The sequence below is a fragment of the Macaca mulatta genome, chromosome 5 (assembly GCF_049350105.2).
Source record: "Macaca mulatta isolate MMU2019108-1 chromosome 5, T2T-MMU8v2.0, whole genome shotgun sequence".
NCBI lineage: Eukaryota > Metazoa > Chordata > Mammalia > Primates > Cercopithecidae > Macaca > Macaca mulatta.
In genome coordinates this window covers 119,342,456-119,583,869 of record NC_133410.1, presented here as the reverse complement: position 1 = coordinate 119,583,869, position 241,414 = coordinate 119,342,456, and the positions used below count along the sequence as shown (strand labels likewise).

Genomic DNA, 241,414 nt, shown 5'->3' with positions numbered 1-241,414 from the left:
TGAGAAAAGTTTTAAGCAGTAGGCACAGAAGTGGGTTAAGTATTTTCTTTTTTTAAGACAGGGTGTCACTCTGTTTCCCAGGCTGAAATGCAGTGGGGTGGTCACAGCTCACTGCAGCCTCAAACCCTTATGCTCAAGCAATCCTCCCACCTCAGCCTCCTGTGCATCTGGGACAATAGGCACACACAGCCATGCCCAGCCAACTTGATAAGTGTTTTCACAACCTTCCCTCAACAAACAATATTAAGGTGCCTTTTCACCTATATTGTCTAAAATGGCAGCTACTTGACACGAATAGCCACTGAGCACTTGAAATGTAAATAGTCCAAGTTGACTATGTTATAAATGTAATATAAATACCGATTCCAAAGGCAATATGAAATGAAAAAGATTTTCTCCTCATCAGAGTACAGCTTTCCTACCTGCCTATTTAGAAATGGCTACTTCTGGCCGGGCGCGGTGGCTCAAGCCTGTAATCCCAGCACTTTGGGAGGCCGAGGCGGGTGGATCACGAGGTCAGGAGATCAAGACTATCCTGGCTAACATGGTGAAACCCCGTCTCTACTAAAAATACAAAAAACTAGCCGGGCGTGGTGGCGGGCGCCTGTAGTCTCAGCTACTTGGGAGGCTGAGGCGGGAGAATGGCGTGAACCCGGGAGGCAGAGCTTGCAGTGAGCCGAGATCACGCCACTGCACTCCAGCCTGGGAGACACAGCGAGACTCCGTCTCAAAAAAAAAAAAAAAAAAAAAAAAAAAAAAAAAAAAAAAGAAATGGCTACTTCTTCCTTAATGGGCCCAATATATGCTTAACAAATCTCAATTGTGTTGACTTACTCTTCAAGTTTGCAAAACTATTTCTGTGTGTGGGGCTTATCAAAAATGTTCTCGGCCGGGCGCAGTTGCTCATGCCTGTAATCCCAGCACTTTGGGAGACCAAGCCACGTGGATCACCTAAGGTCAGGAGTTGAAGGCCAACCTGACCAACATGGTGAAACCCCATCTCTACTAAAAATACAAAAAATTAGCTGGGCGTGGTGGCGAGTGCTGTAATTCCAGCTACTTGGGAGGCTGAGGCAGGAGAATTGCTTAAACCTGGGAGGTGGAGTTTGCCGTGAGCCAAGATCGCGCCATTGCACTCCATCCTGGACAACAAGAGCGAAACTCCACCTCAAAAAAAAAGAGACTGTTCTCCCAGCCTCAAAATAGATTATGCATACTTTTTCTGCATTCTCATAGATAGCAACCAATTATATAACTTTTCAGGCCATTATATTAAAATATTAGCTGAAAACAAATGCTTACTTTTCAACAATACACTCTGCAGTCATCCCTTCTTGAGCTGCACAAATGGCTGTCAGTCATCAGCCTTGACCGTATTCACGTTTTTTGCATCTCAGTTTTATTGGGCAGCTAGTAACTAATGTAGGTGCATAAGGCATAGTAAAAGCTGTAGAACATGTTTGTGTTCTAAAGAAGCTACAATCTAGGCAAGACAGTGATGGGCTTAAAGAACTGGGCTAGCAGAGTATACGAAGACCTTGGTGAGGGCTTTGTTCAGTTATCTTTTCCTCTGAGAAAAGACCTGTACCTTGTATTTAAACAAACAAACAAACAACAACAACAACAACAACAAAAACCTGCTAACAGGTACATGATTCTTGCCCTCTTGACCCCTTAGTAGGCCTTAGAGGGGGAAAGTGCTCAAGACCAGAAAATAATTCCCTGGGAGAGATGCTTGTGAGTACGCTATTGCTCTTGTAGCTGCCACCCTCCATGCTGAAGAGCTGCAGATGTTTGCTGGCTTGTGTAGATCTCTTGATAATATGTAGTTTATATCTAGAAATGCTCCTTGTTCTAAGGCACCCTGAATTCATCTCGTGAACACAGTGAGAGGATGAGTAGTGAGTAAAGTACTTACCACAGTCCTGCATTCTAAAGCTTTCCTGTACATTCAACCCTAAAACAATTCTGATTACAACTGCCAACACAAACATTTACACATTACGTCTAATTGTACTTCCACCAAGTTTACAAAGCATCTTAAATTCATCTTGTTATATCCTAAAGCTTTTCATGCTTTAGGATGTGAATGCTTATTTATTTTCTTATTCTGAGATCAGGAGAACAGTGTGAGAGAGAGATGGATGCTATTGGGAGAGAAGGGGAATTGACCAATAGAGTAAATTGCTCAGAGGCCAAGGGAACAGGGTCAAGGAACAAGGGTAAGTGTCATAGAACAAGTTGTGGAAGGGCCGGTCACAGTGGCTCACACCTGTAATCCCAGCACTTTGGGAGGCCAAGGCATGGCGATCACTTGAGGTCAGGAATTCGAGACCACCCTGGCCAACATGGTGAAACCCTGTCTCTAGTAAAAACACGAAAATTAGCCAGGCGTGGTGGTGCACATCTGTAATCCCAGCTACTCGGGAGGCTGAGGCAGGAGAACCGCTTGAATCGGGGAGGTAAAGGTTGCAGTGAGCCAAGATCGCACCACTGCACTCCAGCCTGGATGACAGAGCAAGACTCCATCTCAAAAAAAAAGAAAAAAACAAGTTGTGGAAGATGAGGATGTAGATCCCATCCTAGATGCTACAGATGAGTAAGCGTCAATAAGTTTGTAAGCTCACGGGAAGATACGTGAGAAAAATCACACCCAATTTCTCCATTTTTCAGAACAACTACATGGGCTCCTGAGAGTAAGTATGTTAGGTTAATGCTTGAGGAAGATTTAAAATAGTTATTGAGGAGTAGAATGGAGAAAGTCATATATTTACAGGTGGTAAGGAAAGTTCATAAAGGTAGACGAAGATATTGAGTTTGTTATAGTGGGAATACATGGCCGGGCACGGTGGCTCACGCCTGTAATCCCAGCACTTTGGGAGGCCGAGGCGGGCAGATCACCGGGTCAGGAGATCGAGACCATCCTGGCTAACATGGTGAAACCACGTCTCTACTAAAAGTACAAAAAAATTATCTGGGCAAGGTGGCGGGCGCCTGTAGTCCCAGCTACTCGCGAGGCTGAGGCAGGAGAATGGCGTGAACCCGGGAGGCAGAGCTTGCAGCGAGCGGAGATCACGCCACTGCACTCCAACCTGGGAGACAGAGCAAGACTCTGTCTCAAAAAAAAAAAAAAAATAGTGCCAATCCATGTGTGTCTTCTGCAGTACTCAGCAGTCCTGTTATAGGAGGTCAGGGGATTGAATAAATAGGATAAGAATACATATCAGCCATCCTTGAATACCAGGAGCTTTATTTGTACAATTGATGCAAAGGATCCACTGAAGTTCTATGACCAGTGAATGACATTATAAGAGCAAAATATTACAATAGGGTATGGAGTGGGGAAAAACTACATTCACCCACACATTAGGTGACAGGGACAAGAATGAGGTCAGAAGCACTGTTAATGCAAGGAAGACAATAGGATCAAGCTCCACGCTAATAAAATGACTTCATGACTCATGCACTTACATGAAGCGCAGGTAATGAAATATTTTGAACTGGGTTAACTTGGATAATTTTATGTTTATATTTTTTTAGAAACAAGGTCTCACTCTGTCACTCAGGTTGGAATGCAGTGGTGCAATCACAGCTCACTGCAGCCTAGAACTCCTGGGCTCAAGCTATCCTCCCACCTCAGCCTCCCAAGTAGGCTAATTTTTTTTTCTTTAAAAATATTGCCCAGGCTGGTCTCTAACCCTTGGCCACCTAAAGTGCTGGGGTTGCAGATGTAAGCCACTACACCCTGCCAAGAAATTTTTAAGTAGTAAATAAATAAATAAATATTTGTATATTTGTATTTTTTGTATTTTTGTATTTTGTCATTTTTGTGTTTTTAGTAGAGACGGAGTTTCACCATGTTGGCCAGACTGGTCTCGAACTCCTGATTTCAAGTGATCCACCTGCCTTGGCCTCCCAAAGTGCTGGGATTACAGGTATGAGCCACGGCACCCAGCCTACCCACCGCGCCCAGCCTACATAAATATTTAATGGTATCAACCACACCACGTATCTGCAGGGATCACTGGCAAGAGTGCGCTCCTCTCTACGTGGAATACAACAAAGATGACTGGAGAGAGAGGAGAGAAGCCAACCTTATAATATAGAGATAATTCTCCACAAAAGATGGCTTTGCTTGTTATTAGCTTCTGGTGGGGTCGAATTGGGTCCCTCCAAATTTCATATGTTGAAGTCCTGACTCCCAGTTCCTTAGAATATGCCCTTATTTGAAAACAGGGTCATTGTAAATGGAATTGTTAAGATGAGGTCGTACTGGAGTAGGGTGGGCCCCTGATAAAAAACAACAGGTATCCTTATAAAAAAGAAATCTGGACACAGACGTAGACACGGGGAAAAGCCATGTGCAGGTGAAGGCAGAGATCAGGGTGATGCTGCAGAGGCTGAGGAATATGAGAGACGCCAGCAGAGAGGGATGGAACAGGTTACTCCCTCAGAGTTCTTGGAAGGAACCGATCTTCCCACACCTTGATCTCAGACTTCCAGCCTCCACAACTGTGAGACAACAGATTTCTGTCATTTAAGACACCCAGTTGATATTTTGTTATGGCAACCCTAGCAAATTAGTACAGTTTCCATCTTGAAGAAAAATCCAAGATTTTTACATTGTTGTGGAATAAACAAAACTATAACTTACATTCCACAATTGCATACAGCATCTGCTGTCTGGTTTCGTGTTCTCATGTTCTATTTAATTTTGTAAAGTCACAAAATTTTCCCCCAGGGCCGAGGGCATGCAGATGCAATATTGCAGAGGAACATGTAACCCCTTAGTTCCCCTCCTATCCCCAGAGCTCTGCTTTTTGCTCCCTCAGAGCCTAAGAGCCTCTTGTGACACAGGTACTCCTCAGTTACAGCCAGGTGTGTAAGCAACCGGGCAGAGTTAGGCTGGCACCACTATCAATGCCCTCTACCTAAAAAGGTGCAACAGGAGCCACGCCTTCCTCTCCTATCCCATTCTGTGCTGTGAGGATTACCCTTCATCATGGTCCAACCTGAGGGCCTCACCCATGTGACATTCCAAATGTCACAGGGTCATTCTGACCACACTTATAGCTTGTTAAACCATTTACAATCTGTCCTCTTTGTGGTGTGGTAACTGTCAATCAGTGAAAGTTTTTCCAGGCCTTTTATGTAGTCATATGTGATGGTTAATTTTTGTGTCACCTTGACTGGGTCAGAGTCTCCAGACATTTGGTCAAACATTTTTCTCAGTGTCTGTGTGGGTGTTTCTGGCTGAAATAAACATGTGAATCAGGAAACTGAGGGAAGCAGACGGCCCTCACTCATATGGGTGGGTCTTACCCAGTCAATTGAAGACTGGAACTCAACAAAAGGGCTGAGTAAGAGGGAGCCCCCTGCTGCCTGACTGCCTTGGCCTGAAACTGATTTTTTCTTTCCTTCAGACTCAAACTGAAACTCAGCTCTTCTTGGGTCTTGAGCCTGCTGGATTTCAGACTGGAACTACACCCTTGCCTGTCCTGGATCTCCAACTTCCTGACTCTAGATCATGGAACTGGTCCGCCTCCATAATCACCGGGACCCTATTCCTTATGTAAAATCTCTTCATATTCTATACAAGGAGATATATATACACACACACACACATATTCACACACATATGTATATAAAAATATCTTTATATTCTATGTAAGGAGATATATATCTATATATAGATAGATATAGATATAAATAGATATAGATTATATATATCTCCTTGTATAGAATATATAGATATAGGTATAGATATAGACAGATATCAATCTTGTTGGTTTGTTTCTCTGCAGAACCCTAATACACTATATATTTAATCTAACCAGTTTGGTGGATTAAAGCAGTGGTCTGCAACCTTTTTGGCACCAGGGACCGGTTTCATGGAAGACAATTTTTCCACGGGCCAGGGATAGGGGGGATGACTTTGGGATGAAACTGTACTATCTCAGATCATCAGGCATGAGTTAGATTCTCAGAAGCAGCATGCAGCTTAGATCCCTCGCATGTTCACAATAGGGTCCAGGCTCCTATGAGAATCTAATGCTGCCGCTGATCTGACAGGAGGCGGAGCTCAGGGTTAATGCTCCCTCCCGCTCTGCTCACCCCCTGCTGTGTGGCCAGTTCCTAACAGGCCATGGACTGGTACTAGTCCACTGCCCAGAGGTTGGGGACCCCTGGATTAAAGTACAGTATGACCAGTAATTGCTTGGGCTTTACAGTCAAGGAAGCCAGGGGCTAAACTGGTATAACTTCAAGTGAACAAAGAAAATATCAGCGGCACTTATTACATAAAGTTATTGTGAAATGTAAAGAGTAAAATACATGTAGTTACATTAAAAATTAAAATTAAAAAAACAATAAGAACTCAAAATTGTTAGAATGATAACAATAATACTAATGCAGGGGGGATCCTCCCGTTCCACCACCTACTTTTGTAGTGACCACCAGAGCACTGAAGCTTCCCCTTGGTGTACTGGCTGCATCAACATGACGTCTGGGCCCATTACATAAACTCCTGTGAACTTAAGCAATTCTTGCCTGAGTGAGTCACCTCTGTGAGACTTTTGGGCAAGATCCATCACCACAGTGGCTGGGGGAGACAGCACAACTCCAAGAATATCTATTTCAAAAGCCTCTCCAAATGTAACTTTCTTTTTACCTGCACTATCTCAGACGTACTCTTCTAATCACTAATCAACCTGAATATATAAACATTTACTGACAGGAAAGAAAACTGTTCTCAAAAACTAAAACAACTTTAGGCAGAAGTGCAAATTGAGGATGGCCAACCCTGACTGAGAGCATCTAAGGACAGAAAAACTGAATTTTTAAAATCTGACTGTTCAGGACTGGGTGCAGTGGCTCAAGCCTGTAATCCCAGCACTTTGGGAGGCCAAGGTGGGTTGATCGCTCGAGCCCAGGAGTTCGAGACCAGCCTGGGCAACATAGTGAGCAACATCTCAAAAAAAAAATTAAAATATCACTGTTCAGAAAACTTTTCCTGAATAGCACCCGCATAAGAACATCTGAAAATTTTAGCAAGAGCTAGAATGGGTTTCTAATATTTCTTGACCTGTGTGTTTTCGAAGATTTTTAACATTAATGTTAAAGTTGATTTTACATTATTTAACACTAATTAATTAACATTTAATTTAACATTAATTAAATAATGTAAAATAAGCTTTTAATAATATTTTAATCATTTAACATTAATGTAAAAGCTTACGTGTAATTAATGATTATTGCAGGCTGGGCACGGTGGCGCACACCTGTAATCCCAGCACTGTGGGAGGCCAAGGCAGGCAGATCACCTGAGGTCAGGAGTTTGAGACCAGCCTAGCCAAAATGGTGAAACCCTGTCCCTACTAAAAATACAAAATTTAGCTGGGCATGGTGGTGGGTGCCTGTAATCCCATCTACTCAGGAGGCTGAGGCAGGAAAATTGCTTGAACCCAGGAGGCAGAGGTTGCAGTGAGCTGAGATAGGGCCAGGGCACTCAAGCCTGGACGACAGAATGAGATTTTTGTTTCCAAAAAAAAAAAATTGTTGCAAATATTTTAAAATTCCAGCTGTAAATTTTAGGAGTCTTTTTTTTTTTTTTAAGTTAGTCTTAAAGTGCCTAATTTTTGTTCCTCTTGTGGACATTCTCTTTTAGCCTCGTCTGCTGTCTTTGAATTTCCTGGATATACTTAATACGTATAGAGTAAACAGATAAGGTTGGCTCTTCCCCCAGTGCCAGTCGGTGAGCGTTCCCTGAGTGCAGTCCCTTCCATGACCCTACATCAGTGCTGAGCACGGCTCTAAAAATCAGCCAAACTGGCCGGGTGCATTGGCTCACGTCTGTAATCCCAGCACGTTGGGAGGCCAAGGCAGGCAGATCACCTGAGGTCAGAAGTTTGAGACCAGCCTGGCCAACATGGTGAAACCCCATCTCTACTAAAAATACAAAAATTAGCCTGACATGGTGGCGGGCACCTGTAATCCTAGCTACTGGGGAGGCTGAGGCAGGAGAATCACTTGAACCCAGGAGGCGGAGATTGCAGTGAGCAGACATCACGCCATTGCACTTCGGTCTGGGTGACAAGAGCGAAACTCCGTCCCTCCACACCCCACCCTACCACCTCCCCCTACAAAAAAAACCAAACACACAGCCAGACTTGTGAATAACCCAGTGTACTTTTGTGAGTGCGTAGGACAGTGGACAGTGGGGCCCAAGGCCTCCATTACCAGGCCCTATGGAGAATTGGAGGCACATAAATAATAAATAGTCCCAGTGAGACCCACAGGTGGCTGAATGGGGCGGGTATAAAGAAATTTGCCACAATATCTTGGGAAAGCAAGATTGATCTTATTTCTTTTCCTCATTCTGTCTCTAAAGGGAAAGGCATTGAGGAGAGTGACAGTAGATATGGCTATTTCAATATATATTTATATATCTAGAGAGATGATAGATAGATAACATATATATGTATCCAGCATGTTTTTACATTTCAGAGTTTACATTAGGGTTCACTCCTGGTGTTATGCATCCTATGAGTTTTGACAAAGGCAGAATGACATGTATCCACTATTATAATATCATACAGAATAGTTTTACTGCCCTAAAAATCTTCTGTGCTCTGCCTATTAGTCATCACTTCCTTCCCCCAACCCCTGACAACCATTGATCTTTTCACTTTCACCACAGTTTTGGTTTTGGTTTGGTTGCCTTTTTTTTTTTTTTTTTTTCTTTTTTAGGCAGAGTCTCACTCCATCACTCAGGCCGAGGTGCAGTGGCTTGGCTCACTGCAACCTCCGCCTCCCAAGTTCAAGCGATTCTCATCCCTCAGCCTCCCGAGTAGCTGGGATTACCCACCATGCCCAGATAATTTTTGTATTTTTAGTAGAGATGGGGTTTTGCCATGTTGGCCAGGCTGGTCTTGAATTCCTGACCTCAAGTGATCTGCCTGCCTCGGCCTCCTAAAGTCCTGGGATTACAGGGGTGAGACACTGCGCCCAGCCAACTTTCACCACAGTTTACCTTTACCAGAATATCACATAGCTGAAATCATATAGTACATACCCTTTTCAGATTGTCTTCTTTCATTTTGTTTATATGTTTTTATTTTCTTTTTTTTAAAATAGAGACGTAGTCTCACTATGTTGCCCAGGCTGGTCTCAAACAACTGGGTTTAAGTGATCCTCGTGCCTTGGCCTCCCAAAGTGCTAGGATTACAGGTGTGACCCCAGCCAGTAACACGTATTTAGAGTTTCTCTCTGCCTTTTCATGCCTGGATAGCTCATTTATTTTTAGTGCTCAGTAATATTTCGTTGTCTGGATATACCACAATTTACACATTCATCCACTGAAGGACATTGTGATTGCTTTCAAGTTTGGGTAATTATGAATAAAGCTGCTATAAATATCCAGGTGCAGATTTTTGTAGAGACATAAATTCTCAGCTCCTTTGGGTAAATATCAAGGAGAGAGATTGCTGGATTATATGGTAAGGATATATTTAGTTTTGTAAGGAACTGACAAAACGTCTTTCCAAAGTGACTATACCACTTTGCATTCCCACTGTCAATGACAGTTCCTGTTTACATTCTCACCAGCAATGGATATTGTCAGTGTTTTGAATTTTTGCCACTCTAAAAGACATGTAGTGGTCTGGCAAGTATTGTATTTTATTTTATTTTATTCATTTATTTTTGAGACAGAGTCTCACTCTGTCACCCAGACTGGAGCACAATGGCACGATCTTGGCCCACTGCAGCCTCTGCTTCCTGGGTTCAAGCAATTCTCCTGCCTCAGTCCCCCGAGTAGTTGGGACTATAGGTGTGCACCTTGCTAATTTTTTTTTTTTTTTTTTTTTTTTTTTTTTTTTTTTGAGACAGAGTCTTGCTCTGTCGCCCAGGCTGGAGTGCAGTTGCGTGATCTTGGCTCACTGCAACCTCCGCCTCCTGGGTTCAAGTGATTTTCCTGCCTCAGCCTCCTGAGTAGCTGGGATTACAGGCATGCACCACCACACCCAGCTAATTTTTGTACTTTTAGTAGAGATGGGGTTTCACCATGTTGGCCACGATGGTCTTGATCTCCTGACCTTGTGATCCGCCCGTCTTGGCCTCCCAAAGTGCTGGGATAACAGGTGTGAGCCACCGTGCCTGGCCCTAATTTTTGTATTTTTAGTAGAGACGGAGTTTCACCAGGTTGACCAGGGTGATCTTGAACTCCTGACCTCAGATGATCTGCCTGCCTTGGCCTCCCAAAATGCTGGGATTACAGGCATGAGCCACCACACCTGGACTTGGCATGTATGTTAAATAAAATGTATTAGTCCCTGCCTATTAAAGAATCTTATATAAATATGGATAAAAAATAAAGAGAAAAGAAATATCACTCATAATCCTGTCGCCTAAAGATAATTACTTTAATATTTGGGTATATATCCTTCCAATCATTTTTCTGTGTATGTATGAATGGATTTTATTTTCTTTAACCCTTCTGAAAATTAATATAGATCAATTTATCCAGGAGCAAATTCAATGTGCCCATTTTTAACAGGGGTATGTACTCCATAACTAATTTAATAGTCTGACCTGTGGTCTGATTTGGGGAAATCAAGCCAAATAGTACCCGATCCTTTTCAAAGACTAGCTACCCTAACTTAAAAAAAAAAAAAAAAAAAAAAAAAAAAACTCAGTTCTTTATTTTGATATCTGATGCATTCTGAAAGCAGCTCAATTAATTTCATGGCTCTCATCCCTTCATCTGGAATACCATGTATCACACCAGGTGTGATTTCAGCCTTATGAAGTTTCAATCCTATGAAACCCCTAAGATTTGCAACTTGGATGTCCTAAAGACTGACCTTTGATTTGCAACTTGTACTTTGCCACATCTGGCAATGACAACACCAAATGCTGGTGGGAGTGTAAAGTAACAGGAGCTCTCATTCATTGACAGTAGGAATGCAAAGTGGTTCAGCCACTTTGGAAAGACAATTTGTCAGTTTCTTACAAAATTAAACTTGTCTTTACCATATGATCCAGCAGTCTCACTGTTTGGTGTTCACCCAAAAGAGCTGAAAACTTATGTCTCCACAAAAACCTGCACACGGATATTTATAGCAACTTTATTCATAATTACCAAAACTTGGAAGTAACCACAATGTCCTTCCGTAGGTGAATGAATAAACTGGTACATCCAGTTTATTATGAACTATTATTTAGCACTAAAAGGAAATGACCTGGCCAGGTGTGGCACAGTGGCTCACACCTGTAATCTCAGCAGTTTGGGAGGCCAAGGCAGGCAGATCACCTGAGGTCAGGAGTTCAAGACCAGCCTGGCCAACATGCCAAAGCCCCATCTCTACAAAAATACAAAAAAATAAAAAATAAATATAAAGCTATCCTGGCATGGTAGTACGCACTGTAATCCCAGCTACTGGGGAGGCTGAGGCAGGAGAATGACTTGAACCTGGGAGACAGAGGTTGCAGTGTGCTGAGATTGCACCACTGTACTCCAGTCTGGGCAATAGAGCAAGACGCCATCTAAAAAAAAAAAAAGCTATCAAGCCATAAAAAGGAATGGAGGAGCTTTATATACATATTACTAAATGAAAGAGTAACTTCCCTGTCTAAGTGAAATATATCTGTATGCTTCTTTAGTAGGTCAAAATGAAACCTTTATTTATGTAGTAAAAACTTAGATAAAGGGGGATGTCCTAGCTAGAGCAATCAGACAAGAGAAAGAAACAAAGGACATCCAAATTGGAAAGGAAGAAGTCAAATTATCCTTATTTGCAGATGATATGATTTCATATTTGGAAAAACCTAAAGACTCCATCAAAAAAAAAAAAAAAACTGTTAGAACTGAAAAACAAATTCATTAAAATTGTAGGATACAAATCCACATACAAAAATCAGTTTCTTTTTTATATGCCAACAGCGAACAATCTAAAAAAGAAATCAAGAACGTAATCCTGAGCTGACAGCTCCCGAGAACGGAAGAGGCGGAGCACAGGTTGCGCAGGATGTCTCTAGTCCTGCTCAGCTGGTGGCAATGGCAGGATTTCCATAGCATATGTACTATGAGTTCCACATCTCAGCCTCTTACCCAGCTTCACCAGTCTCAGCTCCACCAGCTGGAAAATAAATGGGATTTGCATGAACTCCCCCTTCAACTGAAATACAGACTGTGGTGTTCATATCCTTTTCTTCTGACTTTTGTTAACCATTCCTCAGAAAATTTAATGTCGTCAGAAGACCGGGAAGCTCAAGAGGATGAATTGTTGGCCCCGGAGAGTATTTATAATGGAGACGAATTTAGAACAGCAGAGTCTGTCCAAGGTGGAGAAACCAGGATCTATTTGGATTTGCCACAGAACTTCAAGATATTTGTGAGTGGTTAGGTAATAATATTTTCTTAAACAGATTTTTCTAAACAAAGATTATTCTTTGTTTGAAAAAAAAAAAAAAAAGAGAGTAATCCCAGTTACAATAGCTACAAATAAAATAAAATACCCAGGAAATAACCAAAGAAGCAAAAGATTGCTACAATGGAAACTATAAAACATTGATAAAAGAAATTGAAGAAGATACAAAAAAGGAAAGATATTCCGTGTTCACTGACTGAAAGAATCAATATTATTAAAAATGTCCATACCACCAAAAGCAATATACAGATTCAATGCAGTCCCTATAGAAATATCAACGACATTCTTCAGAAATATAAAAAATAATTCAAAAATTTATATGGAACCATAAAAGACCCAGAATAGCCAAGGCCATCTTGAGCAAAAAGAATAAAACTGGAAGAATCTTATTATCTGACTTTAATTTTACTACAGAGCTATAGTAACCAACACAGCATGGTACTGGCATGAAAACAGACCCATAGACCGATGGGACAGATTAGAGAAGCCAGAAGTAAATTCATACATCTACAGTGAACTCATTTTTGACAAAAATATCAAGATCAACCATGGGGGAAAAGACAGTCTCTTCAATAAATGGTGCTGGGAAAACTGGATATCCATATCCAGAAGAATGAAACTACACCCGTATCTCTGACCACATACAAAAATCAAATCAGAATAAATTAAAAACTTAAATCTAAGTCCTCAAACTATGAACCTACTAAATGAAAACATTGGGGAAACTCTCCAAGATATTGGTCAGGGCCAATACTGAAAAGATTTTTCAATACTCAGCAAGCACAGACAACCAAAGCAAAACTAGACAAATGGAATCACATCAAGATAAAAAGCTTCTGCACAGCAAAGGAAACAACACAGTGAAGCAATAACCCAGAGAACAGAAAAAATTATCTGCAAGCTATCCATCTGACAAAGGATTAGTAACCAGAATATAAAAGGATCTTAAGCAACTCAATAGGAAAATATTTAATGATCTGATTTTAAAATGGGCAGAAGATTTGAATAGACATGTCTCAAAAGGAGACTTACAAATGGCAAATCGGCATATGAAAAGGTGCTCAGCATCACTGGTCATCAGAGAAATGCAAACCAAAACTAAAATGACATATCATTTCGCCCCAGTAAAAATGGCTTTTAACAGAAGACGGGCAATAACAAATGCTGGTGAGGATGTGGAGAAAAGGGAGCCCTCGTACACTGTTGGTAGGAATGTAATACAGTCACCATGGACAACAGGTTGAAAGTTCCAAAAGAAATCTAAAAATAGAACTACCATACAATGCAGCAATCTCACTGCTAGGTATAAGCCCAATAGAAAGCAAATCAATATATAAAAGAGATATCTGCACTCCCATGTATATTGCAGCACTATTCACAATAGCCAAGATTTGGAAGCAACCTAAGTGTCCATCAACGGATGAATAGATAAAGAAAGTGTGGTATATATATATATACAATGGAGTACTATTGAACCATAAAAAAAGAATGAGGCTGGCTGGGCACAATAGCGCACACCTTTTTTTTTTTTTTTTTTTTTTTTTTCCGGCTGGCTCACGCCTTTAATCCCAGCACTTTGGGAGGTCGAGGCAGGCAGATCACTTAAGGTCAGGAGTTCGAGACCAGTCTGGCCAACATGATGAAACCCATTCTCTACTAAAACTACAAAAATTAGCTGGGTGTGGTGGCACGTGCCTGTAGTCCCAGCTACTCAGGAGGCTGAGGCATGAGATACTTGAACCTGGGAGGTGGAGGTTGCAGTGAACTGAGATTGTGCCACTGCATTCTATCCTGGGCGACACAGCAAGAATCTGTTTCACATACACACACACGCACCCAAATGAGGAGGCCAGGCAAGGTGGCTCATGCCTGTAGTCCCACAACTTTGGAAGGTAGAGGTGGGAAGATCACTTGAGCCAAGGAGTATAAGACCACCCTAGACAACATAGTGAGGCCTCATCTCTATTTCAATTTTATTTCTAAAATATTATTTAGGCCAGACACAGTGGCTGGCTCATACCTGTAATTCCAGCATTTTGGGAGGCCGAGGTGGGTGGATCATCTGAGGTCGGGAATTCAAGACCAGCCTGACCAACATGGAGAAACCCCATCTCTACTAAAAATACAAAATTAGACGGGCATGGTGGTGCATGCCTGTAATCCCAGCTACTCTGGAGGCTGAGACAGGAAAATCGCTTAAACCTGGGAGGCAGAGTTCACGGTAAGCCGAGATCACACCACTGCACTCCAGCCTGGACAGCAAAAGTGAAACTCGGTCTCAAAAAAAAAAAAAGTAATATTTTTTAAAAAATGAAATCCTGTCATTTGCAACAACATGGATGGAACTGGAGGATATTATGTTAAATGAAATAATCCAGACACAGAGATACAAACTTCTCATATTCTCACTTCTTTGTGGGACCTAAAAATCAAAACAATTGAACTCTTGGAGATAGAGGATAGAACAATGATTACCAGAGGCTGGGAAGGGTGCTGGGTGGCAATGGGTATGTTAATGGGCACCAAAAAAAAATTATTAGTTAGAATGAAGACCTAGTTCTTTTATTTATTTATTTTTATTTTATTTTATTTATTTTTTTTTTTTTTGAGACGGAGTCTGGCTCTTGTCGCCCAGGCTGGAGTACAGTGGCGCGATCCCGGTTCACTGCAACCTCTGACTCACTGTAACCTCCGCCTCCTGGTTTCAAGCGATTCTCCTGCCTCAGCCTCCTGAGTAGCTGGGATTACAGGCACCTGCCACTATGCCTGGCTAATTTTTGTACTTTTAGTCCAGACGGGATTTCACCATGTTGGCCAGGCCGGTCTCGAACTTTTGACCTCAGGTGATTCACCCACCTCGACCTCCCAAAGTGCTGGGATTACAGGTGTGACCCACTGCACCAAGCCGAAAATCTAGTTCTTGATAGTACAACAGGGTGACTACAGTCAGTAATAATTCACTGTGCATTTAAAAAGAACTACAAGAGTATACTTGGATTGTTTGTAACACAAAGAAAGGATAAGTGCTTGAAGTGATGCATACCCTATTTACCCTGATGTGATTATTATGTATTGCATGCCTGCACCAAAATATCTCACATACGCCATGAATATATACACCTACTATGTACTCTCAAAAATAAAAAATAAAAAATAATTAGGTAAAAGGAGTGATGTGGAGTGAGAAGAGAGAAAGAAATCATAGCCCAGGGCTTTGGAACTCTAAATTCACGGTGTCCAGTCTCAGAAGTACCTCCACACTAACTGGCAATTCTTTTGTGTTCCCAGCAAGCTCTCACTCCTCTGATCATAGTGACTACTGTGTTTCAAACTTACTCTCTACTCTCTTCTCCTCCTTCCTTCCCATTATCAGCCAACAATCTCACTCCCATCTCAAGAGAAAATGAAACCTCCAAACAAAATGTGCTCAGCCTCTGTCACTGACCACTCTCCCCATAGAGGCCACCCATCCTTTCTTCCTGCCTTTCAGTGGGAACCTGAGGTGGCCTTCCTCATCCCACATCTCACTCCTCCCCTGCACTTGGTGCCCCGCCCCTCCTACCTCCTTAGAGCTTCATACCTCTGAACTTCCCTTCTTTTTTGCTCACCTCTGAGTACTTTTTCTCTGGCTCCTTTCCTGTCAGCATTTAAACATAATTTCCCACTCCATGTAAAATCCACCCATTCTCAATCCTTCAACCCTGAAGGTATAGGTCTACCTTTCTCTTAAGAGACAAATGTTCTACACAGTTACTTCATTTATTCAGCAAATTTTAATATTTGAGTCTGCAAGTGTCAACTACATGCCAGGTTTTGTTTTAAGCACTAGGGATTCAACAAAGAACACAGTAGACTAAACTCCCCCCGCCATAGAACATCTATTCTACTGACGAGCTGCAACCCTTTTCTCATTTCCAATTCATGTCACTAATCAACATCATCTGGCTTCTACCTCTACTGTCTTTTGAAAACTGCTTTTGCCAAGATCACTAATGATCTCCTTGTAAATCACACAGAAATATTTCAGTTCTTATGTGATTGGACCCAGGTTTTGCAGCACTGATGTGATTGACTACCCCTCCGTGAGACCTTGGGCCCTTCAGGATGATGTCTTTCCCCGATTACAAATTTTTAATGGCTGAACATCCCTTTTAGGATAAGGTTTTAAATCTCCAACTGTTGATAAGGCCCTTACTGATGGATTTTCTGCTTTCCTCTCTAGCTTCAACTCTCACCTTCTTAGCCATAGGCTTGGTCTGCCATTCTTGGTTTCAACCATCCAGATTCCTCTGAGATTCCCTGGATGTGCCAGGTATCCCTCCTCTTCTTCTTCTGGCTCATCCTGACTCACCCTACAGGCCTCAACTTTAGCATCCTTTACTCTGGGAGCCCTGGGCTCCAACCTGGAACTTGGAGCTGTTCTAATGTGCTTCTATAAGAATCTCTAATTATACATCTGGCGGTACTTATCACAGTATGTTATCCTCAGCAGTTTACCTGTCTGTATCCCCCCGGAATATATAAGACCCAAAAGAGTAGAGACTTTCTCTCTCCTTCCTTCCTTCCTTCCTTCCTTCCTTCCTTTCTTTCGAATAGATTCTTCTATTAAGAAACTATTTCTTATTCAAGACCTATTTCTAGCATAGTGACTGGCACAGAGTAATGCCTTAATAATTATTGATTGAATTAAGATCATATGTATTAGTCAGATGGGTGGCTCAAGCCTGTAATCTCAGTGCTTTGGGATACCGAGGTGGGAAGATTGCTTGAGGCCAAGAATTGGAGACCAGCTGGGCAATACAGTGAGACCCTGTCGCTAAAAACCATTTTTTTAGTTAGCCTGATGTGGTGGTGTGCATCTGTGGTCCAAGCTACTCCGGAGGCTGAGGTGGGAGGATCACTTAAGCCCAGGAGTTTGAGGTTGCAGTGAGCTGTGATCATGTCACTGCACTCCAGCCTGAGAGACAGTGAGACCCTATTTCAAAAAAAAAAAAAAATTGTAATTTAAAAAAGCTTGTATTTATTGAAGACCAACTTTATGCCAGGCACTGTGCTGCATGCTTTACAAATAGTATGTCACGTAAGCCTCATAAAAAACTCTTTAATAATTTTTATGATCTGAAAACTGGACCGCCAAAAGGTAAAATAACCTGTTCCCTACTATTTAGATCTGTGGTTGCCCATAGCCCAGTAATTAACAACTTCAACAAAAGGAAGCACCAACTGAAAGTCAGGATAAAATACCTAGTCAAGGCCAGGCACGGTGGCTCATGCCTGTAATCCTAGCACTTTGGGAAGCCGAAGCAGGTGGATCACTTGAGGCCAGGAGTTCAAGACCAGTCTGGCCAATGTGGCAAAACCTGGTCTCTACTAAAAATACAAAAATTAGCTGGGCATGCTGGCATGCGCCTGTAATTTCAGCTACTTGGGAGGCTGAAGCAGGAGAATCGCTTGAACCCAGGAGGCGGAGGTTGCAGTGAGCTGAGATCGCGCCACTGAACATCAGCCTGGGCGACAGAGCGAGACTCGGTCTCAAAAAAAGAAAAAGGGAGAGAAGACAAAGGAGCCCCCTGCAGTTCAAGGACCTGACCTGGAATCTGATCAACAGGACTGAGCTGTATGTATTGCATATGTGTACATATGTATGCACTATGTGTGTGTGCGTGTGTGTGTGTATGTATCTGGCTCTCTCTGGGCTAGACAATTCTTTTTTGTTACTTTTGAGACAGGCTCTTGCTCCAGGCTGGAGTGTAGTGGCAAGATCAGGGCTCACTGCAGCTTTGAACTATGGGGCTCAAGCAATCCTCCTGCCTCAGCTACCTGAGTAGCTAGGACTACAGGCACGCACCATCAAGCCCCAGTTACATTTTTAATTTTTTTTTTTTTAGAGGTGGGGTCTTGCTATGCTGCCCAGGCTGGTCTTGAACTCCTGGGCTCACGCAATTTTCAAACCTAGGCCTCTCAAAGTTTGGGGATTACAGGCATTAACCACTGCACCTGGCCCTGACTAGCCAATATTTAAGACATAGCAAAGAAAATCCGGAGCCCTACCTCCTCCATCTGGCCCTTACACTCCAGGATGTGGTATAATATTCCTTTGCCTTAATCATCTCAGGCCCAGGTGCCAGGCAAACTAGAGACCACCCCTATAGCCTAGAGCCTGTGGAAGTTATTCAAAGTAGCCAGTTGGACACCGTTTACCCTATCCACCTTGACTTTCTTTCAGGGATGCCCTGATTAAAACTCTGGCCTAAACCCTCTGCTCACTCCTGTCTTTTGCCTCCCGCCCACTCTGGTGTCTTTTCCACGTGGCCCTGGATGGAGTGGCATGCCTCCTGTCTCTAGAGCCTATGAATATAATAAACTTTATTTTCCTCAGCCTCTCCTGTGTGTCTTCTTGTGGCCACACTGACTGACCATCTTATAAAAGAATATAATCTCTGGGCACAGTGGCTCATGCCTGTAATCCCAGCACTTTGGGAGGCCGAGGTGGGCGGATCACCTGAGGTCAGGAGTTCGAGACCAGCCTGACCAACAAGGTGAAACCCCCGTCTCTACTAAAAATACAAAACTTAGCTGGGCGTGGTGGCAGGCACTTGGATTACCAGCTACTTGGGAGGCTGAGACAGGAGAATTGCTTGAACCCAGGAGGCAGAGGATGCATTGAGCCAAGATCGCACCACTGCACTCCAGCCTGGAGCGAGCTGGAGTGAGATGGAGCGAGACTCCATCTCCAAAAAAAAAGAATATAATCCAGGAGGTAGGTATACATGGAGATTGTCCTGAAGTCAAGGGGAAGAGTCTACCAAATGCCAGATGCAGGTGAGGAGCAACCCATAGGCTTAAAGGAAGACAAGCTGAAACCATGAAGTCTGGTCTTTTGTTAGAAGTATGGCTGTTAATAGGCTGGGTGAGGTGGCTCACATCTATAATCTCAGCACTTTGGGAGGCCAAGGCAGGAGGATTGCTTGAGCTCAGGAGTTCAAGACCAGCCTGGGCAACATGGCAAGATCCCATCTCTACAAAAAAAATTTTTAAAAATTAGCTGGATATAGTGGTTCATGCCTATAGTCCCAGCTCCCCAAGAGGCTGAGGTGGGAGGATTGCTTCATTCCAGGAGGTCAAGGATGCAGTGAGCCAAGATCATGCCACTACACTCAAATTTAGAAATGTGACTGTTAAAATTCAATTGGCCGGGCACAGTGGCCCACACCTGTAATCCCAGCACTTTGGGAGGCCAAGGCAGGCAGATTGCTTGAGCCCAAGGGTTTGAGACCAGGCTGGGCAGTGCAGTGAGGCCTCATTTCTTAACCAAAAAAAAAAAAAAGAAGAAGAAAAAGAAAAGAAAACAGACAAACAAACAAAACATAAAAGACCATATGAACTTTATACAAAACAAAGAAAGATGTTGCTGTGGTTTGGATGTTTGTCGCCTCCAAACCTCATGTTGAAACTTGATCCCCAGTGTTGGAGGCAGGGCCTAATGGGAGGTGTCTGGGTCATGGGGATGGATCTGTCATAAATAAATGATGCCCTCCCTCCAGGTGAGTGAGCTCTCGTTCTGTATTAGCTCCCGCAGGGCTGGTTGTTAAAAAGAGCCTGGTACCTCCCTAGTGGAAGCAGCCTGCGGCCCGCCCCAGACACAGATGCCCCATTTGAAGTTTCCAGCCAACTGAATGATACGCCAAATAAATCTTTTTAAAATACATTACCCAATCTCAGGTATTCCTTTACAGCAACACTAAAGGGACTAAGACAGATGTTAACAGCAGTATCAATTTTTTGGTGACCAAGAAATAATACGTTAAACATTTTTCCACCCTCACATGACAGTTTACTTATTATAGATAATATTTAGCTATGTGTATCTACATTTCAGGGAATTGGCTAAGGATGATCTAATTTTTACAAACTAAAATGATGTAAAATAAGTTTCTTATTAATATTTCTGTATCATATAGTCTGGTTTTCAGAAACGAATTACTGGAATTAAGCTGGAAATGCCTGTCTATGCACAAAATCATCAACAAGACTAAATTAGCATTCTTATCCTTACAAAGAAATTCACTCGGCTGTGTGCAGTGGCTCAGGCCTATAATTCCAACACTTTGGGAGGCCACGGTAGGCAGATCACGAGGCTAGGAGTTCAAGACCAGCCTGGTCAATATGGTGAAACCCCATCCCTCCTAAAAACACAAAAATTAGCCGGGCATAGTGGCGTGCACCTGTTGTCCTAGCTACTTGGGACGCTGAGGCAGGAAAATTGCTTGAACCCAGGCGTCGGAGGTTGCAGTGACACCAGATCGTGCCACTGAACTCCAGCCTGGGCGACAGAGCGAGACTCCATCTCAATTTAAAAAAAAAAAAAAAAAATTATCTCACTTGGGTCCTCCTTTGACTTCACCCTTCTGGGTGATGGAGACTTCAGGAACAATGACTTGCCACTCTGAGCCCAGAGCCCCTTCTAGACCACATTCTGAATTCCTGGAACCTTGGAATTCCCGGAACCTTGGAATTCCCTTCAGTCAGGAAGAAGAGCAGAGGCAAAAGGAGTTTGTCAGCAAGTCAGCCCCCTTTTGTTTTGTTTTGGTTTTTTGAGACAGAATCTCACTCTGTCACCTAGGCTGGAGTACAATGGCGCGATCTTGGCTCACTGTAACCTCCACCTCCCAGATTCAAGCCATTCTACGGCCTCAGCCTCCCAAGTAGCTGGGATTACAGACACGTGCCACCATGCCCGGCTAATTTTTTTGTTTGTTCTTTTAATAGAGATGGGGTTTCACCATGTTGGCCAGGCTGGTCTCAAACTCCTGGGCTCAGGTGATCCACCTGCCTCAGCCTCCCAAAGTGCTGGGATTACACACATGAGCCACTGTGCCCAGAAAGATCAGCCCCCTTTTAAGGAGCTTTCCAAGAAATCCCTACCCTGTTTACATCTTCTGTTTACATCTCATCTGCTAGAACTCTATTGGATGATAACCCTACCTGTAAAAGAGGCTGGAAATATAGCTGAGAACATTGCCACAACCAAAAAATAAAAGGGTTTCTACACTTAAGAAAGAAAGGGAACTTGGATTTAGATAGGCAAATTGAAGTTCCTGGCACAGATGGAGTTATCTGGGAGAGGAACTATACTCTTTTCCCAAATCAGCACTCACTGTGTTTTGGTTTTTTGCCTGTTCAGCTAACAAGTTCAATAGCATGTCCAATTGCTATTAGCAGGGGGAAATATCAGAAGAATATCTGAATATCTTGCCTATCCCTTTGTCAGAAAATTGTTAATGTTTCCAATTCACCTAAGATAGAAAGCTCCGTCCCTCAACAGCTTGTGAAGGTTTCTATGTTCGGACTCCAGAAGCATCTGAAATAATAAACAATGGACTATTCTGGCTGGGCGTGGTGGCTCACACCTGTAATCCCAGCACTTTGGGAGGCCAAGGTGAGTGGATCACCTGAGGTCAGGAGTTCAAGACCAGCCTGGTCAACATGGTAAAACCCCGTCTCTATTAAAAATACAAAAATTAGCCGGGACTGGTGGCACGTGCCCATAATCCCAGCTACTTGGGAGGCTGAGGCATGAGAATCACTTGAACCCAGGAGGTGGAGGTTGCAGTGAGCCGAGATCATGCCACTGCACTCCAGCCTGGGCAACAGAGCAACATTGTCTTAAAAAAATAAATTAATAATAATAATAATAATAAAGAATTGACTGTTTAATATTAAAATCACACTATATGTGACTATCTATACATATTCCACGGAACTTTGCTTACAGATGAAGAACAAAAATACATATCCCACTGCCATCCCAAATTATGCTTGACAACTTTTGTTGCTTTTTTTTGTTTTGTTTTGTTATTTTTTTGAGATGGAGTCTCACTCTGTCGCCCAGGCTGGAGGGCAGTGGCACGATCTCGGTTCTCTGCAAGCTCCGCCTCCTGGGTTCAAGTGAATCTCCCGCCTCAGCCTCCCCAGTAGCTGGGACTACAGGCACCTGCTACCACACCCAGCTAATCTTTTTTTGTATTTTTAGTAGAGACAGGTTTCACCATGTTAGCCAGGATGGTCTCGATCTCCTGACCTCATGATCTGCCTGCCTCGACCTCCCAAAGTGCTGGGATTACAGGGATAAGCCACCTTGCCTGGCCACTTCACAGCTTTTGATCTAAGATGACAGAAGCAAAAGAGAACAAGAAGGGAGTGGTCAGCAGGTGTGAGCACACAATAAATTCTGGGATCACAGAAAACACAAGCACAACCAAATACTGCAGTGGAAAAGTAAGGGAGATCAGCCAGACAGAACTCCTAAGAGTTTCCAGGTTCTGAATGAACACGTCTAAAGTGGTCTGCAACCTTGATGCCAGGAGTTCAAGGCCAGCTTGGGGAACATAGCTAAGATTCTGTCTCTTTGGGGGAAAAAAAAAATCCTTTCAGCAGAATTTATTTATTTAGTTATTTATTTATTTATTTAGAGACGGAGTCTTGCACTGTCACCCAGGCTGGAGTGCAGTGGCACGATCTTGGCTCACTGCAACCTCCGTCTCCCAGGTTCAAGCAATTCTCCTGCCTCAGCCTCCTGAGTAGCTGGAATTACAGGTGCCTGCCACCACGCCTGGCTAATTTTCGTATTTTTAGTAGAGACAGGGTTTTACCATGTTGGCCAGGCTGGTCTCGAACTCCTGACCTCAGGTGATCCACCTGCCTTGGCCTCCTAAAGTGCTGGGATTACAGGCATGAGCCACCTCGCCCGGACAGAATTTATTTTCAAAAAGAAAACAATTAAAAATAAACAAGCAAATAAAATTAAGTGGCCTGGAAGAAAAAAAAAAAAAATAGACCAAAAGAGAGGGAAGTAAGTACAATTCTGACTATGGAAAAGCTACCCCAGTCAGTGTCCCACAACCTGCTGCTTCCATCTCCTCATATCCCTGTATCTGTTCATATGGGCACTACCACTTTTCTTACAGGAGTTAAATAAAGAAAAAGCCCCTAGAAATTTTTTTTTAAAATAATTGGACTGGGTGTGATGGCTCACAGTTGTAATCCCACGACTTTGGGAGGCCAAGGTGGGAGGATCACTTGAGTCCAGGAGTTTGAGAGCAGCCTAGGCAACAAAGGAAAACCCTGTCTCTACTTAAAAAAAAAAAAAAGATTAGCAGGGCATGATGGTGCACACCTGTAGTACCAGTTACTCAGCAGGCTCAGGTGGGAGGATCACTTGAGCCCGGAAAGTTGAGACTGCAGAGAGCCTATGATCGTGCCACTGCACTACAGCCTGGGTGACGGTGTGAGAGATCCTGTCTCAAAGAGTAATAGTAATAATTAGACCAGGCGTGATGGCTCACGTCTGTAATCCCAGCACTTTGGGAGGCTGAGGCAGGTGGATCACGAGGTCAGGAGTTCAAGACCAGCCTGGTCAAGATGGTGAAACCCCATCTCTACTAAAAATACAAAAAATTAGCCAGACATGGTGGCGGGTGCCTGTAATCCCAGCTACTCAGGAGGCAGAGGCAGAATTGCTTGAACCCGGGAGGCGGAGGTGGCACTGAGCCAAGATCATGCCACTGCATTCCAGTCTGGGCAACAGAATGAGACTCTGTCTCAAAAATAAATATATATTAATAGTAATTGTAAAAATTACCCACAGGGGTAGGGCACAGTGGCTCATGCCTATAATCCCAGAACTTTGGGAGACCAAGGCAGGAGGATTGCTTGAGGTCAGGAGTTCAAAATCAACCTTTTTAAAAAATTTAGCTGGGTTTGGTGGCCTGAGCCTGTTGTCCTAGCTACTCAGGAAGCTGAAGAGAGAAAATTGCTTGAGACTAGGAGTTTGGAGGCTACAGTGAGCTATGATTGTGCCACTGTACTCCAGCTTGGGTGACAGAATGAGATCTTGTCTCTAAAAAACAAAATAGATTACTTAGAGGGAATAAGACCTCTAGGATGGGAAGAGGCCACAGAGTAAAGTCCTCCCCATTCTGGTATTTGGACATTCCATGTCCCCATATTAAAGGCTGCTCCTGCAAAAAGTAAAGTCTGCCTAACCAAAAAATCTTGATACACAGAGTCTATTGGGAAACAACCTAGAGAAAACTCATGCTGGCTACTTAGAAAAATCAAATTAAGCTGTGCTACATTGTCTAATCAAACTCACTAGAAAGATCATGCAACGTGCATGACACAGGAACATAACCCAAAAATGCCAACACAGAGATCACTGTGAAATTCCTGAACTTGGCCAATACCCTACAAATTTAAGAAGATGGATCTTCTTCCCACTAGCAAGTCTCTACTTGTTCTTGAAATAAATTAATAGTCCCCTCATTACATATCTCCTCCCATTTTACACAAAGAACTTAAGGTCCCAGAATAGGTTAAAAAATGGTTTACAATCACCACCAAGCTGGGCACCAGGGATATAGCCGAGACTGACCCCAAGACTGAGCAGGAACTCACCTCAGTGGTGCAGACACTCCTGCAGCAGATCCAAGATAAATTTCAGACCATGTCTGACCAGATCATCGGGAGAATTGATGATATGAGTAGTTGCATTGATGATCTGAAGAAGAACATCGCAGATCTCATGACACAGGCTGGGGTGGAAGAACTGGAAGGTGAAAACGAGATACCTGCCACACAAGAGGTGAAGGTTGCTAATAATTTATACTGAAACCTGGAACACCATTTTTCCAAGCCAAGAGAAGATTGAATGGCTTTTTGCAGCTAACTACTATGTGTAGACAGGTTTTACATTATAAAAAGTGTGCATTTTTATCACATACTATATAGTTAGTCTATAGAGTGATTTACCCCCAGTTTCTTAAACATGGTATCTTCACATCTTGGACCTTGGTCAATTGTGCTGTTATTAAGCATTAAAACTTTGCCGGTTCCTGCAAAAAAAAAAGTTTTATTCCCAAATTCCTATTCTTCTTTGACCCAACTGGAGGCCACACTCAGGTGCTTGGGTTGAGTCTTGTCCTTTCTTCAACAGCTTGCATCAACCTCCATCAAGACTGGGGTCGGAATAACTTAAGCGTCTGCTAAGCTAGACTGCTTCAACCCCAGTGTCTCATGTGTTTCAGCCCTTCAACCAGTGAGTTTACAAAACCTTAAAGAAATCTTCAGAAGAAAATATAAGCATTATAGCTCTTACATCTCAGCACCCACACATCCCTAACAGCATTTTTCAAGTCAAAGCGTATACTACATCTATTACAACCTAAATCCACATCATCATTGCCAGCCATAGATTATACCAGATAGAGTATTAATATTATTGAGTTGAAGAATGTAGATTGTGAAAAATAGTAAAAGCATTATTATTGATATATAAGCATGGGCTATTTGGAGAAATACTTTGTCTCAGCCAACCAAGTGCAGCCTAGAACCAAAACATGCCAAAGGACCTACTTTGGCTCTTTCTCCCTAAGCATTTGAGTCTCAGACTTTTCCAATTCAGAGGGAAAAGCCCATCCAACAAAAAACAGCAGCAACAAAAAGCTTACCCAACAAAAAGTTCTGTTCTGAAAGACAGAAGAGGAGGGCTGGAATTTTCTAAATAATTCCCAGAGACTGGCTTCTTCCTCCTCAGGCCTGGGGAATAGCAGGGCCAGCTTACTTCCCCAGCTGTTAGAAGAGAAGAAACCCACACAATGCCAAAGAGCCCACCCAAGAGATGATAAAAATCAAAATAGTAGCTACCTGGAGGAATAGGTGACTGAAAAGGGGCTCTAGAAAACTTTTCAGTGTCATGAAGAGATTGTCTATTTTGATCTGAGTAGTGATTACATGTAGGTATAACAGGCAAACATTCATCAACCCGTTCACTTAAGATTTGTACATATCACTGCATGTAAATTATACTACAAGAAAAAAAAAAAAAAAAAGGAAAAACATTCTCACACACATGCAAAAAAAACCTTTTTTCCCAATAAGAAACACCCCAGCCTTTCCCCAGTTTTCTGGATTACTAGAAGCGATTGATTTCAAAGAGAGAACAAAGGGGCAGCCCAAAAGAGGAAGACTATGATCTCCAAGCTGACTTGTCCCCATCTGCATGAAATCTCACGGAAGGAAAAGCATCTCAAGGAAAGAGAGGCAAAGAGATTATCAGGGTTCTTCCAAGAGGAAACAATCCTGCACTTTCACCCTGGCAAGTTAGAATGCGTTCAGAAAGTCATCATGTTAAGGTGCATTGTGACTTTAAATCCCTTTCGTTAGAAACAATGTGTACTCCTCTAGGGAAACCTGGCCCAATATACCTGAGAATTCCAGAAGAGCCGTTCTAGCCTCTGAGCAATCCCTGCCTGAAAGCACAGTTGCACAATCGCAGTTCAATGAATCTGAGCCACAGATTCATCCTCAGGGATGTGCCAAATGACTTTCATTTTACAAAGGTTCTTACATTATTTAAATTGAGGAAATAGGCCGGGCGCGGTGGCTCAAGCCTGTAATCCCAGCACTTTGGGAGGCCGAGACGGGCGGATCACGAGGTCAGGAGATCGAGACCATCCTGGCGAACACGGTGAAACCCCGTCTCTACTAAAAAATACAAAAAACTAGCCGGGCGAGGCGGCGGGCGCCTGTAGTCCCAGCTACTCGGGAGGCTGAGGCAGGAGAATGGCGTAAACCCGGGGGGCGGAGCTTGCAGTGAGCTGAGATCCGGCCACTGCACTCTAGCCCGGGCGACAGAGCCAGACTCCGTCTCAAAAAAAATAAATAAATAAAAAATAAATAAATAAATAAATAAATTGAGGAAATAATCATTTGAAGGCATCAGTTAAAACTTAAAAAAAAAGAAAAGAGCACAAGAAAAAATAGATATATATTAGATATTTTTAAATCTTAAGGCACTGCCATACCCGCATACCCCATGCATGGGCGGGAGGGTGGTATCTTCTTCTCCAACGCGCCCTTTGCATCCTCACACACAAACCACCACCGCCACTCAGACAGGTGAATTGTTCTGTGTTCCTTGACTGGGAAGAAGGATGTGTCAGCAGATAACAAACTTTAAGGGAGCTTATTCTTGAATTGGGATTTTAAAACTTAGGTCAGGCAGTTGGGATGTGTGAGCAGAAAAAAAATTAAAATAAAAAATGAAAAAATAAAGAAAACATAGGTGGTTTAGACGTCAAAAAGAAGCCATAGTACATACAGTATATTGAGGAAAACACATGAGTAAAAGGGAAATGTCCCAGTCTTACCCCATCTCTCTCCAGTCTTCAATCTCTGGACTAGAAAAGAGTCCTCAGCCTTGAGGAAGAGTTTATCTTACTTCAGTGGAACCAGAGAAGTAGTAATAGAGAGTCTAATGGGTCCCAAAAAGAGGAAACTTGCCTCCAGCTCTTGAGCTGTGTAATTGACATAACTAATTCCATCTTAGAAAAGGAATCCATTTTGGTTGGGTACGGTAGTTCATGCCTGTAATCCCAGCACTTTGGGAGGCCGAGGTGGGTGGATCATGAGGTCAGGAGGTCAAGACCAGCCTGGCCAAGATGGCAAAACCCCATCTCTACTAAAAATACAAAAATTAGCCAGCCGTGGTGGCAGGCACCTGTAATCCCTACTCAGGAGGCTGAGGCAGGAGAATCACTCGAGCCCCGGGGGACAGAGGTTGCAGTGAGCTGAGATTGCGCCACTGCACTCACTGGGCAACAAAGTGAGACCCCGTCTCAAAGAAAAAGAAAAAAGACTCCATTTTATATTTCATAGAACACTTTGCCAACAAGGATAAGATGCTTTGTTTAACAAACAAACAAAAAAAAAGACTGCTGGCAACCAGATAAGGATGTAAACAAGCGTACTCTTCCATTATCAGTTCTTGCCAGAGGACTCTGACTATAAAGGATTAGGCCTTCTGCAACTCAAAAACAGCTCTCTTTACTGATACCGTCTTGCAGTCACTTGTGATAAGAATTTGGTACCTGCCACTGAAGGCTCTGCCACCTCAAAAACTCTTCTTACAAGACCAAAGGGACCCCAGGGCAAGACCAGGACTCTTGTCTTCTTAGCTCCCACTGGACTGGTTCATTAATCCTTTCTCCTATCTCTTTTTCCTCCTGATGTTAAATGTTACTTTGTTTGTCATGGAATGTTTAACCTAAAACATTTCTATATTGATGAAATACACTATTGTGTATGGTTTGCAATATTGACTGACTTGTGGAGTGGCTTGAACCTGTGTGCCCATGGCTCTGACTACAGAGTGAACAGGAAGTACTAAGAAGAACTGCCTCCTTGGGAACTCCATGTAGCTCGTGGACTAGAATAACATTAATAAAAGCCTGACATTGTGGAAAGACATACACATGCATGGACCTGTTTATCTCTAATCTCGCACTGCTCACCACTGGCTGAGGTCTAGGATGGAGTCAAAACCCCTAGATAAGCCGGTAGTCTCTGGAAGAAATAAAAACCTGGCCCCATTGCTCAGGCAGAGGCTCTGGAGAGAAATGACTGCATGGTGTGCCTGGGCAGATGGTACCAGACACAGTGGTAGAAGCTTCTCTGTGCCCTGAACAGCACGAGAGCAGGGTAATTTCCATGCCCTCCCCAGCCCCAGAGAAGCACAAAGCAGTACAGAGTGATGAAAATAAAGGGCCTGTGGAAATGGGAATGTGGATCATCTAGGCAATTGCATGGTTTATCATCTAGGGACCAGACAGGATGAGAGCTATTCTAAGGGACGCCAGCGTCAGCAGATGACATCAAGGACCACACTGACCTTCTGCCTCCCCCTTAACGACCCAGCCATGGTTACTGCTAGCCCACAGGGCACTCTTGTGGAAATTAGAAAAAGGCATCTGTAAGGTATGTACTGCCTAGAGAATGAAGTTCAGATGAAATGTTAGCCCCCTAGGCTCTCTGCCCCACCTCCACCTCTAAGCTATATGCCATAATACTTGAGAAATAGATCTCAAGGCCAGGCACAGTGGCTGACACAGGTAACCCCCACACTTTGGGAGGCCAAGGCAAAGCAACATAAGGAGATCTAGTCTCTACAGAAAAAAAAAAAAAAAAATTAGCCAGGCATGGTGGTGCATGCCTGTGGTCCCAGCTACTTTGGAGGTTGAAGTGGGAGGCTCGCTTTGGCCTGGGAGGTTGAGGCTGCAGTGAGCCATGACTGTGCCACTGCCCTCCAGCCTGGGTGACAAAGCCAGACCACGTCTTGAAAAAAAAAAAAATAAGAAACAGACCTCAGGTGGTCTGACCTTTAGACCTGTTTCACACAACTTCCAAACCTGGCTGAACGGCGAAGATCAGCTCATTTCAGGGAATTTAGCTGAAAATCTCAAGCAAACTTAATGTATACCAAGGTAAAATAATAGTATTCAAAAAACAAAACTACAATTAAGGAAATATAACAATATCCACAAGATACTCAAGTTTGTTTTATTGTAATATTAATTTGATGTTTAGTTTTTATCGCAAAATTCTATTTCACACCGTAATTCTTGATAATTTATTCTACGTAGATGCAGAGAGGAAAGGGAACCTGGGAGGAAATACAAGCTAACCAGTTAATAAGTAGGGGTGCAAACTCTAAGCCAGAACGACCACAGGGAAGAACATCTCATCCAAATTCTGAGCTTTATAAAAAGAGCAAACTGGGAGCAAGAGAAAATTATGTTTGCATAGGATTTAGGAATCTTGAAATCATTTTCACATACCTTTGTTGATTCCTGAAATATCTCTGCTTCCATGAAGCAGAAATTATTACCCTCTGTTTAGGGGAATGGAATATAAAACAGCAACTCATAGGGGAAAAAAAAGAATAGGATAAAGAAGTGAAGAAAGGGGAAGCACGAGATATAAAAGTTTTATTTTTAAACACAGCTGTCCATTGATATGGGAAAAATGTGGGAGAGGATTCTGAATGATTTTTTATCCCCTTCCCTTCTTTATATTTCTCTACAGATTTTTTTTTTTTTTTTTTTTTTTGAGACAGGGTCTCACTCTGATGTCCAGGCTGGAGTGCAGTGGCATGATGTCGGCTCACTGCAACCTCTGCCTCCCAGGTTCAAGCAATTCTCCTGCTTCAGCTTTCCTAGTAGCTGGGATTACAGGCACCCACTACCATGCCTGGCTAATTTTTTCATTGTTAGTAGAGACAGAGGTTCAACATGTTGGCCAGGCTGGTCTGGAACTCCTGACCTCAAGTGATCTGCCCACCTCGGCTTCTGAAAGTGCTTCAATTAAGGCGTGAGCCATTGCACCCAGCCTTTTTCTACAGATTTTTTAATATGTAAAAATTTATTTTATTATAAGGACAAGGAAAAGACAAAATTAGCAAGAACTTAATTTATAATTACTACTTATTTATTCCTAAAATCTAATTACTAAATATTACAATAATGTAAATCTTTGCAAAGCAAAAAGCCTGGAAGGAAAATGAAAATAAAGTAACTTCAAAGGGATGAATGTAAATTCTTTTTCTGTCTTCTGCTTGCCTATGGTTTCTAAGCTTTCTATAATATAGGTATAATTATTCATTGAAAACGTGCTTTGTTTTAGAAGGAAAATTCCTAAAAGAATTTCTGAAGTATACAAATAACAATGTATATTTATTTACCCTAGCAAAATTGTCAAAATAAGAATTTCTTTTGTACTATTGAGAGGTTAAAAAACTGGATAAGGATACATACATATGCACTTTTTTCTTTTTTCAAGAAAAGAAAAAGTAAATGACCTAAATTACACACTTGTAGAGAACATCAGAACTGAGTCACAATCTGAGTTATGAGGTAACCTGATCCTTTCTAGCCCAAACTCCCACTCTGTGAAGCCCTTTTCATCTCAGAATCTCAGTTTCCTTGTAGTAAAACCTGCATTGCCTTTCTTTATGAGGAAACTGAGGCTTGTAGGAAGTTCAGCAACCTACTGAATGATCACAGCTAAATCTCCAGACAACGAAAAGAACTCAGATGGCTTGACTCTCACACCCAGACAGGCTGTTCCTAATGTCCCACAGAGCCTCCAAACCTGGTAGCACAGTTAATAATGATACCCCATCTTTTGACATTCTGGGATCTTGTCTTTCAAAATGCAGATCATACCCTAAAATCAAAATAATAATACCTCTTGGAAATATCGATTCACAGTACCATCAAAAAAGCAGTTTTCACAAGATTGGTCACATGAGGAAGCATTACCTTTCAAGTGTGAAACACAGGAATGCAATGGAAGCTTTAATTGCAAATGATCTAAAAAAAACATTGAGACAACATACGCTTCGTTTTTGTATGTATCAGCTAAACTCTGTCTGCCCTCTATATTTGACCATGATATCTAAAGCAAAGCAACATCAGATCTTACATATAACCCTCACCTCTTAAAGCCTTAGAAGCCTGTGTGAAGTGGTTCACACCCTGTAATACCAGCACTTCAGGAGGCCCAGGCAGGAGAAGAGCTTGAGCCCAGGAGTTCAAAACTTCAATGAGCTGTGATCGCACCACTGCACTCCAGCCTGGGTGACAGAGATGCTGCCTCAAAAGAAATACTCTGAAAATAAGTGATCTTTAAACACAGGAGTTAAGCCACCATAGTGATTTGCAAACCAAGAGATCCTAGATTGCTTGTGTTAAACTTTAGTGAAACAGAGGCCCTTTTAAACTTCTCAAGCTGGGCCAGGCATGATGGCTCATGCCTATAATCCCAACACTTTGGGAGGCCAAGGCAGGAGGATCACTTGAGCCCAAAAGTTCGAGGTTACACTGAGCTATGATTGTGCCACTGCACTCCAGTCTGGGTGATAGAGTGAGACCCTATCTCAAAAAATAAGAAAAATTAAAATAAAATGCTTTAAAATAACCTTCTCAAGTCAAGTAACCCTCATCTCTTCCTGTGGCAATGGCCATTTCTTTCAACTAAAATATTCAGCTGTGATTGCTTTGGCTATTCAGGCTGTTTTTTAGTTCCATACAAATTTTAGGATTGTTTTTTCTAGTACTGTGAAAAATGACATTTGGGCTGGGTGCGGTGGCTCATGCCTGTAATTCCAGCACTTTGGGAGGCCAAGGTGACGGATCACTTAAGCCCAGGAGTTCAAGACCAGCCTGGGGAACATGGCAAAACCCTGTCTCTACAAAAAATTTAAAAATTAGCCAGGTGGTTGGGCGCAGTCACTCACACCTGTAATCCCACCACTTTGGGAGACTGAGGCAGGCCGATCACTTGAGCTTGGGAGTTTGAGACCAGCCTGGGCAACATGGCAAAACTCTGTCTCTACCAAAAAAAAAAAGCAAAAATTTCCTGGGCATGGTGGTGCATACTTGTCATCCCAGTTACTTGGGAGGCTTAGATGGGAGAATCGCTTGAGCTTCGGAGGTCGAGGCTACAGTGAGCGGTGATTGTGCTATGGCACTCCAGCCTAGGCAACAGAGTGAGATACTGTCTCAAAAGAAAAAGAAAAAATTTAAGTTTAAACTTAAGTAAAAGAAAAAATAAATAATACAATTACTGTAAACATAGGTAAAGTTATTAGGTAACAGTTTCCATGGGAAACCTATAATGCTTAGATTTTAAAAGGCTTACTTAGTCTATTTATATCACCACAATTAAAAAGACTTTCCAGATGAGCAGCTGTGAGTTGTAACAAGGTATCTGTTTCTGCTTCACTGATATTCCCTGCCAGAACATTGTTTTTATTTTATTTTATTTTATTTTTGTTTGTTTGTTTGTTTGTTCATTTGAGATAGAGTCTTGCTCTGCAATGCAGGCCGGAGTGCAGTGGCGGGATCTCAGCTCACTGCAAGCTCCACCTCCTGGGTTCAAGTGATTCTCCTGCCTCAGCCTCCAGAGTAACTGGGACTACAGGTGTGCCTCACCACGCCAGGCCAATTTTTGTATTTTTGGTACAGATGGGGTTTCACCATGTTGGCCAGGCTGGTCTTGAATTCCTTTTTTTTTTTTGAGATGGAGTCTCACTCTGTCACCCAGGCTGGAGTGTGGTGGCATGATTCCAGCTCACTGCAACTTCCACCTGTGGGTTCAAGGGATTCTCCTGCCTCAACCTCCCAAGTAGCTGAGATTACAGGCATGTGCCACCACACTCGGCTAATTTTTGTATTTTTAGTAGAGACAGAGTTTCACCACGTTGGCCAGGCTGGTCCCGAACTCCTGATTTCAAGTGATCCGCCTGCCTCAGCCTCCCAAAGTGCTAGGATTACAGGCATGAGCCACTGCGCCTGGGCTGTGACTTTATTATGGGCATATATATGCTCTGTTTTCAAGGTACTGATTTCAATATACATCAATCAAATTTACTTTATTGATATGGTATTTAGGTATTTTATGTCATTACTTACTTTTTGTTTAATTGTTATATTTTTGAACCGAGAGAGATTAAAGTATGCCATCATTAACATATTTCTGTCCAGTTCTCCTTTCTTTTCCCATAATGTTAGCTTAGAGAATGTTGTTTAGAGAATGTTGTGGCTATTTTATTATATGCGTAGATCTTCATAACTTCTTTATCTTCATTAAACTCTTTAGCATTACAAAGTATACTCCTTGTCTCAATCTGAATTACATCTCGTCGATACTAAGATCACAACCTCTACTCTTTTTGTTCATATTTGTCTCATAATTTTACACATTTAATTTATTTTTAATAAATAACGTTAATAATTAATAAATATAAATTAAAGATTTTGTTTTTGGAGACAGGGTCTCATTCTGTCACTCAGGCTGGAGTGCAGTGGTGTGATCAGGGGTCACTGCAGCCTCCACCTCTGCAGGCTCAGGTGATCTTCCCACCTCAGCTTCCCGAGTAGCTGGGACTATAGGTGCATGCCACCATGCCTGGCTAATTTTTTTTTTTTTTTTTTTTTTGTCTTTTTTGTAGAGACAGGGTTTCGCCATGTTGCCCAGGCTGGTCTCGAACTCCTGGGCTCCAACCATCCTCCTGCCTTGGTCTCCCAAAGTGCTGGCATTATAGTATGAGACACCATACTCAGCCTAAAAATTTATTTTTAATATTTCTAAGTTACTTTGTTGTATTTGTTTTTATTGTATATAGCATTCCGTTGGGCTTGATTTTGTGATCGAATCTATTATTAGGTGCTGTAAATGTTTGATCATTATGTCTTCCTAATGAATCAACCCTTTTATTATTATGAAATCTCCTTTAGCTCTAGTAATACTTTGTCTTGAAGCCTATCGTTGGTATTGATATAACCATTCCATCCTTTGTAGGTTTACTACATGCATGATATACCTTTTTCTACACATTTACTTTCAACCTGTCTGTGTCTTTATATTTCCAGTGCATCTGTGGTAAACAGCATATAGCTGAGTATTGCTTTTTCATTCATTTTGATAATCACTGCTCTCTTTTTTAGTGTTTGGTTGTTTGTTTTGTTGGAGTGCAGTGGTGCAATCTCAGCTCACTGCAGCGTCAGCTTCCCAGGCTCAAGTGATTCTCCCACCTCAGCCTCCTGAGTAGCTGGGATTATAGGTGCATGCCACCACGCCCAGCTAATTTTTGTATTATTTATAGAGACAGGATTTTACCTTGTTGCCCAGGTTGGGCTCAAACTCCTGAGCTCAAGCAATATACCCTCCTCGGTTTCCCAAAGTGCTGGAATTACAGATGTGAGCCACTGTGCACAGCCAATCACTGCTTTTTAATTGGAGTGTTTAGATTATTAACATCTAATATAATTATAAACATGATTGGGTTTAGGTCAACCACTTTATTGTTTTCTGTTTGTCCCCTCTGTTTTTTGTTTTTTTGTTTCATGTTTTCTGCCTTCTTTTAGATTATTGGAATATATTTAGAATTTCATTTAAATCTATGGGCTTATAAATTCTCTCTTTGCATTAATTTTTAGTGGTTATGGTAAAGATTGAAATATACATCCTTAACTTTTTGCACTCTACCTAGAGTTAATATCCACTTCATGTAAAATGTAGAAACCTTACACTCTGTAGATCCATTTACCACCCCATCCTTCATTCTATAATTGTCATAAGTTTCTATCTGCATTTATTATAAGCCCCATATAATAATGTTATAGTTTGTGGTTTAAGTAGTAAAATATATTTTAAGAAACTGAGGGAAAAAATTTATATTTATTCAGATATTTATAAATTGTTCATTTTTCTCACAAAATGATAGAAAGGAACAATAGAGGAAAGCAGTCCCCGTATTGATGCCATCGCTCAACAGTCATCAAAGACTACAAACTTTTTCTCTCCCTATTCTATCTATTCAAACTAACTTCAAATTAGTTTGGTCTGCAGGCTTATCCCTTCCTAGCCATATTATGGCTGTAACACTTCAGGAAGCATCACCTGTAGATATACCTGTGTCCAGGTGTTTCATTAAATACTTTCCAAGAAGTACCCTGGCAGGACTCAAGCCCATGTCTTTGAATGAGAAATGGAGGAAAGCATTTGGCATTGGGAATGTTTTCATCTTCTGTCACGAGAAGTAGGCTGTTTAATAAGGAAGAAAGGAATAAGAATGGCTGTTGTGTAGATGATCAACAGTTACTGCCATAACCTCTTACTCCCATCTATTAGTTGTGGTTCCTGAGACTGCTAAATTTAGAAAAATTGAAGATTCAGTTTAGAAGAACTGAAGATTGATCAATATGAAATGTCTGTCATACATATAGAAAAGAATGGTGGGATGAGGCCGGCACGGTGGCTCACGCCTGTAGTCCCAGCGCTTTACGAGGCCGAGGCGGGCAGATCACAAGGTCAGGATATCAAGACCATCCGGGCTAACACGGTGAAACCCCGTCCCTACTAAAAATACAAAAAATTAGCCAGGTGTGGTGGTGGGCGCCTGTAGTCTCAGCTACTCGGGAGGCTGAGGCAGAGAATGGCGCGAACCCAGGACGTGGAGCTTGCAGTGAGCCGAGATCGCACCATGCACTCCAGTCTGGGCGACAGAGCGAGACTCTGTCTCAAAAAAAAATGGTGGGATGTTGTTCATTCATTGGCTGAAAATGTCTCACACAATTCTGGGAGTATTGCCTTCAATACTAAATCTGTCAAGCCCTCAGTGCTTTAGAAACTCACCGTCTAAATTTAAACTTTAGTTTTAGTACACACTACTACTTAAGATGCTCACCTACCTCCAGAACTCTTGCCCTCCATTGATGGCTAGACTTTACGCTCAACTTTAGGGTCAACCATGTGCCAATTTCATATTAGTTATTAATTCCAAGCCCAGTCTAATATAAACTGAACAATTAATAGCATTTCAACATAAATCTGCATAAGATTGTCCACCACCACTCCACCTTGCCCCATACTCCAAGATATACCTAAAGAGCAAAGTTTAACATAAAGTAATTAATGGTGACTTTTTTGGTCGATTTTAATGAAGACCTTTTTTTTATTATTATTTTTAGACGAAGTCTCACTCTGTTGCCCAGACTGGAGTGCAGTGGTGCAATCTTGGCTCACTGCAACCTCTGCCTCCCAAGTTCAAGCGATTCTCCTGCCTCAGCCTCCCGAGTAACTGGGACTACAGGCACATGCCACCACACCCTGCTAATTTTTTGTACTTTTAGTAGAGATGGGATTTCACCGTGTTAGCCAAGATGGACTCGATCTCCTGACCTCGTGATCTGCCCATCTCAGCTTCCCAAAGTGCTGGAATTACAGGCATGAGCCACCGCACCCAGTGAAGATCATTTTTGATAAAGAAAATTTCCTAGAGACCCTCAAATTACTCTACCTTCCAAACCAATACTGATTAAGGACAGATTTGAAACTGCTGTAGAATATTTCTAATATTTAGCAACTGGTCCACTATATCCTAGAACCAGAAAACTGCAACATTTTTATCAGTAAATGCATATAATTAAAGCTGACAGTTGCTATTTCAAACATTGGATGATACTGCTTTATTTTTTCTTTCTTGCTTTATTTTGGGATATGGTCTCACTCTGTTTCCCAGGCTGGAGTGCAGTGGCACAAACACAGCTCACTGCAGCCTCAACCTCCCAGCTCAAGCAATCCTACTGCATCAGCCTCCCAAGGAGCTGGGACCACAAGTGCATGCCACCATGCCTGGCTAATATTTTTATTTTTTGTAGAGATAGGGTCTTGACATGTTGCCCAGGCTGGTCTCAAACTCCTGGGCTCAAGCAGTCGGCCCACCTTGGCCTCCCAAAGTGTTGGGATTACAGGCATGAGCCACCACAAACAGCCTCAATGCTGCTTTAAGTCAAATTAATAAATAAGTCATCTCCGCTGGTAATCTTAATGTTGACCTCACTTACATTGGCCTAGCTTTAGCTAATACATAATATCACCCATAATATATAATAACAATAATGCATATCTTCTTCTTAATTATGTGTTTTCTTTCCCTTGAGAATTCTTTTACTATGTGTTATGGAGAGAAAAAATGAAAGTTTTTGTTTTGGGGGAAGTTAGAAATTACATATTACATAAATCTTATATTTTATATTACCTATTTATTTATTTTTAAATTTTTTTGTAGAGATGGGATCTCACTTTGTTGCCTAGGCTGGTCTCAAACTCCTGGACTCAAGCAATCCTCCTGCCTTCAGCTCCCAAGGTGCTGGAGTTGCAGATGTGAGCCACTACACCTGGCCTCATCTTCTATTTTAATTGAGGTTTTGCAAATGGCAAGAAAACAGGGAAAGTGTTATAGAAAATAATGAATTACGTTTCCTAAAAATTAGGACCTAAGTATATAGAATATTGAAATAGCATTGACCTCTTGTTCCTCTCCACATTCCTTGACAGTGTGTCAGTCAGTATTTAGTAAAACACCCACCCAAACCGTTGTAGGTATTTTAAGCAGAAAGAAATTGAATACAAAGAATTGAGTCCTAAGAAAATTTTTGGAATGGCTGTGCAAAGGGCTTTAGGCTGAGTCTTTAAGAATGATTCCTGGAATATTACAGAATGGATCTGCTAACTCTGAGCTATCTCTCAGGCTACCACTGGAGTGAGTGAGTCAAAAGCACACCACTACAGCTATGATATAGAAATGAGGACGCTAGAGTCAAATCACTGCCACTACTGCTGCTGCCTCTGCCACAACTGCGTGTCAATACCCACAAAGCAGAAGAATAGACAAAAGGAAGCTACAGCAGAAAAATCTGCTAATTATAAGAAAAGAGCCAAAAAGGGGAAGAAGATGGCCTCCAGCTGCCTTGCTCCTTCCAAATGCATCATGACTGCACCTAATAGACAGAACCTAATTTGCATCCAGGTTCTAGATAGACAGGTCAATGTAGTTCTCACCTTTCCAGCCTAAAGTTTGTATAAAGGCACTCTAGAAGGAGAGTGGAACAGAACTGAACAGGCCATTCTTCAGTATCTATCACAGACACTGTGTCACCATCCTAATCAATTGTATCTGTGTATTCCAAAATTACACATTGCCAGAAAAACAGGACGCAAGATACCCCACTCCCTTTGAGAAATAACTATTTTAAGCAAATCTATTCTATTGAAAGCAGGGGAAATGCAAGTAGTGTTACCTGGCAACTTGGAATATCAGTTAAATGATTGAGCATATAGTTTCCATCTATTCATAAACTGTGGCTACACGATGCCAAATTTCCAACTGTTTAGTATTCCAAGGAAGGAAGAAAAGGAGTCTGACATGTGTAGGGCTTATCTGATCTTAAAGGAAAGTATTTCAAAACCTGTGTTTCCTCCAAGTTTATTCATTCTCTCTCACACAAAAAAAAAAAAAAAAAAAAAATGTCCAGGAAGAAGTGCCCTGTGGCTTGCATCACATACAATTTGAAAACTCTGCAAATACTAAATAAAGTACTTCAGTAGGCTGAATAATGGCCACCCAAAGATATCAGATCTTCCTCCATAGAGCCTGTAACCTTTATTTAAGGATTGTGAGACAGAGAGATTATCTCGGTTTATCTGAGTGGAACCTAAATGCAATCATATGTATCCTTGCAACAGGGAGGCAGAGGGAGATTTAACACAGACACACAGAAGGGAAGGTGTTAAGAAGACAGAGCAGAGAGAGATTTGAAGGTGCTGGCCTTGATGCCTGGAGTGACGTGGCCATAAGCTAGGGAATGCCAGCAACCACCAGAAGCTGGAGGAACCAACTGACAGATTGTCCTCTACAACCTCCAGAGGCAGTGAAGCTCTGCCAACACCTTGATTATGGCCCAGTGATACTAATCTTGGACTTCTGACCTCTAGATCTGTGAGAACATAAATTCACTATGTGTTCTTCTTAAAGTCATCAAGTTTATGGTCATTTGGTACAGCAGCCGCAGGAAACTAATACAAGTAACTGAAATATCAGCTCCACTGACATGTTGCCCTAAGACACCAGGGGAAATCATTCTCCCATAGTTTACCCTGCATTATTACAAGTCAACTAGTACAGTGCAGAATTTAAAAGTCAATTTAGAATCCAATAATGTTGATGGCAAATTTGAGGACTTGATAACTCTAGTCCTTACAATCAATAGCCAAATGATTTCAGATCCAAAAGTAAACAAACCACAAAATATAAGATTAAGGTCAGAGAGGGCTGGGCATGGTGGCTTACACCTGTAATTCCAGCACTTTGGGAGGCCAAGGTGGGCAGATCACCTGAGGTCAGGGGTTTGAGACCAGCCAGGCCAACATGGTGAAACCCCGTCTCTACTAAAAATATAATAATTAGTCCAATGTGGTGGCAGGTGCCTGTAATCCCAGCTACCTGGGAGGCTGAGGCAGGAGAATCACCTAATCTGGGAGGTAGAGTTGCAGTGAGCTGAGATCTTGCCACTGCACTCCAGCCTGGGCAACAGAGCAAGACTGTCTCAAAAAAAAAACAAGGTCAGAGAAAGGATGACCTTTGAAGATCAAGAGGTGATTGCCTAGAAGCCCAGTTTGATGGAAAGGAGGGAGCTTGAGCTTTGAAGCTGGGAGCATTCTCAGTTTTACCCACTTCCAAAAGTTGGGCCATGGGCAGTAACTTACCTCTCTGAACCTGAGCTTTCTCACCTGATTCAAGGTGGCAACAATGAAAGTGGAAAAAGAGGCAGAAGTAAAGGGATGTACATTTGGATGGATGGAGTAAAATGAAAGGAGATATTTAGGATGAATGGCAGATTTCTGGCTAGAAAGCCTTGGAAACATGAACTGGAAGGGCTAGGAAGAGTCTCAGGTAGGCAGAATTGGGCAGGAAGAGAATGAGTTCAATTTTTGCCATATGGAATTTGGAGAGCCTACAGAGCATCCATCAGCAGGACATTCAGGATATGATAAGTTCATACAGTATAGGAATCAAATGAGAGATCCTGATTTCAGTCTTGATCATGTAGGTAAAAGCAGATGTCATGGGAGGGAGAGAGGTACCCAGGGGCATGTGCACAATGTAAAAGATATTACCCTTTTCCTGACGGTGACCACAGTTTTAGCATTGATCTTATTCTAGGTGTTATATAACACTAAGCCCATCCCAAAGGGGAAATAGTACTAGTCTAAATACAAAGTAATGAGCAAAAAATGGTGGCCAGGTGTGGTGGCTCACGCCTGTAATCCCATCACTTTGGGAGGCCAAAGCGGGTGGATCGCCTGAGGTCAGGAGTTTGAGACCAGCCTGGCCAACATGGTGAAACCCCATCTCTAGTAAAAATACAAAAAAAAAAATTAGCCAAACTTGGGAGGTAGAGGTTGCAGTGAGCCAAGATCACACTACTGCACTCCAGCCTGGGAGACAGAGGGAGACTCCATTTCAAAAAAAAAAAAAAAAAAAGGTTATATGAATATTTGTATAGCCATGTGATAAAATTTATGCTAGTCATTTAAAATAATTGTTTATGAAAACTTGTTGTAATAGAATAAAAAAGTGGTTGAATCATAATGTATGTCCATTATGCCATTCAATCCATCTATTAAGTTTCTTAAATTCCATCCTGTATATTGTCCATACTCAATATTTCCTACCTTCTTTTGTAGCTGTTGGTTGCTACTTCATGTTTCTTTTTTTTGTTTTTGTTTTTTTAAAGGCAGGATCTCACTATGTTGCTCAGACTAGAGTACAGTGGCTATATTCCTAGGCACAATCATAGTTCATGGCAGCTTTGAACTCCCAGGCTCAAGTGATCTCCAACCTCAGCTTCCCAAGTAGCTGGGACTATAGGCATGGGCTACCATGCCTGGCTACTGTTGCTTCATGCTTCTATTCTATTTATCTCTTCGATATTATTATACTTATTTTAATTTCTTGTTCTATTTGGCAAATTAATTCTGTTTTCTAGCATATAAATTGTTCAGTTTATTGTCTTTCTCTCAGTACTTCTAGTCCTCAAATATCTCATTTTTCTCCTATTTCTTTGGGCTCCTCATGTCCCCAGATCTCAGCCTGTATCTTTCCATACACAGACATACACACACACACACACATACACAGACACACACATACACATGCACAACATACACACATACACGCACATAAACATACACACACATACACATGCACAACATACACACATACACGCACATAAACATACACACATATACACATACACACACATACACATATATACACACATACACATGCACAACACACATACACGTGCATAAACATACACACATTCACACACAATACACATGCATACACACATATATACATATACACACATATGCATACACACAGACACATACACAGACACACACAGACACACATATACATACACATACACATATACACATACATATACACACACGTGTACACATACACACATGTACACATACACACAGACACAGACACACAGACACATGCACATACACACACACATAAACACACATACGCATACACATACACACATACACATACACATACACATACACATACACATACACATACACATACAGACGGGTAAGCCTGCAGTTTATGTAGGGGGATGACTGAAGAGGAACAGAGAGCTTTGGATTTTATAATCTGGTCCCTATCATTCCCTGCTTTAACCCCCAACCTGTCCCCCAGTAAAACTCTGAGCACCTCTCTTCCCAGGTTCTCATCTTTCTGTGATTATCGACCAACATTGAAACAGCTTCACCCATTGAGCTGGGGAGCAAAAGCAAAAGATGGTTAGGGGACTGCTCTTTCTCTTAGTCTCTTATTTTCTTATTTTCCTCTCCTGATGTTTTGCTTCCCCAGGGCTGAAGCTTGTTTGGGACTGTTATTTTATGTATAAAACATGGAAACAAGATAATCAGTAATCTGCTAATTTTTGGAAGCTAAATCATCCTTGACTCTCCCCTGTCACTCTAGTGCCCTGGGTAGGCAATACGTGATGCAAGGTACAGGTGGGGGGAAGAGCATACCAATAAAAATCTCACTTAATCTTCTCCAACCCTACAAAATCAATGTTAGCCCAGCTGTACAGACGAGAAAAGTGCAGGTGAGAGCACCTTGCTTAAGATCACTCTTGGCAGAGAGTGATGCAGCAGGAATTTAAACCTAGATAGCTCTGGTTCCAGGAGCTGTGCTTCTTCCACTCTACCACCTACTCCCCGAACCTGGTTCTCCAACAGAATCCTATCTCAGCCACAGCATTTTGGGAGGCCGAGGTGGGCAGATCACCTGAGGTCAGTTGGAGATCAGTTTGGCCAACATGGCAAAACCCCGTCTCTGCTAAAAAACACAAAAATTAGCCAGGCTTGGTGATGCACACCTATAGTCCCGGCTACTCGGGAGGCTGAGGCAGGAGAATCGCTTGAACCCAGGAGGTGCAGATTGCAGTGAGTCGAGATTCTGCCACTGCACTCCCGCCTGGGTGACAGAGTAAGACTCTGTCTCAAACAAACAAATAAACAAAAAATACTGTAATTTATATATTTCCTCATTGTTATTAATTTTGACTTTTTAATGTTTTATAAAATGAACATAATATGTATCCTGTATATAACCTTTTAAAAAGAGACATATGGCCAGGCGGAGTGGCTTACGCCTGTAATCCCAGCACTTTAGGAGGCCAAGATGGGCAAATCACAAGGTCACGAGTTCAAGACCAACGTGGTCAATATGGTGAAACCCATCTCTACCTAAAATACAAAAATTAGCTGGACATGGTGGCAGGCACCTGTAATCCCAGCTACTTGGGAGGCTGAGGCAGGAGAATCATTTAAACCCAGAAGGCGGACATTGCAGTGAGCCAAGACCATGTCACTGCACTCCAGCCTGGCAACAGAATGAGACACACAAAAAGAAAGAAAGAAAGAGAGACAGACATATACAGGGAGCGATGCTCACAATTTTTTTAAAAAAAATTTTCTGAGATAGGGTCTCTTTTTGTCACCCAGGCCGGAGTACAGTGGTATGATCTTGTCTCACTGCAGTCTTGACCTCCCAGGCTCAAGCAATCCTCCCCGCTTAGCCTCGAAAATAGCTGGGAGTACAAGCACATGCCACCACACCTGGCTAATTTTTCTATTTTTAGTAGAGACAAGGTTGCATCATGTTGCCTAGGCTGGTCTCAAACATCTGGACTCAAGCGATCCACCCGCCTTGGCCTCCCAAAGTGCTGGGATTACAGGAGTAAGCCACCATGCCCAGCCCACAATTTTTTTTTTTTAACTGAAAGGAGTGCGCAATAAAATTTCAGCAACTACTAGCCTTGATTTATTTAGTAACACATCACCCAGATGCAGCAGATGAAGTTCTTTATCTCCAAATAACCAACGTCTAGAACAGTTTTCCATACTTGGCAGATGCTCTGTGAATGTTAAATGAGTAAATAAGAAATAAAGAATACAGACTTAATGTGCATGTTGTCATGGAAGTGACAAAACAGTGTTTTGGTTGAAATGGGCTTGAGTTGGAATCCTGCATTTCACATTTCACTGAGTTGTGTCTTTGAGTGAGTCACCCACTTCTTTGAACATCAATTTCCTCATCTGTAAAATGAAGATAATACAGCAAGGTGGTTGTGAGGATTAAAAAACATAATGAATGCAAGCTGCTTAGCATAATGCTCCTCCACAGTGAGTACCCAGTAAACTGATGCTCTGTTTGCAGTGCTAGATGGCAGTTAGTCCATACCAGAAGGCCATAGTACTTGATAAGTCCACTCTTATTTCTACCAAAATCATTTTGTTTTACAATCATTCAAAGAAAGGGCCTGTGTCCTTAAACATAGATGAATTACATGGATAAAATATGGGTGATTTTTAAAGCCAGAGAAGAATTTTAGGAGGTCATAGTCATTCGTGTACTTCTTCATTCTGCCACATTTCAAGAAAGGATTGCTAGTTATTGCCAGAATTATTTCAAAACACCTCAGAATAGAAACAAAACGAAGTTACTGTTCTTTAGGGCTTATACTTGTCATGTGCCTCACTGTAATAGGCTGAGCTCACCTTGCTGAAGGATGTCATTGCTCCTGAGTGACTTACAGGTGGGAGGGAAGTGGTACACCTTGTCCAGGCATCAGGGGAGGGGAATGCTCTGTGAGCAGAGAGTCATGATCTTCTACGACCTGCTAGAGCAAGGGTAGATCCAAAAAACTTCACAATATCAGGGAGGCTTAGAAAAACAAAAAATATATTTGGCTGGCAAATTCTGAAGTGAGAAAAGAGCAACTGAGGGACTCGTTTAATAAAATGTTACTCTATGAAGCCCCTATTGTGGCTGGAATTATATCTCCCCAAAATTCATATGTTTAAATCCTAACTCCCATTACCTCAGAATGTGACTATTTGAAGATAAGGCTTTTAAAGAGGTAATTAAGGTAAAATGAGGTTGAAGTGATTTGGCTGTGTCCCCACCCAAATCTCATCTTGAATTGTAGCTCCCACAAATCCCATGTTATGGGAGGGACCCAGTGGGAGGTAATTGAATCATGGGGGCAGGACTTTTCTATACTGTTCTCATGATAGTGAATAAATCTCACAAGATCTGATGGTTTTATAAAGGAGACTTCCCCTGCACACGGTCTATCTTACCTGCCGCCATGTAGGATGTGCCTTTCTCATCCTTGGCCTTCCACCATGATTGTGAGGCCTCCCCAGCCATGTGGAACTGTGAGTCCATTAAACCTCTTTTTCTTTATAAATTACCCAGTCTTAGGTATGCCTTTATTAGCAGCATGGGAAGTGACTAATACAGAGATCACCAGGGTGGGCCCTAACATTCTGACCAGTGCCCTTATAAGAAGAGGCAATTAGGACACAGACACACAGAGAGAAGACCATGTAAAGGCAGGGGGAGAAGATGGCCACCTACAAGCCAAGACAAGAGGCCTCAGAAATCAACCCTGGTGACATCTTAATCTTGGACTTCCAGTCTTCAAAACTGTGAGGAAATATATTTATGCTGTTGAACTCATCTAGTCTGTGACACTGTGTTACAGCAGCCCTAACAGATTAACACGATTGCTATAGGACTGAATTTTCCCAGGCCCTCCCCAGATTTAATGCGAGGTTATATTGTAGGGGCCTGGGGCTTCCTAAGAAGATTCCGAGTTGGTTAGGGAATGGTAGAGTCCCAATGAGAGTAAGACAGGAAAGACAAGCAAGGCCGAAAGGTGAGCGAATTTAGACTATGCAGGGAACGAAGGAGTAGGGGCAAGTGAGGGGTGGGGGCAAGTCTGCCTCTGTGGACTCTTCCTGAGTTAATGAAGAAACAGTCACACTGAATGCCCTCTGGGCCTCTGATTCACACATCAGTGCTGAATTTAGGTAGCTCCTCTTCTGGGAAGTCCTTCTTGATCCCCCAGTGCAGAAAAGCTTAGGTTTTAAACTTTCCACTTCTATGGTGGTACCATCTGGGATCTGCTTCCCCAGTCTGCCTTTCAAGGGACTGCTCTCGGACACCACACTGGCAGTGGTGTTTATTTATTTATTTAGAGATGGAGTCTCGCTTTGTCACCCAAGCTGGAGTGCAATGGCATCATCTCGGCTCACTGCAACCTCCACCCCCTGGGTTCAAGAGATTCTCCTGCCTCAGCCTCCCAAGTAGCTGAGCTACAGGCACCTGCCACCACAACTGGCTAATTTTTTTGTATTTTAGTAGAGACGGGGTTTCACCATATTGCCCAGGCTGGTCTTGAACTCCTGAGCTCAGGCAATCTACCTGCCTCAGCCTCCCAAAGTGCTGCAATTACAGGCGTGAGCCACCGCATTCGGCTGGCAGTGGTGTTTACACCTGTACCGTCCTTACCTATGTTATATGATAATAAAACCTACAGGGCAATGTTGCTGATAAGGTTAAATTAGACACAGCATATAAAAGGTCTGGTGCATTGTCTATATTATTGTTATGCCTCCATATCTTTGCAAGTGCTGTTTTTCCAATTAGAAATTGGAATGCTTTCCCACCTTTTCTGCAAATTAAATTTCTTCAAGTCTCAGCTCAAATGTCACCTACCCTATATCAGAATTTGTGTGTGTGTGTGTGTGTGTGTTTTATTTTTATTTTTTAATTTAGCAAGTCTTACTATGTTCCTGGTGCTAGCCTAAGCACTTCAAAAATATTAGCTTATTTATTTCTCATGACGACCCTATGGGCTAGGTATTGCTATTGTTTTTATAAATGATAAAAGGATAAGTATTTTGCCCAGATCACCCAGCTGGTAAGTGGCAGATGCAGTCTTGTTAGCAAGAAGAACTTACGAGAGGTATCTTTCCTCCATCTTTTAAAAAACATTTTACTTAATAATCTTATGCCATTTAGGCCAGGTGTAGTGGCTCATGTCTGCAATTCCAGCACGTAGGGAGGCTGAGGCAAGAGGATCGCTTGAACTCAGGAGGTGGAGCTTGCAGTGAGCCAAGATTGTGCCACTGCACTCCAGCCTGGGCGACAGAGCAAGACTCCTTCTCAAAAAAAAGATAATCATTTCTTGAAGCAGACTACCTGTATCCTCATCTCAAATCCTCTCCTTACCAACTCCATGAGCATAGGAAGATGCCTTACCCTTTTACTGCTTTTTATGTGTAAATTGGGACTACTAACAGAACCCAGACCACGTGGTTGTTGTGACACTTAAATAAGATAATGTGTGCAAGGCACTAAACGCAACTCTGGGAAATAGTATACTATTGTTTTTGTGGGTGTTTGACGAAACACTAACAGGAAGTGGAGCCATTCAAGTAAAGTCTGGTGCAAAGATCAGCCTTTGCACATACTTCTCTGACAAGGGATTTCTGAGCCAGAGACTCTTCGTTCTTCAAATCTCACCTCATGTCACTTCCTCTGGAAGCCTTACCAAAAATTCTCAGCCTGTTGCACACCCCTTCTCTGCCATCAAGTAGCCTCCACAATACACCCTTCAGATCCCTTGCTTCACTGTGCTGTAATTATTGGATTAACAGTCCATTTCTTCCACTGGGCTATGGGTCTTTGAGAATATCTTCAACATCTCACCCTGTGTCTGGTCTAAATGCATGAATGAATGGGTATATGAATAAATGAATGAATGAAATGGTAGTGTGAAGGGGAAAGACCATAAAAGTATCATCTTGCTCATCCTGTTTAAGACCAGTTCTAGTAGCACAAAAAGACTTGTGAGCTGGGTGCAGTGGCTCATGCCTCTAATCTCAGCACTTTGAAGGCCAAGGCAGGAGGATCACTTGAGTCCAGGAGTTCGAGACCAGCCTGACCAACATGGCAAAACCCCATTTCTACTGAAAATACAAAAATTAACTGGGCCTGGTGGTGCGTGCCTGCAGTCCCAGCTACTTGGGAGGCTGAGGCAGGAGAATCGTTTGAACCCAGGAGATGGAGGTTGCAGTGAGCCAAGATCATGCCTCTGCACTCCAACCTGGGTGACAGAGAGAGACTCAATCTCAATAGAAAAAAAAAAAATTAGCTGGACATGTTGTGTCATGCCTGTGATCCCACCTACTTGGGAGGCTGAGGTGGGAGGGTGGCTTTAATATAGACAGGAGGCAGGGAAATACTGGGTAGAAGAGAGCAGTTCCTCAACAAAAGTTCCACCCTCAAGCCTGGAAACCTGCAGCCCTAAATGGGATAGGTATTCCTGCTTTCACACCCAAATGTTGCCTTTTCAGAGACCACTTTCCCCGTCACACCCCTATCCTGTGCCCATATAAACCCAAGATCCACTGGTAGAGCAGCAGAGCCACGGAGAACAGGAGAGGAGAGGAGAGGAGAGGAGAGGAGAGGAGAGGAGAGGAGAGGGGAGGGGAGGGGAGGGGAGGGGAGGGGAGGGGAGGGGAGGGGAGGGGAGGGGAGGGGAGGGGAGGGGAGGGGAGAGGAGAGGAGAGGAGAGGAGAGGAGAGGAGAGGAGAAGAGAAGAGAAGAGAAGAGAAGAGAAGAGAAGAGAGAACAGAAGAAACAACTAAACGTTGAGAGGAGTTCAGTTGGGGACAGTCGGAGAGATCAGTTGTGGGATGGCCAAACTCCAGGGAAGAACATCTTCCCACTCCATCCCCTTTCTGCTGAGGGCCACCTCCATCACTCAATAAAATCTCTGCATTCATCATCCTTTAAGTCCATGTGACCTGATTCTTCCTGGATCCCGGACAAGAACCCGGGTACCAAGAGGGCAGGGTGTAAAAGGCTGTCACCCTGACTCTCCTCTGATCTGGATAACATTTGGCCATCCACAGAGAGCAAAGCTAAAAGACCATTGTAACACTCCTAAACACCGCCGTGAGGCCGGAGCCCAAAAGCACTTGCCCCGCTCACCTGCATGCTACCCTTCCCATAAGGGGTTTGAGTGCATAGCAGCCGAGTAAATGAGCCATCCCCTTAGCGAGGGTCCTGCAAAGGGATACAGGGAATTCTCCCATCTCAGCTTGAGCCTAGGTTGTTGAGGCTACAGTGAGCCATGATCATGCCACTACACTCCAGCTTGTGTGACAGCATGAGACCCTGTCTCAAATAAAAAAGAAAGAAAGAAAAAAAGGACTTGTGAATCTTCATATATTCTGCATTCCTAGCCTTATAGTTTGCACAAGGTAGTTGTCCAAAGAAGAACCATGAAGAGTTTAAACCTAAGAGCTATGGATACATGCGGCAAAACTTCACTTAAGAAATAAGGTCACATTTTTGTTTCCCATACTACACATTTTTAAAAAGCAGTAACAATGCAGGGGAAATTTGTGGAATATAATACAAGTTGTCATTTCACAATATCAGCCATTTTCACATCACACGCCTCTATTTGTGATTAAATTAATCATTTTTCTTCTCTCTCAACATGGCAGATCTTTGATGGAAAGTTCTAGGAAATGGTTGTAGTTAAACTAAAGGAGAAAATAGAGTAACAGAAAAAGAAAGAGAGAGAGAGAGAGAGAGAGAGAGGCAAACCAAAATGTTTCCTCAGGAACCTGAGGCTATCCCTATCTGCAGTTCAGGCTTAGGCAATGATATGGTTTGGCTGGGTCCCCACCGAAATCTCAGCTTGAATTGTATATTCTAGATTTCCCACGTTTTGCGGGAGGGACCCAGGGGGAGGTAATTGAATTATGGAGGCCAGTCTTTCCCATGCTATTCTCATGATAGTGAATAAGTCTCACGAGATCTGATGAGTTTATCAGGGATTTCCACTTTTGCTTCTTCCTCATTTTCTCTTGCCGCTGCTATGTAAGAAGAGCCTTTTGCCTCCCGCCATGATTCTGAGGCCTCCCCAGCCATGTGGAACTGTAAGTCCAATTAAACCTTTTTTTGCTCCCAGCTTCAGGTGTGTCTTTATCCGCAGCATGAAAACAAACTAATACAGCAAATTGGTACCTGGAGCATTGCTGAAAAGATACCTGAAAATGTGGAAGCGACTTTGGAACTAGATAACAGGCAGAGATTGGAACAGTTTGCAGGGCTCAGAAGAAGACAGGAAAATATGGGAAAGTTTAGAACTTCCTAGAGACTTGTTGAATGGCTTTGCCCAAAACGCTGATGGCAATATGGACAATAAGGTCCAGGCTGAGGTCTCAAATGGAGATGAGGAGCTTGTTGGGAACTGGAGTAAAATTGACTCTTGTTATGTTTTAGCACAGAGACTGGTAGCATTTTGCCCCTGCCCTAGAGATTTGTGGAACTTTGAACTTGAGAGAGATGATTTAAGATATCTGGTGGAAGAAATTTCTAAGCAGCAAAGCATTCGAGATGTAATTTGGGTGCTGTTAAAGGCATTCAGTTTTATGAGGGAAGTAGAGCATAAAAGTTTGGAAAATTTGCAGCATGACTATGTGATAGCAAAGAAAACCCCATTTTCTGGGGAGAAATTCAAAGTCAGCTGCAGAAATTTGCATAAGTAGCAAGTAGCCTAATGTCAGTCCCCAAGACCATGGGGAAAATGTCTCCAGGTCATGTCAGAGAACTTCCTGGCAGCCCCTCCCATCACAGACCAGGAGGTTCAGGAGGAAAAAGTGGTTTAGTGGGCTGGGCCCAGAGTCCCCATGCTGTGTGCAGCCTAGGAACTTGGTGCCCTGTTTCCCAGCCACTCCAGCTATGGTTGAAAAGAGTCAACAAACAGCTTGGGCTGTGACTTCAGAGGGTGGAAGCACTAAGGTCTGGCAACTTCCACGTGGTGTTGAGTGTGCAGGTACACAGAAGTCAAGAATTCAGCTTTGGGAGTCTCCGCCTAGATTTCAGAAGATGTATGGAAATGCCTGGATGCCCAGGCAAAAGTTTGCTGCAGGGGTGGGGCCCTCATGAAGAACCTCTGCTAGGGCAGTGTGGAAGGGAAATGTGGGGTCAGAGCCCCCACACAGAGTCCCTACTGGGCACCACCTAGTAGAACTGTGGCAACCATCCTCCACACCCCAGAATGGCAGGTCCACTGACAGCTTGCACTGTGCGCCTAGAAAAGCTGCAGAGACTCAACAACAGCCCGTAAAAGCAGCTAGGAGGGAGACTCTACCCTGCAAAGGCACAGGGGCAGAGCTGCCTAAGACCATGAGAACCCACCTGTTGCATCAACGTGACCTGGATGTGAGACCTGGAGTCAAAGGAGATCATTTTGGAGCTTTAAAATTTGACTGCCCCGCTGGATTTTGGACTTTCATGGGCCCTGTAACCCCTTTGTTTTGGCCAATTTCTCCCATTTGGAATGGCTGTATTTACCCCATACCTGTACCCACATTGTGTCTAGGAAGTAACTAGCTTGCTTTTGATTTTACAGGCTCATAGGCTGAAGGGACTTGCCTTGTCTCAGATGAGACTTTGGACTGTGGGTGCTTGAGTTAATGCTGAAATGAGTTAAGACTGGAGGACTGTTGGGAAGGCTTGATTGTTTTTGAAATGTAAGGACATGAGATTTGGAGGAGCCAGGGGAGAAATGATATGCTTTGGCTGTGTCACCACTGAAATCTCAACTTGAATTGTATCTCCCGGAATTCCCACGTGTGTAGGAGGGACCCTGGGGCAGGTAATTGAATGACGGGGGCCAGTCTTTCCCGTGCTATTCTCGTGATAGTGAATAAGTCTCACAAGATCTGATGGGTATATCAGGGGTTTCCGCTTTTGCTTCTACTTCATTTTCTTTTGTTGCTGCCATGTAGAAAGAGCCTTTTACCTCCCGCCATGATTTTGAGGCCTCCCCCAGCCATGTGGAACTGTAAGTCCCATTAAACCTTTTTTTGTTCCCAGTTTCAGGTATGTCTTTATTAGCAGTATGAAAATAAACTAATACGGGAAAGTTCTGGCTGCTACTCCACGGAATCTGCTAGACCTTCTTTCACTCTCTCTGACATTGGTAGTGAAAGGACTTTTCCAGCCACCTAGAGATTTATGACAATAACTTCATATTCAGATGCACTGGAGAGAGAATTTTAGGAGGGGTTGGAGGTATAGCTCTTAACTGGCATTTCAGAATTTGATGATACATATTTTAAAGAAGTTTCTTCTGCATTTGGCAACAACACGTCTCTTTTTTTTTTTTTTTTTTTTTTTTTTTTGAGACGGAGTCTCGCTCTGTCGCCCAGGCTGGAGTGCAGTGGCCGGATCTCAGCTCACTGCAAGCTCCGCCTCCCGGGTTTACACCATTCTCCTGCCTTAGCCTCCCGAGTAGCTGGGACTACAGGTGCCCGCCACCTCGCCCGGCTAGTTTTTTGTATTTTTCTTAGTAGAGACGGGTTTTCACCGTGTTAGCCAGGATGGTCTGGATCTCCTGACCTCGTGATCCGCCCGTCTCGGCCTCCCAAAGTGCTGGGATTACAGGCTTGAGCCACCGCGCCTGGCCAACATGTCTCTTTTGTTGTGTCTCACAGTTGAGAATTCTTTGACCTTCACTTTTTCTGTAATCCCTACGCCTTATCCCTCCTCCATTAGCAAAGCTCTCCCAAGTCTAAGAAACCCTGAGTGGTCCCGAGAGAAACAATGGAATGCCTTTAGGTGACTTGAAAAAGAGGGAATCATTTAACTTAACTTCCAGCTCCTCAGAGACCTAGACAGGCTATTAGAAATAAGTACCAAGTGAATAATGGCTCTATGTCTAAATAGAAATGAACTGCCTATCATGTATGGATCACCAGGTTCAGACCATCTTGTGCTTCTCCCTGAAGAACAGTCCTGAAGATAATGGAAGTTCATTGAATTGGTTTATGATGTAACCCTAAGGAATATGTTGATTGGCTCTGCTTGGGTCATGTGTCCACCTCTAGAACAATAACTGGGTTCAGGGATGGGGTGCTTAGATTGCCCCTGCCTGGGTCAAATGCCCACTCCATACCTGTGGTTAAGGAGAAGAGAGAGAGAGAGAGACAGAGATGGCAGCCCCATGACTGGCAGGGTGTACTTGCAACAAAGGGGTTTCTCACATTTCCCCAGAGGCACACTGGGATGCAGTTGAAACCGTCCCTATGAACTTTATAAATTAGGGAAAAAGGGAAGGGGAGAAAGGAAAGTAAACCCAGCTTGCAGCACACTCAACATTAATCATGAAGCAGCTCACTCTGTGACCTGCTTTCCTCGTAGCTCACTCTGTGACCTGCTTTCCTCGTAGCTGTTTGGCGCCAGTTGCCTCAGAATTACAGACTCCATCACAAGATTATAGCTCCCCCTAACTGCTCTATGGATAACAAATTGAACATTACAAAATATTAAGTTTTCTAGGTCGGGCGTGGTGGCTCATGCCTATAATCCCAGGACATTGGGAGGCCAAGGCGGGAGGATCACAAGGTCAGGAGTTCAAGACCAGGGTGGCCAGTATGGTGAAACCCCATCTCTACTAAAAATACAAAAATTAGCCAGGTGTGGTGGCGGGCACCTGTAGTCCCACCTACTTGGGAGGCTGAGGCAGGATAATCGCTTGAACCTGGGAGGTGGAGGTTGCAATGAGCCAAGATTGCACCACTGCATTCCAGCCTGGGCAACAAAGGGAGACTCTGCCTCAATAATTAAAAAAAAAAAAAAAAAAGAAAAAGAAAAAAGAAAAATATTAAGTTTTCCAATTGAGATATTATTTCAGGTCCTACCTACTGATAAAACTACTGATGTCAACTGGTCTGAAGGACCCCACAAAGACCTTACTCACCAAAGAATGCAGTTTTGATATCCTGATGATTTCATCCGTCTTATCTCAACCCATCAATGACCCCAATTCTCCAACCCTTCACCCTCTATAATCCCCTTAAAAACTCCAGCCCCGAATTCCTCAGGGAGATCCATGTGAGGGTCTCCTCCCATCCCCTCGCTTGGTGACTTGTGATCATTAAATTCTTTGTTTTTTTTTTCTTTGCTGCAACCCCTGCTGTCTCAGTGTATTGGTGTGTCCTGCACAGTGGGCATATGAAACTGTTAGTCCTATAACACAGTTACCAGAAGAGGAGAAGCAAAAACAACAAATGTCCACTTTGATACAGCAAGAAATAAGATTATAAGCTCTGCTTTTCCTTTTCTTTCCCCTACTGATGTTGCAAACTAAATCCCTTATGTCACTAATTTACTTATCTCCCCAAATCTCTTCTTTTGCTTTGGAAAATTTTTCTTTCACTGTCATTTTAAGTCTCCTCTCAAACCCTAACATTTAATCTGATCTCTTTACATCTAATCTCTTGCCTATTATTTTATCTCCAGTAATCCCATTTTTTCTTCCTCCACATCCTGAGTGAAACTCCAATTTTGAAAACTCAAAGTGATGAGAAATTGGCCTCAAATACATGACATCTCATAAATCATCAGACTTTATAACAGATATCTCTTCCAAAGCTCTTTCTCAAGATACTTAAGTAAGTATAAGAGATCTCCACATAACCTAATTGAGAAAGGCTCTGGCTAGTTGAACTGGCTAAGAAGAATCTACTCTCTAAGAGCCTATCACACTCAGAGAACATGAACCACAGATGGTCGGGCTGAGGGTGGCATGCAGTTTGTAGAGCAGCCAGTTTGTCAAAGTTCTCTTTCCCCTTTCTCATTTGCCTGCTTAGAGCCATAAAACTTTCTCAGCACCATAAGACAGAGCAAAAAAGTAAAAGAAAAAAAAAACCCGTAAAACTTGCAAGCTGGAGGAGATTTTACTGACTATATTATCCAATCTCTTCATTTCACAATAGGGAAACTGAGGCCCAGAAAGGTGAAGGGATTTGTCCAAGTGTGATAGTTAATTTTATGTGCCAATTTAACTTGGCTACAGGATGCCCAGATAAGGTTAAATATTATTTCTAGCTGTATCTATGAGGTGTTTCTGGAAGAGACTAGCATGTGAATTGGTGAACTGAGTAAAGTAGATGGCCTCCTGCAATGTAGGTGGACATCATCCAGTCCGTTAAGGGGCCAAATAGAACAAGAAGGTGAAATCCACTCTCTGTGTGGATGCTTGTGTTAGAACATTGATTTTCTCCCACCATTGGCATCCTTGGCTCTCAGGCCTTCAGACTCAGACTGAATTTTTTTTTTTCTTAAACAGTCTTGCTTTGTCGCCCAGGATGGAGTGCAGTGGTGCAATCTTGGCTCACCACAGCCTCCTCCTCCCGGGTTCAAGCGATTCTCCTGCTTCAGCCTCCCAAGTAGCTGGGACTATAGGCACATGCCACCACAACTGGCTAATTCTTGTATTTTTAGTAGAGACAGGGTTTTACCATGTTGACCAGGCTGGTCTCAAACTCCTGACCTCAGGTGATCCACCTGCCTCAGCCTCCCAAAGTGCTGGGATTACAGGTGTGAGCCACCATGCCTGGCATGAATCTCTTTATATATCACACTGATTCTCTTTCTCTGGAGAACCCAACTAATAAACCAGGATTCCCCAGCAAGTTAATGGCAGGACTGGGAAAGAACTCAGGCCTTCTGACAGGAGGCCTAGTACTCTTTCCACTGCCACATTTTTCTTTTTCAAGGTATTTGTCTTCTGGGATTAGCATGGTGGCTCACGCCTGTAATCCCAGCACCTTAGGAGGCTTAGATGGGTGGATTGCTTGACCCCAGGAGTTTAAGACCAGCCTGGGCAACATGATGAAACCCAGTCTCTACAAAAAGCAAAAATTAGCTGGGGGTGGTGGTACATGCCTGTAGTCTCAGCTACTCGGGAGGCTGAGGTGGGAGAATTGCTTGGGTACAGAAGGTGAAGACTGCAGTGAACCGAGATCACACCTCTGCACTCCAGCCTGGGTGACAGAGCAGCACCTTATCTCAGCAACAACAACAAGATATTCGTCTTCTAATAGGCAGCTATAATGACTCCTTCCAAGTCTTGCTTTGTATGCATTTGAGACTGGTAAGCCTTCCTCCCTCCATCCTTCTCTTCCTTCCTTCCCTTCTTCCATTCGTTTTCTATCTTGTTATATATAAAGTATAAAATCCAACAAAAGAATTAATACAAGAAAGGCCAAGGTGGGAGGATAACTTGAGGTCAGGAGTTTGGGGCTGCAGTAAGCCATGATTGTGCCAATGCACTCCAGCCTGGGTGACAGAGCGAGGATGCAACTAAAAAAATTTATTAAAAAATAAGGTAACAGTATAAGAAGAAGGACAATGAGGTTAAAAACATGTATTATATAAAGGTAAACACCTGCCACAAGGACAAGTCACAGATTTGCCTCCAAGTTCTAACAATGAAGACGTGGATCAGTTTCCTTCCTTCCTTTCTCTTTGTTTCTTTCCTTTTTCCTCTCTCTCTTTCTTTTTTCTTCTCCTTCCTTCATTTCTTTCAACAAAATCCACTCTGTTACCAAGGCTGGAGTGCAGGGGCACAATCACGGCTCACTGCAGCCTCGACCTCCCAGGCTCAAGCAATCCTCCCACCTCAGCCTCCCACCTACGCCTGAGTGGGACTACCGGCTTGCGCCACCATACCCAGCTAATTTTTTTTTTCTTTGTAGAGATGGGATCTCCCTGTGTTACCCAGGCTGACAGTATTCTTTATAATAGATCAATTACTCAGGATGACACAATTCTTCTTAATACTGAAACCAGATGGAAAGAATCTTCAGAGGTTATATATAATAAAAAATATTTGAGGCTTTTTTTTTTTTCCATTTAAATTACCAGGCCTGGAACAGGCTGAAAAGCTAGTCTTTAGCAGTTTAATTGGTGTTCATTGTTATAAGCTCACATTACAAGGTGTTAAAAGGGCCTCCTAAACCTTACACAATAGTCAACTCTCTGCTCATCGTAAGCCCTAGTCATGGTCTCTATCTGATGCCTCTGATGGTGAAGGCTGGATCATGGTTGGAAAAGGTGGTCCACTGGGGCCCAGGCCTTTCTTGAGGCCTCATCTATAGTTTGGACCCAACATATCAGAGGGATAGCAAAAGAGGGCCTGCGTATTTCTTTGTAATTCAAGTATCAAATTTTAAAAGTGAGTTCATTCATCATTAGATATTTTCCATGCATCTTTTCTTTTTTATTAACATAAATAAGGAGTAAATGCAACTTCCCAACAGTCAGTTCATTAAAACACATATACATAAGTAGAGAACAAAAGAGATCTCTGTAATTAAAGTAAAACTAGCATTCTAGGTTTCCCTTCATATGCAGATTGCCCAATTGTCCTCTAGGGGCACTAAGATCTTAAAAGCAACAATGAGAAATCTGCTTTCATTATCAAGTAGAGTTCTTTAGGTTTTCATACATAGTGCAAATAAATTTTTGTACTACTGAATAATTTTGTGTATCAAATGTGTATAGAGGAAGTATGTCAGAATACATCAGAAATAAAGAAAGCACGAGACAGATAGAAGCTCATGATCTAGTCCATCTCCTTTCCCAGAGAGGCCCTGAGTCCCCAGGGGCCAAGACAAAGTAATTCCCTTGACCCCGATTGCTCTCTGTCTCTCACTGTCTTTTATTTATTTACTTATTTATTTATTTTGAGGTGGAGTTTCACTCTTGTTGCCCAGGCTAGAGTGCAATGGTGTGATCTCGGCTCACTGCAACCTCCACCTCCCAAGTTCAAGCAATTTTCCTGCCTCAGCTTCCCGAGTAACTGGGATTACAAGCAGACCCCACCATGCCTGGCTAATTTTTTTGTATTTTTAATAGAGACAGGGTTTCCCCATGTTGGCCAGGCTGGTCTCGAACTCCTGACCTCAGGTGATCCACCCGCTTCAACCTCCCAAAATGCTGGAATTACAGGTGTGAGCCACCACGCCTGCCCCTGTGTGAGCCACCATGCCTGCCCCTGTCACTCACTATCAAAGTGAAATTCTTAACTTGGCCAGGCACAGTGGCTCACACCTGTAATCCCAGCACTTTAGGAGGCCAAGGCAGCTGGATCACCTGAGTTCAAAACCAGCCTGGCCAACATGGTGAAACCCTGTCTCTACTAAAAATACAAAAATTAGCCGGGCCGAGGCAAGAGAATTGCTTGAACCTGGGAGGTGGAGTTTGCAGTGAGGCAAGATCATGCCACACCACTGCAGCCTTAGAGACAGAGTGAAACTCCATCTCAAAAAAAAAAAGAGGCTGGGCATGGTGCCTCACGCCTGTAATCCCAGTACTTTGAGAGGCTGAGGCAGGCAGATCACCTGAGGTTGGGAGTTCAAGACCCTGACAAACATGGAAAAATACCATCTCTACTAAAAATACAAAATTAGCCAGGTGTGGTGGCACATGCCTGTAATCCCAGCCTCTCGAGAGGCTGAGGCGGGAGAGTCACTTGAACCCAGGAGGCAGAGGTTGCAGTGAGCTGAGATCACGCCATTGCTCTCCAGCCTGGGCAATGAGAGCAAAACTCCGTCTCAAAAAAAAAAAAAAGAAAGACAAGAAAAAAGAAAGAAAATTTTAATCACAGACTTCAGGTTTCTGGCAGAAACTGTTTTCAGTGTTGAAAGCACATGCTCACAGTGTTGTGAAAACTCCAGGGTAAATTTTTTTTTTTTTTTGAGACAGATTCTCACTCTGTTTCCCAGGCTGGAGTGCAATGGTGCGATCTCAGCTCACTGCAACCTCTGCCTACCGAGTTCAAGTGATTCTCCTGCCTCAGCCTCCTGAGTAGCTGGAATTACAGGCGTGCACCACCATGCCCAGCTAATTTTTGTATTTTTAGTAGAAACAGGGTTTCACCATGTTGGCCAGGATGGTCTCGATCTCCTGACCTTGTGATCTGCCCACCTCGACCTCCCAAAGTGCTGGGATTACAGGCATGAGCCACTGTGCCCGGCCAAAATCTGGATTTTTAAGTGCCTATCACATTTCCTTCTTATATTTTATAAAAATCCAATTTATTCCTCTTAACTCATACTCATGGTTCATTTAGTTAAACTTTTATAGGTATCTACCTTGGGATGTGAGGCTCTTTTTATATAATTATTTGCACTCCTCTAATTTACATAAAATACTTAATATCTTTTATATGTACCTTGAAATCCTCCAAGATCAATAACGAATGTTTGTTGATATAATACATTTTATGGGACAGGTTTATTTGTATCTCCCTAGTAATTCATAATGGGAATATGGTATTTAGGGCTGAGGTTCATATTCTTTGAGAATTTATCAACTGTGGCAGGTATTAACCAGCTTAATAGATGATGATTTAATTGAATCCTCACAGCAATCTTGTGAAGTTTGTACCATTATCATTCCCACTTTCTATATTTAAAAAGAAAGAAACAAAGAAAACATGTTTTAAAGAATTTAAGCAACTTGCCCAAAGTCAGAATTAGTGGATGGAACCGTAACCCAGATATAATATTTTTCTTCCTAGAAATTGTGATGTTCAGAGAGGTCTAAAGTGAAATAGTCAGGAACTGAATATTTATTTTTCTCTTCTGAGGCAGTTATTAGTTTCTGGATTAGTTGTTTATTTGCAAAATTAAGAACACACCAAAAAAGCCTTTCCCTTTTACAAAACAAAATGGTGTCAGACTTAAAAAAATTTTTTCTGCAATTAGGTGGACAGCAAAGTTCAGTAGGGGGAAAAAATCAGATGCGATTCCTGTATTGACAACCTCTGTAGATAGGACCAGAATGAAAGTGCAACATGTAACTGTATTTAGAGTAGTATTTCCGACCGGGCACTGTGACTCATGCCTATAATCCCAGCATTTTGGGAGGCGGAGGCAGGAGAATTGCTTGAACCCGGGAGGCAGAGGTTGCAGCGAGCCGAGATCATGCCACTGCACTCCAGCCTGGGCGACAGAGCAAGATTCCGTCTCAAAAAAAAAGAAAAAAGAAAAAAAAGAGTAGTATTCCCTTTCCAGTTGTGCTCTTTGCTCAGACTTAATGTCAGCTTGCTGGCACCAAAGAAGATACATGAAGAAATTATGACTTAGATCCCTGCATCTCCCGTGGGGTAAATACAGGTCAACTAGTTAGGATGCAAGAAAAAAATAAATTCACCCACTTGAGGTTTGTTTTTCAGTTTAGAAATCTCTAGAACTGTGGAAATAGCTATGCAATCCTGGGATGATGTGGGGGTTTGGGTCAGAACTCCCAGGTGCAAGCTAAGCAGTTACCTGAGTTCTATTCTCTTACGAAACAGGGATCAGGTGTTCTTTAGCTATCTGGACCAATAGATGCCCTACATACTGTAAGTAACTAATAAAGCCTGACTCTGTGTTGATTATGTTGGCCAAGGACTGCTAAATTTACATCAGGAGTTCCTATACTGGTCCATGGACCTAGTGAGTCTAAGTTTATTGCAACAGGTCCCTACATCTATGTGCTTGCCATAGACTGAGAGTAATATGCATCATAAAATATATGCATGTTATCTTTTTGTTTTTTTTTTAAGACAGTCTTTCTCTATCAGTCAGACTGGAGTGCAGTGGCATGAACATGGCTCACGCTGCAGCCTCGACCTCCTGGGCTCAAGAGAGCTGAGACTACTACTACTAATGTGTGCTGCTACACAAAACTAATTTTTAAGATTTTGGGGCCAGGCATGGTAGCTTATGCGTGTAATCCCATCACTTTGGGAGGCTGAGGTGGGCAGATCACCTGAGGTCAGGAGTTCAAGACCAGCCTGGTCAATATGGCAAAACTCCATTTCTGCTAAAAATACAAAAATTAGCTGGGTGTGGTGGCACGCACCTGTAGTCCCAGCTACTTGGGAGGCTGAGGCAGGAAGATCACTCGAACCTAGGAGGTGGAGGTTGCAGTGAGCAAAGATAGTGCCACTGTACTCCAGCCTGGGAGACAGAGTGAGCCTCCATCTCAAATAAATAAATAAATACAATTATTTTTTTTTTTGTAGAGACAGGATCTTGCCCGGGCTGGTCTCGAACCTCTGGGCTCAATCAATCCTCATGCCTTGGTTTCCCAAAATGCTTGGACTACAGGTGTGAGCCATCTCACCCAGTCTCTTCTACATGTATGAAGATGCAATTAATGTAATTAATTATTACAATTAATAATTAATAACGTAATGTAATTAATAAACTACAGAAATGCCACCTGTTAACTGAATTCACAGTGACTTTTTGACTATACAGGGTTATGGCATGGAGGCCAGCCTTTGGAATCAGATAGACTGGGCAATCTAACCTAGCCATTTGGTAAATTAGACAAGATCCTTAAAATTTCCAAACTCCACTTTCCTCATCTATAAAATGGAGTTATTGCATGGAGTTGTTATAAGGATTAAATGAGACAATGCATGTAAGGTCTTAACGTAATTCTTGGCCTAGAGCAGATGCTCAATAAATGATATCTATTATTATTTCTATCAACATGTACTTCTCTAAATCAACCGATAGTCTCATGTAGGAGTCTATCTGGGTCTTCTTCTCATTCATCTATTGGGATGGTGCAAATTTCTTACCTATTTGCAGATGTTTTCCCTGTCAATTAGACATCAGTACTCTATCATGTGTGTTGAAAATATCTTATTTTCTAGTACAATTTTTGCAGCTTCTAATAAGCCTACTTTGTAGGTTTTGTGTGTCTCCAGAGTTAGAAACAAATATTGAAAATAGTTCAGGGCAAAAGAGACGTATTTTCCATCCCCATGTAAGTTAAAAAAGAAAAGCTCTTTACAAATATTCAGTGGGTCAGTGTTCCCTGAGAGTAAGAGGAGGTGATGAAGAGGAAAAAGGTAAATTATGTCAATAGGATTCATCCTGTTCAATGGTCTAAAGTTAAGAGGAATGTCTCTTTTTGGCTAAAAATACACACTCTCTGGCCTGCGAGTGGGAGGAGGAGTCAAGTGCGGTGGTTAAGAAGATGGATCCAGAGTATCTGGATTTAGATTTTGACTTTGCAACTAAAGAATTGAGAGCTCTTGGGCCGACTACTTAACATCAGTGTGCTTCAGCTTCACATCTGTAGTTTGGAATGATGATAGAAAATATACAAGCAGGTGTCATGGGAGGAAGGCTGCTGGGGAGCCATGGTCAGGAAGTTGAATAGCGTCCCTTCCTCCAAATTCATGTCCACCTGGAACATCAGAATGGGACCTTATTTGGAGTAAGGGACTTTGCAGATATAATAAAGGTCAGGATCTAAATGAGGTGATACTAGATTGGTGGGCGGGGGAGCTAAATCCGATGAAAATGAGTTTATAAGAAATAGAGGACACAAAGAGAGAGAAGAGGGTGATGTGAAGATGGAGGCAGAGATTGGAGTGATGTGTCTACAAGCCAAGGAATGCCACAGTTTGCCAGCAACCACCAGAAGCTAGGAGAGCCGTATGGGACAATTTCTTCCTCAGAGCCTCTAGGAGCCAACTCTGCAGACATCTTGATCTTTTTTTCTCCTTAGACTAATTGGCAGTATTTTGATTATTTTTTTCCTGACACCTGGATTTTGGGCTTCTAGCCTCCAGAATGACATGAGAATACATTTTTTGTTATTTTAAGCCATCAAGTTTGATCAAGTTTGATCAAGTTTGTGGTAATTGTTATGGCACCCTAGGAAACTTTGGCTTCAGGAATCATCGTTCCTGCGATCAAGGGATTTTTTAATCTCCTACGTGGGAGAGGATGATGAGCTAAGGGCCTGAGGTTTATAAAAGCTTTGATAACAAGGACTTCAAGAGGTTAGGAGACAAGAGAGAGAAATCATCTCTGTGAACAGGGAAGGCTTTAAGGAGGAAGTAGTTTGTAAGTATCCAAAGACTAGACTGATTTTGACAGATAAGAATGGAACAGGTGGGGTTAAGAGGGAAGGATATTGATATTCCAAACAGAGGGAACTGCTGGAGAAATGCAGCAGAGATAGCAAAGTCTGAGGTGGTCAGATGACATCAAGTGGTTCAGCTTGGTTGAAGTTGGCCTAAGGAAAGAGGCCTGGAAAAGCAGATTAGTGTTAGAAGTTTCCGAAAACAATGTATGTGTATTTTAACATATTTGTATGTCACAAAAATTGGGGGCTAGTATGAAGATCCTCCAGCATAGTACTGCTATTTTATATATAGAAAGAAAATTAGGCTGGGTGAGGTGGTTCACGCCTTGTAATTCCACCACTTTGGAAGACTGAGGTGGGAGGATCACTTGAGCTCAGGAGTTTGAGACCAGCCTGGGCAACATGGCAAGACCCCATTTCTACAAAACATTAAAAAAAAATTAGGAGGGCTTGCTGGTGGGTGCCTGTAGTCCCATCTACTTGGGAAGTTGAGGCAGGAGGTTCATTTGAGCCCAGGAGTTCGAGGATGAGGTGGGCCATGATTACACCACCGCACTCCATCCAGCCTGGGCAACAAAGCTAGACTGTCTCAAAAAAACAAAAAATTAAAAATTAAAAAAAAAAAATAAAAGGAAATTAAAGGATAAATTTACTTTCCCTAAAGTCAGATAGCTAAGTCTGTAAAACAGCCAGGACTAAAATCTGTATGCTTTGTTTAGTAGTCAAGTCATCTTTGCACTAAATCTTTCTGTCTTTCAAATACTCCTTCTCTTCTGGCTTAAATTTTTTTTTTTTTTTTTTTTTTCCTCAAGACAGAGTCTCGCACTGTCGCCCGGGCTGGAGTGCAGTGGCACCATCTCGGCTCACTGCAAACTCTGCCTCCCGGTTCAATTTTTCTGCCTCAGCCTCCCAAGTAACTGGGATTACAGGCACCTGCCACCGCGCCTGGCTAATTTTTTGTAGTTTTAGTAGAAACAGGGTTTCACTGTGTTGGCCAGGCTGATCTCAAACTCCTGACCTCATGATCTGCCCACCTTGGCCTCACAAATTTTTAAAATTTTACTACTAAATATAAATTAACTGTTATTTTTTGAGTCCCAGTTATTTATATTCAATATTAGCTACCTATCTGGTTGTGGTTAGAAACACACACAATAGGCCGGGCGCGGTGGCTCAAGCCTGTAATCCCAGCACTTTGGGAGGCCGAGACAGGCGGATCACGAGGTCAGGAGATCGAGACCATCCTGGCTAACATGGTGAAACCCCGTCTCTACTAAAAAATACAAAAAAGTAGCCGGGTGAGGTGGCGGGCGCCTGTAGTCCCAGCTACTCGGGAGGCTGAGGCAGGAGAATGGCGTAAACCTGGGAGGCGGAGCTTGCAGTGAGCTGAGATCCGGCCACTGCACCCCAGCCTGGGCGGCAGAGCAAGACTCCGTCTCAAAAAAAAAAAAAAAAAAGAAACACACACAATAAATCTTTTCATAAAAATTCTTAGTGGTGTTGCTGGGCACCCTCCCAACATTCCCTCTCGTCTTTCCTAACCTTACTGTATGTCCTGTAATTGAAAATAAGTCTAGAAAAATCACGATTTTAAATGTTTAGCTTCTAATATTATGTTACATGATAAGTTGTTCAGTATAGAAAATTACAAATAGAAAAGTGACTCATTTCACAGCTCAGGTATTCCTGTTTCCTTTTTTCTTTTTTTTTTTTTTAAATGAAATCAAGTTCATGGTAAGAAAATTCTAGCACTACAGAAAAATAAAGTATAGAAACCCTCTTTTGTTTGCTCTCAGGTCCTTCCTCAATGTATACATCACCAATTAATTCTTGTTTGTCTTTCCAGAAAAAAAAAAAAAAAAAAAAGCTCCGTGTAGATGTTTCTCTCTTTTTATTTATTTATTTATTTATTTATTTTTAGCCAGTGTCTTGCTCTGTTGCCTTAGGCTGGAGTGCGGTAACACTAACATGGTTCAGGACCACAGGCTTGTGCCACCACACCTGGCTAATAATTTTATTATTATTATTATTATTTTCTTTTTGTAGAGACAGGGTTTCACTATGTTGCGTAGGCAGTCTTGAACTCCTGGGCTCAAGCAATCCTCCTTCCCCAGCCTCCCAAATGACTGGCATTATAGGTGTGTGCCACCACATCCGGCCTTACATGTTTTCCTCTTTTTTTTCCCCAGACCACTACAATGAGAGATGTTTTTTCTTAATGTAACACTATATACACAATGTCCTGTGCCTTGCTTTTTCATTTTCCTTAAACATTTTTCAGAAATCTCTTTTGATATTGCAACGTACAGAGCCATTTTTTAAAAGACTTTATACTATTCAATTATAAGGGTGTGTCTCCATTTATTTAATCAGCCTCCTATTTGTTAGGGTCCACCCAACTGGACTGTTTCCCCCTCCCATAGACCTAAGCCTCAAAGGCCAAAAGTAAGACCCCCTACCCCAAACCCTCTTGTAACTGTCTGACCAGAGGCCAGCTGTTCCAGGATGTGGTCAAGAAGTCTACCTTACACAACAGAACTGGCCAGAAAAACATCTCCAGGAAGCAGTCAGACACCTGGCACAAAGGAACCCCCTCTTTTCTTTTTCCTTCACCCTGACCTAGTTCTACCGCCTGTGAAACCTTGCTATAGCCTGTAAGTGGGGCTGCCTCCTCTGCTTTTGTCAAGAGGTAGCCCAGCAGGACTGACAATGAATCAGTTTGCCTGAACTTAGGTCTATTGGCCTCATTCCTTTCTCAGCTGTCCTTCCAATTATCCCTTACATTTTGGTGCCAAAACCCAGGAAGGTGGTAGAGTTCGGCCTCCCTTTCTCCCTCTCTCCTTCCCTCCCCGCTTGCCCTGGCCTAACTCCCCCTTCCAGAACCTGCAGGAGACCCAGAGGATTTCCTACTCCTTTCCATTGCTGGCAGACACATCCAACACCAGGGCCACCTCAGCAATGAGTAAAGGAGACTTCTGCCTTCTGTCTGGAACCCTTGTCCGCTCTTTCCTTACCAAAAGACTCCGCACTGGGCCAAGGGTTTCCTCCTCCCAGCCTCCGAGCCCTCGATATCTCCCTTTCAGGGATACCTGAATGGGGGATTATCGCACCTCTCCAACTTGAACTGTGGGACAGAAGATGCCTTCTTCCATCATTCTAGTCTCCAGCCAAGTCTCCCATCTCCACCCTTCCCTCACTCATTTTACCATGGGAGCTTCTCAGTCCACTCCCTCAAAGATGTCCCCCCTTAGATGTCTCCTCCACAACCTTAATGCCCCTGGCCTCTGTTCCGAAATTCACCCCAAAAGGCTCATCTTTTATTGTAACACAGCCTGGCCTCAGTATAAATTGGACAATGGCTCCCATTGGCCTGAAAATGGCACAATAGATTTTAACATCCTCAGGGACCTAGACAACTTTTGCCATCGCAATGGAAAGTGGTCTGAAAGTGGTTCCTTATGTTCAGGCCTTTTTTGCCCTCTGTAGCCGCCCCTCCCTTTGTCAGTCCTGTTCTGCTTTCCAAATCCTCCTCACCCACTCCAAGCCAGACTCATCCTCAGCTTCCCTTCCTTCTGTCAAATCCTCCGCCTTTGACCTTGCTGACTTCCCCACTCCCCATCAACATAATAATCCTCTCCCCTTTATCATGACCCTCCACCCTACACCCCTGCTCCTGCCCTCCCTCTTCCCCCACCCTCTCTCCAAACCACCCAGCTTCTGACTCTGATTCCTCCCCATTTCCACCTCATACCCACTCTTGAACTCAGCATGCCCAACAACCAGCCCCCATACTTCCCCTCCAAGAGGTGGCTAGAGTCGAAGGCATCATTCACGTTAATGTTCCCTTCTCCCTCTCTGACCTCTCCCAAATTGAAAAACGTCTAGGGTCCTTTTCCTGCAATCCCAACACTTGTATCAAAGAATTTAAATACCTTACCCAATCTTATGAACTCACTCGTTATGATCTCTACATTATCCTCTCTTCTATCCTCCTTTCAGAAGAGAAGGGAAGAAAGTGGCTTGCAGCACAGGCACATGCCGACAATTGTCATCAGCAAGATCCTACTAAGCCCACAGGGACTGCTGCAGTTCCCCAGGAGGAATACCCCTGGGAGTACCAATCCACAGACCCCAGCCACGCATCTCGTAACCATATGATTACTTGCCTCATCGCAGGCTTTAACAAAGCAGCCCATAAGGCCGTACGTTTTGAAAAACTCCACGAACTCTCCCAAAGAGCCAATGAAAACCCTGCCGAATTTCTTTCCCGCCTTACAGAGGCCCTCCAAAAATATACCCTGTTGACCCCACCTGCCGGGAAGGAACTATTGTTCTTACTATCCATTTCATCTCTCAGTCTGCTCCTGACATATGGCACAAACTTAAAAAGATGGCCCTCAAACCCCACAACAAGGCCTCCTTAACTTGGCTTTCAAAGTCTTCAATAACAGGGATGAGCAGATTAAATTAGACAAGGCCCAAAGAGATCATGCTAAATACCAGCTTCTGGCAGCAGCTATCCATCAGCCTAGCCATAGTACCCAAGGGCACAAAAAAACCTGATGGCAGTAACCCCCTGGGTCCTTGTTTTTTTTATTTATTTATTTTTATTTATTTATTTTTTTTGAGACAGAGTCTTGCTCTGTCACCCAGGCTGGAGTGCAGTGGCGCGATCTCGGCTCACTGCAAGCTCCACCTCCTGGGTTCTCGCCATTCTCCTGCCTCAGCCTCCTGAGTAGCTGGGACTACAGGCACCTGCCACCACGCCCAGCTAATATTTTGTATTTTCAATAGAGACGGGGTTTCACCGTGTTAGCCAAGACAGTCTTGATCTCCTGACCTCGTGATCTGCCTGTCTCGGCCTCCTGAAGTGTTGGGATTACAGGCGTGAGCCACCACGCCCAGCCCCAGGCCTTGTTTTAAGTGCAGCAAAGAAGGTCACTGGGCCCGGGCATGTCCTAACCCAAGGACACCAAAAACTCCTTGCCCAGCTTGCCAACAGACTGGCCACTGTAAGTCTGATTGTCTTCTTAACAACCAGGCTAACAGACCAACTCCTCATAGCCCTGGCAAGGCAAAGAGTGAAAGATTGCTCACCCTCCTGCAGCTCCTTGGCCTGGCCACTGAAGACTGAGGGAGCCCAGGGCCCCCGGCTCCATCTGCCATCACTGCATCGTAGCACAGGCTAACTCTGCTAGTAGCAGGTAAGCCTATCTCCTTTTTAATTGATACCAGGGCCACCTACTCGACTTTGCCTGAATTTTCAGGACCCACTCATCCCTCTGTCTCTGTTGTGGGGGTTGATGGATTCATCTCACATCTGCACGCCACTGAGGCCCTTACTTGTTCCTTGTTTAATGCTATTTTTTCACACTCTTCCTTATCATGCCTCGTTGTCCCACCCCCATTCTAGGCCAATACCTTTTAGCTAAATTCAAAGCTTCCATCACTTTTTCCTGCCTCTCTCAACCAGAGTCCCTTCTGCTCCTCTCCGCTAGTCCAGCTCCTGACCCTTCTCCCCAGTACCTGCTTCCCTCCTCTCTCGTTAACCCAGTGGTGTGGGATACCACCACCCCTTCTGTAGCTGCACACCATAACCCCAACAAAATCCAGTTAAAGGACCCCTCCAAATTTCCTAATGCTCCCCAATACCCCATCTCCCTAACCCATCAAAAGGGCCTCCAACCCATTATAAACAAACTCTACTCACACTGTCTTCTTATACCAACACGTTCTCCATATAACACCCCCATCCTCCCCATTAGAAAATCTGACAGCTTATACCAACTCATTCAGGACCTCTGAGTCATCAATAGGTTGTCCTTCCTATTCACCCCATAGTCCCTAACCCCTATACACTTCTCTCCCTCATCCCCTCCAACACCACCCACTATATAGCAATTGATCTAAAGGATGCTTTCTTTACCATTCCCTTACACCCTAATTCCCAAGACCTCTTCGCCTTCACCTGGACTGACCCTGACACTCTTCAGTCACAACAACTCACATGGACTGTCCTCCTTCAAGGCTTCAGAGACAGCCCTCACTTCTTTGGACAAGCTCTAGCCCAAGACCTCAGCTCCTTAAACCTTTCCTCCAGCTGCCTCCTCCAATACGTTGACGACCTCCTTCTTTGCAGCCCCTCCCTAGAGGACTCTCAAACTCACACCATCACCCTTCTAAACTTTCTTGCTAGCAAAGGATAGAGGGCCTCCCCTTCCAAAGCCCAATTATCCACCCCAACATTAATATACTTAGGAGTCCAATTCTCCCCTAGGGCCCGAGCCATGACACCAGCACGAGCAACCTTAATAAACAGCTTGCCTCCACCTTCCTCAAAAAATGAAATTCTCTCTTTTTTAGGACCGGCAGGTTTCTTTAAAATATGGATTCCCAACTTTGCCCTCTTGGCTCGGCCCCTCTATGAAGCAGCCAAAAGTGCCTTCAATTAACCCCTAAGCCCCACACACAACGTATTTCCCAGTTTCCGTAAACTCCAAACCGCTCTCGTCACTGCACCTGCCGTGTCCTTACCCGACATCTCCCAACCCTTTGTTCTCTGTACTGCCGAAAACCAGGGAATAGCTCTCAGGGTCTTAGGGCAACAAAAGGGAAATCCTCCTCCCTTTGCCCCTGTGGCATACCTCTCCGAACAATTAGACAACACTGTCAAAGGGTGACCAACCTGTCTTGCAGCATTAGCAGCAGTGGCTGTTTTAGCTCTGGAAAGCAAAAAACTAACATTTGGCCAAAGCACCACCATCTACAGCCCTCATAACTTACAGGATCTCCTCTCCTCCCGGGCGTTAAGCTCCCTCTCTCCTTCCCGAATTCAGTCACTCCATGCCCTCTTTATCAAAAATCCCAAATTCAGCCTCACCAAAAGTGCCCCCCTCAACTCAGCATCCCTACTCCCCATATCCTCTCCCCCTTCTACTCATTCTTGCACTGACATTCTGGATCACCTGCAGCCACACTTCCCTAACATCTCCTCCAAACCTCTCACTAACCCAGATGACTAACTCTTCATAGATGGCTCCTATTCCAGAGCCCCCGGCTCTCCCAAAATTTCTGGGTTGCAGTAGTTACCTTAAACCATATAATTGAGGCTAAACCCCTACCCCCAGGAACCTCCTCCCAGAAGGCAGAACTCATAGCTCTCACCAGAGCCCTAACCCTCTCCAAAGACAAACGGGTCAACATATACACAGACTCCAAGTACGCCAATCACATTCTTCATTCCCATGCTGCCATCTGGCAAGAGAGAGGATTCCTTACCGCCAAAGGAACCCCCGTTACTAATGGCCTCCTTATTTACCAACTCCTTCAGGCCACACGCCTCCCAGCCGAAGCAGTAGTCATACACTGTTGAGGATATCAAACAGGATCAGATGAAATCTCAAGAGGAAATAAAAAGGCCAATGAGAGCAAAACAGGCCTCCCTTTCTTTTAACCCTGCCCCCATCCTCCTCATCACCCCAGCAGTCCAACCCAAACACTCTCCCACTGAAAAGCCTTCACTACTACAGCAAGGAGCCTCCCTTCAAGGGGAATGCATAATGAAAAACCAAAAGCTCATTCTTCCCCAAGAGCAACCCAAGAAAATTCTAACATCTCTTCACCAATCCTTCCGTATTAGTGCACGCCCCCTGTACCTACTCCTTTGCCCTTGTTTCTCCTCCCCCTATCTAATCACCTCACTAAAGGACATAACCTCAAACTGTCATATATGCTCCATTACTTCCTCCCAAGGGGCCCTCCACCCTCTTCTCATCCCTACACATCACCTCAGAGGAACACTCCCACTCCCAGGGGAGTACTGGCAAGTAGACTTCACACACATGCCTCCCATCAAAAAAAAAAACTAAATATCTTCTTACCCTCATAGACACTTTTTCAGGTTGGGTAGAAGCATTTCCTACCCCTTCAGAAAAAGCTGCAGAAGTCTCTCAAATTCTTATAACAGAAATCATCCCTAGATTTGGTCTCCCTCACTCCATACAATCAGATAATGGGCCTAACTTCGTCTCCCAAGTTACCTAACAAGTCTCTCAATCCCTTGGCATTCAGTAGTACCACCATGTCCCATACTGGCTCCAGTCATTCAGAAAGGGTCAGTTGAAAGGGCAAATGGAATTCTCAAAACGCAGCTAACCAAACTCACGCTTCAGGTCAAAAAAACCTTGGACCTCCCTTGTACCCATAGCACTGGCTCATATTAAAGCCAGTCCAAAGGCCCCCTCCTTCCTTAGTCCATTTGAGCTAATGTATGGACGCCCTTTCCTCTTACAAAACAGACTCCCTCCTAACTGTCAATTAGGAGAGTACCTCCCAACACTCTCCCTCATTCATCATCTCCTCTGCGAACAAGCTGACCAGGCCCTCCCAAAATCCCACCAAGGCCCCACCGACCAGACACTCCTTCCAGGTGAGTATGTCTTTCTAAAAACCCTTACTTTAACGAGTCTCAAACCGAAGTGGGAAGACCCTTTGCAAGTCCTTCTCACTACTCCCACCACAGCCAAACTTTCAGGACACAACTCTTGGTACCATCTTTCCAGGTTAAAAAGGGCCCCTGCAGCTGACCCACCACTGACTGACCAGTTGCTCCCTGCAAATACTCCAGCTCTCTTCTCAGACCAACTCGACTCCACCTAATGCCCATCCCAGAAGACCCCACTCTTCCCCCATGAACCATAACAGATAAGTTATCGCCCCTCACCAGTAAGTATCTAAACCCTTATTAATGGAAATCATCTATTATGCTGCCCTTACAGGAATCACCCTACTTACTCTACTCTTTACCATAGGAATATATACTGTCTCGCCTCCTGGGTGGGATTTCAAACAAAAAATTCTCAATATCTATAACCTTTTGCCTCCTTAGAGAAGGTGTAACAGCTACCAACAAATAGTTTGCCCCTCCTAAATGTCCTGTTTTTGCCCATCCTGCCGTTTCACCCTCTTCCTTCACTGCATCACAGAAAACATTTCGTAGCCCTACCCAGAACAGCCCACCCTCAAAGCATTCCTTAATTGGATCACCGATCTTATATTTCAAGGGGATTTACAGGAGTTCACTCCAGAAGAAGCCAAATTCTTTACCGTTACACTTAACTCTCTGTCTATTTACTCCTTCTTCCCTCCTCCTCACTACCGCTCCACCTTCAGCTCACCATTCAACAGGCACATACGATACTCAGTCAAACTAACCCTTCCCTGGCCAAGGTGTGCTTGTTCTGGGTACACCCCTCAGAAACCATATCAAAGGATGCCTTCCTAGTTCCCCTGAAAGACTGGGTTCTCACCAGTATAACCCTCCACCCCCACTACCAAAGTTTCAGAGGAGCAAATTCACTCAAAAGTTACAAACTCAATCTTACCACACATACTTCAGAACACAAGGTTATCTTAGGAGCACTTACCTCACACTCGGTACTCAGCCAACAAGCATCCCTATGCATAAAACGTGAATTTTCCTCAGGAGTCCTCCTACGCACCCTCTCCTCTAGCTTATGCAACTATACCCTAACACTCCCCTGACAGGTATCCAAAGAGTAACAGTAACAAATCCCACACAAATTCTCAAAATCTCCAGTCCTTCTCAGACCCAAGTCATGGGAAAAATATCAGCCTTTCCACTAGCCACCGCCCCCTCTCAGTTTGAAGCAGTCTGATGAAATCAACCCCCCTTCTCCATCAGCTATTAAAAGGCTGGGATGTTAGGGTCCACCCAACTGGACTGTTTCCCCCTCCCATAGACCTATGCCCCAAAGGCCAAAAGTAAACCCCCCTACCCCAAACCCTCCTGTAACTGTCTGACCAGAGGCCAGCTGTTCCAGGATGCCGTCACGAAGTCTACCTTACACAACAGAACTGGCAAAAGGCCGGGCACGGTGGCTCACGCCTGTAATCCCAGCACTTTGGGAGGCCGAGACGGGCGGATCACGAGGTCAGGAGATCGAGACCATCCTGGCTAACACAGTGAAACCCCGACTCTACTAAAAATACAAAAAATTAGCCGGGCATGGTGGCGGGTGCCTGTAGTCCCAGCTACTCGGGAGGCTGAGGCAGGAGAATGGCGAGAACCCGGGAGGCGGAGCTTGCAGTGAGCCGAGATCACCACTGCACTCCAGCCTGGGCGACAGAGCGAGACTCCGTCTCAAAACAAAAACAAAACAAAAAGAACTGGCAAGACAAAAGAATCTCCAGGAAGCAGTCAGACACCTGGCACAAAGAATCCCCCACCCTCCGGCCTTTTCTTCTTCCTTAACCCTGACCTAGATCGACGCCCTAAGTGGGGTTGCCTCCTCTGTTTTTGTTGAGAGGCAGCCCGGCAGGACTGACAATGAATCAACTTGACCTAACTTGGGTCTACTGGCCTCATTCCTTTCTCAGCTGTCCTTCCAAGTATCCCTTAAACTATTATTTTCAGTGTTTTATTATAAACAGTGCTGAATATATTTGTGGGGGTTTTCTTTGTTGTTGTTGTCATTTTTTGAGATTCACTCTGTCATCCAGGCTGGAGTGCAGTGGTGCAATACAACTCACTCCAGCCTTGACCTCCTCAGGCTCAGGTGATCCTCCCACTTCAGCCTGCTGAGTAGCTGGGACTAAACACATTTGCCACCATGCTCAGCTAATGTTTTTTTTGTTTGTTTGTAGACACAGGTTTCTGCCATCTTGGCCAGGCTGGGCTTGAACTCCTGGGCTCCAGCAAACAGCCCACCTCGCCCTCCCAAAGTGCTGGGATTACAGGCGTGAGCCACCATGCCAGCCCAATGCTGATTATCTTAGACATATATCTGGAGTGTTTTGGTGAATATATCCATAGCAGTGGATCTACTAGGAATTATCATGCTATTATTCGGTTCAACATTCTTTTATCCTCCTCCACTCCACTGCAGTTGAGAATAAAATCTACACACCTTATCTTGATTTACCTTTGGCCAAGGTCTGACCCCTGCCTGTCTCTTCAACCTGTTTCTTTCAATTACTCCTTAGTGATGGCCTGAAGCCACACCAGCCTTTTGTCCTCAATCTTGCAAATATATTCTTTACCTAGGAGCCTTTGTACTTGCTCATTCTTCTTTGTAACACTTCTGCAAGAGGTGGTTGGCTCTTTGCCAGTGGGGTCTCAACTCAAAGTCCTTCTCCCTGAGGGCTTCACGGTTTAAATGAGCACTCCCAGGCCTTCAGGTCATGCTGTTAAATTGTAATGCTAGCATTTCATTCTCTAAGAAATTATTTTGTCTTCCCTTCTGGAATGTGAGCTCCAAGTGAGCAAGAGCCCTGTTTGTCTCATTTGTTATTCCCAAGAGCTCAGAAGAATATGTACTAAAAATATATCTGGTAGGCCAGGTGCAATGGCTCACGCCTGTAATCCTAGCAATTTGGGAGACTGAGGTGGGCAGATCACCTGACGCCAGGGATTCAAGATCGTCCTGGCCAACAAGGTGAAACCCCGCCTGTACTAAAAATACAAAAATTAGCCAGGCATGGTGGCGCATTCCTGTAATCCCAGCTACTTGGAAGGCTGAGGCAGGAGAATCGCTTGATCCCAAGAGGCTAAGGTTGCAGTGAGCCAAGATCGTGCCACTCTACTCCAGTCTGGGTGACAGAGGGAGACTCCATCTCAAAACAAACGAACAAACAAACAAACAAAAAATAAAAACAAAATTCTGGTGAATTAATAGTGTGGATTTAAAATTGTGATATATGCTGGGTGCATGTAGTCCTAGCTAGGCATCCAGGGAGGCTGAGATGGGCATTCCAGTCCAGGCTGGACAACATAACAAGGCCCCATCTCTAAAAAATAAATAAATAAAATTATCATATAGGCTGCCAAATTGCTTTCCATATAGAGTCACCAGTTTTCAAATTCACAGACAGTGCTTGTTTGTTTTTGAGATAAGGTCTTGCTCTGTCACCCAAGCTGGACTGCAGTGGTGTGATCATGGCTCACTGCAGCCTTGACCTCCCAGGCTCAAGCCATCCTCCCACCTCAGCCTCCAGAGTAACTGGGATTACAGGCATGTGCCACCACACCTGGTAAATTTTTTATTTTTTGTAGAGATTGGGTCTCACTGTGTTGCCCAGGCTGGTCTCCAGCAATCATCTTGCCTCAGCCACCCAAAGCGGATTTTCTGTCTTGATTCTTTTCTCACTTCCTACCATATTTCATTTATTTGATCAATCATTCACTTTACAAATATTTATTGATTATTCACAGGCTCAGGCACTGTGCCAAAATCATTCTCTCTCATCTGGCGACACCTATCTTCCAGCCCAATCTTGCCAAGAGTTTTGGCCTGGGCCTTACTTCAAAGTGATGTAGACTTGTACTGTAGAGGTCTCTAGAAAGAAAACCCTTGGCCAGGCATGGTGGCTCACGCCTGTAATCCCAGCACTTTGGGAGGCTGAGACAGGTGGATCACAGCCAGCCTGGCCAACATGGTGAAACCCCATCTCTACTAAAAATACAAAAATTAGTCGGGCATGGTGGTGCTTGCCTGTAATCCCAACTACTGGGAGACAGATAGGAGAATCGTTTGAACCCGGGAGGTGGAGGTTGCAGTGAGCCGAGAGTGCCCCACTGCACTCCAGTCTGGGCAACAGGGCGAGACTCTTCCTTCTCAAAAAAAAAAAAAAAAAGAAAAGAAAAAAGAAAGACAACCCTTAATGGGGGAGATAAGGACAGTCCCTACACAGAATCTTTGGTAGTGCCAATGTATACATTAATTTGCTAATCAACTAGGCTAGTCCTTTAATCTATATATTGTCCTGGATTTTAAAAATTCTTTCTTTACTTTCTCATTAGTCCTTCCTTTTTTTCTTTTTCTTTCTTTCTTTTTTCTTTTCTTTTCTTTTTTTTTTTTTTGAGACAGAGTTTCCCTCTGTCACCCAGGCTGGAGTGCAGTGGCACAATTTTGGCTCACTGCAACTTCCGCCTCCCGGGTTCAAGCAATTCTCCTGCCTAAGCCTCCCGAGTAGCTGGGATTACAGGTGCCCGCCACCACGGCCGCCTAATTTTTATATTTTTAGTAGAGATGGAGTTTCACCCTATTGGCCAGACTGGTTTCGAACTCCTGACCCCAGGTGATCCGCTTGCCTCGGCCTCCCAAAGTGCTGGGATTACCAGCCACCACTGCAGCTGGTCTCTTCCTCCTTCTTTAAAAATTTTTCTCCCAGTTCCCACTTTTCGTGGGTTAGAGGAATCTAAATTGAATGAAAGTACTCTTTTTGGACTACTGGGGAGGTGGGGGGATGTTCTCAGAAAGGAAATTTTCTTTCTGGTCCTAATACCCACCTACTTTTTAAAAGCAGGTTTCCTTATTATTTTGTAAAGTTTACAATTACATCATTAGATACCTCCATGTCTCAGATTTCGTTTTTCCAAACTTTTGGGAGAAATGAGTGGAGGGATGGATGGAGTAGAAAATAGTTTTTCCCTTTGGAGGCTGAGGGCTCAGTAGGGGTCAACAGTACATTCAGCCCTCTCCTCACATATTCTGTTCTACCTACAAGTACAGCAAGTAAAGCCAAATTTCTCGTGCATGCAAACAAAGTTTTTGCATTTGGCCAGTCGGTCCAGTTCTCCTGTCAGTTTCCTTCCCCACTCTGCCTCTGTTCATTAATCCCCCCCTTCTCGGTGCCTAAACCGTCCACCTAACCCGTCTCCCAGCCCTTTCTTCCACTTCCGGCTACTAGCCTCTCTCGCCTACCCACTATTCTCGCACTCAGCATCCCCTGTCTGCACGAGATTAAGGAGCTCTGCCGTCCGCAGGGCCTGGGTTAGGGTGAATCAAAGCCAGAGCTCCCGGGTGGGGGTAGGGGTGGGGGTGGTCCCAGCGGTAGGGCGAGGAGGTGGGAAGCGCATTCCCTTCACTGGTGATCTCAATGCAAATTTGCCCGGAGTTCTCTTGCAAGAGAGCTGGCAGGTTTTACTATTTCCCAATCGTTTACTCGCCAAGCTCTCGGGTCCACGCGCCGCGGGGCTGCGCCCTGCACGCTGAAACTTCATTCAAAGCAAGGCGGTCCACGAGGTTGGGCTTGGGGGATCTGGATGACCTCCAGGCCACTTCCTCTCTCTCTCTGAGCCCTTCCCCCACTCCTCCAACCACCTTCGCCGTAAACAAAACTGTCCCCCAGGGCGGAGAGAGGTCGCGCTCTTTCGAACACTCCCTCGCCAAGGGTTAATTTTTCCGATCGCACGAGGGGGAGGAGATTTCCCTGTAGACGAGTAAAAAGGGTGATGGACAAACGTGCGGGCACTAAGACCGCAAGGCATTCATTTCCTCCTACGGTGGATGCGGACGCCGGGAGGAGGAGAGCCCCAGAGAGAGGAGCTGGGAGCGGAGGCGCAGGCAATGCTCAGCCCTGGATGTAGCTGAGAGGCTGGGAGAGAGACGACCGCTGGAGACCGAGCGGCGTGGGGAAGACCTAGGGGGGTGGGTGGGGGAAGCAGATAGGAGAGCACTCGAAATCAAGCGCTTTACAGATTATTTTATTTTGTATAGAGAACACGTAGCGACTCCGAAGATCAGCCCCAATGAACATGTCAGTGTTGACTTTACAAGAATATGAATTCGAAAAGCAGTTCAACGAGAATGAAGCCATCCAATGGATGCAGGAAAACTGGTACGTGATGCTTTCGCCTGATACTGTTCCCGGGAGCCCTGCGCGTCTTCCCGGAGTGCCTTAATGTCGGTATTCCCTGCCTGGGCGTGAATGGAGCGATGAATCGCGGGCAGCCAGCCGATCGCTGAGTTCTCCGGTCTCCCGGGTGCAGGAGACGCTGGGGGTGCACGAAGCGCGCGGTCTGTGGGTGCCCCTGTGTGAACCGCGGCCACACAGGCATCTTTTATATAGATTATATAACACAGAACATATATGTGTGCATAGAGTGATGTCTGCGCGACAGGGAAGGCGGGAGAGATGCCACAGTCCAGATCGCCTACCTGTGCTACCTCCCCCCACCCCCCCCGGTTTTCATCTAGATTTGGGTTTTCTCGCTTGGCCTCCCGCAACGGGAGTGTGAAAGGCAGTGGAGGGAGGACCTTGTCTCCTGTTCCCTTTAACCCTCTCCCACCCGCCGCCCTTGGCCCTGGTCCTCGCTGTCTCCCCATCCCTTGTGTCCTTCCTTTCTCCTTGCAGCGCTCCTACTTCACTGTTCTCCTCTGTCTGCTGCTCTTCAGCCGGATGCTCCCTTTCTAGTACCCCTTTCCCCACGCGGATCCCTTTCCGGTTTCATAGAGAGACCGGGTGGGAGGGAGGGGAGGAGGGGACAATGAAAACAGTAATAAATGAATGAACCCGAGCGAGTGGAGCCACGCCATTATTAAGTTTCTGTTTTACGGAAACGCCTTTTGGACACACTCACTTCTAATTCTGTGCGTAGCTGCTGATTGGAGTTCAGGCACACAGATTAAAAGCCCCATCGGTCTGCAGAGTCCTTAGGGGCTCTTCCCTAGAAAACTAATAATCAGGGAAAACACCTTTCTTGTTTACTGTAGTCCCTTCGCCAGACCTTTTGAAAAATCCCTGTGTGGGAGGCGATCCAGTGTCACCTTGCAATATTTAACGGAGGAGGGTGTGCTCATCTAGCTTCTTGTAGACAGGGTTGTGGCAGAGGTATTCCCCTCCTCCCCTTAACTTCGGGTCTGGCGATCTGAAAAGTGCAAGCCCAACGCACCCCGGAGCTAGGCAAGGGGCCGGCAGCCCGGGGGATCGCTTGACTGGGGAGGGTCGGGCCGCAGGGTCTCCCGGGTGCCGGGGGATTCCGCCCGCCGCGTGCGCGAGCGCGCGTGCCCCGCGCCCTCCAGCCCGCCCTCTTCAATGGGAAACTAGAAACGCCGGCGCGCCTGGGGCCGGGTCGGGTTGATGCCGTAGGAGCCGGTTCCACGGGGCCGCAGCTGCGAAAAGGGGGTTTCAACTTCCTGCCCTCCAGCCCCCTGGAGTCGCCCGCCAGTGTTGGGAGGCCCGGCCGCCGCTCCCTTCCCCTCCCGCCCAGCCGAAGCGCGCCCGCTCCCAGCTTCCCGAGGGCTGGTCCGGGCCCCAATGGCCATTTGCGGCGGCTGCCAGGCGGAGCCCGCCCCCTGGGCCGCGCGCACCGGCGGGGCAGGCCTGCTTGGGGTGAGCTGCGGCGTGGCTGGTGGCCGCGGTGCGCCAGGGGCCCAAGGGCCGCGTCTGGCCCGAGCCGGAGCCTGAGAGGCGGGGACGCGGGCCGCTCGGAAGGACTGGAAGTGCGGCAGCCACATGGGCACGGGGCTGGTGCCCTCCTGGGCCGCTGAGGCCAGGGGGTGCAGGGGTGGGTCCGGAAGGAGATTGTACACCGCGGTTCCAGCCTGCAGATAGGCCTCAGCGTTTCGGGGCAACCGAGGCCCCTCTAGCCCCACCGCCCGGGGTCCTTCTCTGGATGCACTTCCTCCTCCCGCTTAGGGGGTGGCGCTGGAGGCGGGGAGGGGGCGGTGGCCCGAGCCGGCCGGCGCCGGAACCGCGCTGCTGGCTAGACCCGGGCCCGGGTCTTTTGCGCAGCTGTTTGTCATATCCTCTAGCCGCCCTGTTCGGACCCCCAGTCCTCCGGCATTAGCCTGTGTGCTCTGCATTTGCTTCTGTGCCGAATCTCTGACTTGCTGCGTCCTCTTGTAACCTGTTCTTCCGGAGTCCGCTTTCCCTCGCTTTGCCGGCTGACCCCATTCAATGTACGCCCGCCATTCCTAGCCCCACCGCAGTCGATACTGCCTCTTATTTACTTGTTGCTTTTTCTCTGAGGCCGCTTCCTAGGCCTGCTCCTGGTACCATTTCCCGCCTCTTCTTTCCATTCAGTCAGTATTGAGCCAGACAGGTCTTAGCCCTCGTGGGACCGAAAATGACAAAAATGTGCCAACGTATCTGCTCCTGTTAGGCTCTGACCACTGTTTCCTCCTAATTCTTTATCTGTACCTTTTTTCTGGCAATATCCTTTACCGACTTTTATTTATATACATGGATATTAACTTACAGACCATCAGCTATTCAGGGTACGGTTCTTGTCTTACCCTCCCCCCCGCTTGATTCTGCAAAGCACCTAGCAGAGTGCAAAGCACCTAGCAGAGTGCTTTGCATAAGGCACATTCTTGAGAAAATGTCCAGTGAGTTGAAATGGTGATTGGTGCCCATTTTATTGCCAGCACTAGTCTTTAATACCCGAAGGTTAACACGCTTGAACTTGCATACCGTGGCAGAGTCACATCTTGGGACTTTTCCCTTCCTGGCTTCTGCTCTCTGTTGATTTTATGTTCTTAGATTGCTTATTGCAGTCAGATAACCCTGCTGGCTGTTACCTCTTACTTGCAACTCTTCCTGACCCTAATTGTCTTACTTTCATGTTTTTTTAATCCCAGATTTTGTGCATTTCTCCTAATATCCCAGGGTGCCCAATTTTATAATTCTCCTCCCTCCCCAAAAACTGTACAGCCAAAAAGTCTTTAAACACTTTTTAAAATTTAATTTTATTAGCCGGGCGTGGTGGCTTGTGCCTGTAATCCCAGCCCTTTGGGAGGCTGAGGTGGGTGGATCACCTAATGACAGGGGTTCGAGACCAGCCAGGCCAATATGGTGAAACCCCATCTCTACTAAAAATACAAAAAATTAGCCAGGCCATGGTGGCTCACGCCTGTACTCCCAGCACTTTGGGAGGCCGAGGCGGACGGATCACGAGGTCAGGAGATCCACACCATTCTGGCTAACATGGTGAAATCGCGTCTCTACTAAAAAATACAAAAAAATTAGCCGGGCGTGGTGACAGGGGCTTGTAGTCCCAGCTACTCTGGAGGCTGAGGCAGGAAAATGGCGTGAATCTGGGAGGTGGAGTTTACAGTGAGCTGAGATCGCGCCACTGCACTCCAGCCTGGGCTACAGGGCGAAACTCCATCTCCAAAAAAAAAAATTAAGCGGGCGTGGTGGCTGGTGCCTGTAATCCCAGCTACTCGGGAGGTTGAGGCAGGAGAATTGCTTGAACCCGGGAGGTTCAAATTGAAACTCATTTATAGTTTTAGTTTTTATTTTTAATAAAATCCAGCTAATGCAGGACAAAAAGTGTCGAACCAGATTTTCTTTTCATTCCCTTTTTAACAGGAGAAGGGAACTTTATAACCAAGGCTTAGACCTTCTTGAGGAGAGAGGAACTTGAGGAAACCACAAAATCTTACCTTTTTCAGACTCATTAACTTAAAATGGTTTGAAATAGTTTCTGGAGGAAAAACATGATATAGTGAAGCTTCTACTTTGTCTTTTGAGAATCTGTGGTTGTCCTTACAAATCTCTTCTTAGTATCAAGCAAAATTTGTTAATTTAGAGAATTAAAACATCTCCCTCAAAAGTGAGCTACATTGGCTTTTGAAGAATTGTGAGAAGGGCCAGGAGTAGTGTTTTGCCAGTATGCTGTCTTTGCTAACTAGCATCATTTAAGAGGACCTAAAATAAGAATACTTTGTTAAACATACCCTATAATCCATACTTACTAATCATAGCACAAATTAATGGAAACATACCCTATAATCCATACTTACTAACCATAGCACATATTAATGGAATGGGGGCCCACTTTCAGAGTAGCATTTGTGTAAACACTAAAGGGTTCAACTGAGGCTAGTTTTCAAGTTTATTGCTGCTTTAATGAATGATTAACCTCATACTCATTGGCCTAGCCATGAAAGTAAATACTGCAGACTTTTTTACTTTGCTAGCAAATAGTTTCATATATAATAGGTTAGAATAGCAATTGAAATGCAAAGTAATAAGTATATTCCCTTGTAGAATCATTCTGGGCCTCATCTTGAAACTATATGTCCAGTGAAAAATATCCTGTCTGGTTATATTACCTGGTCAATCAGAGTTTATTACCTGAGGTACAGGAAAATGCCTGCTCATAGGTCCAAATAGGAGTTTTGAATTCTAATTTTACACTGAAAAGTCCTTGCGATTTTACAACATTTAAATAGAGACATTTTGCTCTTTTATGAGATGTCTGGCCTTTACCTGTTTTTCTCACTAAGAGCTGACTTAAGTTAGAAGTGCTGCTAGCCAGGGAGCAAAATCACCTGGTGATTGGTAAGGCGACATAAAATTCATTGAGTGAGAAGGGAAGCTGGGCTCTTTCTGCCTTCTGTTTCAGCAGCCTGCCAGGTTTGTGCTAACAGCAGTGGATGCTAGTTGCTCCAGTTGTAATTGTCTAGCCAATGATGATTATCTTCTGATGTCGGCTGACACGGTGCTCACCAATAGGAAAGCAGGAGGCCTGTGCTGACTGCTGTAACATTATGTATGTGAGGTGACGTCTTCAAAGGGCTTGCCTAGAACCTCACGAAACCCTCCCCCTCTCCTGGCATTCTCCACACATCCAGCCTTTCAAAGCCTTGTATATTTTTCTGACTTTTCTCCCTACTCACTCCCTTGGTGGTGTAAAAGGGTTTACTTGTTTTAACATTTTGTATTCTGTATTATAGAGTCTATCAGATAGTGTAGGAATTTTAAGAATTAAATGCTGTTCAGCTGAGGAAACCGTTTTATTCACAAATTTATTTTTACCAAAGGAAAAAAATGGAGTGAAACTTCTATTTTATTTTATTTTATTTTATTTTATTATTTTTGAGACAGGGTCTCACTCCGTTGCCCAGGCTGGAGTGCTGTGGTGCAGTCTCGGTTCACTGCAACCTCTGCCTCCGGGTTCAAGTGATTCTCATGTCTCAGCCTCCCAAGCAGCTGGGATTACAGTTGCCTGCCACGACACCAAGCTAATTTTTGTATTTTTAGTAGAGATGGGAATTCACCATGTTGGTCAGGCTGGTCTCAACCTCCTGACCTCAAGTGATCTGCCCACCACGGCCTCCGAAAGCACTGAGATTACAGGCATGAGCCACCACAACCGGCCATGAAACATTTTAAAAGGAATTGTACATCTGTATCTTTTTTGTAGGTGAAATTTGGATATTACCACGATGTACAATTTCACGATTAAAGAACATAAAAAGCACTAAAAACCCGTGTTAGCATTTAACTCAAATATAGCAGCATAAAAAATATAGCAACATCATGTTAATGAAACTGTTCAAATGCAGACATAGTATTTGGCTGGTTTTCCTTTAGTCAGGATTGCTTTGAATTGCTTCCTGAAGTCTTCCTTGCAACCTTCTACATGCATTTGTAAGAAAAATGGCTGGAAGACAGTGCATCTGTGACCATGGAACAGAGTAGGCCAGAGTTTCATTTCATCATTAACATTGTAGCAACAAATTTGGTCAGCTCTGTAGGAATGTAATGTGTCTATATTGTACCCATGTCACTTGCTGTTTATTTTGAGGTATCACAGTTCATATTGATTTAGGATTAAAAATTGTGTGAGGATCATAACATGACATTCAATAATTTTTAGAAAGCACTGGGATGTAGGCATATGTACTAGGTTAAGAGTGAGAAGAATGAGAAAATATATAGAGAAAAAACGTGATCTCTGTGGGGTCCTAGAAAATAAAGTTGTACTGGAGCTTTGATCTGAACTTCCATGTATCTTTTAATAAATTATAAATATTCATGCAATTCTTGTTTAGGATTCCAAAGGATGAAAGCCAGCTTAATGCAAAATATTTTATGATTACATTATCCATCTGTGCATTTGTACTAGTTATAATTAGTGGTTAAAATTTTTACGTGAAGTCTTTTTCACATTAGAAGTAAAATTTTGTGATCTTCAGAGGATTGCCTGTTGCCTTTTTGTTTGAGGATGATTCTAAATGTGTCAAAGTGTATAACATTGGACCTTAATGAAACTTTTCAAATGCAGACATAGTATTTGACTGTTGTTTTTCCTTTAGTGAGGATTGCTTTAAATTGCTTTGTGAAATCTTCCTTGTAACCTTCTGCATGCATTTGTAAGAAAAATGGCTGGAAACTTCAAAGTCAACTTATTCCATATCTAAGAGTTGCCTTATATACTTCCTTGAAAGCAGAATCTTTCTTTTTCTTTTTTTCTTTTTTTTTTTTTTGAGATGGAGTTTCGCCCTTGTTGCGCAGGCTGGAGTGCAATTGTTCCATCTCAGCTTACTGCAACCTCTGCCTCCCAGGTTCAAGTGATTCTCCTACCTCAACCTCTTTAGTAGCTGGGTTTACAGGCATGCGCCCCTACGCCTGGCCAATTTGTTTTTGTATTTAGTAGAAACGGGTTTTCACCATGTTAGTCAGGCTGGTCTCGAACTCCTGATCTCAGGTGATCCACCTACCTCGGCCTCCCAAAGTGCTGAGATTACAGGTGTGAACCACCGTTCCTGACCAGAAGAATCTCTCAACTTAGATAGTGGAAGAGTTATGAGGGGGATGGAGGCTTTGAAATACTTAGGGGGATATATAATAACCATTTAATCAGTTTTCTTTTTTTTTTTTTGAGCCTGGTCTTGGCTCACTGCCACCTCTGCTTCCCGGGTTCAAGCATCAGCCTCCTGAGTAGCTGGGATTACAGGCGCCCAGCCCCCCATCTAATCAGTCTTTAGACAACAAAGTAAAATGAGTGTGGCACCATTCTGGCAATTCAGGAATTTATCTTTGCTTAAGCAATCTGAAATATTTCAGGTCCAAGTATTTTATTTTCTGAAATGAGTTAACCCAATATTGTCTTAATGATTAACTTAATTTTTCACATATGGACACAGGTGAGCCAAACTGTCCTTTATTAACAGGAACCAGACATCATTCCACAAAATTTGCCTCAGCCCTCCCTTTACTCTTTATGTAGCTCACATCCACCCACTCCCATTTACTTTTCATTTGTCTTTTTTGGGAGAGTTTAGGGAAAATTACCTGTACCACATATGTCATTTCTGTTGATAATACTAGGTAATCTGAGTGAAACTATAATTTGGCTTTATTGTAATGTTAAAACTCATAACTTCATTCCTTTATCCAGATTCTGATTGTATGTGTATTCAGGCGGGTACAAATGTTGGCATAGTTATTCAGGTTTCCGAGAACTTTAACAAAACCCAGCATCTCTAATTATATTTACCCTCCAATAATTTATTTTGGAGATACATGAGTCCTTTTTAAAAAAGTATTGTATGGGTCGGGCATAGTGGCTCACACCTATAATCCCAGCACTTTGGGAGGCCGAGGCAGGCAGATCACTTGAGGTCAGGAGTTAGAGACTAGCCTGGTCAACACAGCGAAACCCTGTCTCTACAAAAAATACAAAAATTAGCCGGGCATGGTGGTACGCGCCTATAGTCCCAGCTACTCTGGATGCTGAGACACAAGAATGGCATAACCCGGAGGCAGAGGTTGCAGTGAGCTGAGATTATGCCACTGCACTGCAGCCTGGGCAACAGAGTGAAACTGTGTCTCAAAAAAAAAAAAACAAAAAGTTAAAAAAAAAATAGTGGCCGGGCATGGTGGCTTATACTTGTAATCCCAGCACTTTGGGAGGCCGAGGTGGGTGGATCACTTGAGGTCAGGAGTTCGAGACCAGCCTGGCCAAAATGGTGAAACCCCATTTCTACTAAAATTACAAAAATTAGCCAGGCGTGGTGGTGGGCATCTGTAATCCCAGCTACTCCAGAGGCTGAGGCAGGATAATCGCTTGAACCTGGGAGGCAGAGGTTCCAGTGAGCCAAGATTGCGCCATTGCACTCCAGCCTGGACGATAGAGTGAGACTCCATCTCAAAACAAAACAAAGCAAAGTATTGTCCAAGAGTAAAGAATATGAATTTGTAATTTTAAGTTGGTTGTGCAAGAGTTATCCCAAAGCTTGGGACCATGTCAGTCATCTAAGTTCAAGCCTAGACATTTATCATGATTCCTTTACATATTGAGTGTTCACGACTTTTAGTTTTAAGGTTCCTATTATTAGGAAACGCTTTGCTGAGTTAGTCGCCCACTGTGAACTTAGTGAGATTTAACTTTAAGCCTTTACTTTGTACAGAAAAAAAGTATGGGAGAAGAAAGACTTACACTTACCTTTGCTGAGATAAGATAAATTTGCTGAGATAAATTAGACATGCTGATTAGAAGTAGTTTTGCTAGAAAATCACTCTTAGTTTTGTAATACTTTTATTTACAGGGATTCATATTTCAGGTTTTTTTTCTTGCTAAAATTTTATAGAAGAGTTCCTAGTTATGATATAAGGAAAGTTTTATTGATAAAATATATTTTGGGGAGGGAGATCTACGTCCTCAAAACACATATCAGGTTTATAATCTTATTTTAAGTGAAACAAGTATAACTCCATTTTCTTCTCTCTCGCGCGCGCTCTTTTTTTTTTTTGAGACGGAGTCTTGCTGTGTCTCCCAGTCTGAGTGCAGTGGCATGATCTCGGCTGTCAGCTCACTGCAACCCCCACCTCCCGGGTTCAAGCGATTCTCCTGCCTCAGCCTCCCGAGTAGCTGGGATTACAGGCACCTGCTGCCACAAGTGCATAATTTTGGTATTTTTAGTAGAGACAGGGTTTCACCATGTTGGCCAGGCTGGTCTTGAACTCCTGGCCTCAAGTGATCTGCCCGCCTTGGCCTCCCAAAGTGCTGGGATTGCAGGTATGAGCCAGTGCATCTAGCCTCTCTCTCTCTTTTTTAAATAGAGACAGGGTCTTGCTTGTCACCCGGGCTGGAGTGCAGTGGCACAATCATACTGCACTGTAATCTCAAACTCCACTTCTGGGTCCAAGCGATCTTCTTGCCTCAGCCTCCCAAGTAGCTGGGATTACAGGCACGCATCATCTCGTCTGACTAATTTTTTTATTGTATTGTAGAGATGGGGGGTCTTGCTATGTTGCCCAGGCTGGTTTTGAACTGTTGGCCTCAAGTGGTCCTCCCAGCTCAGCCTCCCAAAGTGCTAGGATTACAGGTGTAAACCACCACACCTAGATAGCAGGGTAGATTTTCTTCATTCTGGAGCAATGATACTAACAGTTAATACATGGTTACTTGATTGCAGGCATTCTTTTACAATGTTTTGCATACTTTTTTTTTTGTTTTTTGGAGATGGAGCTTGTTGCCCAGGCTGGAGTGCAATGGCTCACCGCAACCTCTGCCTCCCAGGTTCAAGCAATTCTCTTGCCTCAGCGTCCCAAGTAGCTGGGATTACAGGCATGCGCCACCACGCCTGGCTAATTTTTTTGGTATTTTTAGTAGAGACGGGATTTCTTCCATGTTGGTCAGGCTGGTCTCGATCTCCTGATCTCAGGTGATCCACCCATCCTGGCCTCCCAAAGTGCTGGGATTATAGGCATGAGCCACCGTGCCCAGCCAATGTTTATGTACTTTAACTGTTAAACCCTTGCAGCCACCCTTTATTATCTTTTGCACAATGGACAACTCAGGAAAGGGAGTTGGGATTTGCATGTAGGAATCAGAAAAGGAAAACTGGGTTCCAGACTTGAATAAGGCTTGGATGGGTGGTGTGACGACGAGGGGTGTGTCACAAGGCCCCAATCATCCTCTTATTTGAATATTAATACAATATTCAATCAGAAAAACAATGCACTTGAAAACTTGCCTACACTGAGAACATGTCAGGTGTCTATAGTTTTAGTCAATGATCTCACAAATGTGTCTTTTGTTAATAATTTTCACTAGGTGGATCCTGAATACTTAAGGCCAGAATAACTGCAGAAAACCCCCATTAGCTTCACTGGCTATGACATTAAACTGAGAATTATTATTTTCTGAAGATCATTTGTTCAGTATCTATCAACACTTTTTATAATTGCAGAAAGCCATGACACCTTTAATGATGCTTCTGTCATAAACTATGTCACAGTTCATGTAAAACAAACTGTGGCACACAGATTTGGAACAGCTTTATAAAGCTTTGGCCTATAAAATATTTTCTGTCTGCTCTGTGATATTAACTTGTTGCACTCAGCTTGGTTCTAGACCCTAGGAATTTGTGTTTCCACCTGATCTGCAGCCAGACTTTCCTCCCGGCAGGTTTTAGTGTAGCCACTTGTAAATAGCCACCCACTGTTGACAGTAAAATAAAAATGTGTGGGTTGGGGATATCCCTATTCTTGGAGGTCAGCTCCTACAATGTGAAGAATCACAGAATACCTTTTGTCTCATTTTATTAGCTTTAAATTCTTTTCCTGATTCTAAGATAAGAAATAGTTATAGGAAAAGAAATGAAATGAAAACATTAAGAAGTATAAAGATGACAGAAAGAAAACACCTTTAATTCTTTTCCAGAGGCAGCCAGTGTTACTTTGCCCCATTTCCTTCAGCCTTGTTCAGGTCTTTTAGTATGCCTTAGATCATTCAGTACCTAAACTGTGACAACCCGAGTTCCCTATCATGTGCCACGGACTGCACTGAACAGATTTACATACTATCACATTACATCTTTTTTTTTTTTTTTTTTTTTTTTTTTTTTTTTTGAGATGGAGTTTTGCTCTTGTTGCCCTGCACCCAGGCTAGAGTGCAGTGGCATGATCTTGGCTCACTGCAACCTCTGCCTCTGGGGTTCAAGCCATTCTCCTGCCTCAGCCTCCTGAGTAACTGGGATTACAGGCGCCTGCCACCACGCCCAGCTAAGTTTTGTATTTTTGGTAAAGACCATGTTTCGCCATGTTGGCCAGGCTGGTCTTGAACTCCTGACCTTAGGTGATCTACCCCCCTCAGCTTCCCAAAGTGCTGGGATTACAGGTGTGAGCCACCGCGCTTGGCACACCTTTTATACTTTTTTTATGTCATTAAAGCCTTTCCATAAGTATAATTTTCAGTGGCTACTTAATTTTTTTTTCTTTTTTGGTTTGTCACCCAGGCTTGAGTGCAGTAGCTATTTACAGGTGCAATGGCTCACATGGCTCATAGCAGCCTCTAAGTTCCCCTGGGCTCAAGTGATCCTCCTGCCTCAGCCTCTCAAGTAGTCTAGACTTCTGGCAAGTGCCATTGTGCCCAGCAAGGCTACTTTATATTTTATCATTTGGGCTTAAATTAGTTTAGGTAACTTTTCTCTTAATGCTGAACCTGTTAAGTTTCTAATTATTTGTTATTACAAATAATCCTTTGATGAACATCTTTGTATATTAATCTTCCCACATATCTGATTATTTCCTTTGCGTAAATATAAATTATAGGGTCCAAAGGGCAAATACCACTATTAAGGCTTATGGCATACAAGATAGGCTGATGCCTTGAAAAGTTGAATTACTTTATATGTGGCAGGGAAAGAGAATATTTATACCCTTCTTAGCATTAAAAATGATTACATTTTAAAATTTGATAAGTTGATATGGAAAAGGTGAAATCCCATTATTTTAATTTATATTTACTTGATTTCTAGAGAGATTCACAAATTTTCCTTGTGTTTGTTTTTTAATTGCTCTCGCAAATTATCTGCACTTATCTTTTTCGTTTTTTGTTTTTTTTTTTTTCCGAGACAGAGTCTAACTCTGTCACCCAGGCTGGAGTGCAATGGTGCCATCTCAGCTTACTGCAACTTCTGCCTCCTGGGTTCAAGTGATTCTCCTGCCTCAGCCTCCCTATTAGTTGGGACTACAGGTGCGTGCCACCATGCCTGGCCAATTTTTTGTATTTTTAGTAGAGACGGGGTTTCACTGGTCTCGAACTCCTGATCTCAGGTGATCCGCCTGCCTCGGCCTCCCAAGCAATTTTTTTTTTCTTTTTTTTTTTTTCATTTTGCTGAGGTCTAACTTGAGAAGCCTTCATTTGTCAGAGCAGTTAGGTTATATGCTTTTTCTCTGCTTACTGTTTGCTACATAGTAACTCTTGTGAAGAGGTAGAAACTTTATGCCCAGTCAAAAATGGCTCCAGAAAGGGGTGAAACAATTGATACTATGTAAGTTAAGGGATGATTAAGAGGTCAAAGGACCTCTTAATTGTGGTGCTTAATCAGAAGAAATTTGTTTTATGGAGTTTTCCATAGGAAAATGAGTGATTTTCAGACTCTTTTACTCATATGCCTCTAAAAGAAGTTTAAAAAACTATGCACTGCTTCACACAATTTAAAATTTTCATGGTAAACTGAAATCAGTTAAAATCGTAACAGAAGTAGAATAAATATAAAATGAGTGAAGATAAGGATTGGCTAATTATAATAACTATTATGTGACATCATAAGATAGGTTTACCTACTTTATTGAATAATACATAATGAATTTGAAATCACGGAACATTGACATCCATGGTTTTATTCAATTGATAGTTTTTTTTTTTGGAAATGTTCCATATGTATGTGTATATATATGTATATACGTGTATATATACGTGTGTGTGTATATATATCTATATAGATATATATAGTTTCTTGAGACAGAGTCTCGTTCTGTTGCCTAGGCTGGAGTGTAGTGGTGTAATCTCGACTCACTGCAACTTCCACCTCCTGGGTTCAAGTGATTCTCCCGCCTTAGCCTCCTGAGTAGCTGGGCTTACAGGCATGTGCCACCGTGTCTGACTCATTTTTGTATTTTTAGTAGAGACAGGGTTTCACCATGGTGGCCAGGGTGGTCTCGAACTCCTGACCTTAAGTGACCTCTGCCTCCTAAAGTGCTGGGATTAGAGGCCAGAGCCATTGCACCTGAACCCATTCCACTTATATTTAAAAGAATCACGGGCACTAACCCATATTGCTTGTTCTGAATCAGAAACATTCCAACATTCAGAATGTAGAGAGTCTGATCAGCAGGGGAAAAAAGCATATCACGTTGCCTCTCAGCATTGTTTATTTTTACGTTGTGTGGGGGCCAGTAGGTGAGAGATGGGTAGGCTATCAGATGTCTCAAAATAAGTTTTCTTGACTGTAGAGAAGGTTATAGATGATAGCATTTTTGTGTTGGTTGGTGGTCAGCAGGAATAGTTACATACTTGTTAAATCACTTTCTTTATTTTTTTTTGTTTTTGTTTTGTTTCAAGAGGGAGTCTCACTCTGTTGCCCAGGCTGTAGAACAGTGGCACAATTTAGGCCCATTGCAACCTCTGCTTCCTGGGTTCAAGTGATTTTTCTGCCTCAGCCTCCTGAGTAGCTGGGACTACAGGCGCCTGCCACCACGCCTGGCTAATTTTTCTATTTTTAGTAGAGACAGGGTTTCACTATATTGGCCAGGCTGGTCTCGAACTCCTGACCTCGTGATCTGCCCACCTTGGCCTCCCAAAGTGCTGGGATTACAGGTGTGAGCCACCATGCCCAGCCCTAAATAAATCACTTTCTTGTTCTTCTCTTGGTTATCCAAGACCTCAGGACTTCTCAGGAAGCCCCTTTCAGTCCATTACACATGGAGTGACTGATTGAAGGTATTTCTACATACTCACCTGAAAGTTCTTTCATTAAAGGTTCTTCTACATATTGACCTGAAAGATAGGTTCCTCCATCAGTCCTCCTGTCATCCTGACTGTGACTCTTAGCTGTCTTTTATTTCCCTTTCTGAATGGCTGTCTTAATACTTCTTGTTTATATTATGTTCTCTCTAGGCTTTCTTTTCTAAGCCATTTCTCAAATTTTATTTGCAGTCCACTGGTAATCCACCTAGCTATTTAAGAAAAATAAAGTATTAACCCTCTTTTGGTTTGAACAATTAAGTATTACCTACTAGAAACCTCTAAGAGATTTATTAAAACTTGCTAAAATTTGGCACTTAGTACATTCAACACAGCAAGTCTGTACTAGAGACTTGCTCTTGAGTGGGGGTAGGAGTGGGGTTCTAATTACATATTCTACTAAAAAGGCTGCCACTCATTGCTTTGGAACATTGCAAAGCTCCTACTCTACGTACATGACATTCTAGAAAATTTAAGGATATTGTTATCAGTGAATACAGGGTTGCCTTGAGTTGTATTTGGTTTTGAATTACTGGTCTTGCATTCATATTAACAAAAATACTTTTTTGAACCTGTATTTTGTGATTGCTGATATTGTGTGTGATTGTACTACTTTGGTTAGTACTTGGTTCTTTGCCAGCTCTTTGTAGTTACTAAATCCTTTTTCCACTGTCAAGAGAAAAGTATGGGGTAAGAAAAAGAGTTAGAAGCTTGTTCCATGCCCATGATCCTTACCCAGGTATTGAATCAGACTTACATAGAGAGTTTGTTTTTCCCCAGTACACACCTGCACAGGCTTATCTCAGGGATTCAGATTTAGCAGATCTGTAGAGGGGTCCAGACAAGTGTTACAGTGAAAAATCTTCCCACTTGCCGTAGGGAGAAGCCCTGCTCTATATGACACTGATTCCATCTCTCATTCTTGGGGTTTGTCTTCTCAAACCATCGATTTTACAGACTGAACTCTTCCTTAGCTAATCTGCTCTACCTGCTTTGTCATCTATGTAGGACCAGTACATAGCTCTGCACAAAAGTACTCATCTCCCTCTTCTCCTACCTGTAATTTACAACCAATTCTTGTGTGAGTTGACTGTCAGTTCCCTTCTTCTCATTCATTATGCTTGCCATTGACTTCCTTCAGCTCCCCAGGACTACTTTTAGTCTCTTAGATTCCTACCTCCCATTGTCTTTCTGAGTCACTAATCTGATCTTGTCATCACAGTGGTTAAAAACCTTCAGTGCTTTCCCATTGTTTTAAGGTCATTCAAAATCTGGCACCAAATTCCCTTCTTAATGTTACCTCTAGAAGCAGCCCTTGTCCAGTGCCTACTTAGTTGAAATTTGAATTCCAAAGCCTTCTTCTCTCCACCCATCTATATCTATTGCTCTTTTTTTGTGGTTCACTGGCACTTGGTTTATAAATAGATAAATATTTTCTCCAGTCAGTGCTTACCACAGAATTTGGCGTATTCAGTGTTTGAACAGTTGAATGCAGGCATGCCTGGACACACAAGGCTGTTCATTAACTTTTAAATGTATCTGATTGTATTATCAGGCACTTCTTTGCATTTCCTTAAGTGAATCATGGGAGATTGTCCAGTGCATTAAAAATATTTTACTCTCTTCATCTAATCTCATTTTTAAGAGGAAAACATAGGCATTTAACATGACTACTTCTTAGTGAATCCATGCTAACTGTATGGGGATTATTAGTCCTTTTCTAGGTACTCAAACTACTCGAATCAGAGAGAGATGACTTTTTTTATTTTTTATTTTTATTTATTTATTTATTTTTTTGAGACAGAGTCTCGCTCTGTCACCCAGACTGGAGTGTAGTGGCGCGGTCTCGGCTCACTGCAACCTCTGACTCCCAGGTTCAAGCAATTCTCCTGCCTCAGCCTCCCGAGTATCTGGGATTACAGGCATGTGCCACCATGCCCGGCTAATTGTTTTGCATTTTTAGTAGAGATGGGGTTTCACCATATTGGCCAGGCTGGTCTTGAACTCCTGACCTTGTGATCCACCCGCCTTGACCTCCCAATGTGCTGGGATTACAGGTGTGAGCCACCGCGCCCAGCCCAATGATTTTTTTATCCCTCTCCTCTCCTCGGTGTCACTCTCTTGCCCAGGCTGGAGTACACTGGTGCGATCTCAGCTCACTGCAACCTCTGCCTCCCAGTCTAAAGTAATCCTCCCACTTCAGCCTTCCAAGTAGCTGGGACCACAGGCACGCACCACCACGCATGGCTAATTTTTGTATTTTTTGTAGAGATGGGGTTTCCCCACGTTGTCCAGGCTGGTCTCCTGAGCTCAAAGCAATCCAGATTGCTGGGATTACAGGTGTGAGCCACCGTGCCTGGCCGAGATGACTTTTTAAAAAAAAGACTTCTCTAAAGTAGAAGGAAGGGTGGAATTGTATGCACAAGAAAAAAACCTGGAAGAAAAACATGCTAAAGAGGTAAAAAAAAATTAGATCTGTAAAGGTGGTAAAATGATGGTTATTACTCTTTGTTGATGAAAAGAGCCAAACACTGTAAAATATTTGAAGAGATTTATTCTGAGCCAAATATGAGTGACCATGGCCTGAGGTATAGCCTCAAGAGGTCCTGAGAACATGTGTACAAAGTGGTTGGTTTATAGCTTAGTTTTATACATTTTAGAGAGACATAAGACATCAGTCAGTACATGTGAGGTATGTACATTGGTTCTGTCCAGAAAAGCAGGACAACTTGAATTAGGGAGGGAGTGTTGCTTACAGCTGGATTCAAAGATATTCTGATTGGCAGTTTGTTAAAATAGTTAAATTATTATCTAAAAGCTAGGAATCAGTAGAAAAGAGTGTCTGGGTTCAGATAAGGGGTTGTGGTTCTACATAAGGTTCTTACGTAGGTAAAGTCTCATACCTGACTGCCCTTAGTAGCAAAGAAACATATTTTGGATGTTTTTTGTTTGTTTTTTAAATGAAGTCATCAAGAAGCCTTTGGGTAAAATATTTTGATTTCCTTCTTTATCTGTCATGTGATGTTATGCCAGATTCAGGTTTGGAGAGATTTTATGATTTGTAGGGTGTGACTCCCCAGACCCTTCAGATAGGAATTTGGGCAAGAGAGAAAAAAGGTCAGAGTTTACTCCTTATCCTTCTGCTGTTCCAGTTTTCTTTCAAAGGTCGGAGTTTACTCCTTATGCTTCTCCTGTTCCAGTTTTTTTTCCGAGACGGAGTTTTGTTCTTGTTGCCCAGGCTGGAGTGCAATGGCATGATCTCAGCTCATCGCAACCTCTGCCTCCCGGGTTCAAGCGATTCTCCTGCCTGAGCCTCCCGAGTAGTTGGGATTACAGGCATGTGCCACCACGCCTGGCTAATTTTGTATTTTTAGTAAAGACAGTGTTTCTCCATGTTGGTCAGGCTAGTCCCAAACTCCCGAGTTCAGGTGATTTACCCACCTTGACTTCCCAAAGTTCTGGGATTACAGGCGTTAGTCACTGCGTCTGGCCCCTGTTCCAGTTTTCTTTTCCTTTTCCTTTTTTTTTTTTTTTTTTTTTGAGACAGAGTTTCGCTCTTGTTGCCCAGGCTGGAGTGCAATGGTGTGATCTCGGCTCACCACAACCTCCGCCTCCCAGGTTCAAGTGATTCTCCTGCCTCAGCCTCCCGAGTAGCTGGGATTACAGGCATGGGGCACCATGCCTGGCTAATTTTGTATTTTTAGTAGAGGTGGGGTTTCTCCATGTTGGTCAGGCTGGTCTCGAACTCTCGACCTCAGGTGATCCACCCACCTCAGCCCCCCAAAGCGCTGGGATTATAGACATGAGCCACCGTGCCCGGCCTCCCTGTTCCAGTTTTCTGTAATCTGTTCATATTATATTCTGGGTATATGTGGGTGGTGTGATTATCCATGTGGTCTTATTTTCACATTCTTTGCATTATCTATAATGTACTTAATGTTTTAAGATAAGTTTCATTTTACAAAGATGTATGTACAATACCTGGTGTCAGGTACCAATATTAAAAAAAACTAATGCATTTAAAAATAAACATTAAAATAAGCCATACAATTAAACATAAAGACAGTTTGTGAGGACATTGAACTGCACATTCTTACTCCAAATGAATATGCTTTCTTAGACTGAGGAAGAGATGGGCCATATTGTTGATGTCACAATAAACTTCTTTCTCTTTCTCCAATAATAAATTATATAATTTGATTTTTTAAATAGGAAAGGATCATACTTTGAAGGAGGATGATAAAAACATTAATTTAACTTTAGCATTACAACTTTTACATATGAGCCCAGGAATATATCTAATGGGAAAAATGTTCCCCAGGGACAAAAGTCATCTAATCTAATAGAGACAAAAGGTTAAGCATAAACCTATCCCTAGAGTGAAAAAAAATGAATAGAATAATTGGCTCAGGGACCTTGTAGCACCTGGTAACAGATGCTGCACACATACCTGGAGTACATGGTTAACAAATATCTTCAGTAGTACTGCAGAATGCCTAGGAGGTAGTGCCTGGTTTAGAGGAGCTAGAAAGATTTTGATACTCTCTGAAACGAAGTTTAGAAGGGGCCAGTCTGTCTAGTCCAGAGGCCAGGCTCTGTGGATCCAGAGAGCCTGGTATGTGTGATCTGATTGGGAGCAATGTGACAGGGCTTTCCACAGGACTGCTTTGTGAAGCAGATCATACATGGACTCTTGCTTCTCCTGGACTTCCTTTCTGAGAGAAGACAGATGGAGAGGATTACCTTTCAGTACACAGAAGGTAGACGTTTTGTTTTGTTTTACATTTTATTTTATTTTCTCACCTCTCCCTCTTGTTTTCATTTTAGTTACCCTGTAGTTGATCAAGTTAACTAGAATCTAGGAAGGTGGCTTAGATCTAGGAAGACCTGGCTTTCCAACCCATTCTTTTTCTCTCCATTGTCTATGTCCCTAGAGGTTAAAGGAGAATGGTTCAAAATCGTATGAAATACAGTTTTAACTTTATTTATTTATTTATTTAGAAATGGTCTCAATCTGGTCACCCAGGCTGGAGTGCAGAGGCGCGATCTCGGCTTACTGTAGCCTCAACCTCCTGGGCTCAGGTGATTCTCCCACCTCAGCCTCCCGAGTATCTGGTATTACAGGTGCACACCACCACACTCAGCTAATTGTTAGTAGACATAGGGTTTCAGTATGTTGCCCAGGCTGGTCCTGAACTCCTGGAGTCGAGCAATCCACCCACCTCAGCCTACCAGAGTGTTGGGATTACAGGCGTGAGCCACTGTGGCCGGCCTTAATTTAATTTTTTTTTGAGACTGGGTCTTACTTCGTCTCCTATGTTGGAGGATAGTGACACAATCATAGCTTACTGTAACCTTGCATGCCTAAGCTCAAGCAGTCCTCCCACCTCAGCCTCCCTGGTAGCTGGGACTACAGGCATGCACTACCACACCCAGCTAAATTCTTAAATTATTTGTAGAAACTGAGTCTTGCCATGGTGCCTGGGCTGGTCTTGAATTCCTGGTCTCAAGAAATCTTTCTGCCTTGGCTTCCCAAAGTGCTGGGATTACAGGTATGAGCCACCACACGTGGCCTTGGAATATAGTTTTAAAAAATCTCTGTAAACAATTCTTTGCTATTTTTTGTTTCTATCCTTTATCTAAATTTAGACAAATTTTCATTCTTCAGTTATAGACCACTTAAATGATTATTTCTGGATATAGGAAAACAAAGCATAGGCCAGGTGTGGTGGCTCATGCCTGTAATCCCAGCACTTTGGGAGGCTGAGGCCGTGAGGCCAGGAGAATTGCTTGATTCCAGCAGTTTGAGAGCAGCCTGGGCAACATGATGAGACCTTATCTTGCTTTATTAAAAAAATAAAAATAAAAAGAGAAAATAATAATTAGCCAGGTTTGATAGCTGCTTGTAGTCTCAACTATTTGGGAGGCTGAAGCAGGAGGATTGCTTGAGCCCAGGAGTTTGAGGCAGCATTTAACCATGTTCGTACTACTCCACTCCAGCAGCCTGGGCAACAAAATGAGACCCTGTTCCTATAAATAAATACATACATACATAAGTAAATAAATAAAACTTTCTTAATGATTTGGCTTATTCTTTTTAAATCCAGCAAATGTTAATTCTAACCTTTAGTTCTACTGTTAGAGTGAGACGAGATTAACACATTATATCTGCTGTCTGGGCTTAGATTGTGGGTGTTATTTCACACGGATAATTCAGGCAAACCCGAGATTTTTGGGTGGTGAACTTGCATTATATGGATACAATAAACACACTCACAATAGAAAACTATGTGGCATACACTAAAAGAAAAAACTCTACCATGTTTTTGAGAATTAGAGCATGGATAAGTAATAGAAGGCTCGTCCTCAGAGACCTATGAATTTGTCTTCTGATTAAACCTTTTATGGCTGATACTTCTCCCTGACAGAGCATTCAGTGTTCAGAGACTCCTTTTTCCCCAGCAATGCTGGAGGGATGAGGAATAGGGAGTGTGAAGCTGATGACACTATGCTTGTTCCACCTTTTCATGATAGGGTACAGAAAATAACTAAAATGAGGTGCAAATGAGTGTCCTTCAGGGTTAAATTTTACTCAGTGGAAATAATATAGGTTCTTTTATGTTTATAGATTATCATATCTAGATGTGCTATAATAGATTTATATGTTTTCCCTAGGTAGTTACAACATAACAGCTCCATATGTCTTGTTTGTATGCAATATCTAGGACATTTGGAATGAAGTAGTTTTCCAAAGCGTTATATAAATTAAGTTTTCATTGACCTTAGGCCAGACCATCAATAGCTTGCTAGTTGTCTTTAGTATTAGCCTAAATTGTATTTTTTCATGTGAAAACGAAAAGAAATATTCCTGTTTTCTCTTTAGTTCATCTGGGTTTAATGATTTAATATTTTTGCCCTATTTTCTTTTCTTTCTTTCTTTTTTTTTTTTTTAATGAAATGGAGTTTCGCTCTTGTTGCCCAGGCTGGAGTGCAGTGGCGTGACTTCGGCTCACTGCAACCTCCGCCTCCTGGTTTCAAGCAATTCTGCTGTCTCAGCCTCTTGAGTAGCTGAGGTTACAGGCATGTGCCACCACATCCGGCTAATTTTTTGTATTTTTAATAGAGACGGGGTTTCACAATGTTGGCCAGGCTGGAACTCCTGACCTCAGGTGATCCGCCCACCTCAGCTAAATGCTGGGATTACAGGTGTGAGTCACTGTACCCGGCCTATTTTTGCCCTATTTCCTGAAGTTTACATACATGTATTTTATTTGTTTGTCTCATCAATTAGATTGTATGTATCTGGAGGCCTAGAATTATGAAGGTATACATATAATCCTTTTTTTTTTTTTTTTAAGATTTTACCTAACATAGAGAACTACTAGGATTCCTCTTGATAAATAAAAAATACATACTGTTGCAGAGACACTTGTAAAAGCATAAACTTCTATCAGTTGTAGTTTTCTGCTTCTTGTGGATAGGCTTGGAGCAGGTAACTTTAATACATTAAAGAAAATTTAAGAAATACAAGGGAAAAGAAGAAAACAAATGTCACCCTGAGATATACACTAACATTTTGGTAAGTCTTTCAAAGCTTTTTATCCATCTTTATGTTTTTGTTCGTTTGTTTTAGGACAGAGTCTCTGTCACCCAGGCTGCTGCAGCCTCAGTCTTCTGGCTCAAGTGATTCTCCAGCCTCAAGCTCCCAAGTAGCTGAGACGACAGGCATGCACCACCACACCTGACTAATTTTTTGCTTATTTGTAGAGGCGAGGTCTCACTAGGTTGTCCAGGTTGGTCTCGAGCTCCTGAGTTTAAGCAATCCTGACTTGGCCCCCCAAGTGCTGGGACTATAGGTGTGAGCCACCGTGCTGGCCCATTTTCTTTTTTTCTTTTTTTTTTTTTTTTAAGATGGAGTCTCACTCTCTGTCACCCAGGCTGGAGTGCAGTGGCACAATCTTGGCTCCATCTCAGCTCACTGCAACCTCCACCTCCCCGGTTCAAGCGAGTCTTCTGCCTCAGCCTCCCAAGTGGTAGAGACTACAGGTGTGCACCACCACGCCCGGCTAGTACAGATGGGATTTCACCATATTGGACAGGTTAGTCTTGAACTCCTGACCTCACGATCCGCACACCTTGGCCTTCCCAGGTGCTGAAATTACAGTCATGAGTCACCGCGCACAGCTCATTTTCTTTTTAATAAAAACATGATCATAGTTTTCATACCATATTTTTCTGTATCCTAACTTTTAAGAAATATATAGAATGGATATTTTTGCATGTTGTTAAATACTTCCTGCACCAAACTGTAAGTGAGAGAATTCTGTTTCTTTAATGTAATGTTCTAGCTGACACATGAAAAGCTTGAGGAGATGCATCTCACTCTTTTTAGATAGCACATTATTTTTTAATCATTTTTAGAAGACAGGGCAAAGAAAACTAGTAGCTTTAGAGGAACACAAAATATACTGAAAAACAGTATTAAAATTGTTTTAAGTTTGACCAGTCGAGTACAAAATGCAGTAAGTTTCGGATTATTTTCTTCATGGATTATGTCATTTTTGGGTAATACTCATCAGTTTGGTGTGAAGAACATTTATGCCAATCAGGGAAATTTTAGGATGTTTTCAACTGCAAGTAACAGAACTTAATTAACTGTAGCCTAAAACATGAAGACTTTTAATTATTTCACATGACAATAACTTTGATTGGAAGCCTCAGTGGTTGTTTAGTGGTTTTAATAATGTTATCAATGATCTAGGTTCTATCTGAGTTTCCGTTTTGACATTCATAATGTGTCAATAGTTTTTTCTTCATGGTCACGAGGTGGCTGCCACATCACCACGCTTCCCACACAAGCATCTCAAGCAGAAAGGAAGGAGCAGTGGCAAAGGAGCCTTTTATTTGCTTTCTTGTCAAGGCAAAGCCTCCAAGCCAACTTGCACTCAGTAAGTTTGTAGAAGGATATGCTCTTATTTTATTATTATTATTCATTTTTTTTTTTTTGAAGAAACAGTGTTTCACTCTGTCAGCCAGGCTGGCGTGCAGTGGCATGATTACAGCTTACTGCAGTCTCGTATTCCTGCACTTAAATGATCCTCCCACCTCAGCCTCCCAAGTAGTTTGGACTACAGGACATGCCACCACACCTGACAAATTTTTACATTTTTTGTAGAGATGGGGTCATGCTATGTTGCCCAGGTTGGTCTGGAGCTCTTGCCCTCAAGAAATCCTCCAGCCTTAGCATCTCAGTCACTGGGATTACAAGCATGAGCCACCATGCCTAGATCTGCTCTTATTATTGCTATAACTTCATGCCATCAGCCAGGCCTGGTGATGCGTCTCACTCTTGGACCATTCACTGACAGAAGATGGGGATTGCTTTCCTACACCGACTCTTAAATGACAAAGAGGCTGGGCATGGTGCCTCACACCTGTAATCCCGCACTTCGGGAGGCCAAGGCAGGCAGACCACCTGAGGTCGGGAGTTCAAGACCAGCCTGACCAACAGGGAAAAACCCTGTCTCTACTAAAAATACAAAATTAGCTGGGCATGGTGGCACATGCCTGTAATCCCAGCTACTCGGGAGGCTGAGGCAGGAGAATCGCTTGAACCCGGGAGACAGAGGTTGCAGTGAACCGAGATTGTGCCATTACACTCCAGCCTGGGCAACGAGAGCGAAATTCCATCTCAAAAATAATGACAAAGAATGACAAAGAGACTGGTCGCCTTGAGAGGCTTAAACCAGTCTTGCACTTTGTCTCTCAAGGGCCAGGCACATTGCCCTCCACACAATATCAGGTAAAGTTTATCTGTTGGCAAAGGAGGGGGATTGGGTTGGCTATAAGGTATCTTTGACCATGCTAACACAAAAATGTATACTCTCAGAAGAAAGAAACAATTTCAGGTTGCAGTAAAAATCATCCTGGGACTTTTTACATGACCTTTATTTTTTGGAAAGGTCTTCTAAAAAAATAGAAACTTTGAGGCTAGGCGCAATGGCTCATGCCTGTAATCCCAGCTCTTTGGGAGGCCAAGGTGGGCAGATCACAAGGTCAGGAGTTTGAGACCAGCTTGCCAACATGGTGAAACCCCATCTCTGCTAAAAATACAAAAATTAGCCGGGCATGGTGGTGCACCCCTGTAGTCCCAACTACTTGAGAGGCTAAGGCAGGAGAATCACTTGAACCTGGGAGGCAGAGGTTGCAGTGAGCCAGGATCACGCCACTGCATTCCAGCCTGGGCAACAGAGTGAGGCTCTATCTCAATAAATAAATAAATAAATAAGGTAGAAACATTGATTTATTCATGGTGTTGTTAAATGTAAACTATTGTGTAAATTACTCTTTAACCTCTGAAGATAGAACTCTAGATACTTACTTTCTTTTTCTTTTTTTTTTTTCTTAACTCACCGCTACGCCAGTGAGGAGAGCTCTAGATACAAACTTTCTAATGGAAGTGGAAGAATAATGATTTAAACAAACTACAAATGATTAAGAAAGAATATTTTTACACATTATGTGACATGAGATCCTAAAACATGACCCCACATTGAGAACGCACTGTGACCATTGATACTGGAATCTATCATTCATCCTGTTATTCAACACATAATAAAGATCTCACTTACCCTTCCTATGAAGGCATGACTTAGACTTTATTTGCTGTTATTGTCTCTGTTGGATCATATGATAGTAACATCATAAAGAGGGATGATAGATGTATTGTGACTCTAGGGCCAGACTGCCTGAGTTCTGATCCTTGTTCAGCTTTCTAACCTTGGAGAGGGTAGAAGTCTTCTATGAAGCATAGTTTAATAATAATAAACTAACCTGATGAGAGTTGTTACACTGATTAAATGAGTTAATATATGTTAAGCTTTCACTGATACTGTATATGTTTTAGTTAGGTTATCATTGATGTTACTTATGTATGTCAGTATTTAAAATTTTACACACTACATTTACATTATCTCATAGTCTCCTCACTTCAACCCTGTAAAATAGGGTTTTTCATCTCCATTTTATAGGTGAGAACATTATATTTATGTCTTTTTTTTTTTTTGAGACAGAGTCTCGCTGTGTTGCCCAGGCTGGAATACAGTAGCGCAATGTTGGCTCACTGCAACTTCTGCCTCTGGGGTCAAGCGATTCTCATGTCCCAGCCTCGCGAGTAGCTGGCATTACGAGCATGCACCACCACGCCTGGCTAATTTTTGTATTTTTTGTAGAGACAGTGTTTCGCCATGTTGGCCAGCTGGTCTCAAATTCCTAGCCTCAAGTGATCTGCCCACCTCAGCCTCCCAAAGTACTGGGATTACAGGCATGCGCCACTGTGACTGGCCTATACCTATGTCTTGATTGTATATGAGCCCAACAGTGATTTGATTTGTTTTTTGTTTTTTAGTTTTTTAAATTATAAATTATATTTGTAGTATAAACAAATTATAATATACATGGAATTTACACATTCTTAGATTATATGGCCCATCAAATTACATTAAGAAGAGGCGAAAGGAATGATTCGTTAATACATAGGATACTAACAAGTATCCTGTGAGTTAATTGCACTCAATAAGAATTATTAGGCTCATTCGGTATTCTTGGTATGGTTTTAGACGCCTCTAAATCTAAATGTGCCACTTTGAAGCAAAAGTGAAAATGGAGGTAAAGGTCATGGTATATAGTGTGACAGTTTCTTGTGCTTTACATGTATTCTGTAGTTGTAGAATTTGCATCTGTGACTAATAGGTCTTATAGTAGAAAAGCAAATTCATTTTAGTGAACGTGTGTTGACATTATAGGAATGTCAACTTAACCTATCTAGAATCCTAAGGTCAACAGAAAACTTGGTAAGTCTAGTCTGATTCAGTAGGGCCACAGGCAAAAAGAGATACCATTTGACCTTTTTAAAAAATGTATGTTCAAAAGTAAAAGCATTCATTATTATGAGAATATATATTTAAAATTACTGAAGGCCAGGCGCAGTGGCTCACACCTGTAATTTCAGCACTTGGGGAGGCCACGGCAGGCAGATCACTTGAGGTTGGGGGTTCAAGACCAGCCTGACCAACATGGTGAAACCCCATCTCTACTGAAAATACAAAAATCAGCTGGGCATATGGTGGGATGGGCCTGTAATGTCAGGTACTCAGGAGGCTGAAGCAGGAGAATCGCTTCAGCTGGGGAGGCGGAGGTTGCAGTGAGCCGAGATTGTGCCACTGCACTCCAGCCTGAACAACAGAGTAAGACTCTGTCTCCAAAAGAAAAAGAAAAAAGAAAAAAAAGACAAAGACTGTCTTTCTTTACAACCTTTACAAAGAAAAAATCTTTTTCTTTCTTTTTAAACATTTTTTTAAAATTTCTAATTTTTGTGGATAAATCTTTTAAAAAATTTACATTGAAGGTAATGCTATGTTTTTTATCCAACAAATATTTATTTTGCGTTTTTATATTTTTATATTTTTAACTTTTATTTTAGGCTTGAGGGTACATGGGAAGGTTTGTCACATAGGTACCCATGTGTCATGGGGGTTTGTTGTACATATTATTTCATCACCCAGGTGTTAAGCCTAGTACCCAAAAGTGATCTTTTCTGCTCCTCTCCCTCCTCCCAACCTCCTCCATCAAGTAGACCTCAGTGTTGTTCCTTTGTATTCATAAGTTCTTATCATTTAGCTCCCAAGGTAATGCTATTTTATCTTATTTCTTGCCAGAGCATCTAGCAGTAGGAGCAATCAGTTGATCAAGGAATTTATTGTTATTATTATTATTTTCTTTACCTGATTTCTAGTTCTGCAAAAGGCCACCTTTACTTTGCCCTGTTATTAGACAGTCCATGTCACTTGACCTGATCAAGGAATTTTTTACAGTTGAGGACATTTTGGCAAAATGCAGCCATAGGCTGAGTAACATGGACTCTTTAATAACAGGGCAAAGTAAAGGTGGCCTTTTGCAGAACTAGAAATCAGGTAAAGGAAACCATTCTTATCAGGTCTAATATAGTTTTAGATGATAGTCTGAATCTTTCAAAATGTATCAGACCTGGATGTTCTAGGATGAGAGTGGCTGGTTGTGGGTATCACTAGGGGCATAAACAGAACTTGAAACAGTTATTGCCATCCTGGGACTAGCACCCAGAGAACTCATTGGTCTGCTGGGATCACATCTGACCTGCTTCCCTTTACTGCCTACTTCTGTGCCTTGACAGCCTGAGTTCACATTTCTCTCTGTTCGTTCTCATGCTTGACTAAGTCACACCCAACAATTTGTTCTGTCTGGGTGGAGAAGCAGGTCATAGGTGCTATTTGAATACACAGATAGGCAGATCAAGCCAATGGATGAAATAGTATACTATTATGGCGATACATGGCATGCTTTTTGTCTTTATTACACAAACCTGTGGGTTTACTTAGCACAAGACCAAGGGGAAGGTGTCACTGGAACATAAGCATATGAGAATCCACATAGGCATATGCAGTGTGTCTCTTCTTCTGCATTCTTTCTCGTGCTTAGGACTTGAAGACAAGAAGATTTGGGAAGTCCAGGGAGTATTGTTGGTTTTCCTTTTTCCCCTGCATATGACACTCAGGTGAAAAGTCTCCATATTCCAGGGGTATATGTCCATTGTTTCACTGTAACAAGACTTAAAAGCTCTTAGCAGAGTTTACAGTAAAAAACATCAGCAAGAATTTTTAAGTACTTTGGGCTAATGCGATTATTTATTTTTGTAAGCATGTATTTGAAACTAAGTAAAATCAGATCTCAAAAAGATGTTCTTGAGAAGAAGGGTATTCACTTAACTAAGCAACCAGTGTCAAGTGTGGATGCTATCTTAGGAGGCTCTTCTTTCTCAGTGCCTAATCCATGTACCTGGGATGAATTAGTTCTATCTCCCTCTAATCCTTGTACTTTGTAGGAGGTCCAGGCAATTCTCATTACTTGCAGTAGTTATGCTTTATAAAATTGCTGGGAGCACTGGAATTGCTCCCAGGTGAAATATAAGCATTAAGTTCCTACAAGTGTCTGATCACAACACTTTCAACAATTGATCGATATTGACTTTGTTTTAAGTGTGCTTCTGTTAAAGACGTCTTTTGTGTGTGAGTGGAAAATCTCAAAACTGTTTTTCCTCTGTTCTCGCACCAACCAAGCAAGGAATCAGTTCTGCAGCAGACATCCACTGGGTGTCCTCCAGTTCAATTTTGACACTGTCTACTTGCAGATAGGGATAGATCCCCAGGTTGAAGGTCCAATCCCCAAGACTACGTGCTCTCCCCAGCTGACAGTCACACGTCTGGGTCTCTGGAACTTCTGACCTCTGAGTGGCTTCAAGTTGGGATTCTCATGACTCTATCTTTGGGTTGCACTAATTTGCTAGAGAGGCTCACAGAACTCAGGCAAACACATTTATTAGTTTATTATAAAGGATATTATAAGTCTGGGCACAGTGGCTCTCAAATGAAATCTCAGCACTGTGGGGACCAAGGCTGGAGGATTGCTTGAGCCCAGAAATTCGAGACCAGCCTGGGCAATATAGTGAGTCCTTGTCTCTACAAAAAGTTAAAAAATAAGCCAAGTGTGGTGGCAGGCACCTGTAGTCCCAGTTGCTTGGGAGTCTGAGGTGGGAGGAATGAGCACAGAAGGCAGAGGCTGTAGTGAGCCAAGATAGTGCCACTGTACTCTAGCCTAGGCAACATAGTGAGAAACCCTGTCCCGCCCCCCCCCGAAAAAAATGAGGATATATTATACATGATACAGATGAAAAGATACATAGGGCAATGTATGGGAGAAGAGCTTGGAGTTTCCATGTCCTCCCTAGGTGTACCACCCTCCAGTAACCTCCAGGTGCTCAGCTATCTGAAAGTTCTCCAAACCCAACCTTGAGCTTCTTATGGAGACTTCATTGTATAGGTATGATTGACAACCATGCAGAAATGTGATTGGACAAAAAAGGTATGATCTAATACTCCTTTTTTTTTTTTTTTTTGAGATGGAGTTTCACTCTTGTTGCCCAGGCTGGAGTGCAATGGCACGATCTTGGCTCACTGCAACCTCCACCTCCCGGGTTCAAGTGATTCTCCTGGCTCAGCCTCCCAAGTAGCTGGGACTACAGGCATGTACCACCACACCCAGCTAATTTTGTATTTTTAGTGGAGATGGAGTTTCACCATGTTGGTCAGGCTGGTCTCAAACTCCTGACCTCAGATGATCTGCCCACCTTGGCCTCTCAAAGTGCTGGGATTACAGGCGTGAGCCACTACGTCTGACTGACCTAATACTCATTGACTGAGCAGGAAACCCAGCAAAGCCTGTCTGTGCAGAGTCCTCTTGGCCTCTGTGTCACATTCATTCCTCCAGGGTGAGGGGCAAGACCCCTTCTGAATTGAGGGTCTCAGGACTCAATCAGAAAGGCCGGGAAGGTTAGAGTCCTGCCTTGGGCTGGGGAAACCAGGGCAAGGGAAGGTCAGAGAGAGAGAGAGATTCCATTTTCTGAGGCCTGTTTCTGGGCCTAAAGTGCCCCAACATTATAACAAAAGACTTTACCAGGGCTGTGGGAGTTGCGAGCCAGGAGAGGTGGATGAAACCTGTATATATAATATCACACATCTTATTTAACATATTGTTGATTTGTTAACATTGAGCTTACAGTCAATATCACGTGAACTCATGTGATATTGAACTAAGCTAATCTCACATGTGTTTTTTTGTAAGGCACATCATAATCTTGTGGTTGAGAACACTCTACACAGCATGTCAGCACTAGAGGCCAATTTAAATAGCGAAATCATGAAAAAGCACAAAAATGTAAGAAAGGTAGGACCAAGCACACTGTAAAAAGGACATTTGTTTACAGAATGAGAATCCAAAAAAGAAGCAGAGCATCACTTGGTTTAGCCTCAGCTAGGTATGTGCACATTGGTCAATTTTTCACTGCTCTGTGCATGACCACAAATGAATACAAAAGTACTATGAGTATTGATTTGGAGGTTACAAATAAATTTTAGCGAGTATGCTAAATAAGTATGAATTCTTAGTAATGAGGATCGGCTGCTGTTCTAGAAGTAACATGCAAAGTTCAAGCCTTTATCTTGTTTTTTGCATAATATAAATTTATAATGGCAGCACACAACCTATTCTTAGCAGTAAAGATATCACAAAATGCTGATAAGGTAACTTTCTTTTCATATAGAGAACTTGTCTTTTCAAATTTAAATCACAAAGCATGTTCTTAAGACTGGAGATTTAAAAAATTTATAAATCTAATAAATATAGAAAACAAAATATAGGCTGGGTGCAGTGGCTCACACCTGTAATCGTAGCACTTTGGGAGGCCAAAGTGGGTGGATCACCTGAGGTTAGGAGTTTGAGGCCAGCCTGGCCAACATGGTAAAACATGGTAAACCCCCATCTCTACTAAAAATACAAAAATTAGCCAAGTGTGGTGTCACGTGCCTATAGGCCCAGCTACTTGGGAGGCTAAGGCAGGAGAATTGCTTGATCTTGAGAGGCAGAGGTTGCAGTGAGCTGAGATCGCGCCATTGCACTCTAGCCTGGGCAACCAGAGCGAAACTCCATCTCAAAAAAAAAAAAAAAAAAAAAAAGAAGGAAAGAAAAGAAAACTAAATATAAAATGAATATAAGCATAAATTCATAAAAATAAAAATGTTCTTAAAAGAAAATTAGGTCAAAATTTTTGTTTCCTAAGGGAGAATCCAGAGAGAACTGAGAGGAAGAGTGGATAATTTCCAAACACCTGTGTGTGCTCACACACACACCTTGAATCCTTTACCATTGTTTTAATATGGAAGATGATTGGAGTGTGTTTTCTAGAAATTCTGAATAATACTTATTTAAAGACTTCCATTGGGCTGGCGTGGCACCGTGACTCATGCCTGTAATCCCAGCACTTTGGGAGGCTGAGGTGGGTGGATCACCTGAGGTTAGGAGTGAGAGGCCAGCCTGGTCAACATGGTAAAACCCCATCTCTACTAAAAATACAAAAATTAGCTGGGCATGTAGTCCTAGCTACAAGGAAGGCTAAGGCAGGAGAATCACTTGAACCCAGGAGGTGGAGATTGCAGTGAGCCAAGATCGCGCCACTGCACTCCAACTTGGGCGACAGAGCGAGACTCTGTCTCAAAAAAAAAAAAGAAACAAAAAACCCAAAAGTTCTATTGGGGTTGGGTGCAGTGGCTCACACCTGTAATTCTAGCACTTTGAGAGGCCAAGGTGGGCGGACCCTGTCTCTACCAAAAATACAAAAATTAGCCAGGTGTGGTGGCATACACCTGTAGTCCCAGCTACTTGGGAGGCTGAGGTGGGAGAATTGCTTGAGCCCAAGAGGTCTAGGCTGCAGTAAGCCATGATTGTGCCATTGCACACCAGCCTGGGTGAGAGAGTGAGACCCTGTCTCAAAAAAAAATTTTTTTAAAAGACTTATTAGATGTTTAATAAGGATATTATTAACTAACAATCATTGAGCTTACCACGTACCCACTAAAGGCTTCCTGAACATTAACTCAATTAAGCCTCCATTTTATGAAGCAGGCTTTGTGATTGGGCATGTCTTGGAGATGAGGTTAAGTAACTTGGAAAAGGTGGGACACCTAGGGATTGGCAGAGTGAGGCTTCAAACCCAGGCAGTCTGGGTCCACACATTAAGCTATACTTTCTCCTGCTTTGGCTTATGACCTCAGCACTTACTGGGAAAATTACAGATTGACCTCAGCACTTACTGGGAAAATTACAGAAACCATTTTCAAAGGCGATGTTTTGAAAAGCATATGGTGGGGCTCATTTTGTTAAAATGAACTCTGCACAATGAAAGTACATGAGAGCAGTTTTTGAAAAAGTTCTGATTGCATCCATTGAATTTGACTTTTTTTTTTTTCCTTTTTAGACAGTCTTGCTCTGTCACCCAGGCTCTGGAGTACAATGGCACGATCTTGGCTCACAGTGGCTTCTGCCTCCTGGCTTCAAGCGATTCTTGTGCCTCAGTCACCCAAGTAGCTGGGATTACAGGCATGCAACACCACGTCCAGCTAACTTTTGCATATTTTTTTAGTAGAGATGGGGTTTCGCCTTGTTGCCCAAGCCGGTCTCGAACTCTGGGCTTCCAGCAATCTGCCTGCCTCACACTCTCAAAGTGCTGGGATTATAGGCATGAGCCATCACATTGACCTGAATTTGACCCTTACTCTAATGATTTATAGCCATATAATTCTCATGCAATAAGCTAAAAATACACCTAAAAATGATTTACTCTCAAAGGGTTTTAACTTTTTTTCATTGAATCTCTTTTATGTTCACTTAAATTTTGGCTCTATTCATAAATTGATAAAGACAAAATTTCCACTAAAATATTAATCTTAAGTAGTAGACATTTTCTAACTATACCTTCCAATTGGAATTAAGCATTTAATCTAAAATTGTATATCGAAAATACAAGAAAACTTCCTTAATTGCCTAGATACGTTTCTGCCTCTCACAGCCTCAGAAAGTTTTGTACAAACCATTAGAACAGCCCTAATCATGTAGATAGGTGCTCTGTTTTTTCTCTCTAAAAGAATAAGAGAGGTTGGGTGCAGCAGCTCACGCCTGTAATCCCAGCACTTTGGGAGGACGGGGCGGAAGGATGGCTTGAGGCCAGGAGTTTGAGACCAACCTGAGCAGCACAGGGAGACCCTGCCTCTACATACATACATAACTGAGGTGGTGGCAGGCACCCTGTAGTCCCAGCTACTTGTGGAAGTTGAGGATCATTGCACCACTGCACTCCAGCCTGGGCAACAGAGCGAGACTCTGTCTCAAGAAAATAAATAAATAAATTTTATAATGTTCACCCTTCACTCCCCTCTCTGCCGCCAAAAAAAAAAAAAAAAAAAAAAACCTTTAGTAACTCTTATGTAACCATTAAAACTATATTATACAAGAATATATCTTGACAAAAAAATGTATACCACATGTTGCAGAAAACTCTGCCTATGAAACAGCATGTGTAATAACAAGGCCAATTTGTAAACACACAGAGAGGGAGACATATTTACAGTTGGTATAAGGTTAAGTACTTACACTGTATGTACTAAAACACAAGTCCTTTTAGTGTGTGTGTAAAAATATTCTAATAGTGAAGATGGGATAAAGTTTTTATTCCTGAGAACCAGAAGTGCATCTCAATGCACCTAATCTTTTTGCTAATGGAGAGATGTTGAAACACCGTGGTCTTCAGCTCCTGTGTGCATTCAGACTGTTGGGTCTTCTTGGGTCAAGTCAACTGGTGATTACTAAGTGATGAGCGTGTGCCTGACATGCAGGAGACAGGTGAGAAGACAAAGAAATAGAAGGCAATGTCCTATCATTGGCAGACAGACCCTCTGTAAATATTTCAACTTATTTGGATCACAGTCTGTTTAGGAAGGCAGATGTACATACAAAATACAGTAGAATGCCACACAAACAGAACAAATATTCCAGTGCTGGAATACAGTAATTATAGTAACTATAGTATTGAAAATCACTATGTGCTAAGATGTTTAGAAACACTCCAGCAAAAGGCAGGGACCTTGAGAGCTGATAGTTGGGTTGATGAAAAAGGAATACGGCGAGTTTCCTTTCATGGGGGTAGCACCAGAATACTCATGATGTCCTATATGCTAACCATGAGGGCTGACCATGCTGAGATTAACAGGCAGTGTTCAGTTGCCTTCTGGCAGCAAGGGCAAAAGTAGAAACACAAGAATTTTTTTTTTTTTTGGAGATGGAGTCTCACTGTCACGAGGCTGGAGTGCAGGGGTGTGATCTCGGCTCATTGCAACCTCCGCCTCCCACGTTCAAGTGATTCTCCTGCCTTAGCCTCCCTAGTAGCTGGGACTACAGGTACACACCACCACACCCAGTTAATTTTTATATATTTAGTAGAGACAGGGTTTCACCATTGTTGGCCAGGATGGTCTCGATCTCTTGACCTCGTGTTCCGCCTGCATCGGCCTCCCAAAGTGCTGGGATTACAAGTGTAAGCCACTGCGCCCAACTGAAACACAAGAATTTAAGAGAATTCTTGTTATCTGAAAAAAAAGGTGATGTTCAAGTAAATTAAGAACAAACTAAGGTCCTAGTCCAAACACAACAACCTTTGAAGGAAAATCAGGGATATAATGTGAAAGAACACTGCAGTCCAGGGGCTAAATGAATGTGCCCTGAGCAACTTCTCTGTGATCTCATTTGATAGCAGGCTGGGATTTATAGCACCCAGGGGAAAGCTGACGTATCTTTCCTCCAGATCAGCTCTGAGCTGGGCTTTTGTTGATAAGCTGTCCTAGGAGTGCTGAGGCTCTGTCACTGACAGAGGAGGCAGATGTATTGAAAGCAGGATCATGGGTTGATAATTTGTTAGGGATGTGGAGAAGCCTAACTGGTTGTCTTACGTGGAAAAGACCACCCTCTTTTCCCACTTCCTAGATGTGCTAAAGTGTTCTGGCAGAGGATGTAGGATTGTCCTTGGGGGAATTAGCCTTGGGTTCACTCCAATGCATGGGTAAATGTTTGGTTTTGCAAGGCAGGTGTTACCTGGCAAGCTCCACATACTTTATTTCAAAAATCCTCCTGTTAATTCTGACAGGAATGCATCATAATTGTTATTTTATAGTTGAGGAAGCTGACTCTCGAAGAAGTGATTAATTCATCTGTGTGTGATTCATCTGAGATTAGAACTGCCCAGCTCCTGAGACTAGAGCCATGCTACTCCCTGCCCACCGCAGCCACTTGTGTTACAGAGAACAAAGCTGAAGTGCAGGCTGCCATGTCTCTGAGCTAGACAACCTGAGCTCATCCCTCCTGTTTCTTGCAGTGCTATTAAAATGGAGGATTTGATGAGCAGTAGTAGCTGAGAGGACAATCAGCCTGGCCTAAGGTTTATGTGGGGTTTGAGGAATAAAGTTGGGTTGTGAGGGTCGATTGGAAGCTTGGAAGCCAGACCAAGGAGTTGGAGTAGGTCTGCTAGACAGGAAGAAACCACGAAATCAGGAACATAATGGTGGAAGGGCCTCCTTTCGTAAAAGAGTATTAAGGATGAACTCTACAAAATTGTCAATACTTAACTATTTTGGCCTCTGAAATGGCAATAGCACATGGTTCCACTAAACGGATGCCCTGGTATTGTTTTCTGTGAGAGGATAATGAAGAGGGTTGCCTTCTGAACTTGTTGTTTGCAGATATCTAGCAAATGGTCTGTTTTGCTAGTCCAGCTAGTCAGAAGCCAGTTCTCTTTTTGAAGAATAGAGATCAAACTTGCTCTACAAGCTTATATGTTTACCACAATTTGGGTGGGAATGATAAAGATTAAATGCACAGAAAGGCCACATACCACATTACATTTAAGAAATTCTTTCTTAGTTGGATGTGGTGGGGTTCGCGTGTAGTCCCACCTCCTCAAGATGCTGAGATGGGAGGATTGCTTGAGCCCGGGGGGGCAGAGGTTCTAGTGAGTCATGATCATGCTACTGCACTCCAACCTGGGCAACAGAGTGAGACTCTGTCTCAAAAAACAAAAACAAAAAACAAAAGAAATTCCCCAAAACAAGAAATTCTTTCATCAGAAATGAGCAGCCTACCAACCCACCTGCTTTCCATCCTGAGTGGTATTTTTTTTCTTTGTTTTTTTTTTTTTTTTTTTTTTTTTTTTGAGACAGGGTCCCACTTTCACCCAGGCTGGAGTGCAGTGGTGTGATCATGGCTCACTGCAGCCTTGACCTCCCTGGGCTCAAGCAGTCCTCCCACCTCATCCTCCTGAGTAGCTAGGACTGCAGGTGCATGCCACCACATCTGGCTAATTTTTCTATTTTTTGTAGAGATGGGGTTTCGCCATGTTGCCTCAGCTTGTCTCTGCCTTGGCTTCCCAAAGTGCTGGGAATACAGGGATGAGCCACCTCGCCCGGCTCTGCTTGCTTTCTTCTGACAAATCTTCATGGTATCTTTGGCAGACTTGTGAAAGTTGAGTTAGGTCAAAGTGTTTCCTTAGTGCCTAGCTCAGAATACTCATGCTATACAAGCCGTTTTACTTTTTCCTTTCCTAGGGTAGCCTTGGGTTCCCTCACCTTAAACTTGTCATCAGGGAAGCGGTGTATCAAACTCTGGGACCTGTGGATTCAGACAGTTTCAATTATGCCTTTGCTGCTTCATGACTTGGTGAACTTGAGCACATTCATTAACCTCCCTAGGCCCCCATTTCTAAGTGTGAAATTGAGATAATCAAATTGGGCTGTGGTAATAATTAAACTAGTTAAGGTGTGTCAATGGCTTACAAAATGTCCAGCACTTTCTAGGCTTTTCATGAAAAGTAGCTTTTACTAGCATGACTCTCAGCAGACATTTTAGTATTATTTTGCTTTCAACTGAGCAATGAATTCCTAGCCAACATTTTTGAACTTCTCATTACGCATTCAGAAATGTCATGTCACAACCAGGACTAAGAACTTTTCATTGCTCCCAAATTGCCTGTCACAATGACTCAGATTTCCCCACCGGATAAGGAAGATTCCTTGACCTTACCTCATCATTCGATCTTACAGTTAGCTCTCCCATTTTTCTATAAGTAGCTTATGACCCTGGCAAATTAAACCACTGGAATCTCTCTCTTCTTTCTCTATTTCTGAAACTTAGAAAGCCCAACTCAGTGCTGCCACCTTTATACAACCTTTTAAGGTTTTAAACTTTTAATCTTAAACTCTTCCATTTTTGCTTTTCATTTGGCACTGGTAGATTTTCTCATATTAAAGTCAGTTGTGACTTGTATATCACCCTTATAGCATTTTATACTCGATGATGATAAGACTTGGCCTTCATCCAAGTCTGCTACACTATGCGGTCAGTCCAATAACTGTAGAATTTCAGTGACTCAGTTTGATAAACGTTTTTTGAGGAGGCTGTATTTGCCAGACACTATTCCAGGCACAAGGCCACTGTTCTCAGACACCATTCATACCACTAGGACACAAACATTAAACACGTAAACAAGTATATAGACAAAATAACATTAGATGTTGCTAACTGCTATAATGAAAATAGTGTGATAGGAGGTGACTCGGGGCCAGAGGGAGCTGTTTTAGTTAGGGGGTCAGGGAAAGCCTCACTAAAGGATTGGCATCTGACCTGGTAGCAAATGAGAAGACCATGCTAGCCCTGGGACCATCTAGGAGAAGAGAGATCCAGACAGGACACTACACATACAAAGGCCTCCTCAGGTGAACTGTGTATGGCTTTGCACCCAAGTAGACTTCTGCTTTCTGTTTTATGTCTGAATACCTCAGATACTGACTGCACATTTGAATCGTAGTTTGGAGTTCGTATATTCTTAGTGTGATTCTGTACTATTTTTATCTAAATGATTGGGTCTTTCTTCATTCACAGGGACTGGTATGTCCTACATAGTCTTGGACACAGATCATTTAGTTGAAACCCCAGCTGTACCACTGACTATCTGGGTGACCTCAAGTAAATTGTTCACTCCTGAAGACTGTTTTCTCTTCATCAACGAGTGTTCCAATAACTGCTTTGCAGAGTTGTGAAAATCTAATTAAATAATGTCTATCACCTAGCATGTAGTAGAAGCTCAATAAACAGTGGAATTTATTATGGTACATTTGGGTACCTTAAAATTTGGCATACTCATGCATTAACCTCCTATAGGGAGACAGGAGGAAATGGCAACTTTAATTTTCTGGGGAAAACAGTCATCCAAAATATCTATATATTCAGGCCTGGCACAGTTGTTCACACCTGTAATCCCAGCACTTTGGGAGGCTGAGGTGAGTGGATGGCATGAGCCCAGGAGTTGGAGACTAGCTTGGGCCATATAGCAAAACCCCGTATCCAAAAAATAGAAAAAAAATTAGGCACAGTGGCAGGTGCCTGTAGTCCCAACAACTCAGAAGGCTGAGGTGGGAGGATCACCTGAGCCTGAGGAGCTCGAGGCTACAGTGAGCTGTGATTGTGCCACTGCACTCCAGCCTGGGCAACACATTGAGACCCTGTCTCAAGAAACAAAATAAACCCACAATCCACAAGATGTCTATACTCAGCAAAATGCTTCAGCACAGCCTCTTGAAATCACTGCATTAAAGTTTTACTGAGTCTGACTAAAATTAAGAGAAAATTTTGGTTGTCTGTTACCTTTATAATTAATTTTATTATGGATAATCTTTCAATCATTTGTGGAGTTTTCTAGTGTTAGCATTCTTTTAGTTTATTTTTTAACTTTAGATTTTGTTTTCTAAAAATAAAAAAGTAGGCATGGTATAAAATTTAAAATGTTCCACAAGGGTATGCAGTGAACAAGTATTTTATATAAAGGACTACATCCCTTTCCCCAACCACACAATTCTCCTCCCTGTGGATAGCCAGTGTGCTCTTCAGAGATGTTTTGTGCTCACAAAAGCAATTACAAATAATGAGATTCTCATTATTCCAGGTAGATATGTTCTGTAAAGTCACCGCAGACACTGAACTTGTGAATGTGGAACCACTGCACTTAGGGAAATACAGGGTTAGTTTCCTGAGAGCTTTTGTTTACAATATTTCTGATCAATACATAACCTAGTTTTATGTGTATTTCTGCTTAAAATACCTTATTTAACATATATCGGTGATTCCTTAATGTGGAACTCACAGCCAACAGCACTAACTCATGCCTGAATGAAGCTTATCTAACATACGTAGTTTCTCTGTAAGACCTGTCGAAGCCTTCTCGTTCTTAGGAACATGAGATAGCAGTAAGCTTGGGAGCCATTTTAAACAGTGAAATTGCCAACACAAAGCACAAAAGTTGGAAGGACGTGGAACTAAATAAGACTGCAAAAGAGACCCCTGTTTTGCAGTATGAGAGCTGAAACAGGAGGCGGTGTGTCACCTTGCTCCACCGCAGCTGGGGATGTGCAGGTCAGGCAACTCCAATTTTTCCTCCCTCTGTGCATGTTTGAAAATAACCATGAAATTGCCATCCGTATAGACTTGGGGTTAAATTTTCATAAGTAGGAGAATTTGCAAATATAGAATCAGTGAATGAGGATTGACTGTATATATTTTTTTCTTTTAAGAACACAGATGCTAGTATATAATACATAGCATTTTGTATCTTACTCTATTGACTTAACACTGCTTCTTGAAGATATTTTATACATACACAGACATATTTCATTTGAATAAACTAGGAGCTTCTGCATTCTTTATTGTTCAGGCTGCATATAATCCATTACATGGGCATTTGTGTTTTTTCCAGTCTTTTATTACTTGGATTACATTGCACTGGAAATGTTGATAGATACTGTCTTCTGTAATGGTTGTATATTATACCTTTCTACCACCATTACAAGAGGGAAGAGAGAGCATTCGTTCGTATAGCAGCATCCATTGCTAATTGTACTGGATAATGACTTGAATTCTGTTTATTCTTTAGTACTGATGTACTCTGTTGGAGAAACCAATAAGGTGCAAGCCTCCACTGAATAGAAAAGCAACGATTAAAACCATAAAGGAGTCAGATGTGAGATGTGTGTGAGACGCTCTCTTTCCTTCTCTCCGTTTACCTGTTTCCCGACCCTTTTATTTGTTGCATGATCATATCTCTTATCCTTACCTTCACCGTGGAATATGGTCAGTGTTTCACATGAAGGAATTTATTAATTTCCCTTTGTAATTAAACTTTCTATAGAAAATAATGCATTTCAAAAGTCAGTGCACATTGCAACAACATATGGGCAACATGCATATTTGAAGTATTTAACTGTTACAATAGCCTAGAGAGGATAATTTCAGTAAATCAAAAATATCTGAAGCTTTACCACCATCAGACTGGTGTTGATGGAAGCTTGTAAACTAGCACGCCTGTGCAAATTATTTACTGATACTGTTTTAAATCCCTGACTTCATTTCAGTAGCAAGAGATAGACCATAGACAAATAAGTAATATATTGTTATAGTTTGTATATATATAGCATGTCTGATGGCGATTCCTGCTAATGAGAAAAGCAACACAGGAAGGCGGGGGTGAGTGGGGCAGTTGGAAGGAAGATACAATTTTGCAGGTATGTTCAGGAAAGCAGTATTGAGCAAAGGCTATAAAATAGTGAGAGTGATCTATACCAGTTTTGAAATTCAAGGCAGAGGAAAGGGCCAGTGAAAATGCTCTACCTGTAAGGAGCTTCTTTGACAAGGGAGACAGGGTGTCAGGAGCAGCACCGTTATGGAAAGATCTCCAAGATACACTGTTAAAAAGACATCAAATAGGCCGGGCGCGGTAGCTTACCCCTGTAATCCCAGCACTTTCGGAGGCTGAGGCGGGCAGATCACGAGGTCAAGAGATCGAGACTATCCTGGCCAACGTGCTGAAACCCCATCTCTACTGAAAATACAAAAAGTAGCCGGGTGTGATGGCATGCACCTGTAGTCCCAGCTACTCGGGAGACTGAGGCAGGAGAATTGTTTGAATCCGGGAGGTGGAAGTTGCAGTGAGCCGAGATCGTGCCACTGCACTCCAGCCTGCCAATAGAGCGAGACTCCGTCTCAAAAAAAAAAAAGAAAAACAAACAGACAAAAGACATCCAATAGAGTGTGTGTGTGTGCGTGTGTGTGTGTGTGTGTGTGTAAGTTGTAAGCAAACTCTCATGTGTTGTTTTTTTAGAAGACTTTAATGTTTAAGTGTTTTCCTTTAGGTGCCACTTTTTCTAATGTTAAAAGAGGTCATACATATCCATAAGAAAAATATAGCTCAATAATAAAGACATGAATAGAAAGTTCACAGGAAAGGAAATGTTTTTTAGCCATTTCTTTCAGTAGACATGAAAAAATGCCTAAATATACTCATAACTGAAAAAACAAAATAGCAATGAGATACCACTTCCATCTTTTAGATTGTGAGAGGTTAAAATTTTGGAGCAGTCATCTGAGTGTTAGAGAGAAATATGCTGTTGAAAGTGTGAATTTTTGTACATTTTGGAGTCTTTTTGGAGGGTGACTATGCATTCTCTGTAACTGTTAGAAACACGAACATCTCATGTGAGATCTTAATGTGCAAAGATCTCAAAGATACATCATTGTAAGTGAAAAACACCAAGATGCACAATAGTTTTTAAAATATGATTTTTAGAAAGTATATGCATTTATTGATATGTGAATATGCATAAAAATCTGAAGTGGAAGAGAGTTCATTAGGAAAAAGAAGGAGATTTAGCTTTTATTTTATACCTCCCTGTGTTACTTGACTTTAAGAAAAAGTATAATAAAAAATTAAAACCATGCCAATTTAATTGAAAGAGACTTATTTTTCTACTTTACATGATTAAGCAAAGTAACTTTTGTCACCAAATTATTATCATTGTCCTCTCATATATTGTTAACTAATAGTTCCCTTGTATTATAAATCCCATGACAGATTTTTGTCTGTCTTGTTCCACTGGGTTTGCCCTGGTATCTGGGCACATGGAAGGCACTCTATAAAAGTGTATTGACTAACTGCATAAAGGAAAATCTTTATTTAAATAAAGTGTCCAATATTCTAGCAGGACACTATCTTCATGCTGTCAGGTACATAATTATTGTCTCAGTTTACAGGTAAAAGAGAGAAAAATCTATGCAAATCACAAAGTAAGTCTAGAAGTGATTAAAATTGATAAAAGTAAAGCAACTGTGCAAAGTAAGAGCTGAGATTCAGATTTTGTGAGTCATGACTATTTGTTTAACTTAATAATCCAATATCTTGGCCGGGCGCGGTGGCTCATACCTGTAATCCCAGCAATTTGGGAGGCCAAGGCAGGTGGATCACCTGAGGTCAGGAGTTGAAGACTAGCCTGGCCAACATGGCGAAACCCCGTCTCTACTAAAAATACAGAAATTAGCCAGGTGTAGTGGTATGCGCCTGTAGTCCCAGCTACTTGGGAGGCTGAGGCAGGAGAATCCCTTGATCTTGGGAGGTGGAGGTTGCAGTGAGCTGAGATCGCGCCATTGCACTCCAGCCTGGGCAACAAGAGCAAAACTCCATCTCAAAAAATATATCTATCTATCTATATATAGGATATACATATATCTCTCTCCAGTATCTTGGCTGCCAATTAGAGAATGGTTGTTAAATTTTGTCCTGGTTCTTGACTGATTGTGCACTCAGGATACAGAAAAATGTTGATGAGGTGGAGTTTTTCTTCCTAAGAGTTGTGTTCCTATTTCAGTAAACCTAGTATGATTAGAGGAGATGTGTAGGTTGATCTCACAGGTACTACAAAATAAAGCACATCATATGTAGTTAAAAATGTTTGTGATCTTCAAAATGGGGTTTATTGAGTTATAGACCGTGCACACGATGGTCCACTAGGTTGCTCTTTACTGCAGTTATCTATTTCTGTGGAGATGGATGAATATGTAGCGACACGGAAAGATGAACTCTTCATAATATAAAGCAGAATAGGGCTGTATAGTATGTTTGGATTTTTGTTAATAACATATGTTAAAAGTACCAAATTGCAAATAAGAACAAGAACATAATGTAATGATTTTCTGAAACCATGTGTTAAAGCATAATTAACTAACTTGACAACTCCAGTTTCAATGTACTATATCCATGAACTTTGGTTTATCTTTGTGTTTACATATAAAGTAATTGGATATTTAATGATTATTTAAATGTATTTAGTTAATTCTTTTTTCTTTCCTAGAAAAGGATTTGCCATGTCAAAGACAAAGTGCTGGTCCACTTCTTCATGAATACATATTTCCTACTTTTAATAATTTGCTTGACAATATAATGAGACTAACAAAGTGCCATTTAGGCTATTTCACCATATATAGTTCCCTGAGGGCACGTAGCTTTACAACTTCCATAGCAGATACTGTAATTCCTTGAGGTAGTTGGCACTCAGTAAATGTTTATTGAGTTGATGATTTTCTTAAGGAAACAAAATATCCAAGTTTTTTTTTTTTTTTTTTTTTTGAGACAGAGTCTTGCTCTGTCACCCAGGCTGGAGTGTAGTGGTGCTATCTCGGCTCACTGCAACCTCTGCCTCCCTGGTTCAAGCAATTTTCCTGCCTCAGCCTCCCAAGTAGCTGGGACTACAGGTGTGTGCCAGCACATGCAGCTAATTTTTGCATTTTTGGTAGAGATGGGGTTTCACTATCTTGGGCAGGCTGGTCTTGAACTCCTGACCTCACATGATCCACCTGCCTCGGCCTCCCAAAATGCTGGGATTACAGGCGTGAGCCACCACACCTGGCCTATCCAAGACATATTTTAAAGTATTCAGTCACTTCTTTTCCCACCCTCTAATTACTGTGTACTATTATTTGACATTTTACCTGCTCAAAGTAGAATAACTATTTTTGCTTCACATTGCATGTACCAAATTAATTTCATATTATGCTTCAGTTTCTCCTACTTATAGCAATAAATTATAGAGGGAACAAATGAAGTTTGTGGTTCCTTGACACTAGGGGCAAATAAGATGTTTGAGCCTTTCTTTTTCCCCCTTCTTTTTGACCTTTCTAGAAGAACCCCAAATGGGCAGTGACCCAGAGGGTCATTTACTTTTGGACTCTCCTCCTTTTCAAATCTACCAAAATGATTAATCAGAATGATGATTAGCCAGTTTCTATCAGTTGTTAAAAATCAATTATGTGACTAAAGAAACCGCATCTTTTACCAGCCTTGTTATGGCTTCTGTTAACCACAAATATCCAGTCACTGGTTACCATATGAAAGATTTCTTTTAGGACTAATTTTGTGTTTTCAGTGTGGATGCTTTTCCATTTTATGATATATTTTGTTCCAAGGCAGATACTCACTAATCCTATTTTATTTACTAAGGGAGTATAAAACTAACTGCTTAAAGAAATGAATTCAATCCACTTGTCTCTTCTGTCCTGAAAAAGAAGCATGTGCTTTATTACATGGGCCCCTTTTCTTTTTCTGTTTCTTTGAGACAGGGTCTCTCTCATTTGCCCAGGCTGGAGTGCAGTGGTGCAATCCTAGCTCACTGGAGCCTCCACCTCCTGGGCTCAAGTGATCCTCCCCCCTCAGCCTTCTGAATAGTCGAGACTGCAGACGCTTGGCACCATGCTTGGCTAATTTTTAAATTTTTTGTAGAGACAGGGTCTCTCTAGGTTCCCTAGGCTAGTCTCGAACTCCTAGGCGCAAGTGATCCTCCAGCCTTGACTTCTGCTGGGATTATAGGCGTGAGCCACTGTGCCCAGCCAGAACCCTTTTATTTCTGTTAATATTTAGTAAGATTTTAGATGGAGGTCAGTCCAATGTGGAAATGTCTTGGAAAAGCCCTTACCTTTCATTATCTCCTCTCCAGCAATCCTTCAGGGAGAATCACATCCTAATTCTAGGTCACTTGTTACCTAATCCTCTTTCCTGACACAGCTTCTCACTCCAGAAAACATTTTAACTTCCTGAATATTTAGATTCTATTAACTGTGGCAGGCTCTGTAACAACCACCAGTCCTTTAATTTTCAAGGTGGCTCTGGTGCAGCCTCCGGTTTTCTTCTCTTCCCCTTCTTATTTTCTATTCCTTTATTTGTCTCTTGAATAGGTATTTAAAGAAAGGAAAGCAGGCATATTTGGATGTGTGCCCACTAAGGCACTATTCCTAAGAGAAGTTTGCAAAATGTCTTTTTAAAATGCCTGTGTGCTTTATTATTCCTATACTGCCTTGTAGCAATGCTCATTATTCAGGGCAGTGGTTCTCAACATGAGCTGTGCTTCCCGTGCTGTAATTCTCTGGGAATCTTTTATAATCACCAGTGCTGAGGCCTTGACATCTCTGGAAGTGTGGGTGGGGAGATTATTAAATCTCTCCAGGAGATGTGATGAGAACCTGTGGTTTAGGAAGATATTAGATACGAGGAGGTTGTTGATCTGCCCCAAGCCCTCTAACAATTCTGATTATTTTAAATGTACCTGCAATATGTAGCCATTGTATCATGCATATTGAGCTATCTCGGGGTCTAGATACGGATATATGAACCAGGATGACTTGGGACTCTTACTGTCTGGAAAGAATGGCATTGCGTTAGAGGAAAAATAAGTGTTCCAAAAAAGCTCAATCACATAGATAAATTCTGATATTTGTGATACAAATTGTTAAACTTTGATTTTGTAAAATACTCAATTTGTAATAAAACCTATTTAAGTATCTTTGATAGATTGAAAAATAATTTTTTTCTGACTATTGTAAATAATAAATTTTTTTGCTACAGATTAGGAGTTTCCTACACTCTCTGTCTCTAGGGCTATCCATCCTGTATTCATATAACTATAACTATATAATATATAAGAAATACCATGTGACCAAATGTAGGAGGATTTCTAAAGCCATGATCATTATGATTTGATTCTTAAAAAGCAATCATAGTAATTCATAATTGAAAAACTTTTAGAAAGTAAAAGTTTTGGTCTATGTGAGCGTGGTCAATATGTACTTCAAAATCAAATGTTCACGGAAGTTGAAAATATATATTACCAGTTATGCCCCAGATTTGCTAAACATTTATTGGGCAATTATATATTAGTACATAATAGCAGTATATGCTATGTAGATTGTATAGTACAACATATTATATAGCAAGCATATATTAAGTGCCTAACATGCTTAAAATATATTGCTCATTTAATTCTCAAATAATGCTGCAAGAATCAGTCACAGAATTGATAACTGTCAAAAGAGTAGAAGTTGGACTCAGATCTCTCTTTGTGGAAAGTCCCTGTTTTGACCTCTATCACATTTTTGGCCTAGCATTTCCTCTCCAAGTTAGTTACAAATAAGAGATAGGATCCATAGTTAGTGTGACATTATAACCCGTGATTATCTATTTTGGTCGTTACATTGCCACTTCCCTTTCATGTAGCACCAAGCCATCTTCTCAACTCAGTGGGGATGGTGTAAGAGAAAAGTTAGCAGCTGATAAGAAATTCATTTTGGATCTGATGACAGAAATAGCTCAAAAAATAACTTTGCTTAGAGGCAAATCACATGTTCACATCAAGAAATTAATATCCCAGCCTGGGCAACACACAAGAGCTTGTCTCTGTTAATAATAAAAATAGGCCAGGTGCGGTGGCTCATGCCTGTAATCCCAGCTCTTTGGGAGGCCGAGGCAGGAGGATCACATGAGACCAGGAGTTCATGACCAGCCTGGACAATATGGTGAAATCCTGCCTCTATTAAAAATACAAAAATTAGTTGGGCGTGGTAGTGCATGTCTGTAATCCCAGCTGCTCGGAGGCTAAGGCAGGAGAATCACCTGAACGTGGGAGGTGGAGGCTGCAGTGAGCCGATATCATACCACTGCACTCCAGGGTGGGAGATACAGCGAGACTCTGTCTCAAAAAATAAAATAATAGCCAGGCGTGGTAGCTCACGCCTGTAATCCCAGCACTTTGGGAGGCCGAGGCGGGCGGATCACGAGGTCAGGAGATCGAGACCATCCTGGCTAACACGGTGAAACCCCGTCTCTACTGAAAATACAAAAAATTAGCCGGGCGTGGTGGCGGGCGTCTGTAGTCCCAGCTACTCGGGAGTCTGAGGCGGGAGAATGGTGTGAACCCGGGAGGCGGAGCTTGCAGTGAGCCGAGATGGTGCCACTGCACTCCAGCCTGGGTGACAGAGTGAGACTCCATCTCAAAAATAAAAATAAAAATAAAGTAATAAATAAAATAAAATATTAGCTGGGTGTGGTGGCACACACTTACAGTCCCAGCTACTTGGGAGGCTGAGGTGGGAGGATTGCTTGAGCCTAGAATGTGAAGGCTGTGGTGAGCCATGATTGCGCCACTGCACACCAGCGTCGGTGACAGAGTGAGACTCTATCTCAGAAAAAGAAAACAAAAGAAAAGAAATTAACATTGATGGACAAAAAGCCTGGTACTTTTAAAATTTCTTAATTTTAAATAAATAAATAAAAGTGGAATTGGTATTTTTTAATAGACAAAATCTGTGCTTTGTTATAAAATTGGGGACAAAAAAACTTCCTGTTTCCTTGCAAATGAAGTAAAGAATGCTAGTAGGGCAGTGGGGACAGCTAAGCCTTGTAAAGCTGCTTACATTGCATTAGAAACTACAAAGTAAGAAACAGCCCATTATTCCACTTCTAGTTATTTCAGGAATGACATTGGAGAGCTCAGTGGATCCTACTTTAAATGAAGATCTGTTAAGTCTGCAAAACCACTCTTAAAATTCTAAAACTTATAATAGTTTTTCATTTCTCTATTTATATTGGAGCATAAAGTTTCAAAAGCTTCAATTTTCAGGGTGCCAAGAAGAAAACTGTTTTAGGAATGGGATTTATGTAAAGGGTAAAATGTGTCAACAGCTTATGAATCTGAAAGGAGGGTTTATTGGCTCTAATTTTTTGTACATGGCATTTTCCCCTGATCACCCTTGTTGGATTTTATGCCAGTAGGTACATTTCTCATCATCTGTGACTGTGGCAGTTTTTAATCTTCTACTATTCATTATCAATTAAGTTTTAGCCCACCATCTATAAGTAGTATTTAAATTATCACACTATTAAAGTTTAAATCACTCCAAAGAGATAAGTAGGTGGTAATTGCTGTCATTGTATTTTGAAGATTAATATTATGAGCAAAAAATTAAATTATGTATAAGGTCTCGTAAGTTATGGAAGCTACCTACTTTCTGCAGAATGGTATGCGTACCATCATTTTACTGTAATTATAATTCCCTTTTCACTATTATTATTAAATCTTAACAGTGATACCAGAAAGTTTTCATAATGTACATTTTGGTTGTCATCTCTGTCAGGGTTCTGGTTTCCTACTTACAAGCTAACACAGGTTGTGCTGCCTGATCAGCATGAAAATGTGAATTTCTTATTTTCAAAACCATACCCAAAGACACATCAAAAAGAAGTGGTTCATCAACTACTGTGTCACTCCTGCTCTTCAGTAGACCAGTGTTTATACTCATAGAGGGTCATATAGGTTTGGCGTCCTCCTTTTGAGAGACAAAGGATTGTCTTTGCTAATTTGAAAAAGCAAATTTTCAAAGAATGAAATGTTCATTTTGAAATAAGGTTTCTAGGACAGTGCAGCAAAGTGCTTTCCCCTTCTACAATTTTCTGAAATATTTTTAGCCTTCTAACATACATGCATGCATGCGCACACACTCACACACACTATATATAGCGGCCTGGTTGTCGCAATCCTCACTACTTCTACATGTGATCTGTGTATGTGAACCAGCAGCATCACTGCAGAGCTTGCCAGAGATGCTGAATCTCAGGCAGGTCCCACCCCAGACCCACTGAATCAGAATGTGCATTTCAACAAGATTCCCAGGTGTTGCATATGTTCAAATATATCCACAGTTTGAGAAGCTCTGGTATCAGGCATCACTGCCTGGCAGAAAGGCCAGGTGTGGCACTGTATTTTCACAGAATAAATTCTTACTCGGTGCCTGAGAGAATCCTTTGTTCTTTTTAAAACAAAGGTGATCCTGAGCTGGGTGTCAGCGAGGTAAGATTTGGGAAAGTAAAGGTTTTATAATCCTAATAGCATGACAATAGCAGCTATAAATATAATGCCAGGAAACAATACATGAGTATTACTTCATACAGAGTAATACTCTACTATGATAGATGAGTTTTTTCCTCAATCATTTTGTCTCTGATGGTGTATTTAGTTAATTCTCAGCAAAGAGAAGTGTCCATAATAGGACTTGATATGACATAAAGTATGACCTCTTGATAGTCTTTAAGGAAACTTTCTTATTATAGGGTAAACCCACCAATATTAAGTTATAAAGATATTTTCGGGGGACATATGGGAGGGCCAAGAGCCAAATCAATAGGAGTCAGCTATTTAGAATGAAATACTTCTCATGAATATTTATCTTACTGTTACTCTGTATTAAACTCCCTTTTATTTTACATCTAGGATTTCTACCCAGTTTAGAACTTAGAGATGCTAATATTTTCAGATAAGGACTTTTTAGTTGTTGAATGCTATAACTTCTGTAATATTAATATTCACTGACTGATGATTAAATGTATCCTGTACAATTCATTATCTAAGTTAATCTTCACAACAGTCCTAGGCAACAAGGGACTTTTAAAATCTCCTTTTTACTGATGAGGAAACTCAGAAACCAAGAGATTAAGTAATTCACCAAACATTGTACAGCAACTAAGTGGGAGAAGCAAGTATTAAGTCTAGGATCTCTCATTTGAAAGTCCATTCTCTTATTTATGATACAAGATTGCCTTCTAGACTTCTTTACGGCCCACAAATGCTGTCTCTTAATGGGCAAGTATGTCAAATCTCAACATCATTATTGACCTAGTTGTAATTAATTAGAAACCTTTTGGTAAATAATTACGTATATATAAGTCTTCTGACACACCCAAGCATCTATCCCATTGGTCAAACCCAAATACTGATCTTATTGGCAACTCATTAATGTAACAGTGGTACAAATTGAACATCCCTCATCTGAAAATCTGAAATCAGAAATGCTTCAACTCTGAAACTTTTTGAGTGCTAACATGACACCAAAAGTGGAAAATTCCACACCTGACCTCAGGTTGTAGGTCCAGACAAAACTTTGTTTAATGCACAAAGTTAATTAAAAATACTATATAAAATTACCTTTACACTATGTTTATAAGGTGTATATGAAACAATCAATTTCGTGTTTAGACTTGGGTCTCATCCCCAAAATATCTCATTATGTATACATAAATATTCCAAAATCCAAAAAAAAAAAAAAAAATCTGAAATCTGAAACACTTCTGGTTGGTCTCAAGCCTTTTGGATAAAGGATACTCAACCTGTATTAAAAAATATTGAAATCGCCGGGCGCGGTGGCTCAAGCCTGTAATCCCAGCACTTCGGGAGGCCGAGATGGGCGGATCACGAGGTCAGGAGATCGAGACCATCCTGGCTAACACGGTGAAACCCTGTCTCTACTTAAAAAATATGAAAAACTAGCCGGGCGAGGTGGCGGGCGCCTGTAGTCCCAGCTACTCGGGAGGCTGAGGCAGGAGAATGGCGTAAACCCAGGAGGCAGAGCTTGCAGTGAGCTGAGATCCACGCCACTGCACTCCAGCCTGGGCGACAGAGCGAGACTCCGTCTCAAAAATAAAATAAAATAAAAAATATCGAAATCTTAGTCATGTGGAATTTATGCAATTAGAAATTCAGTTAAGAATTTCAAAGTTACAGTTTATATTTTAAAATGTATTTTTTTTTTTTTTTTTTTGAGATGGAGTAGTCTCTGTCACCCAGGCTGGAGTGCAGTGGCACGATCTTGGCTCACTGCAACCTCCGCCTCCCAGGTTCAAGCAATTTTCCTGCCTCAGCCTCCTGCGTAGCTGGGACTACAGGCATGTGCCACCATGTCTGGCTAATTTTTGTATTTTTAGTAGAGATGGGGTTTCACCATGTTGGCCAGGCTGTTCTCAAACTCCTGACCTCAGGTGATCCGTCCACCTCGGCCTCCCAAAGTGCTGGGATTATAGGTGTGAGCCACCGTGCCTGGCCCTTAACTGTATTTTTATTTTAAAATATGAATATCTATTATCACCAAGTAATAAAATTAAAGCTTGGAAAGGAAAGGATCATACAATGCAAGAGTATCTGAAGTCATTTAAATAATGTCAAGAATAATGTTTTAATTGTTCTGCTTTTAGAATTTTAAGCATTTTTAGTTTTAAAAATACAAACGGAGGATTTTTGACAATATTTTACTTAACATTCCCTAATTGCTGAGAAATCATCTGTTTCAGAAATTAGCCATTGACAGATACTGAGTTTGAGATTCCCTTTTGCCAGAAAAAATTGTAGTAACATACAGTAAAATGGAAATTGCCAGTATGTTTGGGTATTTATTAGATTGAGAACCATTTCAGACACATCTAGATCAATCTGTAAGCAAAGAATTCAAAACTTGTGAGTTTAATTCTTGCCGCCTGTCTGAGTCTGACAGTTTAGGCAAGGAGAATGTCTTATGAATTTGAGTATAATGAATTTGTGGAGGGGTTTTATTGCATGCATTTTCAGGATTATTTTGAAGATGCATGAAGTAGACTGAGCACGGTGACTCACACCTGTAATTCCAGCACTTTGGGAGGCCGAGGCAGAAGGATTGCTTGAGTCCAGGAGTTCAGGACCAGCCTGGGCAACATAGTGAGACTATGTCTCTGAAAAAATAAAAATAAAAATAAAATGCACGAAGTAAATGCAGAAAAAAAGAAACAGTTTCCATTCAAATTTCTGCTTTTCAAATCTGAAACACATAACTGTTCACTCTGGCTGCATGAGGTACTTGTTTTAGGGGAAAGAAATTCAAGATTTAAGAAGGCATTTATTTATGCTCTCAAAAATCTATAGGATATAGTCTTTGAAAATGAATAAATTAATTATTTTTGGGGCGCTTACAACATACGTTTTTCTATGTTGGTCTTTTCTAAGTGGAGATTTTTCTACGTGGGCAGATAAATACCAGTATTAGGAAAATATATATATACTCATGGAGTACAAGTACAGTTTTGCCACATGAATATATTGCATTGTAGTGAAGTCAGGCCTTCAGCGCATCCATCAGTGCAGCAACACACTTTGCACCCACCAAGCAACCTCCCATCATCTATCACCCCATGCCTCCAAGTCTCCATTGTCCATCATTTCACACTTGGCTTTCTTGTGTACAAATTATTTAGCTTCCACTTGTGAGAACATGTGGTATTTGTCTTTCTGTGTCTGAATTGTTTCACTTAAGATAATGGCCTCCATTTCTATAAATGTTGCTGCAAAAGACATGATCTCAATCTTTTTATGGCTTAGTATTCATTGTGTACACATAACACATTTTCTTTATTCAGTCCTCCACTGATGGACACTTAAGTCTATTCCATATGTTTGATATTGTGAACAGAGCTGTGATAAACATACAAGTGCAGGTATCTTTTTGATATAATGATTTCTTTTCCTTTGGGTATATACCCAGCAATGGGATTGCTGGATCAAAGGTTAGTTGTATTTTTAGGTTCTCGAAGAAATCTCCACAGTTTTCCATACAGGTTTTACTAGTTTATTTGCATTCCCATAACAATATATAAGAGCCAGGTGCAGTGGCTCACACTTGTAATCCCAGCACTTTGGGAAGCCAAGATGGGTGGATCCCTTGAGCCCAGGAATTCAAGACTAGCCTAGGCAACATGGTGAAACCCTGTCTTTACTAAAAATACAACAAATTAGCTGGGCATAGTGGCTTGTGCCTGTAATCCCAGCTACTTGGGAGGCCAAGGCAGGACAATCGCTTGAGCCTGGGAGATTGACCCTGTGATGGTACCACTGCACTCCAGCCTGGGCAACAGAGCGAGACTCTGTCTCAAACTAAAACAAAACAAAAAATATATAAGAGTTCACTTTCCTCTGCATCCTTACCAACATCTGTTATTTTTTGTCCTTTTTAAAAAAATTATGCTAAATTGTTGTGGGTACACAGTAAGTGTATATATTTATGGAGTACATGAGATATTTTGATACTGGCATGCAGTGCATAATCATCACTTCATGGAAAACGGGAGTATCCATCCCCTCATTTATCTTTTGTATTACAATCCAATTATACTCTCAGTTATTTTCCAATGTAAAATTAAATTATTATTGACTATGCTCACCCTGTTGTGCTATCAAATACTAGGTCTTATTCATTCCTTCTATTTTTTTACGTGTGTGCTCATTAACCATTCCTACCTCCCCTCCCCCGCACAACCCCCTTCTGGGCCTCTGGTAACCATCTTTCTACTCTCTATCTCCATGAGTTCAACTGTTTACATCCTACAAATAAGAGGGAACAGAGAACATGTAATGTTTGTCTTTCTGTGCCTGACTTTGTGCCTGACTTATTTCACTTAGCATAATGACCTCCAGTTCCATCCATGTTATACATGTATTTTTTGTCCTTTAATAATAGCCATTCTGGGCCGGGCGCGGTGGCTCAAGCCTGTAATCCCAGCACTTTGGGAGGCCGAGGCGGGCGGATCACAAGGTCAGGAGATCGAGACCACAGTGAAACCCCGTCTCTACTAAAAATACAAAAAATTAGCCGGGCGCGGTGGCGGGCGCCTGTAGTCCCAGCCACTCAGGAGGCTGAGGCAGGAGAATGGCGGGAACCCGGGAGGCGGAGCTTGCAGTGAGCCGAGATCGCGCCACTGCACTCCAGCCTGGGCAACAGCGTGAGACTCCGTCTCAAAAAAAAAAAAAAATAATAATAATAATAATAATAATAATAGCCATTCTGATTGGTATAAGATGATGTTTCATTGTGGTTTTAATTTGAATTTTTCTGATGACTAGTGATGTTGAACATTTTTTCATATGCTTCTTGGCTATTTGTCTTTTGAAAAATGTCTGTTCCTGCCCTAAACCCACTTGCTAATGGGATGATTATTTGGCTTTTTTGTTTTTTCAGAGACAAAGTTTCGCTCTCATTGCCCAGGCTGGAATGCAATGGCACAATCTCAGCTCACTGCAACCTCCACCTCCTGGGTTCAAGTGATTCTCCTGCCTCAGCCTCCCAAGTAGCTGGGATTACAAGCATGTGCCACCACACCCAGCTAACTTTTTGTATTTAGTAGAGACGGGGTTTCACCATGTTGGCCAGACTGGCCTGGAACTCCTGACCTCAGGTGATCCACCTCCCAAAGTGCTGGGATTACAGGTGTGAACCACCATGCCTGGCCTTTTTGGTGTGCACGTGTGTGTATGTGTGTTTGCCCTGCTCTGTCACCTGGGCTGCAGTTTAGTGGCTCAGTCACTGCTCACTGCAGCCTCGACCTCTCAGGCTCAAATGGTCCTCATACCTCAGCCTCTTGAGTAACTGGGAATACAGGCACACACCACCATACTCAATTGATTTTTGTATTTTTTTGTAGAGATGGGGTTTCACCATGTTGCCCAGGCATTTGGGGGTTTTTGGTTAAGTTGTTTGAGTTCCTTGTAAATTCTGGATGTTAGTCCCCTGAAGGATGTATCATTTGCAAATATTTTCTCCCATTCCAAAGGCTGTCTGTTCACTCTGTTAATTATTTCTCTTGCTGTGCAGAAGCTTAGTTTAGTCCCATTTGTCTATATTTGTTTTTGTTGCCTGTGCTTTGAGATCTTAGTCAAGAATTCTTTGCCTAGACCAGTATCTAGAAGAAGAGTTTTCTCTAAGTTTTCTTCTAGTATTTTTATAGTTTCAGGTCTTACTTTTTACTTTTAATTGCATTTATTTTTTGCTGAATGAATCCTGTGCCATAAGTTTTTATTTCTTCAGTTTCTTTTGGGATATCTTTTTCTGTGTCCAGCCTCCTCTTCTGCTTTAGGAACAATTTGTTCCTTTTCAGTAAAGATCTCAGTGTGGCAGGGAGAGCTCCTGTATGAACTCTGGAAGTCTGGTGGCGCATCTTGGATGCTTTGTTCACCTGGATATGTTTAATGACCAGAGGATCTACACCCAAATCCTTAAGTTCAGCATTACTCTGCATTTTTTTCTTCTTTTTTTGAGACAGAGTCTCACTCTGCTTCTCAGGCTGGAGTGCAGTGGCATGATCTCGGCTCACTGCAACCTCTACCTCCCAGGTTCAAGCAATTCTCCTGCCTCAGCCTCCTGAGTAGCTGAGATTACAGGTGCCCACGACGACACCCAGCTAAGTTTTGTATTTTTAGTAGAGAGGGGATTTCATCAGGTTGGCCAGGCTTATCTTGAATTCCTGACCTCAAGTGATCCACCCGCCTCTGCCTCCCAAAGTGCTGGGATTACAGGCATGAGCCACCACGCCTGGCCATTACTCTGCATTTTTAAGCATGTACAGCAAAAACTCAATGGTCTTTTTGGGCCACTGATTCTGTCTAGTTCCACTGTTTGGCCAGGGCACCCCTAACAACTCTATCATTGTAATGTTCGAATTGTACATACTGTTTTTGTAAAGTGACGTCTTTCTCCCATTCCAGTAGATGTAGCTTAAAAATAAAAAAGTGACATCTTTCAGATACTTTTTTTTTTTTTTGAGGTGGAGTCTGGCTCTGTCGCCCAGGCTGGAGTGCAGTGGCATGATCTCGGCTCATTGCAAGCTCTGCCTCCTGGGTTCATGCCATTCTCCTGCCTCAGCCTTGCAAGTAGCTGGGACTACAGGCACCTGCCACCATGCCCGGCTAATTTTTTTGGTATTTTTAGTAGAGACTGGGTTTCACCATGTTAGCCAGGATGGTCTCGATCTCCTGACCTTGTGATCTGCCCGCCTCGGCCTCCCAAAGTGCTGGGATTACAGGCTGAAGCCACTGCGCCCGGCCGATCTTTCAGATACTTAATGGCTTTTTGTATATGCATACCTTTGATGGTCTGGGCAGTTTATGAAAGTGAACATGAAGATTTGAGCCTCTTGATTAGCATGATTTTTTCTGGGTCAAGTCAGATCACCTCAGGCTGCATAGGGGAAGAGGTTTTACTTTAGCTCTTAAATCCACTTTGAAGTAATTTTTGTTCATGGTGAGAGATAGGAGTCTAGTTTCACAGTCCAATTTTCCCACCACTATGTATAGAAGAGTATCCTTTCCTCAGTGTATGTTCTTGTTGACTTTGTCAAAGATCAGTTGGCTGTAAGTATGTGGCTTTCTGGGTTCTCTATTCTGTCCATTGATCAGAACAGTCCATTGTCTGTTTTTAACAGCAGTACCATGCTGTTTTGTTTACTATAACCCTGTAGTGTAATTTGCAGTAAGGAAATGCAGCACTCCAGCTTTGTTCTTTTTGCTAGTATTGCTTTAGCTATTTGGGTTCTTTTTTGGTTCCATATGAACTTTAGAATAGTTTTTTTTTCCAATTTTGTGAAAAATGATGTTGATATTTTGATAGGGATTGTGTTGAAGCTATAGATTGCTTTTGGCATTATGGTCATTTTGATGGTATTAATTACAGTCTCAGGAAGATTCTTTAACAGGAAAAGAGCAGCTACTTAAAAATGTTTTAACAAATCATGCAAGGAAATTTGATGTATTTGCCAAGCCTTTTGTTTGGCACTCTTTTCTTCATTATTTCTTAACAATATTTCTAGGAGTGACATATTTTGTTATTGGTGGTTTCTTTGGTTTTTGTTTTTAAACCATCACTGACTAAGGAAGGAGTGAGGTATTGTCTCCACTTTACAGATGAGGAAAACAGGCAAATCTTTCAAGGTCGTAGAGCTGGAAAGTGGTCCAGGTAGAATTCAAACCCACACCTGTTTTATTCTTCATGCTTCATTCTGTCTGTAGTAATTGTCTTTTACTGTTTCATCCTTGTACTGCTTTATCACCTAGTTGTGGATAAACAGTTCACCTCTTTGGTAGAACATCTGAAGCCGTTACTGTGGGAAACTGTTTGGGAATGGCCTTTGTGATATAGCTTCCAGTTAATTTCCTGAGTAGGGGGCTGCTGGGCAGGATCCCTTCTGCCTGGATATCGTTTATGTTTGTGTTTCTTACCTTCTGGAGTGGGGGTTGGGGAAGAGTGGCTGGGAAATGGTACATGTCCTGGCTCCAGGAGGCTGGCTAGGGTTTGTTTTCCTTCTTCGTTCATGCCAGCCCTGTTAGCCAGGGGCTGGGTTCTCTGTCCACCCTTACTGGTTCCAATCACCTTGCACAGCCTTCTCTCTCTCTCTCTCTCTCTCTCTCTCTCTGCGCCCTATACTTCTGTTTGCCTCTTCTGCTCCTCTGATCAGACCATCCCTTTCCACCTTAAGCCAACCTGAATCCCTCCTTCAGCTGGTCTGTGTGCTCTTATATTGCATCCTGCTGGATGCCAGCCTTCTCAGACTCTGATGAGGATTTTAACATGCTTCTGTGAGCTTAAGCTAAAAAGGAGAGTACAAATCAGACCAGAAAAAGAGAGGTGATTGACTACAATAGGAGAGAAAGGTTTCAACAGTGGATGGATTCTGACAGCTAAAATTCAATCTTTTGAAGTGCTGGAATTTCCATCTTGACGACTTATTTCTTGGCAAACATCTCTCTTCACAGTGATTACAGCTGTTCCATTCAGAATTATTTCAGTTCTTCAAAGCAAGGAGAGTGTTTAAAGAGTTGCTTACAGATTGTATTTTTATTGGTGATGGTCACTCCTGTGTAGCACCCAAGGAGGAGACACTAACTGCATCCATTCTGGCTTATGATGTTGTCTATCAGATCATTTCTGCAGGTTAGATACCAGTGTAAAGTTGGAAAGAGTAGTGCTGCAGTTGACAACTGAGGTAGGACCTCAGGCATTGTCTGTACTCTGATGGGATTATCAGCTCACTAATGATTATTCACATTCTGTTAGGGAAAAATTATTTATATAAAATGTTCATATTCATCATCAAAAAATGAAAAAAGGAGCTAAGCAAATATGATTTAATGCCAGCATAGTATTACATTATGTGAATATACTATAAGCATTGGGCCAAGTTTATTGATTTACAGTGGAAGATAGCCTTTCCAGGCTCTAAAATATTCATAGCTACTCCCTATGGCTCTCCATTCCTTGTAAAAGTACCAAGATAAGGATTCTTGATTGGAGTGGAATCCAAATGTAGGTAACTGCCCAGTGTTTTGGATTATTTCAGTGGTAATAGAAACTAACAGACTGAGTATCACTAGTATCTAGCTAGTGGTTCAAAGAGAATGCCCCTGTGTGACAGATTTGGTATTTTTGCAATGAAATTACTATGTCAATTGTCTGGCTTATATTTTTCTCAAGACCCCGCTTCTTTTTTTTTCTCAAGACCCCTGTTGTTGTTTTTTTTTTTTTTTTTTGAGACGGAGTTTCGCTCTTGTTGCCCAGGCTGGAGTAGTGCAATAGTGTGATCTTGGCTCACCACAACCTCAGCCTCCCGGGTTCAAGCGTTTCTCCTGCCTCGGCCTCCCGAGTAGCTGGGATTACAGGCATTGCCACCATGCCTGGCTAATTTTGTATTTTTAGTAGAGATGGGGTTTCTCCATGTTGGTCAGGCTGGTCTCAAACTCCAGACCTCAGGTGATCTGCCCACCTCGGCCTCCCAAAGTGCTGGGATTACAGGTGTGAGCCACTGCGCCCGGCCTGCCCCTCTTCTTATATTATTAAAGTAACTTACTTTATATTCCTTTTGCTACTGTTTTTGTGATGGAAAACTAACTTTCTAATGCAGTGTTGCTCAAGCTTTAATGTGCATCCAAATTGTCTGGGGAATCCTGTTAAGTGTAGATTGTTTTTTAGGAGGTCTGTATGTAGAAACACAGATTCTTATTCTTAGATAATGCTGACTGATGGTGCTGGTTAACATCACCCTTTGAATATCTCATCATCCTAAGAAATATCTGATAAGAAATATAATAAGAAATATATTTCTTAGGATGAGTTATTTCTATACAAAACTAACATTTCTGAAAATCAGCATGAAATCAGAGCATGAAATTTTCTGACCTTATCCTCAGATGCAGGAGTGCCATGAAAAAAAATTGAACTAATGAAGTAATTGGATTATAAATATTATGCATCAAAAATCTCAAAGGATCCATTAAAAAATTTATGGTAAAGTTAAAAAAAAAAGCAGTAGAGTCTAGTTTGTGTGAAAATCTCACTTCTATTTATTTGAGCTGATCTTGAGATATGCCATTACTAGCAATATCAAATGAGGTTTTGTTTTGCTTTTTAATGATGTGTCTTTGGCATATCCTGGAATCAGGAATTTGATGTTTCTCACACAATTTTCTAAGAAATTATAAGTCAACATGTATTGTGTTCCAGCCCACAGTTCCTTCATGGTAGAGAGGTAGGCTATTCGCTTCTAATTGGTAGATTTAAGGATCTGTGGAACTTAGCAAAGAGCCATTTCTTTTGTGCCGAGGGACAGGGGAGGGGAATTGCATGGGGGATAATGAACAAGTCAACAATTGTTTTAGAAGATTTAGCGTTGGCATAATTAATAACTTCTTGAGAAGGTAAAAACCACAATTTAAAGATGAGTTATATTAAAGGATTGGTATGTTGTAGGACTGATGATAACTAGAAAAAATGGCAGCATAGCCAACAAAACTCCCAGCCAAAGGATACTAAGTGATAAAAGAAGGAATTAACTAGAAGTTGAAGTCAGTAATTATGTTGTTTACCTATTAGTATGAGCGAAGAAATGGCATGATCTACCTGAAGGAGGAAGGACCCATCTGATTATCCAGAGAGCAAGAGTTCATTCTTACTATTGGAGACTTGAACTTCCTGGTTATTCCATTAAGTCATTCATTTAACTGTTTTGTCAAAAATTCCTTAGGCAAACTAAATGAGTAGACTGATGATATTAAATGGCAGTAATTCCATGCAGGTAGACAGGGATAGATGAGATTGTCTGCAATGTTTATAAATTCCTTTTAGAAAGGGAGCAAGATTAACCCTGTTAATTCCTGTTAAATAGGTAAGGCAAATTTCCTTTAATCCTTGGACATTACTAAAAGTTAGTACAGGGTGGCCAGGTGTGGTGGCTTACTCCTGTAATCCCAGCACTTTGGGAGGCCGAGGCGGGCAGATCACGAGGTCAGGATTTGGAGACCATTCGGATGGCTAACACGGTGAAACCAAGTCTCTACTAAAAATACAAAAAAATTAGCCTGGCATGGTGGCAGGCACCTGTAGTCCCAGCTACTCGGGAGGCTGAGGCAGGAGAATGGCATGAACCCAGGAGGTGGAGCTTGCAGTGAGCCGAGATCATGCCACTGCACTCTAGCCTGGGTGACAGAGCGAGACTCCATCTCAAAAAAAAAAGTTAGTAAGGGGTGGCATATCAAGGATGAAGTTCCTTGGACTGCAAAGATTCCAGAAACAAATGATATTTGGTAGAGTAGAGCTGAAGGTAGAAGATGAGTGTGGCAGTCAGACATCAGACCACTAATATGTCTTGGTGAGTTTTCATGTTCCCGTTCTTGAGAGAAATGGGAAATTCAATCATGTGCTGCCAAATTGGCAGGACAGTTATTCTCGCAGTCAGAGTCACCAGTAGACTTTTACTAATTAATCTGCATGATAGAGGACTTTATTTTTTAATTTTTAAAAATTTTTTAAATTTTTATTTTTTTTTTATTTTTGAGATGGAGTCTCACTCTTGTTGCCCTGGCTGGAGTGCAATGGTGTGATCTCAGCTCACTGGAACCTCCATCTTCTGAGTTCAAGCAGGTCTCCTGCCTCAGCCTCCCGAGTAGTTGGGATAACAGGTGCCCACCACCACACCCGGCTAATTTTTGTATTTTTAGTAGAGATGGGGTTTGAGACCATCTCTGGCCTCGAACTCCTGACCTCAGGTGATCTGCCTGCCTCAGCACCACAAAGTGCTGGGATTACAGGCCTGAGCCACCACACCCGGCCAACAGAGGACTTTATTTAGAAACATAAATAAATGAAAAAAATACATACTTTTTAAACCTGGAGTAAAAATTAGAAATTCAGTTAGTACTCTTAAAACATACACATGGAAATCAAAACCTTTTTGATTTTGAAGTCCAGTCCATGCTATTAAACACAGCCCTGGAAAATGGTAGGAAGTATGTAACACAACAGTAAGGTGTGCTGCAAGGTGTAAGGAGTGCTCTAAGTTCCAGCACCACCACCTACAATTTATATACCATCCAATTCATGGAAGCACCAAGCCTGTTTTCAGATCTGTAAAACCTGTATAATGTCTGGGTTGTTGTGTTTTTTACAATATGACAAAGGAAATGAAAACACCTTGAATAGTGATGCTTTTTAAGAAAATACAATAACAGATAAATGCAAGAAATTTGCAGATCTAACATTAGCAATTTAAACTCTTTGGATCCAACAACGTATTGTTTTTCTCTGAAGATGAAATTCTCCAGGGTTGTGAGACATAGACCAGGAGTAAGCTACTTGCTGGGGAAGTGCATAACCAGCCCTGTGGCACTATTTCTCAACCCACCGAGAAGTGCATTCTCCATTTGCTATAGCAGAAATAGTAACTCTAGGGATGTCGTAACTTTATTTGTAGAGCAAGTTAAAGAAGAAAAGTGAAAAAAATTCTGAGGGCTCCTAGTTGGGGGGGAAAAAAAAACCAAAATAAAGAAAAAACCATTATATTGGAATGCTAATAACAATTTGGGGAATTCAGTCAGGAAACAACCTTCTGAATATCACAAATTTTTTTTTCTTTCTTTTTTTTTGAGACAGGGTTTTACTCTGTTGCCCAGGCTGGATGGAGTGCAGTGGTATGATCTCAGCTTGCTGTAGCCTCCACCTCCCCAGGCTTAGATGATTGTCCTACCTCAGCCTCCTGAATAGCTGGGACTGCAGGCATGAGACGTCATGCCCGGCTAATTTTTATATTTTTGGTAGAGACAGGTTTTCGCCATTTTGCCCAGGCTGGGCTCAAACTATCCACCCACCTCAGCCTCCCAAAGTGCTAGCATTACACGTGTGAACCACTGTGCCTGGCCCCCCAATTTTTTTTCTGTTTCTTTAATTAATTAATTTAAGAGACTGGGTCTCCCTATGTTGCCAGGATAGATTTGAACTTCTGGGCCCAAGCAGTCCTCCCATCTTAGGCTCCAGAGTAAGCTAGGACTACAGGCATGCGCCATTATGCCTGGCTTCTTTCTATTTCTATTAGATCCCTGTTGATTCTATTTCAGAATCAATTTTATGATATTTGAGTGAAAAAAGAAACCATCCCCCTCCCTCAAAGAGGAGGAAATTGGATAGGAACCAAAGTACTTTTAATCTTATCAGGTTTCCTTTCTGGCTGTCAGACTGCCAGCTCCACTGGCCTATGGAACACAAAGGGCACTGGCATTTGGTAAGAGCTGTAAAGAGACTATAGTGCTACCGATAATAAGTGGATGGGTAGGAATGAGTGACAATCATGGCTTATATGGCCCCTTCCCAGAGCCCCTACTGTTGCTGCTGCTGCTCCTATTTGAGCCACTAAGAAAAATGTGGGCAGTTTTTTTTGGCATGATGCTGGTTGAGAAGTGGGCAAAGGGAAGATGATCAGAAAAGCAGGACCAGCTTACAGGATTGTTGAGAAGTGACACTACTCAAGCTGGGGCTAAACTATCTCTGTGGTAGTCGTTCTGATTCAAGTATCTTCTCTTACACCAGCTGAATTTTTTGTATTTTAAAATTTTGTCTACAATTCCCAGGGTACCAAAAGTTTTATATATATATACACACATACATGCATACATACACACACACTAATACAGTATTAATGCTGTAGGGTCAAATACTTCTGCATGATCTCAGTTATTCTCAAGGTTAGGATCCCCCCTCCCCAGTGGGTTTTTCTCCATCATCTGTAGTGCTGCCTCAGGTCTTCTGCCTCCTGGTCCCTAGATCTTCTGATACACCCCCTTTCTGAGTGTGTGGTCCCAGGGAACTGCTGTTTCTGTTGCATTTTTCAGGTGCATTATAGGTATCCTTCAGATGTATGGGGCCAAACGTTAGAGTTACCTAGGCAGCTTTTATAATATACCAATGCTCCAGCTGGGCATGGTGGCTTATGCCTATAATCCCAGCACTTTGGGAGGCCAAGGCAGGTGAATCACCTGAGGTCAGGAGTTTGAGACCAGCCTTACCAACATGGAGAAACCATGTTTCTACTAAAAATACAAGAATAGCTGGGCGTGGTGGCTCATGCCTGTAATCCCAGCTACTCAGGAGGCTAAGGCAGGAGAATCACTTGAACCCGGGAGGCAGAGGTTGCGGTGAGTCGAGAATGCACCATTGCACTCCAGCCTGGGCAACAAGAGCGAAACTCCATCTCAAAAAAAAAAAAAACACAAAAAACCAACTCAGTATTTGAATCAGAATGACTACCACAGTTTAGCCCCAGCTTGAGTAGTGTCATTTCTCAACAATCCTGTAAGCTGCCGTGATTGAGAGGCCTCCCCAGCCACGTGGAACTGTAAATCCAATGAACCTCTTTCTTTTTTAAATTGCCCAGTCTTGGGAATGTCTTTATCAGCAACATCAGCATCATGTCTTTATCACCAACAGCAATACAGTAATAAAAGAATATGCACAATATTATTTAGATTTTGTTAAACTTTAGGTATTTCTTGAGGACCTTAATATTATATATAATAATATATATTCATTTAAAAAATGACCTTTGGTTGCCATTAACAAGTAGTCATTGAAGTCACTTGGTTAATAAGGACAAGCTTAATATCACTTAGACTTTGCTAAAACTTTGAGTATCTATTTATAACTTTAAGAATTCAAAAAAGTATTATCTCTTGGTTACAATTGAGAAGTGTTTGGAATTGAAGTCAGAAAACCATTTTAAAAAATTAAAAAGAAGCATGGTGGCATGACACTTGTAGTCCCAGCTACTCAGGAGACTGAAGCAGTGAGCTGTGATTGCACCACTGCACTTCAGCCTGGGAGACAGAGCAAGACCCCATCTCAAAAAATAATAATAATAACAAAAATACAATTTAATTAAAAAGAACTAGGGCCTCAGAGTCAATATCCATTCTTTTTTAGCAGAGCAGGGGATAGAAACTGCTAGGGATCTGACACTGAGCACAAAAGCTTAGGAAGTAAGGAGCAGGAAGCAGCTGATCATTGCAGTTGCAGAAATAAACCTTGTCCACAGGCTTCCCCTAGCTTTATCATCTTGTGGAAAGAAAAGAAAAAGAAAAGAGACCCAGCTTTTTCACCTTCCTGTGAAACACAAAGTCAAGTTTGAGGGCTTATATAGAAAAGTACTAGCCCTGCCTTTCTCCAAAGTGGCATGGGCAGTAAAGGACTGTAAAGCCAGCAGCAACCTGAGAAACATGTGAGTCAGTCCCAGCTAAGGCAGCCAGGGATTAGGGAAGTCACAGATAATCACCACATGGTAGGAACAGTAGGGAATACCAAAGAGACCAGTGACACAGCCATCCATCCCTGACGGTGCTTGATGACTAGCGTAAAGGGCAGGTTCTGTGAGGTGTCCTGCCAGGGAAGGGATTAGATAGGACAAGAGCCCTGTAAACACTAGAGATTACTAAATCGTTTACAACTGAGTGGGAAAATTTGAGATTCTTTGCTAGCAAGATCCGGTAATGGTAGTTATTTCAGTTATGTTAGAGGGTGGTACCTGTTGAATGAGAGGTTGGCTGAAGTAGACTTGGGAAAGGGGAGGCAGGGGTAGGTTAAATTCCAGCAAAAAAAAAAAACACAAAATTGATAAACAAAGCTGACTTTTGCTTAAAAACTGTTAAACCACTGTTGATGAGAAGAGTAGGCCAGCTGTACAGCAATTCTCTCCTTTGCTTCCAAACTCTGTCTAAAAAAAGACAAAATGGAGATATATATTAGAGAAAAGGTCCAGGTCTAGCAGAGCAAGAGGAATTTTTTGTGTGTGCATTGTTATTCTCTAAAATTAGATATATAAGCAAAACAAAAGATCTTTAACAGGGAAAACTACAGTAGAAATAAACTTAAATAAGAGAAGGAAAGTTACTGAGGTCACTGTGATTATCTACATGTGTCTCTTTATCTCTGAAAAGTAAAATATTGACAGACTGGAGCCCCAAGGGGATGGAAATGTATCCAATTCTCACTCAAATAAAAATGGATTGGGCTCAGTTCCAGAGAACATTCTTGGATTTGATGTTTTTAGCTTCCTAAGTTTAAACAGCTGAAATTTCTTCTTATCAGGCTTTCATAGAAGAAAAATGTTTTCTTCATTTTGTTGTTTATTTTCTTAATTAAAAAAAAAATACAACCACAAACATGCTAATCCCCCATAATATCACTTTTTTCTTAAAATTAAAAAGAAATGAAAGTTGCCCTAATCTTCAACCCCGCAAGATAATAACTTTTAATATCCCTTTAAAACTTTTTTCTATATCAGAGACACATATCTATATCCACTGAGATTTCTATATCAATACCTAAAATTATACATAATAATTTTACTTCATGCAGATCTTCATTGAAAAGATAGAATACTGTGTCCTTGGCTTAGGTACTATGGGTGTAATGATAGTTTTATATGTCTAATCTGTAATTGTTTTTGGAGTACAACACAGTTATTCAGGTTGTGGCTGATGGAAACCACAGGAGTCTGGGGACACACTTAAGAGCTGTGTGAGACTCACCCCTGCCCCGCCAGCCCACATCCACATGTCTTACCACACAAAAAGTGACCATTGCTCAGTTCCTTATACACACCAAACTCTAGCATTCAGGCTTTCCAGTATGTACTTTCTTTTCCTCGGAATGTTCTTCCTTCTGCTCTTCTCAAAGATGGCTATTTCTCATTTTTTTGTGATCTCAATTCATTCCCATGTCTTTAGGGAGACATTCTCATTCTCCATCCAAAAGAGCTCCCCTCCATCTGCTAACACCGTCTCTTTGACACTCTAATTTCCTTCAAAACACATCATAGTGCGTTTACTATTATTTGTTGATTGGTGTGTATCTCTCTGCTTTTCAATGAAACAAGCTCTGTGAGGCTTATTTGTACCCATCTTGTTCAGTACTGTGTATCCAGCACCTAGCAGAGGATCTGGCAGATAAGAAATACCCAATAGGATTTGTGGAATTAATGAGGTATATAGAACTTTATTAGCACCAATCCACTGACATATATTACTAGCTTGCTTTACAACCACAGGGCCATGAAGAAAGAGGTTGCTATTTGAGTGGTGTTTATTAGACATAATTACAAGTTAAAAGTTAAAAGTGAATCCTTAGTGAAGTAGGTTAAATCAGTAATAAATTATCGAGCATGTTGTATTAGGTCACAGACCTTTAGAAACCTAAGCAGTAACATGGAAAAACTGCTCTATGAATTTCAATAATGACTTTAGCAGAAGCTGTGGGTAGAAGAAAGAATTGGACTCACTTTGAACCCAGAGTTCCTCTTTATTAGCCAGTTATAAGCAAGTCCTTTTTTGAGCCCCAGTTTTGTTGTCCATAAGAGGCAGTAAGTTTGTCTGAAGGATGATGTAGGCGTGACATGACATACACTTAAGCCCTGCCCTAATCATGTAAATGAATGTGCACAGTCCTGTTGTTTTGAAATTAAAGTGGGAGCCCATGAAGCTAGATGGGTGGGAGTTCCGTAGCCAATTGTGTTATTTCCAGAAGTCTGTTATGGCCTCAGAGTGTGTTGTTGAGGAATTTATGTAATGTTAGTGACTTGTAAAGAGCCATCCACATTTATGGTCCTATCATTACTATTATTGTTACATGCTTGAAAAAAAATCCACATTCTATTAATAAAAAAGAGAAATCTGATAAGACTGAGCATTAGCTTTTTACCTTTTTAATTTAGATAGATTTAGTGGAAACATAAACTTAACTGACACGGATAATAAGATCTATAGTAAAGTCAAAACAGCTTATCAAATCTTGGATGAGGCTAATCTTAAAAAGGGGCTACTGAAAATGGCTCTTCACCAGGCAGTAGAAAGTGAGTTTGTCCCATTTCTGATTGACTTTGACCTCTGCTTTCCAACTTTGCCCCAAAGAAAGTTAGTCACGACTTCGTCACAAAGAAAGTTAGTCACGATGATGAACTTCTTAGGCGGAGGCAGCCATAAAGTGGAAGATCACTAAAGGCAACCAGCTAGTTACTTAGGTTTCTACTCAGCCAGACTAGATTTAATCCAAGCTCAGAGTCAGAGAATCACGGAATTCTAATGCTGGAAGGAACTAACATTTCCTTTTTTAACTACAAAGTCTAATTTAAAGCTTTCTAAGTTTCTAATTTAAAGTTTTCCAGTTTTCTAAGGAAACCAAAGAAATTAATTTTATTATATTTCTTGACCTATTTGATATCAGATTATAAAATTTCTGAAGGTACCATTTTTCTTGCCAAGCCTTGATATATATTTGATAGTATTACCATGGCACCGTTGGCCTTCTAACCAACAAGAAAGAGAGTAATTCTGTGTTTAGATGAGTGTCACAGCTCTTTAACAGACAATCCCAGAAGACATCTAGACATTCCTGTGATAAAATTTTCTATTTGGGCCTCTATTTCTCCACTTCCACCTTTCTCACTCTTCCCCTACTTCTGAGTCTAAATAGGATATAGGTGGACATAGTATGGTTATTGATTAGATGCTAATTTTGTTAGTTTTGCCTGAAACTGCCACTTTACAAATTAACATTTGAGGACTGGAAATACAAAGGTGATAGGAAACTCAGAAAACCATGGCTCACCTTGTACCAGTTATTTAGAATGTAAAATAATGTTCACTGTGGTCATTGGGTGCAGCTGGTATAATTAGGGGCAGCTGGCAGATGCTACAGACTATTTATTCTGAGTAAATAAAGAAAATATTCATAAGCCAATGGGAAGACTACATCTCGAGTCATTAGTTTGTAAGGAAGTGCTGATTGCTCCTAATTTAGGTGATTATATCTGTCAGTCAAGTGAATATGTAATCAGTCCTAGCTTTGGTAAGAGGAGGACATATTTTCTTTATTACTACTTACACATTTCAAGTTTTAAACAAGGTGTTCAACATAGAATGAACATTATAGACAAACCCATAGTTGTAGGAATTCTACTCAGAAGAACTACCACCAGTACAGCCTTTAAACACTTTATAATTGAGCTTAAATCTGAAGCTTGAAGTATTATATTTATGTGCCTATTCCTAATGCTGGGTGTTTTCCAACTCAAGGGAAAACATTTGAGTCACACATGATATGTCAAAAAGCAAAATGAGAATTTGAGAATGCTTGTCTAGAAAACTGAAACCAAAATAACACTAGAAATTTCAAATATCTAGAATCCTAACAAATGCAGCCCAATTATGAACATGCAGTCTTTGTGATCAATGCTTTAAGAAGCCCACCGTAAGATATCTTCAATATTAACCCAGACTTAATTATTAACATCCTAGTCACATATTCAAGTTAAGAAAAAAAATTCATTTTTCTACTAGAATCACACAGGTTCAACATCCAATGAATCTAAGGAAGTTCTTGAGATGTTAAGGAAGGTAGAGATCATTTCTTCCCGAGCCTTACATTAAATTGTGGTCAGTCTTCTCTCTTCCAGAATTTTTTATTTTGACCCTTTGTTCATCTTGAAGGATCTTTTCTGAACACCAAGTTGTCTGTGGTGCCTGGCACTGGATCAGACCATTGCTGACAATAGGAGGATTACTTCATTATTCCTCTAGGCAGCCTTGATTGTGGTCAGTTACCAGAAGAGGAGACAGAAGGAAAAGAGAGACAATGATTGCAGTTCATCTGCTGATTGGCTTCTTCCCCACTAAGGACTTTACCTGTCCCTTGAACTTACCTATTTAAACAATTTTAGTGTCTGCCTTTTCTCCCTAGGCTACTAACCCTGATACCCTGTAAGTGTTCCTATGGAGCTTCATTTCAATTGTTTCTGACCTCTTCTCATATTTGCCAACTAAATTATAATTTTTGCCTTCTAAGTTGCTGACTTTGGCTTTGAAGTCATACAGAAGCCAGTTTGAACCGAGAACACCATTTCTTACAAGTTATGCGAATTTGGGCAAGTTATTTAATGCAGTATGTGCTGCATTTCTTTATCTGCAAATGGGGGATGGTACACACACCTAGTGAAGTTGGTGTGAAGAGTAAAGGAGAAATCAGCATCAAGTTCTTAGTGCAGTTTCTGAAAAGTCTCAAGAAACACTGGACTCCGGTACAAACTTAATAAATCACATTCATTAGGTACCTTCAGATTATTTTAAATGACTTGTTAGCCTTAAGGTGATTCTCTTATCGTCAACCAGTTATACATCCACAAAATAAAGGAATATCCTAGGTTCTATTTCATAGTTCTGTTAGTGATATACATAAAAGGAAAGTACTCACATTTTAGCCTGGAATATAAGGCCCTTCACAGTTCCTCTTCTACCTTATGTCCCACATCATCACTTTTTTCCCTGGAGACAGGGCCTTGCTCTGGCACCCAGGCTGGAGTGCAGTGGTATGATCACAACTCACTGCAGCCTTGAACTCCCAGGCTCAATCTTCCCACCTCAGCCTCCTGAGTATTTGAGACTATGAGCCTGCATAACCAGCCCAGCTAATTTTAAAATTTTTTGTAGAGATGAGGCCTTGCTATGTTGTCCAGACTGGTCTCGAATTCCTGGCCTCAAGTGATCCTCCTACCTCAACTCCGAAAGTGCTGGGATTACAGGCATGAGCTACCACACCCAGCTCACATCATCCCTTTTAAACACTGTAAACACATCTGCCAAATATCTTCATTCTCTGGACAAACATTCTCTAACCTTTATTTCATGTTGTTCCTTCATTCTGTAATGTTTTATTTCCCAATCTCCACTCTTCTCTATGCTGCCACAATACATGTCCCCCCAGAGGCCTTGTGTTCTTACAGCCTGAAATGATCCCACTATCAGCTGACTTAGCATAATTTTAAAAAGTCATTTTCTCATGACTGATCACATTCTTCCATGTGTCATAGTGACTCCTGAGGGTAAGAAGTGTTTTACTATCCCTCCCAACCTGTGCTTAAAATGGTGACTGGCAACTTGTAGGGTTCAGTGATGGAGTACTGAAGGAAGGACCATATCGTGGGGATCAGAAACAGATATCAGTTATGCAGTCAAATATGTTCTCTCATCATTTCAAGCATTTATGTTCATATATTCCTGCTCCACTAATAGAGGTCTTCCCTGAGCACTACACCTAATGAAGCCTTGTCATTCCTGAGCCATTTGCTTTTATTTTTGTATACAACACTGTAACATTATAATATATCCTCAGAGTTATTTGTTAATTTCTGTCTCCTGCTAGAATGTAGGCTTCATGAGCACGAGTTCACCTTTTTAATGACAGTAAGCCTTAGCAAGAACTCTAAGTATTTGTTGAGCAAATGAATGGATACATGAAATCATCACAGGATCTACTGCGTTAAAGTGTTATGGATATTATTATTCTACTTTTCTAAATGTATGTAAACAGACTTTCTAGTAATTTTCATTTTGGATGTTTAGATATTATATTTTTAGAGAAGCTTTAAGTAATAGACATTTAATCAGTGCCTGCCTAAGAAACTATGAGGTGAGTTGTTTCTATAAATGGTAATCAGATCACTCTAGTTTAATTTGGTGAATTTAACTTTTTCTTTCATATCTTAATTTTCTTCTTTGGACACACAAAGAGATTATATTGGTAAATAATGACTTTCCTTTAGCCTAGGATTTTGCTCTTCAAACAGATTTGGGACTTAAATGAAGGGTTAAGCAGGATGAGAAGGTCCATGCCTTTCCTTCCCTTCTTCCCTGTCCTCTCAGGCTCCCTTGACACCTGTGACACCCCTGCCCCCGCAAGCCTCATCTTCCCAAAGCCTGTCACCTTACCTCTTCTCATTTGCCCAAGTGCAATGTCAGTGTTAAGTAAGCCATAGTTCACAGCTTTTATTAATACATAGTATAACATTTGTAAGGAAATGCAACAGGCTTTCGCTATGCTTTCACAATAGGATGAGGCTGTCCTTGAGGTTTGAGGTTTATTTGCCTAACACTTGGCATGCAGGAACTTCAATAAATATTTGTTGGAGAAATGAATGATCCATTCACAGACTCATTAGGCCCTGATTGTGTCTGTGGGTCACAACAGAACACTCTTCTTATCAGATCTTATCTGACTTGATGTGCTCTGTGACACTTAACTACCTCTCTTTTCTCTAACCCTGTCCCATAACACTCCTTAGTTTTCTTCTTTCCTCTTGACTGTGTCTTCTTAATCTTCTTTGCTTCTCTTCCACCTTCTCTGTAAGTGGTGATGCTCCCTGCCCTTCCCATTAGGTTCTGTATTGACCTTCAGATATTCCCCTTGGATGACCTCATTCATGTCCATGACTTCAACCACCACCACCCAGACATGGATGACTTCCAAATAGATATCCTTAGCCCTGATATTTCTATGTCCCACACCCTGTAGATTTCTTTCCATCTCTGGGAATAAGTCCTATATTGCTATTAACTATCTCTACTAGTAAACACTAAAATGCCTTTTTTTTTTTTTTTTTTTTTTTTTTTAGACAGTCTTGCTCTACTGCCTAGGCTAGAGTGCAGTGGTTTGATTCCGGCTCACTGCAACCTCCACATCCTGGGTTCAAGTGATCTTCCTGCCTCAGCCTCCCAAGTAGCTGGGACTACAGTCACACATGACCATGCTCGGCTAATTTTTTTGTATTTTTTGAATTTTTATATTTTGGGGGATTTCACCACGTTGGCCAGACTGGTCTTGAACTCCTGACCTCAAGTGATCCATCTACCTCGGCCTCCCAAAGTGCTGGGTTTACAGGCATGAGCCAATGCACCTAGCCTCTAAAATGCCATTTCTGACTCCCCATCAAACTAACACTGACCACCCACAAATCATCCCTTACCCTCTCCTTTGCCTCTCTCCCCATATTAAATCAGCTGTCAAGACCTCTCTCTTCTATGTCTTCTGTTGATTTCAATAAATATATGGAATAATTACTGTATGTTGGGTTACCATCTTTCAGAGTCATCCATCTCTCTGTCTCTTCTACCTTAAGCATCTTCTCTTGAGGAAAACTGCAGTTACCTGGCCTCTGTCTCTATCAGGTTACTCACACCCCTCCCATCTACCCTTCACATTGCCACTGCCAAGTGGGCTTTCTACAAATTTAATCTCAGCATGCTCCTCCTCCCTTACTTAAAACCCTTCATGGCTTCCTGTATTTTCAGGATGAAGTTCAAACTAGCCCCATTTGAGCATAAAAGTCATTTAAGATACAACCTTATTTTAATTCTCCACCCTCATTTCTGACTCCTATAGCCCAGGAGTCCAAGTCCTTCAAACTGTACCCCACCCCACTGAATGGTTGTGCCCAGCTTTCTCTTCACCCATTCTTCTCTGGCCATTCTGCCATGCCTTAAAAACTGGCCATTTCAGCAAGAGAATTTCTGTCCTTCTATTTTTTTCCCCTATCCTCTTCATACCACTCTGAATATTTAGAGTGCATAATAGATTTTTGTCTACTTGTCTATCTCACTAGACGATGCGCAATTTGAGGTTTGTGTCACCAGCATCTAGAACTGTCTAGACCAGTGTTTCTTAAAGTGGGGTCCCCAGGTCCTCCTGGTGATGACAGGATCATTTGGTTTTTGTTAATATTCGTACTTGGGCCCTCCTCACCCCTACAGGACCTAGAGGATAGGAGTTTTTGTTTTTTTCTTTAGTTTTTAAAAAAATTTTTTTTTATTTTAGTTTCTCCACTTTGCTAGAGAAATTTTAAACTAGGTGACATTTATGAATATTATAGATATTGAGTAAATGTTTTTGAATAAACAAGTAAACCAGCTGGAGCTCTCATTCATGTTTTTTTTTTTTTTTAAGGAAAAATGGTTGTTTTATTTATTAGTACTTAAACCAGCCAAAGTAGTACTGATGTCATAATGCAGCAAACACAAGACCTCTTTCCACAAATATTAGCATAATCAACAAAATAGGGGCTATAGTAAAACAGAGCCAAAAAGGGCTGAGGAAATCAATGAAGTATGTTACAGCTTAACCCTTCACCCTTCTCGTCAATAGGGTTTTTATTTTATTTTATTTTGACATGAAGTCTGGCTCAGCCATCCAGGCTGGATTGCTGTGGCACCATCTGGGCTCAGCCTCCCGAGTAGCTGGGATTACAGGCGCCTGCCACCACGCCCGGCTAACGTTTGTATTTTAGTAGAGACAGGGTTTCACCATGTTGGCCAGACTGGTCTCGAACTCCTAACCTGAGGTGATCTGCCTCCCTTGGCCTCCCAAAGTGCTGGGATTACAGGCATGAACCACTGCGCCTGGCCTCAGTAGAGTTTTTTAAAAAATAAGCAAAGCCTCCCAATCCCAAACAATAGGAATGTATTTTCATCACACCAATTTGTACTTTTATTTCTTCTTATTTTTTTCTTATTCTTGAGGTTAGATTCTAAACCCTAAAGATACCCAAACTAGTATTAGATCTAGTTATCTATAGATAACTAGAGACAGCTAGTATCAAGTTGTCTTTAGCAGCCAAGGTGATTAAAATGCCTTTTCTCCAGGAAGATCCAATAGGAAAAAAAAAAACGAAAGAAAGAAAGAAAGAAACCTCTCTGATTAGGCTCCAACCATACTCCACCCTCCATCAAATTGACTAGATAGGCATAATGGAAACCGGAACACGTGGTTTCCAAACAAGAAAAATCCTATCAGGGAGGGGAGGAGGGGAGAGGAAGGTTCAGCCAGTGCCCAGACTGAAATTGAGTAATTTCAATTTCACTCATCTTCACATATCTTCAGGTTGCATGTTCGTGGAGTAGTTTAGGAATAAATCCATGGTTTGTGGACTACTACAATACCTAGTCGTCTACTGTATTACATTAAGGCCTTCCCCAGCAGCTTCCAAGGCAGCCTCCAAGTCACTGGCAGGAGAATTTGGGTGGAACTGCAAGCAGGACTGCAGAGATTCCTCTCCACAGTTATAGAAGGGACTGTTGCAGGCCTGACTGTTCCAGGACTGGGTGCACCAGGTCTGAGCGTTCCAGAAGTGTTTGCTCCAGAACGGGATGTTCTGGGTCTGGTTGCTCCAGGATGAATTGTTCCAGGTCTGGTTGCTCCACATTGGAAGGTTCCCATTTGGGTTTACCAGGCATCCCTGGTGGCAGGAAGAGTAGAGGCTGGGGTAGGTAGGTACTGAGGCCTTCTGAGTCACACTGTTGCTATTCTTTGTCCAGTTGTTTTTCTGCCACGTCTTAGATTTCATTCTCTGGTTCTGGAAGCCGGTCTTCACCTGTTTGTAGCTAAGGTTCAGGATGTTGGAAAGTTCTTGCATCTGCTGGAGGCTGAGGTATTTCTGTCTCTGAAATCTATCATTGAGTACCCACAGCTGGGCAGAAGAGAACACAGTTCTGGTCTTCTGTTTCTTGACCAAAACCTTGTCTTCCTTTTTTGTGGCACTATTCTCTGCAGAAGTGGATTGTTTGCCTTTGGGATTGGTGGAAGAATCAGGGCTGTCCTGAATAAGCAGATCCATGGAAGAAGGAAGACGAGAGACAGTCTCTGTGTGAGGCATCTCAGCAGAAGACATTTGCAAGGATGGATGGTTTTCTTCAGACCCACAAACCACAGGTGTAGGTGACCAGTCTTTACAGTCGGATGCTTCGGAGCAAGGCAGGCTTTATGGACAAGCTGTACTCACACTCATGTCATTATTGGAGAAGAGTAGGAAAAATTTAAGAGGTGGACTGGAAAAAAGGCTAAGATGGCTTTAAGACTTTTTTCTGGAAGATCTTAGAGAAGTATGACCTCCAGGAGCAAAAGTATCAAGAAGTTGGGATGAAGTGAGTTGCCTTCACAATAACAGGAGGCAGCCAGCTCAGTCCAGCAAAAATCCATTCATGTTTTTAAGTTCACATACACTGTATTAACTTGGATTTGTTACTGTTAATTCTAAAAATACTCCTGTTTATAAAAGAGGCTGTTTAGTTTTCTAGAGAAAAGTCTGCCTATTTGTCTTAATGTGAACTTGAGGATTTGGAGATTCTGTGGCCAATTTTGATCAATATAAACAGATAATTTGAATCGTTCAGATTAAAAAAATAATCCACACAACTCTGGATTTCAGCATCCCAAACTCTTCTAGCCCTTCTGGTGACTCCTGAAAGGTGTCCCACCTCTCTGTAACTCAGTTTCCCTCAGTGTAAATATCATACTGCGAAGCAACAGGGATTGGAACATCAACGCAACAGATATTTCCTAAGTACTTCATTATTTTCAGTTCAATGTCCAAGGTGCAGACCTTACATATAGTACAGTCATTGATAATTTAGGAGGCTTCCTTAACTATAAAAAGTTCTCTTATATTCAAATAAACTAGTACAGCCAGAGCTTTTATATAGGAGTGGGAGTTAGAGTGAATATCTAATGATCTTTATATGTGTTAAACTTCCATAATGTTTCCTTGAAAAAAATGTGTACTTACCTATATTTATATGCATTTAAATGCCTAAATACAGACCCATGAACAGATATAAATTTGCTGTCTTTGATATCCTAAAATGACTGATGGTCATGTGCATAAAAGCTAGTCTGAGAACCCTGGAGCCTGCTAGACAGGTTGAGCTTCTGAGTAAGCACTGCGGCTATTGCAGTGCTCAGCCCACATGATATGTTTTGCTTAAAGGGAACTATCCAATACCCGGCCAGATGGATGATGGTGAACATTTTGGTTTAATACTGCTTATTACTATATCACTTTAATCTGCCTAAAATTGTTAACAGAACATTGTCCTTATATTTTTCTGGGAAGTTACTTTTCCTTGGGCTACTGTGTTGGTTCTGCTTTAGCGTCCTTGGTTCAGTCATTTTTAATACTTGGTCATTCAAGCTTAATTAAATGAGAATAATTACGGCCAAAATGCCCAGGAAGTATCGGATGGCTTTTTGGTTTTGTTTCCCTGCTATCTTATGGTACTGATAGAGCTCCCACAGATCAGCAGCTCAATAGAGGAGGGAGGCTCTACAAATGTCACTTTAAATATATTTACATTTTAGAGGAATTGGCTTGTTAGTTGTAGTCCATGTTAATAAATCACCACAGAATCCCACATACTGTTAGTAGCAACAGAACTTGGTGCCTTACATTCAGAGAAGTTGTAATTGAAATTCAGGGTATTAAAATTGTGTTGGGTAGCCAGGTGCAGTGGCTTATGCCTGTAATCCCAGCACTTTGGGAGGCTGAGGTGGACAGATCACAAGGTCAAGAGATCGAGACCATCCTGGTCAACATGGTGAAACCCCATCTCTACTAAAAATACAAAAATTAGCTGGGCGTGGTGGCTCATGCCTGTAGACCCAGCTACTCAGGAGGCTGAGGCAGAATTGCTTGAACCCAGGAGGCAAAGGTTGCGGTGAGCTGAGATCCACCACTGCACTCCAGCCTGGTGACAGAGCAAAACTCCATCTCACCAAAAAAAAAAAAAAAAAAAAAAAAGATTGTGTTGGGCTGGAAATAATGAAAAAATCAACAAATAGAATCTTAATCATGTACGGGAATTGCCTTGTTTCACTCAACGGAAGTCTAGAGCACACAATCTAGAGCTGACAAGGCAGCTGTATGATACTATCAGGAAACTAAGCTGATTTCATCTTTTACTTCCTTCTTTCTTTTTCATGCATGCTGCCCCATGGCTATAAGATGGTTGCTGCCAGGCATCAGGTTTGTGACTGGGAAGAAAAGAGAAGAGCAAAGAAATAAAACTCCAAAGGGACATGCAGACAAGTCTCTATGTTTTAAAAACCTTTCCCAGAAGCCCCACGTGGCCACTTCTATTTTCATAATCATTGCCATAGCTTCATCTCAGACTAATCTCTGAAAAGGAGCAAGGCAAATCAGTGTCATGGATGGGCATTCAGTCATATTGCCATACTTAGCCTCACAATTGACCCAGTCCAGTGAAGCTAGGGTTCCAATCAAAGAACATCTTGTGGGGTGTATCCCTTAACTATAACATCTGTCCTGGTGTTAAGGCATCTCTTGAGAGACTCAAGGACTTTTTAGGAGGTGACAGATGACACTAGGGAACACACTGTTTCTCAGCTGGTAAGAAGAGAAAGCAATCCAGTATAGATGTGCATCCCTTGAGAAATATATAAAACAGTAACAATTATTTGATCCTTAAAAATAATTATTAATTTTTCTTAAATAGGAAAGCTCCCCAAATGTTTTCAAAAAAAAATTTAGTTTTTTGAAAAAAAGATTTATACATAATTTTTCTGGACTAAATCTGCTACGTAAAGCAAGATAAGCCTGTCCTTTTGAAAAGTTTATTTTGCCTGTGAGTACTGACTGTGTAGGTTGATGCAAAAGTAATGGCAAAACCACAACAACTTGTGCACCCACCTAAAATCTTAGTAGCTCAGTTACATACTTATCTATCCTCATCAGTCCAGCTTTTCTTGTATCTTCCAAAACATGTTCCAAGTGAGCTGAGAACTTTCCTTTACAAGTTCTGTCTTGTTGGTTGGAAACATGGATGGCTGTTTTCTCGGTCTTGAAACTGACATTATTGCATGTTGGTAGTTGACACATGGTGGGAGGAGCATAATTTTATATCTAAGAACACGATAAGCACCAAAACAAATGAGGAAATATTAGACCTTGCTGTCGCCCCTATGCTCACAGATAAGTGTCTGAGTGAAATTGTTTGCAGAAGGCACCCAGTGAACTTCATACACCCATATGTGCAAAACATTTAACCAGTTGCTCTGAAATGACGCTCCAGTTGGGAGGGTACAGATGCAGGAACTTCCTGTAACCACACTGCCCATGACGCCTGCCTTATCCTCACCTCCAAGCCCTGCTGTTGTCTAAAACCTGTGCCATTCCCACCAGACTTACTCAAGTTCCAGCTTTCATTTCATCAGTGAGTGATCTTTATATATCACAAATCCAAGCACGTGACTTCATTCATTTAAAACCTTCAATGGCTACCCATTACTCTTAAGATGAAAAAGAAACGTCTTAACATAGCTTATAAGAGTCCTCATGATCTTGCTTCCACTTAACTTCTTGCGCCTTCATCTCAACACTCTCCCACTTTGTAATTGAAGGTCAAGTACTCTAAATTTCTTAGAGTTGTTTGAATGTGCTTTCTCTCTCATGCCTCTGGCTCTTTGCCCACACCGTTGCCTCTCTCTTTCTTTACCAGGCTTATACTCGTCCTGTCTGAATATGTCTCCAGAAAGCCTTCTCTGACCCAACAAGATGGGGTTACCATGCCTCCTATATGTTTCCTAATTTCACTTTTGACTTTTTTTTTTTTCTTGAAACAGGGTCTCTCTGTGTAGCCCAGGCCAGTCTTGAACTCCTGGGTTCCAGCGATCCTCCTGCCTTGGCCCCCGAAAGTGCTGGGATTACAGGTGTAAGCCACTGTGCCCAGCCTGTTTGCTTATTTTTAGTACCCTGCTTTTCTGTTTACTTGTCTATTTTCCCCCAAAACATGTCTGGGTGCAAGGAGTGTGTCTGTTTCATTAACTATTCTCAATGCTTAGGACATAGTTAGCCCTTAATAAATATTTACTGAATAGCTGTATGCAAGAATGAATGAATCAAAAGTCTCCTTATTCTCAGCCCAGATAAATTCTTCTTAGTCATGATAGATAATTCAGTAAAATTTTGTACCATAAACCAAAAGGCTTTGAAAAGTTTTATTAAGTAAATATCTTTGATTTCTGTCATTAAACGATCATCCTCAAAGCCTGGAAAACTATTTTTCACCTGATGTAACTCATAACTTATGAAGAAAAATAAATGTTATCCCTAAGTTTCAGTTTTACTTTTAAAAGGATAAGGAATTTTAGATTAATTTAATGTTTTTCTTAGACTCTCCCATAGAGGAGAAGCTTTAGGAGCTTAGTGAGACATAGGTTTACCTTCTTTTTTTTTTTTTGAGACGGAGTTTTGCTCTGTCGCCCAAGCTGGAATGCAATGGTGGGATCTCGGCTCACTGCAACCTCTGCCTCCTGGGTTCAAGTGATTCTCCTGCTTCAGCCTCCTGCATAGCTGTGATTACAGGCGTGTACCACCACACCCGACTAATTTTTGTATTTTTAGTAGAGACACGGTTTCACCATGTTGGTCAGGCTGGTCTCAAACTCCTGACCTTGTGATCCAACCACCTCGGCCTCCCAAAGTGCTGGGATTACAGGCGTGAGCCACTGCACCTGGCCAGGCTTACCTTCTTAGAGGCATGGTATTGTGGCAACAATGGTGCATATATCCTGTGTCTCTTAGTGTAGAGTAGAAGAGATGGTCTACTACTTTTCCTCTCTTTTCAAAGTCTTTGCTTTTTTTAATGCACTGATGTTTTTTTTTTGTAATTACAATATTAGCCAGAAGTATTTTATTGTAGGATTTTTTTTTGTAGGATATAATTAATTTTGATATGCATGTTATCAAAGTGATGTCATCTTTGAGATAGGAAATCAAAGAGTCCTGAAGGATTCTGGATGAGAGTGGCTGAAGATAGGTAGCTAAATCATCATGATAAAAGCATGAAATAGTGGCTCAAGCTCAAATTTTAAAATCTCTTAAGACTCTTACTTCAGTGCACATTTTATGGTTACTCTTCTAGATTGAGAAAGTCTGGGAAGAGGAAATCTGTCTTTGCAAGCACCTCATCGGTTCTGTTGCAGGTGGTCAGTGAACCATTTTGAGAAACACATAAGATTAGCTGGTAAAAATGCTTAGTTCAAAAATGTGAGTGTGTGTACATATGGTTGTTAGAAGACTAGCACCTTCAAATCCTCTTAAATTTGTTCCATAACACCAGAGAGTATATTCGAAGTTTGGAGGAAATTGGCATCAAATTTTTCACTACCCTCCATATGTATACTTCCTTGGGAGGCCTCCCAAAAGTCAAAGAGGGGCAAAATTCAGTTACTGATTTGTCATTAGTGGGAATTCCAAGCTTTGCCCCCTCCCTTGTTTTACTCCACTCCACTCAGGCCAAGATTTGAGGGTCGGGTGCAGCGACTCATGCCTGTAATCTCAGCACTTTGGGAGCCTGAGGCAGGTGGATCGGCTTTGAGTCCAGGAGTTCGAGACTAGCCTGGGCAACATGGCGAAACCTCATCTCTACAAAAGATACAAAAATTATCTGGGCATGGTGGTACATGCTTGTAGTCCCAGCTACTTTGGAGGCTGAGGTAGAATTGTTTGAGCCTGGGATGTGGAGGTTGCAGGCAGCCAAGATCATACCATTGCACTCCAGCCTGGGGAACAGAGATCCTGTCTCACAAAAAAAAGATTTGATAGTTTTTGTTTTTTTACCATCACTGGGGCCAAATCAGTTTTTCTCTGTCTCTAATTCTTGCTCCCAATCCTTTTCTCCCTTCTCTTACTCTGACTAAAATTTACATGTTATTTTTTATTATAAAAGTAATAAAAACATTCTTTTTGTAACCCACATAAATACAAGTAGAAAATAATCACCTATAAACCAAATCCCTATCTTTTTTCTTTTGAGATGGAGTCTTGCTCTGTCACCCAGGCTGGAGTGCAGTGGCGCCATCTTGGCTCACTGCAACCTACACCTCCCAGGTTCAAGTGATTCTTTTGCCCCAGCCTCCTGAGTAGCTGGGACTACAGGCGTATGCCACCATGCCTGGCTAATTTTTTTTATTTTTTTAAAGAGAGATGGGGTTTCACTATGTTGACCAGGCTGGTCTCGAACTCCTGACCTCAGGTGATCCACCCACCTCAGCCTCCCAAAGTGCTGGGATTACAGGTGTGAGCCACCATGCCTGGCCTAAATCCCTATCTTTCTAATAGAGTAAATAAAATTAAGTTTTATTAATTTATAAGGAAAATTACATTTTATCCATCCCTTTCCTTATGTATATTATCTTGGTCTTCCATTCATAGAGCCACTGAGTTCTATAAAGATACGAAGATATTCTGGAAACATGTAGGGAAATGTAGAAAGACTTTTTAAAAAAGTGTTTATGTTTTTAAAGAAACAACAATATCTAATCTTTGAAATGTTTATGTTTCTACTTAATGATGATTTCCTAAAATTGAGATCAGCTTATAAGTATATAATGTTATTACTCAGCTGAAAATTGAAAACTTCATCTCGACTCACTGAACCATTGGAGTAAAAGGCTTTATTGTTTAAAAAATGGAAATGGGTAGTTGTTAGAGTATATTTTAAAAATAAAAATCACTCAATGCCTTTTTATTTTAGTTTAAAAGTAATATTTATTCCTTTCATTTGCCTTCTTTTCAAAAATTCTGATTTCCACATTACCATTAGGTTTTACTTTTCTATATGTTCATTTACAGAAACATACATTAAAAAGTCACTTATGTCCTGTCCTTCCCTGCTGACTCATGATGAAAATTGAAAGCCTATTTTTTTGTCCTTGTCAGAAATCATACTTTTTTCCGACTTGGACCTAAAAAGAGTTGGCCAGTGAAGCAGAATTAATGTGCTTGTAGAAAATCTGTCTAGTTGAGAGTAATCCTGGCAGTTTCTTCCAGAACTAGCCTTTGCTTATGTATATTCAGGTTTGGGTTTGCAAGAGGAAATCCTGAAAGAACAATAAACACATTTTTTTTTTTAAGTTCCAGGATACATGTGCAGAACGTACCTGTTTGTTACTTAGGTAAACGTGTACCATGGTGGTTTGGTGCACCTATCAACCTGTCACCTAGGTATTAGGCCCCACATGCATTAGCTTTTTGTCCTGATGCTCTCCCTCCCCTCGCTCCCTGTACCACAGGCCGCAGTGTGTGTTGTTCTCTTCCTCGTGTCCATGTGTTCTCATTGTTCAGTTCCTACTTATGAGTGAGAACATGCAGTGTTTGGTTTTCTGTTCCTGTGTTAGTTTGCTGAGCATGATGGCTTCCAGCTTCATCTATGTCCCTGCAAAGGACATGATCTCATTCCTTTTTATGGCTGCACACTATTCCATGGTGTATATATACCACATTTTCTTTATCCAATCCATCATTAATGGATATTTGGGTTGGTTTCATATCTTTGCTATTGTGAATAGTACTGCAGTAAACATACATATGCAATAAGCAAACATTCATTATAATAGTTCATAATCCTTTGGGTATATACCCAGTAATGGGATTGCTGGGTCGAATGGCATTTCTGGTTATACACATTCTTTTTTTTTTTGAGACGGAGTCTCGCTCTGTCGCCCAGGCTGAAGACTGCAGTGGCCGGATCTCAGCTCACTGCAAGCTCCGCCTCCCGGGTTTACGCCATTCTCCTGCCTCAGCTTCCCAAGTGTCTGGGACTACAGGTGCCTGCCACCTCGCCCGGCTAGTTTTTTGTATTTTTTTAGTATAGACGGGGTTTCACCGCATTAGCCAGGATGGTCTTGATCTCCTGACCTCATGATCCACCCGTCTCGGCCTCCCAAAGTGCTGGGATTACAGGCTTGAGCCACCGCGCCTGGCCCCATACACATTCTTTATGAAGAAAGATTAAATAAATTCTTCTCTAGTGTCAAGCTCTAAACCTGTTTTAATTCAAGACTTTACTGTGGTACCTTCTAATCTGTCTACAGACTGTCTAGTTTAACTCACAAGAGGCAGTAACAGAAACTGGGATTTCTTGGTAACTAAGATTTATAGTTATCTTTTAAAGAAGATTTTAGTTATTGATAAAAATGAACAAACCTTCTTTACCGTAGTCTGGACACTTTCATGCTCATTTTTCGTGCATGATATTTATGACTATGCAAACTTAGCTGTATTTACCTGAAAAGTTACTGAAAGGAGAACTATTGCCCAGATACACATTTATAGATATATGCTCAAATGACATCTCAATATGTTGAATTTTCCAAAGACAAAATCAGTAGAATATGGTAAATTTTACCTTTGAAGATAGTTCTTACCTTGACTATTGCTCTCTGCCTTATGCATTTCCTCCCAGAGTGGCTCATTCCCACAGTTCCTTCCAGTCTTGGCTCACATTCACCTTCCCAGTGTGCCACCCTGTTTAACACTGTGCTCTGTCTCTCACTCTCCATCACATTTTCCACCTGCACCCACTTGCTTTTTTCTTTCCATAATATTTGTAATTTTCTAACATACCATATAATTTACTTATTTTCTTATTGTCTCTCTCCAGGCTTGAAACCTCCATCCACGAGGACAGGGTTTTTTGTCCGTTTTGTTCACTGATGTATTTCCGGAGCCTAGAACTGTGCTTAGCACACAGTTGGCACTCAGTTAATACTTGCTGAATGAATAATTTAAATCACTTCAAGATTTAAACTACCTATCTTAATTTGTAGTTTTCTTTCTGCTCCTAAGGGAAAAGAGCTATAAGAAAATACAATTTTTACTGTTTAGATTAAGAATCAAGTGAGTTTGAAGCAGAGTTTCATAGATGACTTGAGCATCAGTTATTCTATTTAGTCTTCAGTAATGCATTTTCCCTCTTAAAAGTATGTCCAAAACACAAGATTTTAAAAATCCAATAGGCCATTTATTAATTCATATGTTGGGGAAAGACATAAGCCCCTGGGCATACAAAGTTGAGTAAGACACAATCTGTACCCTTCAGGATTTCAAAGGAAAGCCATATTTGTTAACTTGTGTGTAAAATACAAAGAGACAAGTGCTACAGTAGGTAAGAAAAAGACATACAGAAAGCACAGTGGTGATGAAGGAAGAGATAGGCAGCTTGACCTAGAAGCAGTCAGGGATTATCTTCACAGTGATCATAAAAAGTGACAAGGTTGCATGGGAAGGGCATTCAACGTAGCAAGAACAGCACGTGCGAAGGAAAGTGGGACAAAGGGGCGTGATGTCTTGAGAATGTCAGTATAGTTGTAGCACAGGGTGTCCCAGGGGAAAGTTATGACATGATTCCAGAGGAGTAGGGAGAGGTGAAACTATCTGAACCATGTCAAAGCATTTTGGGGCCGGGCACAGTGCCTCACACCTGTAATCCCAGCACTCTGGGAGGCCAAGGTGGGTGGAATTGCTTGAGCTCAGGAGTTTGACACCAGGCTGGGCAACATGGTGAAGCTTCATCTCTACAAAAACACACAAAAATTAGCCAGGTGTGGTGGCATGCAGCTATAGTCCCAGCTACTTGGGAGGAAGGCTTGAGTCCAGGAGGCAGAGGTTGTAGTGAGCTGAGATTGTGCCACTGCATTCCAGCCTGCGCAACACAGCCAGACTGTGTTTCAAAACAGAAACGACAAAAAAAGAAAAGCGTTTTGGACATCTTAGAGATGATGCCAAATCTGTTAAAATTCCTACAGTCTGTAGAGCCTAGAATCTACCATATAATATTAATGCCATTCATTTTTAAATAAACAAGATAGTTGACTAATAGTGAAGGTTATATACTACATAACGACCTTGACTTCATATAATTTAATGTTTACATTTCCTTTTATACAGTCTTGCACACTTGTGTCCTCAACAGTTTTTCTATATCAGATTTTAGGATTCTGAAGCAAAGGGCCATTGTCCTTTTGGACAGCTGGAAATACAGAATAAGTGAGTCTAAGTGGGAAGACACAAAGACAAAACAACCGTGTAGTATGCCTCTAAGCTCTTACAGCATGTCCTGCCATTGAGCAGTCAAGGGTTACGGTTGCCAGTACACAGCAAAGTAGGCAAACACTAGATGGAAAAGGAGCAGTCAACTTCAAGCATGTAGTGACTTTGGAAAGTACTCTCTGGAGACTTTTCTTCTAGATTTCTACGTCCAAAAATTAAGCCTTATGAATGTGACCTAAAGAAAGGAATGTTCTATTGGAGACAAAGTGAATTGCAAGTGTAAGTGATTTATATGTTTAACTGGCAGAAATAGTGATGGGGTGTGAGAGGACGAAGAGATGACAAAAACTACTACCTTTTTTTTTTTTTGAGACAGTCTTGCTATGTCACCCAGGCTGGAGTGCAGTGGTGTGATCTCGGCTTTCTGCAAGCTCCACCTCCCGGGTTCATGCCATTCTCCTGCCTCAGCCTCCCGAGTAGTTGGGACTACAGGCGCCCACGACCATGCCTGGCTAATTTTTTTATATTTTTAGTAGAGATGGGGTTTCACCATGTTAGCCAGATGGTAAAAACTACTACTGTTAAGAACCAACTGAGGCTGGGTGGCTCAGGCCTGTAATCTCAGCACTTTGGGAGGCTGAGGTGGGTGGATCACCTGAGGTCAGGAGTTTGAGACCAGCCTAGCCAACATGATGAAGCCCTGTCTCTACTAAAAATACAAAAGTTAGCCAGGCGTGGTGGCAGGCGCCAATAATCCCAGCTACTCGGGAGGCTAAGCCCTGAGAATCGCTTGAACTCGGGAGGCAGAGGTTGCAGTGAGCCAAGATCGCTCCACTGTACTCCAGCCGGGTCGGGCAGTGGGGGAGGAGGGGAATAGAGCAAGACTCTGTTTCAAAAACAAAGACAAGAACCAGTGAGAAGTGTAACATTCCTGGTATACAAGGTAGTGGTTGAATCCCAAGTGCTCAGAACATGTGGAACAGTACCTAGAATATAGTAAGTGCACAGTTTTTAAAAAGTAATTACTATTTTGACCAAACTGAAACACATTTTAATTTCATGGCCTGGAACAATGCATAGTAGTTTGAAGTCAGGACCCAACTGTTTGTCTATAATGGTGCATCAAGTTCCCATAGGAGAGCTATGTGAAGAGCTGCAACCCATGGATATTCGGTAATACTTTTAAACTGTTGTTATCACACTCAGACATCTAGAATTCCTCAAATTGATCAAAAAAGGCCTTAGACTCAAGAAGTATCTTGAGTAAATACTTGCCAAATCTGTTTTTTTACTTATTTTTTTTCTTTTGGTAGGAAACCTTTCTGTGTAAACATAGCCAAATATTGTTACTCTCAAATCTTGGTGGTTAGTGAATCAGTCTTGACAAACAAGCAAAGCAGAAAAAAGACAAGAAAAGCAAAGGCTCGGGTTTACTATCCAGAGCAATTGCTACCTATCCACACGGTGTGTGCATGCCAGCATGAGCAATCTGAAGAACGCATTTCCCCATAATGCATTCTCAAAGGGCATGCTTTGGGAATAGGGGAAGACAAATTAACCTGACTTTCAAAGGAATGTTGAGTCACACACACACTTTTCTCTCCCTAAGCATGTTTCCTTCTCTTTGAAACTGAAGAAAAGGATGCTGTAGGCATTGTGATTTTGAGAATCTCCTTTCTGGGAATCCATGCTTGATAAATCCCAGCCATACTATAGTCACATTCAGCAATTCACCTGACATGCAAATAAAGGAGAAATTATTCTTCTGTCTCACAACCTGGCAGTAGAGAGAAACTTGTAATAAAAAAATAAAGTTCCCTTTCACTTTATGAAGAAATGGGAGCTATGGACTTAATTTTCTTGTTTTCTGAGGGATCTTGAGATTTTTTTTTTCATTAAGATTTTTCCCCAAAAGGTCTTTCTTCCTCTCTTTTTTTTTGACTTTCAACCTGTGAAGGGGCAAAGAAAAAAAAAGTGAAAGTCTTTGTGGGGAATGATGTAAAAAGATACATAGATAAAAGTCTTCTAAGCTATAAAGGACTCCTAAACCAGCTCCGGACACTATCTGACCAGTTTTACTCTGCTTCCCACTGTAGAAACTGATGACAGGCACAAGCAGGAGTGCAGCTTCCTGTTGAACTGGTTTAGCTTTGTGCACAATCCTCAGAGGAGAATTAGTGACTCGCAGCATGTTAATTAGGGGAGCAAAGGCCTGTGAGTAGCTAATAAAGATGATTAATATTTTGTTAGAAGATTTAGAAAACAGTGCAATTGATTTTGTCTATCCCAATTGATATACTTTATCATGTGATACCACCTTTTTTTTTTTTCTTTTTTTCTTTTTTTCTTTTTTTCGTTTGAGATGGAGACTCATTCTGTCACCAGGCTAGAGTGTATTGGTGCAATCTCAGCTCACTGCAACCTCTACCAGTAGGGTTCAAGTGATTCACCTGCCTCGGCCTCCCAAAGTGCTGGGATTTCAGGCGTGACCCACTGCACTCGGCCGGTACCACCTATTTTATTACAATTCCAATACTTCTGAAAATAGAGCTATTGCTACTCTTAATTTTTATTAATTTTAATTAATTACTTTGAAATTTCCTCTGTGGCCCAGGCTGGAGGACAGTGGCATGATCACAGCTTACTGCAACCTCTGCCACCTCCCAGGCTAAAGCCATTCACCTACCTCTGTCTCTTGAGTGGCTGGGACTACAGACACCCACCACCACGCCTGGCTAATTTTTATTGTAGAGAAGGGGTTTGGTTGCCCAGGCTGGTCTGAAACTCCTGAGCTCAAGCAATCTGCCCACCACAACCTTTCAAAGTGTTGGGATTACAGACGTGAGCCATTGCGTCTGGCCTACTCTCAATTTTTTTAAAGTGTACGTCATAGAAAACTTTGGTGATATCAAATTTTCTGACTGAATATGAGAGTATCCCCATGTTCATTGTAGCATTATTCTCAGCAGCCAACATATGGAATCAACCTAGGTGTCTGTAAACAGATGAATGGATAAAGAAATTGTGATATAATGGAATTTGATTTCGCATTAAAAAAGAGATTCTATCATTTGTGACTACATGGATAAACCTGGAAGATATGCTAAGTGAAGTAAGCCAGGCATAAAAAGAAATGTTATTGTGTGATTTCATTTATATGTGGAATCTAAAAAAGTTGAAAATGTAGAAACAGAGTAGAAGAGTGGTAACATTGTCCCATCCTGGGTGAAGTTAATATTGGTTATCATGGAATTATCTCACAAAAGTGGTTAACAGAGATGACGGGAATAACTAAAAAAATTTTTTTTTTTTTTTTGAGACGGAGTCTCGCTCTGTCACCCAGGCTGCAGTGCAGTGGCCAGATCTCAGCTCACTGCAAGCTCCGCCTCCTGGGTTCACGCCATTCTCCTGCCTCAGCCTCCCGAGTAGCTGGGACTACAGGCGCCCGCCACCTCGCCCGGCTAGTTTTTTGTATTTTTTAGTAGAGACGGGGTTTCACCGTGTTAGCCAGGATGGTCTCGATCTCCTGACCTTGTGATCCACCCGTCTCGGCCTCCCAAAGTGCTGGGATTACAGGCTTGAGCCACCGCGCCCGGCCGGGAATAACTAAAATTCTACTTCAAGAAGAATTCAAACTCTGTGTGGAGTTAGCGGGGTGGTGTCTTGGCAGTTATCATGAAGTCTGGTTCTATTCATTTAAGATTACTGGTCAGGCATGGTGGCTCACGCCTGTAATCCCAGCACTCTGGGAGGCCGAGGCGGGTGGATCACTTGAGGTCAGGAGTTTGAGACCAGCTTGGCCAAAATGGTGAAACCCTGTGTCCACCAAAAATACAAAACTAGCCGGGCATGGTGGTGTGTTCCTATAGTCCCTGCTACTTGGGAGGCTAAGGCAGGAGAATCACTTGAACCCAGGAGGCGGAGGTTGCTGAGATCTCACCACTGCACTCCAGCCTGGGTGACAGAGTGAGAGTTTGTCTCAAAAAGAAAAAAAAAATTATTCCTTTTTCTCCTCTCTGGAGATATATTTTTAAATGCAGTTCTAGATGAGCTTCATGCAGGAGAGGCACTGAAGCAGATGAAGATTTGGAAGAATTGAATCTACCAGCCTTCAGGATGCAGCTGGACACGGCCCATGGTAGTCAGAAGTGAACCTAATTCTAGAACAGTGAAGAGAGTAATATACTGACTCACTGGTTATTTTGTTTTCAGTTTTATATTGAACTCCTCACTTGAAACAAGAAGCTTGCTTTATTTACTCTGTGCTTGGAATCAATTTGAAGCAATTTAGCCTGAGCGTGTCTGAGGCATAAGTGGTATCACCCCAGTCAGTGAACATATTTTTGAAGCAGTTTTGCCTATACTCTCTTGAGTTTTCCAGTTTCTCTTTTCTTAATTTCTGTCTCCATATTTCTTTTGTTCAGGATCCTCAACCTTAGCACTATTGGCTTTTTTGGGGGCTGGATAATCTTTGGTTGTAGAGGGCTGTCTTGTGGCATCCAGGGCCTCTACACACCACCTGCCAGTAGCCAACTCCCTTCCACTTGTAAAGACCAAAAGTGTCTTCAGATATTTCAAAATATCCTCTGAAGGGCAAAATCATCCCCCTCTGTGAGAACCCATGGTGGAGGGCAAAAAAGAGGCCCACAGATTGAATTCTGGGGATCTTCGGAGTTTGTGGATTGAGGAGATGAAGGGAAAGCAGCAAAGGAAAATGAAAAAGAATAGATGGTGAAGTTGGAGAAGAGGCAAGAGAAAATAGTGAGAAAGGAAGGAAGTGAAGGAAGCATTGCAGAAAAGGAGTCGCCATCTGTGTCAAATGCTGCTACTAGCAGGCCATCTGGGTGGAAGACTGATACTTGACCATTGCTGCGTAGAGACCTATCTTTATAGACATAACCCCAAAAAGAGGAAGGATAAAACAACTGCATTGCCACAAACAGGAAAACATACTTGAAGTAGTCTGCAGTACATATTTTAAGACTGGGATTAAGAGAATGGTTACAAACCAAGTAACTTCTGTTGTTGCAAAGGAGTGTTAAGAGATGGCAATTTAGAACTGTGGACAGTCAGAATAAATCGAATACATATTAGTAATTTTAGTACATTGTATATTATACTAGAAATTGTGAACACATGTACCTGGTTCATTGTAAAGGATACAGTAAGTCATGCACTACTAATAAGAGTTCAGGTGCTATTTGTGAGTCACATGTTAATGAGTTGCTTAAAGACAATCTCCGTAACTGTGACTCTCGCCCTTTGGATTCTAAAATGCTTTCTTGAGGGGAAGAACCTGGCTTTGGAGATGGCAAACCAGGAACAGACATGAAACATTTGCATCTGTAGGGGTCTCCTATGCATTTTAGTACAAGAATGGCTTTAGATCTTACAACTTAGTTTAATCCATGTGGTAAACAGAATAACAGTCCCTCAAAATGTGCACATCTTAATCCCCGGTACCTGTGAATTTGTTACTTTATATAGCAAAAGACCTATTGCTGATGCAATTAGGTTGAGGAATTTGAGATGGTGAGATTATTCCAGAATATCTTTGGGTAGGGGACATCTAACCACATGGGTTGTTAAAACTGAAGCTTCTAGGCTGTGGCCCTGGATTGTCTGGTGGGCCCAATGTATTCACAGGGTTCTTACCAGGGAGTCGGGGAGATCAGAGTCAGATAAAGTGACGTGACCATGGAAACAGCTTGGTATGATGCATTTTGAAGATGGAGAAGGAGGCGGCCATGAGCCAAGGAATGTCAAGTGGCCTCTAGATGTTGGAAAAGGCAAGGAAATGGATTCTGCCATAGAGCCTCTAGAAGAAATGCAGCACTGGTGACTCTTTGATTTTAGCTCCATAAGACTCATTTCAGATTTCTAACATCCAGAACTCTAAAATAATACATTTGTGTTGTTAGAAGTCATTCAGTTTGTGAGAATCTGTTGTAGCTGTCCTCATTATCGGAGTTCTCAAAGCTAGTGTCTGCAGACTTTATCCTCTTATGTCACTGAATGAGAGTTCAGATTTTGAAGAAGCAGTATGAAAGCCCCAATCACAATGTTGCCATATTATTTTTGGAAGTTTTTTTTGTAGAGACAGGTTCTCACCATATTACCCAGGCTGGCCTTGGATTCCTGGCCTCAAGGCATCTTCCCACCGAGGCCTCCTGAATTGCTGGGATTACAGGCATGAGCCATCATGCTTGGCCCTTTATTATTATTTTTAAGAACAAAATGAAATTCAGAATTCTTGGGCAATCGGGTGATAATCTCATAAGTAAAAACAATGTTTAAGTCATTTTCACTCATTACTAAAAATATATTTCTTCTGATTACTGCCAGTTTTCTCAAGCTTAATTTCTTATGTACATTAATTTTGCTGACAAAATCAATTTATGAGCTAACCATGAGATCGTCATCACTGCTGAGATATTTTCTCTAGTCCAGAAATAGTATTTGGGGTATATTTTCTCATTGCTTCCCCAGTTTCTTTTCAAAATTTATATTGAGGGAATCACTAGTGACAAGAGTATATTTATTTATCCAATAGTTAACATGAAAACATGCCATGTTTTCCCCTTCATTTTATTTTCTAGCTTTTGGAATTTTCAGTTGTCTGTGAGGTGATTCGTGGAAATGAAAACCCTATATAAATATTAAGGTAGTGGTAACCTGCAACAGAAATGGATTCTCCTTCGATATAAATGTCAGTCCTTGAGTACAAAGAAAGTGCTCACAAACATGGATATGTTTATGTTTGTTTATATAATTGTGCAAGCTGTTATTTTTCTTGGTTTTGATTTAAATCTAGGAAAATTTTCAGTTTGAATTGGACTTAATCTTATAAACCTGAAATCCGGTTTTCCATGCATTGTGAATAATCATCTCCTTTTGACAGTGTTTTTTCACTTCTAGTTTTAGCCTCCAGCTCTCAGATAGGTCTATTAGTTATAAGACATTCCAGGCTTCTTTAGGATAAAGACAACCAGGAAACAGATTTTTATATTAAACTCTAAGTGTAGCCTGTTTGTTTGAAAAGGCGCTGGTCATCCATAGGGGAAAGATGAGTGGCTTTCAGCATTTGGGTCAGTTTTTAAAGAAGCCCAGCTGTACCATATGATCAGGAACTAATGACCTCAAGGTTCCAGTCATTATTTCTACATTTAGTAGAAATTAGAGGACCATCAGCCAGGGATTTTTTAGCAAGGAATTCTTAAGTTGAAAAGTTTAGACTAGATCTCTAAGGTCTATTCCATTCTTGAGATTCTGTATGTCTATGGTCATTAGGCCACTGGACTGGAAAAGAAGATTTAAAAAAAAAAATGCCTACAGCTTTGACTGACATAGCCCATAACTGTACTTGTGTAACTTCAGGCCCAAGAAAATTTTATATTTAGGAAAATAAATGACTGATGCTTCATTTATATTATAGATTTTTAAGGCTATAAGAGATAAAGTTTAGTTTGGTGACAGGAGAGTCACTCAACTACTCTTATTTAATAGGAGGCATTTCAGAATTATAGTACACTTTTTATATTACCATTATTGTTACACGTTTTTTCATTTTCAAGAGATGGGGTCTTGTTATGTTGCTCAGGCTGGCTTCGATCTCTCAAGCTCAAGGGCCTCTCCCACCTCAGTCTCCTGAGTAGCTGGGACTACAGGCGGATGCCATTAGGCCTGGCTCATCATTGTTATATTTTGAAATAATTTAACAAGTGAACATTGCCTCATTGGAAATTCATATGATACCTTTTTCTTAAAATGAAGAGTATTTGATCAAGAAAATTGGTGCAATGAAATTGAATTGCTGCTAAAACCACCTTCTGAATTCTATTTCTACATGCTGCCTCTCTTATTCAGAAATTATTGTTTTAAATGGCCACGAGAGTTTTGTGTTTTACTATGACTAGATTGTTACTGGAAATTCTCACCTATAACAATACTCTCAAACAAAACAAACTAGAAATTATTTTTTCATCATAGAGATCATTTTTAGTTTGCTTTCAACTGGGGATGGGAGATTTGTCTAAATAAGACCACTGACTTTGTTTTTGGCTTTTTTTTTTTTTTTTTTTTTTTTTTTTTTTTTGAGACAGGGTCTCACTCTGTTGCCCAGGCTGGAGTGCAGTGGGGCAATCATGCTCACTGCAGCTGCAACCTCCCAGGCACAAACAGTCCTCCCAGCCCAGTCTCCCAAGTAGCTGGGACTACAGGCATGCACCACCACCCAGACTAATTTTTAATTTTTTTGTAGAGATGGGGTCTCAGTGTGTTACCTAGGCTGGTCTTGAACTCCTGGGACAAGTAATACTCCCGCCTTGCCCTCCCAAAGTGTTGGGATTATAGGCGTGAGCCACCATGCCCAGTCACTGATGTGTTTTCTGCCAGGTTTTGATTTGGGGGTGATGGCAAGCTTTACTCTAAGGAGATAAAAAATTGAATGGATTTTAATTATTTTGTTTTTGTTTTTGAGATGGAGTCTTGCTTTGTTGCCCAGGCTGGAGTGCAATGGTGTGATCTCGGCCCACTGCAACCTCTGCCTCCCAGGGTCAAGAGCTTCTTCTGCCTTAGGCTCCTGAATAGCTGGGATTACAAGCATGTACCACTATACCCAGCTAATTTTTTGTATTTTTAGTAGAGAGGGGGTTTCACCATGTTGTCCAGGCTGGTCTTGAACTCCTGACCTCAAGTGATCCACCCTCCTCAGTCTCACGAAGTGTTGGGATTACAGGCATGAGCCACCATACTCGGCCCGAATTTTAATTCTTTGTTTGATTTTGCTAACTAGAGTAGCAGGGACAGTCTACAGTCTTTGGTTCTAACTTCAATACTGATTTTTTTCTGATCAGTTTTATAGAGCCTTATCTACTGAAACAAAAAATATTCTTGTACCTAAGATGCAATGCTTTAGGATTGAAACTGACAATTTGCTGAGCCGCAAACATCAACCCTACTGAAATAATGCTGTGATTAGCCTAGCAGTTTGCTATCTTTTACTATGAACAGGAGCATATTCATTCCTAAAGGTGATCCCATCTGATGATTCCTGTGAAGAGTCGCAGTTCACACACACACTTCAGTGCATTGATCGAGAGATCCGGAATTCAACTTTTGCCACATCTGCCCTCTGGGGTACAAATAATGCATACCAAGTTTCTCTGTGAACATCTTTTTAAATTCTGTCTTCCTTCCCAGCTCAAAGACTTTCAGTGCCCTTCATGACTTCATCCAGCAGTTCTCTATCCACTTTTCTGGGGGCACAAGTTATTACTTCCCCATCTCTCACCCATGGGACATGATGGAATATGTGTCATTTAGTTTATTGTTTATTTAAGAAGAAAAAGAAAAATTAAGCCATGCATTTCAGTCCTGTACTTTAATTATTAGTAACAAACTACTGGGCACATGCCTCACAACTTACTGCAAACTTGAGGTGCAGATATAGCCTGAACTCTGCTGCAGTTTTCAGAGCGTCACACAGCCCAACTTTAGCCTGCATCTCCCAACAAGCTTTCTGCCATACCCAACCCACAGCATCTAGTATGACAGACTCCCGGTTTAGCTCACACCTAACTCCACTGCCTATTGCTACTTGCCCTTTGCCCATCCATCCAAAGCCTTCAGGGTCCACTCTTAAATCTTCCACAGCATTTTCTCATGACAATAATCTCCTTCCTTAGCTCTTTATCAAACATAATCTGTAACACACATTTGCTACTGACCCCCCATGTAACCATGTGTTATCATGTAAATTTTTCTAACTAGATTAGCAGAGGCAGAATTTACTCTCATATAAGGATCCTTTTTTCATTCAATGTCATACTAACCATACTGCAAAGGAATACAATAAGTTTATTAAATTTTCTTGGCCATGGCTTAAACTTAACAGAAGGAAAAGAAACCTAAAAGGTTTATTGAATTTTGAATGGATGGGTGGATATCAACATTTTCATCAGCTACTAAAAAAAAAAGGAATTCTAAGGAAACAAAGGGAATTGATATCCTGCCAATTTAAGTATTAAAGATTCTTTTTAGATGTGCAGGTTTTTGTTTTAACATTTTGAAAGTATTTTCTCCCCCAAAATCTTATTTCCAGTTGTAATACAAAAACAGAATGCACCAAGATTTTTAAAAAGGTGACAGGGAGGAAAAAGATAAGTTTACAGATGTATACAAGGAATTTCCATGTCCACTCTGCTTCTAAGAGGGGTGTACTTTCCTGTAAAGGGATGTGTAGCCATGTTATTGAATCTGGTGTACTAAATGTAACTCTACTTTGATTATGGCCTACTTCAAGGATAGAAAAACTAAAAACTAGTTTTCACACCTTTAAAAAAAATCGATAAGGAGAACCTGTGATCTCTGAATTAGTATCTGGAAGGTGAGGCAAAAAGGGAAAGAAGTGCTTACAACTCAAAGCAGCTTAGACATCATACCTTATTTGGTTTCCGTGGTCATACACAACAGAGTGGAATAAGAATAAGGAACCCTTTACCTTAGTTATGGCTTTGTCTTGCAATTATAAAACCACTTTTTCTTTATATCAATTATGGGCATATTTTCATGATTATTCACAAAATTATTGTTTGTCAGAATTTCTGGGCATATAGTTAATTTACTTATGAATAAAACCTCCTGGCCAGGAGTGGTGGCTTACATCTGTAATCCCAGCTCTTTGGGAGACTGAGGCAGGAGGATTGCTTCAGTCCAGGAGTTGGGGACCAGTCTGGCCAACATACTGGGACCCCATCTCTGCAAAAAAATTAAAAGAATTAGGCACACCTGTAGTGCCAGCTACCCGGAAGGCTGAAGTGGGAAGACTGCTTGAGCCCAGGAGGCTGAGGCTGCAGTGAGCCATGATCACACCACTACACTCCAGCCTAGACGACAGAATGAGACCTTGCCTCAAAAGAAAAAAAAAAAGAAAAAACTGCTGAAAAATTTCCATTTTTTTAATGTAAAGAAATGCCTATATGAAGTCTTGCAGAATCCTTAAGAATGTGACAGAATTCAGCCCTGGGAAGGACTTTAAGAAACCTCAGGATCCCTCTCAAGATAATCTTATTTTAATATTCTTATCAAATTATAACCACCATAGACATACATTAAATGTCATATTGGCAAAAAGTAGTGTTATTTCCTCTAGTCTCTGGGTCCCTACTTTATTTGTATCCTTAAAATCACTTTCAGAACCATACGTTGTTTCCTGACTTGAGTCAGAAACTCAACTACAAGAGGACTCTTAGGAGGGGGGTGCACCAGTTGGCATTCTGTCTCAGCGTCAGACTCTTCACCTTAGAACATGAAAACTTTTTCTGCACTAGGTAGATAGGTATCAGCTGAACTGGGCAGTGCCCTTTTCTTTTTTCCTTCACTGCTTTTTACTTTCCCAACTCCTTGTACCTCACATGTGTACAATAGTCATAATGAAGAGCTTGTAGATACGACATGAAAGAGCCAGGAGAGAGCTCAGGTCAGCTTCCCAAGCTGTTCATTAGCAATTAATCCTATGTTGAAATACTGCCCACATAAACATTTCTTCATTAGCAAATAAACTAGTTTGACTCTTGGGGTACAGAAATTTTGATGTGAATGCTAAGGAGACTCAAGCTAAGCACTGGTTTCAGTGACATCCCATGAGTTTAAAAAAGCATATATTTCAATTTATGCATGCTGTTTCAGAAATGTTAATGGGTAGAGCAATAAATACAAATCATAAGTGAGAACTTGCTCAGCTACTCTGGTAAGAATCAAAAAAGCATGTCCTAGGAATGTTTTGGAACAAGACAGTATGATAGAGAAATTCAGATTTCTAAGGATAAATCCACTATTCATTTTTATTAATTATGGAATAATTTCCATTGTTCATCTTGATGACAGAAATAGAAGGGTAAAAAGGATAAATATAAGCTTGACAGAATTAAAGCACATCAGTATTTCGTTTGGGTTGTCTTTATTTGGTTGGTCACCTGGTAATCATAACTCCCAAATCACCATGCTGAAAAGTACTTATTAAGTACCTATAATTACGGGTTGTGCTATATGATGCACATTTAAAATTTATTAAACGAGAAGAGTCCATGCTATCTCAAAATGACTAATTATCTGATAATAAAACAGTATAGTGTTACCATTATACCCAAGTATGGAGGCCTGCCAGTATACAAAGTATTACCACTGAACCATTAGGAAAGCAATCTATCCACATTAAAAGCTACGTGGGCTAGTGGCAAACCATTATTCATCTTGAATACAGTTGAACTTTACTGGAGAGATGCCAGAAAGGAAAGGCAATTTTAATTCATTAAAATTGCTCTGTTCATTAAAGAAAATCTTACCTTCTTCTAAGCAGTATGGATACATTCAACCATAAATAACTCAGTTAAAGAGGTAAGTGTTAATGCTTCCTTAGGCAACTCCCACTTGTAGCAGATGCTTAGGTTTAATTCTAAACTAACCCAAAGGATTTGAATTTCACCACAGTAAAAGATTTCTGTGCACGCAATGAACAACTTACTTTGATCACAGCACTTAAACCGATTCCCGTTAACTACCTGTAACCCAGATATAGCTTATACAGTTATTTTGTGTTTACCTACCTGCTTGACCACAGCCATGACAATGTTGGATAGTCTTGAGCAGTGTAGAGTGTGCAGCTGTGTGACTGTGAGTGACTACTGTCATCAGGTTCCCTATTCTCTCTTCTGTTGAAGGAGGAAATTGGGCTCCACCTCTAAGGTTCCTTGCAATTATCAAGTTCTATGATTCTGTACTGACTGACTTCATTGCCTTAGCTGTTGAATTGCTTTGTAGAGAGCTCTAAAAATTATGTGGAAAAGTGAATGGCCCTTGCTGGGATGTGAGCAGTGCATTAGGACTACTTCTCATTTTAGAAGTGAGGAAATTAGAGAAAAAATACATAGGGAAGATTTTTTATTCTTTTCTTGGTTCTTGAGGCATTACTTTTCCCTTTATGGCTAGAATGATAGGATTGTATGAAGACATTCATTTAACTTGGTTTGTTTATGATTGCAAGTAATACAGTTAATACAGCAAAAATCAGAATCTCAAGTATGTTGAATGGGTAAGATAAATAATAATGTTAAGGAAATGTCTTCAGTGGTATATGTATAACTAATTTCTGTTCTCAAAGAAGCAAAGAGGGTTTGGATGAAAGTTTCCCAGGCTCAGAAAATATGACAGTAGAAACATGAAGATAGGAAATTCTTCTTCATCTTTTCACAGTTACACAATGTTCTACACATTATGCAATGATTATGTAATTCAACAGGAGAGCTTAAGGAATTTTTACAGCTTATAAGATAACACATCAAGTACCCCTTTTTCTTCTGAAAGTTTACCACAAGAACAGGAAAATCTAGGCCTACTTTACCTCTAAGCCTGTTTATCTATGAAATAAAGATAATACTTTACCTGCACCATGAGTATTAAATGGTAAAGCTTTTTGGCATCATGTCTACCCATAGGTAGACACTCTATAAATCATTATATGTGATTATTGTCATTTATTACCTTTATAAATTAGAAAAAAGTATATACTTTTTCATATTACTATCGCCTACTTGGTAGAACTTTATTTTTCTTTAGTCTTTGCTTATATGTGCATAAACAGAAATGGTGATTGTGACTCTTAAGTAATTTAATTCCATGCCCTTGCAATTTCCACAGGAGAAATAAAGCAATATATATATAATTTATGGCCAAAAGTACTTTCCTCCTGAAATGTCCAATAGTTAAAGTTTCCACAAAATTGTCTCACTTTTCCACTTTTCATTGAAGTATAGAAATAATCAATGTCTTTCTGGGGGAAGAAAATGTAACATAATATTTTTCTGAATATCGGACTCTTTAGTTATTATTACAGGGAAAGTACAACTTTGTGTTTACTGCCTGTTTACTGTACACACATGCCTAATTATTTTCCCCATCAGAAAATTTGATAGGACAAGACCATGTTAATTCAACAGATATTTATTAAGCACCCACTGTGTTCCAGGTCTTGTGTGACCAAGAGAAGAGTCTGTAAACCTCAGTGAAAGTGATTTATTTAATTTTTACTTCTGCGTTGATTTCTGGAATCATTGCATTATTTGGTATTCACTAAGTAGGTCACTTGCATTCATTTACATAGGAATGCTGCTTTGTGTAAATAGCAAAGTCCCTTATGAGTCAGCATTACATGTCAGCATGAAGGGAGAAAACATGAAGCATTTTACAAATAATACTCTTTAGGTGAACACATTTTGCTTTTGATATTATGTTTTGTAACTTACTTCTCAACCCTTTCCTTATTGATCTAATTGAATGGGGAAGACCCATTTTAAGAGAAACATTGCTTTCTTAGGAAACATGCTCAACTGTTTAAATTATTTATAAGGTTTCTATTGCTTTCTGTCAAATCATAGTTCTATTATAAAAGTTTGTTGATTTTTGCTTTTGAATTTATTTTTTGGCATTATCAGTATTGTTGTCAGAGGCATTTGAACTAGAGTGACTTTATCTTGAATAGGGGCTAAGTAAAATGAGTCTGAGACCTACTGGGCTGCATTCCCAGGAGGTTAGGAATTCTTAGTCACAGGATAATATAGAAGGTTGGCACAAGATCACAAGATCACAAAGACCCTGCTGATAAAACAGGATATGGTTAAGCAGCTGGCCAAAACTCACCCAAACCAAGATGGTAACAAAAGTGACCTCTGATCATCCTCACTGCTTATTATATGCTAATTATAATGCATTAGCATGCTAAAAGACACTCCCATCAACACCATGACAATTTACAAATGCCATGGTAGAGTATACAGTCTAAAAATGGAAGGAACCCTCAGTTCTCTTCCTGGGGAAATCTCCGCCCCTTTCCCCAGCACACTCATGAATAATCCACCCCTTGTTTAGCATGTAATTTAAAAACCCATAAAAATAGCCAGCCAGCAGTCCTCAGGGCTAATCTGCCTATGGAGTAACCATTCTTTCATTCTTTTGCCTTTTTGAGAGGGAGTCTCAAAAATCGTGGCTCATTGCAACCTCTGCCTTCTGGGTTCAAGCGATTCTCCTGCCTCAGTCTCCCAAGTAGCTAAGATAACAGGTGCCCACCACCATGCCTGGCTACATTTTTTATTTTTAATAGAGAGGGAGTTTTACCATGTTGGCCAGTCTGGTCTCAAACTCCTGGCCTGAAGTGATCCACCCACCTCAACCTCCCAAAGTGCTGGGATAATAGGCATGAGCCACCACGCCCACCCAAGATAAAATTTTAAATGTCTATCTTGTTCCAAGACACAACCATGTCACCAAATAGTTCCAATAAAAATACTTTTTAAAAATTCATGTATGTATCTAAATTGGCTCAACAAACTCTAAAGAATAAAATTATTTCTCTCAGTGAAAAGGCTACTTTTTGTACTTCGATGCTATGTTATTGAGATTTCAGTCATAGAGCCTACAAAGGAAGTATGTCTATTCTGGCGTGATACTTAATATGTTGGTTAAACTGCTGGAAGACCTGATTTGTCAAGGGAGATTTCAATAGAACACCAGTTTGCCATGTGGACTAGACTCCCTCTTCAGTGAAGCAGGAATATTCTCAAGAATATTTTTTCAGTGCTTAAAAAGAGGAGAACTGGTACAAAATTTGATGTTTCCTAATGACTAAAAATATCTTAAAGATTTTGTTTGCTTGTTTGCAGGAAGAAATCTTTCCTGTTTTCTGCTCTGTATGCTGCCTTTGTATTCGGTGGTCGGCACCTAATGAACAAACGAGCAAAGTTTGAACTGAGGAAGCCATTAGTGCTCTGGTCTCTGACCCTTGCAGTCTTCAGGTAGGTTTTTTTCATTTTTCTAATAAAATGTATCCATTTTATCACTTGCTGAAAGAATGCAGTGATTGAGCATTTGATTTTAAATCTGATATTTTTGATTATTGAATATGATGAGGACATAAAATAAAGTGTTCAGAAAGAAAGCCTTCACTGCAGCCATTTGCCATGATGTACCCAACCTTGTATATTTCGAGAATTGTCAGGCCATCTCTTGTCCTGTCCAAATTGGCCATGCAGTAATCTGATTCATCTGTTAGGATGAGAAGCAGTACAGTAATTCATTAGTGTTATTGGCTAAATATAGATGAAAGGTTAAATGGGAAGGCACACAAGTAACCTGTTGAAGTCTATTGGAGAATAGGGTTCAAATACCCTGGGTGTGCTATTGCTAACACTTAATCAAAAGATGACGCTTAGACATAGACCAGACACTGGACATCTGTGTCAGTATTGATAGACCAGAGAATGCTTTTGCTCTGCATCTTCAAAAGCACCCTCCACCCACATTCCCTGAACAGACTTGCAGGCATGTGCTTATGTAGCCAGCTCTAGCTTCATAAATGTGAAAGAACTCAACACAGAGGCTGTCAGGACAAGGCCTGTTCTCTCCAGGGCATCTGTCAGCCGGTGTGCAGACTCATTCCTCCAGAAGCTTTCAGGAGCATTTCCAGTCTTGTATTATTTTGTGATCTAGGCAATCACAAGACTAATTAGCACCCAGCTGGTGTCCAAGCAAGTGCCAGGATTTACCTAGAGTGCTAACAAAGGCACCTGTTCTGTTGGTGTTTTGCTTGTCAAAACGAGCAAGTTTATAACTAGGCTTGGGGAGGAACAGGAGGAGAGTAAATGTACATATACTATGAAACACAAAACTATTCATTTTCATATTTATAAATACTCATTTGTATTTTTTCATATTGTATATTAACTGTTCTACTTCTAAGCAGAACTGGATGTTATCATTAAAGCTTCATTAGTCACTTAAAGCTTATTAAAAATGACTGAGCAGGAAGAGTATTTCCATTAAACTCTTATGATCTGTGCCTTTCCATAATGTTGGATCCCTCCATCTAAAACACCCACTTGCTCACCACTGCTGAATATACTTTTTATTTCAGTGCAATTTGTAAGGCCCTAAGTTTGAAGTACTCATGATTTGGATCTGTCACTAAAATCTCCTTCCAGTTCAATCTGTATCAGGTCATGATTCTCTGTAATATAAAGAAGTCTTTTCATTTTTATTTACATTTAAGTTTGACAGATATGCCTCACCTAAAGTATTTTGATATTTGTGGGGAATTTATCTCTATCCTAATGAAGCCTTTCACCATTTTACTGATTTTTCAATATTCCCTGAACCTTTGTCTTTTGTTATTTTAAATTTTAACACTTGTAAGCAGAGTAAAAAAGTACAATGACTCCCCTGCACCCCTTACCTTGATTAAACAATTGTCAACACTTGGCTGATTTTACTTCATTTAATCTTGCTCACCTTGTTTCTCATCCCCAAATTATTTGGAACTATTAATAATAGAGGCTGAAATAATTCTTATTGAAATCATACCATGGCTAAAGGTTAAGTACTTTTTAAAAATAAACACAGTATTATGATCTTACCTAAATAAATAATTTCTCATTAAATTTCAAATGTCTTTAGTTGTCTCATAAATGATTCCTGTTTTACAGTTTATTTTTAAGAACCTGGATCAAAATGAGATCTTTACATTTCCATTAACTGATATCTTTTGACTTACAGATTTCCTCTCTTTTTCCTTATGATTCATCCTTTGAAGAAACCAGATAGTTTACCCCATAGAGTTTCCTCTGGCCTGGATTTTGCTTGATTCCATTTTTCTGTACCTTCTATTTCTTTTAAGTTGTAGTTAGATCTAGAAGGTTTATTACATTCAGGTTTAATATTTGACGAGGTTTTCTATAAGAAACAACTTGCCTTTATCAACTATTTGGTTATCTTGAAGTATATACAGTTATTATAGCAAAGATTAGGATAAATGCTCGATTCTTTGTCTATATTCATCAGGTTTTTTTTTAAAGTTAGCTAGCATGTAAACAATAAGATTTGTTTTCTTAAGAATCATTATAAACTTATGGATGTGTACTTTTTTATATGCCAGTGATTTTGAGACATGATTTTGATGTGTTTTAAGTCCACTGCTATTCCATTTGATGGTGATAGTTTGATTTTTTTCTTTAATTACAAGGTATTTCGGGCCAGGCATGTTGTATATTTCTTGTCCAGAACTGGAATCAGCCATTTCTCCAAAAAGCCTTTCATGCTGCTGATAAAAGACATACCCGAAACTGGGAAGAAAGAGAGGTTTAATTGGACTTACAGTTCCACATGACTGGGGAGACCTCACAATCATGGCGGGAGGCATAAGGCACTTCTTACATGGTAGAGGAAAGAGAAAACGAGGAAGAAGCAAAAGCGGAAACCCCTGATAAACCCGTGAGATCTCGAGAGACTTACTATCATGAGAATAGCATAGGAAACACCAGCCCCTATGATTCAATTACCACCATCCCCCGACCCCCCGGCTGGGTTCCTCCCACAATAGGTGGGAATTCTGGGAGATACAATTCAAGTTGAGATTTTGGTGGGGACCCAGCCAAACCATATCAGAGCCCTAATTCCTATGGTAGAGAGGAGATAATATTTAGAAACCACTATCTGGGTACTAAAGGCGGTTGTTGGTGCTGAGTAAGTTCTTATATTTAAGTCTTTAAAGAAGCCAGAAGTGGAAATTTACTTATTGAGGTAGAATAGACATATATAATCTATTATTATTTTTTTTTTTTGGAGACAAGATCTCACTCCGTCACCCAGGCTGAAATGCAGTGGCACAATCACGGCTCCCTACAGCCTCAACCTCTCCAGCCTCAGGTGATCCTCCTACCTTAGCCTCCCATGTAGCTGGGACTACAGGCATGTACCACCACAGCCGGCTAGTTTCTATATTTTTTTGGTAGAGATGGAGTTTCACTATGTTGCCCAAGCTGGTCCCAAACAATCTTTACCATTCTCATGACTTAACTTTTATTTCTCCTTCCTCTCAGGCCAAAAATCCAAGTTCCCGATGTTGACCAGTAACTCTACATTTACTTTATCCTGCAATGCACATGCAGAAGTCAGTAATGATACTTTATCCTTTTTAGACTGACAACTTATTGTGTTCTCTTTCATTTAATGGATTCTGTTATTTTATTTTCTTCAGAGCCACGTTTTGTATAAAATTTAAAAATCCAGAACTATATAGAAAAATCCAAGTATCTGCAGTCTAAGGTTTTAAACAATGGATCTTAATATTTTTAAGCCAGAATTTGGGAAACACTGATAATGGAATTCTATGCTTCTGTGTTTGGAAGAACATATTGAGATTTCTCTATGCTTAAAGAATGCTAGTCAACAGTGCATGGAAGTAAAAAGTCTGACTACAGAATGATATTTTTAATATAAAAATATAGAGGTACTAGAAGAAAATAAACTCAATATTTTACTTTTTTGGGGGGGCGAAGCAGATAAGACATCTTATTTATTAAATTCCTATGATTTATTAGAAAATAAGACCAGCCTGGGCAACATGGCAAAACCCCATCTCTACAAAAAGTACAAAAATTAGCCAAGCATGGTGTCGTGCACTTGTAGTCCCAGCTACCTGGGAGGCTGAGGTGGGAGGGTCACCTGAGCCTGGGGAGGCTGAGGCTGCATTGAGCCATTATAGCACCACTGCACTCAAACCTGGGTAGCAGAGCGACCCTGTCTCAAAAAATAAATGAATGAATAAATGGATAAATAAAAAATTTCAGCATTTGTAGAGGTTGATTGTAGTGGACTGGCAATTTAGAAGTTAAAAAGATTTATTTTTTTGTGATGTGTTATTCAGAACAAATGAAACAAGTATAATAATGTGGACAACTCTTAATTTTGCATATTGGCCATTTATTATTGTGTTTTTCTGCATTTAACACATTTCCTAAAATATATATACACACATTCATATCTAATCCCGTACACAATTCTGTAGAATTTCAAGTAGTTGTTTCTTTGGAATCCAAATATTTCATAAAGTTGATATAAAACATTCATCAAAAATATGCTCTTCTGGTCAGGCATGGTGGCTCACACCTGTAATCCTAGCACTTTGGGAAGCCAAGGCGGGCAGATCACCTGAGGTCAGGAGTCTGAGACTAGCCTGGCCAACATGGTGAAACCCTGTCTCTACTAAAAATACAAAAATTAGCCAGGCATGGTGGCACACGCCTGTAATCCCAGCTACTCAGGAGGCTGAGGCAGGAGAATCATTTGAACCCTGGAGGTGGAGGTTGCAGTGCGCCGAGATTGTGCCACTGCACTCCAGCTTATGCAACAGAGCAAGACTCTGTCTCAAAAAGAAACAAACAAAAAAACTGCTTTTCACAAACAGTTGTTTTAATGAGTGTTAAGAAATTTCTTATTTTGGTCATAAATGAAAATTTCATTTTTATAAAGGATATATTTTTGTAGAAAGTTTTGAGTGGCTCTTACACTATAATTCATGCATTTTCAAATATTGTCTAATGACAAAAGTATAGACATTCCTTGCTCAGGAGACAGAGATAGTTCTTCTATGAGATGGTCTGCAATGAGGTGATGGCCAAGGGCCTATCGCCCACTCCATCTCCCCATTATAGGTGCCAATATCACAGTTGCTTCACCTTTGCTTACTCCTGTTTCCTGGTGATTACTCCGGCCTCAATTGTTTTATGCATGATTTGCACAAATCCAGATGTTCTACATTTTATAGTTTGACATCTCGCCTATTAACCAGCAATTTTTCCTGTTGAACCTCATTGTAATTTCCTGGCTACATTTTCATTTTGTTATTAAATTTTATCTCTGGCTTAAGTATGAAATATATTCAAGATTAGTAGAAAATTATTCTATTTTTTTCTTTTGTGGGATTTTTATGAACAAACTGCTTAAATATAGCATAGGAAACTTGCAGAAAAGTCTGTTTAACAGTGCAAGCAGTAGATAAATGGTATTTAACCAAATCATTCAAGTTCTGTTTTCCCCAGATTTTATAGACAAATTCAGTGTCTAATATCTGAAGAATTATTGGCAATTACCTTATTTCTAAAGCCAACAAGTATATAATAAATCTAACTGAAGCTGTTCCAGTGAAAAATACCTGACAGTTTGTAACCCATATGGAAGGAGTGAGGACATGATTGACCTATAAAATGATGGTACAATTAAAATGACAAGTTTTAGAACAATGAAATCAGTTTGTGCATAAGCCCCTCATAAGTGTCTTAGTTTTTATTCCTATGGTTGCCAAAAGTAGCCCATTTTAATCCACAAAAACAATAATGACAATGATTGCAGTGATATTATTTATATAAAGTAAATGGATCCATAAGCTTTAAGTGTCATAGGACAAAAGCTCCTATTTTATGAAAAATGTGTTATAAATGTCAGATTTTTAAATGTAACACCAAAAGTACAAAAGTAACAAGCCAAAGATGCCTTTGGAAAGCATATTGTGGAGTAATAAAAAAGCAAGCTGGGAAATAATCCTGGAAGTGTAATACCACTTATGAAAATTTTAAAACCTCGTTAATACTACATTTATGAATATATATGTCGTAAAAGCATTCAAATATGCATGAAAACCTCAGGATACTAAGTATCTCTGTTTGGGGGAAGGGAGGGAGAGAAATAGGGCTAGAGAGAGTCCAAAGGGGGCTTCAATTCCTTTTGTAACATTTCATTACATGTAGTAACATGTTACAACATGTTATTACAAAAAGGTCAAAGCAGGGAAAAATAGCTATTTGATAAAAAGAAGGGCTATACAAAAGCAAAGTTGAATGCAATTAATGACATTTGGTTTGTTAAGTGAAACAGCAACAATTGTAGCCATATTATAAGATTCAGGTAGTACTGCTGGTGCAGAAATAAAGCAAGTTTATGTTAAAACACAATGTTGTAATTTATTGGTCCTCATTCTCTACCTATCCCACCCAATAATGATCGGTATATAGTTAGAATGAAGAATAGCTTTTGTTTTCTTTCTTCTGACAGTATCCCTCAGTTAAGTGTGTATGTTTTGCTGGAAGGATGATTTGAGGACCTTTCTTTTCTGTCCCTGTGTTCAACTCTTGAAGAATCTACCATGGTTAATGTTTCTAACCTGTAGACAGATACGATGTAGGTCAGATATTGTGCGTTTAATTATTGTTTTATCAAAACTTGTTTTGTTTTTATCTTTAGCTTACTCGAAAATGTAAAATATCACATACCAATACTTGGTACCTTCCTTAGCCTCCTATTTTTGTGTTATTTTATCAAAGAACCAGAGCAATTGCTGACTCCAATTTGCTTCTAATGCCATATTTGTAAATTACAGCTTCTCCTATTTTTTTTAGAGTAAAATTAATGGATGTATAGGAAATCCTTTTTCTTTGTTTTCTTTTTTCTGAAGGCAGAGTATATAACAGTTTTCTTTGCAGAATCAGATTTTTCTTAAAACTAAATAGCTAGAGCAGTTATGTTTTATAATAATAAACATAATAACAATAATTTATTGAGACATAAAAGAACTGAGACTAGGAATAACGTAACACCTAGATAACATCTCCAGCACACTGATTGTTTTAAAGGTCAGGTCACAAAATGACAACAAAATATATTTTGTTTCCCTTTGCACTGAAAGAAAAGTGAAGCACCCACACTGTATTATTAAAAAGCCCAACAAATGTTCAAGGCAAAAATCTTAATAAACAGTAAAGTTTAAAAAGCCCATTCCCATAGGAAAAATAATCCTTCCATTTACTTAGCACTGCCAGAGTTGGCTTCTTCCCTTGATGAAGGACACCCTAACATTTTTACAACTGGAGATTACGATATCTAGTCTGAAAGATAGTAGGATAGTGGATTTGTTAAGCATTTTGTTTTAATTTTTATTTTATTTTATTTGAGATGGAGACTCGCTCTGTTACCCAGGCTGGAGTACAGTGGCATGATCTCTGCTCACTGCAACCTCTGCCCTCCGGGTTCAAGCAATTCTCTGCCTCAGCCTCCCAAGTAGCTGGGATTATAGGCGCCCACCACCATACCTGGCTAGTTTTTGTATATTTAGTAGAGACAGGGTTTCACCATCTTGGCCAGGCTGGTCTTGAACTCCTGACCTCGTGATCCGCCCACCTCGGCCTCCCAAAATTCTGGGATTACAGGGTTGAGCCACCGCACCCAGCCATGTTAAGCATTTTGAGTTGTATTTGAATCCCTTTCAATCTGAGAGCTGCAGGATACCCCTCCATTGTCCTGTTCAGTTTTGTTATTAGTACCAATTTTGTTGTTCTGTTCATCTATACACACATTCACATAACTAACAAATTGCAACTATTTATTATATTGTTAATATCAATTTTGTTATTCTGATGACCTATACATGCAGTAACATAACTACCTGACAAATTACAGCTACAGGATAAAGAAAGTCCTTTCTGTATCTGCCCATAGTATATATACACACAAACCCCGTTACCCTTTATACACTCTTCTTCCTGCTCACCAGGAATTTTTTCTATCCCCCTGACATCAGAGACAGCTCAAGTAAAATACTGCTTCAACTGGGACCTGACATCAGAAATTCCAATGCCAACCCACACTAGCTTGGATCACCACCCACCCCCTTGCATAAAACCTCCATGCTTCATTAACCATGCCAGGAGCATCATGAATAGGTAATAGCAGACTTATATGACATAAACTACTTCATTAACATTTGCTTTGTTTTCTAGATGTCTAAAACTGGATCCTTTGCCAGAGTTTGGTCTTTCTAGTCTCAAATCACAATAAAGTGACCCTAACTGAATTCTTGACTCCTTTTGAGAAACCACGAGCTATAATAAAAATAAGGACTTGGCAACTTTCTATCTTTTAAAAGTTTTTAAGATGGAACTTTTAACCGGGGTCCGTGCATCCTGGTCTGCTCTGGACAGTCTTAGTTTTATGCACGTTGTCTCAGTGTGATTATTAATAGCTCCTTCTTCACTCCCAAGAATGTCCCAATTTGGATGATAAATACAACAGTTATTCTATTTATCACCCACTGAGAAATTGAGTTGGCTCAATAAAAAAGAAAAAGGAAGAATACCATTGATTATTTGATAACTTACTGCTAACAAATTCTTGTTTTTAGGATTGACCTCTTGACTAAAACTTGCTCTGCCTGTAATATTTCCAAACATTTGACACATCATCATTCAGATTTAAAATATCCAAACTGGATCTCCTTTTGATATTTCTTTTCATTGAAATTTATCACAATTTTCCTAATGAACATCTTTAAGCCATTCAAAGTATCTCCTTTACCCAGTCACCAACGTGTATCAATTCTTGTCGGAATCTCTTAGGTAGCTGACTACATCGCTGTTTCCACCCTGGACCCTCTAATTATGATCTTTGTCACTTCACATCTTCAGTTTTACAACCACTAGTTGCTGTCCTTCAAATGTTTCCTCTACCCAAGGATACTCTACGTAGCATATTGTTTCCCTGTTTAAACCTTAATTGAAACTTTTGCTTATACATTAAAACCTCAATCTCGCCATAAAAATGTACAATCTTGCCTTGACCACTGCCCTATGCAAGCCAACATGTATATCGAATCTTTTCCCGCAAAACTGACACACCTTGCCCATTCCTAATTTCATTCCTTTTCTTTTTAGACAGTTTCACTCTGTCACCCAGGCTGGAGTGCAGTGGTGCGATCTAGGCTCACTGCAACCTCTTTCTCCCGGGTTCAAGTGATTCTTGTGCCTCTGCCTCCCAAGTGGCTGGGATTACAGACTTGTGCCACCATGCCTGGCTAATTTTTGTATTTTTAGTAGAGATGGGGTTTTGCCACATTGGCCAGGCTGGTCTCAAACTGCTGACCTCAGGTGATCTGCCTGCCTCAGCCTCCGAAAGTGCTGGGATTACAGGTGTGAGCCACCACGTCCAAGCCTAATTTCATGTCTTTGAACATGCTGCACTTCCTCTTTCTCCATTCTTCCTCTATTTGTTTTTCTGTAAATCTTATTGTTTAGACTTAACATTCCTTCTCTATAATGGCCTATCTGATCATTTCAGCCCATATCTCAGCTCCACTGAACTTGCTGGTAGTTCATCATTTAACCAGACTATATATTGCCTTAACTGATGTACTTCTTAGTAGACTATGAATTTCTTGGGGCAAGAATTGTGTCTTGCTGTCCTTGGAACACCAAGTGCACACAAAGTTGTTGAATTAATGAATACAAATCTCACACCTGCCAGTTCTGCAGTCACATGTGATTATTGTTTCCAGTCACTTCACTTTTTCACTCTGTATTTCTTGCATGAACTGCCCTAGACGTGCCCTAGTCCAGTCTTCATTGCATTCTATCAGTCTTTACCTGTGAACATGCATACATGCATCCAGAAATCAGGGACTGATGTTATGTAGTGTCAGGAGCCTGCAGTGGCCTACAAAGCCCTACACGGCCTGGCCCTTGTTGGATTTTGACCTCCCCTCTTCCCTCTCCTCAGCCACTCTTGCCTGCTTGCTGTTCCTCAAACATGGTCACAAGGCCTCTGCCTCAGGGCCCTTGTATTTGCTCTTCCCTTGCCCAGAACACTCTTCACCCAGGTATTCTTTTAAAATTATACATATGTATATATAATTATGTATAATTACATGTTATATATATTATATATAATTATATATGTTATATATATATAAATATTTTACATATATGTTATACATATATAAATATTTTATATATATATTTTAAGTAAAATAGAAACAGAGTCTCACTGTGCTGTCCAGGCTGGTCTGAAACTACTGGGCTCAAGGATTCTCCTGCCTCAGTCTCCCAAAGTGCTGGGATTACAGGTATGAGCCACTGCACCTGGCCCATCCAAATTTTTTTTTTTTTTTTTTTTTGAGACAGAGTTTAGCTCTGTTGCCCAGGCTGGAGTGCAGTGGTGCAATCTTGGCTCACTGTAGCCTCCGCCTCCTGGGTTCAAGCAATTCTTCTGCCTCAGTCTCCCAAGTAGCTGGAACTACAGATGCGCGCCACCACGCCTGGCTAATTTTGTATTTTTAGTAGAGATGGGCTTTTGCCGTGTTGGCCAGGCTGGTCTTATACTCCTGACCTCAGTGATCTGCCTGCCTTGGCTTCCCAAAGTGTTGGGATTACAGACGTGAGCCACCATGCCCAGCCCCACCCCGATATTCTAATGGCTTATTCCTCACCTCCTTTAGAATTTTGCTCATATTTGGCCTTGGTGAGACCTTCTCTAGCCTCCCTATCCAAAATCACAATATTCCCATCCATGCTTGTTATTGCCTTTTCTTATTTTTCCCTTTAACACCTGCTGTCTTCCAGCCCACTGTTTATGTATTACTTCTGTGGTTCACTGTCTGTCTCGTTCCACTGCACTCTGTGTTCCATGAGGGCAGAGATTTTTGTCTGTCTGGTTTCCTGCTGTGTCTCTAGTGCCTAAGTAGGTGCTTTTTTTAAAAAAAAAAATAAGGGAAATGAAGAGACTTACTAGCAACTGTCTCCATTTATTTTCAAAGGGTTCGGAAATAGGAAAATTTTTCAGCTTTTCTCTTGACTTCAAGAACTACCTGGAATTTCAGTTATTTCCAAGAAAATAACAGTGAGTGATATATGCAAATATGACAAAGAACTGCAAGTTTATGTATGTGTAGGCAAAGAGTGAATTCTCATGCTCACAGGAACTATAGTTGACTTGATAACCTTATATGACTTGAATTGCTTATATACAATTAGAAAATCTATCCAGTGGTCACTTTTTGATTAAGTAATTTTCCTTTCTAGTTATAAAATGTAGGATACTCTGCATCAAAACTGAAAACCACAAAATCGCATACACACAGACTTTTTATCCCAGTTCTCACAGATATTTACTGTTAATATTTTGGTGCCTGACTTTCTAATAATTTAATGTTAAACTTGAGATTCTTTGATCATCATTTTAATTCTCTGTAATGCAGTTAATACATTTGAGTGTGGACAAAAATATGGCTTCTCTAATATCTTTGCATTACAGGTGCTGTAACAACTTGAAACAGCTGACGTGTAAGATTCTTTAAATCGTTTTACCAAAATGGGGTAGTATTTAAATAGATGGAATACCATAGCTCTTTTGACACTTGGTTGAAAAATAATATGAGCAAACTAGAAGATTGCATGGTAGTTTAGGATATGATACACTTAGATGTAAGAGATATAAGTATAACAACACCTGCAGGCATTTGTTAAGCATTGTTTTGAATTAAGACTTAGGGATTACAGTTCGTATAAACTTCGTGTTATCTCACAGATCCTCCACAGATCCTTCTTGTTTGGCAGGGTTTGGGATGTGTGCACGTGTGTGTGTGTACTACAAGATTTCAAACTAAAAGTTGAATCCTTAAACAATTCTTCAGACTTAAGGAATGAACTTTTAATGAAATTGCCTAATTGCATAATCTGGAATGCTTCAGATGATCCATAAATAAAATGCTGTAACCACAATTATAGATTAGCTGAAGGAAACGTTAAGGAGAATAACATGGAAAAATACCAGACATTTCTTCTCTGGACATTCTCATTAGCGAGCAGAGAATTAACTGAAACATAGAGAGATGAGTATTCCTTCCCCTGATAGTCCACATGTCCTTAACGTATGGTTGTGAGTGGAGGACTGTAGAGAAGAAGTGGTACTAGTGTTCATCAAAGAGAAATTGGTCATCCACCATATGGTTATTTGCTGCTATTAGAGCAATGAAAATCATTTTCCTACATGTAATGCTTTTCCCATATGAAACTTCTTACAGGCCTCTTATGACCTCGGCCTTGAAAGCATCAACAGTTCTTTCCTGAAAGCTGTCAATTTTTATTCTCTACGTTTTAATCAAAGCTCCAAATAGTAACTGTCATCTGTTTTTGATGGTACTAGCGTATCGACAGGTGTCCCAGATCTGACTTGATTTTGCATATGACATAGGGAGCTCTTGTTTCTTCCTTGAAACTGGCAACTCTTTTTAGCCAGAGCTACTAGTAAATGGACTAATTTCATTGGTTTTTAGCTCTCCTTGAAACTCATTTCCTAGCATGTGTTTCAAAAATTTATTAAGTGAGAATTGGTGTTGACTGTTTGATCCCTTCTTGTTATCACTTATAACTAAATTGTTATGCTGGCTGGAGACTGTGCAAGCAATCCTCACTGTATTCATTGTTATCCTCACTGTATTCGTTGTTATCCTAGATCATTCTCACAGTTTCCAGAGCCATGAGATTTAGAATCAAGTCTATGTAATTAAAATGATTGATTGATCTGGGGCATAATACTTCATTCCTTGCACATTGCAATTTCCTAACAACTTAATAAAGCAACGATTTTCTTTTACTCCTTTCATTTGACTACAAATGGTACAATGGTAGACAGAGGGGTGGCTTTTTGTATTTTTTGTTCTGAGATGTGCATTAGCACCATTGACTTAGCAGTGGATATGCAGGGTGATTAAAGTAGCTGGGAGAGATTGTTCATTGATTCTAGGTATTTGTGTTAACCCGGAGCTGGAGCAGAAATTTTCATTGCAGTTTAATAGAATTGCTTATGAATTGAAGAAATTATGAATCATTAGTTATTCAGTGTTCTCTTATGCGGGGGGCAGGGATGTGGTTTCTCTGAAGGGGTTCGGCTTTAAGTTGGAGTTTATACTAGCTTTATGCCGATTAGATAGGTAGGCAAAAAAGCAAAGAAAATAAAAAAGAAACTAACTTTCCAGGACAAGGGTGCAGAGCTCAGGAGAGGAAAGCAGAGAAGAAAATCTAATTTCTGCCTTTAAAAGGAATATAGTTAAAACTCTAGTACTTTTCCAGTCCTGAACAGACAGCCTACCTCCAGAGATTTCAGTTTAACTCCTCAAACTGATTTTTGCCACCTTATACATGTTTACTGAGACCAAACCCATCTTCCATCAACCTTGGAGTGAAGGAGTCACTCTGAGGTGTGCTATAATCTATTTGACACCTCTAGGATAGGTGTGTAATTTTCTGTTCTCCTTAAGGACATGGATCCTTAAATTGATAGAGTAGAACTAGATTAAAGTTTGAAGTCATTAAAAGTAAAGGCAAACAAACATCTTCTGCCTCATGTACTTCTTAAGTTGGCTATATCTATCTCTCTCCATTTGCCTAACCTGTGAATATTGTATTGATCCTCTTTCTACCATACCTTTGTAATACCTTCTGTATTTCTTCCTGTGCATTCACACATAAGGTAAAATTACAAATAAAATTGGATCTGAATTTCTAAAGTATGAAAGTCAAACTCTTGGCCGGGAGTGGTGGCTCACACCTGTAATCCTAGCACTTTGGGAGGCCAAGGCGAGTGGATCACAAGGTCAGGAGATCGAGACCATCCTGGCCAACATTGTGAAATCCCATCTCTACTAAAGATACAAAAATTAGCTGGGCATGATGGTACACACCTGTAATCCCAGCTACTCAGGAGGCTGAGGCAGGAGAATTGCTTGAACCTGGGAGGTGGAGGTTGCAGTGAGCTGAGATCGTGCCACTGCACTCCAACCTGGTGACAGAGTGAGACTCCGTCTCATAAAAAAAAAAAAAGTCAAACTTTCCTGTAAGTTCCTGGAAGGTCTACCTCCTGTGGCCCTAATGAGGAGAAGCCCTGTCACTCTTGTGTTCCTGCGTGTCCAGGTCCAGCACCAAGTGTGAGTCACATCTCAATTAATGACTGGATTTCTTTACATATACAATGCTATTGAGGATGGCATAAATTGCATCTTTTAAGGGTTATGGTTGACAAAAATATGAATAGAGGATGCCTACTTTTATTTCTGTTTTAATCTTAGAAGGTTTGCCCGTAGATAAATGGTAAATGATTAGTTGTCAATCTTGCTGCTCAAAAGGAACCCACAGTAAAAAAGTTGCCCTTCTCCATATACTGTCTAAACACCCACCTCACCACAAGATTTAGCTGTTTTATGAGGAATTAGTGAGAAAAAAACTTGAGAATTTTATCTTTTGTGTGGTATAATGCTAACACTAATAATAGACATCATTCATTAGGTGCTTGGCACTGTATTAAGCTCTTAATATATTATCTTATCTAACTTTCAAGACTGCCTTGAGGTATGTACTTTATTCTCATTTTACAAATGAGAAAACCTAGGCTCAGAGAGGTTTAAGAAACCTTAAGAGTAGAATCCTGGGAATAAACCCTAAAGCCTGTTGTGTAATACAAAGGAAATTGCTCCAACACAGCTATCTACTGAAGAGGTATGTGCCCTCTGGATACCTAAGTTACTGTTCTCCTCATCTTCTCCTTCCCCACCTCCTCATCACCATTGTGGCTATGATTATGCAGCCCCGAGGTCTTTCCATTGGAGCACTGCCTCTCTGAAATGTATGACTTGCTGTCTTGAGGCAACAGTGACACCTACGACAATGAGCTGCTTTGACAAGAAGAAAAGTTGGCCTATCTACCCATAAGCTCTCACTGGGCCAGGATCTCATATACTTCATAGACAATGTTAGCCAACTAGTGTCCTGATCTTCTGCCCGCATCTCAAAAATAGCATGCTATCTCTTAGGAGTGAATTTCAATTATCAGGAAATCCAGAAGTTTGGCATTGTTCCACATTTTCAGAAACCGCCCATGGAAATCAATTCCAGGCTTATAAGCTGTCCGTATGTATAGTCATCCCTCAGTATACGTAGGGGATTGGGTCTAGAACCACCCAGGATACTAAAATTTGCACAGACTCGAACCTGCAGTCAGCCCTGCGGAACCTGCATATATGAAAAGTCCTTTGCATTGGTGGGTTTCATATCCCAGGAATACCATGTTTGGTTGAACAAAATTTGAGTACAAGTGGGCCCGAGTGGTTCAAACCTATGTTGTTCCAAGGCCAACTGTAGTTATATTAAGCTGGATGCACATTTTTATACACTACCGTCTCCACACTTGTTCATGAAAAGACCGAGCCTCTATTTCATTATTAATTTTGCCTATTTAAGCATTTTATCCTAAAATAAATGTATGCTCATCACTTGAAATAGCTGTCAGAGTAATATTTGCTGGAAAGAGAAAGAAAGTAAATAACACAAATTTAAAAAGACATGGGTAGATCTTATTTTTGGAGGACAAAGAAATTTGTTGGAAAACATCTAGCTGACTTCTAGTCCCTACAATGAAACACGAGTGCAGTAGTTTCCCTTACCCACAATTTTACTTTCTGTGGTTTCAGTTACCTGTGGTAACTGAAATGGAAAATTCCAGAAACAATCAATCAGTTTTAAGTCATGCTCCATTCTGACTAGCATGATGAAATACTGCAACATCCCCCTCCGTCCCTCTCAGGACATGAATCCTTCCTTTGTCGAGCAGATTCACACCTGTGAGTCACTTAGTAGCCCTATTGGTGATCAGACTGTCTTGGTGTCACAGTGCTTGCGTTCAGGTGACTCTTATTTTACTTAAAATGACCTGCAAGTGCAAGAGTAGTGATGCTGGCTACTTGGATATGCCAAAGAGAAGCCAGAAAGTGCTTTAAGAGAAAAGGTGAGAGTTTTCAACTTCGTAAGGAAAAACATATTATATGCTGAGGTTGCCAAGATCTATGATGAAAACAAATCTTCTATCCATGAAATTTTCCAGAAGTAAAGAGAAATCCATGCTAGTTTTGCTGTTGCACCTCCAGCTGCAAGACTTATAGCCACAGTGCATAATAAGTGCTTATTAAAATGGAAAAGCCATTACATTTGTGGGTGGAAGACATGAACACAAATGTATCCTAATTGATGGGTTTCAGGCATCCTCCAGGGGTCTTGGAATGTGTCCCCGTTGGGTAAGGGGAGTGTACTGTATGCCCAAGGAATTCCTCATGTTTTCACTTGGGGTTATCTGCACCCAGCCCTTTGATAGAATTAGTGTTTATTCTCATTTTCACTCCCAGAAAATGTATAAGCTACAATACCCTAATGAGCGCTCTGTGCTTAGCTTTGGTGAGAACACACTCTGTATATCCAAAACCTTTGAGTGGGAATGACTGAAGGGCCTGGAAGTTTCCAAACTGAGGGTCAAGGTCACCTTGGCTTTGCTATCCATTATCTCTTGTTTCTTGTACAGGCAAAATCCTTTGATGTCCTATAAATTCTAAATACATTTGCAATTTAAAACACTCTTCAAAAAATGTAATAAAACCACATATTTGTAACCTTCACAAAGGCAGGAATCTGAAAAAAGAAAAGGAAAGAGAGCCAAATCGACTCTAATTGTTAAGGACAAAATGAACAATCTTTTGACTAGACAACGCTACCAGAAATTCCTTTGATTGGAAGTATTTTGTGCTGAAAACCAACTAGAAAATAAGAGGGTTTTTTATTTTTATTTATTTATTTATTTTTTACAATTTTATTTTAGGTAACAGGAGCTATTTTTTAAAAAAATTACTCCTTCATTCCACCAGAAGTTTTAAATGTTTCTTGATCTAAAAATGTAGATGTGGTTTAAGTAAATGTATGAACAAGGTAAGGGCCAGTGTCTGCTGTGACATTAGTGACAGGTGCAAACTAAAAAACTCATTCAAATATTTTTGCAGAATGAGGAGTGGTGTCAGAGACAGCTGGGCTTGGAAACCTTCTGGAAGTCTTTTATTGTTTCCTGTGTTGGATCAAGTCCAAAAGTGAGAATAATTACCCTTTAGAGCTGCCAAGTTTTCAGGCAATTCAGATGACTCTAGTCTTGTAGTAGGAAAAAAATGTGAGTCAAGGTACAAGAATAGTGATTGAATTTTATAAAAAGTATTTCTAAAGCAGTAATTTCCTCAGAAGTGACTGTTAACGTTAACTAATAGAATGCAAAGTAGAGAAGCATCTGATCAAAATTACAGAAAATGAGAAAGAAAATTAGAATCATCTACTTCTGGACGGCCTAATACAGAGTTGAGGGTTTCAATCAGGCTCCCTTGGTGACTTTTAGGTAATTCATCAAATCCTTGTGGGGGTGGTGTCTAGGGAGGCTGTGAGAAAGAAGAGACAGGAAGAACCTCTCAATATTGAATAGGAAATTTATATCGTTCTAAAAACTTCATATCTCCCAAATTTGTAAGAACACCCTGGTTTAAAATGAGAAGGCTCCCCCTCTTGAGAACAGAGAAACAGTGACAGGTGTTTCCCTAAATTTCCAAACCTAACAACTCATTTGGACATCCTATTCCAGGTGCTTTACTCATCCTCACAACAGACCTGCAAAGGAAATACTATTATAGGTTGGTCACATTCAGGGATAAGATCCTTGAATGTTTCAAAATAATCAAATAACTCAGAACTTTCCTAATTCCAGATCAGTTTTCCCATAGGAATAAATGTCTCATAGGGAGATATTTTCAGAGCCTATAAATCTATATCTAATGTCGTGTTGTAAAACAATTTTAAACACAACGAATGGATACATATTTTTTGTCGTGTCTAACTTTTGTTTCTTCTCTCAAAAGTTCTTGGCTCTAACAATTTTTTCATTTTTACCACTACCACTTAATGAACCCCTGGGAAGCATGGTCATAATTAACCAATAGTGGTCATTAAAATAACAGCACAGGAGTCATCAAATCACACTTAGGAACTTCTGAGGGAAAAGTGGTTTAGAAACTAATGACCAAAAATCACATATATTTCCATTTCCCACTAACACACTGCTCTCATGTGGCAATATTATAAATGTACTAAACAAGTTGGAACACTAGCTTTGAAATTATGTGATTCGTGAGTATAATTTAGATGTAAAGGATTCACATTCGTTCAAATTTAACATATAAAGTACATCCTCCTTAATATTGTATATAGTGGTATTTCAAAATGTCATGATTCAGATGCACATAAAAGGCAACCACATCCCTATTTTGGGATGAAAGAAGTGCTGCTTGGGTGATTAAGAAATTTACCCATGGGCACATAGCTGGTTACAGAATCAGGATTAATTGGTCTGACTTAAAATGCCATGCTGCTTACATAACTGAGATAGGTCAAAAAGTTAAAGAGGACTAAATCCAGAAAGACTTCGTGAATGGCTTCAATTAGATAGGAATATGATTTTATGAGCATCGGAGGGAGGCAAACACTTTGCCGTAGAGTTTCTCAAACTGTGGCCTGTGGGTCATTTGCATCAAAACATCTGGAATGTTTATTAAAAATCCCTATTTCTGGGGTCTTCCCCAAAGCTATAAAATTAGAGCCGGTAATCCCAGCACTCTTGGGATTACTTTGGGAGGCCACGGTGGGTGGATCACAACATGGCGAAACCCCATCTCTACAAAAAGTACACAATTTAGCTGGGCGTGGTGGAGCATGCCTGTTGTCCCAGCTACTCAGGAGGCTGAGGTAGGAGAATTCACTTGAACTTGGAAGGTGGAAGCTGCAGTGAGCCAACGTCACACCACTGCACTCCAAAGTGAGGTCCTGTTCCCAAAAAAAAGCCTCTGTTGGTGAAGCTTGGAAATATGCATTTTTAACAATCTCCATGTTTTACTGTAATTAAAATTTCAATCTAGTTTTAGGGGGCTTATATGCCCTTTTAGATACGACCCAATGCCCCCTCACCAGATTCCAGGGACTCTTACACTAACTGTCCCCATTGAACAACTAAAGGCTTTTGGGACATGTTCAGTAGACGAGAAGTTCAATACATGGTGTGTTTCTCTAGACAGGCATCAGACTGTGATTCTGGTCAACTATGGCATACTTACTCTTTACTCATGCATTTCTTAATTGTGCCTCTGACCTTTCACCAGCTCTTTTTTCCAGCACTGTGGACTATTAACTGGCTGCTTGCACCTGAGATAGCAGTGTTCTGGTAACCTATCTCTTGAGGAAGTTGTTATCTCAGTCGGCTTCCTGTTTGGCCTCATGCCATCCATGCAGAGCCATGAGAGGCAAAGCAACCCAGAAGCAGCCTCTCCTGTGACTTCCTAGGAGAGGAATGTTCCAGTGGTTATGATTTCCCCTCCCCATATCCCTCCAACACATGCACATACATTGCCAAACCTCTTACTTGCATATCAGTTTGCATTTTCTCTCTTTGATGTTCCATCTTACCTTAAACTCAACATGGTCTGACTGGAGTTTTATAAAAATGTTCTTAGCCATCCCTGCCAATACTCTACCACAACTTAATCAATATACAAATAAGTTAATAATTAAATCAATTTCTTTCCTTCTCAGTGTCTAGTGACATTATTCACCCTGTTGCTCAGGCCAGCTTAGTCTTTTCTTCCTTGCTATTAATATATCACAGTATCCGCTGGGCATGGTGGCTCACGCCTGTAATCCCAGCACTTTGGGAGGCTGAGGCAGGCAGAACACAAGGTCAGTAGTTCGAGATCAGCCTGACCAACATGGTGAAACCGCGTCTCTACTAAACACACAAAAATTACCCAGGCGTGGTGGCGCGCACCTATAGTCCCAGCTACTCAGGAGGCTGAGGCAGAGTTGCTTGAACTCGAGAGGCAGAGGTTGCAGTGAGTGGAGATCATGCCACTGCACTCTAGCCTGGGCAACAGAGCAAGACTCCATCTCAAATATATATATATATATATATATATATATATATATATATATATGTATGTGTGCATATATACATATATGACGTGTATATAGCATATATGACATATGTGACATACGTATGTTATATGATATATATATCATATATATACATCTCACAGCATCCATCACAGCATCCCAGGGAGCCTATTCAGCTATACTGCCAAAATAGATCCCATCTTTGTCTGCTTCTCTTATGCCCATTGTTACCATGTACTAAGCACCACCACCATCATCTTTGGAAATGTGGGACACAATATACTTTTAAGTGTCTATTATAATATGAATATTTTAACATTTATATTAATTACTAATCCTTTCACCACACAGTACCCTGTATTGTTAAAAATATAAATCATATCACTACCTGCTTAAAACCCACCAATGCTTGTATGGTGCAGTTAGAATAAAATGAATTTTATAATTATTACTATCTGTGTCAGAATCCTCAAAGGCCCTATGAGCTCTAGTCCATGCCCACCTGTTAAATCGTGTCTCTTTTCAGTCCCCATCACCTCCAGCCTCTGGCCTCATACTAAGCGTGCCCAGCTGATTAGTGCTTAGTGATTTATCCCTCTACCTGGTATGTTCTTCTCTAGGTATTGGCCGGCCTGGCCCCTTTTAATTGATCAGTTATCAGATCACATGTCCCGGCTTCTGAGAGGCCTTCTCTCGTGTCAGAAGACGACCTTCTTGCCCCCATCCCTAGTCCATTATCACTTTACCCAGTGTTTTTATCCTGTGGCACTTACCTGAAATTAGTAAGCTATTTTTAATGTATTCATCAGTCTCCCACACTAGAATACTGGTTTTGTGAAAATTGATTTGTCTTTTTCTGAATTGCTTGGTATGAAGAACCTAGTATGTAGTAGGCATAGAAAAAGTTTTTAAGTGAATAAACCCAGAGAGAAACATCCTAATTAAATCACAATTTCCTAAAGGGATATGTATGTTCTCTGGTTTTGCTCATGTTGTGCATTAGATTCTTGTCTCTAGCTTCAGTTAACATTCACTAGCTCTGATACTTACAGGTAATAATGTCTTCATTTGAGATTTACATGGAGCTGTTAAAAGGGTTTGTGAATAATTGTTGAGTCCATATTCTCTAATGAAAAACGTACATAGCCTATCATACACAGTCATGCATAAGTTAGTGACAGGGATGCACTGTAAGAAATGCATCCTGAGAAATATATCGCTAGGTGATTTTTATCCTTGTGTACTTCCACAAACCAAGAGGGTATATATTTTTATTTACATGTTTTTTTCATATGGAAAAGCAAGTGTCCTAGGACCATTACTAATATGAATCATTTCTCCTACTTGATCTGCAGTGCCAAAACCAAGTGCCACAAAGTTGTTTTCTCTGTGTGTTATCATGTGGGACCACTGTCATATATGTGATTTGTCCTTGACTAAAACATCACCATGCAGTGTATAACTGTACAGTTATATACAGTAAATTGTAGAGAACAGTTCTGGTTTCAGTTGCACCATCTCTTATACTTCATATAATTTTGTCTCAAGAACACTTGGTCTAATGTTTATCTCTTTTCTTCAGCACTTATCACTAATACTTTATTTTTACCTATAAAAAGATTCAATTTATAGATTCCAGTGCTGAGTCATTATCAAGCAATTTCTTCACATCTGTCTGGCAGGATGCTAGCTGTGGCTGTGTGAAAATGGAGTTCAGTTTTTCTCATCTGCTTGCTCTCTATTACCCACTGCGTGCCATAATACTACAGTGCAACATCACTATGCCTATTCAAGTTTTGATCAAATTGTGTTTCAGGCTATCAACTCTTCATTGTTGGAAACCTTGATGTGTTTCAGGAAGTTATTTTAGCATTTTCATCAAAAGCACATGTCAACTACATTTGGACTTTTGTCCCAACAATTTACCAGTCATTAACTTGAGAATCCATTTAATTGGTATATGGAAGTGATTCTTTAAGGAATAGGAGTTTAGAGTTAGAGACATTGAAGGCCCTCTTCCAGGGGTCTTTTTGTGTTGCTGTGGTGGTAGTGGTGAAAAATGGATAAAATGTATCATCTTAACCATTTTATGTGTATAGTTCAGTAGTGTTACATATATTCATTGTTGTACTACCGATCTCTAGAACTTTTTTTTTTTCATCTTACAAAACTGAAACTGTACCCATTAAGTAAAAACTCATTTCTGCCTCCCCCAACCCAACAACCACCATTGTAGTTTCTGTATCTATGAATTTGGCTACTTTAGATACCTCATAAGCAGAATCATACAGTATTTGTTTTTGTGACTGGTTTATGTCACAAAAAGACAAATGTCCTCCAGGTTCATCCACTTTGTAGTATGTGTCATAATCTTCCTTTTCAAGGCTTAGTAATATTTCATCATATATATACATTTTGTTTATCCATTCATCCATTGATACATTTAGATTGCTTTCATCTCTTGGCAATTGTGGATAATGCTGCTGTTTTGAGCATGTGTGTACAAGGAACTCTTTTAGATGCTTTTGCTAATTCTTTGGAATACACTCCCAGAAGTGAAATTGCTGAATCAAGTGGCAATTCTATTTAAGAAACTGCCATACTGTTTTTCAATAGCCATGGAGCCATTTTATATTCCCTCCAACAGTGCACAGGGGTTCCAATTTTTCCACATCCTATCTCACAGTAATTATTTTTCTTTTTTTGATACTAGCCATCCTAATGACTGTGATGTGATACCTCATTTTCTAACAATCAGTAAGGTTGAGCATCTTTTCATATGCTTTTTATTCATTATTTGTATATTATCTCTGGAGTAACATATATTTGTTTGTTGCTCATTTTTTAATAGTTATGTGTTATTAAGTTGTAAGTGTTCTTTACATATTCTGGATCACAGTTCCATCTCCAGGAGACGAAGGAACAAAGCACACTTGAGGATGCAACGGAGGGCCACGGCCAGTTACAGGAAGGACAGCCAATGCAGGGCTTATCCCCTCATTTCCTTAAGGCCTCTGTTCAAGTGTCACCATATTATTGAGTTCTTCCTGCCTATAAATTTTAAAAAATGTTTATTATATAATAAAACAGCACACTGTACTCCCACCCAGCACTCCACATACTCCTTATCACCATCTGGCATACTATAATATATACTTCCTGACATACTATCTATCGCCCTCATTTAAGATGTAAGCTCAAACAAATGTGATTCCTATCAGAATTTACTGCTGTGTCCCCAGTACCTAATGTCTTATCCACATTATTTCTAAAGTTCTCCAGGTCTTAAAATTTCAGATCTCTCCTTTCTTACCTGAAATAGTGCCTGACACATATAAAATGTTCAGGAAATATTGGTTGAATAAGTAATTAAAATCTCATGACCCTCCCCTGGCTGAAATTACAGTCAGCCCTCCATATCTGTAGGTTCTGCATCTGCAGATTCAACCAAGCTTGGTTTGGAGGAAAAAAAGACAAGACAATAAAAGTAATTTAAAATACAGTATAACAACTATTTACATTGCATGTATGTTGTATTAAGTATTATAAGTAATCTAGAGATATTTAAAGTATATGGGAAGATGTACATAGGTTATGTGCAAATACCATGCTATTTAATATCGGCTACTTGAGCATCCTCAGATTTTGGTATCCTGGGGAGTTCCTGGGACTAGTCTTCCCGATATAGAGGAATGATTATGTTTAGAACCTGGGCTATCTATCTGCAATTCTACTGGTTGAAAATTTATGTAATACCCCAGGAAGGACAAAGGGGTTTCAGCCATTCCCTGCTGCCATTGTGTTTGTCTTCTCCTAATCTCTAATTGAGGAATTATGGGATTTTGTTTTGCAGAGATGGAGGAGACAAACCTGTATTTTGTAACCTAAAGTTTGGAAGGGCCATGGACTATGGGAAAAGAATAGAACAAGAATAAGGAATAAGTCAGAAAGTGAGGGAGATAAACCAATTATCTTCCAGTGGTGGTCTTTTTATTTCCCCTCTCACACTTCAGATGGAAACTGGCTTTTCCTCCAGAAGACAGGGAAGCCCTAAAGCATCAAGGGCTCCATCCTCTCTGCTGGACTGGCTGTGAGGCTGGGAGCAGAGGTGGAAAGAATTTTCCTTGTTCCTCAATGCTTACATTTCATAGTGAAGGGAGAAAACTACGTTCTCCTTGGAGGAAATGTAGAGACTCCTGGGGAGTTCAGCTAGGAGGCCATTAGGAAAATTCAGTAGCCTGGGAATCGTGAAGCAAGAAAAACCACAGACTTTTTGAAACCTTTATTATGAAACCCTACTTAATAATCATAAATGTCGTAGCTCACAAATACCCATTGAGTTTGCATTACTCATTGGTGCTTAAGGACCCAAGGTTATTCCACAGGCAAAGCCCACTTTCAGACTTTTTCCCTAAAGACATTTAAGATAACTTGTGAGAACACACTTAATGACATTTTATATTTTTCCTACCCTGAGATTAAAAAAAAAAAAAAATGCCTCTGTGAAAAGAGTGAGCTCCACTCCTGGGACAGTACTGGCAGAATGCCAAGCCAGGCAGCAGTCCAGTGTGTGCCCGCTATCAGCCCTATGAGCTTGGCGGCACGTGTGGTATGGAGATGGAGGTGTGGTTTCTTACCAAGAGATAAAGGTATACACAGATTTCTCATTTTGAAAATTACCAGAATTCTATCATTACAATCTAGCAGATTGACCTTAAAAAAATTGAGGATGAAACGCACAGAAATCAGTAGAATAGATAGGAGAGTTTAAACATGTTCCTAACTGTTCCAGATTCACAAACCAGGGATAATTTTTCTTAAATTAGATGTATACACATATATAAAAATTAGCTTATCTGTGTTATGATTCTCATTTTCAAAATCATTTTGTGATTAAATTGGGGCCAGGACTGCTTGTTGCCTTTTTTCACAGGACTCTGGAAGGCTTTGATGTACAATAGGGTGACAATTTTCAGGCTTCCTTTGCGGAACAGGAAGTTCCTGAAATGGAGATGAGAGGACATCAGAGAAGACCATTTGGAGATTCTCAGATGTCTGAGTAACCATGCCAGAATCTTGGAGACTTTAAGATAAGAGATGTTGAATTGGCCACAAGTCAGAGATAAAAGTGCTCCCCAGGGTTTTTCACTGGGATTTCTCTTGAAGGAGATGAACTTGGCAACACAGTCACTGCCGACTGTTGCCAGTGTGGCACATTTGGAGGGCGGCCCATCTGGGCACCTTGTATAAGCCCTAGAAACTAAAGAGCCTACTAGTGAGTTTCACCTGGAAGATAAATTCCCATGATTTCTAGAAATACCAGTACAAAGGGTTTTTTTTTGTTTTTTGTTTTTTTTTTTTTTTGAGATGGAGTTTCTCCGTCACCAGGCTGGAGTACAGTGGTGCAATCTTGGCTCACTGCAACCTCTGACTCCCTGGTTCAAGCTATTCTCCTGCCTCAGCCTCCCAAGTACCTGGGATTACAGGCATATGCCACCATGCCCAGCTAATTTTTGTCTTTTTAGTAGACATGTTTTCGCCATGTTGGCCAGGATGGTCTCGAACTGACCTCATGATCCGCCTGCCTCGGCCTCCCGAAGTGCTGGGATTACAGGCGTGAGCCACTGCACCTGGCCAAAGGATTTTTTACAGGTGCGACTTAATTTTTTTTTTTTTATTTAAAGCCGCAGACTCAATGTTCTGAGTGTGCACTAGTCAGCTGCTAGGAGTTAGGCGCGCCAGCAAGTTGATGGCTGTCAGTCAACAGGCTTCAGCTGATCTCTGTCTCACTGATCTCACACTGGTGGATTGATTTCATTTGTGAACTACTGTATTTCTCATGCAAAGGATCCAGGTGAGGAGGCGGCTGGCTCCACCCTTCCCACCTTATGAAGTTTAACTCCAAAGAGTTCACCAGATATTGGCAGGCCCTGAAATCTTTTGGAAAATTCTCCTGAAACTTCCCTGGAGGTCTGTATATCCATCTTTAAAATATATTTATCAATGAAAGATGTGATTTAGAAAGGAGTATCTTTTCCTACTATCTCTTTTCAGTGGTGGTATTCGAACACTCTTTTAAAACACAAAACCCCTTGATCCACTGCTCTGGAATGGTGCTTAGACGCCTGGCATCCTTCTGAGCAGGCAGTGGATCTTGGCCAAGTGCCGGGAGAGAGCGGTGGAGGAAACTGTGGAGGGAAGGCTGGGCGGGAGATGGGGAGCCAGCTGTGGGAAGAATCCACCCTGCTGGTTCTGAAAGCGGAGCTTTGTCCCCTTGCCTGAAAAGGTGATTTGCCTTCACTGTAGTGGCATATCGTGACCAGACACTTCACGGTTCATGCTTGCAAATGACCTGAGTTCCAGAGCATACACATACTTGCTCCAATAAAAATAACTAAACATGGAAAGAAAAAAACTAAGCTCTTTTCAGTGAGGAGTAAGGTATAGCACAGGGCCTATCACCTGAGTGCTTACAAGTATGTGTGAAATGACTTAATTACATTTACCTTCTTTGGTGTGCTTTGTGCTAATAATAATTCAGTTACTGTGGACAACTACGAACATCTTGGGAAAAAAAGAACAAGGTGCTGCTTTAAAAGATTGTAAAGATTGAATGGACCTTTAGATTAATGAACCCAAATGAAGGAACTGGGCATATGGAAGAGCTGGAGCTTATGACTGCTACCTCCCTTCCTTGCAGCCATAACGTGAGTTCACAGTTTAGAGCTGGAATCATTTCCAGTCCCCTCATTTTAAGGATGTGGGAATACTGAGGGTCAAAATGACTTTTTTCCCTCCCTGGTTTTCAGTTAGTTGGGTTGGGGGGAAGATTCTGTACAGATAATGTTATATATCATGGTTCAAGTGCTCTCCCCAAAAAATTTACGTTAATTATCTTTATTAGTCCCTTCCTATATTGCTATAAAGAGCTACCGGAGACTGATTAATTTATAAAGAAAAGAGGTTTAGTTGACTCACAGTTCCGCAGGCTGTACAGGAAGCATGGCTGGGGAGGCTTCAGGAAACTTACAATCATGGCGGAGGCGACTGGGGAAGCAGACATGTCTTTCCTGGCCAGAGAAGTAGGAAGAGAGCCGAGGTGGAGGTGCTACACACTTTAACCAACCAGATCTCGTGAGGACTCACTCACTATCACGAGAACAGCAAGGGGGAAGTCCACCTCTCTAATCACCTCCCAGCAGGCCCCTCCTCCAACACTGGGGATTACAGTTCAACATGACATTTTTTCCCCCAGGAAAAAAGTTTGGTTTCCTCATGAGGCTGTGAAACCTATCTAGGACTGTGAGATGGAGTTAATGGAGCACTGCTATTATCATGGCACTGGAATTGTCACTATCCTAATAATTTGATAATACCCTGAAAGAGATTAATAGTTTTCTCAAAGGAACAAAGTTTTCTGTAAAAACAAGATGACTAACCACTTTTGTGATCCTGGTGAGTTTTTGGCTTCAACATTAATCTTTACTGTGAATACATTTATTCTAGGTTTTTTTGGCTCATATAAGCATCATTTTAATTTTCTGCTCTGCTTAATTGAGGTCACTATTGGTAGAACTTTGTTCTTTGTTTCTATTAGAAAAGTCCAGAAACTAGCACACTGTTTTTTTTCTTTTGTAGTTGAAGTCAGTATTCATTTGGCATGCCCAAGCCTCCACAGGAATGCATTGTGGCATCTCTTCCACAGTTGAGTGAAGAAGAAAAGGCAAGGGAAGAAAGCACACCAGTAATTAATTTTGTAGAATTTAGTACACCTCTTCAGATTTAAAATTCCAGGAGAAAGGTTCTCATCTAGGACACCAGGGATGCACAGATAGGCACCATTCTTTATCAGCTGCCTGAGCAGCGTCATTCCCAGGCTCATGGAGTGGGGTTGTAGAGGGAGGACAGGCCAGAAGGCATCTTACAGGGTGGGGTCTCCAAGGTGTCCCTAATCCAGAGCCGGCAAGCTAGGACCCACAGCGGGTGCCAAGTCCAAGATTCTGAGCCAGTTGTTTTGAGATGACTCCTAGGTGTTAGAATTGCCTTAGTGCTTCCAGCTGATTGTCATTTCCAGCCAGGCAGAGAACCACTATGCTAAATGAAAGCCTGGTGAGTTTTCCGGATCAGCTATCAGGTAAAAGGCAAGCACTGAGCTGTAGACAGAAGATTCTGCTACTTAGTAACTGTGAGACCTTGGGCCAGTCCTCTGCCCTCTCTGTGCCTGTTTCTTTGTCTATAAAACAGGGATAATGGTGCTCCATGAGGTGTACTGAGAATCAAATTCCATAATCTAGGGGCTCAATCAAGTTCTGTAAATGTGAAATGCCATGGCAGCATCCAGCGCAATGCTTGCACAGAGCCAAGTACTTGTCAGCCAGCATTGAAACTTGCATCGTTTAGTCTGGGAGCTGGGCTGGAGCAAGCAGTGACTGCTTTTCTCTCTGGCCTTGACAGGGCCAAGGCTATTAGTAGTGCCAAGGAGATGAAGTCTTTGTATCCTCCCCAAGAAAAATAATAATAATAATAGTAGCTCAAGTAACATAAAATCCTGCTTGTTTTACAAAATAGTGTGATATCTTCATCAGAATCTCAAAATGTTATAAATTCTATAGCCAGGTGTTCTCTTTCTTTTGGGAAATGCTAATTGATATCCATTATGGTACCAATTGCCCCCATTATTATTATTATTATTATTTGGAGACAGAGTCTTGCTCTGTTGCCCAGGCTGTAGTGCAGTGGCGCAATCTTGGCGCTCTGCAACCTCTGCCTCCCCGGTTCCAGCTTCATCCTCCTGAGTAGCTGGGACTACAGGCACTGCCACCACGCCCAGCTAATTTTTGTGTTTTTAGTAGAGACAGGTTTCGCCATGTTAGCCAAGCTGGTCTCAAACGCCTGAGCTCAGGCTGCCTGGGCCTTCCAAAGTGTTGGGATTACAGGCGTGAGCCACGGAGCTCAGCCCATTATTTATAATCTCTCCACCCCTCCTCACTCCTCACTCTGCCAGGCGGTTTTTATCAGGTTAGTTTCTAAAATTTGGCCCCCACGTTTCTCTGCTGTGCCAGGTAACTGGAGCAAGCGTGCTCCTTTCCAGTTGCACACTCCAGATGCAGGGACAGTGCTGAGCAGTATCCAACATGTCAGACCTCTGAAAAGCAAGGGAGTTATTATCTAAGAAATGTTCAGACCCTTTAAGCTTTCTTTTTTATGTTTAAAAAGCTTAGGTTTACAAGTTAAGGGAATAAACGGGTACTTCTGAAAGTGAATCGAAGCCAACTGATCCTAGCAAACATTTAATCAGAACATCTGTTTGCGCTTGAAGTTTTCTGACCACCAGGGGATTGGTGGTGAGTGGAGACAGCAGCCATAGAGTGCACTCTGCTCTTAGGTTTATCAGGGGATCATATTATCCACGAAGATAGCTTCTCTGTGCTCCAAGACTTTCCTCACTTACTGCTTCTTGCATGAAGCCTTCAGCACAGACAGGCTTTGCACTGCAACATGTAGCATTTTCTCAGTCTGGGAGTTCAAGATTATCATCATATGATACAATTTATCAGTCATTTTTAGATACCATTTTAGATATAGAAAGCTATGGAAGTTACTTCATGCCTCAAGGCCTAAATGTTATTTCTCCCAAAAGGCCTTATCTCTGTCCTCTGTCTTCCTTATCCTACTCTAAATTAAGTTCAGCTTTTATATCTAGTACTTTTCTCTCTTATCATGTATTTTAGTTTTAATTTATTTATTATTGTCCTTTTTTCATATTGTTGACTGTCTGCTTCCCCACTAGATTAAAAGCTCCAGCTAGTATGTCAGATCTCGGAGGAGATCTCTGTGAAAGGCATTTACGTCTAAGTAACATTCAGACTTTTAAGGTATCATTTTTTAAAATTAAAAAAACCCAAGGATTATTTTACTCCAGATATCAACTTAAAATATGTGAAAGACATAAATATTAGAAATAAAGATTTAAAGTTAGTTTTCTAGTAGCTTCTGAAAGAAAGTGAAACATTGATTAATAAAATGAAATTCTAACAGTAATAATCATATAGATGCATAACCTTTTAAAAAATGTACACAAATTGGATCATACCATAGGTACTCTCCTGCTCTTTATGTTTTTCACTTAATCGAGCATCTTGGTGTTCTTTCATGTCAGCACCTGATGCAAAGATCGCTGGTACATTTCATGGCTGTATTGTGTTCATTGTAATTTATTTACCGATTTTCATGTCAGAGGACATTTCTTGGCACTTCTCCTTTCTGCTACCATGTGAAGAAGGACATGTTTGCTTCTTCTTCCATCATGATTGTAAGTTTCCTGAGGCCTCCCCAGCCCTGTGGAACTGTGAGTCAATTAAAACTCTTTCCTTTATAAATTACCCAGTCTCAGGCAGTTTCTTATAGCAGTGTGAGAACGGACTAACGCATGTTCCAACAGTGGAATTGCTAGGTCAAAATATGTGTATTTTTTTTATTATGATAATGTGATGTGTAATTTTTGCCTCATGTTTCTTGATCCACAAGGTGTTGGGGAGATTTTCAGATTTTCTAACGGAGGTATGTAAGATTTCAAGCAAGATAAATGACTCAAACCTAGAAATGATCACAGAGTAATCAAGGGTAAAGTGAAGCTATACACTGAATTGTTAAGTAGCAGAGGAAGAAAATTATCAGAATATTACAACCTATCCCCCCATTTAACTGCTTACGCATTTATTAGACAAAAAAATAAAATCTACACTTTGGCTTTTTATATTACTGAAAAATACGTTTTTAGCTAAGGCTAACCACTAGACCAAATTAAAGTAGACATTGTCTATTAAAGATGCCTCTTCTCAATGAGAACACATGGACACAGGGAGGGGAACATCATACACCGGGGCCTGTCAGGGGGAGGCGGGTAAGGGGAGGGAGAGCATCAGGACAAATACCTAATGCGTACAGGGCTTAAAACCTAGATGATGGGTTGATGGGTGCAGCAAACCACTATGGCACATGTATACCTATGTAACAAACCTGCACGTTCTGCACATGTATCCCAGAACTTAAAGTAAAATAAAATAAAGATGCCTGTTCTCAAGTGTAGAAAGGGTTTAGAGTTTGGGTGCATGTTGTTTGTAGAGACATGATATTGACATGCAGATGCCATAATTCTGTATCACAGGCACTGTAATCCTATGTCATCCCCCAAATCTAGAAGCATTACAGTAGATTTGAGATTAATTTGTTTTAACCTGTTTTGGCATCACTGGATATTCTTCCTACTCTGGAAACTGTCAGAGTCTAAGACCAACAGCAGTTCAGATTTTGTTATCGAGAAAATCAGTGACCTCTCCTATGTTAATAAAGAGTTGCTACTGTTGGATCACCTGTTGCTGTGTTTTGACAACTCGTTTCCCACTCCCACCCCTCTTTGATAGTAGGATAGAAATATGATAAAACATTTTCATTGCCTAATACTAGAAAGTAATTGTACCTTTGGTTATTGAGTTAGTAGGGTGGAGATTGGTTGGCGGTTGGCATTTCACAATAAAAGATCCTTGAGAAATTATGGTTTGATTCCAAAAAAATCTTAATTTAAGATGAAGATCAATAAGGGAACAATGTAAAATTGTTTTTTTTTTAAATCAACTATTGATGTTCATGTGAAAATAATTTAAAGTATTGATGATTTATACCCAAGGCTCTTTTTTTTCCCCAGGGCAGAATTCTGGAATTCTTAACATTACTGAGCTATACCATTTTGACTTCCAGATGGAAATAAAAGTGGAAGGTTAAAATATGGAGTTATTCAGTCTTTTTGCAAGTAGGTAAATGGTCAGACGTCATGGTCAAAGCCTTAGGAAGTTTTGTTGTTGTTGCTGTTGTTGTTTTGAGAAAGGGTCTCACTCTGTCACCCAGACTAGAGTGCAGTGGCACAATTATGGCTTATTGCAGGCTCGACATTCTGGACTCAAGCGATCCTTTCACCTCAGCCTCCCAAATAGCTGGGACTACAGGTGTGCACCACTTTGCCCAGCTAATTTTTGCATTCATAGAAATGAGGTTTTACGATATTGCCCAGGCTGGCTTCAAACTCTTGGGCTCAAGCGAGCCACCACCTCAGCCTTCCAAAGTGCTAGATTTACAGCTGTGAGCCATTGTGCCCAGCCCAGCCCAAAGCCTAGTTTTAAAGAAGATTGGGCATATCTTACACATCTTTAAAAAGGACCGCAATACATAACACCTATAAAAGACAAAAAAAAAAAAAAAAAAAAAAAAAAAACCCTGAAAACAAGAACTTGCTTTCTAAACTTTTATTCTAAAAATTCCAACATCTGTTTATGTAAATATCCAAAGGAAACTCCCAACCTTATACACATACATACTCTTCAGCTCTTCAGTGCCACTAATTATTTCTATTGTTTTTGTTACACATATATATTTGTTTATTTTCATGTTTGTTGTCTCCTGCAATAGGCTGTGGAAACTCCCCCTCCCCAACCTCCCTCATGAGTACTGTAATATCTGACACTTGGTGGGTGTTAAATATGTGTTGATTTAATACATGAAACAGTCTTTTCTCCACCAGTCCTAATGCCAGTTTGTCATCCAAGGGCTGATTAGAGATTTGTGTTATATGTCAACATCACGCTAGAAATTCACTAGGAAAGCCTCACAAGCTGGTAGCATTGTGATTGCATCGATTGTGGCCAGGCACCTATTTAAAGTAGATTTTTAAACATTATCAATCTGGGCCAGGTGCAGTAGCTCACGTCTATAATCCCAGCACTTTGGGAGGCTGTGGCAGGAGGGTTGCTTGAGTCCAGGAGTTCAAGACCAGCCTGGGCAAGATGATGAGACCCCATTTTCATTTTTAAAAAAATCTAATATGTGCTTGTTTTAAAATAGTTAAATAGATGGGGACAGTGGCTCATGCCTATAATCCTAGCTACTTGGGAAGCTGAGGCAGGAGGATCACTTGAGGTCAGGAGTTCAAGGCTGTAGTGAGCTGTGATTGAGCCACTTCACGCCAACCTGTGCAATAGAACAAGATCTTATTGCTTAAAAAAAATTAAAAATGGTCAAATAGTGCAGAAATGTACACAGTATAAAATAGAAGGTACCCTCCCCCACCCACAAAGTATTACAGTTAATTGTATAATGGATATTCTTGGCTCCTCCTGACATCCCATGGCAAATAGCTAGTGATCAGGAAACAGGCTCCTTGTGGATTAGGAACCCAGTGCAGGAGTTTGAGAAGAAAGCACCTTAGCTAATCAGGACGGTGATCCCCACCTCCTCATCTCCTTGCTGCATTGTGTCTGATGTTGCAGAGGGAGCAGAAATGTATACTGCTCCCTCCACAGAGCTCTCTGGTATTCCACTGATTCATTTGGCTTTGACAAAAATGATATGTATGGTATATTTCTTTTTCTTTCTTTTCTTTTCTTTTCTTTTTTTTTTTTTTGAGACAGAGTTTCACTCTTGTTGCCCAGGATGGAGTGCAATGGCACAATCTCAGCTCACTGCAACCTCCATTCCCCAGGTTCAAGCAATTCTCCTGCCTCAGCCTCCCGAGTAGCTGGAATTACAGGCGTGTGCCACCGTGCCTGGCTAATTTTTGTATTTTTAGTAGAGACGGGGTTTCACCATGTTGGCCAGGCTGGTCTCAAACTCCTGACCTCAGGTGCTCCACCCGCCTCAGCCTCCCAAAGTGCTGGGATTACAGGCATGAGCCACCGCTCCCAGCCTGTATGGTATATTTCTTTTTTTTTCTTTTTCTTTTTTTTTAAAGTATGACCATAGAGCTGGGAAAAGGCATGTGACGTAGTAATCATCTGCCTTCATTCAACACAGTGGTCCAGACCCGCAGCCTGTTTGAGGCTCTAGATTTAGAATAATCTTTATCATGTGAAGGAAAGATAATTTCACTTGAAACAGAAGCTTTTCTATACCAACAGCTTCTCCTTCGAGCCTTTCTATGGAAAGTGCTCATTTCACATCCTGTTGTAAACTCACTAGTTGTCACTTGTGGAAAGTTGGTGCATGATTACCTTTTGTGGAGATGAGAGTCAGGATCAGGAACTGGAAGACTGAGCCCACCAGGTGTGGACTGCCTAGGCTGTCCCTCCTTGACCCCGCACTCTGGCCAGCTTCTACTGCTCCAAAAGAGCAACCCCACTGCAGGGGATGCCCCTCTTTGGGGTTGCCACACCAGGAGCAGGCCTCTGGAAACCTGAGAAGTGCTTCGAGAATGACAGCCATCCTTGGCTCCTAGAGACTCACTTGTCCAAGAAAAAAAAGTATATAAATAAAAATTCTCATAGCAATAGGAATAATATGAACAATCAATGTGGCAAATTGAATTAGCTGTAAATCAGTTTCCTTAACTTTGAATTAGGGTTAATTAACCTTAATCTCTCTACCTGACAAAATAAGATCAGAGAGGAAGGTGATTTTCAACATGGAGGGTTAGCCAAAGTAAATCAGCAATAATAATAATACAAATAGTAATAGAGTAAGAAGAGTAGTATAATGAAAACTGTTTCGTTGAGCACCTATACATCAGAGGCTTGATGCTAACTAAATACCTTACTTATATTGCTTTACAAAATTCATAAGATGAATTTGCGTGTTAGATATTACTCTCATTTCAGAGGAACAGATTCTTCAGTAACTTGGCTAATTATAAAACTGTTATAGTAAGTGTTTGGGCTGTGATTGGAGCCTATTGTACAAAGGGTTCAATTTGCAACTCTGATCTATTGACAGTGGCATAGAGTTGCCGATAACGTCAATGTGTTGTTCAGGGATGGCCAGAAAGAGTGCTGAGATTGATTAGCAACGTCTGCTGTGGGCCTAAGTAAGGACTGGGGGTAGCAGAACAGAGCAGCATATTTGCCTGCTGCATCACACTGCCTCTCAAGCTAATGTAACTTAGGGAGGAAGGAAAGTCTCTTCACCTTAAAGTGTATTTTGGTAAAGTGTCACAGTGTGACACTGTTGTGATAAAAACCACCTGGTTCCAAAGTGTGCAGAGGCTGAAATGTGCCAGGGGCGGAGCTAGTGGCTCCCCACAAATAACAATTATCCCATTGGCCAGGCAGCCCCCACAGCACTCCCTAGCAGTAGCACTGTCACATCCCAACAATGCGCCTTTGCCCACAGACACATGGGCCCAATGGCTGGCACTGACGGTTTCCCTGAAAAGTGCTACTGTCCTCTGTTCTGAGTCAGCCTTATTGTTCAGAGCTTAGGGAATGAGGCACATGTCCAGATATGGGACAATAATATGTGCTATACACTTGCTGTCAGCAATATTGTAGGTCACCATGATATCAAAACCTTCAGTTCTACAGCGCTCTGAAGTGACCTCCCCATACCCTAGCCCTCAAACTTGTGAAAACTGATTTGCCCTTAATTCAAATACCACTTCCTCTGAAGTCTTCCACCCACTAGCCAGAGTTAGCTTCATGATTTTTTTTCACTCCATCATCTAAAATCATGCCAATAAATATTTGACCATTGAAAGAATAAATGAACTTGTGTGAATACCTTAGAAGTGGAGAATAAATTACAATGATTTTTTGAGACCCAAAAGGATGAAAGGATAGTAACTATTTAAAAGATACATTCTTTGGATCTACTCTGATCATGTGTGCATCACATAGTCTAACAGCAAGTAGAGTAACAGGAAGGGTTTTGGGCTATATCCCAGCACTATGGGAGGCTGAGGTGGGTGGATCACGAGGTTAGGAGTTTGAGACCAGCCTGGCCAACATAGTGAAACCCCATCTCTACTAAAAACACAAAAAATTAGCTGGGCATGGTGGTGCACACCTGTAGTCCCAGCTACTTGGAAGGCTGAGGCAGGAGAGTCACTTGAACCCGGGAAGCGGAGGTTGCAGTGAGCCGAGATCATGCCACTGCCTTCCAGCCTGGGCAACAGAGCAAGATTCTGTCAAAAAAAAAAAGTAGCCATCATCTGGTGAGGGAAAGAGAGTACACAAAAAAAAATTCAGATAAGGCAGAAAAATATCCATTACTTGATGCTACTAATGAAATCAACCCTTCATCCCCAAATTAGGACAGATAATGGACTATAAAGACTGAGGTCATTCCACTGGGAGGAGATATTTCCTTGAGATAAGAAAGCAAAACGAAGCCAGTTTTGTTATGAAGAGGGGAGAAATGCAAAGGTGCTGAGGCAGAAAACTGAAAGTGCTGGAGTGATTGGCTCATAGCAAGCAAGAAGAGAATGGCAGGAGGTGAGAGTGGAGAATGGGGAGAGAGAGGCAGTGCAGAGAGGCCTTGTCGGTTCTGATAAAGGAGTTGAGGTTTTTATTCTAAGTGCAGAGAAAAACCACTAAAGGATTGAACAATATCTATATCTGTAAAATGACAGTAATCCTCTGCAGGACAATTTCATACACTGGAAAGAGTAACACCGTTTGATGGAGTCTTCATACCTTTAGAGAAGCTACTTACAAAGACCCAACTTAATAGGCAATTGCCAGGAATTAAACTTCATTATTTTGATTCTGTACAAAGTTGACCTTTAGTTCTAGTTGGCAGATGCATGCTTTCTGGACAGGTTAGCCTAGTGGAATGATTTATTCTAGAGCAACTCTAAATAAGATACTTTAAATAAAAAACAGTGCCTCTGAGGAGAAAATAAGTCTCCATTTCCCAATTCAACAGTTGTTCATTCATTCATTGATCTCTCGACTGACTTCTAGAGTAAGATGCTGCCCTTTGGGACAGAAAAGGCTAAGCAGGTCCGTCTTCCCCACACAGTCATCCAGCTCTCCTTTCAGCCCGGGCGTGGTTCACACACTTTGGGATGTATACTTACAGGGTTCACTTTGTAACAGCAGCTGCTTGTTCCCATTGCCAAGTACTTTCCCACAGCAGGTTGTGTTTCTTGAGCCTAATGTGTTCCAGAACTTCCTGTTTCCTTACCAGTTCCCTGATTTAAAAAATTTATTTTTTCTTCACTTTTTCGACAATCTGTATTGAGCACCTGTGCCTATGTGGAGGTAAACACATCACAGAGCATTGAAGAGCAGTGTTGGGGCGGTATTAGCACATGGTGCTAGGGAGCTCAGGGGGTGAGCACTTGTCTCTGCCTGAATGGGCTTCCTGGAGGAGGTGACAAAGCTAAGCTTTGAAGGAGTCTCATTCTGACATCTCTGAGAAAGATGGATCAGAGAGTAGAAAGCAATTTGGAGACTGCTGGAGAAATCCAAGGAGAGTCCGAAAAGCCTGGGCTGGTAAGGCAAGTCCAGAGGTAGAGGAAAAGTTTGCTTAAAGAGAAACAGGTTTTCAGGAAATAGAGCCAGTGGAACTTGGAGAATAACCGGGCATAGGGCAAAAGTGAGGTAATTCAAAGAGTTTGCAGCCACACCCATCTGCTCTCCGAGGAATAGTTTCCAAGCTGAAACTCAAAGGTCACCAGTGTTCTTCATGAGATCCTGCCCTGAATCTATTACCCTTTATCATGACCTCTTTTTGGAACATTGATGAAGAGAAAGTGGTATCATGTATGGTTTCAGAATAAAGTGCTGGAGTCATTGTATTCGCTCATTTTAAGATGCTTTCAAGGAAATACAAATATTATGATTCTTATGCCTATTTTCTGCTAGTGGCAAACCAGTCTTCTAAATATGGTTAATGTGAGAAGTGAAACTATTTTCCTAAATGCTGTTTCTTTTCTCTTTTCATCATGAAGTATATTCGGTGCTCTTCGAACTGGTGCTTATATGGTGTACATTTTGATGACCAAAGGCCTGAAGCAGTCAGTTTGTGACCAGGGTTTTTACAATGGACCTGTCAGCAAATTCTGGGCTTATGCATTTGTGCTAAGCAAAGCACCCGAACTAGGTGAGTACCTTCTTCCATTTCCTCTCTCTCTCTTTGTAGCAACATATCCACAATATTTATTTAGTGACCAAAGGAACAATTTGAAGGTCCTATTTTGTTGGTTTCAGGAAAGTTACAGTGAATGAATTTGAGTTCTTGACTGACTTCTACTTTCTATTGTTCACTCCCTCTTTCCTTTTAAATAATTTTACATTGTGCATATTAACAGCAGATAGTTTATACCGAACATGCTGATTTTTTAGCTCTACTAAAAATATACTGCCAGGGACTTATAAAATGTACACAGCCCCCTTTAAAAGGCCCACTGAGCTGAGCTAATATTAAAATACGGGGGAAAAAAGAGCAACACAGCTATTTCCAAGTCCCGTATCTGAGCGTACTTTCATCTGTAGAGTTAGGATTCAGATTAGGAATTAAGCTTTTCATTTGGGGACCCTCATGTTCTCATTAACAAATGCTAAGGGTTGGTCTCTGGTGGTGTTTGATTTTAATCATCAAGACTGGCCTTAGGGAAGGGGAATGTAATTTACCTTCTAGAAATTAATAGAAAATACAGGCTGTATTTGTAGATTTCTATAATTTTTCCCTCAACTCTTTAATGGTCTTGAACGTAAGTGTGGCACAGGTTAGCAGAAATAGTAAAGTCAAGGAGCTGCTGTGGGCACAGTTTCCCAGGAAAATGTCTTTATTTACACAGAAAGAGATCTAGTGGTGACAATAAGCTCTGAGTACATCCATGAGTAATACTAGCAAACTGGTACAGATTGTACAGGTACAAACTGGTAAGGCAAACCTGGTCACCGTCTGGGGTTCTGGGGGTTTTTTTACCTGCAATTAAGAATTATACATATTTAGTTCAAAAGATATCAATTGCGATTTTTGCCATGGTTTTCAATGGCAAAACTGCAATTACTTTTGCACCAACCTAATATGTATTGTCCCCTCACCTCTTTCTCCTAAAGAGGGAGATCGAGGTTATACTTTCCTTACAAACCACCTGCAATATAAGCTATGAGCAGTCTCTGTAAGGTGCTCTTTGTTCATGCCCCGTGTCTATTCAGATAGAATGGGAAGAGTCTGATGTGTGCAGGCCAGCAACCCAGCCACCCTCCACTGGAAGCCAGAAACCTGCTGTTTACAAGTAGATGACAGTTGGTTTGAGCTACTGTCATCCCAGGTCAAAAACAAGGGAAGAACAAGAGAAGAAAATTTTTCCTGAAAGCCTTTTCTAAGAGGGGCAGAGGTACAAAGATAGTCCAAAATAACTAGATAACTACCGCATGCATGGGCACGCCTGCACCCCTCCCCGACACACATACGCCTATACACACGCAGCCTATGAAAATGGTCTCAGGCTAAAATGCATTAGTGTGGATTCATTTAGCCATTCATTCAATGCATTTATGTTAAGCGCCGGCTGAAATAGAATGGCAACTTTATCTAAAAGGAATTTTATGATACAAATTTTATGAACCGGACCCCAGGAGGTATTGGTACCACTAGGTATGAAGTCATAGGCTAAAGAAGTGGTTTTCACCCTGGATTTACAGACAATGCCTGAAAAATCTGAAGAGGTGTTTCGGGGAATTTTAAAATTATATGAGAATATTTTAATTTGCTTTGTCATAGAGTTTCTGAATCAGAGCACTTGTTCTCAAACTTGGGTTGATCTGAGAGTGTGAGCATGTATTCTTTACTCTTAGGGTTTTGTGACTCTTTTTTCTCCCCCACTGAGACAGAGTCTCACTGTGTTGCCTGGGCTGGAGTGCAGTGGTGCTATCTCAGCTCACTGCAACCTTCGCGTCCCGGGTTCAAACGATTCTCGTGCCTCAGCCTCCCGAGTAGCTGAGATTACAGGTGTGTGCCACAGCACCTGGCTAATTTTTGTATTTTTAGTAGAGACAGGGTTTTCACCATGTTGGCCAGTCTGGATTTGAACTTCTGACCTCAGGTAATCAGCCCTCCTTGGCCTCTAAAGTGCTGGGATTACAGGCATGAGCTACCGTGCCCGGCTGTGGCTTTTTTTCTTTAAAATAAATTTACACATTATTAAAGTTTGAATTATTTTAGTTGAGAAATATATCCCTCTGACTTTTATGCTATTTAATAACCTTATTAATCCCCTATCTTTTTTGACAAAGGCCTGACTACAGCTACAGAAATGTAGTAAATGCATGAAACATGTGAGTTCCCCTGAATGCTACCCCTGAACACTTCAACAATTTCTACCTTTTACTACCTCCCCCCCAGATTTTTTTTTTTTAAATAAGAAATGGTATGATATGGCTGACCTTTAAGCCTCAGATCGCAAAGAAGCAGCCTCAGTGTTTTCTTCTAGAAATGCCTTTTCCCTGCAAGGAATACTTGTCTGTGTTGTGTTCTGAGTTATATGCAGCTGTATTTGAGGTGCTTGAGAACAAACATAGTCCTTTCTACCTTTTGGAGGAATAATTTATTGAAATGCCACCTCAAGCTATCTATAGTGATGAATTTCCTTTAAAGACATAATCAGACCTATGCTCTCTGTCCTCCTGACTTTTACGATTCCTAGAGAAGACCTATTAGTGTAGCAACCAGAGGTACTCCTGTTTTCATCTTCTATCTTGGTTGTGTTGATACTGATGATCTTAATATCACCTGTCTTAATTTAATCCAGGCCCAAATGTCCACTCCCCTCAGCCTCATGGCGGACATTGTAATTGAACAGAGTTTTCCCTCTTGAGCCCCAAAGGAGCCATAGTCCAGTCTCCTATTTGCAGTCAACAGGAGTGGTGTGCCGCTGGCATGATAATCCCTTTCCCTGGAAAGGACTCATTCATCACAAAAACTTGTAGTAGTCCTTTGTGGATTATCCAATAATTGATCCTTCTGTAGTTAAAATATGAGATTGAAGTGTTGGGAAAAATAATATTCTAATCTTGATGTAGTTTTTAATGAGGCTAATTAGTAACATAAATTCTTCATATAGTTTCAAACGCTTTATAGAGATAATTTTCATGTCCTGAATACTTTTTTTTTTTTTTTTTTTACATTTTAAAATATGGGATATTGTTCTTCAAATACTCTGGAGCTCCTCTGACAATGGCCATTCAGAGGTTAACTGCTGACTCAAAACAGGTCCAAAATCAGTGCAAGTGTCTCCAAGACAAGCAGACCTAGGTCTTTACGTAGTCAACATGTTTGCCTGGATGACTTTTTTTCCCATGCATTTTGGACGTTAAATTTCTTTCCAGTTTGTGTAGTTGGGAAATCTTGTCTCCACTATTGAGTTAAGAGAGATTTACCCATTTCGATTATTTAGAACTTTTCTTATTTTTAGGTCCCAAGTTTTACCTTTCAATATTCTAAGACTCTGGACTCTCTTATGAGCATCAAAAGGAAAAGATCTTATGAGGAAAAAAACAGTTCTTCCATGTACAATACTGAAACTGTATCCCCCCAGCTCCCACAAACTCAAACTCTTGTTTTAAATTGCAGTAAAATATACACACTGTTCAGATTGTTGAGCAACCGTCACTCCATCAACTTCCAGAACTTTTGCATCTTCCCCAACTGAAATGCTTCTCATTCCACACTAACTCCCCCTTCACTAAACTCTTAATAAATAGCAAGAAGAGCTTTCTGTTTCAGCAGAAAACCGTGTGCTCATTTCAGTGAATTATGGGGTTGCAGGCCACTAGAACAAGTGAGAGGAAGAGAGCCACTAACCTGCTTTGTGTGCCAAATCTTTGAGCACCTACTATTTGGATTATATTAAAACCTGCTGAGATTTTGTTTTGTTAGAACTTGGAAACATCTGCTGTGAGCCCAGGTCCTTGCTCAGTTGAGCATGTCATTGTTTTTGAAGCTCTGACTCAGCAGCACTCTAGCTAGCTCTGGGAAGAGGGACTCAGCTGTGTGTCACAAACCACACACACAGAGTAGCCTCTCTGTGTCTCTTGGTGGCCAAGAACACCCTGGGGATTTCCAAATGCTTGTTGCTTTTCCTGCAGCTGCAAAGGTGTAGTTAAGAAGGGACACTTGGGTATAAGGAACACCATGCCCTGCCTGAAAGCTGACTCTTCCATGATAATAATTGGACCAAAGGTTAGAGAAATCATGATAAAGAGAACATGAGCCAGGAGGTAGCTAAAATGACATGACTGAAACATCCAAGAGTCTAAAGTCCCATTGCTTGTACTTGGCCAGCATCCTTCCCGTTATGCCAACAGGACATTTGAACAAGAAAGATTGACCAACTCAAATGCACAGTTCCTCTGATAGTTAACATTTCTGGGTCACTCCATAGCTTCTGGAAAGCCTGAAATTACCTTCACTTGGCATGACTCTGGCTCATGACAAATTAAATGTGACATTATGTGGTTTCCCCAGAGGAAAAATAATTTGTACCTGCTAGAGCGGCATGACTGATGCATCTCAGCTGCCATATCCAAAACCGTGCGAGGACTCGGTTAGCTCTTCTGGAGCCCCACCAGTTCCCCTTGCTTGAGGGAAACTACCACTGTTTGGGTCAGCAGTCTTGGGGATAGTAACCCTGATAGAGCATTGAATGGTATTACTGATCAGCTCCAGAGCCATTGCTGCGAGACGCTCAGTTTCATTCCTGCACCCACCATCCCGCATATGTGTTCTGGAAAAAACTCCTAAGCAAATTTAAGTTAATTTTGTCATTGAAATTTTGGGACATGTTTTCTCCCCTCCTACCCCTCCACTCCACTCCACTCCCTAAAGTAACTAGAAACACCCAGTGTGTCTCAGATAAACCTGAGACATACCCTCATCTCCAGACAGGAGAAACACAAAGCCGTTCTTAACTCCAGAATTGTACCTTCCACTTTCCATCCCACACTGGCCCATTCTAATATGGTTTTTCTTAATCATTCTTTAGACAGTAAGATTTTAATATAAAAGTGATGATAGAGTTAAACTAAAGAATTAGGATGAAATGCATATCACTTTATGACAAATTTATTATAATGTGTTTGGAATTGTATGGGGATTTATATTTTAGTTAATGCTAACAGACTCATAAAAGCATCTATTCAATTATGAATGACTCAATTTGTTTTAAACATACAGTTTCTTAGACATCTACCTTCTTTACACTATGAACAAAGGTAGCTGGAACTGATTGTGTCTATGTTATTGTCGACAGAGGGATTGGAGGCACAGAGTAGTAGTTATACAGAAACGGTGGCTCTCTGACAGGCACACAAAAATAGCACAGTTTAACACTGAGAAGTAGACCCCGGGTCTCCTGACACCAGTTTTGTCCCTTAAGTATGAGTGTTACCATCAGCATCCATCATTGTTAGCCTGCCTGACATTTATAGACACCATAAAAATCAGGCATCTTGCAAGAGAGAAGATGACTTCAACAAAAATTTGATAGTAAGTTCAGAAATATGACAACTGACAACTTTCCTATTTATTTATTTTTTGAGATGGAGTCTCGCCCTGTCATCTGGGCTAGAGTACAATGGCGTGATCTTGGCTCACTGCAACCTCTGCCTCCCGGGTTCAAGTGATTCTCCTGCCTCAGACTGGGATTACAGGTGGCTGCCACCATGCTCAGCTAATTTTTTATTTTATTATTTATTTATTTATTTATTTATTTATTATTTATTTATTTATTTGAGATGGAGTCTCACGTCTCACTCTGTCGCCCAGGCTGGAGTGCAGTGGCGCAATCTCGGCTCACTGCAAGCTCCGCCTCCCGGGTTCATGCCATTCTCCTGCCTCAGCCTCCAGAGTAGCTGGGACTAACAGGTGCCCGCCACCACCCCTGGCTACTTTTTTTTTTTTTTTGCTTTTTTTTTTTTTTTTTGCTTTACAGTAGAGACAAGGTTTCACCATGTTAGCCAGAACGGTCTCAATCTCCTGACGTCGTGATCCGCCCACCTCGGGCTCCCAAAGTGCTGGTATTACAGGTGTGAGCCACCGTGCCAACCTAATTTTTGTATTTTTAGTAGAGATGGGGTTTCACCATGTTGGCCAGGCTGGTCTCGAACTCCTGACCTCAAGTGATCCCCCCCTGCTTCGGCCTCCCAAAGTGCTGGGATGACAGGCGTGAGCCACAGCACCCAGCCAACTTTCTTTTTCTATTGTAAACAAATAAGAAATAATACTATTTAACAGTTTAGTAGGAAAATAAACTAATAGCTCTCCTAATGAATGGAATGGGGCACCATCTGTATCCTTCCAGCCACTGTCATTAGAACCTTAGAAGTCTTTCCCCACAGCCCAGCATGCTTTGACCTTGCCTGGTGCAAGCGTTTTAGGCCATCTGTGAAGTACATGAGGGATAAGGCAGGAATAAGTACTAGCTTTTTTTGCGCTTAATTAAATTTCAGAAGAAGAAGATCCAGGGCCAGGCACGGTGGCTCACGCCTATAGTCCCAGCACTTTAGGAGGCTGAGGCCAGCAGATAGCTTGAGCTCAGGAGTTCAAGACCTCATCTCTACTAAAAAAGTTTTTTTTAATCAGCTGGGCTTGGTAGCACGTGCCTGCAGTCCTAGCTACTCCTGAGGCTGCAGTGGGAGGATCACTTGAGCCCAGGAGATCAAGTCTTCAGTGAGCTGTGATGGCATGTAGGTGACAGGGCGAGACCCTATCTCAAAAACAAAATAAAAAATTAAAAGAACCTTCTAACTCTTGTTTTTACACAAAAAGAATCCAGGTTTGAGTTCACCAAACGTCATGAAGGATGTCAATTTTTCCCATGTGTTATAACCACAGAGATAGGAAGGAGAAAGATGCATTCACCTGCATTAGCCTGTTTCTGTCCCGCATCCTAGTGTATCTTCCCTTATTCTCTTACTCGATAATGTAATTGGGTGTATTTTTCACTGGGCTTGCTCTTCATCCAATTTTACATAAATGTTCTACAGTCTATTTTCAGAGCCCTGAGACTTTTCAGTGAAGCATTGCAGATACATAGCATCTACCCACCTCAGCATAATTCTAGCTTTCGTAATATAAATTCCCTGCCTCAGAAGCTATGGTCTTTTCCTTCAAAGGGATATTGTTAGACGAAATTTTGATAAATCCTGGAAAGCTTTTCAGTTAATTCTATAAAATGAAAACTGTTATTTTCAATTTCTCCTCACTTGATTCACTGGTATAAAATATTCCTATTACGCTTGTCAGCGAATGTGTATAGAAGAGGACGTTTGTCCCCCTTTTTCTGTCTGTCTTTTGTTTAGATTTTACTTTTCTCACTGCCATTTGGCAAGGCTTCGTAATTTACAGGGAGCTCACAAGGACATGTGTTTGAGGGGCACCTTTTGTCATGTACCAAAGAAAAAGTATGGTTTTACTACTCTAGAGAGGCCTTAGAACATTTTGCTGGGCACTTGAGTTCCAGTGCGTTTCTTTTGATTGATAAAGGATCTAAGACAAGTCACCGGTCCCCTCCAGGTGATATTTCCTAAGATGTATAGTTGAGTTGGGAGTTGGCAACATAGTTGTTAATGTCCCTTCCAGATCAATGATGGATAAGATTTTGTGTGAAATACCTTGAAAGAAACATTTGCTGCTTGCCGACTGTGTGTGAAGAGGGCCATGCTGATTATCCACTTAATCCTCAGGCAATTCCATGCTACTCTTTTAAATTATCACCATTTATATAGACGAGGAAACTAGAAATAGTGAGGACAAGTAACTTGTCCAGGGTCACAGAGCTAGTAAGTACCAGTCATGGGTTCTAATCCCATCCATGTAACCCTCCAGTCCTAGCTCAGGATGTCTACCCTCTTATAAAACCGTAAGTCATCGTTATTGGTGGTCAAGGATCTCACGTACCTTCTTCCCCTTTGTCTTTCAGGAGATACAATATTCATTGTTCTGAGGAAGCAGAAGCTGATCTTCCTGCACTGGTATCACCACATCACTGTGCTCCTGTACTCTTGGTACTCCTACAAAGACATGGTTGCCGGGGGAGGTTGGTTCATGACTATGAACTATAGCGTGCACGCCGTGATGTACTCTTACTATGCCTTGCGGGCGGCAGGTTTCCGAGTCTCCCGGAAGTTTGCCATGTTCATCACCTTGTCCCAGATCACTCAGATGCTGATGGGCTGTGTGATTAACTACCTGGTCTTCTACTGGATGCAGCATGACCAGTGTCACTCTCACTTTCAGAACATCTTCTGGTCCTCACTCATGTACCTCAGCTACCTTGTGCTCTTCTGCCATTTCTTCTTTGAGGCCTACATCGGCAAAATGAGGAAAACAACGAAAGCTGAATAGTGTTGGAACTGAGGAGGAAGCCATAGCTCAGGGTCATCAAGAAAAATAACAGACAAAAGAAAATGGCACAAGGAATCACACGTGGTGCAGCTAAAACAAAACAAAACATGAGCAAACACAAAACCCAAGGCAGCTTAGGGATAATTAGGTTGATTTAACCCAGTAAGTTTATGATCCTTTTAGGGTGAGGACTCACTGAGTGCACCTCCATCTCCAAGCACTGCTGCTGGAAGACCCCATTCCCTCTTTATCTGTCAACTCTAGGACAAGGGAGAACAAAAGCAAGCCAGAGGCAGAGGAGACTAATCAAAGGCAAACAAAGGCTATTAACACATAGGAAAAAAATGTATTTACTAAGTGTCACATTTCTCTAAGATGAAAGATTTTTACTCTAGAAACTGTGGGCACACACACACACACAATCCTTTCTAACTTTATGGACACTAAACTGGAGCCAATAGAAAAGATAAAAAAGAAAGAGACACAGGGTGTATGTCTAGAACAATAATGCTTTTGTAGAAACTAAAGCCTTTTTAAGAAATGTCAGCTGCTGTAGCCCCCATGAGAAAAGATGTCTTAATCATCCTTATGAAAACAGATGTAAACAACTATATTTCAACTAACTTCATCTTCACTGCATAGCCTCAGGCTAGTGAGTTTGCCAAAACCAAAGGGGGCAAATACTTCCCCAAGGTTCTTCCTGGGAGGATGGAAACAGTGCAGCCCAGGTCCCATGGGGGCAGCTCCATCCCAGAGCATTTCTGATAGTTGAACTGTAATTTTCACTCTTAAATGAGATATGAAGCATTATCCTTTTGTTCAGTTGCCCCGGGCTTTTGAACAGAAGAGTAAATACAGAATCGAAAAGATAAACACTTGACCAAACAATGTGAAACAGGTTGTGTAGTATTTGTAAAAAGGCCCGGCCCAGGACCACAGTGAGCTAGAAAAGGGAGAAAGGCAGTGGGAAAAGAGGTGAGCCGAAGATCAATTCGAGAGACAGACGGTGTGTATGCCCCTCCCTGTTTGACTTCGCACACACTCATAACTTTCCAAATGAAACATTGTACCGCGTATATTTTCAATATTTTTGTGAATTCCAAAAGGAAATCACAGGGCTGTTCCTGATACTGGGGGAACACTGTGTTTCTGCATCATCAGCATTTGCTCCCCAAGCAATGTAGAGGTGTGTAAAGTGCCCTCTGCTGGCTGAGTGGCAATACTACAACAAACTTCAAGGCAAGTTTGGCTGAAAACAGTTGACAACAAAGGGCCCCCTATACACTTATCCCTCAAATTTTAAGTGATATGAAACACTTGTCATATCTTTGGCCAAATCAGAAGATACTCACCCTGCTTCAAGTCAGCTTCAGAAATGTTTTAGAAGGGACTTTCGCTCTGGAACTCAAAATCAATTTATTAAGAGCCATATTCTTTAAAAAAAAAAAAAAAAAAAAAACTGGATAATATTATCTGTAATACTTCAGTCCTTTACAAGCCAAATACATGTGTCAATGTTCCTAGTATTTCAAGGAAGCAATTATGTAAAGTGGTTCAATGTGACATAATAGTGTTATAATTGGTTAAGTAGCTTAATGATTAGGCAAACTAGATGAAAAGATTAGGGGCTTCTACACTGCATAGATTCCATGCACATAGCCACGCATACACACACACACATGTGGGGTACACTGAACTTCAAAGCCCAAATGAATAGAAACACATTTTCTGGCTAGCAGAAAAAAACAAAAAACAAAAAAAAACCTGTTGTTTCTCTTTCTTGCTTTGAGAGTGTACAGTAAAAGGGATTTTTTCAAATTATTTTTATATTATTTTAGCTTTAATTGTGCTGTCGTTCATGAAACAGAGCTGCTCTGCTTTTCTGTCAGAGATGGCAAGGGCTTTTTCAGCATCTCGTTTATGTGTGGAATTTAAAAAGAATAAAGTTTTATTCCATTCTGTGTGAATGGTTTGAGCAGTGAACAAAGAATCCATGCAAACCAAGTCATGACTGGAAGAAATGGGGAGCGGGGGGCAGCGCAGGGGAGGAAAGCTGTTACATCTGTGTTAAATGATTGTGAGTGGTCTATAATGTCTTGAAGTTGGTTCATAGATGAGACACAATTGATGGAGGAATGTATTATAAATTATGCAAAATCTGACATGAGCTGAAAAGACAGGTCCTGTTACAAGAACTAATAGATGCTTAGGATGCAAATGTTATTTTGAGCTTCGCAAATACATGATACCGTGCAATAAGCCTTTTTTCCTTATAACAGAAAATGAGAATAATTAAAATGAGGAGAAGGCCACATAACAATTGACTTGAGTTTAATTGAAAGACCCATTGGAGGCTCATCTGGTTGATTTAATTATTTAATTCAGTGATTTATTACAGATCTCTTAATGCAGGTTAGAATACGGAAGTGAGCATAAACCTTAAAAAGACTCTGAATGATGCTTCCAAAGCACTTTCATCTTGGTATTAGGTTCATGTTTGTCTTTACTTGTAAAATAATTTGGAATTTTTGTTTACAGGGTGAATGTCTTAATAGTTTTAAAATTAGCTAAATATATCTAAAGGCATTTCCAATGTTTATCATGGGAGGAAAAAAGCCACATTTTTTTAAAAAACAAAACAAAACGAAATTTTGGTAGTATAGGTTCAATGCACTGTTTTTAACATCTCAGCTTAGCTGCTTTAATCATATCAAGATATGAGGCTGGATCACTGGCCCATGACAAATCTGAAACCTACCAGAGAATTGACTGCCACATAGATAATCCTGCTGTCAGTTAACATTCCAGAAAAACTTGGGCAGGCAGGTTTTTATAACTGCCCCACTATGCTGCAATAGATTATCTTTCTATTGAAGATTTTCCACTGCATCCCAATCCTACTATGGTGAAAACATTGTTCTTGGACTAAAAAAATCCTTTATTTCACACACACACAATTTCATACACTAGGTCTGAGCATCAACCCAAGCCCATGAGTTTGCAATGAAGTTCTAGTGAGAAGTGCTCTATTCATAAAGCAGGGGGTTTATGTGACCTTCTAGTGTTGCTTATGGGAAAAGAGTAACTACCATATTACATCTAACGGAAGGCCAAAGTACCAAATTAAAACCACAGATTGAAGTTGTTCTTCAAAGTCACTTACTCCCATCCTTCTAATTATGCTCCACTACAAAAGTAAGGGGAGAAGAGGTAATATGCTGTACATGTACATTGCTAGAGGGAAAAGAAAGGCTTGATTATATCCCCTCGCTTCTCCACCTCTCTGCTTACATAAAGAAACTGATTAGAAAAGAGACTAATGTATCTGGACTGAGTTAGAAACTTCGTATGAGTGGGCTTTGTAGAATTGATGGGAAAGACAGTGGGAACCTAGGAGAACAGAGAGACCCACGGAATGTCTTTTTTTCTTTTCTTTCTTTCTTTCTTTCTTTCTTTTTTTTTTTTTTTTTTTTTGAGACAGAGTTTTGCTCTTGTTGCCCAGGCTGGAGTGCAGTGGCGCAATCTTGACTCACTGCAACCTCCGCCTCCCAGGTTCCAGCAATTCTCCTGCCTCAGCCTCCCAAGTAGCTGAGGTTACAGGTGCCCACCACCACACCCAGCTAATTTTTGTATTTTTAGTAGAGACAGTGTTTCACCATGTTGGCCAGGCTGGTCTCAAACTCCTGACCTCAAGTGATCCACCCGCCTTGGTCTCCCAAAGTGCTGTGATTATAGGCGTGAGCCACCATGCCTGGCCCAGAATGTCTTTTTTAATCAGATGTAGCATCTTCATAAGGTAAAGCCTGTCACATCAGAGTAACAAAGCTCCTGGAGTAGAGTGATGCTAGAATAGAATGTTTCGGAAGTCTGGCCATAGTCCCAGATTCTGAATTACCTGGGAGAGACAAGATGCTCAGGTTACTATTTTTTCTTTATTCTGATAGTACAGCCTCTACTGAGAGACCATGTGTGTGTCACACAACCGAGGCAGCTAGGGCATATTCTGAGGGCTTTTTTTTTTTTTTGCTGGGGGTGGGGGGTTGCTTAATGATTCTTTAACAGAGTAACTGGATTGGCCAAGGTCTGATTCAAGAGGCTATGAGGAGAGTGGAGAACTCTGCCTCTCAAGAGTTCAGAGCTTTAAGTTGTATAAGCATAGTCCATGTCCACCTCTTGTAAACACTTATTTCCTTAAAAGTTTCCATCGTGGAAAATAATATCATGTCAAAGTTTTATGAGCGCCCAGAACGTCCCAGTAGTCAAATGTAGTGTCTTTCTCTAGTCTTTGTTTTCGGTATTAAATACCTTGCTCTCAATTTAGGATGATCGTAAGGCCTATGTTCGTGCTGTGAGTCATTGTCTCCCACAGCTTTTAAAACGTCTTTCTGTGTCTTTTCTATACAACACCTGATTCTTTGTGCCTCAGACTCATTGCCATCAGGAAGAGACTCTGCCAAGATCCACCACCACATTTGGCCAGTGGTGTATACACATTAAAGTGAGCGCTGATGAAATCACAATGCCCTATTTTGTTCTGACAATCAGTATGAAGGGGTAGGTCCCAGTGTGCCAATGAGCCAACACCTCTGTATGCTGGTATCCAAGACTTACACAAAACAAGTGTCAGTGCAGTCACGGCATTTTCTTGAATGCTGTTGTGGTAGACTCCAAAACATCTGTGAGCCATATGGCACAACTCATGGCTGAAGAGGCCAGTAGAGTGCACCTGCACAGAGCATTGAAGAACATACGCAAACCTGTTGAATCATCAAGTTATTTTCCTCATCCTCAGAGACTTTGACAATTCAGGGCTCACAGACGGCAGGGGAGAATTCTCAGGCTTCCCTTCCTCCTGAATGACACTTTTTAAAGGAAGTGATGTGGAAGTTGTTCTAGAAGTTAGATGGACAGTGGGAGCACATTCGTGAGTGGGGCTTGGGAGGTCTCAAAAATGGCACTTTGATTTTAGGCTGGGCAGGCAAAAGTCTCACGGTAAGATATATTTCATTGGACGTCCAAACCCACAACTGCATTGTACTAACCTCTTCTGAAGTAACTGGTTAAATTAAGAACTGGTCCCATAAGTCAGGGTCAAGCCACATTTATAACCCATTCGGGCCGGATGTGAAGGGCTCTGACTCACGTTGGTATTTAAATGCTGTTACTTTCCCAATGCTTAGTAGCACTTGAGACTTTATTTCAATCGACAAAAACCAAGAAGGTCACAGAAGTAGCCTAATAGTCCTCCCTGGTCATATTCGTTTCAAACAGGTCTGCCTGTCTGGGCATATTGAGGCAGGAGGTTGCTTGCTGCTATCTTGAAAACCACTGGAAGATTCAGCTTCTTGGGGACCTCAGAGCCTATGTTCATATGGAAGCCCACCCATATAAGCCTCACAGAGCAAATCACAGCAATGTTGAAGTTGTTATTTTCAAGTGCTTATTTCACATTAAAAAAAATATTTTTTCCTGGTGTATTAAAATTAAAAATAAAATCATAACTTTTGATTTAAAATCAAACTGTGTTTCTGTTTTCTCTCTTACTCTGGGCAATTTAAATGGGACATCTAGGACACTAAGGGTTCCTCAAATATTCAGAAATGCCATTTCCACCCTTTACACCCATAGGCGTGGGGCACAGAGATGAGTCACTAAAACTCCTCACTTTCTAGTAGAGCCCAAAGATGCTGTAGCCCTCAACTACTACTGACTAAATGTCCATAAGATGTCCAGCCCTTCAGTAATGCCTTTCATTCATTGATAGAGCATTTTACAATTCACATGCTTTCTACCTCTGTTGGTTCACCAGAGCAGTGTTTTTTTGTTTGTTTTGTTGTTGTTGTTATTTTGGTTTTTTTTTGAGATGGAGTCGGGCTCTGTCCCCCAGGCTGGAGTGCAGTGGCAAGATCTCAGCTCACTGTAACCTCTGCCTTCCGGGTTCAAGCGATTCTTCTGCCTCAGCCTCCTGAGTAGCTGGGATTACAGGGACACACAACCATGCCTGGCTAATTTTTGTATTTTTAGTAGAGACAGAGTTTCACCATGTTGGTCAGGCTGGTCTCGAACTCCTGACCTTTGTGATCTGCCTGCCTCGGCCTCCCAAAGTGCTGGATTACAGGCGTGAGCCACTGTGCCCGGCCACCAGAGCAGCCGTAATGGGGCAGACAGTCTAAATTGAATCTCCATTTTTATAGATGAGGAAAATGTGCTTGTTAGATCCAGTGTTACAGAAGTGGAAGGAATGAGATTTGGACATCATCTTAGCTGGATTTTGCTGCAGCCATTCAATCTTTTGAAAAGAATGAGAGTATAAATGAATAAAATGCTAATACTTGGTACTGACCTTTGCCATGTCATTGGACAGAGCGTCTCAGGGTGAAATATATGCTAGGGAAAATAATGGGTACAGCAGCTCCTTCTTAGTTAATGACGCAGTGAGTTACTCACACGCCTGCCAGCTACTAGCAGGAGTAATCCAATTCATCCACTCCCCGATCCCTAAATAATCTAGCCTTCAAATTCTAGTGTTCTGGAAAGTTCTATTGCATATTTGATAGGTGAAATAGTTTGTCATTCTTCATGACTTTTTGGCACATCGTTACAATGTGTACAAAAGCAATGTCCCTATGGCGTTTATATTTAAAACCCAAGAAACCGTTATTTGTGCAGGTTTCTCACAGCCAAATTATTGCCTCTTTTCACATCTCAGAGTTGTTAAAATGGAACTTTGCCATCTATTTAATGTATTTTCTTAACTTAGGGTCAAATGGGGAAAAATCCCATCCTGCACACAAAGTGTTTTTATTAACTTCAAAAAGGGATGGGGAGGGGGAGGAAAAGCAGACTTCAGGGAGCGTTCCTGTTTTGTTACCAAAGTCCCAGAAACCTAACACAGATGACCGTGCCATCATGTAGCTTCTGTTACATGTCTCACAATTTTTCTTTAGTTCAGAAATTAATAAAGCATACATTAAAACATACAAGCAGATCACTGTCTAGCCAACAAAAATGCTGTACTTACGGAACTCCAAGACCAAGATATAATAGAGCATGTTCCTACAAAAGAACAAAAATGGGCTCACAATACTAGTATTTTGGAAATGTAACCACTTCTGGCTCGTTTTTTTTTAATTTTTTTTTTTAGAATAAATGAATGTAGGTGGGTGTTCTAAATCAATAGGCAAGACAAATACAGTTAAAATAACTGAAACAGCTCCCCACTGGTTGGTCTGTAGCTGATTAATCTCTAGCCTTGGTAGGTCTGGGACAGGGTCTCGGTTATTACCACACTCTGCTTCCTGAGACCAAATTGGGAGACCCAGCTGAGTGCAGGGACTTCCACAGTGTGTGTGTGGAGGAGGAGGGGCTATATTGTGTTCCCCCAGCCTCACAAAACTAGATACACACACGTCCAGAATTACACATGTGCCCTCTGACTGTAGCACCATCTCACTAAGCAAAGGACTCCAGGCAAGACAAGAAGCTCTAGGTCAGGAAAGATTGGATGCTACTGAACTAAAAGAGACTGTTACCTAATTATCCCATTTTATCCCTTTTATATTTTTTATATCCATTTTGTTTGTTTATTATTTCTTTTTTGAGACCAGGTCAAGCTGTGTCGCCTAGGCTGGATTGCAGTGGTGCGATCACGTTTCCCTGCAACCTCAGCCTCTCGAGTAGCTGGGACCACAGGCACGCCACTCTGTAGAGACTGGTCTCCTTATATTGCCTAGGCTGGTCTCAAACTCCTAGGCTCAAGCTATCCTCCCACCTTGGCCTCCCAAAGTGTTGGGATTACAGGCATCAGCCACCACGCCTAACCTATATCCATTTTATGTTTAACTGCTTTTCATTGTTTTCATCTATATAATAGTTGAAGGAAGGAACCTTTGGGATTTTGCCTTATTATGCATCACAGAGTATGTATTTATTTGGGGAAAATCATACACACACACTATGAAAGCACCATGGCAGCCTAAGGGTTAAACACATACCACAGCCCGCTCCTGACACGCCACCGTCTCACCACTGGATTCTGTCATCTTTGGTATTTTCAGCCCCCCTTCCCTGGGTGAAAACCCTGTGCTACACTCTGGGGTTTCACACACAGCTTCCTTTTCTATTGACTACACTAATTCCTTTCATACTAGAGGGAAAACCTATCCCCCTGGGTATTTCTCTGCTATGTTTTATTTGTGAAAACTCCAGTGAGTATTTGCTAAGGCTGTTAATATCTCTCTACGAAGAAAAGAAAAACAGGGTTCACTATTCCTGCATCCTCTACTGCTCACAGTTATATATGAGTTACTATAAAATACCAGAGCTTTTTTGCAAAACAAGCACTTTTTCTGAATTAGAAGCAGTTCTAATTTCAACTTAGTTTTAGAATAATTAAATCGATAGAACATAAATAAACCTACTGAGCTTTCCAGTAGACTTAGGCCGCCATACCAACTCATTTGTTCATTTACATCTAACCTAAGTTTCCCTAGGACCCCTCAGTTTACAGAGACAATTTAATTCTTTCTTCCTTTCTTTCTTTTCTTTTCTTTCTTTCTTTCTTTCTTTTTCTTTCTTTCTTTCTTTCTTTCCTTCTTTCCTTCTTTCCTTCCTTCTTTCTTTCTTTCTTTCTTTCTTTCTTTCTTTTTCTTTCTTTCTTTCTTTGTTTTCTTTCTTTCTTTTTTTGTGCTGGTTTGTAGCTCCCACTGATGTAGGACCTCTGACTTCCTGCCAAGTCCCTTGCATCTAATTCTGGAAATTGCCAGATTAAGTCTCGCAGCCTCTACCCGGCATTTCTTTTACGTGGTCACCCACACCCCACCTCCCAGCCTCCCACCCGTGCCAGGCGCAGCTGCTGTTGCATCTCTCCAATGGGCCCTGAAATCGCTGTGCACAGCCAGGTTCAGCAAGTCTCAGCAGGCATCCCCCTTCTCCCAGAAAGGCAACGGTTCCTCTGCTCTGCAGTGGGGCAAGATGTCCCTTTTCTCTTAATTATACATTCTGTGGGAGAAAGCTGGCCCCCCTCGACTCAAGAGCCAGACATGCATCCAGGGGGCCGAGGGAGAGATTCGCGGAATGGCCACTGTGCTGCGGTAGAATCTCGACTTCCTCCCCCGCATGGGTCAAAGCTTCCCTCAGGTTTTGAACTCATCAGACCTATTACCTTCTTCCCCATAGAGGAATGCCCTTTCTGGAACTTCCTCAGCCCCACTGCAAATAGACCTGTGGCCACCACGCCAGCTTCCTGGACCTGCTCAGACATATCTGGGCCCAGCAGAAGTGAGTTCCTTTTCTAGAAGCCCTAGATCTCCTTAGGGTTCCCTGTTACCTGCCCCACCACAGGTGCGGACGTCCTTGAGAGCCACTTAAATTCAACCCAGCCACCATGCTACATATGTAAAGAAATAACAAAGTACAAAAATACTTAAAACAACACAAGTCCTTGCCTTTCCTGTGAAAATCAGTTTTTTGAATCGAAAGATCAAACTGCAGAAAATCACAATAATTACGTGGATTTTCTCCATTTCTGATTCATGGCTATACACGTGCCCACTTCCTCTTCCTGGGAAGTACAGGCTGGAGCTCCCTGGTATGTTGTCAGAGCACTGTGCTTTTCTACTTCATGAGACTTTGACCCCAGTAAATATATACCTAGTTATTTGTGTACTGTCTATTCAACATCTGTCGTGTTCTACAGATTACAAGCTCTGTAGGATTGGAATCAAGTTTGTCTGTTCTCTCCAGAAATTCCAGGCCCCTGTAGAAGGCTAAATATTTGTCGAAAGGATAAATATATTTTAGCATATGGTTGTAGGTACCATAATAGATCTCTATCTTCTCCATATGTCTGTGTGTTTAGTGTGTATGTCTGCATGAGTGTCTGTGTGTGTGTTGAGAAATTCCTTGTGATTTTCCATTTTCTACTTTTAAACAAGCAGAAGTGTGTTTTGACCCATTGGATTATGACTGTTTGCTTATTCCACTGGAAATTTTACAATCTTCTGTAATATTGTGACTGTGATTAGCAAAAGTTCTTGTCTAAGACTTCATAACATACGCTCTGGAGTTTAACTGCCATCTGCTTGGGGATGGTTATTTGCCCCTTCTGTGTCTCAATTTCCTCATGTATGCAATAATAATGATACCTACTGCAGGCCAGGCGTGGTGGCTCACGCCTGTAATCCCAGCACTTTGGGAGGCCAAGGCATGTGGATCACCTGAAGTCAGGAGTTTGAGACCAGCCTGGCCAATATGGTGAAACCCCATCTCTAGTAAAAGTACAAAAAGTATCTGGCTGTGGTGGCGGAGACCTGTAATCCCAGCTATTCGGGAGGCTGAGGCAGGAGAATCTCTTGAACCCAGGAAGCGGAGGCTACAGTGAGCCAAGATCACGCCATTGCACTCCAGACTGGGCGAGAAGAACAAGACTCCGTCTTGAATAAATAAATAAATAATAAATAGTACCTACTGTATAGAGTTATTATGATGATTAAATTAGATAATACTTGTAAAGCCCTTAGCATATCTCTTAATACATTTTGTGCTGTTATAACAGAACATCTAATACTGGATCATTTATAAAAAATGGAGATTTACTTCCTATAGTTCTGGAGGCTGGGAAGTCCAAGGTCAAGGGACCTGCATCTGGCAAGGGCTTCTTGCTGCATTATCCCATGGTAGAAGGTGGAAAGGTAAGAGAGAGAGAGAGGTGGGGGTTACGGAGGAGAGAGAGAGGTGGGCAGAACTCATCCTTCTATCAGAAACCCACTCACTGGATAACTAACCCACTCCCACAATAATAACACTAATCCATTCATAAGGGCACAACCCTCATGGCCTAATCACCTATTCAAGTTTCCATCTTCCAATACTGTTGCATTAGGTTAGTTAAATTTCCAACACATGAACTTTATGGGACACATTCAAACCATAGCAGCATAGTTACTTGGTACATAGTAATTGCTTAATGTTAGCTAAGCAATTAATGCAATTAATTAGTATGCTTAATGTTAGCTACATTAAGCATAGTAATTACTTAATGTAGTATTACTACTACTACTATTGTGTTACTTCTTAATTTCTTTTTTCTGATTGGTCTACTCATAAGCCTCTATTTATTCTTCACTTTGATACTACAGAAATTTACCTATGGAGCTTCTCTGTCTTATTATTATAACACAAACTACAAATGAAACTATAAACAAACATCTTTCCCAGACTAACAGAGAATGAGGTGCTAGGTAGAAAACTATAACTCTATTAGGGAAAATGTAAAATATATTTTGACATATTCATTGTAGTTTGTTTTTTGTTTGCTGTTTCTAATACTCATTAATGATTTATTAGCCAAGGCTTTTGAAAGAAAGAAAAAAGTTTCATCCGAGTGTCTGCTATTTGAGTAATATATTTTTAATCTGTCCTAAAGATCATTTTTCATGATAATACCACTTCTAGTACTAATGATGTAATAAAAAAATTTCCTTGGGAGACAGAGGTGAATTTCTATATTGTAGAGCTTAAATATCAGTTTCTGCATAAAGCAATTTGGAATTGCGAAGGGTATTACTACAAACACAAACATCTGAGTTTAAAATAGAATGGCCTTTATCATGGTCCTGATGGGCAAGTCTGTCAAGATCATGTGTGTCTTTCTATGAGGTTTTTCAGTAAAATAAACTTGACTCTCAAAACAGACAATTCCCAAATGATTAGTATATTCAAACCCTAAATCTGTGGAGTTTACATATAAAATTCTAAGCTAATTAAATAGGCACTTGTCACTCAAAAGTAGTGAGTGAAATATTAGTCACTAGAAGCATCATCAAATGTACACCTACCTATTCACTTGCTGTTTGATTATGTTTAGGCTTTGTACTGCACCCAAATCTCATCTTGAATTGTAATCCCCAGGTGTTGAGGGACGAATCAGGTGGATGGTGATTGCATCATGGGAACAGTTTTCCCCACGCTGTTCTTGTGATAGTGAGGGAGTTCTCACGAGATCTGATGGCTTTGTAAGTGTTTGGCAAGTTCCTCCTTCACCAGCTCTCTCTTTCCTGCTGCCCTGTGGAGAAGGTCTTTGCTTCCCTTTCATCTTCCACCATGATTGTAAGTTTCCTGAGACCTCCCCAGCCATGTGGAACTGCGAGTCAATTAAACCTCTTTTCTTTATATATTACCCAGTCTTGAGCAGTTCTTTGCAGCAGTGCAGAAACGACTAATACAGCAATAAACTCACAAAAAAACCTTTAAAAATGGGCCGGGCATGGTGGCTCACACCTGTAACCCCAGCACTTTGGGAGGCCGAGGCAGGCAAATCACTTGAGGCCAGGAGTTCGAGACCAGCCTGGCTAACATGGCGAAACCCCATCTTTACAAAATATATGAAAATTAGCCACACATGGTGAAACACGCCTGTAATCCCAGCTACTTGGGAGGCCGAAGTAGGAGAATCGCTTGAACTCGGGAGGTGGAGGTTTCAGTGAGCCAAGATCTTGCCACTGTACTCCAGCCTGGGTGACAGAGTGAGACTGTCTCAAAACAAAACAAAACAAAACAAAAAAAGCCTTTAAAAATGTCTGTAAGGAGATCATGGGAAGAAAACTGTATAAATTGTCAGAAGCTGCACCTGAACTGAGGAAGCACAACTGCTGTTTGTTCTTTCAAATTAGATTAACTGCATTTTGGGGTTTTAGGTTATGCATTTTGCTTTAACAATGGGAACTGTATAAGCCTCATTTGATTTCAGCATAATGCCACTAAAAAGCACTCTCCTTGTCTAGGATTTCGGCACACTGTATACTTCTGTATTACTTTGCAATTATATTACAGTGACTACGTTTTAATTATAACAGCATATTTATCTCAAACTTGTAGTTCTAGTTGATGGATTTCAGCCTTCTTCCAGGTCCCAGCTCTGAAACTAGAATAAAGCCAAGTATCCCTAACAAATAAAATAGTATAGCCTGTTTACCTCTCCTTTCTTCTTTTTATTACATAGACATTGTTTATCAAGAAAAGCCTTTAATACATGCAAAAAATGATTTTAGTCCTTATGAAAATGTCTCATATTTACATATATGCATATTTTTAAAAGCAGTGTGAAGGTTTCTCTCTATTTTGAACTACTCTTGAGAACTTAATTTGTAAGTAATTTTATTGTGCCTAACTGCTGGCTAAACTTCTTATTATGAAAACTGTTAAACATATATAAAACTAAAGAGACCAGGTGTGGTGGCTCACACCTGTAATCCCAGGACTTTGGGAGGCCACCATGGGAGGATTGCTTGAATTCAGGAGTTTGAGACCAGCCTGGGCAACATGGCAAACCCCTCACTTCTATAAAACTAAAACAAAAACAAAAAAAATTAGCGAGGCATGGTGGTGCATGCCTGCAGTCCCAGCTACTCAGGAGGCTGAAGTGGGAGGATCTCTTGAGCCCAGGAGGTTGAGGCTGTGGTGAGTGGTGTTTGTGCCACTACACTCCAGTCTGGGTGACAGATGAGACCCTGTCTCAGAAAAATTAAAAAAAAAAAAAAAAAGAAGAGAGAATAATGAGCCCCCATATTTCCAGCACTTAGATTAACATTTATTAATATTTTAATATTTTGCCATATTTATCATGTTTGTTTTAAAGCAAAGCCCAGGAATTATGACATTTTACTCTTAAATACTTCAATAAGCATTGCTAAAAAATAAGACATTTTCTCCATAACCACAATATTGATGACTCCTAGCAAAATTTACAATAATTTCCTGCTATCATCTAATACCCTGTTTTTGTTTTTTTTTTTAATTTTCCTGATTATCTTCAAAATGTCTTTTTACAGAGAGGTCCTCCCTGCTTTTTCGTCTAAGCCAAGAGATTTATTAAGGAAACAGAGTCAATGGTCCTATGAAACGTCCCACATTCTGGACTTTTCTAATTGTTAGCTTGTGGCATCATTTAGTTAATTCCTCTGTCCCTAGTATTGCCTACAAAACTTAATGAGACTCAGGCTTAAGATTTTTGCAAGAATATTTTAGGTGGTGCTGTCAACTTCATATTGCTTCTCCCAGGAGGCATGTGATGTCTGGGTGTCCTACTTTTAGAGAGACTAGGATTGATCAGGTGGTGCAGACAGCAATCTCATAATTATAATGCTGACTTTCCTCCCTTCTACTGTGGATAAGTACCCTGACACCTTTCAAATATCCAGTTTCCTATAAATCTTTCACTTAATCCTTTCGGCATCCTTTGTTTGCTTGTTTGTTTGTTTGTTTGAGACAGTCTTGCTCTGTTGTCCAGCCTGGAGTGTAGTGGTGCAATCTCATCTCACTGCAACCTCCACCTCCCAGGTTCAAGCAATTCTCCTGCCTCAGCCTCCTGAATAGTTGGGACTACAGATTCCCGCCACCACGCCTGGCTAATTTTTGTATTTTAATAGAGACAGGATTTTACCCTGTTGGCCACACTGGTCTCAAACTCCTGACCTTTAGTGATCTGCCCATCTCAGCCTCCCAAAGTGCTGAGATTACAGACATGAGCTACCATGCCCAGCCTTTGCATCCATTTTGATAACAATTGCCTGAATCATTTATTTCTTTGGGGGATGAAAAACTGAGATTTTATAATTTGGTCATTTCTTCCACATGTAATAACTAAATATCTTTTGCTTAAAAAATCATTCTTTAACCACTAAGGTAATTTGGGCATTAGAGATACAATTTATACAGACAGGATAGAGAAATCCTTAATTTTTTTTACTTGAATCACTAATTTTCAGAGCATTAATTTGAGGCACCAGCCACCTGCAAAGGGGACAGACAAATCTTGAGAACTTTTTTCTTTCTTGTTTCCATTACTTTTATGACCTTATGAATTTTATATAATCAATATATTTCAGCCAGTAGTAGTCATTATTCTTTTTTGGCTGCTCAAATTCTCCCACCTTTGGCAGTGGGAGTCCTTCAACACAGCTTCTGCATTTTCTTGACATGTGCTCAGTAGTCTTGGATATCTCCCTCCCTTCCTTCCTTCTGCCCATCCGTCCTTCCTTCCTTCCTTCCTTCCTTCTCAGCACAACAGGACATCCCAAGCTCACTGCATGCATTTGCAGACCCAGAATCAACCATTTCTCTAAGGAGTTATGATTTCCTTTAGAGAGGAAAATGACCCATTTTTTCCTACTCTAAACTACTTCTATTTCAGAATGAATCCAAATTTAATTATATCGCCAGGTTGAAAATCAACTTATTTCAAAGACTAAAATTCCTCTTCTGTGCTGCTGGCAAAAGACATTTTAATTAATATAATTACCAGGCATACACAAGTAAGATTATCAAAGAGCCTTGGGCATTTCCTCATTGGTTCTGCAATATTCCTAATAAGTTTGTACAAGACCGTTTTATCCCCATGTAACAAGGTAGGCTGAATAGAAAAGCAGAAATTTAATTGTACAGGATGTTAAATGCATGTAAACCTTAAGGCGTCCCTTACATTCTCACACTATGAACAAAAGCTAGTCGAGGCTTTAAAGAAATTGTACAGAGCAGTCCAAAAAGTATTATGCAAATGATACTGACAGTTATTTAATTAAATTTTAGTTAAATAATTAAAAAGACATGTTTTGATCATAAATTTAATATTTCATTCCATGTCAAAATAGAAAAGGATTGACCAGGCACATAATGTCCTGGCTACAACAAACATTCCTTGATTTGTTCAGTCAGTAAATACCTATGTGCCTGGAAACTTGAAGCATAAATACTTATTCCTTATAGCTGTGATGTTTTAAATTAATTTCTAGAATAGAAACATTTTTGGAATATGTAAATCAATCACCATTGAACTATTTTCACAACTGTCCAAGGTAGGATAATATTAGCATGAAGTATTCAAAAGATCTAGACATATGAAGAATAAATTGGCCTGATTTCCCCAAATATCAAATCCCCTGAGATCCTTGGCACTTCACAGTTGTGGTTTGGGTTAGGTTTTCAAGCCATAAATCTGCTTTACTCTGTTTTTGGTTGCCAACTTGTCATTATCACCCTTCCAGACAGCCCCCACCACCTCATTGCCCGACATCTTTTCTACCAGGGTGAACTTGAGCCAAATGTATTCTTCCCCAGAGGACGCTTTATGGTTGAAGGGCCCAAGAGAGTTCCTAGAAGAACATTTTTCCATTTGAGTTGGTCTCTTCGTCAGTAAACACCTTGTCACCAGAGCTGTGGCTTTTCACTGTGATTTGTCAAGTGTGGCCTGATAGCCAAGTCTTCCATTTAAAGGGCACGCTGAGGAAAGAGCCCTGTTCCAGGCAGCACCCGCACTAGGCTCCCTTTAAAGCCTTCTCTGAGCCATTCTGCATGATCTTGGCCAAGTCGCTGGCCTTCCACTCTTAGTTCCTGCATCTCCAGCTGATCTTTGAGGGTCATAATCACTCCAACCCTTTCTCCCAGCTAAAGTTACATATGTCTCACTGAAATCCTTCTATAAATTCACATTGGTACAAAGACATGCTTGAAGTCAGATTCAGGCTACTTTCTTCATTTGGATCGCCCTACTTTGGTTCTTTTCAACTGGTACAGACTCAGAATTAAGTGGAGAATTTATAAAAGTAGACTGAAAAAATAATAACCGAAGACCCAGGAACAACCACCACCAGCCTGACTTTTTCAAAATAAATGGGCTGCAAAATAGAATTGATAGAAAAACCAGAAAATAATCCAATTCCTCATTTAACTTTGCAGGGACACAACCTTGCTTGAGAGTAACTGGAGTGTGATGTAAGCCTACAAGTTCCTTCTCCTGGTTACGGTTATATCCTTGGAAGTTGTGTCCCCAAAAAGCTAAGAGCATGTGCCCTGGAGTCAAACTATCTAGGTTTCGATTTTTATCACTAACTAGCTGTGTGACCACAGGCAAATTACTTAATTTCTCTTTTCTTTTCTGTGGAAAGTGGATCGCAATAGTACTTCTCTCATAAATAAGAAAAGTTCTCAGACAGTGCCTGGTACATTTTCAGTCCTCAGTAAATGTTAGCTAGTATGCGTCATACTGAGCAACTACTCCTGACAAAAAAGAGAAAATCTGATTTTCTTCAACATATCACCATCACCCTTCATCACCCACCTCCAAAAGCTCAGGAGTCACTGCATTTCTTACTGATCACAAAGCACCTGGGGGGACATCTAAATCTTCAAGGCAGTCCAACAGAGAAACCATAACCTCCAAATATTTCTTGAACACTTTCCTCGAGTTAGTACTTTTCCAGTTGCAGATTAATCAAACCCATGCTTTGCCATTATTGCTCTCCAGAGAGCTGCTCAAAAATCCTGTCTCCTGGCAAGGGAAACAATTCACCTCCATTGCATTTTTTCCCCCAAAAAAAGGTCATAATTACTTGTGGTCTAACAAATGTACATGAATGCTGAAATGTGTAAGTCCTTCCCTTTTAACAAGATACTTCGGCCCACTACCCCTACACCGCAGACCTCAGCAGCTTTCACTTCCAATATTTCATAACTGATGGCTTGAACAAAGATCAAGTACTTCCTTTCCCCAAGATTGCTACAATGGTTATAATATTTTCACAAGAAAATTTATAAATGGGTTTCCACTAAATGCAAAATTTCCCCAAATTCCTTCACGTATACTGAATGAGGGAAGAAATTTAGAGTTACCTTCAAAAAGTACTTCTTTTCTTTTCTGCTGTGAGGACTAGCCAGAGAAGGCTGAAACTATAAAAACATGCCTGAGGCTTATTTGTTTATAAATTATAAGTAGATTTACATTTGCAGTTCAATAGCTTACTCTAGCAGTTTCCCAGAAGCTTTCAGAGAAACACATTTCTCAGGTGCTTACATATTGAGGCAAAATGGATTTTTCTACACAAAGCGTTAATTAATTCTGGTTCACATATTAAAGTATATATCATTGTGCATATATAATATGGTATTGTATCCTTCTTAGCGAGTTAGTTGTAAGCAGGGCACAGTGGATTAATTCACCAACTTGGAAACTCGCTTCAATTACAGCAGACAAAAAAATAAAAGTGTTCTTACCTGCGAAACCAACAGACAGACATTCTTAGGGGAGAAATGTATGTATGTATTAGGAGGCCTTGTAGGGAATGAGAAGAGAACCTTGCTACAATAAACCTTTTTGTTAACACTTCATTAATAAATTCACTTGTATTTTCCCTTCAAATTAATAGGCTTTTCTACTTAATTTTACAGGTGAACATTAAGGAAAACATAGCCTTTTGTAGGAGAAAAAATATAGCACCAGTTGCACAGCCACCATTAAAGGGAAACTTTTTCCAGCTGCAAAAATATGAACTGCCTTTTGATAATATTAGTTATAATGGATAATAACAGCTATAATCAGATGTTGTTTGCCATCTTTACCCTGGAGCACCCATCCCCTAAGTGTGTGTGTGTTGGCTGATAATAACAATGAAGAGGCCAGGCATGGTGGCTCATGCCTCTAATCCCAGCACTTTGGGAGGCTGAGGCAGGCAGATCACTTGAGGTCAGGAGTTCGAGACAAGCCTGGCCAACATAGTGAAATCCCATCTCTACTAAAAATACAAAAATTAGCTGGGCACGGTGGTGTGAGCCTGTAATCCCAGCTACTTGGGAAGCTGAGGCAGGAGAATCACT

General features: G+C 41.2%; 2 protein-coding genes across 3 annotated transcripts; one reads left to right on the top strand and one right to left on the bottom strand.

Annotated features, from left to right (window-relative positions):
• Positions 1 to 77,139: 77,139 nt before the first annotated feature.
• ELOVL6 (ELOVL fatty acid elongase 6) lies at positions 77,140 to 228,289 on the top strand. 2 transcript variants are annotated; one of them, XM_028848012.2, is made up of 5 exons: positions 77,140 to 77,177; positions 77,331 to 77,451; positions 176,870 to 177,001; positions 214,368 to 214,519; positions 222,345 to 228,289. In XM_028848012.2, exons 2-5 carry the CDS (start codon positions 77,363 to 77,365, stop codon positions 222,767 to 222,769), a joined length of 798 nt encoding a protein of 265 aa, XP_028703845.1. In that variant the 5' UTR covers positions 77,140 to 77,177; positions 77,331 to 77,362; the 3' UTR covers positions 222,770 to 228,289.
• On the bottom strand, positions 150,076 to 152,285 carry LOC698989 (homeobox protein NANOG-like). Its single transcript, XM_078002129.1, has one exon. It carries the CDS (start codon positions 151,197 to 151,199, stop codon positions 150,480 to 150,482), a length of 720 nt encoding a protein of 239 aa, XP_077858255.1. The 5' UTR covers positions 151,200 to 152,285; the 3' UTR covers positions 150,076 to 150,479.
• Positions 228,290 to 241,414: the final 13,125 nt, after the last annotated feature.

Coding starts and splice junctions, on each gene's coding strand:
- LOC698989 (XM_078002129.1), bottom strand. CDS start 151,199: ATGTCTTCTGCTGAGATGCCTCACACAGAGACTGTCTCTCGTCTTCCT.
- ELOVL6 (XM_028848012.2), top strand. CDS start 77,363: ATGAACATGTCAGTGTTGACTTTACAAGAATATGAATTCGAAAAGCAG. Junction 177,002..214,367: donor CTGACCCTTGCAGTCTTCAG/GTAGGTTTTTTT, acceptor TTCATCATGAAG/TATATTCGGTGCTCTTCGAA. Junction 214,520..222,344: donor AAGCAAAGCACCCGAACTAG/GTGAGTACCTTC, acceptor TTTGTCTTTCAG/GAGATACAATATTCATTGTT.